This window comes from Cydia strobilella, chromosome 7 (genome assembly GCF_947568885.1).
Source record: "Cydia strobilella chromosome 7, ilCydStro3.1, whole genome shotgun sequence".
In the NCBI taxonomy this organism is placed as follows: domain Eukaryota; kingdom Metazoa; phylum Arthropoda; class Insecta; order Lepidoptera; family Tortricidae; genus Cydia; species Cydia strobilella.
Genome location: NC_086047.1, coordinates 225,819 through 485,512, shown reverse-complemented (window position 1 = coordinate 485,512; position 259,694 = coordinate 225,819). Strand labels below are relative to the sequence as shown.

The 259,694-nt window shown below is 42.3% G+C and overlaps 8 protein-coding genes, 1 long non-coding RNA gene and 1 pseudogene across 9 annotated transcripts; 6 read left to right on the top strand and 4 right to left on the bottom strand.

The window, feature by feature from the left end:
• Window positions 1–22,561: 22,561 nt before the first annotated feature.
• LOC134742761 (zinc finger protein 567-like) lies at window positions 22,562–36,026 on the top strand. Its single transcript, XM_063675948.1, has 12 exons — window positions 22,562–22,846; window positions 24,886–24,977; window positions 26,025–26,322; window positions 26,840–26,951; window positions 28,379–28,705; window positions 28,874–28,992; window positions 30,666–30,790; window positions 31,183–31,249; window positions 31,871–32,017; window positions 33,904–34,008; window positions 35,012–35,107; window positions 35,274–36,026. The coding sequence occupies exons 1-12, from the start codon at window positions 22,727–22,729 to the stop codon at window positions 35,343–35,345; spliced, it is 1,680 nt and encodes a 559-aa protein (XP_063532018.1). The 5' UTR covers window positions 22,562–22,726; the 3' UTR covers window positions 35,346–36,026.
• Window positions 36,027–40,395: 4,369 nt separating this feature from the next.
• Window positions 40,396–41,391, top strand: LOC134742760 (prothoracicotropic hormone-like). The gene is made up of 2 exons (XM_063675946.1): window positions 40,396–40,521; window positions 41,056–41,391. The coding sequence occupies exons 1-2, from the start codon at window positions 40,396–40,398 to the stop codon at window positions 41,389–41,391; spliced, it is 462 nt and encodes a 153-aa protein (XP_063532016.1).
• Window positions 41,392–41,693: 302 nt separating this feature from the next.
• LOC134742919 (prothoracicotropic hormone-like) lies at window positions 41,694–45,852 on the top strand. The gene is made up of 3 exons (XM_063676128.1): window positions 41,694–41,754; window positions 43,534–43,680; window positions 45,655–45,852. Exons 2-3 carry the CDS (start codon window positions 43,588–43,590, stop codon window positions 45,808–45,810), a joined length of 249 nt encoding a protein of 82 aa, XP_063532198.1. The 5' UTR covers window positions 41,694–41,754; window positions 43,534–43,587; the 3' UTR covers window positions 45,811–45,852.
• A 3,118-nt stretch (window positions 45,853–48,970) lies between these two features.
• LOC134742873 (importin-13) lies at window positions 48,971–88,535 on the bottom strand. The gene is given in 17 exon segments (XM_063676060.1): window positions 48,971–52,331; window positions 53,044–53,224; window positions 58,095–58,232; window positions 59,757–59,964; window positions 60,405–60,542; window positions 73,927–74,073; window positions 74,264–74,425; window positions 76,068–76,258; window positions 77,309–77,540; window positions 78,881–79,057; window positions 84,839–85,042; window positions 85,423–85,606; window positions 85,783–85,947; window positions 86,064–86,176; window positions 86,293–86,409; window positions 87,433–87,600; window positions 87,922–88,535. Coding segments are annotated over 17 exon segments (2,799 nt in total). The 5' UTR covers window positions 88,075–88,535; the 3' UTR covers window positions 48,971–52,210.
• A 173-nt stretch (window positions 88,536–88,708) lies between these two features.
• Window positions 88,709–102,274, top strand: LOC134742905 (ruvB-like helicase 1). Its single transcript, XM_063676099.1, has 10 exons — window positions 88,709–88,946; window positions 89,161–89,289; window positions 90,663–90,837; window positions 92,350–92,552; window positions 93,274–93,442; window positions 94,567–94,658; window positions 95,941–96,047; window positions 97,043–97,145; window positions 98,751–98,842; window positions 100,998–102,274. Exons 1-10 carry the CDS (start codon window positions 88,806–88,808, stop codon window positions 101,155–101,157), a joined length of 1,371 nt encoding a protein of 456 aa, XP_063532169.1. The 5' UTR covers window positions 88,709–88,805; the 3' UTR covers window positions 101,158–102,274.
• Window positions 102,243–103,279, bottom strand: LOC134742925 (uncharacterized). The gene is made up of 2 exons (XR_010127980.1): window positions 103,238–103,279; window positions 102,243–103,041 (listed from the first exon to the last, which is right to left on the bottom strand). It is a non-coding gene; the product is annotated as an uncharacterized LOC134742925 (long non-coding RNA).
• Window positions 103,280–103,333: 54 nt separating this feature from the next.
• Window positions 103,334–159,872, bottom strand: LOC134742921 (uncharacterized). Its single transcript, XM_063676129.1, has 15 exons — window positions 159,667–159,872; window positions 128,375–128,461; window positions 121,621–121,762; window positions 113,226–113,366; window positions 112,309–112,477; window positions 112,056–112,170; window positions 111,201–111,317; window positions 110,556–110,751; window positions 109,891–110,056; window positions 108,317–108,434; window positions 107,452–107,572; window positions 106,745–106,921; window positions 106,454–106,541; window positions 104,876–105,295; window positions 103,334–104,082 (listed from the first exon to the last, which is right to left on the bottom strand). Exons 2-15 carry the CDS (start codon window positions 128,436–128,438, stop codon window positions 103,414–103,416), a joined length of 2,703 nt encoding a protein of 900 aa, XP_063532199.1. The 5' UTR covers window positions 128,439–128,461; window positions 159,667–159,872; the 3' UTR covers window positions 103,334–103,413.
• Window positions 143,302–149,282, bottom strand: LOC134742759 (uncharacterized). Its single transcript, XM_063675945.1, has 3 exons — window positions 148,674–149,282; window positions 146,845–147,045; window positions 143,302–143,444 (listed from the first exon to the last, which is right to left on the bottom strand). The coding sequence occupies exons 1-3, from the start codon at window positions 148,783–148,785 to the stop codon at window positions 143,302–143,304; spliced, it is 456 nt and encodes a 151-aa protein (XP_063532015.1). The 5' UTR covers window positions 148,786–149,282.
• A 7,645-nt stretch (window positions 159,873–167,517) lies between the features above and the next one.
• On the top strand, window positions 167,518–234,073 carry LOC134742871 (serine/arginine repetitive matrix protein 2). The gene is made up of 27 exons (XM_063676059.1): window positions 167,518–167,753; window positions 190,142–190,244; window positions 196,039–196,238; window positions 197,213–197,321; window positions 197,928–198,036; window positions 198,507–198,626; window positions 198,996–199,128; window positions 199,392–199,470; window positions 199,692–199,824; window positions 201,971–202,079; window positions 202,363–202,483; window positions 202,668–202,713; window positions 203,105–203,468; window positions 204,944–205,036; window positions 205,897–206,003; window positions 206,484–206,587; window positions 207,047–207,180; window positions 210,254–210,434; window positions 210,774–210,881; window positions 211,253–211,441; window positions 213,761–213,820; window positions 214,500–214,617; window positions 215,355–215,455; window positions 217,169–217,195; window positions 222,881–222,957; window positions 229,095–232,272; window positions 232,677–234,073. The coding sequence occupies exons 2-27, from the start codon at window positions 190,147–190,149 to the stop codon at window positions 232,735–232,737; spliced, it is 6,159 nt and encodes a 2,052-aa protein (XP_063532129.1). The 5' UTR covers window positions 167,518–167,753; window positions 190,142–190,146; the 3' UTR covers window positions 232,738–234,073.
• Window positions 184,771–186,210, top strand: LOC134742758 (uncharacterized; annotated as a pseudogene).
• Window positions 234,074–259,694: the final 25,621 nt, after the last annotated feature.

The window sequence follows — 259,694 nt, the reverse complement described above, 5'->3', positions numbered from 1 at the left end:
AGAAGTCAGTGCACAACTGCACACATGAGCTCGATTCAACAATTAAAGCGGCCACGGCAGCCAAAACAATCGATCGCGACAAGTGCCCGGCGCGCACACATACACAGCGCGTGGATTGTCGCTGCGCGGGAGTTGATGACTTAATTTCTTTAAGGAACCAGCTATGGATGGTATAGAAAGGATCGCAATCTCTTATGGCAGAATTGTTGTAAAAGTGACCGCGTTAAGCTTTAAATAATAGTTCCTAATCTCTCCGGTGGCGCTAGTTAGGCTCTGGGACATGAGTATAACATGAACCATATAAAACACTGATTTAAACTTTCACGATTTTTACTCATTATTATTTATCTCCACGGGACTTAATCGCGTAAAATAGTTTTAAACGTCGGAGGTACATTTTAAAACTATTTTACGCGATTAAGTCCCGTGGGGATAAATAATAATGAACCATATAAGGCAACAAATAACCTGACCAAATTACGTAGGTTGTTTTTGGTAGTATTTCGGTATATAGTGGCGCCGCCTAATTACTGTTTTTTGATGGACACTTTTCATACATAGAGATTTGGCTCCTTTATACAGTCTCCATGGAACCAGCGTTATGGTCCGTTGAAAGCTGTAAGTACTTAAAAAGCGTTAGGTTCAAACATATTTAAAAACCGGCCAAGTGCGAGTCGGGCTCGCGCACGAAGGGTTCAGTACCATTACGCAAAAAAACGGCAAAAAAATCACGTTTGTTGTATGGGAGCCCCACTTAAATATTTATTTTATTCTGTTTTTAGTATTTGTTGTTATAGCGGCAACAGAATTATATCATCTGTTAAAATTTCAACTGTCTAGCTATCACGGTTCGTGAGATACAGCCTGGTGACAGACGGACAGACAGACAGACGGACAGCGGAGTCTTAGTAATAGGGTCCCGTTTTTACCCTTTGGGTACGGAACCCTAAAAAGGTCACTTCTGTGGACAATGCAATAAAAGTTAAGGGCCCGGGTACATAAATATCACGTTTTGCTTTTTTTATAAAATTAAAAAAATTACTCCGCCTGTATAGTAAAGGTGCAGCGTAAAAATTTGCTTTTCATTCTGCTAACTTTGCCATGTCTACAGGAAGATGCGATCGGATTAAGCATACAATAAAATGTGTATACTAACCCACTATTGATTATCCTGCTAATGTGAATTTTCGTAGGCATTTTGACAACTTTCGCGTGGCCATTAATTGATGTAGGTAGTCACGCTCCGTGATTGTTGAGCTATTTAGGGTCCTAGCTAAATTGGTTGTACAATACTTCGATATGCATGTCCAATTTAGCTAGAACCCTAAATGGCGCAACAGTCACGGAGCGTCACGAGTACGAAATAAACGCTCTTTAAAAAAAAAAATTTAGAACCTTTGAAGCACGTCGCGTACGTGACAATTGTACAAATTACAGGAAAAAAATACAGATGTACCCACCCTGAGGTCGCTCCCGCTGAGGTCGTCGCTTTATTATGTGTTATCGCTAGCGCGTCCTTGCTTCGTTATTAATTTCATTTAAGATATGTACTTGTTTTAAAACAAACAACCTTCTTATTATATTCGATTTTTTGACCTCGTCATGTTTATAATCCAAACTATCCCAAGTAAGATGTGTTGGAGTAGAATACTGCGGTACTTAAAGTTTAAACTTGTCAGTTTTGATAAATATTCATATCTTTATTGATAAAGGTAATTACATTACACGTCAAGATTAGGCATAATATTGGATTACATTTAATAACATGTAAATTATATAATTAGTTTAATTAATTAATGATAAATCAAAGTACATAAAATGAAGACATTAGAAAATGTTATAAATAATAATTTAATATTAAGAATAGAATTAAGTACACAACGTAATAATGCCAACAATAAAATTCACTAAATAATTTCACGGTTTAAACTCACTTGTTTTAGTCACTTGAGTCATGTCAGGGGGGTGTCACTGCGCAGTTTAGGTATACTTGGCCGGCGCACCGCCCGGGCAGGTGTATGGCAGTGGGCTGCCGCTCGCGCAAAATTGAAAATACGCAATGGCTTCGAAACCTAAATCGCGATCTAATCTGAATAAAAGATAATGTTTTGTTTACGGATGTCTGAACAAACGGAAGAACAAGGAAGCAGAAAAAACATATTTTTTAAATTCCGGACTATACATATTGACCGACATATTTTTAAAGGAATAAGTACTTCTGTGGCATACCTACTTCCGTGAGAATCAGACATACTATCTCCGGCTAAAAATTTTATGTTTACAGAATCAACGTTTGTAATTCCTACATATTTATCTTAAATTGAATAAATCAGTAGGTATAGGTAATACAAAAACTTGTCAAGTGACAACCCCGTGCCGACACTCGCAGTTCGGTCATAAAACTGCGGCGCGCAAAGAAGATTCACGGTTAGTGCGCGGTTATAAGTTTCAATTTTGCTTGCAGGCGGCGAGTGTGGGTATAATTTTATACCTAAATCTGGCTTTTGTGAAGGAGTGAATTTTCTGTACCGTAGTACTATTAGTTATTCTGTGGTCATGTCGCGTGAGTGACTAAAACAAGTGAGTCTAAACCGTGAAATTATTTAATGTTAGTATATATCTCACAACAGTTTAAATTCGAATAAAATTCACAGTTAAAATACCTAGTAAGGTACTGTAAACATGGACTTTAAATATTTACATTTTGTGTGGATCAATGACATCTTATCGAAAAATTCCTCAATGGTGTAGCAGACCATCTCTGAAAATATCTTTTTGATTTTATTAGCAAATGTGAAGTCACTAGGGGCGCTTCTGATGCCGGCAGCGGGCAGGTACTAGTACTATGCCTTATGGGAAACGGTCGAAGTGATAGTTCAGATCCGGAAACCGCTACCAACTTTTAGTATGTATTGGATCTCCAAAACTGCCGGAAGATAGCGGCGCTGGCCATCTACTTCAGCGGAATGACGTCATCAAAATGACTCCCGCTTCGTTGCGAATATTGCACCCAAACTAAGCATTGCACATACACGTGTGGGGTATTAAATGAAAGTAGATTAAATATTCTATATTTAATTTATACACTGTGTACCAAAATATACAACAGTTCAAGAGCAATTTACAAATAAATCAAAATGATACAAAAATATCGACTATTTGGGTTTTATAAGCCACGTCATGAGACGCCCACCAGACCACATGACGAGAAAGGTGCTAGAGATGAGTGAAAAGCCTAGGGGTCGCGGAAGGCCCAAGATAACATGGATAGGTCTTGTAAAAAAGAACCTTAAAGAAAAATGATTACCACCAGAGACGACCCAGGACAGACGCTCCTGGCGACGCCGTATAAGGAGAGCCGACCCCAAGTAAATGGGATATAAGGCTAGGAAGAAGAAAAAGATTTGGATTTTATAAGCAAACGAAAAGTCAGACGTTAAAGCAACTTTTTTGTTCTTAAACTGCCCAATAGTCAACGGCGTTACTCATACAGCCAAATGGACTGTTTTAGAAAATTTAAATATTAAGTAACAATTGGATGAGTAAAATAAGCAATTTTGTCTTGTATTTTACTTTATTTATATGAATAATGCCAATTAACTTTAAAACCCCGCTTAATGTCGTAATATTCGTAATAATCGTTTAACTGTAGAGGCTGTACGTCTTTTTACTATGAAGGGGAGACTTTTTCTACGTTAGTTCCATGTCTACGATTTTTTTCATATTTTTTGGACCCATGGTGTATAAGTTAGAGGGGGGACACAATTTTTTTTTCGTTCGGAGCGATTATTTCCGAAAATAATAACTTTATCAAAAAATGGTTAAAAAATACACCACACTATAGGGTTGAAAAAAAAAATTACATCTTCATTTTACGAGGGAATCTAAAAAAAAATTAGATTTTATTTTACCACTGTCGGCATAATTAACATATATCCATGCTAAATTGCAGCTTTCTAGCTGTAACGACCACCGAGCAGAGCCGCAGACAGACAGACGGACATGGCGAAACTAAAAGGGTTCCTAGTTGACTACGGAACCCTAAAAAGTAGGTATGTACTAGTAGATTGTTAACCAAGGGATGAAAGGCACCCATTTCTGCCGAGGTTGTTTGGCGCTCGAACGCAGTGAGAGCGCCAATAGCCCGAGGCTGAAATGATGCCTTTCACCCGAGTTAAACACTCTACTTTTCATTTCGAATACGAGGTAAGTAAAATGCATGTGTTATTTTAAAAACATGACTAAGTATACATTTTTATAGTATTTCTTGAGGGTACTTTCAAATAACAATTTAGGCAAAAGTATCGTTATTTATGGAATATGGATATTTATATCAGAATGGAAATTTTATAACTAATTCATTTAAACCCAAAATTTCAATTGCTTATTGTGAAAAAATAGAAAAAATCGTACTTGGAACGTAAAATGCTCTAGTGCAGACACGTATCATTTTCTGCACACCTTTTAGAACAACAATGACCCTCTTTCAGAGCATGAGAAATGAAAAATCAATTTCACATTGACCACCTAGGATAGACCGAGGCGAATTGGATCACAGGGCGAATCGGGTCAGACTAAAAAAATTGTTGATACTGAAAATATTGCTTATGACTGGCGTCGCAGACTAACAGAAGTACAACGCTATTTTAGTGCACTCATATCAATGAAATATTTCAAATATCAACGGATTTTTCATCATGATCCGATTCACCCTGTGATCCGATTCTCCTCGGTCTACCCTACATTTATCTCAATTCATACATATACCTACAAGTAACAAGATAGACATCATTTATTTTCATAAAGTAGTAGATGAAATCGCTTGATAATGCATTTTCACCCTCTAAATTTAGTTTTAGCAGGATGCAATGGGTTTCATTAGATTAGGATCATTCCTATGAGGACAATCATGGTTAGTTGTGGAACTTATGGGAAATCACTACTGCAATGATTTGTTATCCGGATGTGGGACCCCTAATCAAATTTTATTAAAATTAATGTAACATAATTTTTCCCAAATGTAACAGTCAATGGCATAGATAGATACATTCCCAAAGTCTCAAAAATATGTGTACGCTCTTACACCTTAGACAATATAGTCGTGTTCACATATTTTTGAGCCATTTGTCTGGATCGATATTTTTGCTTAGTTGCTTTACTTTACTTATAAGCATATATTATATTTGGGGGCAATTACACAGATCTATCTAGCCCTAAACGAAGCAAGCTTGTACATATTATGGGTACTAGGCGACGATATACATATTTATACTGGGTGATTTAATTTGAGGTCATGATCCTGAATGTCAAATAACTATGTGTTAAGATGGTAATTCATCGCAACCATAATGTGATTTGTATAGTATTTAGTTTAAATTATTATTTTAGTTTGAAAATATATTTTTATAATATGTACCTAAGTTGCCTGAAATAAAGATTTTCATTTCATAATTAAAAAAAATTCCCATGGAACTACCGACAAAATCGATATTATATCAGTATACATAGATAAATACAACTTAGATAAATATAAATAATGTAAATGCTGTATTTTTATCAAAAATAACCCATCTGAATTCGATGTTAAAGAAACAAACAGGCCTGTTAGAAATAAGTATTTGCTTAACTTACAAGATCCGGACTCAAAAGTTGACAATGATGGTATGAAAGGGATGTATTAAACTAGTATTAATATTAAGATATACTTACAATCATTTGCAACTACGAATTTAAAGCTACTTTAAAGAATATACTCATAAAAACATGTTTCTATAATTTAAGTGAATATTTTGAATTTAATTTTAATGGTCTCATGTAATAATTAATGTTCCTCTAAGATACTATATTATTAATTACTGAAGAGTTTTGTATGCTCCGATGGGTAGATTATGTGTTCTGATAAACACGTTGTACCATTAATACCATAATCTTGCACAGACATTTTTGATTTTGATAGATAACATGTATAACTATAACTTAGAGCTCTTTCCCACTGACGTCCAGTTTTTTGCGGGATACGGTTTTCTGCAGGATCCCGTTGTAGTAGTATACGTGCTAATATAGTAACGTTCACACGAGCGTTCTGTTTGCGGGATACTACATGCATACTACAGAAAACTGGATCCTGCAGAAAACTGGATCCTGCAGAAAACCGTACCCGCAAAAAACTGGACGTAAGTGGGAAACAGCTCTTAAGAACAAATGTTCATTGGTAAACACAAATGAATGCCCGGACCGGGATTCGAACCCGAGACCTCCTGCTTCGAAGGGAATCACTACCGGCTAGGCTAGCAGGCTGTTAATACATGATCTTAAAGAAATATTTAACTACATTTGAAATAAATGTTGAACTCACCAAAATATGTCCGGTCCTTTTCCACACCACCTGAGAGGTAGGAGCCGAAGGTGCGTTTTTTTATAGAGGTATCCCCAATAGGCCTAGTCCTCTGTCAGAACGAAATCCCGTTTAAATATTAGGTAATGTGTCAGGAATTAGGTCACTGCGGCTGGCCATAACGGAGGCGGAATATGGGACACCAGCTGTACCTAGTCTAGTCCACGTGCGACCACGAAATCTGTATCTATATATGTACTCGGAGTTCACACTTAATTGGATAGGTAAGGCAAACGTTTGGTATACTTTGAAAATATTAGGCTCTGAGTAGACCGGCCGGCGCGCCGCCTACTCCGCGTACCTTGATTGGCATTGCCCGTGTCCGCCTCGGACTTTACTACATCTACGCGTGCAAGGAGGCCACTTAACAGATTTTCGCCCAGATTACTCAGACCAGACGAAGTGGAGCTCTGGGTCACGAGTCCAATTGCAAGCGCGTAGCAACCGTGCTCTTCCTATTGTAATTAATTATGCTGAACTATACACGGTGGCTAAAAAATAAGTGCATTCCCGTTGCCAGGGAGGTTTTGGGATTATACTGAGCAGCTTTTACTATGGGACCAACGTCGAAATCGCGAAAAAAATTAAGAGGGCCGGATTAAGAAGTCTGGAGGCCTCGGAGCAACAAAGAAGTGGAGGCCCCCTGGCCCCAAATTATTTTCCAGTTGTCTCTATTGTTGGGGCCCCTCATTTGTGGAGGTTGCCCTCCCCTAAATCCCACCCATCCTAGGGATACAGATCCCACGAACGCAACGTAGGTATAGGTATGCAATGCGTTATGGTTATGGCAATCTGAACCCTGAAACATACTCGTCACGCGTTGCTTTGCGTATGACATGTATGTTTCAAAGCATACAAATTTCAGGGTTCACATTTCATAACGTATTGCTTACGTTAAGGGGCCCACTGACTATCAGTCCGCCGGACGATATAGGCCTGTCAGTTAGAACAAAAATTTGACAGTTCCGAACAACTGGCAGGCCGATATCGTCCGGCGGACTGATAGTCAGTGGGCCCCTTTAGGTATGTACGGGGGCATAGTTTGTCTCTGCCTTTAATTAATCTAGATTCAATTTTTTTTTAGCAGAAGCACACCGTAAACGCAAATTGCTGTAGTTACTTACAATAGTTTTTTAATTACTTTTTAAGTATTTTATTTTCTGCTACTAATTTGCCTATAGTCCTAAAATATTACAATGACTGAATACGATTTTTAAATAACAATACTGGCTATTTAGACACTGGCCAGGTAAAAACAATGTTAGACAGCTAAGCGATAGGATTGTGGTGGCGGCCACGCGCCCTCGGCTCGGCCGCTAACTTTGCTCTCACTCACCTTTCATACCATACAGTACTATTAGTTATTCTCTGACCCCTATATTACTATTTTTTTTATACGTCATTAAACTCATATATACAAAACTAACTCGGGTCGGCCTAAGGTAGATAATTAATGGATTATAATGTATATTAAAGACAACAAAAAATTAAAACAAATTCCTAAATAACTGATAAAGTTTTAAAACATTCATTAAGTAATTTATTTCAGACATTCTAACGTTCCTTTCGATTAGTTGCCCCTATTACAAGCAAATGTATACTTACACCTACATAACAAAATTAACAAAAGCTAACTTTCATCGAAATACAGTTTCCACTTCCTACTATGACAAAGCGGAAATGCATTATCATAAGAGGAACTAGAGCATTGCCCGAATTCTCGGGTCCACCCGCCGCGAACAAGTCTGGCGCGGTTCGGATTGTCTATCCCAATCTCAAGTACCTCAACAAGCTGGCGACCCTCGCTCATATAGGCTGAGATACTACTGCAAATTTTAGCACCCCTCAGATATCTCAAGTTTTGACCTCTAGCCAAGCCGGCCTAGCCAAGGTGACAATCGCTATCGCTACGACAACGAAACGCTTTGTGTCTCTCTATCACTTCCGTATTAGTGCGACAGTGACAGTTGCGTTTCGATCGCTTCGAAGCGTAAGCGATTGGCATGGCTACGCGGCCTGTAAAAAGGCCTTTCGCTCTGATTTTGATAAATAAAATTTTGATTTGTCATGATTTGGATTTGTTAGCGGCTAGAGAATAGAGGATAATGAAAGTTCAGCGCCCCCCGGACATAATCTAAGTACATTGATTAGCAAATTACCTAATGTACAGTTCTAATATCTTGAGTTTACTATAATTTGTGTCATTCTCAACCAAAAGGGTACTTATTGTCGGTTGTCAATAAGGCGCTATCTCCATATAGTTTCAATTCGAAATCAACCTTATCGACAAGCGACAATGTGGTACCTTCTGGTTGAAAACGTCATATTTGGTCAAATGGTCACTTAGGGGAATATAATTCATATATCGCTATAACAACAAATACTTAAAAGTACGGAACCCTCGGTGCACGAGTCCAACTCGCACTTGGCCGGTTTTTTACTATTTGTTGTTATAGCGGCAACGGAAATACATCATCTGTGAAAATGTCAACTTTGTAGCTATCACGGTTCATGAGGTACAGCTTGGTGACAGACAGACAGACAGATGGACAGTGGAGTCTTACTAATAGGGTCCCGTTTTTACCCTTTGGGTACGGAATCCTAAAACGGAAAGTTAAAAAGTTATTTAAACGTAAATAAGTTGAATGTATAAAAGTTAAACAAAAACGCCCGGTGAATCCTCAAATGGCAGCTGAAACATGACAAGCCTTATGTGAATATAAGTTTTTCATATCAGTCTCTATGAATTATAAAATTTATTTAAAAAATACCCTGTATTATAGGTGCAGAAATTTGCAGTGGTGTCTCGTGACATACAGGGTGACCTTAGCCATTGGACAAACCCTGAAATCCCACGTGGGTTACTTCTCAGGAATGCTCTAACGTTTTTTTTTTATTAGAACAAAAGATAAAAAAAATTCAAACAAAAATTAATTCCAATGATCGACAACAAAAAGAAACATACTGTATTAAACATTGGCAGTGGTTTTGACAACTTGTTCGATAATGTGCGGCAATGATGACATTTGTCAAAAGTCAGAATCTTATTAATGTCATAAATAAAAAAGATAATCAATAAGGCCGAAGAAGGTTTCGTACTATTTATTACCTTAGGAGATATTAACACATACAGGCTGCTCCAAAGTAAAAAATCGTAATTTGTTAATTTCTACATAACCGCTACACCGGTTGTTATGATACTTTGTATACTGATTCTAAATACCCTAATACATATGTACATTTCGGCTTTGTCCAATGGCTAAGGACATTCTGTATGTATATTCGAGAACATTATAACTTTCCAATGTTATTTGAAGTAACCGAAGCGGTGCAATATTACTATCATTTGGCGAAGTATTAGATGCTAATTCACTTGCACCATCCCACTATCCCGGGGTTAACCGGTTAAACCTGGAGTTACCATGGTTACCAGTACAATTTGACACGGTTAACGGTTAAACGTTAACCCCGGGTTAGCTGGATGGTTATATTTTTCCCTTTGGAGTGTTTGGTAACGCGAACACGAAAGACGATGTGAAATAGAGTCAGACTTAGCTAACTCTGCACCGTATTAGATGGAAAGTGCAAGTCTTATTTAAAACATCATAATTTAATAATAGAAGTGACGTTCATGATAACACTTCCATGATAACTGTTGATACTCATAAAAAATGTACCTAGTTATACTTCTTGTACGTAACACAGTTTACACAATAAATATTTCTGATTCTGATTCCGATTTCACACTCTTATGATATCTAACATGGTGCAGAGTTGGCTTAGCCCGACTCTACACGTGAGTTTATAATACGTGATCTGACTATCGATATGATATTAATAATACTATTACTTATTCTGTGCTATCGATAATATCGATGTAGTGCTACGCTCGCAAAAAATGCTGCTTGGTCTGAGGTGCAATGGGTTCAGCCCGCAGAGCTAATTAACATGAAAATTGCTTCCAAAAATGCGTACCTACCTAATAGGTAGGTATTGTTATCGATAACTTTTTTGCTAAAACAACTATATATAGGTATATTAATGATGTGCTCATTAGCGAGTAGCGAGCCGAGTTCGGAAAAAGAACTGAACTCACTGCACCAAGTAATTCGTACACTGTAACAATTAATTGCATCTGACCAAATAAACTTTGGCATGTTTACAACATCAGCAAAGTGTGACAAGATGGAATGGTACTGAAATTAAACTCCTTGACCGTATAAGGATAACTTTGTAAATCAGCGGTTTAATCGCAATTTTACATACATATAATCACGCCTATTTCCCGGAGGGGTAGGCAGAGACCACGGATTTCCACTTGCTACGATCCTGACATACCTCTTTCGCTTTCTTCACTTTCATAACATTCCTCATACACGCTCGCCGATTTAGTTCGCAATTTTATTTAGCTATAATTGTTGAATGTTGACCCGTCTGATCCAATGCAAAGTGCAAACTTCTAATTTTACCTTCATCCATTGCAATAAGGTGAAAAAATGTAGACATATTTATGAACACACGACTGTTCCAAAAACGTTGCAAAAGATCGAATCCGAAATAAACTAACCCACAACATTCACATTGTATAAAAACGATTAAATAATAAGACGACCTCAAAGCAGCTTACAGCAAGAAACGTTGACTTCTTTAAGATTATTACAATTACAATGTAAGGTGGAATACAAATATACTGTCGCATTTTTCTTACATTGTAAGGTGGAATACAAATATAATATCTGTCGCATTTTTCTTACATCGTAAACTGCAAATAAATTGCCGCAGAGCGATCTTTCCATGTGGGCAACTAGGCAACGGACACAACACTAACGATTATAAACGAGACAAACAACCGATATATGCATGCACCTTCACATTACTCGAACTGAACCAGTGAATATTATCGACTTTGATAGCGCTAAAAATACGACTCGATAACAATTATATTCGTGGGAATGTCTACTTACCCGCACGATTACGTCTGTAACTCTATGTAGAGCGATTTAAAGGCAACTGATACTTGTGGGCGGTTTTTTATGATTCACAATTGCAGTTCAATGCTGCATCTTAGTGTATAAACCCGGTAATTAAAATGTCTAGGAAATGGTAGTTAATAAATTACACGCGTCAGAAACTCCTTTTTGTCTGTAGCCTCGCTTTGAAGCGTAAGTAAACTATTAATAAGTAATTGCGTATCGGACACTTGATGGATTTGTCAGTTCACATTGCGAGCGAGTTACAAATATTAATTTGGTAATAATTAAGCTGTTATCTTTACGCCAGACTCCGAAATGTTCTCGTACATAAGCACTGCTTGTTGCGTTATCAGCTGTTTGGCCAGTCGCATCTCAAATCCGAATCACGCACCATTTTATCTGTAGGATTGTCTTGACCGCGCCGACGACACTACATTAATTGTTTCAAGTGATCCTAACTAATTTTTGTGCTAACATTGTTTTATTAGTGGACGGGACAACTTGCAGTAGTAGCTGTAGCTCTGACAACGACGAGCACTGTCGTCTCAAGCGAAGTATGATGTACGATTATGAATACGTGACTACTTCTTAAGACAACGTTACACTGGTTCGCGAGAACGATATGCGTGTCTAGCTGGCGTTATGACTGGGCACTAGAGATGGGTCTAGGGCATCTACTCAATCTACCCACCTATATCTATATACTCAAATCGGCGGGTAAATTCATTTCTTGTTAGACTCAACTGTGTTAAAATCTAACTTCACCTCAACAACCTTTTCTTTATTAATTTAAATACATGTAAGTTATTTATAACATTATGAAAAATAATTTAAACTAGGTACTAGGTATAGATATTTAGGTACCCTTGGGTGGGTAAATACTCGGGTATTTGCCCTGGTACCCATCTCTACTGGGCACGGTCGAAGCCCCTTACCCACGGCATGACGGCACCAGATTAAGTACGTATGAACTTTGCTTTCTTGGTTCCGTCGCTAGTTTTGCAGAAACTATTAGACATACAAATTTTACTAGACTTCGAATTAATCAAATGGATAAAGTTATTACAATTACAAATTCCTACATAGTACAACGCTAACCGTGCTTGTGTTATTTATAAACCCAAATAGTGTTTCTACTTTAAATAACACAAATTAAAACATTTTCATAAAAATAATTTACTTTGTTTCCTAATAGCGTGGTTGTTTGTATATATGTGGATTTTAGGGTCGGTTGGTAGGGTAGGGTTGGTTATTCGACTTAAAATTTAAGTATAATCCCAAGAAAAAATCATCAAAAAGCTCGTAAAGTCTTGTTTTTAGAAAGTCGCGTGCGTGCGAGTCACGTGCGCAAATCAAAGTTCGGCTTTCGTGGAAAGAAGCGAACAAGGGAAAATGCCGACCTCACTAAAAGCTGAAAGGATTCCTATTGGCATCAATATCAAAACCACGAGTAGGACACGACATTAAAGGTACACAGCTGGAGTTAACCGACAGAAAACTTTAAGACTGACCTAGCCCTGAGATTCACAACCTTTAAATTAAGTACAGACAAAACTTTTCCATCTCAATCAAAGATCGAAAAGAGTGCGAGTTTGATTTTAACGGCTGCCACCAAAGGTATTGGCAGAATTAATATGCACGTCCCGTAGGCCAGGCTATTTAACATTTTGCGGACACTAACCGTTGCAGATTATTATTCACAGGCCGAGTCCAATTGACAGGCGCGATAGTACTTCGACGTGATCACATGCCTATCCGCGAACAATTGTATGCGTCGGGCAATCATGTGCTAATTAAAATTTTGTGCGTGAGCGACCAGCACTGTCTCTCCGGCTCGTATGCCAGTCAATGAACTCGTACCATGCGAGTCTGCACGTGGAGTCGACCTCATGACCGTCGGCCAAATGGACGTGACTAAAGTTACTTGTACTGAAGTGTCACCGCAGAATATAGACATAGAGCGAATCCCATAAAGAGCATTTAATTGTTACATTTATACGAGCTAGTCCTAGGGGCGTCGAACCTAGCTCTACAACGATATACCTACACTAATGAAACGATAGGGAATTGTACGTGTGGATACTAACGGGCGAAGACGAGGACGTTGTCGGTGCGGGCGAGGAAGTCGTCCCGCTCGGTGTGGGTGACGACGGTGCGCGCGGGCTGGCGCGGCGCGTCCGCCTGTTCGGCGACGGAGCCGCGGAACCTGGCCATCAGGTCGTCGGGCACGTGCGGCAGCGGGCGGCCCGTCGTGTTCGGCGCCTGCGAGAAGCCCAGCTTCGCCAGCAGGCTCTCGCGGATGACGCGCAGGCTGTGCTCGCGCACGTCGCCTAGGCTCCGGCAGGCGGCGCAATGGGGCTGCTCGGTGGGGCAGGGAGGGTCGGCGGCGGCGGCCGCCAGCCAGGCGGCCAGCAGCAGCAGGCGCGCGGGCCTGGCCCGCGGCCCGCGCGTCGCGCCCAGCGGACGCGTGGTGCGGCGAGCGGGGAGCGGCGGCGTGCGCGGAGCGAGTCGGCCGCGGGCTGCGCGGGCGCGTGGGACACTGCGCCGAGCCGCCGGCCCACCACCCCACACCCCACGGCCGCCGCCGAGCGCCCGCCCGCCCGCGCCCGCACCCGCGCCCACTGCTACTACTATACTACATTCACGACGCCCGAACCGAACTCATCGCTTGGGCGAACCAGATGCTGGGGCCACACTAACGGAAAATGCCGGGAAACGCGTTAATTCGACGTTTTACGGCAACACCGGGATTATCGCGATAATCAACGGCGTTTCCAGTTAGTGTGGCTCCGGCATAAGTGAGATACCTTACGGATCATGAGGTTAAGTTACGAGTACCATTACATCTAGAAGGACGAAAGTGGTAAGAAAATGTTTCGAGTAAGGTTTGTGAATTAGGTTGCTGCTCTATGGCGGTATTTGTTTGCTGATGATCTGCTGTTCGTACTTACTTAAACTGTTTAGAACTTGTTTTGAAATTGAAAAAAAAACCTACTTTATTTATTTAAAACGTCTACTTTGTGCCCGTGTCGAATTAACGCCAAAATGGCAAATAAAAAAATTTATAATTGCTTCGAAAAGTACAATGCTCCTCGTACCCTAACGGTCATGTTCATGACAATTTTTTTTTCGTTCTTACTTTAATAGCAGGGGATCGAGGCGATGCAAAATTTGTAGTAACTCGAGCGTCGTAGAGAACTTCTTCTAGTTCTTCTTCCTTGGTTCCTCATGGCTGAGGGTCGCGACCACATGAGGTCGTTATTTTGTGCACCAAGGCTCTCCATTCTGCACGATTTTCCGGTTTTTTTGGTTGTAGAGACTTATTGGAAAGGAAGAAAAAAATTTTATACAGGGTGGCTAAAAATAAGTGCATTCCCGTTGCCAGGAAGGTTTTGGGATTATACTGAGCAACTTTTACTATGGGACCAGCCACGAAATCGCGAAAAAAATTTTTACCCTCCCATAGAAAATGGACCAGCCAAAATGTATGAAACAGCCAAATTTTTTTTCGCGATTTGGGGATTGGTCTCATAGTAAAAGTTGCTCAGTATAATCCCAAAACCTCCCTGGCAACGGGAATGCACAGGAAAGCGTCTACAGATTTTTAAAATGTAAAAAAAACCGGCCAAGTGCGAGTCGGACTCGCGCACCGAGGGTTCCGTACTTTTTAATATTGGTTGTTATAGCGGCAACAGAAATACATCATCTGTGAAAATTTCAACTGTCTAGCTATCACGGTTCACGAGATACAGCCTGGTGACAAACAGACAGACGGACAGACGGACAGCGGAGTCTTAGTAATAGGGTCCGTTTTTACCCTTTGGGTACGGAACCCTAAAAAAACAGCATGTGGAGTTACTCGAGCGCGTCAGATATTATATTGGTAGTGTCAGTCGCGCTACAAAAGTGTCTATTTTAATTTCAGCGACCCGTAAGCAAATGTCAGTCACAAAACACAAAGTTGCCAAAAAAAACCTTGAAATACTCGAGCGTGTCAGATTATTATACAGACGGGTTCAGATTGATGTCCCAGTTATGTAAAACCTTAATCTGTGTACCTTCAGTAATGTGGAGCAGCTCCACAGTACTGAAGACGCGGGTTCGATTCCCGACTCGGCCACCGGTGGTTTTGGTCACTTTTTCTTTATTGATTTATTGATTAATAATACATAAGCATTACAGATCATGTCCAAGTCGTTTACATACTAAGTTACAAAATAAAAAAAATGTATAGAATAAACATTCAAATACTATTAAAATACTTACATTTATAGAGTCATTAGTCATTACAAATTTAAGATCATTCAAATAAACAATTTAGTGTATTTCTAGCGGCACAGGATCGGTCGGAGTGGCGAGCCTTGGGGCCTATGTCCAGCAATGGACGTCTGTCGGCTGACATGATGATGATGATGATGATGATGATGATGATGATTTCTATTCTATCTATTTCAGTTTATAATTTATATTACAGTGTTAGTGTGACTACATAAAAAACACAAATCAAAATATTTCATAAAAATAATTTGATTTGTTCTGAAACCCGTTGTCATATATAAAGTGAATAAACGCAACGATAAAATGATAAGTAAATAAGTAGCGATTTGTAAAAACGATCGTAATGGCAAGATTGTTGACAGGATGCGGTGAAATTGAAATCGACGGTCTGCTGAATTGATGCAAATGTGCATGCATTGATGCAAAGTACGGGTAAGTGCATTTTGCAATCAGCAAAGTGACATCCTTTTTCTTGCGAGCAGGGTTGACGAAGCTGGAAAGCGATTAATATTAATATTTGTTTACAAAAACGGTTTTTTACATCAATGTTTGTTTGTTTGACATGATGCCAACGGCCGCTTTCTATCACCGCACCGCTCGCCATCGGCAGGGCGTTCATCCTCACACCCTAGCACCTAAATGGTCGCGTACTGTGCGGTATTTCCTCGGAATTTCCTCCCGCGTACGCTTCGGCTGTGGAATGAGCTCCCTGCCGAAGTTTTCCCGAGGGGCTACAGTATGGGGTTCTTCAAAAAAGGAGTGTCCAGGTTTTTAAAGGGTCGGCAACGCGCGTGTAATATCTCCGGTGTTGCAGGCGTCCATAGGCTACGGTAACTGCTTACCATCAGGCGGGCCGTATGCTTGATTGCCACCGACGTGGTATAAAAAAAATACACTTGCTAATGCTACTATGCCAATGCTAGACATAATTACATTTTGCTATACAGGATGACCTTAGCCATTGGACAAACCCTGAAATCCCACGTAGGGTTACTTCTCAGGAATGCTCTAACGTTATTTTTTTTATTAGCAAAAGATAAAAAAATAAATTTTTAAACAAAAATTAATTCCAATGATCGACCACAAAAAGAAACATACTGTATTAATCATTAGCAGTGTTTTTGACAACTTGTTCGAAAATGTGCGGCAATGATGACATTTGTTAAAGTCAGAATCTTATTGTCACAAATAAAAAAGATAATCAATAATGTCGAAGAAGGTTTCATACTATTTATTACTCGCCACTCCGACCGATCCTATGCCGCTCGCATCCACCGAATTCCCGCGACCTTCACCAGGTCGTCGCTCCATCTCGTTGGAGGTCTACCGGCAGTTCGTCTTCCTAGTAGCTAGAGTACCCCAACCTAACCTCTTTTCTAACTAGTACGAGTACTATAAGTACTATATACCTCTCGCGTGTATTGATGGTGTCTATACTCTCGATGCAAGTTCATCACTATAACTATATAGTATAAAACAAAGTCGCTTCCTGCTGTCTGTCTATCCCTATGTATGCTTAGATGAAAACTACGCAACGGATTTTAATGCAGTTTCTTAAATAGAGTGATTCAAGAGGAAGATTTATAATGGAGTAGCTGTCGCGTAAAATGTTGCAGACAATTTTTGGAAGTTTAGCACATAAGTACATTGCAACTCCATAAATGTTACATGCGCGTTGCCAAGCCTAACAACACTCCGCACCCTCGCTGGCTCTGGCAACCTTACTCCCCGGCAGGAACACAATGAATAGGGTCTAGTGTTATTTCGCTGCAGTTTTCTGTAAGGTGGAGGTACTTCCCTAGTTGGCAATTGGGTTGGTCTGACTGACAAGGTACGAAATGGTACTGAAATCAAATTTTGTGTCGGCCTCAAATTTTCAAGTCCCATGGTCCCGTAATTTTGGTTTTTTCGGCCGTACCTACGGTCGGAAAGCGCGACCATTAAACTGAAGTAGCCCTGAATGAAAGTGGCAATAAGGAGTAAAAGGACAGGAGTATGTTACTCCCATATCAGGCGCATGATAGCGTCAGGATAACCAATTTAAGATTGGCCCCAGGGCTATAACCGCGAAAATCGAAAATCGAGCAACTGTCTCTGTTAGGTACTCTATTATTTACGCCTTAATTGAACCCGGGTATGTCCTTAAACTACGTCCAAAAAAGAGGTATGGGCACTGTGAATGACATCTCGCTTTGTGTGGTAGGGCACAGGACAGCGGATGCCATTCCAGATCTAGAGCGGAGCCCAACTGGGGAGATACCTCCACCTTACAGAAAACCGCAGCCAAATAACACTAGACCCTACTAATAGTGTTGTGTTCCTGCCGGTGAGTAAGGTTGCCAGAGCTCGAGGGAGAGGAGTGTTAGGGTCGGCAACGCGCATGTAACTCCTCTGGAGTTGCAGGCGTACATAGGCTACGGAGACTGCTTAACATCAGGCGGGCCGTATGCTTGTTTGCCACCGACGTAGTATTAAAAAAAATGTAAAAGAGATAATAATTGCTCGAAATTTTTGATTTTTGGATGTTCGCTGTAGACCCTCAGAGCTCAGAGCACTTGTAATAAATGTTTCGTCTCTGTTTGTGTATTGGCAGGCCTATTTAGTTGAAAAAAATAAATATAGAGTCGGACCAAGCGAACTCTGCACGGCATTTGCAATGACAGTGTGGTAAGGTAATCATTGATATCAAACATGTGTCAAACTATGAAAATATTAAGACGTTAATATTTAATATTGGCACTAGGTACTTCACTTTGCTCTATTCTAGTCGCTGCAAAGTTAATTTAGAAGGACTGGGTTCGTTTTCAAGGTTCCGTACCCAAAGGGTTAAACGGGACCCTATTACTAAGGCTCCGCTATCTATCCGTCTGTCTGTGTGTCTGTTCGTCTGTCACCAGGTTGTATCTCATGAACCGTGATAGTTAGACAGTTGAAATTTTCACAGATGATTTATTTCTGTTATCGCTATAACAACAAATACTAAAAAACTGAATAAAATATTTAAGGGGGCTCATACAACAAACGTGATTTTTTTGCCGTTTTTATAGATAATGGTACGGAACCCTTCGTGCGCAAGTCCGACTCGTACTTGGCCGGTTTTATGTGTTCGATATTATCGGTGTCGCTGCACGCCGAGACTCCTTTTTTTTTAAATCTTTACTAGTATTAGGTGAGGATCAATCGGTCCTCGCTACAAGTACGGGCGGCCGATTGCCTTTAAAGGGGCCCACTGACTATCAGTCCGCCGGACGATATCGGCCTGTCAGTTGTTCGGAACTGCCAAATTTTTGTTCGACCTGACAGATTAATATCGTCCGGCGGACTGATAGTCAGTGGGCCCCTTTAGTTTAATTTGTGCTACGAGTATATGTTGTCGTCGTCACGTTTGTCACTGTGGCACAATGCAAATTCTCCACACTACTTCTCGGTAAGCGAGTTTTATAGGAACAGGACAAGGCCTGCAGTCTAATTTACGATCCTTTTTTGTCTGTCTGAGTCGCGACAGGCGGCAGACGTTTCGATTCAGACGTTCTATTTCGAACCACTACGAGTCATAAAATCTGTAAGTAGTACTTAAGTATCAAGTTATTGCTAACACCGGCTGCGGTCTGTGTGAGATGTACCTAAAATACATAACTTTAAGCACTATATGCAGGGGCGGCATACTACGTGAGCTTCTGAACAAAGCCGAAATCCCACGTTGACTTATTTCGCGGGAATGCTCGAATGTATTTTTTTAAATTAGAACTATTATTCGGTCTTGGGCAGCTTGGGTAACCTCCCACCCCATCCCCAATACACCCACCCAGCTCTTGCCCCACAGAACCGACCGACCGAATCAACCGAACCGAATTGACCAAAGTCAATGGAAAAAAAGATTCGAGCCCTACACCCCAGCAGGGGGTAACAGGAAAAGAAGAAGAAGAGAGAACTATAATTACTACTATTTAATCCAAATAATCGACAACAAATAATAACTCAACAACGTAGGTACTGTAGGTATAACACGTAACATGCAAAATGTGGAATGGGGTTCTTCAAGAAGCGGGTATTTAGGGTTCTCAAGGAGTGGCTCCTCCGATGTTGCTTATGTCCATGGAATGGACAATGGTGACCGCTTCCCATCAGGCGGCTCGTCTCACATAAAAAAATTACCTACTGTGTCTTTTATTAATTGCTCCAAAGCCTTAATCGTAATTTCTTCGTAAAAACTTTAAGTACGTACCGATAATTGTGATGCTATTGTATAATGGTTCGAGTTACATTTCGGATATATATGTTTGCACCAAAGCAAAGGCTAAGACCACCTTGTATATCCTAAATTCCTAAAAACGCACTCATGATTACAACATGTACTTACATTGTACAGGTACAATCATGCACGCTCCGTGATTTTTGAGCCAATTAGGGTTCTAGCTAAATTGATTGTTCATTACTTACTCTATGGAATGTCCAATTTGGCTAGAACCCTAAATGGCTCAACTATCGGATGCGTAAATGGGACTGGTGCGACTCCCCTTCATCTTTCTTTATAAATAACATAATTTGATTTATTCCCAAAGTGGTATAGCCTAAAGGAATTTGAAAAAACCGTCGGAATCAGAAACTGCACGGTAGTGTTTAGCTGTTTACATTAAAAGTATTTATTGCCCGAGCTACCGTCTGGTTCGTTTAACTAACAAGTCGGCAGCCCGAGGATTTATGTTCGCACACATTGCATTTGATCGGTGATTAACAGGTGGGAAGTAGAAAAATAATTGGTTTATTTTGAAAGTAGCAAGTTTAGGTAGGTACTAAACAAGGTACCTAGTGTACATACCTACTGTATGTTACGAAGCGTCTTACGTAAGCGAACAACTCGCGAACGCGAAGCGAAGCGGGCCCACGGCGTTCGCGTTCGCAACGACATCGCCCACGTAGGACACTTCATGTAGGCATCAAAGGATTGATTCGCTTCGCGTTCGCGAGTTGTTCGCTTACGCAGCGCACTAGGTACGTAGGCGAACAACACGCAAACGCGAAGCGAAGCGAGCTGCTCGCTTACGTAAGACGCAGCGTAATTTAAACCGTCCTCCATATTAAAGCTTGTCGAGCAGAGCAGAGGTGTAATTAGGCAGGACTTCTGGCATTAGGACCAGTGGCGTAGCTAGGGGGGGGGGGGGGGGGGGGGGCTTGGGGGGTTGGTCAAGTGCCCCGGGCGCCACCCAAGAGGGGGCGCCAAAATGGGCAAAAGGCAGCAGCAGGGAAACTTTTGTCAGTCGTCAGGGGGCGCAAATTTGGTGACTGCCCCGGGCGCCATATCCTCTAGCTACGCCCCTGATTAGGACAGTAATACGCGTGGACTTATCGCGCGTAGGACATTGTGACTGGACTGGACATTCTGACACAATATAATTATGCCTCTTAAAGAAAAAATACATTACAGCCCTAGGTCGTAATTTAGGATTTACCTACGGACCGCATCGCCTTCACGAGCATACGGTGTGATAAAATAGTTAGGTTTTTTTTTATGTAATAGGAAGCAAACGAGCAGACGAGCCGCCTGATGGGAAGCAGTCATTTCTTTTACAAGGGAACAAAGTTGTCAAGTAATATTGATATCCGATCCGACGAGCAAGCGAAAGATTCCAAAATTGGAAAGTGGAATTGGAGTAGTTTTACTCCAATTGCACAGGGAGCCTAATTTTAAAAGCTGAAATATCAAAGTCAAGTTATTAACTCTCATTTAGGCTACAAGGTGGCAGATCATTCAACGCTCACTATTCCAGTTATAATTATATCACCAAAAACATTTTCATGTAAAATGTTGCCAAGACGAAACCGTAAGGCTCGCCTGTCAAAAAGTTATATATCAGATCTCATGTAGAGCCACTGTAAATAAAATAAAATAAAATAAAATAATAAAAATAGTTTATTTACCAAAAAATTATACATTGTTTTATTAACCTATGATCTCCACACTAGGCTAGGCCTGTCTTGTGGAGTCAGTTGAGACAATTCCAATTTTTCCATTTTTTAATTAACATAATACAACTGTAGAGCCAAACTTCACAAACTCTACACGTTAGTCAAAATACGTGTGTGTATGTGTATGTGTAGACCGGTCTACCCTTATTCGTGCGGGTCAGCTGCGTTCGCTTTCAACTTCGGCTTGCAGCTGACGCGCCGCGCCGAATCGCGCGGACCGCGCGGTCTACACAACTTTAACACCCACCCGCTATCTTCAGTTACCCGTGAACAAGATGCATGTAACTGCGTCGAAATATCGGGAGCTCGAAAACAATATAAAAGGTAATGACGGTCCATATCCTGGTCAATATAAGTAGTTTATCTGGGTAATCCAAACCCAAGTTATGAGGGTTCAAAAAAAACGACAAACCGCTTCGAGAAAAGGTAGGTAGTGCCCTTGCGTTTCGCTTGGCTCGTCTTGGCGGGGGCACTGCCGTGCCCCCAGATACTGGTACAGTCCAGAGGGCATACCCCGAACACCGAAGTTCGCAAGTTGTAGGTATTTTTCTCTGTCACTAATAAGTAATAACGCCTTAATGGGGTTGGCAACTGTCAAAGGTTTGCAGAGATGGCGCCATCATAGCTTGCCCCTTTTTCTATGAGATTTGGCTTAAAGGGTTGGCATCCAGGGCATTAAAAAAACAAAAATTTGTCACAATTCTAGGGATTGACAGGGCAAGTTATGCTGGCGCCATCTGCTAATTATTTCGACCGGCCAACCCCTTGAAGTAAATGAGAGAAATGCCCGCAATTTTGCGAACTGCGGCTTTCGCGGTAAGCCCTCAAACCTTCAGTCCTCCTTAATCGCTAATGAGCGACAAAATCATATACTCAAACAGCTTGACAATTGACGTTCTACTTTCAGCTGACATTGACATTGACACTATTGACAGTTAACTATCCGACTTCGAAGTCCCGTATTTATTTTGTGTACAAAATACAAAACATTTTCATTTACCTACTGCAAAACTGGGAATCTAGCTCAGACCTTTACTGCTATAAATGATAACATTGTGCCGTTTATAATGATTAAAATCTTTTAACATTTCATGATAGTTGAAAAATTGTGAAAATGTCCGAATGTAGGATTTGCTTGGAACCCAGGAAAAATGTACGGTGCATATTTAAGGGTACAGATGGGGATCTCAACACTACGTTTGCTGACATGATAACATACATCGCTAGTATTAAGGTAACCTTAAACAAATTAATTTTTAACAAGCAGAAACGTCTGCGATCGATGCTATTAAGCTTAGAATAAATTTTTTAAGTGGAAAAATTACTGCCTGAGGGTGATGTTTGAACTCACGGCCTCTGGATCCGGCCACGGCCAAGGCAGTGATTTTTCCACTTAAAAAAAAAAATTAACCTTAAACAACTTGATAACAATGTACCAAACTGGTATAAACTTTGCCGGTATCGTAATGCCGTGCGAGATTTAGCTCATAGCATAGTATGAATTTTATGAAATGATTTTTTCGTCTCGATCCCTAATCTGTTAAAAAAAAAGGTATTGTTTCTTTTATTCAATGAATACTTCTAATAATAAGTAAACAGGAACAAGTCGTTTAAAAACCAATTTTTCTATTTATATGGTTCAAATTCATGAAACAACCCATTCGGAGATAACACGTGTAATCTCCAAAATTAATACTGTTTTTGCCACCCGCGTGGCTGATTGAGTTTTGAATAAACTGTTATATACATAAATTTGAACCTTAATACTATCACAATAGATGCTTTTTCAACACATGCCATTTATATATCCGTTGACCGCTCTGCATAAAAGAAACAAAGGCTTTTGTTAAATAGATTAGGGCCTGAGCCAAAAAATCATTTCATATAATTCTTACTATACAGAAATGTATCATTCACAATCAAAAGACTCAGTCACAGCTAATCACATTGTCATTGTTACCCTAGAGATTCATTCTTATTGGAAAAAGAATGATTAGAAATTTAACAATGTCACTGAGTAAAACATTGCCACTAATCTTCAATACATTAATAGTTATTTACGATACAAGTGCGGAAAAGAGGAAATTCGAAACGGGTGGCGATAAATTAAAACACGACCGCAGGGAGTGTTTTAAATCGACACGAGTTGCGAATGACCTATTCGCACGTGTATCGTACAACGTTTTACAGTACATATGGCCCTTTAAACTTTCGACATATGCACGAAAAGTGCTCTTTTACGCACTAGTGCGAGAAAGTAGCACCATATGTACTTATCAATCTTAGTGACTGTTGGCGACTGGCTGGCATGCAACCTCTTTCGAACATGTGGATTTTACAAAATAACTCTTGCTTCTTCTTGTATGTCAGATACTATTTCATGTCAGTCTGCCTTGTCACGTATAAATATTGTGCCGTATTTTGTGGTTTACTATTTAATCAAAGGTATAATTTATAATACATGTTTACATCGTCCCATCTCGTCATACGGTCCACCCCGTTAGCTATTAGTGATTACGCAAGAAAATTCAAATTGTATTGACAACATAAATAAATAAAATAAAATAACATAGCCATTTATTTTGACCTCATATTAAAATGTTACATTTCTTGTCAAGTTTTGGAGAAAAATGTCAAATGATTAATTTAATTATTTTATGATGAATATGATGATGATTAAACATAATAATAAAGTTCATTGTATGCGAGTGGAATAAATTACCAGAAGCAGTGATATGTGCTCCTTCATTGAACACCTTTAAAAACAGACTTGACAAACACTTAAAACAACTAACAAATTGAACACTAATAGACCTAATAGTAAAAAAAAAAAACAAGTGCAGTGATATACACGCATCAGCTTTCAGCTGCTAGGGTATATCAACAATATAATATAATATAATAATAATTGTCATCTTAAATGTTAATATATTTTCCTTTTTTTTTTATTGTGGGACGTACCACATTGGTAACGCATTAGACCTTGGAATCCACAACCTTGGGGGTTCGAGTCCCACGTTGACCAGAGTTGATCATCGTTGTTTTTTTCATTGTGATTGACATCTGTATATACAATTTATAGATAATAATTGTCATGTATGTAATTTAGTATTTTTATTGACATCGGTCGACTTGCCTTGCGGTATAGGCCTCCCCTAAGACCTTCTATTCCTCTCTGTTGGTTGCTCTTTTTGTCCATGACAACATATTTTAACTAAAATATTTTGTAGAGCTCAGATCAAATAAATCAATTTATTTTGTGTCTTGCTACAGATTACAAGAGAAGACGGGATCACAGACCAGATATGCCTTGCTTGTCGAAAAAAGCTCAAAGAGTTATATGATTTTAAACTTCTTATATTAAGGTAGGCAGTAGTATGTCTGTATAACTTACAATATCATTTTATATACTTATTTAAATTTAAAAAACTGACCACTCTTGGAAAAATGAGATAACTGGTATAAAATAAACAAATAGTTATTGTGCTAGTTTCCGTCTAGCTCTAGTTTTCGTCCACTTGACGAAATTTGAATACAAACCTACCTTACCGCACAAATTTAGACTTATTGTAATTATTAATGTCTAATCAATAGATCTATCTACATAAAAATGATATTTCCTATTCATTTGAATTGAAAATGAAATATATTAGTAGCTACTCCGTCAAGTGGACGGAAACTAGCGCTATGACCCTAAATACAAAAGCTCCTGTGAGACTCAAACTAATTATATATAACTAAACATTTTTAATCAATTCAAACGGCTGGTGTATTTTCTATAAAAAGGACCTTATTGTCGATGGCGCTTACGCCATTATAAACGATGCTCCGATATAAATACAATGCCGCGCGGCGCTGTGCGGCGTAAGCGCCATCGACAATAAGGTCCCTTTTCATAGAAAATGCCGCATATAGTTTTTTATTAAAGAAATAATTGTCAGTGACCCATTTTAATATAATTAGTAATACCAAAGAGGATATAATAAGATAGAGCGGTACTGTAATAGTAAATTTTGTAACCCCAGTAAATTCACTGCCATCTATCGACACACCTTAAAACTAAAAGTGAAGATTTATAAAAATACGATAAAATGTATTTAAATATGGATAAATGATTTTTTTTATTTGCATTAATTATTTTTATGATTTTGACCCATGTTCTTTCACTGATATGCGTTAAAATTGTTAAATAACAAACGAAACCGTCAACGCCATCTATACGACAGTAGGCCAAAGCTAGTAGCGCCTTCTGATCGAGAATCAAATTTTCTTGATTTTCGAGGCACGTTTTTTCCTTAGACTGTATCCATCTATTACGGAGTTATATCTATCTTTGGTAATACATAATTACCATAACAGGGCCATTGAAAAGTAAAATATGTTTAAACAGTAATTTTAGCTCACTTCTCCAGGTCCAACACCCAGCTGCATCAAAAGAACAATTCAAATTTCAAAAGGATCCATTTTAACGACATAACAGATGTCAAGCTTGAAATCGCTGTGGCCCCAACTGATGAGAAATATCTACTCAAAGAATATGAGGACATTAAGATGAATCTGCAAAGTGTAGAAGACTCTGTATGTTACAAGGATACCACAATAAAGAAGGTGGAGCCAAGTTCCATAGAAGTGGAGGTAGACAATCAGCCGATGTCGGTCATGGACTTCCTTGACACCATCAAAGATGATTTGGAAAATGACTATGATCAGGTTAGCAGTTTGACACGTCAGATACAAAACTTTACTAGATAAAAATTAAATATAGTGAAAGTCTTTCTTTATTTTAGTCTAATTTTTTTCAGGGTTCCGTACCCAAAGGGTAAATACGGGACCCTATTACTGTCTGTCACCAGGCTGTCACGAACCGTGAAAGCTAGAAAGTTGAAATTTTCAAAGACAATGTATTTCTGTTGTCACTATAACAACAAATATTAAAAAGTACGGAACCCTCGGTGGGCGAGTCCGACTCGCACTTGGCCGGTTTTGTTCTTGTTAACTGTCTTGATTATTTCATCGGATGGTCTCATCTGGAAGTCGCCAGCAACATGCTGAGGTAAGACTATTTCGGGGCACTTTCTCTTTTTATGTTTCTCTGTTTTGTATAATTTTTTATTTTAGTGTCACGAATAAATTATTTCTATCCTATTCTATTCTATGTAGGATATAAGCCCCTTGAATATAATAATAATAAATCATTGTTACATAAGAACGGCTGTTATTATTCCAGGATTTCGATGCGGCCCAAGGTGATCGAGACTCGGACTCTGATGAGTATTTACCACACAGCATTTTACAGAAGAAATATGGGAAAAAACATAAGAAAAAGAAAAAGACTAAATGTAAGTATTGCCAATGTAAGTTAGAATTAGTAGTCCTTCTGGGGAATATCTACTCTTAATCTGGTATATTATATTAGGTATGTAGTCCATCTAAGCTAATTTTGCATCTATTTGATCAGAACAAAGATTTTTAACGTCATATTTTCATTAAAAAAACCGGCTAAGTGCGAGTCGGACACGCGCACGAACAGTTCCGTACCATTACGCAAAAACGGCAAAAAAATCACGTTTGTTGTATGGGAGCCCCACTTAAATATTTATTTAATTCTGTTTTTAGTATTTGTTGTTAGAGCGGCAACAGAAATACATCATCTGTGAAAATTTGATTATCATCATGAGATACAGCCTGGTGACAGACAGACAGACGGACAGTGGAGTCTTAGTAATAGGGTCCCGTTTTTACCCTTTGGCTACGGAACCCTAAAAATTACATGAATGATGACATCGCTACACTTTGTCAATGCAAATGCCATGCAGAGTTAGCTTTAGCTTGGTCTGACTCTATTACCTAAAATAGATTTTCTGCTAAGGTTCTGTAAGGGTGCCAGAACTAGAAATGTTATTAGGGTTCCGTACCCAAAGGGTAAAAACGGGATCCTACTACCAAAGAGGATATAATTAGATAGAGCGGTACTGTCATAGTAGATTTTGTAACCAAAGCAAATTCACTGCCATCTATCGACACACTTTAAAACTAAAAATGAAGATTTATAAAAATACGATAAAATGTATTTAAATATGGATAAATGTTTTTTTTTTATTTGCATTAATTATTTTTATGATTTTGACCCATTCACTGATATGCGTTAAAATTGTTAAATAACAAACGAAACCGTCAACGCCTTCTATACGACTGTAGGCCAAAGCTAGTAGCGCCCTCTGATCGAGAATCAAATTTTCTTGATTTTCGAGGCACGTTTTTTCCTTAGACTGTATCCATCTATTACGGAGTTATATCTATCTTTGCTACTACTAAGACTCCGCTCTCCGTCTGTCTGTCACCAGGCAGTATCTCATGAACCGTGATAGCTAGAAAGTTGAAATTTTCACAGATGATGTATTTCTGTAGCCGCTATAACAACAAATACTAAAAAGTACGGAACCCTCGGTGCGCGGGTCCGACTCGCACTTGGCCGGTTTTTATACTTCTCTCTCTCTTCTGTGTGCGTGGCCGCTTTTTAAATGGGGGACCTATATCCTTCTAGGCCATAAAGGAAATAATCCTTAAAATGAATCCTTAAAAAATAATTAATAAAATGGTCCTTACCTTATACTCCATGTGCATAAGGACCCTTCTCGCATGGAAAGCCACAAATACTTACCTAACAACCTAAAAACTAATAACACAGCAAAATAGCATTCTGCTGTGCAAATCAGATTTTTTGGCACGTTTTTTTTAAAAATCATATTTCCTATTTTCATCCCAGTGTCAAAACCCACCAAAAACGGAAACACCAAAACAGAAGCACCCAACAGGGTTCGTATAAAACCGACCTGGATCGATGACCTCCGAGTAATGGCCACGTACGAGCCCAAAAAACCGAGAGAGAGAAAGAAATACAAGCCCAAGACGAAGGAGGGGATGTGCCCCTACTGCGGCAAGTTCTCCAAGAACCTGACCAGCCACCTTGTGTTACATAGGGAGCCGCTGTATAAGTGCGGTTTTGAGGTAAGCCAAGAAATACAAGCTCAAGATGAAGGAGGGGATGTGCCCCTACTGCGGCAAGTTCTCCAAGAACCTAACCAGCCACCTTGTGTTACATAGGGAGCCGCTGTATAAGTGCGGTTTTGAGGTAAGCCAAGAAATACAAGCTCAAGACGAAGGAGGGGATGTGCCCCTACTGCGGCAAGTTCTCCAAGAACCTGACCAGCCACCTTGTGTTACATAGGGAGCCGCTGTATAAGTGCGGTTTTGAGGTAAGCCAAGAAATACAAAACCAAGACGAAGGAGGGGATGTGCCCCTACTGCGGCAAGTTCTCCAAGAACCTGACCAGCCACCTTGTGTTACATAGGGAGCCGCTGTATAAGTGCGGCTTTGAGGTAAGCCAATGTGTGAATTTCCCGTGTGACGGATTTGGCCGCATTGACTGTGATCGTTGTTGTATTGCAATTATTATTTTTACCTCACTCGCTCGGAAAACCTCAGTTTATAGCGCGAAATTTATCCGCTAGCGTGCAAAAGTCATTTGAATTTCGACCACGATGAATATGTGTTCTTTATTTTGTTTGGATTTGAGTGTGTTATGTCTTGATTACTTAAAATGTTTTTTTTTCATCTCGCATTTTCCTCGCTGTAATGAGGTGAAAGTTGTGTGTTCCGCACGGCTGCAAAATTATTTGGCGTCTTCTGTCTTGTAAGCCTCGCTACGCTCAGCTTTAAATTTCAACACTCACGCCAACTAACCACTTTGCAGCCTTGCATAACAAATAACTTGTTTGACCCCTTCATACATGAAAAAAAAATTCGCGAACCCTCCTTGAAATTGAGAAGTTTTATGCGTATATATACTCACCGATTTTCGTTATTCGTATATTTTTTTTTTCTAAGGCCTTGAAAACTACTGCGACCTGCGTATGGAATCACCCTGAGGGGTTGCGACCCACGTTTGAAAAGCACTGTTTTATTTGCTTTACTCCTTATCCTAGCCCAAGAATTAGAAAAATTATCAAAAGCCAACTTTAACAGAAATCATAATTTTAAAAGCGTCAAAGAATTGAATGATTTTATAATTCTGAAAATTTCTGAGGTGACTTTTACAGCTTAAACCTTAATCACCTTAATCTGTTAAACAAAAGCTATTGTTTCTTTTATGCAACGCGGTTAGCTACTGAATCCATCATGAGCGAGAAGGATATGGTTTAAATTCACGTAGCCGCTCATTGTAGTAATTCATTCGTGACCACAAGGCTCGTTCTATTTGGACCAGCTTATAGTTGAAATTTTTGAAAAAGGTGATTTTTCGTTTTTTTGTCAAAAAAAAGCATTGTTTCTTTTATGCAGTGCAGTTTGCTATCGAATTTCTAGAACAAACCTGTTTAAAAAGCAATTTTATCATCCTATTTATATGGTAATGTGGGGGGGAGGCGGTCGATGGTCCTACATTACCCAAACGTGTTATATCCGAATGAGCTGTCACTTGAGCTAGCCGAACTGCATAAAAAAAACAATGTCTTTCGTTTAACTTCATACGCGAGAAACGGTTTCATTAGAAGAGCTTGCAGGATGTATGATAATAAATTTCAAAATTTAGATATTTTCAATAACAAGTTTTGTACCTTCAAACGCCTGACCTTGAAGTTTATTAATAGGCTTTAACAGGCTTTAATTAGAAAATTAACTTTAATTGCACTTTTGTTTTGTTTACAATTTATCCATTTTAGTTTTATCCATTTTTTATCCATTTTTGTTTTATTTTTCCATTCTTGTTTTATTTTTGTTAAAATGAAAGAGTATTGTTGTAACATTGTTTTGACAACTTGGAATTTCTATTTCTAGTCTAATTTAGTATTTATATAAGTCACATGGTTTTCATACTATTTTTTAGGAAACTGTAGGTCTATAAGTCTATTACCCTATATTGTAACAACTTATTAATATAAGAGACTGTTTGTTTCTAAGTAAATAAAAAAAAATAAAAAAAAAATAACAGATTCAGGGTTTAAGCGAAAAAATCACCTCAGTAAATTTCAACTATACCATTTTATCGTTGCAGGGCTGCGGCAGAACGTTCCACCACCGCGCCCCCATGCTGAACCACGAGCGCGCACACACCGCCGCGAGGGACTTCCACTGCGACCAGTGCGTCGCCGCCTTCCACTCACAACAGGCGCTCAACCAGTCAGTAACCTGTTTACAGTTCAAGAGTTGTCCGTAGCAACACGTTCCACCACCAGCGCCATGCTGTACCACGAGGGACTTCCACTGCGACCAGTGCGTCGCGGCCTTCCACTCGCAACACGCGCTCAACCAGTTAGTAACATATTTTTAGTTGGGCAAGAGTTGTCAGTACAAAACATTCCACCACCGCAGTCAACAGTTAAGTGTGGCGTGGATGCACCTTAAAGCTTAAATTCAGATACAATTGAATGACATTAATGGTACATCTTACAGACAATATGACTTCTTACGTATGCCTTTTGGTTTATGTACTGCCCCATCAATCTTTTAGCCATCTATATATAGTATCCCAATCAGATCAAAACTTAACTAAAAGCTTTGTTTTTTTACAGACACAAAAAATGTCACGACCAGACAAGAAGATACGTTTGTGAAACCTGCAGCAAGTCTTACAAGAGGGTGAGTCGTAGTATTAAAATTTTAGATTAAATGTCAAACGCTAACAAAGGCTGTCATACTGTTGAGACTTTGAAGTGTAGGTATAGAATATTAGGTAAGGATTCAAATAACATGTAATTAGATCATAAGGCTTAGCGGTACCATATACGGAGTCATGCAATATGACTCTCCACCATATTAGGTTAGGAATGTAGACCACACACGGAGAGTCATCTAAAATGACCCTCCACCATATAAGGTCAAGCTATTGGACACTTGCCACGTGCAGGCCTCCCCCCCACCTAAGCACATTTATTTACTCGACAGTCTGTGTTTTTATACTGTCCTGGGTCCCATCCTTACATGGCGACCCTGCCAACTATTGACTTGTATCGGTCCTCGATAAACTTTAATGTACAGCCTGATTCATACCAACTTGACTGTAATCGGAATTCGGGACCTTGTTTGAAAGAGCGAAATGCAAGTCCTTAACTTAAAAGGAGGATTTGACAGCACTGCATACCCTGTGCCTTATAAAATTAAAAAATAATTCGGATTTTTTTAAATATTCTCTACAATAAAGAGTTAATACATACATAAGTACATACAATACTTATTTTATGGCCATGGCGTGTTATACAGGGGCACCAGCTATCCCGGCACGTCCGCACACACAACTCTGCCAACAAGAACATCCAGTGCGAGCTGTGCAACATGTCTTTCTTCTCACAGTTCGGGCTGAGACACCACATGAGAGTTCACACCGGCGAGAGACCCTACAACTGCGAGGTACAGTACACCTCGTCACCTCACACGAGGCGGTACAGCCGTCAGATATGACCTGCGATACAGCTCGGTCTACAAGAACATCCAGTGCGAGCTGTGCAACATGTCTTTCTTCTCACAGTTCGGGCTGAGACACCACATGAGAGTTCACACCGGCGAGAGACCCTACAACTGCGAGGTACAGTACACCTCGTCACCTCACACGAGGCGGTACAGCCGTCAGATATGACCTGCGATACAGCTCGGTCTACAAGAACATCCAGTGCGAGCTGTGCAACATGTCTTTCTTCTCACAGTTCGGGCTGAGACACCACATGAGAGTTCACACCGGCGAGAGACCCTACAACTGCGAGGATCAGTACACCTCGTCACCTCACACGAGGCGGTACAGCCGTCAGATATGACCTGCGATACAGCTCGGTCTACAAGAACATCCAGTGCGAGCTGTGCAACATGTCTTTCTTCTCACAGTTCGGGCTGAGACACCACATGAGAGTTCACACCGGCGAGAGACCCTACAACTGCGAGGTACAGTAGACCTCGTCACCTTACAAAAGGCGGTACAGCCGTGAAATATGACCTGCGATACAGCTCAGTCTACAAGAACATCCAGTGCGAGCTGTGCAACATGTCCTTCTCACAATTTGGTCTGAGACACCATATGAGCTAGTAGTAGCTAATCAGCCTAGCCGACTAGAAGGTTTATCAAAAATGCATATACAATACAATCAGCCTCAGCGATAGCTAAGCAAACGAAGTGTTTAATGTGACCTCCACACGTTCTGTTCATTTACATCTAAACTTGATAAAATTTAAGTCCGCATCCTATTTTGCGGGGGCTCACATTGGTTAACTTAACCCTGATTTACATTTGTCTGATGTTTTGTGTCGCGCCAGATAGAACGGTAATCGGTTTTATACAGATAATATGGTTGCGTTCACATTTGTTTGTGTGATGCACGCTTCGTCAGTATTTATAGTATAAATCAGGGATGTTGCGAATATTTGCATCCGCATCCGCAACCGCGGAACTTCCGCATTATTTTCAACATCCGCATCCGCATAAAATCGATGCGGAGCTTAATGCGGATGCGTATGTGTAACAGGTAGGTACAGATAGGTACAGGAACGTCTTAGCGGCGGCATAAGTGCTAGGTTATTTCGTCATTAGCCAATAGGAATCTCGTTTCGTTTTTGTGATTCGTCGATCGAGCACTTTAGCCTATGACGGACAGCGACAAGAAGTGAAAAGTTTGTTTTATTTGGACTTAGTATAGTAATGCGATTGTGGGGCACCTATATTCTTGTTCAAATACTAAAAGTTTCCTTTTTTTTAATAAAAAATACTAGTGTAATATTTGACGTTTTTTATGTGCCTAATCTTGAAAAATCCGCACCCGCATTCGCATCCGCGGATGTGAAAAAATCGGCATCCGCAACATCCCTGGTATGAATTTTCTCAAATGATTTTTAGGCCTCATCAGGCCCTAATCCGTTAAACAAAAGCCTTTGTTTATTTTATGGAGAGGCCCCTTAGTCGCGTGCCGAGCGCGTGCCAAAGCCACCATATCGTTAAAAAACAACTATCGTGATAGTATTAAGGTTCAAATTTATGTAACAGCTCATTCTGAGATAATGAGTTTGGGTAATGTAGGGCGATCGGTCGCCTGTGTGCGGCCTGTCAGAATGTGCAGTTACATAAATTTGAACCATATAAATAGGACGCTTAAATTTTTTTTTAAACGAGTTTGTTCCCGTTCAGTCAGCAGCGGTAGCATTGGTAACTGCTGAACAAAAGAAACAAAGGCTTTTGTTTAACAGATTAGGGTGTGAGGTTTAAAAAAATATTTGAGAAAATTCATACTATAGTTGTGAAACGCCTGTTGTAGCTGTGCTCGCAGCCGTACAGTTACAAGCACGACTTCAACCGCCACTGCCTGAAGAAGCACGGCGTGTTCCTCAAGCGGCGCTCGGTCAGCGTGATGAACGCAGAGGTGAGAAAAACCCACTATACACATGCCGGAAAATATGCCCACTTTACACCCTACTGGGTAATTGTGCTCCAACATTTTATATAGTTAACCCCCTTATTCATAAAACTTTACGGGCCTGATTTAGTTAAATTATGTTTTATCCCTTTCTTACAAATATATAAGTTAAAATTACAAAGACAAGCTAATTCAGGCCAGTAACGCCATAAAACTATATCATTCATAGTGTAACAACATGATAAATAATAGTCTGTTTTAAATCGACATAGACTATTATTTATCATGTTGTTACACTATGAATGATATATAATATATTTTGTCTTTTTAGTGGTAAAATAACACATTTACAAATGCGAATTCCTTTCGTATTTACATCGGTGATATTTGATGACTTTCAAGGTCTGATGTCAGAGTCTTCTTGCTAGTGAATACATTAGTACCTACCACTGAAAATCCGCAACATGGCGAAGACCAAATAAAATCGTATCAGAGATGAAACTTTATATTTATTTATTTTTCAACACGTTCAAATCGACGTTTTTATTGCACTGATTTTTGGCTCATAATCCTAGATAATAAACACTCGTGCTTTTTCATTATATTATCCGACTGACTTAAGAAGGTCACTGATTGCTAATAATATGTATGAAAACGGAGCCTTCTTAAATTGGTCGAGTACCTAGATTTTACCGCGCGGACTTGCGGGCGCCGGCGCCCCCCCGACCGCCTGCCGCGCCCCGGCCGGCTCGTCATCGGCCGGGGCGAGAGGCGGCCGGCAGTATGACAGATTACCAACGGTTTTAACAATTTAAATTTATTTAATATGATAGTTTCTTTTTTTTCCTCGCAAGTGTGTTGAAAAACGTCGTATGAAACGCGTGTGCATTGGTCATTACACACATCGGCTTTCTTATTGCGCGCTCGCTTACAGCACACAATATCGCCTCGTTGTGTAATGACCAACTTAGCACGCTTGTATCACAATGTAGTATTATGTACCTACTAGGTGTTGGGTCGCGAGCGCGCGGTGATGCGCGAGCTGGCGGCGGCGGCGCGCTCCGGGGCCGCGGGCCCGCCGCCGGCGCTCTTCGTCGGCAAACAGGTGCGTTACTCTGCCGTTAAACGGTAAAACGCTGCAACTCAAGTTACAACGTTTTATGTTGCCTTGCGTCATGTGATTCCTTTCGTGTTAAGATATATAACACATTTTTTGGGCGAGACTTGCATTTTGTACGCGTAATGTTTTTTGATGAGATGTCTGTTTTCAGGGTGCCCTGGCCTACGAACTTGCCATCCGGACTTTACGCAAGAACCCGATGCTCCTCGCGCCGCACTCTTGATGACAAATCATAATACAACCACAAATAGAAGTGATGTGAACATTTAACTCATTTGAGGGCTCGCCTAAGCTCCAGCAGGGGTCGGCAAACCAGTACTTTTTAAGTTTTTTTGTTTCTCAAAATAACCTATCGACACCTTTGGAGTTACAAGCCACTGCAGTCGACAGTAACCGCTTGCCACGAGAGGAAGGAGAGGAGAGGAGTCGTAATGTAAGGAATGCAATCTCGAATCAAAATAAGCAATTCGAGATCTTGCGCGAGAAGTCAGATTCGAGTTTGGATGTTTCGAGATCTCGACCGTCACTTTCTAGGTCGTGATTGATGTCGACGAGATCGAGTTTTGATAAATGAATTAAATATGAGTTATATTGAACAAGAATCCCTTGGAATTCAGTATATACCTATTTAGGGTACCTACTTGCTTAAATTAAATGTTAAATTCGCAAAATAAAACAACACATCAAATGAACTCTTCTTTTTCCGTGCCTTTTCCCATTTCATTTGGGGTCAGTCTTATTTTCTGTTAAAGTACAGCAGAACTAACCTGAATAACTTGAATCTAAGCTGAAAAATATTAACCAGTACAAAATAATTTACACGCGTCAATACTTCAATCTCGACCGAGATTGCAAAAATCGAGATCTCCTGCCAACGACATTGAATATCGAAAATTCGCTCGAGGTCTCGCGATATTAAGAACTTCCCTGGTCGTATGGTTGCTTGCCACCAATGTGTTATAATTGTAAATCTATAGTCTAAACAATTTCTCAACGTACTTTCTACCCTTGTTGGCTCTTTGCCGACCCCTGAGCTGGAATATAAACATTTTTAACTATGATCTATCTAATCATGGTATCTAAGAGTTTCACGGAACACAACGCAAATACTTATAGAACATTGTTGCTTAATCTTTAGTTTAAAGGTGCGACCACACCGCTGCCTAAAAAACGGTGACGTTACGGAATCGCAGTGACGCATCGTGAGCGTACCGTTTTCTTGCTTGCCATCCACACCGCTGCTCAAAATACGCTGACGGTGCGGAATCGCAGTGACGTGCCGTAAACTTTATGATTTTTTTGGTAGGGCAGCGATAAAATCGGGAAATTTTTTAAATTTATTTATTAAGAAACAAACAGTCTCGTATATGTAACATTAGGTACAAATTTACGACACGTCACTGCGATTCCGCATCGTCGGCGTGTTTTTTAAGCAGCGGTGTGCAGCATGCGATAAAAACGGTACGCTTACGGTGCGTCACTGCGATTCCGTACCGTCACCGTTTTTAAACAGCAGTGTGGCCGTACCTTTGTTGTTAAACATCCTTAAAACTTTTTATGTGTAAATAAATTCGTTGATTCTTACTAATGTTTTTTTCTTTTCCTTCCTGCCGCATTTTCTGCATTACTGAGAAAAACTAATAAAGTGGGCAATAACTCTAAATTTTAACTCTCATTTCAAACTCCCGGCAAATAAAACAGCTTCATCTGGTGAGATACAAATCTAACATCCATCGCTCATAATATCTGACAATCGTTGGGCATTTTCTATTTATATTTATAGGTCTCTATAATTATTTCCATTCAGAATCACGGGGTCTTTCGATCCTAATACGAGAAAAAAATGTCCCTAAAATTTCACACTTTTTTTGTTTGTCCGTTTTGTTACATTGATACATTCATATAAGTTTGTATTAAAAACGTAAACAAATGGGGGCATTTTTTCTCCTAAAACTTTGTCTATTGTTAAGTAAAACCGCTTATGCCACTACCTGCAAAAAAAGGGTCGTATAATTCTAATTGGCACCTGAGCGCGGGCTAGTCCAACGCTCAAAAACCCAGTGTAAGTGCGCTCTCCGATAACGCGCCTTTCTTACGCATCGATGACACATTTTAGACTGGTTCTGTAGCGTTCGACTCGCCGGCACTCTGTAACCGTAGAAATCAAGAAATCGCAAATTATTTTTCCATTTGTTCATTTTGAATCTTATTGCAATTTCCATAGGAGTTTTAATTCAATAACCGGTTAAAGTGGCCGAATCATTTTTTTTAATACTACGTCGGTGGCAAACAAGCATACGGCCCGCCTGATGTTAAGCAGTCTCCGTAGCCTATGTACGCCAGCAACTCCAGAGGAGTTACATGCGCGTTGCCGACCCTGACACTCCTCTCCCTCGAGCTCTGGCAACCTTACTCACCGGCAGGAACACAACACTATTAGTAGGGTGTAGTGTTATTTGGCTGCGGTTTTCTGTAAGGTGGAGGTACCTCCCCAGTTGGGCTCTGCTCTAGATCTGGAATGACATCCGCTGTCCTGTGCCCTACCACACAAAGCGAGACGTCATTCACAGTGCCCATACCTCTTTTTTATGCACGTGCGTACTTAACAATAGACAAATGAAATGAATAGGCGTTCGGGGCCAACTACTAATCGAACGACTATAATCGGCATTAAGGATAAACCTCTAAAAGGATAACTTACTTATTTGCGGGGAGCTTAACTTAATATATGAGGATAATGGAGCTATTGTTGTCTCCCCCGCCTTTTCCCAAACGTCGTTCACCCATTCAATGTCATTGTCAACGTAATGGAAGGTTGGTTTGTCCCTCAATGACACCCTGCGGACGTTAATTACAAATAAGAAACGTTGCTGTGAATTAAGGCCCCGTAGGTTCGGGGTCTTCTCTCACTGAGCGTAAGCGTGGATGAGATGGATGTGCGTGCTCGGGACCGCAGAAATATTATATCATGTTTACTAATTTTCTTTTTTACGTTTAAAATTAATAAAAAGTAGTCAATGTCGATTTTTAGAAGCAATTTTCATATTTTTAGCTTTTGTGCAAAAAAAAATATAAATTGTTAAAATGCATTTTAGACCTATGTTCGTAATTTTTTGTCTAAATATGGAGCGAAAGTTAAAAACTCAGGATTATTAGAATCGATGAAGTCTCGCGAGACAGGCAGCCGTATTGTGATCTAAAACAGCGCTACGACTTTTCAAAAACTCCGCTCTCTGAACGTACGGCACCTTAAGTAAAGAACTCGGCCGTAACATCTGCGAGCCGTCAGCCGACTTGAGCAGGTATTGTTTTACATGATATTTAAACTTTGGCGCAAACACAGGGCTATTTTTAAGATTAACCAACTTCAAAAAAAGGTTCTCAACTCGTCAGGATCTTTCGGTTTTTATTTACGTTACGTATGATGAAGCATTGAGGTATGTACTATTGTAGTACTTATGTACAAAGTACAATATAATTCAATGTGTTGAAGACGGAAATCCATTTGCAAAATCATTTTTAAGGTTCCGTACCTCAAAAGGAAAAAACGGAACCCTTATAGGATCACTCGTGCGTCTGTCTGTCTGTCTGTCTGTCCGTCTGTCACAGCCTATTTTCTCCGAAACTACACTGGACCAATTAAGTTGAAATTTGGTATACATATGTAAGTTTGTGACCCAAAGACGGACATGTAACGCAAACAAATGAATTTTAAACATGGGGGCCACTTTTGGGGGGTAAATGAGAAAATTAAAAAATAAAGTTTTTCAAACTATATCGTGTTATATATCAAATGAAAGAGCTCATTGTGAGAATCTCAAATATTTTTTTTTATAATTTTAAGATAAACAGGTTCGAAGTTATTCAAGAAAATAGGCAAAAAATGACCATTCCCCCCCTCCCCTTTATCTCCTAAACTACTAGGCCAAAATTTTTGAAAAAAATACACAAAATAGATCTTTACCTATAGATCACAGGAAAACTTATAAGAAATGTGCAGTTAAGCGTGAGTCGAACTTAATTACTTAGTTTTTGATCCGACCCCTACGGGTTTTTTTAAAGACATTTCACTTAAAAAATACATTGTTTAAATTGTGTAATGTACGGAACCCTTGCAATGCGAGTCCGACTCGCACTTGGCCGGCTTTTTTTAATAGTACCTATTCTTTTACTTTAATTTGGTCTGTCTGTTTGGTATATCTGTCGATGGGATCCTGAAAAAATGGCGTAGATACATACCGCGTTCTGCGCCAGTTCTCGAAAATGGTCGTGCCACGCTCTATTGGGGTAGATCTATGATCACTGACAGGACTATTGTTGTCAATAAGCCTGACATCGTGCTGATAGACCGATCGCAGCGCCGGGCCGTGCTCGTCGACATCACCATCCCCCATGATGAGAATCTCGTGAAAGCCGAGAAAGACAAATCCACTATATAAACTTGGCTCACGAGATTACCGCCATGTGGGATGTTGACTCGACGATCATTGTTCCATTAGTCGTGTCAGCGAACGGTCTCATAGCGAAGTCTCGACCAACACCTAGAGAGACTCGGTGGGTGGTTGGATCAAGGGTCAGATGCAGAAGGCGGTAATTTTGGACTACTAAGTACTTTTATGTAGTTACTGAGTAACTATAATGAGGCGATCGATACGATAACATTGGTATCCGACCGAAACCGAAGTTTCGGTTTTGCCCTAATTCCAACATGAATACTGCAACCTGTCGAAACCGAGATCGAACCTTCGGCTGAATAAAACACTATTTTTTATGCCGAAACCGAAACGTACATCGGACATTGGATATCATAACATGTACTTTTACGTACGTCTCGCCTCTTAACACACCTGTAACACCCTTAAATCCGAAGGTATTAACAGTGACACTCTTTTGTCTATCGCGTTAGTCTATTGTTATGTATTGATAACAATACCTGGGGAGGGGGGGTCTAGCCGGCGAAAGTTCAGCCCCTAATGGATCCTTTATATAGCTGTCAATCATTGGCCGTATATAAGCAAGGTGGGCTTCTTGACCGGTCTCAGTAGACACAAGGATTTAGTGGGATTCAGATAAAATGGTAAGTTCACTTCGCATAGTTTTCTATAAAATCTTGCATGTTTTTAGGGTTCCGTACCCAAAGGGTAAAAATGGGACCCTATTTCTAAGACTCCGCTGTCTGTCTGTCTGTCCGTCTGTCACCAGGCTGTATCTCATGAACCGTGATAGCTAGACAGTTGAAATTTTACAGATAATGTATTTATGTGTGTACGCTCATGTGCAATAAAGTCGCGTCGCTCATCAGACGGGTTAGGGGAAGCTCCAACAGTCTCCTGCAGGTCGTGGCCGGGAGGCAGGACAGTGCCGTGCTCGGCAGGTTCAACGAGCTGCATGCTCCGAGTGTGCGTGAGCCTCGGTGAACCGCGCGCCACGGCTCTGTTACGCAGGGCTTTTAGCTTAGACCTTTGTTATTGTTATTAAGTAATACTAACTCATTTTAGTTGTAGTATCTTAGTTTTTAGTATTTAGTATTAATAATTTTAGTTTTAATTTTTTTAGTTAAGAACTTACTAACAATGCTATGGACCTATGAGTTGTCTGAAAATAAACGCATTTTTTTTGTTTTTTTTATTATTATTATTTTTTATTTATGTTGCCGCTATGTTTTTACTTTCTGCTAATTTGTAGTCGTAACCTATAGTCCGACAAGAAATTGTAGAAAATTATCGAGGGCGCCACTTCCTACGTAAAGTTACGTAGGAAGTTTTGTCACATTTTTGACGTAAAATGCTTAAACAGGCAAGCAATAGTCATTTCTTAAACATGGCAACAGTTTAGTATGGAAATTTTTAGTTCCATTAAATTTAATTTATCATATCTGAAAATGCCGTATCTTTTAGAGTAAGCCAACATGAGACAAATTGAATTTCTTTCAGGTATCCAAAGTTTGTGTCTTCATACTCGTATGTCTCGGCGTATTGGTTGCGATCCAATCCTGGCTCCCAAGAGTATCAGCAAAGCAGTCAGACCTGGACGCCTACATGGTCGACGCCCGCTCCGACCTCCGCAACTACGTAGTCGGGCTCGACTACCCTGGTGACTACGGCCCGGAACCTGACCGTGACCGCCCGGCGCCGCTACCCGAGTTCATCGTCGACTACGCAAATATGATCAGAAACGATATAATCCTGCTGGATAACTCGGTGGAAACTAGGACGAGGAAGAGGGGGAATATTAAAGTCAAAAAGCACTCTAATGTCAGTATACTGTAGTTATACTTATAATTATGTCGGAGCGTGACTCCAGAAGAACGTATTGCAGCGTTACAGATTCAGATTCTTTTATTTTAATTGAATCCGATTCCATCCTAAGAACGACTAGTTATTTTCATCCTTTAGTACTAAAATATAGTAGGCACTAGTATGGGTAACGAGTCCGAATGCTTATTTTATGCATTGATAGCATACCATCCCTTCCGTCAATTATAACTTTAGTAAAAAAATTAACGGACTTCGAAAAAGTCCTAGTTTTTTTCTCTGATCAATTGCCTAAACACCTGCTTTAAAAGTCGATTAATCTCATCTCTTAATTTTCAGCATGCGATTTCAAATGTGCCATGTAACTGCGAACTGAGGGTAAGTATGATGTAGTGCCTATATCCTTCTTCAGTGTTAGTAAGTATATTTAAGAGGCCGTAGTCGATTTTGGAGCAAAAATTTTAAATTGATAGATTTAGTCGTTGAAATTATACACGTTTTTTTACGTTATATCTAAATAACAAGTACTGGTTTCTATTAGCACGTCTTCTCATCTTGCCTTTTAATAATGAGGTCGCAAGCGTGCGACACCGGTAATATATGAAAAGAAGGGGCAGTTTTTAAAAATTCATCAAAAATTTATGGTGGTAAATTATACAAATTGATGTATAAGAATAGTTTCAACAAATGTTGTAGATTGTTTAAGTATCAAAATTACGTTGAAATTAAGTCAATTTTCAGAGAAATTGTCACTTGTTTTGAAGTAATTTCTGGAGAAAATTGATTTCGTCTAACTTTCATTTACACTACTTCAAAGTCATAATAATAAAAATGTAGTCTGATAAACGTCAAGTACAGGATATGTGTAATACAAAATTACCATGTTTAGCCGTCCAAACTTTACGAAATTTACAAATAAGAGCGACAAAATCAGTGCTTTACGCGCGTTTACCTAAACGTCCATCAGAAAAGCAAACATTACTAATTTAGTGAGTCTGTTTTCAACAAATTGATCTGATAAAAGGTAAGATAAGAAGATGCGCTAATAGAAACCAGTACTTGTTATTTCAATTAGGTAACAAAAGGTGTACAATTTCACCGACTAAATCTGTCAATTTTACATTTTTGTGACTAAAATCGACACCGGCCTCTTAAGATTATTAAGCGTCTAAGTCGAAGATATACCTTTTGAGTCGATAGCAATTAGGCAGTATTTTTACACATTTTCTTTAAAAAATTCGCCGTTTTTAGGGTTCCGTACCTCAAAAGGAAAAAACGGAACCCTTATAGGATCACTTTGATGTCCGTCCGTCCGTCTGTCTGTCAAAAGTCGAAGATATACCTTTTGAGACGATAGCAATTACGCAGTATTTTTACACATTTTCTTTAAAAAATTCGCCGTTTTTAGGGTTCCGTACCTCAAAAGGAAAAAACGGAACCCTTATAGGATCACTTTGATGTCCGTCCGTCCGTCTGTCTGTCAAGACCCTCTATCTCGGGAACGCGTGGAGGTATCGAGTTAAAATTTAAACCATATACTCAGGTCTACGGTCCCTTGAAGCTGTGAAAAAATCGAACTTCTAAGTTAACGTAAAAAAAGATCCGGCGTTTATGCCGCAAAAAAACGTATATTTCGACATTCTCAACAGAATCAAAATCAAAAGGGTAAGTACTTCCCGTTGACCTAGAATTATGAAATTTTTCAAGTAATATCAACTAAAATCTTACACTATAAATACAGGGAAAAATCTGAAAACTGTAATTTGAAAAAAAAAAAAATTAAAAAATAGTTAAAATTTGTACGGAACCCTCGATGGGCGAGTCCGACTCGCACCTGACCGGTTTTTACTATTAACAATCATGTATTATATAACACTAGACATAGATAGCTACGCAAAAACAAAAGTTTATTTGTTTCTTCAATTCTCGAAAAATAAGCTTAAATATGGTCTCGACATAGTTTTGGGCTGTAGCAAAGTTGTTGGCATTCGTATTCAGTGCCAGCGCGAGCTACGCGCTACGAGCGTAGTCGATAACACGAAAAAAACCGTATGTAGCGAGAAGGGCCTACGAACAGAGCCTAGCGGGTCGCTGGCAGTGAATGTGTTAACTTTACTCCCTCCATCTTTACCAACAGCTGATGTTTAAATGTTTCAGTATGCGTCAGACAATTACCAAGATCACTACGTGAATCTGAGCGACGAGCTCGGCATGGCGCTGTGGTACCCGCAGAAGGTGCGCAACCTGACCTGCGACGAGAGCAAGTGCACCAAGCCGTATAGGTGCCAGAAAATTATATATAACGTAAGTTGAACAATTATACCACACAGATACATATAAGAATTACATTACATTAGAATGGACAATTACCACGACCACTTGATATGCATGATGTGAGTGACGCTCTCTCGGTTCTACGCCACCAGCCACTTCACGTCAGTTGGGTAACTTGGGTCAAAGATAGATATAACTCCGTTATAGATGGATAGTCTATGGAAATCACGAAAATTTGATTCTCGATCAGATGGCGCCACTAGTTTTAGCCTATTCTCGTATAGAGGGCGTTGGCGGTTTCATGTTTTAATGTTTATTGGGGCACAAACGGTACATGTTTCTTATAACTAGTGTCTTATACATAATTCATAAACCAGGACAGTTGCCACCACTTAATAGCTCATTAAAGAAAAACAAAATACGGGATAACTAAACTTAAAGATTAAAGACAGGGGCTAAATTAATGAAGATAAAACTATTTTTATGCATTACATTTGCAATTAAGTGTAAAATTACAGTGTATTTAATTCGTTTGTTTATTTAAAACCAAAAGTACTTGACGTTTAAATTTAGACAAGGAGTCATTAAATATATAAATTTTTGAGAAAATATCATTATTAAATCTGCAAGCTCTTATCAAAAAGGAGTTTGATTTGTATTTCTTTTTAGTAAAGGGAATACAAAATAATTTATCGCTACGCCGTGTGTTCAAGCGGGGAGTTTTAAAGCTAAGTCTACTTAACAAATAAGGGGAGTCAATTAAATTTCTTAATACTTTATACAAAAATATTTGATCTTTTAATGTGCGCCGGCTTTCAAGAGACACCAGTTTATTCAGGTTAAGCGGTTAAGTTGACACAAGGTTTTTATATTTTAAATGTTTGATGATTTCGTTTGTTATTTATAATTTTAACGCATATCAGTGAAAGAACATGGGTCAAAATCATATAAAAATAATTAATGCAAATAAAAAAATCATTTATCCATATTTAAATACATTTTAACGTATTTTTATAAATCTTCATTTTTAGTTTTAAAGTGTGTCTATAGATGGCAGTGAATTTACTGTGGTTACAAAATTTACTGTGACTGTACCGCTCTATCCTATTATATATATCCTCTTTGATATCGCTGTACGCCACGGGTTCGGTTTTACATATTTCAAACAGATTCGACTACTGGCGAATGGCGAATCAGTGAATTATATTTCGTTAAACACGTAGGGGAGACCGAGGTGAGTTGTGACAGAGGTGAGTTGTGACATTGTCGATTTTTAGGAACCTATTAACTGTTAACTATTTATTATTCTGTGCTTTAACTAACAAACACGTGCCATTGCGAGCTCGTTATTAGTTAACAGTTAATAGATTCCAAAAAATCGACGATGTCACAACTCTAATCTGTCTTGAAGAATCAGTTCACATCAAATCGAAGTCTTTTTATTTGAGTCGTTGAGACCAGGGATGTTGCAGATGCCGATTTTTAGACATCCGCGGATGCGGATGCGGATGTCGAGATTAGTCACATAAAAAACGTCAAATATTACACTTTAGTCATTTTTATTAAAAAAAAAACTAAACTTTTAGTATTTAAACAATAATATAGGTGCCCCACTATCGCATTACTATACTAAAGTCCAAATAAAACAAACTTTTCACTTCTTGTCGCTGTCCGTCATAGGCTAAAAGTGCTAAAATCACAAAAACGGAACGAGATTCCTATTGGCTAATGATGAAATTACCTAGCACTTACGCCGCCGCTAAGACGTTCCTTTACCTACTTGTTCCACATCCGCATCCGCATTAAGCTCCGCATCGATTTTATGCGGATGCGGATGTGAAAATAATGCGAAAGTTCCGCGGTTGCGGATGCGAATATTCGCAACATCCCTGGTTGAGACCTGCTCGGCGGCTACACTCCTGCTGCTGCAGCATTTAGGGAATTATTGCCGGCAGCGCCAGGGGCAGCGGCAGGGGCTGGATGTAAATGTAATATTTGTTTCAGCTAACAGTGCTAAAAGGCAGCAACAGCAAAGAAGAACGGGAGCGCGCAGGCCAACTGTACGCGGACTTGCCAAACGAGCTGAAGTACAAGTGGGTGCCGCGGCTGGTGCCCATCGTCGCCGGGTGCCTCTGCACGAGCAGCTACCTCGCCAATTGAATATACGGGATTTTTGATGTAAAATATTCGAATGCTCAATAAAATGTAGTTTGATAGACAGATGAAGATTGAAGTGTTTCATTTTCACCTCAGCAGCTCGAACAAACCTACTTTCGTCACTCCCTGGAGTGAGGAAAGTGCGACTTTCCTCACTCCAAGGAGTGAAAAAATGTAGCTTTTTAATTTAGTGAAGGCCATGAACTTCATACTTTTAAATATTACATTTTTTTATGGTATGGTATGGTATGGTTTGTCGTGTCGTGTCGTGTCGTATCGTATCGTATCGTACATATTATAATACTTTTTTTTCCTGTTTATTCTGTGTAATTCGAAATACATTTTAACCTTTAATATGTTCTCACTACTGAGGTGAAAAATTATGTGTGCAACACGAGAGCAAAGTTATTTTACATCTCGTGTTTTTGAGTCCCTCGCTACGCTCAAGATTCTACCTTAGAATCTTTCGCTTTCTCGGGACTCAAAATAAACACTCGCAAGAAAAATCAACTTTCCTCTCTTGTTGCACAAATAACTATTGTTTCCTTACTTTATATTAGTAAACTAAACACTCCTATATGGATGTGGCTCAAATAATGACACGTATACCACAAATCTTGTGAAATAAGTATTTCAATTCAATTCACATACCTAAATTAATTTCTCTGAAGGGCCCTCCACACTCGTGCGCGAATCGCGGCGCAAAGCCGGGAACGCGAGTGTGGAGTCTAGCTCGCTAATCAGCGAAATCGACTCCACACTCGCGTTCGCGGCTTTGCGCTGCGTAGTCTGGAGCGGGCTAAGATTACAAATCACTTAAGCGAGAAACAAATATTTTGTACAAACATAAACTTCAATAACGTCAGTTTTCAAACATTGGCACATGGAGACTATATAAAGGAGCCAAATCTCTATGTATGAAGTGTCCATCAAAAAACAGTAATTAGGCGGCGGGGCGCCACCATACACCGAAATAGTACCAAAAACAAACCTACGTAATTTGGTCGGGTTATTTCATAGACCTAGCATTACATAGACCAGCTATACGCGTGCGCCCGTAAGGGATAGACATAGATGACGTCATAAACGTGGGGATACCATATTGGTAAAAATAACCCCAATATTTGATATCACGTTGGGGCGATTACCCTGGAGGCAAAGTTAGCTTGTTTGACGGTATTAAAAAATTGTTAATTAAAATGTCAATGGGCCGTTCTTTTTAGGCGTATAAACAATGAAATACCTCCTACAATTCGCGCAGGTGGTACAAAACTAAACATGTTTAGTAAATAAAACGTAAAATAAAATTTATTATGGGTTTTAATTCAAAGAAATCACAAATCGCAATCACACCAATTAATGTACACCACATTTAATCTTCACAACATTTGTTTATTTATTTTTTGGAATTAGAAGTACGAAAAAACTTCGAGGTCAAAATTACCCATAAAATTATGATATTTTCATCTGGTATCCTTAACATGATTGTTATGCAGCTAAATTAAGAAGAAGTTTAAAAATGGCTGACCTCAGACTCCTACCTACCTACGTAATTTGGGCGGATAATTTTACAAATAATGTTTTGTTAATTTGCGTAAATAATTGTGATATTTTTATTGAAATCGTTTGATTCTACGTTGCTTTGAGTGTAACGTAATTTTACGATGTTATTCTCACATATTGCGTTAAGAGGAAGGTGTAAAATACCGTACTTACGTGTGAAAGGTTATGATCTCATATTTTTGCTCAGAGCGGCTATTACAGCCGATTACAGAACAATTCACCAGTATTTTATCAAAGTTCAAGCATACAAAACGCTAACCATCACTATATTTCATAAGAGAAAGCACAATTTCATACAAAACAACGATAATTAAACAAGCAACGAACAAACATGACATGTCACGTACTTATTTGTTTGCCACAACCTCGGTTGTGGTAGCGGTGGAAAAGTGAAACTATGACAAGGACAAACAATAACAGCGCTTTCTCTGCTACTCCTACTGAAAGATACATAAGACTATCCCGTTCGGTCATTTTCCCCCACTCCTCATGACCGATCCAGTTATACTAGATTCATGGGTTATTTGTTGCCTTATATGGTTCATGTTATACTCATGTCCCAGTGCCTAACTAGCGCCACCGGAGAGATTAGGAACTCTTATTTAAAGCTGAAAGCGGTCACTTTTGCAACAATTCTCCCATAAGAGATTGGCATCCTTTCTATACCATCCATACATTGGCAACATTTTACCTTATAAACCAGGCCCAGGATGTTTGACCTCTGTTTGACTTTTTATTAATTATTTCTGTTTTAAAATAAATAGCGCCATACTGCATGATCATGACTGGAGGTAAAAAACACACTTTTAACTTGTTAATTATGTTGAAACCAATTACAGTGTCTTTCAATGGCGATGTCCCCACGTAGGGCATCTTTTTTTTATCTAGTTTTTATAGAGGCTTTGGACACTAGAGGGCAATCTTAAGTACGCATTTATGCGTTAGAGGGAGCAAGTGATATTGCTATCTCATTCCACCGCATAGCTGCGTCCCTTAGATTGACCTACGTTGGGCTATCGTGTACAGGAGCCATAAAAGACGAATACTACATTCAATATTTAGCGCGGAAGTGCGGGTAGTTCGAAAAACCCGCGAAAATTTTCTCTTGAGACCACGGGGACAATGCCGTCCTCGAAACGTCGGAGGTAATTTTAAAACAATAATATCTACGCTATAAAGTCCCGTATTATAATTCATAATGTGTAAAAATCGTGAAAGTTTAAAGGGGCCCACTGACTATCAGTCCGCCGGACGATATCGGCCTGTCAGTTGTTCGGAAGTGTCCAATTTTTTAGGGTTCCGTACCCAAAGGGTAAAAACAGGACCCTAAGACTCCACTGTCCGTCTGTCACCAGGCTGTATCTCATGAACCGTGATAGCTAGACAGTTGAAATTTTCACAGATGGTGTATTTCTGTTGCAGCTATAACAACAAATACTAAAAACAGAATAAAATGAATATTTAAGGGGGGCTCCCATACAACAAACGATTTTTTTTGCCGTTTTTTGCGTAATGGTACGGAACACTTCGTGCGCGAGTCTGACTCGCACTTGTTTTTTTATTTGAATCAGTGTTTTACTAAATAAAACAAACATGTCTCAAGCCAATGTTTTATTTTTGAGAAAATCGCTACATTAACAATATTTAACGTTTATTTACAGTTAAAATAGACGCCATGTATACTTGTCCGTATACACTAATACACATAGAGGATTTCTATACAAAGAGATCATTTTTATCTCAGGTCCTGTCAACAAATGAGGGCTATCGTTTTTTTGCTCACCAGTTGGCGCCTCTGTTGATGGTGGTCCAAAAGACTAAAGAACAGCTGTCAGTCATTGAAGTGACAAGTGACATTTCGAACTATGGAAAAGACCACCATCTACACTAGCGCCACTAGCGGCGAATTCATACGCGTTAGCCCTCGTTAAGTGCGAGTTCATACATTTGCTACTAAACGCAAGTGTAAACAGGACCTATATATAACTCATTTAAGAGGCCGTAGTCGATTTTGGAGCAAAAATTTTAAATTGATAGATTTAGTCGTTGAAATTATACACGTTTTGTTACGTAATATCTAAATAACAAGTATTGGTTTCTATTAGCACGTCTTCTCATCTTGCCTTTTAATAATGAGGTCCCGAGCGTGCGTCACCGGTAATATATGAAAAGAAGGGGCAGTTTTTAAAAATTAATCAAAAATTTATGGTGGTAAATTATACAAATTGATGTATAAGAATAGTTTCAACAAATGTTGTAGATTGTTTAAGTATCAAAATTACGTTGAAATTAAGTAGTTTTTCAGAGAAATTGTCACTTGTTTTGAAGTCATTTCTGGAGAAAATTGATTTCGTCTAACTTTCATTTACACTACTTCAAAGTCATAATAATAAAAAAGTAGTCTGATAAACGTCAAGTACAGGATATGTGTAATACAAAATTACCATGTTTAGCCGTCCAAACTTTACGAAATTTACAAATAAGAGCGACAAAATCAGTGCTTTACGCGCGTTTATCTAAACGTCCATCAGAAAAGCAAACATTACTAATTTAGTGAGTCTGTTTTCAACAAATTGATCTGATAAAAGGTAAGATAAGAAGATGCGCTAATAGAAACCAGTACTTGTTATTTCAATTAGGTAACAAAAGGTGTACAATTTCACCGACTAAATCTATCAATTTTACATTTTGGCGACTAAAATCGACACCGGCCCCTTAAAGAAATATCGACAAGTTGGGTCCCTTTGTTTGACATAATTATTGAAAGTCATAATGTAATGATTGTCATATTATCGTTAGTCATAATTCTGTAATCGTTAACTTTTCAGGATTTTCCTAAGGTTATCCTATAGATTAGGTTTTTTTTATGGCAATCCTGAAAAGTTACGCGTTTCTGAGAAAAACCAAATTATGACTAACGAAAATGTGGACAAACAATACATTATGACTTAAAAATTTATGGGAAACAAAGAGACGCCGACAAGTTACATTTCAAAAGAAAACCAATAGATTGTAGGTAATATTGGAAAAGCTAGTCACAATTTAGAATCTTCAATAGTAGATTATAAATGTGGTTATTTAAACGCAACTGATTTGTTTTTAGAAGTCGTATAAATTAGAATATTTTGTAGATTATATTGACATAAATATGCAAAATACTTTTCTTAAGCACCCTGTATTATTTTCTAGGCTTCTTGCCCTTTAATGCCTAGACATTTCTGCACATATTGAGGGTACATAAAATAATGTTTCCAGAAAATTGATTGAATTTATACAAACTATCTTTATTTGTAACGACAAAGAATTAAAATTAACATTAGAGCTGGATTTAAATAACAATATTATTTTAACTTCATTTAAAAAAAACAACAAAAACATTTCATGTCATTTATTACCTGTCAAGATTATTTTTGTTTTGATAAGACTACATAATTATCACTTAAGGTCATTAAGTCATCACAAAAATACTTTATATGTACAAAGTTATAAATATTATTATATCACATTCCCAATCATCATAACTTATTATTCTATGTCATTAAATAGGGATCCCGTTGTTTGTCATAATTATTGAAAGTCATAAATGTCATAATACTCATAATGTAATTATTGTCAGATTATCATTAGTCATAACTCTGAAATCGTTAACATTTCAGGATTTTGGTAAGGTTATCCTGTAGATAGGTTAAGTTTGTTTTATTTCAATCCTGAAAAATTACGCGTTTCTGAGAAAAACCAAATTATGACTAACGAAAATTCGGACAAACAATACATTGTGACTTAAAACTTAATGAGAAACAATAGAGACCCCATTAAATATTATAAAATCATTATTTATGAGTAAAATCGTTACATGATTGCCTAGATTGTATTTTTGACTGAAAACTATGTTTTAATAAAAACACAAAAGGAAGCACAATTATTCGACGTTATACAAATATTTTACATGTAGAACAAAAACTGAGACAACCTATAAGACTGAATGACGAACACACCTATTATAGTTAACGCTATCTCTACTGAGCTCGTTCACTTACCTGTACTAACAATGGCATTCTGTTAAACAAAAGCCATTATTTCTTTTATGTAAGCACGTGGCCTTTGTGCCTGCGCGCGTGGCCATTGTGTGTGAGCCTCAGGCACAAAAAGGCCACGCGCTCATACAAAAGAAATAAAAAGTACAGGTAAGTGAACGAGCCCAGTAGAGATAGCGTTAACTAGTCTCTTTTTGAATTATCCCAATGAATAAAGCTTCATTGAATTGCCAAAATCCAACTACGCTAATCGCATAGCATTTGTTGTCATCATTTTAATGTCTCAATGAAAATATGCCGTTTATAACGACACTAGCTCACTTTGTTATGTTCGTGTCGGGGCAAAATTTGCTAAGGTCTCTACTCACTCGGGTAATATATCAACCTGACCCAGGAGTCTTAGCACGGTACGCTTATCACCATGCCTGTCACGTTCTAACAAGTATGTGAGTGCGAAAGTGACGGACTTAGTGATAGGGGAAACCATGCTGCGCGGGCTGGTTTTAAACGCGTGCCGTGATTCAATATCACATTTCCTTGCTTCCAATATTTGTTCTAAGGGCTTGTTTTTGAAGCTTTCGGCAGATTTTCTGTAGGTGATAAACTTACGATTGGCGCGCGTACTCCGTGCCGACCGGCCCGCGACACACGAGACTGAACGGACTCTAGTAGGCGACGCTTGCCGTTTTTGGACCGTTATTTCATCCGCTACTGTTGATACTGACTACCTCATGTTATCGCTCGACACTCATCAATGTTATTGTGGAGCATTAGAACGGACACGGCCGCTGGTCGGCGAGCAGGGCTCAGGACACGAGCTGCTTGGCGGCGAGCGACTGGCGCGCGTACTCCGTGCCGACCAGCCCGCGACACACGAGACTGAACTCTTGTACGGACTCTAGTAGGCGACGCTTGCTGCTTTTTTCCCTGTGGAAGAGGAGAAAGTAAAGCAAGCTGACGAGTATGGAGCTTATAGGGAAAAATCGCGGTCGCCGTCGTGGGCGGTCGTGTCATCTAAAATTCTGAATTTATTTTATTTTATTTTATTTATTTTCGGAGAACCAACAGCTATCAATTATACAATAGTTATATAAGTAAATAACAAAAAGCCAATTATAGGTTCCCACCAATAGCAACAAGTTAACACATAATTGGTGGTTAGCACTAAAATTTTACAACCTAATTATTGTTATTTTTATAACAATAATTGTGTATCTGTGTCAAACCAACATCAGCATTTCTAGGGAATCTTTTATAAGCTTGATGAAATAAAATAAAGTTTGTACAAAGTTAGCATGGCAGGATCGGGAATCGTACTATTTACATAAGTAAGTTTGTACGGAATCTCATGCGCGAGTAATTTTTGAGCCTGTTAACACTCGCCGGAGGTGTTACGAGTTACGACTATAGGTAGGTAGAAATAGAAATAGAAATAATTTATTCGTTAGCACACGCAAATAGAAAATTATACAAAACAGAGAAACATAAATAAAAAGAAAAAGTGCCACGAAATGGTCTCACCTCAGCATGTTGCTGGCGACTTCCAGCGCTGATCTTCCGGTGAGACCATCCGGTGAAACAATCACGACAGGTAACAAGAAAAACAACAAAATGAATACTATTAGGTACATGTACATACTTGATAACGGCAGCGATGAACTTGCGCTTGCTGGGCTCGGTGGCGTGCCTGGTGGGGAAGTCGTCGACCGCGAGCGCCTGCCGCAGCCACGCCGCCAGGTCGCCGCCGTCGAACGCCGCCCGGTTCAGCGCCAGCAGCAGCTCGGCGAGCGGCTCGATCTGGTTGCGGGGGGTGGCGCCCCCTGTTAAACACGACCAACTTAAACCTCAACTCTCCGGTGTCCATATTGTTTGCAAAAAAAAAAAATTTGGATATCCAACAGCTGTGACATTAACATAAAAATTATAGTTGATACATGAAGCCAATTATAGGAACTCACAGGTAGTGACATGATACTAAACTAATAGGTACTATACTAAGGTTGCGCACTATCGCAGCCACATATGTGAACAGAGCGTATACAAATGATAACTAATAAGGGAGTAACTAAAATACAAATTAACTTAGCAATGAAGACTATAAGAAATATGACAGCCAAATTAGGCCGCCATTCGGGTAAGAACGATTTGGCGGGTGGGGACGGTTAAATCATGAAACGGAGGCGTTTCCCGAGTTTCACGACATGCCTAGGAATTAGACGATCGGGCGGATGTTAGTATCGCTGCCCGACAACATGTTACCTATACACCGGAGCGCCCAGCCAGCCAGCCGCCAGCCACGCGCACGCCGCCCCGCCTCCCACATGCGCACGCGCACGCACTCGCTGCCCGACAACATGTTACCTATACACCGGAGCGCGGCCGCCGTGAGCAGCGGCGCGCGCGGCTGCAGCGCCCCGGGCCGCGCGCCGGCCAGCGCCGCCAGCCACGCGCACGCCGCCCCGCCTCCCACATGCGCACGCGCACGCACTCGCTGCCCGACAACATGTTACCTATACACCGGAGCGCGGCCGCCGTGAGCAGCGGCGCGCGCGGCTGCAGCGCCCCGGGCCGCGCGCCGGCCAGCGCCGCCAGCCACGCGCACGCCGCCCCGCCTCCCACATGCGCACGCGCACGCACTCGCTGCCCGACAACATGTTACCTATACACCGGAGCGCGGCCGCCGTGAGCAGCGGCGCGCGCGGCTGCAGCGCCCCGGGCCGCGCGCCGGCCAGCGCCGCCAGCCACGCGCACGCCGCCCCGCCTCCCACATGCGCACGCGCACGCACTCGCTGCCCGACAACATGTTACCTATACACCGGAGCGCGGCCGCCGTGAGCAGCGGCGCGCGCGGCTGCAGCGCCCCGGGCCGCGCGCCGGCCAGCGCCGCCAGCCACGCGCACGCCGCCCCGCCTCCCACATGCGCACGCGCACGCACTCGCTGCCCGACAACATGTTACCTATACACCGGAGCGCGGCCGCCGTGAGCAGCGGCGCGCGCGGCTGCAGCGCCCCGGGCCGCGCGCCGGCCAGCGCCGCCAGCCACGCGCACGCCGCCCCGCCTCCCACATGCGCACGCGCACGCACTCGCTGCCCGACAACATGTTACCTATACACCGGAGCGCGGCCGCCGTGAGCAGCGGCGCGCGCGGCTGCAGCGCCCCGGGCCGCGCGCCGGCCAGCGCCGCCAGCCACGCGCACGCCGCCCCGCCTCCCACATGCGCACGCGCACGCACTCGCTGCCCGACAACATGTTACCTATACACCGGAGCGCGGCCGCCGTGAGCAGCGGCGCGCGCGGCTGCAGCGCCCCGGGCCGCGCGCCGGCCAGCGCCGCCAGCCACGCGCACGCCGCCCCGCCTCCCACATGCGCACGCGCACGCACTCGCTGCCCGACAACATGTTACCTATACACCGGAGCGCGGCCGCCGTGAGCAGCGGCGCGCGCGGCTGCAGCGCCCCGGGCCGCGCGCCGGCCAGCGCCGCCAGCCACGCGCACGCCGCCCCGCCTCCCACATGCGCACGCGCACGCACTCGCTGCCCGACAACATGTTACCTATACACCGGAGCGCGGCCGCCGTGAGCAGCGGCGCGCGCGGCTGCAGCGCCCCGGGCCGCGCGCCGGCCAGCGCCGCCAGCCACGCGCACGCCGCCCCGCCTCCCACATGCGCACGCGCACGCACTCGCTGCCCGACAACATGTTACCTATACACCGGAGCGCGGCCGCCGTGAGCAGCGGCGCGCGCGGCTGCAGCGCCCCGGGCCGCGCGCCGGCCAGCGCCGCCAGCCACGCGCACGCCGCCCCGCCTCCCACATGCGCACGCGCACGCACTCGCTGCCCGACAACATGTTACCTATACACCGGAGCGCGGCCGCCGTGAGCAGCGGCGCGCGCGGCTGCAGCGCCCCGGGCCGCGCGCCGGCCAGCGCCGCCAGCCACGCGCACGCCGCCCCGCCTCCCACATGCGCACGCGCACGCACTCGCTGCCCGACAACATGTTACCTATACACCGGAGCGCGGCCGCCGTGAGCAGCGGCGCGCGCGGCTGCAGCGCCCCGGGCCGCGCGCCGGCCAGCGCCGCCAGCCACGCGCACGCCGCCCCGCCTCCCACATGCGCACGCGCACGCACTCGCTGCCCGACAACATGTTACCTATACACCGGAGCGCGGCCGCCGTGAGCAGCGGCGCGCGCGGCTGCAGCGCCCCGGGCCGCGCGCCGGCCAGCGCCGCCAGCCACGCGCACGCCGCCCCGCCTCCCACATGCGCACGCGCACGCACTCGCTGCCCGACAACATGTTACCTATACACCGGAGCGCGGCCGCCGTGAGCAGCGGCGCGCGCGGCTGCAGCGCCCCGGGCCGCGCGCCGGCCAGCGCCGCCAGCCACGCGCACGCCGCCCCGCCTCCCACATGCGCACGCGCACGCACTCGCTGCCCGACAACATGTTACCTATACACCGGAGCGCGGCCGCCGTGAGCAGCGGCGCGCGCGGCTGCAGCGCCCCGGGCCGCGCGCCGGCCAGCGCCGCCAGCCACGCGCACGCCGCCCCGCCTCCCACATGCGCACGCGCACGCACTCGCTGCCCGACAACATGTTACCTATACACCGGAGCGCGGCCGCCGTGAGCAGCGGCGCGCGCGGCTGCAGCGCCCCGGGCCGCGCGCCGGCCAGCGCCGCCAGCCACGCGCACGCCGCCCCGCCTCCCACATGCGCACGCGCACGCACTCGCTGCCCGACAACATGTTACCTATACACCGGAGCGCGGCCGCCGTGAGCAGCGGCGCGCGCGGCTGCAGCGCCCCGGGCCGCGCGCCGGCCAGCGCCGCCAGCCACGCGCACGCCGCCCCGCCTCCCACATGCGCACGCGCACGCACTCGCTGCCCGACAACATGTTACCTATACACCGGAGCGCGGCCGCCGTGAGCAGCGGCGCGCGCGGCTGCAGCGCCCCGGGCCGCGCGCCGGCCAGCGCCGCCAGCCACGCGCACGCCGCCCCGCCTCCCACATGCGCACGCGCACGCACTCGCTGCCCGACAACATGTTACCTATACACCGGAGCGCGGCCGCCGTGAGCAGCGGCGCGCGCGGCTGCAGCGCCCCGGGCCGCGCGCCGGCCAGCGCCGCCAGCCACGCGCACGCCGCCCCGCCTCCCACATGCGCACGCGCACGCACTCGCTGCCCGACAACATGTTACCTATACACCGGAGCGCGGCCGCCGTGAGCAGCGGCGCGCGCGGCTGCAGCGCCCCGGGCCGCGCGCCGGCCAGCGCCGCCAGCCACGCGCACGCCGCCCCGCCTCCCACATGCGCACGCGCACGCACTCGCTGCCCGACAACATGTTACCTATACACCGGAGCGCGGCCGCCGTGAGCAGCGGCGCGCGCGGCTGCAGCGCCCCGGGCCGCGCGCCGGCCAGCGCCGCCAGCCACGCGCACGCCGCCCCGCCTCCCACATGCGCACGCGCACGCACTCGCTGCCCGACAACATGTTACCTATACACCGGAGCGCGGCCGCCGTGAGCAGCGGCGCGCGCGGCTGCAGCGCCCCGGGCCGCGCGCCGGCCAGCGCCGCCAGCCACGCGCACGCCGCCCCGCCTCCCACATGCGCACGCGCACGCACTCGCTGCCCGACAACATGTTACCTATACACCGGAGCGCGGCCGCCGTGAGCAGCGGCGCGCGCGGCTGCAGCGCCCCGGGCCGCGCGCCGGCCAGCGCCGCCAGCCACGCGCACGCCGCCCCGCCTCCCACATGCGCACGCGCACGCACTCGCTGCCCGACAACATGTTACCTATACACCGGAGCGCGGCCGCCGTGAGCAGCGGCGCGCGCGGCTGCAGCGCCCCGGGCCGCGCGCCGGCCAGCGCCGCCAGCCACGCGCACGCCGCCCCGCCTCCCACATGCGCACGCGCACGCACTCGCTGCCCGACAACATGTTACCTATACACCGGAGCGCGGCCGCCGTGAGCAGCGGCGCGCGCGGCTGCAGCGCCCCGGGCCGCGCGCCGGCCAGCGCCGCCAGCCACGCGCACGCCGCCCCGCCTCCCACATGCGCACGCGCACGCACTCGCTGCCCGACAACATGTTACCTATACACCGGAGCGCGGCCGCCGTGAGCAGCGGCGCGCGCGGCTGCAGCGCCCCGGGCCGCGCGCCGGCCAGCGCCGCCAGCCACGCGCACGCCGCCCCGCCTCCCACATGCGCACGCGCACGCACTCGCTGCCCGACAACATGTTACCTATACACCGGAGCGCCCAGCCAGCCAGCCGCCAGCCACGCGCACGCCGCCCCGCCTCCCACATGCGCACGCGCACGCACTCGCTGCCCGACAACATGTTACCTATACACCGGAGCGCCCAGCCAGCCAGCCGCCAGCCACGCGCACGCCGCCCCGCCTCCCACATGCGCACGCGCACGCACTCGCTGCCCGACAACATGTTACCTATACACCGGAGCGCCCAGCCAGCCAGCCGCCAGCCACGCGCACGCCGCCCCGCCTCCCACATGCGCACGCGCACGCACTCGCTGCCCGACAACATGTTACCTATACACCGGAGCGCGGCCGCCGTGAGCAGCGGCGCGCGCGGCTGCAGCGCCCCGGGCCGCGCGCCGGCCAGCGCCGCCAGCCACGCGCACGCCGCCCCGCCTCCCACATGCGCACGCGCACGCACTCGCTGCCCGACAACATGTTACCTATACACCGGAGCGCGGCCGCCGTGAGCAGCGGCGCGCGCGGCTGCAGCGCCCCGGGCCGCGCGCCGGCCAGCGCCGCCAGCCACGCGCACGCCGCGCGCGCCGCACCCGCCTCCCACATGCGCACGCACTCGCTGCCTGACAACAAATAATGGTAGGGATCATCGATAGTACACACTCACGGATGTAACGGATGTGGTTTTACCGGAACCGAAAGCGGAACCAGATTTTTTTAATTTAGTTTATCGGAACCAGAAACGGAATCAAAACCGAAAACGGAACCAGAACCAGAATCGGAACCGAAAACGTAACTAGAACCAGAATCGGAACTTGAGTCTGAACTGTCAGTAGGTACCTACACATTACACAACACATACGAATAGGTATTTTTAATTCAATAACACGAATAAAATAAAACAACTAATTAGTGCAGCACGTGACAAGCGGGGAGATGAACGAATGACAGTTATAAACCTGTTTGTTTTTGATGTACGCCGCTCATGTCCCGCCGCCGCGCTAAACTTTGACATCCGATATAACTTTCGATTCAAAAGTAACGGAACCGGAACCGAAACGGATGAGTAATACCAGTCGGAGGTTCCGACTTAACGGAACCGGAACCGGATACAAGCTTTTATTGCTGCCTGCACTTTTCTTTCAACAGGCATCTACATAACTCATCGAAACATTTCTAACAGACCCAATAGTACATTACGCATGGTTTAGGAGATACAGCCCTATAAAGTTTTTTTTTTTTTTTTTCAAATATAAATTGAGGGCACCTAGAGGTAAACGAAAATTTAATTATTTTTACGCTACGACCAACGGTTTATGAGATACAGGCATATAATGTTTTTTTCTTTCCTTTTTTTCTTTTTTGATTTTCATTGTGTTTTTTGTGTACTATTTTAGGGTTTCTTAAAGGGGAACGATAATTTTATTATTTTTGCGCTACGACGCATGGTTTAGGAGATACAGCCAAATAAAGATTTTTGTTTTTGTTTTTTTGGGGTTTTTTTTTTTTTCAAATATAAATGAAGGGTCAGCTAGAGGGGAACGAAATTTCTTATTTTTACGCTACGACGCATGGTTTAGGAGATACAGCCCCATAAATATTTTTTTGTTTTTTTTTAGCATGTTTAACCGCTTATAAATATAGTACCATAGATTTTGTTTTTTTTTAATGTCGCAAGTATGCTTACAGAGAGAGTGGTCGTTGGCTGTATGTAATATTTCCTTTGTCAGGCTAATCTTAGTGAGCAAATTTAAAAAGTTAGAGCAGCGGACAATAATGTACGTTTAATACTAACTCCCTACATTACTTCTTGGCTTAGGTCAAGAAGTAATGTAAGGAGCCATAAATGAGCAACTTTATGTCTTCATTTCGTGACATTAACGCATACATATTTTTTTTTATTTTATTATTATTACATTTTGGAGTATGTTTGAGAAAACACAATTACGTTGGAGTTCCTGTGGTCCCCTCCTCATCGGCTCGACGGTCCCGTACCTGTACCGACCGAATAATGGGAAGTGGAGTGGAGTGGATGGGAATTAATTATGTGTACAAAACGCGAGAGTTTAAAGTGTTATAATGGGAAATGGGTCTAGTTATTCGTAATAGTCCTCCGGGAAAGGCTTTTATCCTCACTTCATACGCACCTAGTTCGACCAGTTCCGGCAGCAGATCATCTATCCAGTCGATATAGGCGGGCTTCTTCTTGGTAACCTGTCGCAGCACGGCGAACAGCGCCTCGGCGAGGTCGGGCGCGCCGGCCGGCTCGGCCGCGACGCTCCGCGCGCTGAGCGCGATGCTCGAGTGGAACAGCGCCGGCATGGAGGGGTACTCGTTGCCGAACACTATCACCAACTGCACACAGATTGTTAAACTGTCGTGAGTCATACATTAAGCTAAATTTACGGTTTGACACACGTATTTTTATTCACTAGTGCTTATAAATGGAAACGTAGGCTCTCCGAAACAATACAAATACTCTTTATTGCACACCTACAGAATACATAAAAAAGAGGTTAAACAACAGGCGATCTTAAGGTAATATAATTCTTAAATATTAAATTGTTTAAAGGGTTTAAAGTGGCTATTTCACCCTCGAATTATAGGCGCTCGAATAAAGAGTGCTTTCAACCCAAGTTAAATATCTAACAGCCTGTTGGTTACCTCTACTTGTGTTGCTGTTTTCTTGCTGTATTGATTTGTTTTATTTAGGTATACAATAATGAGTGTATTGTATTGTTCTTTTCATTAGAGACGACGCATTTCAGTACATTATGACAATGACCGTGTCTCACCAGTTTGACGACGTCCAGCCCGGCGGCGGTGGGTCGAGCGCGGAAGCCGGCGGCAGTGAGCTGTCCTATTGCGTCCACTAGCGGCCGGCAGTCGTCCATTAGAGACGACACCATTTGCTTTAGGACGTGGAACATTGGCTGTCAAATAAACAAATCGTCAGTTGTTAACAATAGACAACGATTCACTTTTTTTAAATAACGGAGCTCTGCGGATCGCGATGTCTGTCTATAGCTAACAGAGCCACTGGTGGTATAACTCCGAGGCACTCGAAGACTAAGCCGGAGGGAGTGTCACAGCAACAAGGAAGGCACGGGTCGCGCCTTTAAAATTGCTAACAGTGCCGCGCTTGGAGCGCCAACGTAATATACCTACTACCAGAAACACTTAAGAGGAGGCTAACGCAAAATTGTAGTTTTTCATATTGAATTTTTACACGTTTCAATCCAGGGTAAATGCCGTGAAAAAAAATCACACGGCAAGTAAACTATATTTGCAAGGACAGTCACCAACCAAAACCTTAAAAGGTTAAAGTTGGCTTAGAAAAAAAAAACATTTATTTTCAGTTGTATATCGTTGCCCTGTATACCATTGCAGAATAATTTAAGTATAAATTGGTTAGTGACCTGGCCGGGGGATCTGAAGCCCGGGTGTAACGGATGTGGTTTTATCGGAACCGAAAGCGAAACCAGGTGTTTTTAATTTAGCAGGAACCGGACAACCCTTTCCGCGATAAAACCCTTTCAATGGGCGACACTTAAACACGGCTAACACATTGAAAGACTTTCCCTTTTGAACTGCAAGCCCATTCATACCCTTACCATTGACTAACCCTTACCGAAAAGCTAACCAAAAATAAGGCTAGCTCTTAATAAGGGTTACCCTTCTCTTTAAGCGCTTTTTATAAAGGTTTCCCTTTGCCTGAAAGAGACAGAATTGGTATATATCTACGGTAGTGTATGAAAAGGAAAGAAAATACGTGCCTAGTCAAAGAACGCCGCCTTCGCCGCCGACGATCGCTCGGATTCGAAGTAATGTGCGCTTTATGAACAAGGTAGACGACTTAAATCAGCACGCTTATATGCTAAAAGGGAAGCCCTTTATAAGGCTAACCCTTATAAGCAATATGCAAGGTGTTGGTGAGCGGATGATAAGGGTTTTGTAAGGGTATTTGGGCTACCGATTACTCAAATGTGGTAGCTTTATATAAAACAAAGGGTTTCGTCTGGCAAAGGGTATGGTGAGTTAAGCCTTATGCCTCGAATTAATAAACTAGTGGATGTGAAATGACTCCTATTTAGTATGAAAACCAGTGTCGCTAAACTCACACATTCATAGCCACGTTAAAATATGTCACACACTTACAAAATTGCTCTGATTCGTAGCAACTTTCCATACCAAAAGGTTATTACCGGTGGACATTTCTCGAACGAATATCAACTGTAGGCTACATGAGTGACGGTTTAAAATATAATGTCAAAGCTATATGACATACGACTCTTTCATTATAATAATAATAATAATAATAGGGCAGCTTGTGGCGAGCTGTTGGGGAGTGACGACCCCACGGACCCGAGTGCTCCAGAGAGTCGGTCAGGGTCTCCGTCTCCGGCGTGTCTTCGTCGGTCGGAGTGGACCCCAAGGGGACCCGCAGGACTCTCAGCTCTGGCTTGCCTTCATTGGCCGTCCAGAGGGGAGTCGTAAGAGCTATATGCTCCAGGGGTGGAAGTGAAAGATGCATAAGACGCGAGTTGGCACAGTGGCTGTTAACAGTCACTGGGTAGAAAGCGGCGCACACCTCTCGACACCCCTGAGCCGCTCACACCGGTGTTGCTCCTGGTCGTCTTCACGACGGCAGTTTCAGGGGCCCATCTAGTCAGCGGCAAGTCACCACCTGCCGCGATAACGTGTATTAACATTGTTATGGCAGGTGTCCGGAGTTCTTTACAATAGCCCAGTCTCATTGCCCACCCAAACTTCAATCCATAGACCGGTATACTGTTCACTTTTTCTGCAATAGTCCCAATGCCTGCTGCGACCGGTTCATGGGTGTCTATTGTTGCGCCTGTGAACGGGTTCCAGCAGGCGTTCTACATGACATTAAAGCTCTCCAAGGGGCCTCTACGTGTTGGATCTATATCCCCACGCAAGCCTATCAAAAGACCGGGATTTATAGGCCCGTGATATCCAAGGAGATACAAATAATAATAATAATATATTCTTTATTGTGCATAGTTAAAACAAATTTAGATACATTATAATTAACATAGCGAACTAAGCAACAACAGGCGGTCTTATCGCTAAAAAGCGATCTCTTACAGACAACCTTCAGGTAGTAGAATTTACCGTATGGAAGAAATAAATTATCTCATTCATCTCACAAAAGCTCGCTCAACGTTCACCTAATACAACTACTCAACACCAGATGGCGTTATTTTGTATAATTTAAAATCACTTACTTATTACAGGCGAGAAAAGGGCTAAAAAACCAGTATAAGTAAGGTCTAATTACGCATGGTTTGTTACGGATCTCACGGTCACGTTACACTGGTGCGTTCGAGATCTCTACACGCCTGCGAGTAGCTAACCGTTGGAACTTCTTTCCATTCGACGATATAGGGAGGGGACAGTGTAATCGGAGTGTTTTATCGATATTTGTGTGTTCAGTTAGGTATTGATATTTCATTACCGTATGTTTTAACACATTTAGATGATACTTTATTTATGTTTATAATATAGGTAGTGATAATCGTGATTGTATGAAAAATAATATGTAGTACAGTACAACAAATATCTAACTAGAAATTTGTTTCTTATTAATTGACCAACTAGGTTGTTAATGTGAACATTAAATTTATCTTAAAGTGAAACAGATAAAATCATAGTTCTTTAAAGGTCTATAATACCGAGTGTATTGCTGTTATTTTGTAATCACAAATCTGCAATTACTTAGGTAAGTATTCGTCTTTAACAATATATTTACTTGTAGCAGCATTTAAGGCCAATCTAGACGGGACAACCTGATTAAATTGTCAAATTAATTGTATGGTGTGAAAGCATACATGAAACTGGCTCATCGATCCCACTTGATTTGATTGTAAGATTGTGACCTATCAAATCAGGAAGGGGGGCGGCAAAATTCCAATATTTGACGCTAGTTTGCGTGGTACGGAACACTTTTTGTTAATTTAGTGAGCCCGAATGTCACTAATAATTACTAAATTAGTAACTAAGTTTTAGGCGTGTGGACGCTAGATGAGATGTATGGCAATTTTATCCCCAGAAATCTTTCTCTAAGAAATGCTCCTAGCAAATGGTGCTATATTTTTGCGGAAGCTAATTTTCTTGCCCAGTAGCATTGATCCATTTATTTTTAATATCGGCATCTTGTGGTAACCTACAATAATTAATAATAAAGAAATAGAAAATATAAAACGTTTATTCATGGCACATTGCATGCATTGTACGCATAAGTGCATTAAGTACCTAGTCTAATTATATTAACGATGAAAATATGATGGGTGTAAAAAACAAAAACGTATGTAAAGGAATACGAAGGTTTGAAAGGTTGGCATGAAATGACCCCGACTACACTTAGTGCTTGATGACCAGAGCTGCCATATTTACTAAGACATTGATTATCCCAAATAATAATTAGAAACGCGTCTAAAATAATAATTTATTACCGAACCAAACATCAAACTTGAAAAAAATATCGTAACTTTAACTTTATCGATATAAATATCGACATTGCGCAGCATCTGAGTAGCGAAGTTATTTGACATTTAGGATAGCGAATATTCCAGATAAACGTAAAGAATAGTGACAAAGGATTGTGAATTCTAAGTTCTAACTGATAAAATATAGATTTACTTAACGAACATTCGTAAATAATGCAAAATAAACAGATTTTTCGTATTTATTGGATTATATTTAAATAAATAACCACCGGTGATAGGAAATACCTCCACGTGAAAGATTTTTTAAACCGCTGTGATTTCTGCAGCTTAATACTGCACAATACGGCATTTTAAATTTAATTATCAATTTTTGTTAGACGAGCGTACGTACTACGTGAATGTCATTCGAGCATGAAGTTTACACAACAACTGAGCATAGTCTGTGCATAAAGTGAGTCGGTCGCTACTAACTGTCGGATAGACGGGAACGCCCACTTGCCATCTCCATCCTACTCCGTGCCTTATGCAATACCCTTATAAAAAAAACCCCGATAAGGGATAGCGGGCCGGTCCCTGAAATTTAGTTTATCGAAACCAGAAACGGAATCGGGACCAGAAACGGAATCGGAACCGAAAACGGAACCAGAACCAGAATCGGAACCTGAGTCAGTACTGTCAGTAGGTACACATTACACAACACAACACATACGAATAAATAGGTATTTTTAATTCAATAATATAAAATTAAATAAAACAACTAATTATTGCAGCACGTGACAAGCGGGGAGATGAGCGTATGACAGGTATAAATCCGTTTGTTTTTGATGTACGCCGCTCATATCCCGCCGCCGCGCTAAGCTTTGACATCCGATAAAACTTCCGATTCAAAAGTAACGGAACCGGAACCGAAACGGATGTGTAATACCAATCGGAAGTTCCGACTTAACGGAACCGGAACCGGAGCTCCGTAACATCCTTAATCTGAAGACCAAAATTTTAAACAATTATATATTCAGAGAGGTAACTAGGATAGGGTAGGTAGGATTATAAATTAGGTATTTTATTTATTTATTGATAGAGAATATTACGCAAAACCCTGCGCAGAGGGCGCCACTACCACAATCTGAGGGTCTAACGGGAAACAAGAAAATCAAAATTTCATTATCTAACATATCCGTCACACTTGCATATTTGAGCGATAAAGAGGTAGATAGCGAAATTTCGGATTCGCGTTTCCCGGTAGGTACTGTACTGTACCGCCTCGATGCATCAATGGCATATTTTATTATGTCTGAAAATTTGTCAAAAATCTGTTAAAGGCACAGTATGTATAAGTCACTAGTGATGCACTCTGGTGGCAGAACATTGCAGTAATATCCCCTATTGAAATGAAATGCAAAAACGTGCGCAAAGAGTGCGTGTCCTCGTCGCATATTTCATAACTGAGTGCCGATGGACCGTATGTTTTTTGCAATAATACATATTAACGAACTGTCCGCGAACAGTTTGCACGATACAGTCATACAGCACACTCACCTCTACAAGCTGCGGACACGCGAAGGCAGTCAGGTTGGGCAACAGGGTCTGACACAGCGACAGACAGAGCGCGGGCTGCGCCGGCAGCGCCGCCAACAGTTTGCACGATACAGCACACTCACCTCTACAAGCTGCGGACACGCGAAGGCAGTCAGGCTGGGCAACAGGGTCTGACACAGCGACAGACAGAGCGCGGGCTGCGCCGGCAGCGCCGCCAACAGTTTGCACGATACAGTCATACAGCACACTCACCTCTACAAGCTGCGGACACGCGAAGGCAGTCAGGCTGGGCAACAGGGTCTGACACAGCGACAGACAGAGCGCGGGCTGCGCCGGCAGCGCCGCCAACAGTTTGCACGATACAGCACACTCACCTCTACAAGCTGCGGACACGCGAAGGCAGTCAGGTTGGGCAACAGGGTCTGACACAGCGACAGACAGAGCGCGGGCTGCGCCGGCAGCGCCGCCAACAGTTTGCACGATACAGTCATACAGCACACTCACCTCTACAAGCTGCGGACACGCGAAGGCAGTCAGGCTGGGCAACAGGGTCTGACACAGCGACAGACAGAGCGCGGGCTGCGCCGGCAGCGCCGCCAACAGTTTGCACGATACAGTCATACAGCACACTCACCTCTACAAGCTGCGGACACGCGAAGGCAGTCAGGTTGGGCAACAGGGTCTGACACAGCGACAGACAGAGCGCGGGCTGCGCCGGCAGCGCCGCCAACAGTTTGCACGATACAGTCATACAGCACACTCACCTCTACAAGCTGCGGACACGCGAAGGCAGTCAGGCTGGGCAACAGGGTCTGACACAGCGACAGACAGAGCGCGGGCTGCGCCGGCAGCGCCGCCAACAGTTTGCACGATACAGTCATACAGCACACTCACCTCTACAAGCTGCGGACACGCGAAGGCAGTCAGGTTGGGCAACAGGGTCTGACACAGCGACAGACAGAGCGCGGGCTGCGCCGGCAGCGCCGCCAACAGTTTGCACGATACAGTCATACAGCACACTCACCTCTACAAGCTGCGGACACGCGAAGGCAGTCAGGCTGGGCAACAGGGTCTGACACAGCGACAGACAGAGCGCGGGCTGCGCCGGCAGCGCCGCCAACAGTTTGCACGATACAGTCATACAGCACACTCACCTCTACAAGCTGCGGACACGCGAAGGCAGTCAGGTTGGGCAACAGGGTCTGACACAGCGACAGACAGAGCGCGGGCTGCGCCGGCAGCGCCGCCAACAGTTTGCACGATACAGCACACTCACCTCTACAAGCTGCGGACACGCGAAGGCAGTCAGGCTGGGCAACAGGGTCTGACACAGCGACAGACAGAGCGCGGGCTGCGCCGGCAGCGCCGCCAACAGTTTGCACGATACAGTCATACAGCACACTCACCTCTACAAGCTGCGGACACGCGAAGGCAGTCAGGCTGGGCAACAGGGTCTGACACAGCGACAGACAGAGCGCGGGCTGCGCCGGCAGCGCCGCCAACAGTTTGCACGATACAGCACACTCACCTCTACAAGCTGCGGACACGCGAAGGCAGTCAGGTTGGGCAACAGGGTCTGACACAGCGACAGACAGAGCGCGGGCTGCGCCGGCAGCGCCGCCAACAGTTTGCACGATACAGCACACTCACCTCTACAAGCTGCGGACACGCGAAGGCAGTCAGGCTGGGCAACAGGGTCTGACACAGCGACAGACAGAGCGCGGGCTGCGCCGGCAGCGCCGCCAACAGTTTGCACGATACAGTCATACAGCACACTCACCTCTACAAGCTGCGGACACGCGAAGGCAGTCAGGCTGGGCAACAGGGTCTGACACAGCGACAGACAGAGCGCGGGCTGCGCCGGCAGCGCCGCCAACAGTTTGCACGATACAGCACACTCACCTCTACAAGCTGCGGACACGCGAAGGCAGTCAGGCTGGGCAACAGGGTCTGACACAGCGACAGACAGAGCGCGGGCTGCGCCGGTAGCGCCGCCAACAGTTTGCACGATACAGCACACTCACCTCTACAAGCTGCGGACACGCGAAGGCAGTCAGGTTGGGCAACAGGGTCTGACACAGCGACAGACAGAGCGCGGGCTGCGCCGGCAGCGCCGCCAACAGTTTGCACGATACAGTCATACAGCACACTCACCTCTACAAGCTGCGGACACGCGAAGGCAGTCAGGCTGGGCAACAGGGTCTGACACAGCGACAGACAGAGCGCGGGCTGCGCCGGCAGCGCCGCCAACAGTTTGCACGATACAGTCATACAGCACACTCACCTCTACAAGCTGCGGACACGCGAAGGCAGTCAGGCTGGGCAACAGGGTCTGACACAGCGACAGACAGAGCGCGGGCTGCGCCGGCAGCGCCGCCAACAGTTTGCACGATACAGTCATACAGCACACTCACCTCTACAAGCTGCGGACACGCGAAGGCAGTCAGGCTGGGCAACAGGGTCTGACACAGCGACAGACAGAGCGCGGGCTGCGCCGGCAGCGCCGCCAACAGTTTGCACGATACAGCACACTCACCTCTACAAGCTGCGGACACGCGAAGGCAGTCAGGCTGGGCAACAGGGTCTGACACAGCGACAGACAGAGCGCGGGCTGCGCCGGCAGCGCCGCCAACAGTTTGCACGATACAGCACACTCACCTCTACAAGCTGCGGACACGCGAAGGCAGTCAGATTGGGCAACAGGGTCTGACACAGCGACAGACAGAGCGCGGGCTGCGCCGGCAGCGCCGCCAACAGTTTGCACGATACAGCACACTCACCTCTACAAGCTGCGGACACGCGAAGGCAGTCAGGTTGGGCAACAGGGTCTGACACAGCGACAGACAGAGCGCGGGCTGCGCCGGCAGCGCCGCCAACAGTTTGCACGATACAGCACACTCACCTCTACAAGCTGCGGACACGCGAAGGCAGTCAGGTTGGGCAACAGGGTCTGACACAGCGACAGACAGAGCGCGGGCTGCGCCGGCAGCGCCGCCAACAGTTTGCACGATACAGCACACTCACCTCTACAAGCTGCGGACACGCGAAGGCAGTCAGGTTGGGCAACAGGGTCTGACACAGCGACAGACAGAGCGCGGGCTGCGCCGGCAGCGCCGCCAACAGTTTGCACGATACAGCACACTCACCTCTACAAGCTGCGGACACGCGAAGGCAGTCAGGTTGGGCAACAGGGTCTGACACAGCGACAGACAGAGCGCGGGCTGCGCCGGCAGCGCCGCCAACAGTTTGCACGATACAGCACACTCACCTCTACAAGCTGCGGACACGCGAAGGCAGTCAGGTTGGGCAACAGGGTCTGACACAGCGACAGACAGAGCGCGGGCTGCGCCGGCAGCGCCGCCAACAGTTTGCACGATACAGCACACTCACCTCTACAAGCTGCGGACACGCGAAGGCAGTCAGGTTGGGCAACAGGGTCTGACACAGCGACAGACAGAGCGCGGGCTGCGCCGGCAGCGCCGCCAACAGTTTGCACGATACAGCACACTCACCTCTACAAGCTGCGGACACGCGAAGGCAGTCAGGTTGGGCAACAGGGTCTGACACAGCGACAGACAGAGCGCGGGCTGCGCCGGCAGCGCCGCCAACAGTTTGCACGATACAGCACACTCACCTCTACAAGCTGCGGACACGCGAAGGCAGTCAGGTTGGGCAACAGGGTCTGACACAGCGACAGACAGAGCGCGGGCTGCGCCGGCAGCGCCGCCAACAGTTTGCACGATACAGCACACTCACCTCTACAAGCTGCGGACACGCGAAGGCAGTCAGGTTGGGCAACAGGGTCTGACACAGCGACAGACAGAGCGCGGGCTGCGCCGGCAGCGCCGCCAACAGTTTGCACGATACAGTCATACAGCACACTCACCTCTACAAGCTGCGGACACGCGAAGGCAGTCAGGTTGGGCAACAGGGTCTGACACAGCGACAGACAGAGCGCGGGCTGCGCCGGCAGCGCCGCCAACAGTTTGCACGATACAGTCATACAGCACACTCACCTCTACAAGCTGCGGACACGCGAAGGCAGTCAGGTTGGGCAACAGGGTCTGACACAGCGACAGACAGAGCGCGGGCTGCGCCGGCAGCGCCGCCAACAGTTTGCACGATACAGTCATACAGCACACTCACCTCTACAAGCTGCGGACACGCGAAGGCAGTCAGGTTGGGCAACAGGGTCTGACACAGCGACAGACAGAGCGCGGGCTGCGCCGGCAGCGCCGCCAACAGTTTGCACGATACAGTCATACAGCACACTCACCTCTACAAGCTGCGGACACGCGAAGGCAGTCAGGTTGGGCAACAGGGTCTGACACAGCGACAGACAGAGCGCGGGCTGCGCCGGCAGCGCCGCCAACAGTTTGCACGATACAGTCATACAGCACACTCACCTCTACAAGCTGCGGACACGCGAAGGCAGTCAGATTGGGCAACAGGGTCTGACACAGCGACAGACAGAGCGCGGGCTGCGCCGGCAGCGCCGCCAACAGTTTGCACGATACAGTCATACAGCACACTCACCTCTACAAGCTGCGGACACGCGAAGGCAGTCAGGTTGGGCAACAGGGTCTGACACAGCGACAGACAGAGCGCGGGCTGCGCCGGCAGCGCCGCCAACAGTTTGCACGATACAGTCATACAGCACACTCACCTCTACAAGCTGCGGACACGCGAAGGCAGTCAGGTTGGGCAACAGGGTCTGACACAGCGACAGACAGAGCGCGGGCTGCGCCGGCAGCGCCGCCAACAGTTTGCACGATACAGTCATACAGCACACTCACCTCTACAAGCTGCGGACACGCGAAGGCAGTCAGGTTGGGCAACAGGGTCTGACACAGCGACAGACAGAGCGCGGGCTGCGCCGGCAGCGCCGCCAACAGTTTGCACGATACAGTCATACAGCACACTCACCTCTACAAGCTGCGGACACGCGAAGGCAGTCAGGTTGGGCAACAGGGTCTGACACAGCGACAGACAGAGCGCGGGCTGCGCCGGCAGCGCCGCCAACAGTTTGCACGATACAGTCATACAGCACACTCACCTCTACAAGCTGCGGACACGCGAAGGCAGTCAGGTTGGGCAACAGGGTCTGACACAGCGACAGACAGAGCGCGGGCTGCGCCGGCAGCGCCGCCAACAGTTTGCACGATACAGCACACTCACCTCTACAAGCTGCGGACACGCGAAGGCAGTCAGGTTGGGCAACAGGGTCTGACACAGCGACAGACAGAGCGCGGGCTGCGCCGGCAGCGCCGCCAACAGTTTGCACGATACAGCACACTCACCTCTACAAGCTGCGGACACGCGAAGGCAGTCAGGTTGGGCAACAGGGTCTGACACAGCGACAGACAGAGCGCGGGCTGCGCCGGCAGCGCCGCCAACAGTTTGCACGATACAGCACACTCACCTCTACAAGCTGCGGACACGCGAAGGCAGTCAGGTTGGGCAACAGGGTCTGACACAGCGACAGACAGAGCGCGGGCTGCGCCGGCAGCGCCGCCAACAGTTTGCACGATACAGTCATACAGCACACTCACCTCTACAAGCTGCGGACACGCGAAGGCAGTCAGGTTGGGCAACAGGGTCTGACACAGCGACAGACAGAGCGCGGGCTGCGCCGGCAGCGCCGCCAACAGTTTGCACGATACAGTCATACAGCACACTCACCTCTACAAGCTGCGGACACGCGAAGGCAGTCAGGTTGGGCAACAGGGTCTGACACAGCGACAGACAGAGCGCGGGCTGCGCCGGCAGCGCCGCCAACAGTTTGCACGATACAGTCATACAGCACACTCACCTCTACAAGCTGCAGACACGCGAAGGCAGTCAGGTTGGGCAACAGGGTCTGACACAGCGACAGACAGAGCGCGGGCTGCGCCGGCAGCGCCGCCAACAGTTTGCACGATACAGTCATACAGCACACTCACCTCTACAAGCTGCGGACACGCGAAGGCAGTCAGGTTGGGCAACAGGGTCTGACACAGCGACAGACAGAGCGCGGGCTGCGCCGGCAGCGCCGCCAACAGTTTGCACGATACAGTCATACAGCACACTCACCTCTACAAGCTGCGGACACGCGAAGGCAGTCAGGTTGGGCAACAGGGTCTGACACAGCGACAGACAGAGCGCGGGCTGCGCCGGCAGCGCCGCCAACAGTTTGCACGATACAGTCATACAGCACACTCACCTCTACAAGCTGCGGACACGCGAAGGCAGTCAGGTTGGGCAACAGGGTCTGACACAGCGACAGACAGAGCGCGGGCTGCGCCGGCAGCGCCGCCAACAGTTTGCACGATACAGCACACTCACATCTACAAGCTGCGGACACGCGATGGCAGTCAGGTTGGGCAACAGGGTCTGACACAGCGACAGACAGAGCGCGGGCTGCGCCGGCAGCGCCGCCAACAGTTTGCACGATACAGCACACTCACCTCTACAAGCTGCGGACACGCGATGGCAGTCAGGTTGGGCAACAGGGTCTGACACAGCGACAGACAGAGCGCGGGCTGCGCCGGCAGCGCCGCCAACAGTTTGCACGATACAGCACACTCACCTCTACAAGCTGCGGACACGCGAAGGCAGTCAGGTTGGGCAACAGGGTCTGACACAGCGACAGACAGAGCGCGGGCTGCGCCGGCAGCGCCGACAACAGTTTGCACGATACAGCACACTCACCTCTACAAGCTGCGGACACGCGAAGGCAGTCAGGTTGGGCAACAGGGTCTGACACAGCGACAGACAGAGCGCGGGCTGCGCCGGCAGCGCCGCCAACAGTTTGCACGATACAGCACACTCACCTCTACAAGCTGCGGACACGCGATGGCAGTCAGGTTGGGCAACAGGGTCTGACACAGCGACAGACAGAGCGCGGGCTGCGCCGGCAGCGCCGCCAACAGTTTGCACTATACAGCACACTCACCTCTACAAGCTGCGGACACGCGAAGGCAGTCAGGTTGGGCAACAGGGTCTGACACAGCGACAGACAGAGCGCGGGCTGCGCCGGCAGCGCCGCCAACAGTTTGCACGATACAGCACATTCACCTCTACAAGCTGCGGACACGCGAAGGCAGTCAGGTTGGGCAACAGGGTCTGACACAGCGACAGACAGAGCGCGGGCTGCGCCGGCAGCGCCGCCAACAGTTTGCACGATACAGCACACTCACCTCTACAAGCTGCGGACACGCGAAGGCAGTCAGGCTGGGCAACAGGGTCTGACACAGCGACAGACAGAGCGCGGGCTGCGCCGGCAGCGCCGCCAACAGTTTGCACGATACAGCACACTCACCTCTACAAGCTGCGGACACGCGAAGGCAGTCAGGTTGGGCAACAGGGTCTGACACAGCGACAGACAGAGCGCGGGCTGCGCCGGCAGCGCCGCCAACAGTTTGCACGATACAGTCATACAGCACACTCACCTCTACAAGCTGCGGACACGCGAAGGCAGTCAGGTTGGGCAACAGGGTCTGACACAGCGACAGACAGAGCGCGGGCTGCGCCGGCAGCGCCGCCAACAGTTTGCACGATACAGCACACTCACCTCTACAAGCTGCGGACACGCGAAGGCAGTCAGGCTGGGCAACAGGGTCTGACACAGCGACAGACAGAGCGCGGGCTGCGCCGGCAGCGCCGCCAACAGTCAGCGCCGCCAACAGTTTGCACGATACAGCACACTCACCTCTACAAGCTGCGGACACGCGAAGGCAGTCAGGTTGGGCAACAGGGTCTGACACAGCGACAGACAGAGCGCGGGCTGCGCCGGCAGCGCCGCCAACAGTTTGCACGATACAGTCATACAGCACACTCACCTCTACAAGCTGCGGACACGCGAAGGCAGTCAGGTTGGGCAACAGGGTCTGACACAGCGACAGACAGAGCGCGGGCTGCGCCGGCAGCGCCGCCAACAGTTTGCACGATACAGCACACTCACCTCTACAAGCTGCGGACACGCGAAGGCAGTCAGGTTGGGCAACAGGGTCTGACACAGCGACAGACAGAGCGCGGGCTGCGCCGGCAGCGCCGCCAACAGTTTGCACGATACAGCACACTCACCTCTACAAGCTGCGGACACGCGAAGGCAGTCAGGTTGGGCAACAGGGTCTGACACAGCGACAGACAGAGCGCGGGCTGCGCCGGCAGCGCCGCCAACAGTTTGCACGATACAGCACACTCACCTCTACAAGCTGCGGACACGCGAAGGCAGTCAGGTTGGGCAACAGGGTCTGACACAGCGACAGACAGAGCGCGGGCTGCGCCGGCAGCGCCGCCAACAGTTTGCACGATACAGCACACTCACCTCTACAAGCTGCGGACACGCGAAGGCAGTCAGGTTGGGCAACAGGGTCTGACACAGCGACAGACAGAGCGCGGGCTGCGCCGGCAGCGCCGCCAGCAGCGCGGCGGCGCACTCGGCGGCGCCCGACGCGCGCGCTGGATCCGAGGCCTGGAGGCACAACCGTTGCTTTAATATTATACGGGAAAGCCGTCTAGCCGTGTTAACGATTTTGAAAGTTCCCATACAAATTTTACTGTCACTATACGGTATTCGATAAAATCCCGTACACGGTATACGGGAAAAATTGACGCCGTGAGAACGGACCGTGCTTGCTCGCTCTAAACACACAATACAATACCTGCCGGCGCAGGTCGGCGGCGAGCGACGCCGCCAGCTCGTGCAGGAGCGGCGTTGCCACGTCGGGGTCGGCGGCGGCCAGCGCCGAGCCCGCCGCGCTCAGCAGCTGGCGGCGAACCCACGCTTCGGACCGTGCTTGCTCGCTCTAAACACACAATGCATTCTTTAAATAAAGGCTTGTTTACATTTTGCGAAGTAACAAGTGCAGGTCAAGTGATTAATAAAATCAATAAACGGTCGCGCGGCGGCGGTCCACGGCGAGCGCGGCGGCGGGCGCGGTGCAGTCGGCGCACAGCTTGCGCAGCGCCAGCGCCGCCGCCGGCCCGGCGCGGGGCAGCGCGGCGCCGCCGACAGCGAGTGTAGCATCAGTAGTACCTGCGCCGCCTGCACGATGTCCACGGCGAGCGCGGCGGCGGGCGCGGTGCAGTCGGCGCACAGCTTGCGCAGCGCCAGCGCCGCCGCCGGCCCGGCGCGGGGCAGCGCGGCGCCGCCGACAGCGAGTGTAGCATCAGTAGTACCTGCGCCGCCTGCACGATGTCCACGGCGAGCGCGGCGGCGGGCGCGGTGCAGTCGGCGCACAGCTTGCGCAGCGCCAGCGCCGCCGCCGGCCCGGCGCGGGGCAGCGCGGCGCCGCCGACAGCGAGTGTAGCATCAGTAGTACCTGCGCCGCCTGCACGATGTCCACGGCGAGCGCGGCGGCGGGCGCGGTGCAGTCGGCGCACAGCTTGCGCAGCGCCAGCGCCGCCGCCGGCCCGGCGCGGGGCAGCGCGGCGCCGCCGACAGCGAGTGTAGCATCAGTAGTACCTGCGCCGCCTGCACGATGTCCACGGCGAGCGCGGCGGCGGGCGCGGTGCAGTCGGCGCACAGCTTGCGCAGCGCCAGCGCCGCCGCCGGCCCGGCGCGGGGCAGCGCGGCGCCGCCGACAGCGAGTGTAGCATCAGTAGTACCTGCGCCGCCTGCACGATGTCCACGGCGAGCGCGGCGGCGGGCGCGGTGCAGTCGGCGCACAGCTTGCGCAGCGCCAGCGCCGCCGCCGGCCCGGCGCGGGGCAGCGCGGCGCCGCCGACAGCGAGTGTAGCATCAGTAGTACCTGCGCCGCCTGCACGATGTCCACGGCGAGCGCGGCGGCGGGCGCGGTGCAGTCGGCGCACAGCTTGCGCAGCGCCAGCGCCGCCGCCGGCCCGGCGCGGGGCAGCGCGGCGCCGCCGACAGCGAGTGTAGCATCAGTAGTACCTGCGCCGCCTGCACGATGTCCACGGCGAGCGCGGCGGCGGGCGCGGTGCAGTCGGCGCACAGCTTGCGCAGCGCCAGCGCCGCCGCCGGCCCGGCGCGGGGCAGCGCGGCGCCGCCGACAGCGAGTGTAGCATCAGTAGTACCTGCGCCGCCTGCACGATGTCCACGGCGAGCGCGGCGGCGGGCGCGGTGCAGTCGGCGCACAGCTTGCGCAGCGCCAGCGCCGCCGCCGGCCCGGCGCGGGGCAGCGCGGCGCCGCCGACAGCGAGTGTAGCATCAGTAGTACCTGCGCCGCCTGCACGATGTCCACGGCGAGCGCGGCGGCGGGCGCGGTGCAGTCGGCGCACAGCTTGCGCAGCGCCAGCGCCGCCGCCGGCCCGGCGCGGGGCAGCGCGGCGCCGCCGACAGCGAGTGTAGCATCAGTAGTACCTGCGCCGCCTGCACGATGTCCACGGCGAGCGCGGCGGCGGGCGCGGTGCAGTCGGCGCACAGCTTGCGCAGCGCCAGCGCCGCCGCCGGCCCGGCGCGGGGCAGCGCGGCGCCGCCGACAGCGAGTGTAGCATCAGTAGTACCTGCGCCGCCTGCACGATGTCCACGGCGAGCGCGGCGGCGGGCGCGGTGCAGTCGGCGCACAGCTTGCGCAGCGCCAGCGCCGCCGCCGGCCCGGCGCGGGGCAGCGCGGCGCCCGACGCCGACACGCACGCCTGCCCCAGCGCGGCGCCGCGCGGACCCTCGAGAGCCGCCACCCAGCCCGCGTAGCTGCCTGCGTCATTTACATTCTTTATTTGATTGTCTTTGAAAAAGTAGATGATCGGAGAATTAACGGTATGCCGGTCAGCAAAACGTTATATCACCGCGTGATAATAACTATACGATAGTCAACGCACACATTGATCTGATAATGCCTGTATCGCCGTAGGTTATTTGCTACATCACAACTGTATATAGAAGGCGATGTCTAGCATCCTGCATCCTACCGGCTCCTTGGGGCCTCCACGGCGTGTCCTAACATGTCGCGTATGGGGTCCACACTCACCCAGACAGTCCAGCGCGGTGTCCAGCGTCCTCCCGCTCTCGCTCCTCGCGGCCTCCACGGCGTGTCCTAACATGTCGCGTATGGGGTCCACACTCACCCAGACAGTCCAGCACGGTTTCCAGCATCCTCCCGCTCTCGCTCCTCGCGGCCTCCACGGCGTGTCCTAACATGTCGCGTATGGGGTCCACACTCACCCAGACAGTCCAGCGCGGTGTCCAGCAACCTCCCGCTCTCGCTCCTCGCGGCCTCCACGGCGTGTCCTAACATGTCGCGTATGGAGTCCACACTCACCCCAGACAGTCCAGCGCGGTGTCCAGCATCCTCCCGCTCTCGCTCCTCGCGGCCTCCACGGCGTGTCCTAACATGTCGCGTATGGGGTCCACACTCACCCAGACAGTCCAGCGCGGTGTCCAGCATCCTCCCGCTCTCGCTCCTCGCGGCCTCCATGGCGTGTCCTAACATGTCGCGTATGGGGTCCACACTCACCCAGACAGTCCAGCGCGGTGTCCAGCATCCTCCCGCTCTCGCTCCTCGCGGCCTCCACGGCGTGTCCTAACATGTCGCGAAAGGGGTCCACACTCACCCAGGCAGTCCAGCGCGGTGTCCAGCATCCTCCCGCTCTCGCTCCTCGCGGCCTCCACGGCGTGTCCTAACATGTCGCGTATGGGGTCCACACTCACCCAGGCAGTCCAGCGCGGTGTCCAGCATCCTCCCGCTCTCGCTCCTCGCGGCCTCCACGGCGTGTCCTAACATGTCGCGTATGGGGTCCACACTCACCCAGGCAGTCCAGCGCGGTGTCCAGCATCCTCCCGCTCTCGCTCCTCGCGGCCTCCACGGCGTGTCCTAACATGTTGTGTATGGGGTCGGGCGCCCGCCGGTGCGGGGCGCTGTCGGCGAGAGCTAGAAACACGTGGAGAGCGGCCTCTTTTCTGAGGGGGGTGTCGGCCGCGTCCCACGCAGCTTCCACCGTCGTCCAACACCAGTCGCCGAGGATGCCGACGCAGTACATCTGTGAGAAAGAATTGTTTTAGGATTCACCAAACTCATTCTCCAGGTTCCTTTTGGATTTATTAAATGTTTTTTTTTTATGAAATAAAACTATGAAAACGGATTATATCGCGTATATTGAATTTATAATACATCCCGACGTTTCGAACTCTTTACAGTGTTCTTGGTCAACGGGTGACTGAGGAAAAATTACAAAGTGCAAAAATACCCACATACTAAAATAATGAACAATCATAGACTACAAACTTTAAGGCTGGTTGTACATGCAAAATCGGTTCATAAGGCTAGTTATACACTATAATTATTTTTCAAGTAAAGATATATATATATATATATATATACGCGATAAAATGTTTGTTTTTTTTTATATTGAAATTTCTGACGGTTTTCGGATCAGCACTTAGGTACCTCTTATTCTTACTATACTACCTAACCCAGAGATCTGATTGACCGAGCGAAGCGAAGGTGTCCGTTTTAACTTGGGCAAAAATGCTTTCATATGTTCGTATGTTTTCCTTCACAGGTGAGCAGGTTGAGGAAATGCATAGTTTTTTTGTCAATTTAGTTTTGCCTCCTGCCTGTAGCACCGCAGTAGCTCCTGGTCGAGTCGGGCGGCTCGGACTTGCCCACTAGAATGAATATAGCTCACCACAGTATCGGCTATGTCCTGCCTGTAGCACCGCAATAGCTCCTGGTCGAGTCGGGCGGCTCGGACTTGGCCACCAGAATGAATATAACTCACCACAGTATCGGCTATGTCCTGCCTGTAGCACCGCAATAGCTCCTGGTCGAGTCGGGCGGCTCGGACTTGGCCACCAGAATGAATATAACTCACCACAGTATCGGCTATGTCCTGTCTGTAGCACCGCAGTAGCTCCTGGTCGTCGCGTGACAGCGCCGAGTCCGGGGGCGCCTCGGACTTGGCCACTAGAATGAATATAACTCACCACAGTATCGGCTATGTCCTGTCTGTAGCACCGCAGTAGCTCCTGGTCGAGTCGGGCAGCTCGGACTTGGCCACCAGAATGAATATAACTCACCACAGTATCGGCTATGTCCTGTCTGTAGCACCGCAGTAGCTCCTGGTCGTCGCGTGACAGCGCCAAATCCGGGGGCGCCTCGGACTTGGCCACTAGAATGAATATAACTCACCACAGTATCGGCTATGTCCTGTCTGTAGCACCGCAGTAGCTCCTGGTCGAGTCGGGCGGCTCGGACTTGGCCACCAGAATGAATATAACTCACCACAGTATCGGCTATGTCCTGTCTGTAGCACCGCAGTAGTAGCTCCTGGTCGAGTCGGGCGGCTCGGACTTGGCCACCAGAATGAATATAACTCACCACAGTATCGGCTATGTCCTGTCTGTAGCACCGCAGTAGCTCCTGGTCGTCGCGTGACAGCGCCGAGTCCGGGGGCGCCTCGGACTTGGCCACTAGAATGGTCAGAAGGCGCGAGAACACGTCGCGCCATACTGGCGTTATTCTGCTTGTCGTCTCCATTACGTTGAGGATCTCGTCCTGGTGAAAAATAATATTATTCAAACACATAATAAAATAAGTCGGTAATTGGCGAAACTGCGTAGGGGGCGCCGCTGCCACAATCTGAGGGTCAATCGGGAAACAAGAAAATCGAAATTTCGTTATTTATTTATTTAATAATTTTAATCAGGCAACAAGGCCCATATTACAAATACCTTACAGACTAACATATATATGCATATTATTACAATAACTTAAATTAAACTAAAACTACTACTTAAATAACTAACTTAGCCCAACAGCACTCCTGTTGTCCATGTGCATGACATTCCATTTTTTTACTATTGGACAATCTAACCTGTCTAAAACAGTATTCAGAAGGCTGCTGGGGCTGTCCCTAACACGGCCCATCAGGGAGGCCACTCTCTTGCGCATTATGGCTTGGAAGCCGTCCACGCGAGTTTCGGCAAACATCCCCGACGCACTGCAAAATCGAATATTAACTAACATCTCTGTCACTCTTGCATATTAGAGCGATAAAGAGGCAGATAGCGAAATTTCGGATTCGCGTTTCCCGGTTGATCCTCTGTAAACAAACCGCCTTGACGCATCAGTGTCATATTTTGTTATCTCTGAAAACTTGTCAAAAACCTGTTAAAGGTACAGTATGTATAAGTTACTCTATGGTTTACTAAAAAGGCTAGTGCTGCACTCTGGTGGCAGAACATTGCAGAATATCCCCTATTTTTAACAACGGCGTAAAGTTTGCACTGCACATTTAATGTTTCATTCCATAGTTTCTTTGTTAACGCTATTATGACGTCATGATAATGACGTCTGCTTTTTTGGCGAAAACATTTATCGTTTAAATTTAAAAAAAAAGGTGGCTATCGAATCTATATGAACATTTATAAATATATTTTGAAAAAACTTGTACTATTTATTGCTTGTTTATTTTATTTAATATCACGCGTTTAGCTGTTATTGTAAAGGGGCCCACTGACTATCAGTCCGCCGGACGATATCGGCCTGTCAGTTATTCGGAAATGTCAAATTTTTGTTGTAACTGACAGGCCGATATCGTCAGTGGGCCCCTTTAATATTGACCATATTGTTTGCTCACCAGCCGCATTTAAGTTTTCTTCTTATTACTGAGTCCCCCCCCCCCCTCTTCCATCAAAGGCCTTCTCGCGGCCGGGGGGACGGTGCGTTAAAGCGTTCGCCCACTCCGTGAACAAAAAATTATAATATGGAAATAGTATTAACAACTGCCACAAATAAACCTGTTAATACACTAAGTTGCACGTTGGGATAAGATTCTTCGCCAGTCAAAGGAAGGTCTGCGTTAAGAAAACAGATGATCGACGCTGTAATATTACACTTTACGCTCCCGCGTTTTGTACTTGTTGTTATCATAACAAAAAACACCCTAAAAATTCGATAGACGACGAGTAGATAAACTGTGTAGTGTACGCAGGTACACCACAGCGTTCAGCGTTCTGGTACAGCGTGTACCAGAAGCCGAACACGAGGTTGGAGCGCGCCTCGTGTCGCGGGTAGTGGCCGGGGACAGCAGCAGCTCCAGCAGCTGCGCCGGGGCTCCACGCCCACTAGACACCTGTAGTGTACCTGCAGCGTGTACCAGAAGCCGAACACGAGGTTGGAGCGCGCCTCGTGGCGCGGGTAGTGGCCGGGGACAGCAGCAGCTCCAGCAGCTGCGCCGGGGCTCCACGCCCACTAGACACCTGTAGTGTACCTGCAGCGTGTACCAGAAGCCGAACACGAGGTTGGAGCGCGCCTCGTGGCGCGGGTAGTGGCCGGGGACAGCAGTAGCTCCAGCAGCTGCGCCGGGGCTCCACGCCCACTAGACACCTGTAGTGTACCTGCAGCGTGTACCAGAAGCCGAACACGAGGTTGGAGCGCGCCTCGTGGCGCGGGTAGTGGCCGGGGACAGCAGCAGCTCCAGCAGCTGCGCCGGGGCTCCACGCCCACTAGACACCTGTAGTGTACCTGCAGCGTGTACCAGAAGCCGAACACCAGGTTGGAGCGCGCCTCGTGGCGCGGGTAGTGGCCGGGGACAGCAGCAGCTCCAGCAGCTGCGCCGGGGCTCCACGCCCACTAGACACCTGTAGTGTACCTGCAGCGTGTACCAGAAGCCGAACACGAGGTTGGAGCGCGCCTCGTGGCGCGGGTAGTGGCCGGGGACAGCAGCAGCTCCAGCAGCTGCGCCGGGGCTCCACGCCCACTAGACACCTGTAGTGTACCTGCAGCGTGTACCAGAAGCCGAACACGAGGTTGGAGCGCGCCTCGTGTCGCGGGTAGTGGCCGGGGACAGCAGCAGCTCCAGCAGCTGCGCCGGGGCTCCACGCCCACTAGACACCTGTAGTGTACCTGCAGCGTGTACCAGAAGCCGAACACGAGGTTGGAGCGCGCCTCGTGGCGCGGGTAGTGGCCGGGGACAGCAGCAGCTCCAGCAGCTGCGCCGGGGCTCCACGCCCACTAGACACCTGTAGTGTACCTGCAGCGTGTACCAGAAGCCGAACACGAGGTTGGAGCGCGCCTCGTGGCGCGGGTAGTGGCCGGGGACAGCAGCAGCTCCAGCAGCTGCGCCGGGGCTCCACGCCCACTAGACACCTGTAGTGTACCTGCAGCGTGTACCAGAAGCCGAACACGAGGTTGGAGCGCGCCTCGTGGCGCGGGTAGTGGCCGGGGACAGCAGCAGCTCCAGCAGCTGCGCCGGGGCTCCACGCCCACTAGACACCTGTAGTGTACCTGCAGCGTGTACCAGAAGCCGAACACCAGGTTGGAGCGCGCCTCGTGGCGCGGGTAGTGGCCGGGGACAGCAGCAGCTCCAGCAGCTGCGCCGGGGCTCCACGCCCACTAGACACCTGTAGTGTACCTGCAGCGTGTACCAGAAGCCGAACACGAGGTTGGAGCGCGCCTCGTGGCGCGGGTAGTGGCCGGGGACAGCAGCAGCTCCAGCAGCTGCGCCGGGGCTCCACGCCCACTAGACACCTGTAGTGTACCTGCAGCGTGTACCAGAAGCCGAACACGAGGTTGGAGCGCGCCTCGTGGCGCGGGTAGTGGCCGGGGACAGCAGCAGCTCCAGCAGCTGCGCCGGGGCTCCACGCCCACTAGACACCTGTAGTGTACCTGCAGCGTGTACCAGAAGCCGAACACGAGGTTGGAGCGCGCCTCGTGGCGCGGGTAGTGGCCGGGGACAGCAGCAGCTCCAGCAGCTGCGCCGGGGCTCCACGCCCACTAGACACCTGTAGTGTACCTGCAGCGTCTACCAGAAGCCGAACACGAGGTTGGAGCGCGCCTCGTGGCGCGGGTAGTGGCCGGGGACAGCAGCAGCTCCAGCAGCTGCGCCGGGGCTCCACGCCCACTAGACACCTGTAGTGTACCTGCAGCGTGTACCAGAAGCCGAACACGAGGTTGGAGCGCGCCTCGTGGCGCGGGTAGTGGCCGGGGACAGCAGCAGCTCCAGCAGCTGCGCCGGGGCTCCACGCCCACTAGACACCTGTAGTGTACCTGCAGCGTGTACCAGAAGCCGAACACCAGGTTGGAGCGCGCCTCGTGGCGCGGGTAGTGGCCGGGGACAGCAGCAGCTCCAGCAGCTGCGCCGGGGCTCCACGCCCACTAGACACCTGTAGTGTACCTGCAGCGTGTACCAGAAGCCGAACACCAGGTTGGAGCGCGTCTCGTGGCGCGGGTAGTGGCCGGGGACAGCAGCAGCTCCAGCAGCTGCGCCGGGGCTCCACGCCCACTAGACACCTGTAGTGTACCTGCAGCGTGTACCAGAAGCCGAACACGAGGTTGGAGCGCGCCTCGTGGCGCGGGTAGTGGCCGGGGACAGCAGCAGCTCCAGCAGCTGCGCCGGGGCTCCACGCCCACTAGACACCTGCAGTGTACCTGCAGCGTGTACCAGAAGCCGAACACGAGGTTGGAGCGCGCCTCGTGGCGCGGGTAGTGGCCGGGGACAGCAGCAGCTCCAGCAGCTGCGCCGGGGCTCCACGCCCACTAGACACCTGTAGTGTACCTGCAGCGTGTACCAGAAGCCGAACACGAGGTTGGAGCGCGCCTCGTGGCGCGGGTAGTGGCCGGGGACAGCAGCAGCTCCAGCAGCTGCGCCGGGGCTCCACGCCCACTAGACACCTGTAGTGTACCTGCAGCGTGTACCAGAAGCCGAACACCAGGTTGGAGCGCGCCTCGTGGCGCGGGTAGTGGCCGGGGACAGCAGCAGCTCCAGCAGCTGCGCCGGGGCTCCACGCCCACTAGACACCTGTAGTGTACCTGCAGCGTGTACCAGAAGCCGAACACCAGGTTGGAGCGCGTCTCGTGGCGCGGGTAGTGGCCGGGGACAGCAGCAGCTCCAGCAGCTGCGCCGGGGCTCCACGCCCACTAGACACCTGTAGTGTACCTGCAGCGTGTACCAGAAGCCGAACACCAGGTTGGAGCGCGCCTCGTGGCGCGGGTAGTGGCCGGGGACAGCAGCAGCTCCAGCAGCTGCGCCGGGGCTCCACGCCCACTAGACACCTGTAGTGTACCTGCAGCGTGTACCAGAAGCCGAACACGAGGTTGGAGCGCGCCTCGTGGCGCGGGTAGTGGCCGGGGACAGCAGCAGCTCCAGCAGCTGCGCCGGGGCTCCACGCCCACTAGACACCTGTAGTGTACCTGCAGCGTGTACCAGAAGCCGAACACCAGGTTGGAGCGCGTCTCGTGGCGCGGGTAGTGGCCGGGGACAGCAGCAGCTCCAGCAGCTGCGCCGGGGCTCCACGCCCACTAGACACCTGTAGTGTACCTGCAGCGTGTACCAGAAGCCGAACACGAGGTTGGAGCGCGCCTCGTGGCGCGGGTAGTGGCCGGGGACAGCAGCAGCTCCAGCAGCTGCGCCGGGGCTCCACGCCCACTAGACACCTGTAGTGTACCTGCAGCGTGTACCAGAAGCCGAACACGAGGTTGGAGCGCGCCTCGTGGCGCGGGTAGTGGCCGGGGACAGCAGCAGCTCCAGCAGCTGCGCCGGGGCTCCACGCCCACTAGACACCTGTAGTGTACCTGCAGCGTCTACCAGAAGCCGAACACGAGGTTGGAGCGCGCCTCGTGGCGCGGGTAGTGGCCGGGGACAGCAGCAGCTCCAGCAGCTGCGCCGGGGCTCCACGCCCACTAGACACCTGTAGTGTACCTGCAGCGTGTACCAGAAGCCGAACACGAGGTTGGAGCGCGCCTCGTGGCGCGGGTAGTGGCCGGGGACAGCAGCAGCTCCAGCAGCTGCGCCGGGGCTCCACGCCCACTAGACACCTGTAGTGTACCTGCAGCGTGTACCAGAAGCCGAACACCAGGTTGGAGCGCGCCTCGTGGCGCGGGTAGTGGCCGGGGACAGCAGCAGCTCCAGCAGCTGCGCCGGGGCTCCACGCCCACTAGACACCTGTAGTGTACCTGCAGCGTGTACCAGAAGCCGAACACCAGGTTGGAGCGCGTCTCGTGGCGCGGGTAGTGGCCGGGGACAGCAGCAGCTCCAGCAGCTGCGCCGGGGCTCCACGCCCACTAGACACCTGTAGTGTACCTGCAGCGTGTACCAGAAGCCGAACACGAGGTTGGAGCGCGCCTCGTGGCGCGGGTAGTGGCCGGGGACAGCAGCAGCTCCAGCAGCTGCGCCGGGGCTCCACGCCCACTAGACACCTGCAGTGTACCTGCAGCGTGTACCAGAAGCCGAACACGAGGTTGGAGCGCGCCTCGTGGCGCGGGTAGTGGCCGGGGACAGCAGCAGCTCCAGCAGCTGCGCCGGGGCTCCACGCCCACTAGACACCTGCAGTGTACCTGCAGCGTGTACCAGAAGCCGAACACGAGGTTGGAGCGCGCCTCGTGTCGCGGGTAGTGGCCGGGCGCGGCCTGCGCGCACAGCAGCAGCTCCAGCAGTTGCCTCGCGGGGGCTGAAGGGGACGCCTCCACGGCGCGCACCACGGCGCCCGCGTGCGTCTCGCCCACGCCCACGAGGCATGTGATCAATGCTGAGAGTAACTCCTGGAACAATGTCTCACAGTTATTGAACATATGAACGATGTCACTTATATTTGCTCGGTAGTAACGTTCCCATTGCCTTGGGTCTATCTGTACTAAACGAGACATCCCGTGCTGACCAAGCTTTGGGCAAGTTTTTTAACGACAGAATCTACTACACAAAATTTCCTGGCGAAGCAAATGGTAACGCACATGGAGTCGGGCCTGTTGTCGCGCCGGAACACGGCGACAAGGCGACTAATTGCTCGATGAGTGACCGCTTCATTCCTGCCTGTATACTCCCCCGTTGATGGAGTGTGGCTGGTTATTGCGCTGAAACACGGGGGCCGCCGAGGCGACTAATTGCTCGATGAGTGGCCGCTTCATTCCTGTCTGTATTCTACCTCGTTGATGGAGTCGGGCCGGTTGTCGCGCTGGAACACGGGGGCCGCTGTAGCGACCAGTTGCTCGATGAGTTGTAACGCCGCCGCGGGTTGCCGCGTCGAGTCTTGTCCGGCGGCGGCGCGCACGGCGCCGAGGCACGCCTCACATACGTCGAGAGCCACGTCGCTGACGGCTTCATTCCATCTGTTAAAAGAAAAAAAAAAGTCTGGCAAGCAAATTTGGGGAGTAGAAAAAGGCGGATTTTTTTTAAAACATTGTATGTAATATTTAATCTGTAGTAGGAAGCGGCAGTTGCCCCCCTTCTGCTCCCCCTTGGCCATGCTAAAAGGTCGGTCAGCAACCACAGCGGCAACACTCACGTGTACAGCAGCCGCACGGCGGCAAGCAGCGCGCCGCACAGCGGCAGGCGGTCGGGCAGCGGCCCGTTATCGCCATCCTCGTTCAAGGCGAGCCAGCTGGCGGCGCAGGTGGACGCTGACAACCACAGTTGGACTTCGGAGTCCGGCGGCGGACTGGAGTATTCGCTGAAAGACAAAAGCTCTCTTAACACATCACCTCCCAGTACAATCGAAGGTTTATAAAATCGGCCGATGCTGAAATCAAAACTTCGGTCGGACACTAATTGTATTTGAACACTCACTTGTATACAGATTGCAGGTACCGCAGCAAGTCATCTAGAACTGCAGGGCAAGCCTGTGTCAGTGCGCTTCTATTCTTGGCCCGGAGCGCCGTGCCCATCGTCATGCTGTTATACTAAAACAAGAAAGTTAGTTGTACAAACTGTAATCTTTGTCAATATTGGATCAAAGCAATACATATTATTTTGGCCAACAGGGCACTAAAAACTATTATAATATTTAGATAGGTACCTCTTCCGGTATAACAGTCAGCACTTCTAATAGTAATGACGTGTTTTCAGCGGCTGACAGGGGTCGCAATATTGCTGCCAAGTTACTTGTGCCCTGTTGTAGTATAAATGCTGCAAGCTGTAACAAATGTTAAATAAGTTTAATAAGTTCTAAAAATAAAATAAACTAACACTTTTTTTTATCTTTTATTATATGTATTTAACTTTCAGCTGATGCCTAAGTTGATGAATAAACGTTTTCATTGCATTGTTTGATTAGGGTTCCCGTACCCAAAGGGTAAAAACGGGACCCTGTTACTAAGACTCCGCTGTCTGTCTGTCTCTCCGTCTGCCACCAGGCTGTATCTCATGAACCGTGATAACTGTATTTCCGTGATGTATTTCTGTTGTCGCTATAACAACAAATACTAAAAACAGAATAAAATAAATATTTAAGTGGGTATCCCATACAACAAACGTGATTTTTTTGCGTAAAGGTACGGAATCCTTCGTGCGCGAGTCCGACTCGCACTTGGCCGGTTTTAATAGAATTTCTACAGGCACCTTCAGTTATCATCATTTCAGCTTGATACCACCAATAGCTTCTGTCAGCAAATTATAATAAATTTAAAAGTGAAAAATTACTTAAGATTGTCTTCGGTTACCACGATAGTTACTCAAGAAGTTTATAGTCTATGATGGTTCATTATTTTTAGTATGTGGGTATTTATGCTCCTTGTAGTTTTTCCTTAGTCACCCGTTGACCACGAACACTGTAAAGGGTTCGAAACGTCGGGATGTATTATAAATTCAATATATGCGATATAATCCGTTTTAGTTAAAAATTACTGTTCACGTCCTACCCAAGGCAGTAATTTTTCCACTTTTAAATATATTCTAAGCTTAATAGCATTGTTCGCAGATGTTTCTGATTGCTAAAGATTAATCCCAAATTATACTTTGAAAGAAATCAAGAGGTCTTTAACTTGCTTAATTGATTTCAGACCGGTGAAGATAAATAAAAGCTTTAAGTCTTGAGTAGCAATTATAAAAACAAATACAAAAAAAAATACTTTACTAAACTTAAATGGTCCACATCATAGCTTTATTTACTCAAATCATAATAAAGCAAGCAAAAGCAAAAAAAAAACTAATAACTTACACTTATACATAATCTGTTGGTAACTATTTTTGGGCCTTTGCTATATGTATAGACAGCTTGCAGTAGCTTCTCTTTCAGTTCATCATGGCTTTCCGGAGGCACCTCGTTCCAGCAGCGCAGTATCTTTGTGTGCAATGTTGTAGCCGCATAGAACTGGATCTCCGTGCCCTGAAAGTTATACTTAAATCAAAACACTACTGTAATTAATGAAATCAATTAAACAAACAAATATATCAACTAAATATAGAACAACAAAATAAGACTTATAAATGAAATGAATGTTAATAAAAACTTGACAATAATCAAGGCTGAGTGGAAAAATTAAAGTGTAAATCAGTAACTATAAGTACACTAAATTATAGGGATGGCATTGGACACCAGTTCTAATTAAGGTTTGGATTAAAATAGCCTGCACAAATGCCGAAAATATTTTACTTCTGATGTCATACAATATTTAGTAAAAATGAAAATTAAAGAAATTAAAGATACCTTGTTGGGTTGTAGCAGTTCCCAGACAAATTTCCAGGCTTCTGGGACGCGCTGAGCGTCGGTAAGCCAGGCGTGAGCCTTCGCCCGGTCGTCCTGCTCGCCATTGTAAAATACTGACACCGCGTACTCCAAGTTCTCTGGCGAGTACTCCATCTCGCAATCTATTTATTTCTTTACAGCCTCTATTTACTTACACCATTATAACTTGGGTGTTTTATAACAATAGCTAATGCACTAGTGTTGTTGGGATGCACATATGCAAACTATAATAACAACTTAAACATTAAAAGTATAACGTTTCACGAAAAGTGATAAATGAATGAACAGCTGTTTCCCTTCAGCTGGTTTGCTAAATTCGTAGCTCAGATTTCAAAAAATTGTAAAATCCAAGCAAAACCAGTGCGAGAATTTTTGACCGTGACAGATTGACTTGACTTGACGGCAGACGGACGTACGGACGGAAAGGGAATCAAATCAAAGCGAAAGAATGCGATAGCAACACCAGCGAAATAGGAAAATACAAAAGAGTAAGAGAGAAAGTAGAGTAGTTAAGTGTTGACACTTGACATTTATCATGGTTCCCAGTCTATTCGAGTTCAGTTTATAATCGTGCTTTGCTTTGTTATCGGTTGTTGTGGACCCATCTAACTCCTAGTGAGTATTATATTCTTTGATTCTTTGCATCTAACATATAACATAACGTGGCAACACTAATCATCAAATCAAATTACCATTCATTCATGTTCATTTCATTCATAATTCTTTCAATCAATCATTCAATTCATTCATCTTGAGTGCTTTGAGTTGAGCGGTTCGTTGGCTGTTTCGCGTTGTGCCGAATTTGTTATTGTTTAGTGTGGTAAAATTACAAATAAAACTTTAAAATGAAGATTGAAGAGGTCAAAAGCACTGCTAAAACACAGAGAATATCAGCACATACCCATATTAAAGGACTGGGTTTAGACGAAAATGGGATTCCAATTCAAATGGCAGCCGGTCTCGTGGGGCAAGAAAACGCGAGAGAGGTATTTTTTATACATCTTAAATGAATTTTTTATATTTTACTGTTATGTAGAACTCTGATTTTGTTAGAATAAAACTTTGGAATAGTATTGATCAAATATGTAATGGATCTTTTTGAGGTTATAATTTGGTGGTTGCCATGGTATTGTGTAAATAATGCAATGCAACGACCAAGTCTTTGTTTTCACAAACGATTTACGATCATGGCTTCTGCAGGCTGCGGGTGTGGTCGTGGACATGATAAGGAGCAAGAAAATGGCTGGACGCGCGCTGCTGCTGGCTGGCCCACCAGGAACAGGCAAAACTGCCATCGCCTTAGCGATAGCACAGGAACTCGGCAATAAAGTAAGTCATCTTCTTTTGGTTTACTTTTATGATCAGAGCATCATCTTCATCGCGTTGTCCCGGCATTTTGCCACGGCTCATGGGAGTCTGGGGTCCGCTTGGCAACTGATCCCGAGAATTGACGTAGGTACTAGTTTTATGATCAGATAGACAAAGTTATAAAGAAATGTAGAAAAATATGTTATTGTTCTTTTTTTTTTTTTTTTTATACCACGTCGGTGGCAATCAAGCATACGGCCCGCCTGATGGTAAGCAGTTACCGTAGCCTATGAACGCCTGCAACACCAGAGATATTACACGCGCGTTGCCGACCCTTTAAAAACCTGTACACTCCTTTTTTGAAGAACCCCATACTGTAGCCCCTCGGGAAAACCTCGGCAGGGAGCTCATTCCACAGCCGAAGCGTACGCGGGAGGAAATTCCTCTTAAACCGCACAGTACGCGACCATTTAGGTGCTAGGGTGTGAGGATGAACACCCTGCCGATGGTGAGCGGTGCGGTGATAGAAAGCGGCCGTTGGCATCATGTCAAACAATTCTTCAGAGCACAGCCCATTGTACAAGCGGTAGAACACACACAAGGAGGCGAAGTCTCTCCTTAGACTTAAAGGTTCGATACCGCTTGTGAGTTTGGGATCGTCGACGATTCGTACAGCGCGCCTTTGGACTGAGTCGAAGGGTCCAAGCTGGCATCCAGGTGCTCCTGCCCAAAGGTGACAGCAGTACTCCATATGGGGTCTGACTTGCGATTTATATAGCAGCAGTCTTTGCCCCGGAGTAAAGTATCGCCGTGCTTTATTGAGCACACCGAGTTTTTTGGATGCCAGATCAGCCTTCCCTTCCAGGTGGCTACGGAATTGGACGTCACTGGAGATGTCGACACCGAGGATCCCAATACTCCCTGACATGGTAAGGGCTGTGCCTTCGAACTGTGGGATCACAGTAAATGGGGTTTTCTTAGCGGTAAACGCGCAAACTTGTGTCTTGGTGGGGTTGAATCGCACTAAATTGTCCCGGCCCCACACCGAAACTCTGGATAGAGTGCCCTCAATATCCGACACAAGCTTTTCACGACTCTCTAGCACCACGGAACGAGGGATGTTGGCACGGCCTGCGTAATAGGCATCCCCAGTACTGTCTGTTCTGTGGTGGATCCAGGATTTTGGTTTGGGAGTGGCTTAAATTGCGGTAATGGAAATGCTTTTGAGTGGGCTTAAGTCCCAGCAGCAGACCCAGCTTTAGGCCGCGGCCTGGACGCACGCTGTTCATATATTGTGCACAACCAAATGTATGAACGGCTTTAATTTGGGCAAATTGAAAAACCTAGGTTATTTTATGATTTTCAGGTTCAATTTCAACAATGTGATATTTCAGGTGCCATTCTGCCCCATGGTGGGGAGTGAGGTGTACAGTACAGAGATCAAGAAAACAGAGGTGTTAATGGAGAACTTCCGACGTGCCATCGGTCTGCGCATCCGTGAGACGAAGGAGGTGTATGAGGGGGAGGTGACGGAGTTCACTCCGGTGGAGACTGAGAACCCGGCGGGCGGTAAGACAAAAGCTATCATATATTATACAAACATTGAGAAAATAGAATACTATTAGCAAGAACACTATTTATGTCGCTAGTAGCATAGTTTAAGCTGGTGGTTCTCCATGTAAAATAAATAAATAAACACTTGATTGGTGGCTGACATTGGTATAAGTTTTTTTTCAATGGCTTAAATGGTGTTAATCTGTTAGTGATAGTGTACAGCAGGATTTCAGCTACATTAAATTAGAACTTCATAGGGATCCTGGCATAAGTGATGCTAGCAATTTGGGGTTTTAAACCCAGTAAAAGTAAATTACGACACAATATTAAGAAAAATTTGATTTGTGGAATGGTCAGGAGCAGAGAGCGAAACTTTGGTGCCGATGACAGACGTATGACGTCAAGCTAAATACAGTGTGTTGTTATATACTTAATCAAATAACAACTTTTTACTTAGCCTCTTTACTTTACTGATATTGAACCTTGAGTTGAGAGTTTTTATACGTACTGGCCACGTATAACTGTCTATGTCATGTTAAAAACAAGATTGTTGGAAAAGACAACCAATTTCTGTTTAATTTTTGTATAAATTACCGAAAAATAAATAAACATCCTATACATGGAGACTATATAAAGGAGCCAAATCTCTATGTATGAAAAGTGTCCATCAAAAAACAGTAATTAGGCGGCGCCACCATACACCGAAATACTACCAAAAACAACCTACGTAATTTGGTCGGGTTATTTGTTGCCTTATATGGTTCATGTTATACTCATGTCCCAGAGCCTAACTAGCGCCACCGGAGAGATTAGGAACTATTGTTTAAAGCTGAAAGCGGTCACTTTTGCAACAATTCTGCCATAAGAGATTGCGATCCTTTCTATACCATCCATAATCCTATATGCGACTTAACGTCATACGTCTGTCATCGGCACTAAAGTTTCGCTCTCTGGCTCAGGAGGAGTTAGACAAATTCTATATTGAGAATAAGATCCTATGTAACGTATGTATGTTTGTAAGCGTGTTTGATACTTAGGTACTTTATTAGTTGTGTATCCAATTGTTACTTCTGTGTATCTTCCTATTTATAGGCAGTGCCGAACAAGCCCTGTTTCTACTTGTTATCAATACCAGTATGTTATAATTAATGGAACTATAGGTCTTATTGTATATCTGCAAGTTTAAACTTATCTATATGTGACTGTTTGTTTCCAAAAAAAAAAAAGATGTTTTTAGAGTTCCGTACCCAAAGGGTAAAAACGGAACCCTATTACTAAGACTCCGTTGTCCGTCTGTCTTTCTGTCACCAGGCTGTATCTCATGAACCGTGATAGCTAGACAGTTGAAATTTTCACAGATGATGTATTTCTGTTGACGCTATAACAACAAATACTAAAACGTACGGAACCCTACGGTGCGCGAGTCCGACTCGCGCTTGGCCGGTTTTTTAAGTTTCTTACATTAAAAGTAAAACGTCAGTTAAATATTTGAAAATAGTTTTATAATTGAAAATGTTGCTTTCTCAGGATATGGAAAAACAGTATCTCATGTGATCATCGGACTGAAGACAGCCAAAGGCACGAAGCAGCTGAAACTCGACCCCACCATCTACGAATCACTGCAGAAGGAAAAGGTGGAAGTCGGAGATGTCATCTACATTGAAGCCAATTCCGGGGCCGTAAAAAGGCAGGGGAGAAGCGACACATTTGCCACCGAGTTTGATCTTGAGGTTGGTAATGTACTTCTTTTTTGTGGTAGAATTGCCTTTTACTTAACACCGAAGAGAATAGAGTGTATAGAGAGTTACTGTCATAGTAAATTTTGTAGTCACAGTAAATTGCTTGTGTCGCTACACTGCCATGTATCGACACAGAGTTAAAACTAAAAAGGCACGGTAATCTAAGGAAAAAACGTGCCTCGAATAGATGGCGCCACACCTTTGGCCTATACTCAGGTTGATGGCGTTGGCGACACTTTTTGATATTTAACAATGTTTAACAAAATTTTACTTATATGGAGTTACATAAATCTTTGTTAACAGTGATGATTTTGAATGATAAATATTTAATGTCATTAATTGTGGTATTTTCTATAAAAAGGGACCTTATTGTCGATGGCGCTTACGCCATTATAAACGATGCTCCGATATAAATACAATGCCGCGCGACGCTGTGCGGCGTAAGCGCCATCGACAATAAGGTCCCTTTTCATAGAAAATGCCCCAATTTTACTTTGATTAGTAATGTTTTACAGGTTAAACTCTCCACGTTAGTGTGGTGGAAAGTTTTGTGTTTCACTCGGGAGTAAAATTTGTTTAACCCTCGTGCCTTCAAACTCTCAAGATTCGAAGTTTCGAATTGGATCTTTATCTTGCTCGGCAATGTTGGCATGAGGGGTGGGGACAACTTTGCCCCTTGTAAAACAAATAACTAGAATGCTTGTATCCGTAGGCGGAAGAGTACGTCCCGCTGCCAAAAGGCGACGTCCACAAGAAGAAGGAAGTGGTGCAGGACGTGACGCTGCACGACCTGGACTGCGCCAACGCGCGCCCGCAGGGCGGCCACGACATCATGTCCATGATGGGGCAGCTCATGAAGCCTAAGAAGACGGAGATCACTGGTAAACATACCTTTGTATAAGACCAATGAGGTAAACGAGAAAAAAATTTGGGTGTCCCATACTAATCAGCGGCATCACATGTATGAAACAGCCAAATTTTTTTCACAATAGGGTATTTGACTACTATTCAAATCGGTTTCTTTTTTCGAACTGTCAAAACGAAACACTAGCATGTGACGTCACCATCAAATTACCTGCTCTTATAGTTTTATACGGGTTTTAAAATAGAAATTCTGCCTAAAAATAACTGCTGTCTACGTTTCTCTATGAATCTTCTGGTGCTTTATTTCATGCATGGTGTAAGATAATTTATTTTGAATACAGTCAAATACCCTATTTTGGCATTGGTCCCATTATAAAAGTTGTTCAGTATGGCCTATAAAGTCTACGCAGAGTATGGCTGGTGAGTAAAATTTCTCCCAGGAGATCGTAGTTATGTGAATGAGTGACAAGAAAGTTGGCTTGCCTGTTAAATTTAATACCATAACATCAGCATTTTAACCTTCTCGACGCCGTGTCAAACACAAAAGCTGCCACTCGGACGCCACGCCACCGAAGTGACTGAAATTGAACTTTATGCGAATGCACGTAGGTCTATGTTACTCTGTGGTCTGTGACGTATTAATCGGTCTTTGGCGTTGGACCTGCGGTGCCGATATATCCGTCATTGGCGTCCAAAAGGTTAAATTTAATACCATAGCCCATAAAATCAGCGTTATAAGAGTTGTCCAGGGGAGTGTTGCTAGTTAGACTAAAAAGTTTATTCACCCGCTTACATTGTATATTATATTTTAATAATAAAACATATATGTTAAATATATTAATAACGGGTCACTCACGTATTTTAAGTCGAAAAACGCTCGACATGTTTCACTCCGTACCGACACACGATCCTGATGACACTTCTCGGTACAGAGTGAAACATGTCGAGCGTCTTTCGACTTAATTAAATTAAATTCTTTATTCAACGACCAACTAGGATCAATCAGTGTTAGTAATGCTTATGGGTAATCTTATCTTACTTAAAATACGTGAGTGACCCGTTATTAATATATTTAATATGTCTGTGTCTCACGGAAGTTTTAGTTATAATATATGTTGATATTAATTTTATATGCTTACAGATAAACTAAGAAAGGAGATCAACAAAGTGGTGAACAAATATATTGACCAAGGAATTGCTGAATTGGTGCCTGGAGTTCTATTTATTGATGAGGTTTGTATAGCTGATACTACTTCCCAAATCACTAGTTCAACAGTGGAAAAAAAAATAACAAAAAAATAATGGTTATTTGTTAAGCAAGGCTGCAAAGTGGTTATTTGGCGTGAGTGTTGAAATTGAAAGCTGAGCGTAGCGAGGCTTTAAAGACACGAGACGCCAAATAATTTTGCAGCTGTGCGGAACACAACTTTTCACCTCACTACAGCGAGGCAAATGCGAGATGCAAGAAAAATAATAAAAATATAAAAATAATCATATTTCATTTTGCCCTCTATTTAACATATCAAATTTAAGACATAACACACTCAAATCCAAGTAAAATAAACAAGAGAAGAGCACCCATATTAAAAATTTAAAGTAATATTGCCGTAATTCATCGTGTTCGAAATTCAAATTACTTTTGCACGCTAGCGGATAAAATAGACTTTTACACGCAGATTTCGCGCTATAAACTGAGGTTTTCCGTGCGAGTGAGGTGAAAATGAAATTATGGAACGTAAATAGTCACCCACTTTTTGTATCATAGAAATTTCCTTACGTGAATCTGGCTGTGGAGGTGTGGAATGTGGGTACTCCCTGCAAATGTTTTTTTTTTAAAGGGAATATAATATTGGTTGTATATTACCTACTGGTTTAGATCGGATTGTAAAACTCCCAAGGCGGTTATTAGCACTACTTGCTGCCTATGTCAAAAATTTAAAGGGCCACATATGGCACATATTTTTTATTTTTATTTTATTTATTTGGAGATCCAAAAGCTGTGACATTAACATAAAAATTATAGTTTATACAGGAAGCCAATTATAGGAACTCACAGGTAGTGACATGATACTAAACTAATAGGTACTATACTAAGGTACTAATATGTACCTTAGTAAACTAATATGTACTATAAAACGTACGATACACGTGCGAATAGGGTATTTGACTTTATTTAAAATAAATAATTTACAACATGCACGAAATAAAGCACCAGAAGATTAATAGAGAAACGTAGACAGCAGTTATTTTTATACATTTTAAAACCCGTATAAAACAATAAAGAGAGGGTAATTTGATCGTGACGTCACATGCTAGTGTTTTATATAAATTCCATAGTTAGCAAATCGTTTTGACAGTTCGAAAAAAGAAACTGATTTGACTAGTCAAATACCCTATAGGTAATTCGCAACTCGTGTCGATTTAAAACTCTTGGTTCGTGTTTTAATTTATCGCCACTCGTTGCGAATTTCCTACTTTTCGCACTTGTATCGTAATGTACTAAATTTGGTTCCAGGTGCACATGTTAGACATTGAAACGTTCACGTACCTGCACCGAGCGCTGGAGTCCGCCATCGCGCCCATAGTCATCTTCGCCACCAACAGGGGGCGTTGTCTGATAAGGTACGCATCCCACATATAAGTACCACAGTTTTATAAAAGCAAATGTTTTGTATGACGCATGTAAGCGGTGGTGACCGAGTGGATATGACGTCCGACTTTTAATAGGGTATTTGACTGTATGTAAAATAAATTATTTTACACCATGCATGAAATAAAGCACCAGAATATTAATACGGAAACGCAGACAGCAATTATTTTTACACAATTTCTATTTTAAAACCCGTATAAAACTATAAAGAGTAGGTAATTTGACTGTGACGTCACATGCTAGTGTTTCATATAAATCCCGTAGCAGCAAAATCGTTTTGTCAGTTCGAAAAAAGAAACTGATTTGAAATTGCTAGTAGTCAAATATTCGGAGGTCGCGGGTTCAAATCCCGGCTCGTACCAATGACTTTTTCGGAACTCGAATATACATGTTGGCGTGTATATTTGACGACCGGTCTGGCCTAGTGGGTAGTGACTCTGCCTGTGAAGCCGATGGTCCTGGGTTCGAATCCCGGTAAGGGCGTTTATTTGTGTGATGAGCACAGATATTTGTTCCTGAGTCATGGATGTTTTCTATGTATGTAACAGGGTTTGAAATTATCCAGATAATTATAGTCCGATAAATATCGGATAATTATCCCAGGTATGGATGGTGCCATGTTTATTTTCTTTGAATTCTTTAGTAAATTTTAATATCTAGTCTTAGAATCTTCGTAAATTTATCAAATCGATAATTATCAGGCATAAAAATCACGATAATTATCAAGATAACCATCATTGATAATTATCCTTGTGACGTTTTCAATCAAAAGGTACTACATTGTCGTTTACCATAAGGACGAAAATTGCTTGTATCTTTATACGAAAAACCTATCAGAGCATCCTAATGGCAAGCGACAATGTGGTAGCTTTTGCTTGAAAACGACACATATCGTTGTCTGAGTACCCATAACACAAGCCTCCTTGTTGTCATATAGTATTTATTTATTATTTTATATTGTTTCCAGAGGCACTGAAGACATTGTTTCCCCGCACGGCATCCCCTTGGACCTGCTGGACAGGTTGCTGATCATCCGCACGCTGCCGTACAATAAGTCCGAGCTGCTACAGGTAACCTTGTACTCATCACTTTACATGTTTTTAATGTCATTACCGGGTCTAACGCGCTTATCACTTTCAATGTTTTTCATGTCATTACCGGGTATAATTTCATAAACTTAAAAACTAAACACTATTTTGACAATAGAACGGCGTGGCTCCGTTGAATCGTCAACGTGAATTATCATTTCCTTTGTCGAAAATAATTATCATTTCCTCTGTCGTTTCTTATCGATATTTTAGAATCGATGCCGTGTTCTAATCGATCTGTGAATCGATGCTTTTGAATCGTTTCGCGCGGCTCATGTTTCTCATCACTAAATTACGCTCGTGACATCAAAGTACCTACGCAAAATGTTACACGCTCGGTCTCCCTACAAATTGCCGAGCTCTTTTCTTCTATCTTGATATACCTATAGTTCTGTGAGTGCAACCTAGTTGAAACGTCGGAAAAAAGCTAAAATAATTAAATTTAAGCGTGTTAGACCCGGTAATGGCATTAATTATGTGTACAAAAAGCGAGAGCTAAAGTGTTATACTTCCAATGTTTTTTATTCTAACATTTTTTTTCGTGTATTGCAATTGAATTTAATCGTTGATGTCAACTTATGTTATTGAGTGTTTATTTGAGTCCTATTGTCAAAGAAAAATGGGCTGCGTACAGTGTGGGAAGGATTATTAGTGCACGGTGTTAACTAAAGACCGGGGGCCCGTTTCTCAAAAGCTTGTAACTTGTAATTCAATTCAATTCAATATTTTTATTTCGAATAAAAAAATCATATTATTGTTAGTGCAAGGCACAGCAAAACTTATAAATCTATGCTAGTGATAAAAATAAGCGGATGTCACTTTTTGACAGCTTCTGTTAGAAAGGGATTTCCGCTTGTATTACAAGCTACAAGCTTTTGGGAAACGGGCCCCAGGGGCCCATTTTGTGTTCATCGCAGGTACTAGGTAACCTATTTGTTCCTGAGTAATTATTGTTATTGTTATCTAAGTATGTATTTATATCTTTGAATACAGTCAAATACCCTATTTTGGCATTGGTCCCATAATAAAAGTTGTTCAGTATGGCATATAAAGTCACTGCAGAGTATGGCTGGTGAATAAAATTTCACCCTGTTACTACCCAGGAGATCGTAGTTATGTTAACGAGTGACAAGAAAGTTGGTTTGCCCGTAAAATTTAATACTTAACCATAGTCCATAACATCAGCGTTTTAAGAGTTGTCCAGGGGAGTGTTGCTAGTGAGACTAAAAAGTTAATTCACCCGCTTACATTGTATATTTTAATAATAAAATAATATACATATGTTAAATATATTAATAAGTATGTATATCGTCGCTCAGTACCCACAGTACAAGCTTTGCTTAGTTTGAGGCTGGGTTTATTAGTATAAGATTGTCCTCAAATATTTCTTTAAAGTTATATAATCATTTCCATACATTATTTAAGTTTCGATCGGCTTTTTCTATCAACGTTAACTTGGCTAGCCATCCGGTAGTTCCCGTGTTTACGTACGGTCCCAGTTAGAAACGGGACGGGACTATAGTTGTTGTGGAGGGGAGGGAGGAGGGAGGAGGGAGGAGGGAGTTATTGACTGTGAGTGTTGTTTAGATCCTGAAGTTGCGCGCCACCACGGAGGGCGTGGCCGTGGAGGAGGACGCGCTCGCCAAGCTGGCCGACGTCGGCGCCGACACCACGCTCAGGTGAGGAATGCTCTACCGGACGACGGCGGGGCGGACTCGCACACCGAGGGCTTCGCACTTTTTAATATTTGTTGTTACAGCGGCAACAAAAAATTGTGTAAAAATTTCAACTGTCTAGCTATCACGGTTCATGCAATACAGCCTGGGGACAGACAGACACACGGACAGAGGAGTTTTAGTAATAGGGTTCCGTACCTAAAGGGTAAAAACGGGACCCTATTACTAAGACTCCACTGTCCGTCTGTCCGTCTGTCTGTCTGTCTGTCATCAGGCTGTATCTCATGAACCGTGATAGCTAAACAGTTGACATTTTCACAGATGATGTATTTCCGTTGCCGCTATAACAACAAATACTAAAAAGTACGGAATCCTCGGTGCGCGAGTCCGACTCGCACTTGGCTCGTTTTATTTTTTGATTGCTAAAAATGGGTGTTGAATTTTTATAATAAGTTAATACAATTTTTATCGAATTGAAAGTAATTGTTATAGAAATGTATTGTAAACGTCGGGTTTCGGTAGGACTTTTATTAGGCTCGATACCCTCCTACGCTAATCTGACGTCGGTCGAGCGTACGAACGAACACAATGTGAAATAATTATGAAATATAGTGTATAAGCTAAAGTGTAAATATAAATATAAATGTAATTTGAATGTTAGCATGTAAGGTATCTTATCTGTTAGTGCTAATATTACATATTAAATAAATAAATAAATAAATAAATGTTGTATGGTTCGTAGCACAGCGATGCTCACGTCCGGGGCAGATTGATTGCTGCGCGCGGCTGATGCCAGCGCCGCCGCCGCCGCCGCCGCCGCGTGCGTCGGCGTGCGGACGGACGCGCACACTCGCGCGCACGCCCCACGCTCGGGGCAAAACTAACCGGGTGCCCGGACGCACGGGGGGCGTTGTTTTATCATACCATTATTTTGGACCCGGGTATGTCCTTAAACTGCGTCCGGACCCGTATATGTCCTTAAACTACGTCCAAAAGAGAGGTACGGGCACTATGAATGACATCTCACTTGTGTGGTAGGGCACAGGACAGCGGATGCCATTCCAGATCTAGAGCAGAGCCCAACTGGGGAAGTACCTCCACCTTACAGAAAACCGCAGCCGAATAACACTAGACCCTACTCATAGTGTTGTGCTCCTGCCGGTGAGTAAGGTTGCCAGAGCTCAACGAGGGAGAGGAGTGTTAGGGTCGGCAACGCGCGTGTAATATCTCCGGTGTTGCAGGCGTTCATAGGCTACGGTAACTGCTTACCATCAGGCGGGCCGTATGCTTGATTGCCACCGACGTTGTATAAAAAAAAAATACACCACCGACGGGACGCTCGACCGACGGCAGCGATCAACGACAGCGGCAAATTAAGCTCTACATCTGTACGAAGTAAATTATTGAAATATTAGCAACATCCGTATTGTAATATTTTTTATCTATACACATATCATAAACCCTGTATGATGCCTTCGAAATCCGTAAATAATGGCCAACATAAGATAAACTGTTTTGTTACAGCAAATTTTTTATCTGTCAAAATGTTATTATTGCTAAATAATAACATCGATTTCGATAATATTATTTCATGCAAATTTCGAACATCTCTGAAAAACAAAGAAATTTGATTTAACCTCTATTCTAATATCGGTCGAGATGATGTTTTATTTGAAATGAAATATCAATTGCGTACAATTTTAGTCGCTCGTTAGTCGGTATAATATCGAACTATATGGCAATCGACCCCCACTCTAGTTTGTCTCTGAATAAAAAAAATACGGTTGTGCGACATGCGTGAAAAGTTTTCTTTGTCGCCTATCTTTTAATTCGTTTGTAAGTAAAAAATAGTTTGTTTTGTCGTTTTTAAAGTAACTCTAGCAAAAGTTTCGTGTAAAATGTGCAATAAAGATATTTCGGAAACTCCACCACCACATATCCGCGAATTCCGCCAGAGCGCAACTATGCCCCAATGGCGGCCGTAATATGGGGTTAGTGAATATATCATAGAAAGTTTATAATATGTTTGTATATAAAGCAACTTATGTAACTGTACATAATTAGGCACTAAAACACTCGTGTGATTCTATTATGAAACTCGGTTCGTTCGTTTCATAAACCTTTAATTATGTGGCAGTGACATAAAGTAGTATTGCAGGTACGCGGCGCAGCTGCTGACGCCGGCGCAGCTGGCGGCGCGCGCGGACGGCGCGGCGCGGGTGGGGGCCGCGCACGTGGCCGCCGTCGCCGCGCTCTTCCTCGACGCCAAGTCCTCCGCGCGCATACTCACGCTGCACGGAGATAAGTACATGAAGTAGATAGTTACACGCCACGCCGCGCCGCGCCCCGCCCCGCCCCGCCCCGCCCCGCCGCCCACCCTCCGCTCCCGTCTGCTCTTTTTTTTTTTCCTATCTGGCTTTTACTCCCCGCAATTTTGCACGGAGTGAATTTGCCAATGTCGGTTCCGTCTGCTCTTGACTCGCGCTAGAAACCGACAAAGGAGGCGCGGGGCGTCACGTGCGGGGCCCGTCAAAAATTATGATGACGTGTGTCGGCGTACCCATCGAAATTCAATGCTGTACATTTTGAACCGTTCCCGCTCCGATGTACTTTACGGCGACCGTGTAAGGTTCCCCAGTGGCCAAGTTAACGTGAAAGATTGAAAATTGTCATCATTTTACCACCGCAATGATAAGTATAAATAATATAATATTTAAAAAAAATAACCTAAAGCTCCTGACATTATGTGCCTAAGTCACATGTGTGTAAAAAATACGCATGTTATGAAAAAGTGTTTTGCGAGCGGAACCTACCTTGACCCGGAGCCTGTTTCGAATTTAACGACTTGTTACGACTCTTTTTGGGGATTCACAACTTCGGGAACAAATCTAATTGTTTCATTAATTATTTTGATTTGTGTTTTTTAATAGTCGCATAAACTGAATAAAATAAAATATACTGAATATAATAAATTATAAACTGAAATAGACTGACGAAGCCGCCTAGGAGTGCAAGACGTTAAGCCCGGATTGTTAAAAACGCCGCGCGGTACGAATCCGACCTACACCACTGGAGGGCTTCGTCACTTTTTCTTTCATATATGACATCTATTTCAGTCTATAACCGTAACAAGTTGTTAAATTTGAATTGGACTTCTGGCCCTGTAAATACTATGATTTTGTCCATATTTTCGTCATTCTTTGATCTTTTGACGGATTGTCAATTTAATGTTACATTCTAGTTATGTGATATTAGTAGCATTATAGTATAATTTGCAATTATACTTTTTAGTTTAACAGTGAAAGCAGTTATTTAGTTATATGAATGAAATGCTTTCAATTTTCTCTACGAATATTGTTTTTGTTGTTAGGTATAATACAAGACATGGAAGTAAAACAAATGATAATAAATAAGATTTCTAATTAAGTATATAAAGTGTTTCTTATTCTACAGCCTTATTTTATATACACAAAACCAGTTCTTTTAATAGGCAATTGCATTTAAATAGTTCTCTAAAGCAGACACAATACACTGGGTTTTAGTTTCTCTCACATTAAAGCTTGCGGCCTGAGATCCTAATAATAACAACAAAATTATATAATTTAGAAAAATACCAAGTTTAATACTAAAATGTACTTGCCTTCCGAGTCCCAGCGTGCTACGTGTAGTACCTATTAATTGATTTCAGTCTGTTTTGTTCGAATAAAAAAATAGAATTCTCTAAAGGCTTGTGCACACCAGATGCGTGTGCGTAGACGTTGGCACGTGCGGGTTTGTAATATACAGATCCTTATGCGAGACGGCACACCGCTTGCGTGATGTGCGTGCACGGCTCCAACATACTTGTAACGCACACGCAGCCGGTGCGCTCTGGCCTTTAACAACTAACTATATTTGAATATCTAGCAAAAATATTATGCTGGGTCTCGAAAACTTGTACAATACTATGTCCAAATCCCATATTTTTGAGCTATTACTGATATAGCATTATTCTACTTCATTTCCATGGAATCTAAGGTGATTCATACAATCAATTGTATCTCTACACAGTACTCCTCACTCTCAATACGAGTTTTCTCCATTTAACACAACTACAGGCCTTTCTAACTTAGTCGGAATGTAAGGATCACTTTAAAAATCACGTATTTATACAATACAAGAATTTGCATAAAGCTATTTGGTTTAAACGACTATTATATTCACTGTTCTATTTTTATTAAATCATTTTACCGTTTAGACTCACTTGTTTTAGTCACTCGCGCGACATGTTTCGGAGAGCCTAGGTCTCCTTTCTCAAGCACTAATAGTGCGAGCAGCGTTCACGACGACCGTGTATTGCGTACACTATATAAATTTATAATTTATAATTATTATTAATTTATATTTAAATTCGATTACTGTTCTATTTGTTTTAAGGAAGCAGAAGATTTCATCAACACAGATTTATTGAGGTCCTTGTAGATACTATCATTTACTGACTATATGATTCCTATGCTTTGAACCGCGTTTTTTGCCGTTCAAACCATTTAGCCCTCAATCATCGACTAACTAAATCAAATCATGACTATACTCGCTCACGTGGCTTCACCGGGCTTGTCTCTCGTCGCCGGGTAAGGTACGGGGATGTAGCGCGGGTCGCCCGGCGTGCCCACGGTCGTTACCGGCGGCGAGAACGTAGGCAAATCCACTCGAAGGTCTCGAAGCTCCGGCTTTGCCGTATGCCGGTACAACGCTTCAAACTGTAACTCCTCAGGGTATGAATGGGAACGGATTTTACGCTCGTCTCGAGCGTTGCTCGGGTAGACTATGACGATCTTTTCGCCTTCGCTCCGGAGAGCGACAGGCGGTAAAGCCGTACTCGTCGTCACGGTCGGACCTGGGACCACCTGTAGCATCTCCGCCGGCACCGACGCCATTACCTCCGAAGCGGCCGCTTGTAGCTTTTCCGTCGTCGTCGTCGTTGTAGTAATTTCAGGATCTTCAGGCGATTCCATCTCGCGCTTCTCCCCCGGTGGACCCATCGTTCGTAACGTCTCTATCTTCATTTCTAGAGTGGGCGTGGGCACGGGTACCGAGCTGGTGACGTTGGCGTCCATGGGGATGTAGCGCGCGGTGGGTTTGGGGTTCTCCCGGGAGCCGAAGATGGGCAGGCGCGGCGCGTACGCGGACACGAGCGGGAGGAGCGTGTCGCGCGCGTAACGCTCGGCGCGCGAGATGAATGACGCCAGGCGGGACGGCAGGAACTGAAATTAATATTTTTGTTAACTTTATTTTTGATAAGGTCAATGTGGAGAAGACCGTCTACAAGCTCTTTCGTCGCTTCTAACTCTTACGTTTATACACATACTTCACTTACAGAAGGTCGGTAGAGCAGGAGCGAAGCTCTTCCTTCCTGTGTACTACGTATTCAAATACGAGAATTCTTGTCCTATAACAGTCTTCCCAACCAAAAACCTTGTGTCTTCTTCACATTGGCTTTACAAGCATATTGTCTGTAGGTTCTTATTTGAGCAGTCATGTTATCGAGGAGATTCCAACTCGTATAAGCAGCGCGATTCATGTTCCCACTTCCTGTTTTCATCATCAGATCTGGATTATCTACATTCTGGATGGCTATGACGCCCGTCTTCGTCTTAACCCGTTATGACCTGAATTATTATAGAATCTCAGAAAGTGATAATTATTGGATAGGTGTAATATTGCTGTCAAATGTCCCCTTAGTTACCGCTAGGCCAATAAGTGGTGTTGATAAGGGGTAACGTACCTTACTTGCACAAAGAAACTTGTCTACTCGCGATCTCTACGTTTACGTTGGTAACGCCTCAGTAGGCCTAGCACATGATTGGCTCGACTGTATCTCGCCGCGAGATAGACTACCCGTCTTTTACTAACTGTATGAATTAAAGGGGAACGGGTAGTCTATGTCGCGGCGAGATACTCTCGTGCCAATCATGTGCTAGCCCGGCTGGACATCTCAACAACACGGACGTCAAGCAAACGAGGGTATCTGCCGAAGACACACACGATGCTAGTTACCTGCACAGCGAAGCTCGTCTCCTTATCCGCCGCGTCCGCCTGGTCCTCATAGGTCGGCGTGGTCGACATGTCATAGTTCTTCGCCTTCCGCACTGGAGGCGGCGTCGTCGACCGCGGCGCTTGAGTCGCTCGCAGCAGCGGCTCAGATATCTCTGCAGGCGGCTCATCGGCCCGCTGCCTCGACGTTTTGTGTTGTCTCGGTTTAAGGACCGGTTCAGCGATCTCTATCGCCCCGCCGGGCGCCAGCTTGGTGTTGGTGACGCCGAAGGCGCGGCCGGCGTCGGCGCCGGTCCACTCGGCGGTGTCCACGAGGCGGAACGGCGGCTCGTCCGACAGCTCGTTATCGTGGAGATCCACCGGCGCGGCTTTCGTCGACGTGTCACGCTTGATGAGCTCGTCGGCTGTGGAGTTGGCGTCGGTCTGAGGGATCAAGAATGAAATTGGATAACAGAGGTCTTTAAATTAGCTCCATGCATGAATTTATTTTTATTTTTGGATTCATAATTTATATCGTTGGAACACCGGAAATGATAAATAGTAGATTGTTAACCAAGGGATGAAAGGCAGTCATTTCTGCTGAGGTATTTTTGGCGCTCGAACGCAGTGAGAGCGCCAATAGTCCGAGGCTGAAATGATGCCTTTCACCCGAGTTAAACACTCTACTTTTCATTTCGAATACGAGGAAAGTAAAATGCATGTCTTTTTTAAAACATGACCAAGTATAATTTTTTATAGTATTTTTAGGTACCCTACCTTCAGTTAACAATTTAGGCAAAAGTGTCTCTATTTATAGAATGGAGAGTCAAATATCAGAATGGAAATTGTATAACAAATACATTTAAATTCAAATTTCAATTGCTTATCGTAAAAAAATTCAAAAAATCGTACTTCGAACGTAAAATGCTCTAGTGCAGACACGTATCATTTTCTGCACACCTTTTAGAACAACAATGACCCTCTTTCAGAGCATGAGAAATGAAAAATACTTTTGTAAACCTTAACATTATTTTATTAAAAAAATATTTAAAATGTTGAAAATTTTTGAGCGGTTGAAACGCTCATAATTTTTGGCGCGAATTCGACAGAGCGTGATGACGTCACACGTTGGGCGGTCCAACTGACGTTTGCTACTAATGACACTAATCTGTCGAACGCGTGACGTCACGTGGCGTTTCGAGCGTTTCGCTCACTAGCTTTTCGCGGGCAAATTTTTGTACTTTTTATTTATAATTTTAAGTAATTAAATGGTAATTTAAAAACGGAAATAATAATAATAATAAAAGACGTTTATTCAAGAAGTTGTAACATAGGTACATAATAAAAGTACACGATAATAATTCGTTGTTTTATTGCTTGTGAATGAAATAAATGAAATGAATGAATGAATGCTTACAAACTAATTGAAAGGGAAGGTGGCTCAACTGATGTCTGTGCCAAAAAGGCATCATGCATCATGATGCATTTGTAACATGATATAACGGTAACAAACATCCGAATAAAACATATTTCGTTCGAATATAAACTTCATGCATGAGGCTAATTCTTGGTAACTAAGACGTAATTACGCAAGAAACTTACATCCTGTATTTGGCAGTCTCCGGGATAGAGTGGCAGTTCGACGGCCTCATCTGACAGCAACTGAAGCCCTTTCTTGCAGAAAGATGACCTGTCAAAAAAGCAAACATGGACAATATAAAACTGCTCTTATAAGAGCAACCGTCACTGTTTCTCTGTTTAATCGCAGAGTGTCAGTCGATCGATCACAAACTGTTCTTATCAGAACATTTCTCTGATACTATGACAATGTGTCAGTCGATGTATTATGTATATGTATTGTTCCCACAAATGCATAGTTAACGAGGAACTCACGTCTTGCCGAAGCTGTCAGCGATGAGCAGTTTGTGCAGCCGTATGACTTTCGCGCCTGCCGTCAGCCAACCGGAGTACCCCGCGTAGTGGACCGTCGCCCGCAAGGGCACGCCGAGCGCCGGGTGGGGCACGATCATGTGCGTGAAACGAGCCGCCGCGGGTGAGGTCACTTCGCGCCTGCAATAAATCCTTTATATTATTGGGGGAAAGTAAGGTGCCTATCGCATTTTTTGGGGATAGAATACCTCAAGTCTACTGGCGTGTCATGGTCGCGCTTTGAATGAATTTTTTTTCCTTTACTTTCATCTGCCATCGGCTTTTTTAGCCATAATCAGATTATATGTACTATTTTTTTTTCCCAGGTGGTGGTCCATTAACCACCATTCCTTTTATGTGGGTTATTCTCTCTGGTCCAGTTCCAAGATCTGCCACCTTTTGAGTCTTGTGATGTTATTGGTGTTTGGTGTTGTGAAAAAAATTATGAAAAAAAAAAACCGTTTAAGTGACTGAAACTTTTGTTTCAAGATATCCTTTCCATGGCCACTTTTTCAAACTATCATTTACGTTTGTAAATGATAGTTTGCGTCTGTTTAGACGTACTAACTACTTAGGTACTTTATTCCGTTTTCGTCGATGTAGCTTTCACCTATTACCTAGAGCTTGACAGACTGATAGAAGTGATAGACATGATAGAAGTCTCGACTCACTTGGTCATCGGGAAGGTCTCGTTGAGCCCCGAGTCTCCGTGCAGAGTGAGCGACACGCGCCCGTAGTTCGCCTTCGCGCCAGCTTCGCTCTCGGCCCACACCGACACGTGATATTGGTGAGCTGTTAGACAAACACATTTTATTGATCAGTGGTAATAGACTGAAGAATTCATAGTACTCCAAGCTAACTCGTTATGTAGCTACTGATCTCTGAATATTTTATTATCTCTGAAAACTTGTCAAAAACCTGTTAAAGGTACAGTATGTATAAGTTACTCTATGGTTTACTAAAAAGGCTAGTCCTGCACTCTGGTGGCAGAACATTGTAGTAATATATTATAAGACAGTGTGAAATGTAATTCAAGACCAGCTCATCCTCGACCTTACCTCGAGAAAACTGTCGTAATCGGCGCAGGGGAAGGCAGGGAAGTGGCACTTAGGGGACACTGAGTCGGTGAAGAATTTGTAGGCCCGCCGGTGGTTGCACAGCGAGCGGCCTTCCACCGACATTTTATTGATCAGTGGTAATAGACTGAAGAATTCATAGTACTCCAAGCTAACTCGTTATGTAGCTACTGTAGCTACTCTACAAAAATGTCTTCCACTATTTCCTTTTATCGTATAACAAATCATGTTGACAACATAGTTTTCTGTTCGGCAGCACTTTTTGACTGCAAATCTGTGCAGAGTCAGCTTGGTTCGACTATAGTGTTTTTAGTGTCCAAAATGTATTGTCGATGGAACTAATGTTGACAAAGTCCGCTTCAGGCGGCAAGGGATCGATCAATGTGTCTTCAATCCTTTTTGTGAGGGCTGCATCGAATGACTGAATGAATGAAAATGATGTTTGTTGAGCATATCTTACCGCAGAAGGGTTCTTCCTCCCTGGTGAGCAGGTACAGCTGGCCGCGGCCCAGCGAGCGGTCCGCGTAGTAGCCCATGTTGCCGCAGCGTTCCTCGCCGCCGCACGGGAAGCAGCGGCCCTGGGAACCAAATTTACTTGGTATCATCAAAGATAGATATAACTCCGTAATAGATGGATACAGTCTAAGGAAAAAACGTGCCTCGAAAATCACGAAAATTTGATTCTCGATTAGATGGCCCCACTAGTTTTGGTCTACTCTCGTATAGAGGGCGTTGACGGTTTCGTTTGGTATTTATAATTTTAATGCATATCAGTGAAAGAACATGGGTCAAAATCATATAAAAATAATTAATGCGAATAAAAACTTCATTTATCCATATTTAAATACATTTTAACGTATTTTTATAAATCTTCATTTTTAGTTTTAAAGTATGTTGATAGATGGCAGTGAATTTACAGTGGTTACAAAATTTACTATGACAGTACCGCTCTATCTTATTATATCCTCTTTGGTATCATTTATCATTTGTATTCTTTGCGAAATCGATCTCACATCGTTACAGTCGGACCGAGATAGCTTTGCATGGCATTTGCGATGACAAAGTGTGGAAATGACATCATTAATGTAAAATTTCTATGAAAATATGACGTTTATAATTATACTCCCTCACTCCCGCAAAGTTAGTTTAGACGGACTCATTTCGGTGTACTTCCTTTATTTCGCCAAATTTCACTTGGCAACCAACTTTTCGCCAAAGTTTCATTTGGCAAACCAATCGTTGGCATAACCTTACTTCGCAGCCATTTCATTTCCCAACACCATACTTGCGAAATGAAAATGACGTACTAGGTTGCGTTAGGTTAGGTTGGATTATGTAAATTTGCGAAATGAAATTTCGCCCAACTAAAAATATGGAATAAATAGTTTGGGAACTGAAAGTTTGTCAAGTAATTTTCGCCGAAACATCAGTAAACCCTCATTTCTTATTGATGAGGGTCGCGATTCCTCTGTGAAGGAAATCTCAAAGTTGTCTCTCCAATGTATGTCAGTTTTAGGCATCATGATACAGGAAGTGCGACGTGCAGATTAGTGTCGAATCATGTACGGATTAGTTCAGAACATCTTGTTGGACTGCGATCACTAACATAACAGTGATTACTTTGCCGGTGAGTTGTAGGGAATATTACGCGAAACTCTGCGTAGGGGGCGCCAGGGCGCCACTATCGCGGGGTCTATCGTGAAACAAGAAAATTTATTTATCTAACTTACTAACTAACATCTCTGTCACGCTTGCACATTCGAGCGATAAAGAGGCAGATAGCGAATTTTCGGATTCGCGTTCCCCGGTAGGTCCTCGTCTGTAAGCAAACCGCCTTGATGTGATGCATCAATGTCATATTTTATTATCTCTGAAAACTTGTCAAAAACCTGATAAAGTTACAGTATGTATAAGTTACTCTATGGTTTACTAAAAAGGCTAGTCCTGCACTCTGGTGGCAGAACATTGTAGTAATATCCCCTATTGTAAGACAGTGTGAAATGTAATTCAAGACCAGCTCATCCTCGACCTTACCTCGAGAAAACTGTCGTAATCGGCGCAGGGGAAGGCAGGGAAGTGGCACTTAGGGGACACTGAGTCGGTGAAGAATTTGTAGGCCCGCCGGTGGTTGCACAGCGAGCGGCCTTCCACCGACGCCGCCGCCCAGGGCAGCACCAGGTCCGAGACAGCCCCCACGAATCTGAATACAATAAGTTTTACTATAGCCCATAATTTACACAAGTTAAACCAGACGGCTTGACGTAGACTCTCGTGACTTGACTAGTAAAGATTCGTACTGTGCTGTGTAAAACTAATTTATAGATAAATTGGCCACTCCAGACCCAGAGATGATAGACCTTACGCTGACAACTTAATACTATTTAACAGCTTTCAAATGTCAGATAGCTAATGTGCCCTATAGACTCCTACGGATTAGGGTCTCCCCGTTGGAGTGGATGACGTCCATGATGGAGCGTCTCATGACAATCAAGCTGGTGGGGGCATTCTGGAGAGTATTGTACTTCAACCACAAAGGTATACGGTCAAGCCTTACAAATTAGAGTCTCCATTGGGGTAGAAATCGACGTGGCCGAGCGGCTGCGCGGCGCCCAGCCTGCCCAAGATCAGGGTCTCCCCGTTGGAGTGGATCACGTCCACAATCCAGCTAGTATTCTACCACCACAAAGTTCAAGCCTTACAAGTTGGAGCAGCCGTGCTGCACCCGCCCCCCGTTGGGGTAGAAGTCGACGTGGCCGAGCGGCTGCGCGGCGCCCAGCCCGCCCAGGATCAGGGTCTCCCCGTTGGAGTGGATCACGTCCACGAAGGCGGCGTCGCCGCGGTCCAGTCGCGCGCGCGGGTCTTGGAACTCGAAGAGCGGGCCTGCCGGGTCTAGACCTGGGGTTATAAGATGATTAGAAAAGTTGCAACGTAATTTGGCTCCTCACAGAATGTGCTGCATTGGCGTTTTGTAACGCCCATTACTAAGTCCGTGGTTGGACATTTAAATCTGCAGGCAGCATATGTACAATTTCTATTAACGTATTGCGTCACTGCGTTTGACGACCGGTCTGGCCTAGTGGGTAGTGACCCTGCCTGTTGAAGCCGATGGTCCTGGGTTGGAATCCCGGTAAGGGCATTTATTTGTGTGATGAGCACAGATATTTGTTCCTGAGTCATGGGTGTTTTCTATGTATTTAAGTATTTATGTATTATATATTCATATTCATACTCATCATGCTATATACTCGCAAGTGTGCCTCAGATAGAACAATGAATGGGCTGAATTTCTTAGAACCATTCCCTTAGGCCTTAAGGGGCTGGTAGGAGTGGCTCAGCTATAGTACCTGTAATGCGACTAATATTTCTTAATTCTGATCCTGCGAAGCCGGCCACGTGCGCGCCCAGGCTGAACCCAATCAAGTGAACGTCTTCGAACCGTAGGTCTATGTACTTCGCGAAACCTACGAACACACAAACAGATATTAGTAGTCGCGTCACTGCTTTCCTAAATTATACAATGAGCATATATCTAAGTAACATTTTAGATTATGCCTTCATTGTGCATTGTACCTAAATATCGCCTTGGAATTTTCCGATTCGTTTTGCTTCACCTCTCTAGTGAATTTATCGGTTCTCTGCCTTTTCGCCGAAAATTGTATTGCAGAATTTCACTTGGCAACCAACTTCTCGCCAAAGTTTCATTTGGCCGAATTTCATTTCGCAACTTTACATAATCCAACCTTTTTTTTACATGGGGAATGCTTTTACGCTTGCCGCCGGGCCGGGAAGAACCCGGACGGTTATCTGGGACTCAGGGCTGTATAGAGGCCCCACTACCCACTAAACCCCATGGTGTCCTCTCGCCGCTTTGGTTGCGGGGTTACGGGGAACTATGGGGTTGGGAAATGAAATGATTGCGAAATAATTATTTGGTAACGATTGGTTTGTCAAATGAAATTTTGGCGAAAAGTTGGTTGCCAAGTGAAATTCGGCAATACAATTTTCGCCAAAAAGGGAGCAGCGAATTTATCACTATCAGGCAGTTCAGTATCGACATTGTGGTATAGTATTAGATAAGTGTTGGATATTACACGGCGATGCGTAGGTGATGGGCATCGTGATCAACATCCTCAGTCTACACCACAACGTACCAATGTACAGCGACCTGCAATAGTGCATGGACACATTATAAACCTTACCTTGCAGCAGCATGGCCAGCTGCTTGCCCACCAGCCTGGTGTTGGCGGCGGCGCGCAGGTAGTTCGGCATCGTGGCCCCGCCCTCCCAGTCTACGCACACCACGTTGCATTCTTCCTGTAATTGTACAATTACATTTTAGAAACGTGAGTTATTTCATCAAGCCCGGGAATATTTAGAGTACCTACTTAAATCTGGGTGTTGTACAGCACCGGACAGTCAAGTGCTGCCACTGGTGTCTGAGACAATACTCACCACGGCCATGAGAGCAGACCTCATCTCGTACACCCAGACATTGTCGCAGTTTGAGCCGAAGCCGTGAACGATGACACGTGTAGGCCGCGCGGCGTCGAAGGCGCGCGCCGCCCAGCCCCAAGCTGCTGACATGTTGCTGGCTGACACCGCCAGCAACGGCTGATCGCCTCTGAGAACAACAATTACGATATTTTAGTTGGCAACAAATACGCAAGGAGTTGCTCAAATATTAAAATATACTTTTAAGCCTATCAGCCCAAATACGTTCGCTGCTAGAACGGATAAAGGCGCCCAACGATAATCTGAATAAGTTTGGTCGGAAGCTGCTCTTATCCAACGGTTTCCTGCGATCTTGACCACATTGGTCTACATTGATCTTCTACAGCTACACTACGCAGTAGCGTAACTAGGGGGGGGGGAGGGGCAAGTGCCCCGGGCGCCATCCAAGGGGGGGCGCCAAAATGGGCAAAAGGCAGCAGCAGGGAAACTTTTGTCAGTCGTCAGGGGGCGCAAATTTGGTGAATGCCCCGGGCGCCATATCCTCTAGCTACGCCCCTGACACTACGCCTTCCGGTTCGCAATGCAGAATTTGCCTTAGGTATTACAAAAGATAGGAGGTTCCCTCTGTCTATGCAGAAGATTGATATATATGAATTTACCTGCTGACGGTGGAGTAGAGCAGGGAGTGCGTGCCGACTTCATGCGGCGGGCTGGGGAGCGTCTCGAGGTAGGCGAACGGGCCCGAGTCCTCACTCGCCGCTGTAGACGCTGACCTTTACTGTAGTTACCTGCTGACGGTGGAGTAGAGCAGGAAGTACGTGCCGACTTCATGCGGCGGGCTGGGGAGCGGTTCGAGGTAGGCGAACGGGCCCGAGTCCTCACTCGCCGCTGTAGACGCTGACCTTTACTGTAGTTACCTGCTGACGGTGGAGTAAAGCAGGAAGTGCGTGCCGACGTCATGCGGCGGGCTGGGGAGCGTCTCGAGGTAGGCGAACGGACCCGAGTCCTCAAAACAGCCGAACTCGCCGTAGCAGACGTTGCCTTGCGACCTTTTACTCCTGCAGAAATATAAGTCAATATATATAATGAATATGTTATTTTCTATATTATCATTATTACGGAGGCAACAATAGCTTGAAAAAACACGGTACCATCTCTCCGGTGTTATCAGTCATATCATATTCAATTGACTTCTGATATTTTGGTCCCTCTAACTTTGGTTGGGTAATCCGGCACTTGCGGCGGCTTGACGGTCTGGTTTCTCATTCACTTGGTCATGCAAATGCTAACGGACCCTCAAAATTCAACAAGCGTAGATATTTCAACGAACCTAAAATAATTTAAGACACTTCGGATGACTAGAAACGGTGCCATCGAACCACAGAATTGAAATGTATGGCGAATTGTCTGTTGACGATGACAAACTATCTACCAAAGTTCGATTTTTTTTAAATTAAGATTAAAATAACAATTAACTACCACCAACTCAAAATAAAAAAAAGACTTCGTCATTCAATATGTTTGTTTAGGTAACTTGAAAGTCTTATTTTGTTTTTGTAACTGTCATGGTTGTCATGTCATTGTGCGTACAACAATAACTATAGACATGTGCGTTACTGAATATTCATTTGCTTTGATCGAGAAGGTTAAAAACTGATTGTAAACACTAAGGAAGGAGTTATCACAATTATTAAGTATTTTATTTTAAATTTAAATTTATGGTTAATTTGTAAAACCAGTCATGGCATCATGGATGTAAGTAACATGGCATGCTAGGTACATGCAGACTCTGTAATGAGCTGTCTAAATTCTCCTTCAAACTCCTATTAAGTATTTAAGTATTTTAGGTTTGCGATGTCGATATTCAATTATCATTTACCAATTTAACAATACATGTAATTGGTATGAGCGAAATTAATTCGATTATAGGCAACGTTATTCTATATTCTTCTTCTTCTTCTCTCGTGTCGAGGTTCTCCTAAACAGTGGATGCCCAGAAAGCAGCGGTTCTGACAGCCCGGACCGTGGCGTCTCTCAGGTCGGATTCAGAGCAGGAGTGCGGGCACGCGGGGCAGTCCAGCAGGTGCACCATAGTTTGCGGTGCTGTGTCGCAACCACATTGGGTAGAGTGGCCACGAAGCAGTCCCCATTCAGCCATGCTCTGCTTACAACGGCCAACCTGAGACCTGAGCCTGTTCATCGCCTTCCAGATGGGGCATTCTATATTGATTACACAGTAACTAGTAACATCCGTGGATGTGAATGTGTATAAAAAGTTTAAATATATAGACAAACACAGCTCAAAATCAAACGTTTTCTCACGGAGCTTTAATTAAGTGGGTGTTCGCAAAAAGCTTTTCCCGATCCGAGTACCTAGTTATTGTTGTATTGTCAACGAGTCATGTGAGCAAACACGATTTCCGTGTCGAGGGGATTGTCAATTTAACTGTACCCTTACCATGGGTACTTGGGTACTCGCTAGCTAGTTAACTCACTAGCAGTCACAGATACAAGTGACATTACCTCCTTGTTTTATTTGTTGCTCGCGCCAATTCATCAATAGATAAGGTCAATGTGGAGAAGACCGTCTACAAGCTCTTTCGTCGCTTCTAACTTGCGTTTGTACAAATAATCCCCTTAGGTCGGTAGAGCAGAAGGAGCGAAGCTCATCCTTGACCGTATTTCTGAACAAGAAAATAAATACGAGTTTTTGCCCCGTGGACGGTCTTCACAACCAAAAATTTATGTGCCGGTCTTCCTTATGGTAGAAGAGCCGGCAGTAAAGTTTCGAACCAACGTGATACCGCGATGAGATGCACAATGGTTTCCCATAAAACTGATGCTAAGTCCGAATTTGATAGTCTGCCACGGCGGAACTAGCCGAAAGTACAAAAAAAATAGCCACTTCCGGTGCGAAAAAGGGGGGGTCATTTAACCCATCTGATACTGCAATAAAAGCTATGGCATCAGTTAGAAATTTACTGGTAGATACAGAAAAGCGAAATCTGCCAGTATGATTCCTGCCGGAAGTGCTTGGCATACGCTCTCAAAGGTGACCATCGGGACCCCTAAATTAACCCATCTGATACCAGCATGAAACCAATTCCAGTCGGTAGATATGAACCTTCTCTTCAGGAATATATAAGTCTGCCAGGGCGCTTTCAGCCGAAATACCTTGACATACGAGATTATGTGAGCAACATCCGTGGAACCCGTATTTTGGAATTGTACAGATTACAGACATTTTAATTATTGCAGGCTTATGATTTATTACCTAATGTTTATATTTGTATATTTTTATGCCATTAATAACATATATTTCAAATTTATTAATATACACAATATAATTTGGGCATTAATTTAATACCTGCTTACGGCTTTGTACTTCTTTGTTTGCCTTATAAAGGTGCTAACAAATTAGCTACCGATATCTTTACAGTTGATAGTACTCGGCTCCTGAAGTATATGTAAGTATGAAACATTATAAGTTTTATGATGTTATTTTGAGAAAATTGGAAAACAAATTTGCTTTGTAAAAAAACTCTGTTAATGAGATAATTAAATGATACCTCATTGAACAGATTCTAAAACCTCATTGAACAGATTCTAAAACCTCTTTTAAATATAAAACTTAACTGGCCACTTCACGTTAATAAATCAAATGACACGTTGACAATGACATTTAAGACACACAAGCAGTTAAATACATGATGATTCTTTTTTAGATAGAATTATAGTATATTTATTTTGTTCGGTAAATAAAATAAAAATTATGTGAAATTTTCTTAATTTCTATTAAAAGTTAATTGTTCTAGAGTAAAGTACCATCTCGTAAAATTTCTGTAGCTAATTTGTTAGCACCTTATATATAAATAATAAAATAATTTCAAATTACAATATTCTTTATTTACCAAAATGAACAAAATTATTATTATTACATACTTATTGTAAACGGTTGTGAAAAGACAGGATTTTCAACGTCAAGGACGTTTTTTACCAATAATCCAAATATGAACATTTTACATCATTTTTAGGGTTCCGTACCCAAAGGGTAAAAACGGGACCCTATTACTAAGACTCCGCTGTCCGTCTGTCCGTTTGTCCGTCTGTCACCAGGCTGTATCTCTCATGAACCGTGATAGCTAGACAGTTAAAATTTTCAGATGATGTATTTCTTTTGCGTGTTGTATATTAAAAACAGAATAATATAAATATTTAAATGGGGCTCCCATACAACAAAAGTGATTTTTTTTGCTGTTTTTTTCCGTAATGGTACGGAACCCTTCGTGCGCGAGTCCGACTCGCACTTGGCCGGTTTTTTATTTGAGTCCCTTGTTAGTTTTTCAATTGTGCACTTGTGAAATCAATTTTTACCCGCCTAATTCAGAGAAAATCAAAGAAAACCAGCAATTTTCTCGATAACCATCCTTAAAACGGGGTCGATCGATATACATAGTGTTCGTTTGTCTATCTTGATCTGTTTATTGTTTCATTCTCAATTGCTCAAAGGTTGACTGGAAGAGATCCCTTATAGGGATAAGTCCGCCTTTGTACATTGTATATATTTATGTTCTTTTATTGTGTTTGTAATCTGTCTTATGTACAATAAAGTGTTTACATACATACATACATACATAAGAAAAGAAAGAAAGGAGTGAATAGAATTATTTAGTTTTAGTTGTCATAGACATCGAATTTATTAACTAGTATTTGCCAACAACAAACCATAAATGCAATTGAAGAAAACATATACATATATGTATATATCTCACTTTCACGATTTTTACACATTATTCTTCGAGACCACGGGGACAACGCCGTACTCGATACGTTGGAGGTAAATCTTAAAACTTAAATACGCGATTAAGTCCCGTTTCCAATTTACATTTGAAATAGACAAGGGAGGGGTAAAATTAAATGGGGAGAAAATACATTTTATACGATTTGCAGACGACATCGCGGCGTTTGCAGAAACTTCAGCTCAACTAGAACATCTAATGTCTACTGTAGGTTATAGGTTTACCTGTCTTTTAGGAAACTAAATATTTTCTTTTATGCCGTTTAGTACAGCTTTGATGTCTACCGTTCTCCAATTCTCCCTCAATTGCTCATAGGTTAACTGGAAGAGATCCCTGAAAGGGATAAGTTCGCTGTGCAGGATTCGGTGGTTTTCCAGGGTCCATTCAATAAAGACGTTTATTGTAACATGTAGAAAATTCGTTTATTACGAAAAGTGGCTTTATATAAGCTTAGATTTGAAATGTAACGAGTAACGTGTTTATCGTGCCGTATATCGAGGCGAATGAACGAGACAAGATGAGCGCGGAGGGGCGGTATAGTAGTTGTCGTCGCAGCGCCGCTAGGTGTCGCTAGAAGGTGCGTGAACATTCGCCTTTGTACAAATGATGCGTTTTTCTCTTGTTTTATATGTTTGTTTTTGTACAATAAAGAGTTTTACTACTACTACTACTACTAATGTTAACAATGGACACAGTATTTAACTAATTAGGCTTAAAGATAAACATAAAGAAAACTAAGACCCTTACAACTTCAAAATGCAAAACTAATCATCCTCCAATAGTTCTCAACAACATCCCAATTCAGCAGGTTGAAAGTTTTAAATATTTAGGTAGCTTAATTACCAGGGACTCCAGGTGCACACCAGACATCGTTGCAAGGATTGATATATGGCAAAAAAAGCTTTCAACCACAAGAAACAATTATTGAAATCCCGTTTATTATGTAAAAGCAAGAAGCCACTGATTAAGGTGTACATCTGGAGTATAGCCCTTTATGGAAGTGAAAAGTTCATCACACAAATATATGCCCTTATCGGAATTCGAACCCAAGACAATCGACTTTGCAGGCAGTAAGTAGGCCAGACCGGTCGTCAGTAAATTAGTTATCTCAATTTGTAGTATTATAAAACAACACCCTGAATGTCAAACTACGTCATTTTTGCGTCAACGTCAAGTAATGTACGGGAGAGGTGGGCATGACGGGATACTTAATGTTTCAAGTCCAATAAAACTGAAAATGCTATTCTTTTTAAGTTTATGTTATTTTTAATTTTATCTTTGGTAATCAGTCTTTCATAATCAACACTTACTAGGAACTCTCTTGTTAGATAATTAAATTAAAAATAAATTAAAATGGCCGAAAGTGCCTTCTCTCCATCTTGCCCCTAGGTATGGTAAGATGGGGAACCCCTACGGGACAAGATAAGAATGATTTATAGAAATATTATATTTAGGGACTAAACAAAACTTCAATTTTTGGCTATTGGGTCCATCGTCTGATAACTTCTCACGAACTGTTTTACTTTTATTTCTTAAGTCGTCTGAGGGACAGAAAATGTGTTTACAGCTAACATGTACCCCATCTTCCCTTTATAACAGCATCCACCGCTTTTTTCTTGGCCTCTAACCACTCTCCTCTATTTGACTTTCTTTTATACTTTTTCACCGTTCTACAAGAGAAGAATAAATAAATTCAAATCCGCAATTATTCATCAGTTTATCACTTTAAAACTACGACCGTCAAGATGTACTCCATCTTGCCCCATGTGCCGAATGAAATGCGAAAGTTTTTTGTTAAAAAAAAAGCCGTACTTGAAACCAAACAAGTCCTTAGCTGTCGGCGTGATTGCTGGGCCACAGGAATAAATTAATAGTATATATGTGCTGGTGATAATAAGGAAACAAACGCAAACCAAATAAACACAAAAACCGGCCAAGTGCCAGTCGGACTCGCGCACGTAAGGTTCCGTACCATAATACCATTACGCAAAAAACGGCAAAAAAGTCACGTTTGTTGTATGGGAACCCCACTTAAATATTTATTTTATTATGTTTTTAGAATTATTTAGAATCATTTATTCATCAATTGTGCATTACAGGTAATGAATACAGGTGTTATAAACAATTAGTTATAGTTTGTTATAACGGCAACAGAAATACATCATCTGTGAAAATTTCATCTGTCTAGCTATCACGGTTGATGAGATACAGCCTGGTGACAGACGGACAGACAGACAGACAGACAGAAAGCGGAGTCTTAGTTATAGGGTCCCGTTTTTACCCTTTGGGTACGGAACCCTAAAAATAACAAGGAATATGGCAAAAACAGTTTTTTTGCAAATAAATAATTAACGACACCATTTGTCTAGCCGGTCACTGTGCGAACTGATTGCTAAGATGGCGACGCATCGTCATGCGTTAACGGGATTCTGATGGTTGGTCAGTCGTGTCGCCATATAAAGCCGCTACCCCGTCTCGTCTTGCCCCTCTCTCCCCTACATAAGATAGTGATTAGATACACCAAATAGGTGAAAAAACGCCTCAAGCGTAAAAGAAACCACCAAAAATCATTTCATGTCGCATTACAAGCCTGATTTAGCTATGAATACTAATACCCCCTTATTCGTAAAACTTTACGAGCCTGAATTAGTTAAATTATGTTTTATCCTTTTCTTACAAATACATAAGTCAAAATGACAGACAAAGACAAACGATTCATATAGCTAATTCAATGACTATTAATCATATTAATCACATTATTTAATTTATTTTAACTTAATTTATTATAAATATGTGTTATTAACGTAATAATATACAAATATAAGCATAGAGTAATAAATTAATAAGCCTGCAGTATTTGAAATGTCCGTAATATGTACAATTCCAAAATACGGGTTATACGGGTACCACGGATGTTGCGCCACATAATCTCGTATGTCAAGGTGTTTCGGCTAAAAGCGCCCTGGCAGACTTATATATTCCTGAAGAGAAGGTTCATATCTACCGACTGGAATTGGTTTCATGCTGGTATCAGATGGGTTAATTTAGGGGTCCTGATGGTCACCTTTGAGAGCGTATGCCAAGCACTTCCGGCAGGAATCATACTGGCAGATTTCGCTTTTCTGTATCTACCAGTAAATTTCTAACTGATGCCATAGCTTTTATTGCAGTATCAGATGGGTTAAATGACCCCCCCTTTTTCGCACCGGAAGTGGCTATTTTTTTTGTACTTTCGGCTAGTTCCGCCGTGGCAGACTATCAAATTCGGACTTAGCATCAGTTTTATGGGAAACCATTGTGCATCTCATCGCGGTATCACGTTGGTTCGAAACTTTACTGCCGGCTCTCCAACCATTATGTGATATGAGATAAGAATGAGTGAATAAGTGTACGTACTCCCAATGTTAGCGTAAACTCTTGGTAAGGGTACTGCGTACTGCACTCGCGGGCGCATATCGTGGTGAATTAATGAATTTGCGCGATAGAAAGTGCTGCGGAGCGGTGAAAGTAATGCTTATTCGACTCTTATTGTCTTTTTATATCTGGGACTGGGTTTATTGATTGTCGTTTTTTAACCTCATTTTTAAAGAAGTAGATAATCTAATCCATTACATGATTTGACTAGATAGTACGTGAAAAATCTTCTAGGTTTCTATTTCTACATACCTACATTATTTTTTTTGACAAGAGAGTCGTAAGTAGATTATGTTTTTCTAGATTTGTTCTAAAATGTGTGAAATGTTATTATTTTATTTGGATGTTACACAATATGTTACTTCTGCTCTAAATGTTTATTGCCGTAATATTACTAATAGGTAAAGTATAATTTATTATTAACATATAAGTCACCATTATATTTTACGTTTTTAATATTTGTACGCCAATAGGCAAAACACAGAGCTCTATTTATTATTTTATATATAAGACCTTAACTGTATTACCTGTGTTTCACAAATAAATCTTTACTTTACTTTAAAGTAACAAAATATTTACCAAACCTTTCATTAACAGCGCCTGCATTTTCAGTGCTTGCGCGATGTAGAGATCGCTCCGCACGGACCAGCGACATCTCTAGAGATATTCAGTAAACTCTCACGTTGTCCTAGCTCTCTTCTGTTCTCTAATCTAGATGGAGGCACGGACGACAGCGATTTTTTTTAACAGAGTCGGCTGTACAAATCCTGCCCTATTGTACCCTAAGACAGGGACGGCATCGGCAGCGAGGGTCTCCTGCGCTCTTATATACCTTTTTTTAAACAAACGCTTTTAACGCTTGCGCGATGTATATGACTCACTCCGTAAGAATAGCGACATCTCGCGAGCTATTGGGTAAACTCTCACCTTGTCCTAGCTCTTTTCTGTTCCCAAACCTGCATTGAGGCACTGATGACGGCAATGAGCGTCTTCTGCCTGCGCCCTTATATACCGTCTTAAAGAAACAACCGCGTGCGCGATGTAGAGATCACTCCGCCTGGCACGGCGACATTTTTCGAGCATTTGGGTAAACTCTCACCTTGTCCTAGCTCTCTTCCCTTCCCAAATCTTCATGGAGGCGCGGACAGCAGCCAGCATTTCCGCGTCGTGCTGCTCGTCCTGCGCCTCCTCGGCAGCTGTGGCCAATCGCCCGGCGCCGCGCCATGACTCCAATTCCGCATCTACAATGAAATAATATTTATTTTTACTATGTGTAAGCAGTGTTAGGTACCACCATCATCATCATAAGTTAAGCTTTTCTCTTGTCGGTGGAGTAATTCCATGCAATTTCACAGCTCACTTGTACTTGCTCCTAAATTTGCCAGTCGTTTTTAGGGTTCCGTACCCAAAGAGTAAAAACGGGACCCTATTACTATTACGCTGTCCGTCTGTCTGTCACCAGGCTGTATCTCACGAACCGTGATAGCTAGACAGTTGAAATTTTCACAGATAATGTATTTCTGTTGCCGCTATAACAAAAAATGCCAAAAACAGAATAATATAAATATTTAAATGGGGCTCCCATACAACAAACGTGTTTTTTTTGCTGTTTTTTTCCGTAATGGTACGGAACCCTTCGTGCGCGAGTCCGACTCGCACTTGGCCGATTTTTTTTATTTGTCTTATTTTTAACATGGATTACAGTTTTGTCTATGGCAGTAGCGAGTGTAGCGACCATAGACGCAATATATGAACCCATTCCCACTTATAAAATCATGAAAGTAATTCGGGCACGAAGCTTACTAAGTAGCCTAATTAAATTACGAGAGTTAAAATAGTTATTTACGATACAAGTGCGGAAAAGAGGAAATTCGAAACGAGTGGCGATAAATTAAAACACGACCGAAGGGAGTGTTTTAAATCGACACGAGTTGCGAATTACCTATTCGCACGTGTATCGTACAACGTTTTACAGTACATATGGCCCTTTAAACTTTCGACATATGCACGAAAAGTGCTATTTTATTATTATTATTTTATTTATTTTAAACTTTATTGCACATAAAATTATAAGTACAAATGGCGGACTTAATGCCATAAGGCATTCTCTACCAGTCAACCACTGGGCTAAAAAGAGATGGTTGTTAGGTGCAGGATTAATACTCGAAAAATTAAAACGATAATCGCTACCTACTATTTACAAAATAAGTATTTACAAAGTAAATACTAATTAATATACTATGAATTCATAAACTTAAACATATACTTACATAAATATTTGACGCACTAGTGCGAGAAAGTAGCAACACATGTACTGTAAAGATAATTTTATTACTATACTACAATTAACACTATCTCAAAACTGCGTTGATGTCTTTTGTTCGTTGCCGCGAGTATTATTAATGTGTTAGGTACATACTTACTGTTACATATGAAGAGTACACGGAAAGAACATGTCTATACACTTTGACCACATTTCATTTCATATCACATTTTCAGTTATCGCGGTTTGAAAGGAACGATATGGGTAATTAATCATATTATTTTCGTGTATAGGTGTTTTTAAAGTAAGACAAAAAGGAGTTATATTTATAATTGCAGCGGTAACAGAAGTTGTAACCAGGGACCGGACAACCCTTTCCGCGATAAAACCCTTTCAATGGGCGACACTTAAACACGGCTAACACATTGAAAGACTTTCCCTTTTGAACTGCAAGCCCATTCATATCCTTACCTTTGACTAACCCTTACCGAAAAGCTAACCAAAAATAAGGCTAGCTCTTAATAAGGGTTACCCTTATCTTTAAGCGCTTTTTATAAAGGTTTCCCTTTGCGTGAAAGAGACAGGATTAGTATATATCTACGGTAGTGTATGAAAAGGAAAGAAAATACGTGCCTAGTCAAAGAACGCCGCCATCGCCGCCGACGATCGCTCGGATTCGAAGTAATGTGTGCTTTATGAACAAGGAAGACGACTTAAATTAGCACGCTTATATGCTAAAAGGGAAGCCCTTTATAAGGCTAACCCTTATAAGCAATATGCAAGGTGTTGGTGAGCGGATGATAAGGGTTTTGTAAGGGTATTTGGGCTACCGATTACTCAAATGTGGTAGCTTTATATAAGGGTTTTTAAAACCAAAAGAAAGGGTTTCGTCTGGCAAAGGGTATGGTGAGTTAAGCCTTATGCAATACCCTTATAAAACCCCGATAAGGGATAGCGGGCCGGTCCCTGGTTGTAACTAATAGTTCATTAAGGGCTGTACATTTTGAGATTAAAATCTCATTTTCCAAAAAAAGTGACTAGACATGTTCTTTCCGTGTACCCTTCATATAATGAATATTAGAATTGTCTAAATAGGGTACACTACATAATTCCGAAAGTTTCTATTCTGAATTTTAGAATGTCGAATTTTATCATTCCGATTTTTAAATGCTCGACCCATCAAAATTCCGACTGTCGTAATTACGAATGATGAAAATCACGAAGATTTATATTTCCGATAACCCAAAAAGCCGAATTTTGTAAATTCCGAACCACATAATTCCGATTATAACAATTCCGATGGAGACAAAACCGATTTTAACAATTACGATTTTTGTAATCCCAAACACCGAATTGCCATTATTCCGAAATTTTAAATTCCGAACCATTTAATTCCGACAGTGACAAACGTCGTATTTAACATTTACGATTTTCAAAATCATGAATTCTGAATTGCCCGTATTCTGAATTGATGTGATTCCTATTTTAAATATCCCAACTTAATAAAAAAAATTAAGTAGATTTTGGTTTGTCAATTTAGCTCAGAGAAATGGACATTTATTTACATAACAAATAACAGTGCAAACAATGCGTTTACTTAACGGGTAATCAGACGTAGAATTTTTCAAGTACTTACATAGACATCAAACAGAACTAGTAACCTGAATGTGCAGTAGTTTTTGCCCGCGTGGCCTAAAGGGCAGTATGTGGCTCAGCGGGCTCTGCGAAAGCAGGCCGCTCCAGGTAGGGTGGGAAACTCAGCCATGGCTCAATGGATTATAAACGGGCGTTCGCAGAACTGCTCAGACTTCTTATGGTAATAAAACGAATGTATTGGTTGGGCCGTGTCGTACGGCTGCGATCGTGGCCCAAAATGGTCCCGCCAGAAGATCAGCGCTGACTTTCGGGTCAGCATTATGCTGAGGCGAGACCATTTTCGTGGTAAACTTTAACTCCCACCTATTTTATAAATTCCTATAGTTTTAGTTATACTTCTGAATGTAATTTTAGTTTTAAGTTTATCACGAATAAAACATGATTCTTGATTCTATTGATAACTGATTCTTATACTATAAATACGGTATCTAAGCTCGTTTGTGTTAGCTTGATTAGGTGTGAAGTTGTAGGTAAAAAGATCTACTAAACTTTCGATGTTTATTAATACAAAGGAATACGTACAAAACGGAATTAATTAACTGAGCGTTAGCGGAGGTCTCCGTTTCAGCTTGGGCAAAAAAATGCTTTCGAATGTCTGGATGTTCTCATCTACAGTCGTAGTTCTCAGCCGATTCTCGTGAAATTTTGTGACCAAGTTGTTACAAGTGGTAACTACTGGGAATTTTTTCCCACCTTTTACCTCTGGTAACTACTGGGAAAAATAATTAAACTACTTTGTTTAAAAATAACTACTGGTTTTTTCCAGTAGTTACCACTAGTAACAACTTGGTGGTGTGAAGATTCAGCTTCTATGGGTTACTCTAATTATTACTTATACACCAATGGAGGTACTTGCAAGTACTCGGACTTGACTGATCCTTCACGATGTGTCCTCTGTGACTGCCTCGATCTAAGTGAACGAGTCTCACGAGCCGGTCCAACTGGCTTCCGTGCCCCACTACCTAGCTACCTACCGTGTTGCCAGGTATTTTCCCAACTACCCCGTACTAATTGGGGTAACGCAATGATGTTGCCACATTATAATTATTATTCAACTGCTATCTGTCATGTAAACATAAATAAATCATGACATTGGTAACTAGTAGGAATAACCCGCACGTTCGATGATTAAATATAATTATTTGGCGATTTCGGTTTTTTTTTTAAATTTATTGAGATCAAGCTCGCGAGGTCTACAGCTCCAGAGGCAATAGTTATATTTATTTATATTTGCCGTTACCCAGCCTTTGCAGTAATGCAATAGGTAATGATTTTACCGGTTTTTATTTGTACTAAGGTTTGACTATTTTTACCCGACTGCAACAAAGCCAAGACGATATTATTATCTTTTTCTTTTGCTGTCCGCCTGTTTGTCTAATGGGTTTGCCTACCCATTGGTTCTGGTTAGCATCAAAGAGGATATAATAAGTTATATCTATCTTTGTTAGCACTAAGTTTTTGCACCTTTCGCTATGGTGTTTAAAGATGCACATGATAGCATAGCACACTATTTTAAACTGAGTAGATACGACCTAAGTGGTCAATATACCGTATCACACTGTTCACTCGAGTCTTTTTTTATGCGAAATATTCTATTCTAAGTGTTTGTTATCGCGAAAATCACGATTATCCTATGTTCCGTTCCGAAGGACCAATGTTCACTCACTACAGTCACTACAGTCACTACACTGCACTGCACTGCACTTCCTACCTTTTGTAATGGAACACTTGAAACTCATTTATTCCGAAACCAAATCCATACTAATATTATAAATGCGAAAGTCTGTCTGTCTGTCTGTGTGTTACCTCTTCACGCTTAAACCGCTGAACCGATTTAGTTGAAATTTGGTATACAGATAGTTTGAGTCCCGGGGAAGGACATAGAATACTTTTTATCCCAGAACTCACCCCTCAAGGGGGTGGAAATTTGTATGGGGAATCAATAACCGCTGAACCGATTTAGATGAAACTTGGTATGGGGATAGTTTGAGCTGTGGTAAAGGATATAGAATAACTTTTATCCCTTAAGGGTGTAAACAATGGGGTGGAAATGTATAGTGTGGACCAATTTGGGTTGGGCAACTATAAAAACTAAACATTATTTCATTCAACACACACCTTTATTGTTAAATAGAAATATTGATCGGTATATTTGGTCACTGCCGGCCTCCAACTATTTGACGCTGACTGTGAATGTTGTTGATATAGGTACTTAAACTTATGCACTTGAAATTAAAATAACTCGAGATGAACATGCCGAAAGCGTACTATTGTGGATCATCTTATTGTCGTCGACCATTACGACACACCGTGACGGCTCCGGTCCGGGCCCGGAGCCCTAACTAGAAAAGCATTGTTCGGTTTTAAGGCTGCGCAACGAGTGATGACATCCCATTGTCGGCCTAAAGACGTTTCGTCTCAAATTGCTGTTAAGGAGGTATTGTAAGTATTGCGTCAGTGAAATTTCGGAAATAGTAACTAAATCAAATCAAGAATGTACAATAGTACAATAAATCTACCTCAATTTTAATCAACAACCTTCAGGTGATTCGTCTGCTTGTTTGCCTCCTATCATACAAACAGTAATCAACGTTATTTTCACCGCAACGTGGAAATCATTCAAAATTTTCTCGCATATCATTCCTCTGTTTATTTAATCTGACATCTAATAGTAAAATTCGCTAGGTCACCCTTCGGCCTTAGCCTTGCCGTAAAAATCGTGGTAAGGCTAGGACACAAAACACGAGTGACTGTGCTAATTAATTAATTATCATTTATCTACTACTACTGTCTTTGTGTGTGTGTGTGTGTGTCTGTGTGTACTACATTTATCTGTTACTAGCATTGTACCAAAGAGAATTTTCGAAAATTGCAAAGTTCTCATAAAATGTACTCAGTTACTTTTTTCTGCACGTTTATTGCCAAACCGTCTTATAGTTAGTTTCAATACTTTCAATTTCTATGACATATGAAGCGTCAAATTAATTTTTCTTCTAACTACTTTTTCCTAATCAGTACACGTTATGACGTTACCGAATATGCCTTTAAACGGATCCCCACTATTTTTGTTAAACCTTGTATTCATGCGATAGAGAAGCAGATAATTAAATTTCAATTTTCGTTTATCGTGGTAGGACCTCAATGCCGGAAGAGGTGGGAGGTGCTTCAGTGAACTCACGCAACTTAAAATTGCGCGTTTTTAACAAAGATTGAGTGGTTACTAATTCATTAACTTTGTTAATCCTTGATCTAATTAATAAGTATACCTACTGTATAGATGTGACTCAGTCTCGGAAATTTATAACGGAAGCACATACTCGCATATGCGGAACTCAGATGATTAGAATTCATCAAATTTATAATCCTTGCCCTTGAGTGATTGACCTTGATACTATTTACCTACAGTGCGTTTCGCGAGCAGCAAGAGCAATCGTAATAAATACGTAAGAATTCACAAAGGTTAATTTTATGAGCCGCAATGCAATTATCCGGTCACAGAGTTTAATTGTAGATCCATCTAAGGTTAAAGCTAATTTGGTTGTCAATACTAACGGTATGAAATGTCCAATGTAAAGTAAACCGTGAGTAAACCCTAAATGGCTCAACAATTAAAGTCCGTGAGCCGCATGTGGCTCGCGAACTCCAGTTTGCAGAGTTGCAGATCCCTTTTTTTTGTTTTGTTTACGGAGTGGGCAAATGCATTCATGCACCATCCCATCCCCCCGGCCGCGGAAAGACCGAAAACTTAGCCCTACCCACTAAACTAAACCCACTCCAGCGTGTAGGAGCGTCATGGGATCGAGTACACTTCACTCCACCATGGCACCCCCCGGCAGCCCCGGCTTGGCGCCAGGACACCCACACAACGAGTTGCAGGCCCCTGGAACCCTGGTAAAGAAAAGGTTCAAAATTCAAATTGTAGGAGGAAACTTACACTTAGCTATGACGAGCGAGGCGGCGGCGAGGAGCGCGAGCAGCCGCGAGACGAGTGCAGCCATCCATGCGGCCCGGCATTCACGACCTGCCGACATTTTAACTGATTGAAATAAACCGAAATAAATGCCAAAAAAATAATTTTCAAGTAACCAATTTCAAAAGGAGTTCTGATTTTTCCAAATAATGGTCCCCGATTTCTTAAATAGATAGATAGATAGAATACTCTTTATTGGCACACCTCAGTAGAAGATACAGCTCAGGCGGTCTTATCGCTGAAGAGCGATCTCTTCCAATAAATACGCCTGATACGTCTGGACTGTTTTATAAAAATATTTTTTTACTCGAATAATATATTTATGCGAAACTCAAATTTTCTATGGGATGATATCCCTTCGCGCCTACATTTTTTAAATTTGCCGCGTTTTTCTCCTGACAAGATTTGCTTGACCAACTATAATTTACAGTTTGTTCCATTTGCAAAAAATTTGGGGGACTTCAAATGTTACAGGTACTTTTACAGTAAATTCGGTATTTTTTTACACGACTACTGCCCAAAACAAGGAGTGTTTTGTTTTTAGTCTTACCTATTCTGCCCAACTAAGCATAAGAGCTGAAACAGTTGTTAGAATACTCATTATTCCATTGATTGCCGTATTATCGCACAATTAATTTATTAATGCCGAATTCAAGGTAGTTTTCTAGCGACTGATAAGTATTAATGGTTAGGTAGTATTATCTCACCGCCAAATCTTAGCACGTGTTTTTACGAAGGACCATTGTGATAAATAATGCGCTTGCGTGTGCCGATTTCTGCCGCTAAGATTACCTAACTTTGATCTAGGTTTAAAGTCGTTATGCATTTTTAGATTTTAGATAGGTATTTCGAATAACTAGGTACCTATTTATTTTAAGTTGAAGCATGCCGTTACATAAGGTATATAACTTCCTATTCATTATATCATTAGGTAAGCATAAATTTCCTGGCTCCTGTAATAGCACTGGTAGCTGGTAAAACTAGAGAACGTAACATAAAAATTACAGACAGCAACCATTTTGATTTGGACCAGTTTCTCATGCCAGCTAGTCATGACTAACGATAATATGACAATCATTACATTATGACTCAATAATTATGTCAAACAAAGGGGTCCCTTCAGATAGAGATATAGATACCTCTACAGTTGGCGTTTAAAAGTATCTATTACCACAGTCTAATTGTTCTACATAATTATAGAGATATATCTCTTTAGCTATTAGCATAGAGTAACTTATACTAGAGCGGTACTGGCATAGGAAATTTTGTAACCACAGTAAATTCACTGCCATCTGTCGACACACTTTAAAACTAAAAATGAAGATTTATAAAAATGCCATAAAATGTATTTAAATATGGATAAATGTTATTTTATTTGCATTAATTATTTTTATGATTTTGACCCATGTTCTTTCACTGATATGCGTTAAAATTGTTAAATAACAAAAGAAACCGTCAACGCCATCTATACGACAGTAGGCCAAAGCTCGTAGCGCCCTCTGATCGAGAATCGAATTTTCTTGATTTTCGAAGCACGTTTTTTCCTTAGACTGTATCCATCTATTACGGAGTTATATCTATCTTTGCTATTAGATAATGGTATAGATACTTTAGGTTAACTTATAGTCTGGTACTTACGCTACTTTTGGAGTGATGTACGGCATAATAATGGGTTTGCGACACGGATTCTATTTCGTAGGCAGGTGTCCGCTGAATGCAAACGGCCACAAAACAGGCGTTTATTGTTTATGTAGTACTTGGTAGTACGTTGTAACTGTAATGTTTTAATTACGGGTCACATGGCCGGTACCCTAAGGTACTTACCGTGAGTTATTAAGGTATTGAGGCTAGATATAACTCGTGAGTGATGTGGATGTCGATGATGAGATGAGAGTCAAACACGGCCCAATGCTCGACAGACTTTTTCGTAATCTACGAAGGCCATGCACAGGGTCCGGTTGTACTCGTTCTCCATTAACTGATTTTGCGCTCTGGAAACCAGCTTGCTCGGGAGGTTGGCATTCATCGAGGATATAAGCAAAGATAGATATAACTCCGTAATAGATGGATACAGTCTAAGGAAAAAACGTGCCTCGAAAATCAAGAAAATTTGATTCTCGTTCAGAGGGCGCTACTAGTTTTGGCCTACAGTCGTATAGATGGCGTTGACGGTTTCGTTTGTTATTTAACAATTTTAACCCATATCAGTGAAAGAACATGGGTCAAAATCATAAAAATAATTAATGCAAATAAAAAAAATCATTTATCTATATTTAAATACATTCTATCGTATTTTTATAAATCTTCATTTTTAGTTTTAAAGTGTGTCGACAGATGGCAGTGAATTTACTGGGGTTACAAAATTTACTATGACAGTACCGCTCTAGTATAAGTTACTCTATGATATAAGTTAGGCGGTTGAATATAGTACATTGTGCAACATGGGGCGTATATAAGTTAAATATTGCAAACGAGAGTTTTTGCGAAGAGCTTGTACGTATGAAAAAGGAGGCCTAAAATTGTAATGACAAGCACGCCTAAGTAAGAAAGTCAATTTTCTTATAATCACCGACATACAATCAAAAAAAGTCATACGCCATAAAACTACAATCGTTTGTTTCGATTAAGCTACAACATCAGTATCGAGTTAAAATAATCGTGTCGTGCAATTTTAGCGAAAGGCTCGCTTGTATGGTGTCATTAAAAGAACGTAAGTTCAATGGAAAAAGAACAACAATAAGCTTTTTTTGAAGGCATAACTAAATGCTTTACATTGCTATAACTTGCCACGAGAACGAGTCGAACACTCCGACGGTCCGGAGTCCGATGCAGTTTTAACAACTTGCACCATCCCACTAACCCGGGGTAAAGCGGTTAAACGGTTCATGCACCAGTGTCAAATTGTACTGGTAACCATGGTGACTCCAGTCTTAACCGGTTAACCCGGCCCGGGTTAGTGGAATGGTGCAAGTGGGCCTAAGATCGCTGGCGCTGATTGATGGATGTCACGCGTGAGAAGCGCGCCAATTTCCGAAACGATCGCAAAGGTCGTATCATAACCAGTTCATAACCATAGCAAATTGTTAAATTTGAATCGACCTAATAACATATGCAACGTCAATAACTATGTTAACGTTTTCAAACAACGCATTTTCATTAGTTGTTCCGCTGCCGCAGTACTTTCATCGATACAAATCGGTAGTATTAGATTTGGGTAGTTTCCGGATATTTCGTAAAAGTAGGTTGTAACTACAAAATAACGGAAAATGCCAAAAACCCAGCTCACAAAAGTAGGCGTTTAAAATGCACTAAATGCACGTATAAACCCATGTAAAGCTACCCAAGCATGCGTAGCCTGACATTTAAATTCAAAAACTGTTCGTCCAACACACCCGAATAATGAATTCTTCGAATTTCAATTTGCGCAGCCTTTCTGAAGACTGAGAGAATCGAAATTTTGCTAGCCGCCTCTCTATTGCATATTAGATTGGAAGAGGAGCAAAATAGATGAACAAGTGTTCCGTGGTTATAGCCTTGGGTCGTCCAATAACTCGAATCTGCGCTCACTCAAGGTACGACGGCCAGGTACAGTCGCCATCAGATATATCGGAGCGGCCAAGGTGCTCACAAATATCTGAACACGCCTCTATTGTCAAGGTGTTAAGTGCGTGTTTAGATATTTTTGAGCACCTCGGCCGCTCCAGTATATCTGATGGCGATTGTACCAGGTATCGCACGGTCGAGTCTGACCACGCCCAGGCTGAATTATGGCCATTTCTGTCTGTCTGTCTGCAATACAGTTAAGTTATTTCACGGACGTGCCTGCTTTTCCATGTCAAACATGTATGTCGGAGCGAATGACCCGATGCAGATTACGAGGCTTATTTCACGGTTCGATAAACGTTATCATTTCATCCAATCTGGAAAAATATATTTAACGTTCAACTTAAACCAAAACATTGCAGCATTACCTGCAGTTCGACAAAAATACGTGCATTACTAACCTACATTCCTAAATCCTTTACAATGAAAAGTTGTTTTTTTAGGGTTCCGTACCCAAAGGGTAAAAACGGGACCCTATTACTAAGACTGCGCTGTCCGTCTGTCTGTCACCAGGCTGTATCTCATGAACCGTGACAACTAGACAGTAATAATTTTCACAGATGATGTATTTCTGTTGCCGTTATAACAACAGATACAAAGAACTACGGAACCCTCGGTGCGCGATTCCGACTCGCACTTGGCCGGTTTTTTTTATTTTTAAATAAAAAAAACCCTCACTCCTTCGCCCGAGACAGTGAACTTTTCCACTTTTATTTTATTTCTAAGCTTTGTTGTATCGTATGCAGATATTTCTGCTTGATACAAATTTAAACCTTAAAGTTTCAATTGAAATTTAATTAAAAATTCCGACAGCGCTGATTCACACCGAAAAATTAAAATGGAAACCATGTAACACAATTTGAAGGCAGACTTCCTTGTGCCATCCCACTATGTTGATAGCTGACAATTCGTCAACCTTATCACAAGGTTATAAGGTTTACCAATGGTCATTTAAGGGTGTTGCAGTGCAGTACTGGGACGTCGCTGGTAAACACTAGGAAGTGGACACGGTTGCCCATTTGTAAACTTTATTGCTATGATGATAAGGTTTGTATTAGGTTATAACGGTTTACGCATCAACGCCTTTGAGATGTGGTGTTGGCGCCGGATTTTACGGATACCTTGGACAGCTAGGCGTACTAATCAGTCCATATTAGAAGAGCTACGCATAAAACGCCGGTTGTCAACAATATGCCAGGACCTACTCATATACTTCGGACACCTCTCCCGTCGCTCCTCGGATAGAGTAGAAGCCTATGGAGGAACCTGATCTTCAACAGAAGGACATGATGTCACGATCCTCAGCATTGATGGACCGACTGAAGAAGAATGCAAATAATACGTTTACACACACACACATACACACACACTCCCTGACTTTGTTATATCTAATTCAAGTCGATGCAAAGTAAACTTAGACGTATTTTATCAACACACACGGTCCATAATAAATTACCCGTTAATATATCTAATAAATAAGGATAGGAGCACCATTGCTCAGGAAATTCATTAAGTATAGTAAGTACTTACTGTTCCTTAATACCAAAGTACCATAGAACCTATACTTAATTAACGGATAAATATAAGAGCCTCGGTAGAGAGTATCATTTCGTTCCATTTGGAGTTGAAACTAGGTCCATGGGGTCCCAGCGCGCACAAGTTGTTTGCAGAAATCGCGAAGCGTCTGGTTGACGTAACGGTGACCGAAGAGCTGGCGGCTTCCTCGCACAACGTATCAGCATTGCGATACAGCGAGGAAATGCCGCCAGCATCCTTGGTACAATGCCTTAATTAACGGCAAATTGAGAAACTGCTGGATATACCTATATGGTTACAAGTTACAACACTCATGTCATGTCTCATGTTGATGTCCTGTCCTCCTCCTCCCCACGTCCCCGCGCCCACACTTTGTTAAAGTATAAAAATAAACCTGTCACAGTTCTGTCACATTTATTTAGATTTAATACATTTGACATGAAAACAATGGGACATATGCAAATACTGTTTTTAGTTTAGTTGTACTCAATAATCCGGTTTGAAGGACCAAGTTTTTTAGAATTGCTCGAGTCGGACCAAGCTAACTGTCATTTGCAATGACAAAGTGTGACAATGTTATAATTAATGTCAATTTATATGTGTATTATGTCGTATGCTTGATTGCCACCGACGTGGTATAAATTTTTTTTTTATGAAAAATATGACGTTAATATATGGACACTTTCTTAGGGTCAGGCGGGGTAAATGCAAGACATGGGTAAAAATAACACTAAGTTTTTAACACTCAAAATCTTATTTTACTTTATTTCTATTCCATTTAAAAATAAGCTTTAGTTCTTTTTTAACTGGAATAGGAATGAAACATAATAAAACTTAGTCTTATTTTTACCCGTGTCTTATATTTACCCCACCTGACCCTACTTTTTTCTGTTCTAATCGGTGTAAAGCTTAGAATTGCTCTCTCTGTTAGTCTCTTTGTCATAACCTATCTCATTCATCTTAGTATTTAGGTATTTACTATAAGTAATAGGTACACAGTCAAGGGCATAAATATATAGAATTTCATCGTATGTCCTATAAAGGCTATAAAATCATACACTGAGTTACAAAAAAGTTTGCATAATTCAACGGAAAATTATATACATTTTTTGTCCGAAATTGGGATTTCGTATTTATTCTACCCAGAATCATGCTGATCCTAAGCTTTTCACTTACCAAATATTATCAAAATCTGACGGAAAGGAAAATCAACAACAAAAAAAGATGCCCTTAGGACCACAAACCACAAAGAAAGGTAAACAAAATACGTCGCATACAATCTCGCTTGTACTGGTGAACACGAGGTACACAATGATAAATCAGGGTATGATTTTTAACTCATTGAACTCCACACTCCACGCCTATCGTGCGGGGGCGTCATCGTGAACTTTTGTCGAAATGCACGATCACGAAGGATGATATTGAGCTGTAGCGCGCGTCAGTTGTCTTTGGCGGTCGAAGGGTTAGACTTATGGATGGTATAGAAAGGATGCCAATCTCTTATGGCAGAATTGTTGCAAAAGTGACCGCTTTCAGCTTTAAATAATAGTTCCTAATCTCTCCGGTGGCGCTAGTTAGGCTCTGGGACATGAGTATAACATGAACCATATAAGGCAACAAATAACACGACCAAATTACGTAGGTTGTTTTTGGTAGTATTTCGGTGTATGGTGGCGCCGCCTAATTACTGTTTTTTGATGGACACTTAATAATAATAATATATTGTTTATATTTTTTTTTTTGTAATGTTTTGTAAGTGTTTTTGTATTTTACTTTTATATCCATATTATAAAAACCTAGCCTAAGATGAAAGATAAATAAAGAGAATAATAATAATAAAATACTTTATTGTGCACTACAAAGAAAAATACATGTTACAAACAATGACAGGACATAAGTGAGTAGGTAACAACAGGCGGACTTATCGCTAAAAAGCGATCTCTTCCAGACAACCTTCAGATAGCGATTCAGTGGCTAGAAATAAGTTAATGGGCAGTGCAAAATAACAAAGGTGTAAAGTTTACAAATCAAATACCTAAGTATAAATAACAAACAATGAAAAATAAACTACATAAACTACATATATTATTTAAGCAACAATAATACACTACATAAACCTACACAAAATACATAAATACATAATGAGAATTCAAGCAAGAGAAGAATAACGACCAGGTAGCGTGAACAAAAAGAAAAATATATATGTGTAAGTGAAAGGACCAAGACTAAGAAAGAGATTTTAAATAGTGTTCTTTTAGAAGTTTTTTAAAAATGGGTAGGGATTGAGCACGTCTTATATCAATGGGCAAAGCATTCCACAATCTTACAGACTGGAAAGTGAAGGATTTGTTGTAGAACTTACTAGATGACCGAGGGGCAGCAAGAAGGCGATTCTGAGAACACCTAACAGACAAAAGAAAACTAAACCGTTTTTTAAGGTATTCAGGAGTAGGTACAAGTATTATGACTTTTCATACATAGAGATTTGGCTCCTTTATATAGTCTCCATGGTTATTAGACTGAATGCCGCTCCTAGCCCTAGCAAACTGGTTTCTGTGTTGTTGATTCGGACTTCGGACAGTAGTCGTAACTGATCATCGGTGAACCTTACATCTTTGGATTAAGGTTTATTCTTGACAGTTTAACAGTGGACATTGGTACGATGCTTGACCTACTTACGAAGCTTAATGACAGCTTACAATTAAGGTGACTGTCATCGTCTTGTCATCGTGATATGTACGTTTTTGAGCACCAGCGATAAAATGTAAAAATAACTTGTCGTTTTCTAAATTTTTGTAGAGCTGTCTGATAGTAACTAGGTACAGTCAAGATCATAAATATGTGTACATATTTTCACCTTATTGCAGTGGATGAAGAATTAGAAATGTATACATATTTATGAACTCGACTGTACGTAATGATAAATAGGGACCGTGCGCGTTAGAGGGTCCGCCACCTTGTGCTGCCAATCTGCCTCGTATTCACGCACGCTCACTTGCGAATTCGAGAGTTTGCCGTTTTGTGGCTTAGGAAACTGACTAACATTTCGCGCCAAAAATCAGCAAGGTCCCGTGCTGTGATGCTGTCCCACAGAGTAGTTCGAGAGTTTGCCGTTTTGTGGCTTAGGAAACTGACTAACATTTCGCGCCAAAAATCAGCAAGGTCCCGTGCTGTGATGCTGTCCCACAGAGTAGTTCGAGAGTTTGCCGTGTTGTGGCTTAGGAAACTGACATTAACATTTCGCGCCAAAAATCAGCAAGGTCCCGTGCTGTGATGCTGTCCCACAGAGTACGTACGTTCCATTTTCTGTAAACCAAAATGCGAAAGTCTTTTGTGTTTAGTGCCTAGTTTTAGGGGTCCCTTTGTTTGACATAATTATTGAAAGTCATAATGTAATGATTGTTATATTATCATTAGTCATAATTCTGAAACCGATAACTTTTCAGGATTTTCCTCGGGTTATCCTATAGCTAGGTTAGGTTAGGTTTGTTTTATGGCAATCCTGAAAAGTTACGCGTTTCTGAGAAAAACCAAATTATAGATGATATACGACTAATAAATGTAACAGCTGTTATCCGAATCGTAATCGTGTTCTGATTGATTTAAGTACGTACACTTGACAATCATAATAACCATTAAGTACCTAAATGTTATGGTGCATTACGCATTGTCATTTGTCAACCTTCAATGCGTAAGAATGTTGTACCACCGCGCGTATCAGCCATTGAAAAAACAGTTCCAATTTGGAATCTGATGCGCGAGAATACGGTTCAAAATTGAATATTACCAATGGCTGTTACGACCTTACGACTGTTATGTAGAATTGTTAGCCTAGAAAGTGCTTTGAAGACGCTAATGAAAATTATACCGACTCGTCTACATGCCGTTGACGCTAAATGGCAATTATGGTGATTATCGTTATTGCAAAGGCGTTGTGTATGGCTATGAGAAGTAGCGCTTGTTACTTAATATCACCTTAATATCATAGCTAACCTAACCTAAAAGAAAGTAGAACTTACGTATCGCACCATAAGACTAGTTATACAGCTCTTTATTGAGGGTAGAGCCGAAATCTGTTCACCTTTTTCAGTGTAGTTAGTTACAGTGTACAAGTTAGTTATCTTTTTTTTTCTTTCTCTGTAAGTATCGAATAACTGTGTACTTACATTAAAATAAATGATATTTCGTAAAATGGGGTGAGTAGGAAGAAAACTGACATTCAAACCTCGATAACATTTTATTTTTACATATGCCACAGATTATATAATACTAGTACAGATACCCAATCCCATAGTAAAAAAGCGCACCGTCCTAAGTAGCATATACTTGTAGGCTATTTTTTAGTTCACAGTAACGAACTAGATGGCGCACGGAGCTAATACAACTCTTACGACTAACATGCGTTGAAACACCTCTCTTGCGACATCTGTTGTAGCTTCCACGCAATAAACCAATACGTCACATTCACTTTTAAGGTAAATTATTACTAGATGGCGTTTCAGATATCAGCGACAAAATTAAAATTTATTTGCATGATTTTGAAGTTTGATTAGGTACTTTAGTAAGGCGTCAAAGTTTCGTTACAAACACTAATTAATAAACTAGTGGATGCGAAATGACTGCTTTTAGTATAAAAACCAGTGTCGCTAAACTCACACATTCATAGCCACGTTAAAATACGTTACACACTTACACAATTGCTTTGATTCGTAGCAACTTTCCATACCAATAGGTTATTACCGGTTGACATTTCTCGAACGGTTATCAACTGTAGGCTACACGAGCGACGGTCTAAGATATAATGTCAAAGTTATAAGACATACGACTCTTTAATTATCTCATTCATCTCACAAAAGCTCGCTCATCGTTCACCTAATACAACTACTGAACACCAGATGGCGCTATTTTTTTAAATATTTTAAAATCACTTACTTATTATAGGCGAGAAAAGGGCTAAAGAAACCAGTATAAGTAAGATCTAATTACGCATGGTTTGTTACGGATCTCACGGTCACGTTACACTGGTGTTTTCGAGATCTCTACACGCCTGCGAGTAGCTAACCGTTGGGAACTTCTTTCATTCGATGTAGGGAGGGGACAGTGTAATCCGAGTGTTTTATCGATATTTGTGTGTTCGGTTAGGAATTGATATTTCATTACCGTATGTTTTATAACATTTAGATTATATTTTATTTATGATTATAATATAGGTAGTGATAATCGTGATTGTATGAAAAATAATATGTAGTACAGTACAACAAATATCTAACTAAAAATGTGTTTCTTATTTATTGACCAACTAGGTTGTTAATGGAAACATTAAATATATCTTAAGGTTAAATAGATAAAATCATAGTTCTTTAAAGTCTATTAACTCGGTATTGTTGTTATTTTGCAATCACAAATCTGCAATTACCTATGTCAGTATTCGTCTTTAATAATTTGTAGCAGCATTTAAGCGCAATCTAGACGGGACAACCTAATTCAATTGTCAAATTAATTGTATGGTGTGTAAGCAAACATTAAACTGGATCGTCGATCCCATGCCTATCAAATCAGGAAGGGGCGCTGCAAAATTTCAATATTTGACGCTAGTTTGCGTGGTAAGATACACTTTTTATTAATTTAGTGAGCCCGAATGTCACTAATAATTACTAAATTAATAATTAAGTTTTAGGCGTGTGGACGCTAGATGAGATCAGATGTATGTCAATTTTATCCCCAGAAATCTTTCTCTAAGAAATGCTGCGAGCAAATGGTGCTTTATTTTTGGGGAAACTAATTTTCTTGCCCAGGAGAATTAATCCATTTATTTTTAATATCGGCATCTTTTGGAAATCTAAAACATTTAATAATAAAGAAATGGAAAATATAAATCGTTTATTCATGGCACGTTGCATGCATTGTACGCATAAGTACATTAAGTACCTAGTCTAATTATATTAACGATGAAAATATGATGGGTGTAAAAAACAAGAACAAATAAATGTATATAAAGGAATACAAAGGTTTGAAAGGTTGCCATGAAATGACCCCGACTTAACTTAGTGCTTGATGACCAGAGCTGCCATATTTACTTATAGACATTGATTATCCCAAATAATAATTTATTACCTACTAACCAAACATCAAACTTGAAATATCGTAACAGTAAGCTTTAACTTTATCGATATAAATATCGACATTGCGCAGCATTTAAGTAGCGAAGTTATTTGACATTTAGGATAGCGAATATTCCAGATAAACGTAAAGAATAGTGACAAAGGATTATGAACTCTAAGTTCAAACAAATAAAATATAGTTTTACTTACATTCGTAAATAATGCAAAATAAACAGATTTTTCGTATTTATCGGATTATATTGAAAGAAATAACCACCGGTGATAGGAAATACCTCCACGTGAAAGATTTTTTTAAACCGCTGTGATTTCTGCAGCTTAAGACTGCACAATATGGCATTTTAAATTGAATTAGGTATAAATTTTTGTTAGACGAGCGTACGTATGACGTGAATGTCATTCGAGCATGAAGTTTACACAACAAACTGAGCATAGTCTGTGCATAAAGTGAGTCGGCCGCTCGCTACTATTACAATTGTGGTATTTTCTATAAAAAGGGACCTTATTGTCGATGGCGCTTACGCCATTATTAACGATGCTCCGATATAAATGCAATGCCGCGCGACGCTGTGCGGCGTAAGCGCCATCGACAATAAGGTCCCTTTTCATAGAAAATGCCCCAATTATCGGTCGATGTCGGTACCTACTACCTACCCATCGTTTCATCGTCTTAATTTGTGCAGTAGACACGCGAGAGTCAATTAGCGTGACTCGCGCCATAGAATATTGTGCTAGCCTCGGGCCTCGCCGCACTTGCCGCTCTCGCTCTCGCTGGGCGACTGGACGAACGGGTGTTGCTTTGCGTGGTTTTAACTCTAAGATTGCATTAAAAAATGAAACGCAGAAAACTTTCGCAGGATTTATGGATTTTATGGACTACTACCTAAGCGTGTTTTGTGGCTTATTCAGTGCGGCTACCATGAGTTGACATTAGAAGTTTATGCCGATCGCAGTCTATTAAGCTCGTACCCCTATAATATATTTTTTAATACAGTTGCTCAAAAAGTGCTACTTTACGTAGCTGTTTAGCGTGCGGAAAGTTGGTATTCGCTTCGCTTTTTACTTTTCCAATTTTTGAAATTAATACTTGTTTTAATTCATGACTACTTATTGATGAGTGTTAATATTAGTTTCCTACGTCGTAACCAACATAAAAACCTACTGTTAATGTAAGAATACGAAAAATATACATATTTCATTACTTACCTCTTTATCATTATAACACGTTTATTTTTTAATATTGATAATTGAAAATCCGTTCTTTATAAGTTGTCTGTATGGAACGGAATAGCTCTGGAAGGTAGAGGTAGGAATAGCTGCCGAAACGCCTGTCAAAGAAGAAGCGTTTTTTCTTACTGTTTCCAAAGGCAACATGCGATATTGTTTTCATTCCTTACTTGTTGTTTTTCTTATTTGCACTTTCAACCAAAAGGGTAGTTATTGTCGGTTGTCAATAACGTTGGTTCTTCCCATAAAGCTTCAATTTGAAATCAACCTTATCGGCAACCGACAATGTGGTACCTTTTAGTTGAAAACGTCACATTTTATCGCAACTGTATTAAAAAACGTCGTTCGATACACGTGCGGAAATGTCATTCTTCACTCGTCCCGAGTCTTGCCACTCGCCTACGGCTCTTGGCAAGATATCTCGGTACTCGTAATGACATACTTTCCGCACTAGCATCGAAATGTACTATAAAGGCTCCGTCACACACGCGCGTTTTGCGGACGAAGCGGACGCCGGCGCAACGGGAGCGCTTTCATTGCGCTCCGCTCACGCTCCGCCCGCAAAACGCGCGTGTGTGACGGAGCCTTTATGCGGTTTTCACCTATGAAAAAGTAGGGTGATTCTCGAGGAAAGTTAAGGGTGGTTATGGCGTATAGTTTGTTAAGGTTTTGTGTAAATTGGTTGAAATATGAAGATATTTGCTAATGCAGTCAGCTTTCATTGGTTTATCTACTAAAAAGTCCGCGATGGCACGCGATGATATATGTCTATCTTTTAAGGATAACTTACTAAGTATACCCATTCTTATCTTCTACAAACAGAAACAGATTTCATAGTATGTGGTATTTGCAAAGCTATTTACACGGATACAGTATTAATAATTATCAAATTAAATACGTTAGTTTTATTAAGCATTTCATACAGATTACAATGGTCCCTTACAAGATACAATTAAAATGAATATCTCAGGAGTAATCGTAAATTAAAGTTTCATTTCGACCCATAAGTATAACTTGTATGAAATGTTAACCCTTAAATGCATGATTTTTTGTATAACTTTTTAATAAATTGAAATAGATGTGTCATGCTGTATAAAAGTAATAAATGTGATTTTGGATAGCTGCATATTGAGCCACGGACCATCAAATATACGATGCATATATACATCATTATGCATTTAAGGGTTAAAGACGCTAACGTCCGTTAGTTGCCAATTTTTACCACCTTATGCGCTGCGATCGTTTTACTTACCCCCACCATAATCTTCGCACGGTGCCAGTTAGCCAACATGAGGAAACAACTCAAAATTTGCATCAAATGCTTTGCCACTTTGCTCAGTAGATAAATAAAATACAACTGTCCCATATGTTTCTTAAATATATATAGAGCCTTCAGAACTGGTATGTCAAAAAAAATATCCCTACCTACTTTTAAAAAACCGGACAAGTGCGAGTCGGACTCGCCCACCGAGGGCTTCGTACTTTTTAGTATTTGTTGTTATAGCGGCAACAGAAATACATCATCTGTGAAAATTTCAACTGCCTAGCTATCACGGTTGATGAGATGCAGCATGGTGACAGACAGACGGACAGAGGAGTCTTAGTAATAGGGTCTCGTTTTTACCCTTTGGGTACGGAACCCTAAAAAAGCAAAACATGATAATATCAGGTTCTGTGTGATTTTATTTCTTAAAGATAAACACAAATTGTATTCCTATAAGTAAATTGCTAAAACATAGAGTTAAATAAAAACAACAACAAGAAGTTAAGGAGGATATGTTTATTTTTGATAGCTAAAGATAACCGTGGAGAAGACAACCTGTCATTTAATGCCTCAAATCCCTTATAAGCATTTGATTACCTTATTTGTGTTATAGGCTCGCTCGCTCACTGAATACATTGCAGGTTCAATATAATGACGCATTCAGGGTGCTGTTGCGGCTGCCGCGGCAGCACCCTGAACGTCTGGCATGTTTGCGCACGCGCACGTGGACGGCTGGACGGTTTCCATGCGACGCCACACAAGCGCTGCGCCGCGACGCTCTACAAAGTCTGCGTCAGCCGCCACACTCATAGCCTCCTGAGCGTAGTAGCGGGTAGGTGGGACAGTGGCATAGTCAGGAACTGGGCCTCGCTTCACAGACGCACAGCTGTCCATAGCCAAGACACGACAACGGATGATCGCCCTACACGGTGAGGCGCGACAGTCTCCAAAGCAGAAATGCGGACGAGAACTCTCACATGCACCCTTCCACAGGAAGGGTGTCGAATGATTAGGAATAGATTTAGCGCTTAAATTTATTAATTTCTTATTCTGAATTTTTTTCTGCAATCGCCTATGCTTCATTCTTTCTTTCTTTGGTATCTTCAATAAAAGTTTTTAATCTTTTACAATTCGGTGTGTCGCTATCGGCTAGTCGCTTGCGTTTTTCGGTGTCGTAAATATTTCTGTGTCATATAAATCGCCTTCCTCCTCATTTTTTTCTTGATTTTTAACACCAGGGTAAACTTTTTTGGTGTTAATACTTTTAATTCTGTCGGTCCTTGGCCTAGAAAAAAAAATAGGTACATAATATTGTAACGAACTGCTTTATAATAATATACCTACTATTTTTTAGGGTTCCGTACCTCTAACGGAAAAAACGGAACCCTTATAGGATCACTCGTGCGTCTGTCTGTCCGTCTGTCCTATTTTCTCCGAAACTACAGGACCAATTAAGTTGAAATTTGGTATACATATGGAAGTTTATGACCCAAAGACGGGCATGAAACGTAAACAAATACATTTTAAACACGGTGGCTTTTGGGGGGTAAATGAGAAAATAAAAATAAAAAGTTTTCAAACTATATCGTGTTACATACCAAATGGAAGAGCTCATTGTGAGAATCTGAAATATATTTCTTTATAATTTTAAGATAAACAGTTTAGAAGTTATTCAAGAAACGACCATTCCCTCCCTTTATCTCCGAAACAACTGGGTCAAAAATGTTGATAAAAAATACACAAAATAGATCTTTACACGCGCATAGGAAAACCTATTATACATGTGCAGTCAAGCGTGAGTCGGACTTAATTACTTAGTTTTTGATCCGACCCCTACGGGTTTTTTAAAGACATTTCACTTTAAAAATTCATTGTTTAAATTGTGTAATGTACGGGACCCTTGGAGCGCGAGTTCGACTCGAACTTGGCCGGTTTTTTTTTATTAGCGTAATTTAGTGTCCCACTGCTGGGCAAAGGCCTCCCCAAAACGCTGCAAATTGTGTTAAAGTTATGAAAATCGGCAAGATTGATCTTTAGTCCATATAAATAAATTTGACCCGAAGCACCAGAAAAAAAAAAACAGGAGTAGAGTCCTATCGTAACGCGTGTAGTATTCAATAAAAGGGCATCTTGAGCCGGTTCTAAAAATATATTACATCATTACATTGCAGTGACGATAATTTTCAAAACATACCAAGTTTGGGCTCCTTCAGATACGATAGCGTTGAATAATTTTTTTGTAAAATGTATCTCAAATAATACCTAATATCCAAGAAAGTAATTTTGAAAATAATTTCATAACTTTTTTTTTAAACTGGTATGTCAAAAAAATATCCCTACCTAATTTTAAAAAACCGGACAAGTGCGAGTCGGACTCGCCCACCGAGGGTTCCGTACTTTTTAGTATTTGTTGTTATAGCGGCAACAGAATACATCATCTGTAAAAATTTCAACTGTCTAACTATCACGGTTCATGAGATACAGCCTGGTGACAGACAGACGGACAGACAGACAGACAGCGAAGTCTTAGTAATAGGGAACGAGACTTTTGGCACAGAATAACTAATAGTACTACCGTACAGAAAATTCACTCCTTCACAAAAGCCAGATTTAGGTATAAAATTATACCTACACTCGCCGCCTAATGTAGGTATAAAATTATACCTACACTCGCCGCCTGCAAGCAAAATTGAAACTTATAACCGCGCACGAACCGTGAATCTTCTTTGCGCGCCGCAGTTTTATGACCGAGCTGCGAGTGTCGGCACGGGGTTGTCACTTGACAAGTTTTTGTACCTATACCTACTGATTTATTATTTTTAAGATAAATATGTAGGAATTACAAACGTTGATTCTGTAAACATAAAATTTTTAGCCGGGGATAGTATGTCTGATTCTCACGGAAGTAGGTATGCCACATAAGTACTTATTCCTTTGAAACTATGTCGGTCAATATAGTCAGGAATTTAAAAAAAATGATTTTTTCTGCTTCCTTGTTCTTCCGTTTATTCAGACATCCGTAAACAGAACATTATCTTTTATACAGATTAGATTGCGATTTAGGTTTCGAAGCCATTGCCTATTTTCAAATTTTTCAACTTTGCGCGAGCGCCAGTTGAGCACGTGACACGACTATCGTGCGAGCCGAGCGGCATCCCACTGCCATACACCTGCCCGGGCGGTGCGCCGGCCAAATATACCTAAACTGCGCAGTGACATCCCCCCTGCTTATGGAAAGTCTCGTAAAATAGGTACTGAAGTAGAACTGTGTTACTTTGTAATTTTGAAAATAAATAAAAAAAACAATGAAATTATTTTCAAAATTGCGTTCTTGGGGTTAGATATGAGGGTATCACGTATGATTTGTAGTATATTATACAAAAAAAAATCTGCCATATCGTATCTGCAGTATCGTATCGTATCTGGGAGGAGGAGGACTTGGTAGGTATTGAAAATTATTTTTATTTTTATTTAAAACACGTGACTAAAATGTAATGAGACATATTTTTAGAACCGGCTTAGAATGCCCTTTCATTTAATACCATACACGATATAATAGGTTTCTAAACAAACACAAATTTCTCCTGTTTTTTTTGGTGCTTCGAGTCAAATTGATTTATACAGGGTGTCCGTAGCCATTGGACACAGCCGAAATATACATATGCATTAGGGTATTTAGAACCAGTATACAAAGTAGGTATCATAACAACCGGTGTAGCAGTTACGAAGAAATTAACAAATTACGATTTTTTACTTTGGAGCAGCCTGTATGTGTTAGTAGCTCCTGAGGTAATAAATAGTATGAAACCTTCTTCGACCTTTGTGATTATCTTTTTTATTTATGACACTAATACGATTCTGACTTTTGACAAATGTCATCATTGCCGCACATTTTCGAACAAATTGGCAACAGCACTGCCAATGATTAATATAATACAGTATGTTTATTTTTGTTGTCGATTATTGGAAATAACTTTTGTTTGAACATTTTTTATTTTATTTTTGTTCTAATTAAAAAAATGTTAACGTTATAGAGCATTAACAAGTTTTGGGAACAAATCAAATAATTTTATTAAATATTTTGATTTTGTGTTTTTTTAAGTAGTCACACTACTATATATAAATTAAGAACTGTAATAGATGTCATATATTTAAGAAAAAGTGACGAAGCCCTCCAGTGGTGAAGGCCGGATTCGAACCGGCGTCTTTAGCTATCGCGGCTAACGCCATGAACCCCTAGGCCACCCCGCCACGGCGGTGCCCGTCCGAATTTCTCGACTATATGCCATCTTAGTAAGACTAGGCGTCTTTAACCTGCTCTAAGGGAAAGCAGTGCGCGCTTGCACCTCCTAAACGAACTCCTTACGGATTTACGTTGTAGCGAGAGAGACTGGTGCTGCCATCTATGAACAAGTTTTGGAAGTTATAGAGCATTCCTGAGAAGTAACCCTACGTGGGATTTCAGGGTCTGTTGAATGGCTAAGGTCACCCTGTATAGACTAAATATCAATCATGCCGATGTTCATAGCTTTAACACCATTTGCAGCATTTTAACCAGCATCCGAACACCGAAGTTCGCAAACGGGCATCTTTTTTCACATCACCAACAAAGACACTGAATATATACATACGATAGGTATAGGTAACGACATGCACGATCTAATTAATTATAGGTAATCACATACCTTCTGATGTTGATGCAACTGGTGAATCTGGGAAGTTCTCTGTCGATTGATCTCCTTTGTAATGGACAGGTACGGCTAACTTATTCAATCTTTTATGTTTACCATCTTCCTGTTGAATGAACCGCTTTTCGAAATGATCAATGCAGATATATTTGTGTCGAAGAGCATCTCGAGACAAGTGGGCAATGGTCATAATGTTACCTGAAAATTATATTCATTTAAACTCTATTTTTAGTTTTTTGTCAAAAATTTCATTTTTGATACAAACTTTTATTGCTGACTGTAAGTACTTCTCTTGCGTTGCCTGTGGAAAGCCCAAACCCAAACACAATTAGGTGGCGTTGTTTTATCTCAGAGTTCCAATGGCCACCTCCTGTCTCCATCATCAGATCAGCTCGATGGTACCACAATATTGCATTGTCACCCTTCTTACATATGTATGCAAATTTTCAGCTTCATTGGAAACCGGGAAGTGGGCCTGGCCCTAAGCCTAACTTGCAATACTTGAATACAGACGTCCACCAGACGTCTGTCTGTGTCTACACTACACAGGCAGCAACAAGACAGGTGAAACTAAAAGCTTGTATTAAAGAGGATTTAATGCAAAAAGGTATTTACTACTACTTATGCAAGGCAAACATTGTGTCAGCAAACAATTATTAAATTATAAGAACAAGAACTTTTCACTGGTATATGTAAATATCAATATAAACCAACTAAAATATGGCTACATACTTTACATATAATATACAAAATATCAACTAATATTATTTCCATATAAATAACTGCTGGTAGCCTAGCGCTAAGAGCATGCAATTTTCCATCCGGAGGTTGCAGGTTCAACCCCCGGCTTGTACCAATGAGTTTTTTATAAGTTATGTAACTAACTAGCTCTTCGTTGAAGGACAATATTTATGTGATCTGTGACAATATTATGAGAATCAGCGGGATTGGAAAATCAGCGGGAAATCACTTTCATTAAAACTAGTGCCTATGCCAATAGTTAGAATTAGATGCCAAATGTACATAATTTCCATTGTTTTAAGGCTAAATTAGATGCTTGTAAAATGATGTAGGTGGGTATTTGGAAAACTTGATTTCCTAAACATCTATCCATGTTGAATTATGTTTCATACTTAAAGTTTAACTGCCCATAATTAATACTTTCCAAGACAAAAGACAAAACTAAAATTTCAAAATGCAATGGATTGGAACACAACGATACACTAGGATTGTATGATCTGTGACAATAACATTATTTGTCACTGTATCTCTGTAATATGTAACATACCTGTTACACAAAAAAATATAATTTATTGAAACAAAATCTGTTTAGGTATATTTTATATCAATAGACAAATATGTACATTGTCAATACAACATACCTAAACTGCAAACACTTTTTAAGAGAAAAGGGGATGGCCGTATCTCCATACTATGTTAGTCCCCATTTTCCTCTCTGGATATTGACATTATGGAAAATATTTTTACATAATTGGATGTACATATGTATATTAACCATAGCTATGCCCCTATGTTTGACTATTTTGAAAATTAGGAGCGAAAACAGATTTCATACAAATTTTTAAAAGCTTTTAACTCTTATAATAATTAAAAATTCCAAAAAAATCTAACATAGCTGTGGTTTATATACAAAAAATTGTGTCAAAATATTCTCAATAATGTTAATATCCAGAGAGGAAAATGAGGACCGTTTGTATAAAAAGGCGATTTCGCGCGGGTCCTCCACTTTCGTCTTAAATCAATTATTGAATTGGTTAGAGGAAAGTTTAATGTAAGAAAGCTTTAAGAAAGTAGTAAAGACTTACCACAGTTGTCAATCCAAGTTTGCAATCGAGCACTGTCGCCAGTTGGGAAGCGGAACATCGACTTCTGACCGGTCATGGCCTTGCATTGGTAATACGAACACGTGGGCGACATTTTTCTGCATTACTTCTGTTTTCGAAAGCGTACGGTACGGCGTATCAAATCGTAGCAGATTTTCGAGTCCAAATCCAAGCCAGGTCGTCGTGAGTGCTGCAGTAATTGTCGGAGTCCTATTAATTGCCAGTCGCGTATGTGGAATGTCCGTCAAAAGTCCGTTTGAATGCCAGGTCGTCGATTGCAATTATTGGTTGCAGGAAATTAGTAAATAAAAAGGTACCTAAGGTGCGCGTTTGACTCGGAAACCAAGCGAAGTGAAAACTCCAAAAACTTGGATTCTGTTTACAAAGTATTCTTGCGTTTTGATAATGCAGTTGTGAAAGACATTGCGCTTTGCGTTTTTAATTTGTATTTTAACATCAGGCCTACTTTAAAACACCCATTTAGATTATATGTATTCACCGGTCCCTTTTTTACATTTTGTGATAATTTTCGTAATTTATAACTTATACGTAATTCTTTGAAATCAAACATAACATCACACCTTAAAAAAGAGAAAACGAGAAACAAAACGCAGGATAGATGGATGAAACGGAACGAACACACTCGTCCCGTTTTGATGAACATAAAAAGAGGGCCTACCGCGAAGCACGTTCGACGTATTGCCTCTCTGTCGCACTTGTAAATTCGTATGTAAGTGTGACGGGGAGGCAACACGTCGAACGTGGTTCGCGGTAGGCCCTCAGGGCAAAGTATGTTATCTTCATGCAACGTGATACAACGCACCGCGCGCGGTTTGTATGTGTGCGCGACTTGTATCTATGGTCGCCGCACGCACACTCAAACAAAATCTCGACCCGCGTTTCTCAGTGCGCAGGTCGGCTCCATCTAGTGACAATATTCAATATTATTTGGAAAGCCCAAAAACTGTCGCGTGCTGTTACTTATGTGTGTTTACGTCGAAGACGGTCGCCATATAGTTGTGATTTATAACTTTCTAAAATAATGCATTGAATTCGTGCTTTTATTGATGTTTGTATTTAATTTATAATGTTTTGAATTAATGACACTTTAAATACCATTAATTAAGTCTTAATCTGTAGGATAAAAATTTCGTAATGGTCGATCGTGACAGTTGGCGCCATCTATTGATATCGATTTGAAAATAATTATAACGCCTTCGGGATGGGAGGGCATGCATATGCAATCTAAATGGTATATTGTAAGTGTTCGGACGTTTGTATTTTAGTATTTATTTTATTTTGGGTAGTTCCATTTCATAACTTTGACGATAAACAGGAAAAACCACCTCACCCCGTAGTCCCTCGTAATTGCGGTGAGATGGGTTTTCATACAAAGGTGATTTTGGAAGATTGAGTATTACTATAGCTCCATTTTAAATTGGAATACATCATTTTTGTAGCCTTATATACCTTCTCTCCCCATTCATCACCCAACTCTCCCCTCGAACCCTACTCATCCCATTTTACGATTCTATTCTGACAAGTTTTTTGTGCATTTTAAGTACTTTTTGATAACTATACTCGATGTGTAAATGTAACACACAAGGTGGTGTTCTATCGAGCTAAAAATAGCATAATCTTAATTTATATAGTAAAGTTGCCTTCAATCTTAATTCGAGGCAATAGAGGTGTAAATTTTATTAGTGAAACTGGAACTAGGTAAACTGAAAATGAGTCTTTTGAAAGAATCTTATTCCTCGTTTTCCGTGGTGTCTGTACCCTAAACCTAGTCTTGGTGAGCAGTGTCCACGCAATCTTCTAGAAATATAGTTATTTGTTATACAAGGGTGCAAAGTTGTATTTTACCCGCGAGTGTTTCAACACACGAGAAGTAAAATATATTTGCGCCCGTGTGTAACACAAAACTTTTCACCTCACTATAGCGAGGAAAGTGCAACATCCACAGGCGTTAGATCATCTTCATCACTGGAATCACTCATTTCTTTACGATAACAGAAAACTGTGGAAGTTGTGTATTTTTACGCGAGTCGGTGAGAAAAGGTTTTAAGTAAAAAATTTGTTGACGTTGTTGACATTTCTGACGTATGAAATGTCAACGATGCGTTTTGAAATTGCATCGACTCAACTTGTGCGTTCAGAATTATATTTAACATCATTATAAAAAAACAAACGTTTTTTATGGAATTTTAAGGTTTATGACCTAAAATCATTAAATAAAGCTAACCTTGGTATTTTTAAATTAGATTCTCAAATCATTAAATAAACGATTTACGTTTTGTTATCTGTCAAGCTACTTAAACACGCTCCATCCAAGGTCAAATTACTTTCCCCACTAGTGGATAAAACGCGTTTTTCCCCGCTTGTATTGAAGGATAAAAGACAACTTTCCGAGCTAGTGAGGGGAAAAGTATATTATACTCACTTATTACCAAGATGGAATTTTCATTTAATTTTCTTTATTTAGGATTACCAACAGATAATACATCTTACATGCTCTTAAATCTATATAACAATCATCACTGATGCTTATCTAATTATAGGTAACCACAACTTATATAAGTGTTTTGTACCTGTGAACAATGGTAAACATGCAGTAAACTTATGGTTATATGAAATTAGTACATTACATTAACTAATACTAGTACTTGACAGCTGAAATGATGTTAAATGACAATTCATCATCATCATATACTTAAGAGTAAGTCTCTTGTCGGTGGAGCAATTTCCATGTTTCGCGGTCCTCTGCCTTCTCTTTGACAGCCTGATACGACACGACGTTGAGTTTTTCCTTTATTTGATGCATGTACGCTCTCCTTGGTCTTCCCTCCTTCCTCTTTGCTTTGTGTTAAATGACAATTATTAACTACTTATATACAAATATTTCCATATTATATATATTGAATGCTTAGTATTTCGCAACCTCTTTTTGTAACGTTCAAAAAACAGTACACTGGCATGTAAATATGGTTTCAGAAAGCTCATTAGGGTGTGAAGTATTGCTTTCGTTGTTATTATGCAAATCTGGCTCGGTTCTGGCAGCTTTCTTTGCTCACCTACCGTGAGAAATCGTATCGGAGACGGTCAGAGGTGTTGGTCCAATCGCTAGAGCGAAAGAGTTTAACGCCGGGAAGAACCGGTGCCTAGCCAAGTTGACAATCGTTTGTGCTACGATAACGAAACGCTTTGTGTCTCTCTATCACTCTTCCATATTAGTGCGACAGTGACAGTTGCGTTTCGTTCGCTACGGAGCGTAAACAATTGGCATATTGGGAACGCAGTACGCACAGAGAAGTGTACAAGAAGCGTGTCTTTTAATAGCGTTTAACATTTAAATAAATAACCGTTACAAAAAAACGATTTCATAAAACGGTCTACTATTTTATAATTTTATGGTTTTCATATGAGCTCCCATGAGCCGTGGCAAAATGCCGGGATAACGCGGGGAAGATGGTGATAATGGTTTTCATATGAGCAATTTCACTTCACCAAATGTGGAAGAAAGCAAATGCACGAAATCGGATCTCTATTGTTTCCCATAAAGTTTTAAGTCATCATGTAGGATTGATTGTCCATTCGTTAGTCATAATTTGGTTTTTCTCAGAAACGCGTAACTTTTCAGGATTGCCATAAACCTAACCTAACCTATCTATAGGATAACCTTACGAAAATCCTGAAAAGTTAACGGTTTCAGAATTATGACTAATGATAATCTGGCAATCATTACATTATGACTTTCAATAATTATGTCAAACAAAGGGACCCCGCACGAAATACATAATCCGCATATACACCTTAAGATGTGCCTGTAGTACCTACCTATTTGACAAAAAAATTGGGCATCCCATCAATACTTAGAAGTCTGTTCAAAATTGCTCCACGGGAATTCTACCGGCGCGAGCGCCTCCATATCGAAGCGCCTTTTTACTAATTCAGTAACGTAAATGTTCTATAAGTATTTTCATATAGTTTAGTTATCTACACGTTCAGTCATTCTGTCTATCTTTTGAAACTACGAATAAATTATGTATCTAGAATAACTCCATATACGTTTTAAACTATAGTTGCCGCTCGCTAATTTAAAACTCGTTAAATAAATAGACAGTGTAGAGATGAATGATGTAACGCACTAATGTACTTAACTAATTGTTTATTGTTTATGTAGCCATCAACAGTTAGTTCAGCTGAGCATGAAGTGGCATGGATCTGCTGGAATTAGGCCGTGTATTGAATCCGAGTCTATTTTAATTTGTCACGCGAGAGTCGAGGTAACGGGGACCAACGTAAGTTTCGTATGCAATTACTTTACTCATGTATTATAATAATAATTTAATAATATAATAAATTTAGCATCTGTATAGGTACAAGGTTTCAAAGTATTGTAGGTATAAGCAAAGATAGATATAACTCCGTAATAGATGGATACAGTCTAAGGAAAAAACGTGCCTCGATAATCAAGAAAATTTGATTCTCGTTCAGAGGGCGCTACTAGCTTTAGCCAACTGTCGTATAGATGGCGTTGACGGTTTCGTTTGTTATTTAACAATTTTAACGCATATCAGTGAAAGAACATGGGTCAAAATCATAAAAATAATTAATGCAAATAAAAAAAAAACATTTATCTATATTTAAATACATTTTATCGTATTTTTATAAATCTTAATTTTTAGTTTTAAAGTGTGTCGACAGATGGCAGTGAATTTACTGGGGTTACAAAATTTACTATGACAGTACCGCTCTAGAATAAGTTACTCTATGGTATAAGGTTTCAGAGCAATCTAGCTAGTCATTTTAGAGTGTCAGCGGAACTACGTTTGTATGGAGAACCGAGCTTGCTGGGGACCCTTAAAATAATGTATCAACATTTTCATAATTTTTAAATTCGTTAAACATTTCTTTCAATAATTTCTATGCAGATTGTTAATTTTAGATTTGCGATTTTCTAGCTACTCAATATATGTAATGTAAAGTTAGTGATTAAATTTACTGCTTATAATGTAAGCAAGAATTGGTTTGTGTAAATACTGTAGATAGGTTAGATTAGGTTTGTTTTATGGCAATCTTGAAAAGTTACGCGTTTCTAATTATATATGACTAACGAAAATGCGGACAAACATTACATATGACTTAAAACTTTATGGGAAATAATAGAGACCCAATCCGAGACAGTGATCTGTGTGGCGTACTTTCACTACGCATCTCGACCTCGGCTCCGTTTGGGTTTGGGCCTCAGTGAAAGCGACGATACAATGGCCTTTGACCCTATAGTGGAGTTATGGAGACCCAGTAATGGACGTTTCGATTTGTGGTTGCTTCTGTCAGTTCTGTCCAAACCGCAAATAGCTATTCATGACAATGCTTACTGATGACTTTTGAAATTACATGCGGTCCGGTAGACCTGTACAGTTAACACCAAATATATAGTGTGGAAAAAATTATGGAACCTGGAGGAAAAAGTACCTTAATCTTAAGCACAGAATAAGTAATAGTATTATCAAACTTAAGTTAGCTCATTTTACAGGAAACATTCTTAATTTTATTTTTAAAACGAAACAAAACTGCATTCAAAGGTTTTTTAATTCGCTTCCGTCGCCCGGGAATCGAAACGACAAAAAATTCAAAAAAATACTAAATAAGTGTTCGATTTTATGGATATTTTGTACGACAGACGAGTGAGACCCTAATGTTTCTTGGAGAAATATCGACTGTATCGACTAGTGGAATAAAATAATAAGTTTTTATTTTTATTTTTCGTCGGTTCGATTAAGCGATACAAGCGAATAAAAAAAACTGTGAATGCAGTTTTGTTTCTTTTTAAAAATAATAGTACATTTCGATGCTGGTGCGGAAAGTATGTTATTATATACTTCACGAGTACCGTGATATAAAACTAAAACATATTCGGCGATCGCAATTAATACAGAATTATCTAAAACCGCATTTACTGCAACGTAATACCTACTTACCTGCAGTTTTCTATTTTGATGATTTATTTATAAGCAGAATCGCGGTGATGTATGCTTTACTTCGCTTCGGTAATTCTTACATAATTGTCCGGGTCTCGTAATTCGTAACGTATTAACTATTAACGCTACCGGTTTAGTATTTAATGGTATTTATCACTTTTCACTTTTCTTCCGAATAAGGGCCGACACAGACGGACTGCAACCCGACTGCAATTTGTAAGGGAACTGCACGACGACGATAAGGATCGATAAGTTTTAACAGCTCTACAACGAAATTTTGAAATGAGTCCATAATAAATTGTGACGTTTTCAAGCAAAAAGTACCACATTGTCGCTTACTATAAGGGCGAAAATTGCTTGTATCCTTATACGAATAACCTGCCACAGCATCCTTATGGCAAGCGACAATGTGGTACCTTTTGCTTGAAAACGACATAATTATTTATTTAAAATGTGCAGGATGCATCACTAAGTAGCGGAGGAAGCAGGAATCCTGTAGTGTAAATTATACTGAAGATCCCTCAAGACATACATTGGATGGTAAAAAAATAAGTGCATTCCCATTGCCAGGGAGGTTTTGGGATTATACTGAGCAAGTTTTACTATGGGACCAACCACGAAAGCGCGAAAAAAAATTTACCGTCCCATAGAAAATGGACCAGCCAAAATTTATGAAACAGGATTTTGTATCAAATTTTTTTTCGCGTTTTCGGGGTTGGTAAAATTTGCTCGGTATAATCCCAAATACTCCCTGGCAACGTGAATGCACTTATTTTTTTGCCACCGTATGTATATTGACTACAGCTAATGCCTCTTTATTTGATTGATTAATTATAAGAGTCAGTAAAACTTTTAAAAATTTGTTTGGAATTTGTTTTTCTCGCGTATCTTATCTTATAATAATCAAAATATCATAAAAAATCAATCAATCATATTTTTCGTTAATAAACACCTTATTTTATAAAGATGTTTGCATAATGTCAATTTAATATCCAGAGAGGAAAATGGGGACTACGCTTGTATGAGGAACCGGTCGTCCCCTTTTCTCTTTACTAAAAATTTAAACCTTGTTCCCAAGACATAAGGTTCACGGTGAGTGCAGAGTTATTACTTATTTCAATACGTACCAATTCCAATCAGGGGCACTCCGTCAACCGTTACCTCGACTGCACTTTCGTAAAACTTTAGCCTGCTTAGCAAATATATCACGTGTCGATATATACAGCGTTTCATCATCGGTCTAGCGATTTTATTGTTTAACCGTTCTCGCAATGCGCGAGCGCAGGCATTCCAATGAGCCTTTAATGCTGGGTCCACATATGCAGGGGGTAGCTAGAGGATATGGCGCCCGGAGCAGTCACCAAATTTGCGCCCCCTGACGACTGACAAAAGTTTCCCTGCTGCTGCCTTTTGCCCATTTTGACGCCCCCCCTTGGATGGCGCCCGGGGCACTTGCCCCCTCTGCCCCCCCTAGCCTGCAGATCCGCACATCTCTCCGGTTTGTGGTATAGCGTTATAGACGTATAGGTATCGGCCGGAGAGATGAGGAGAATGATTACACACACAACACAGTACTAATCGCAAAAGCAGTACAGGACGAATGAACGAGTGAACAAAAAATAAAAAAAAGCCTGGAAGGAACTTTTTGATCCATCTTGTAGTTGTCGGTTCAACTTGCAGTCGGTATGAAAAAAAAATACTTATTTCATACCGTCATTTCATAATTTTGTTGCTGTATGCGTGACTGCCCTACATAGCGATAGCGATGAGCCGGTTGCACACCGGAGCGGCCTGCAGTGCTAGAAACCGCCATAAAGCTGTGTCCACATGAGCGCTACGTGTTAGTGTTTGTATATCGACCATTAATGTATCTCAAAATACTTTTAAAGAACCGCGTATATAGAACTGAGAAACCGTACAAATTATAATATTTGAACTACTATTAATATTTCAAATACTACTATTTTAAACTAATAACAGTAATAACACGTAAACATCGTGATATATGTTATCTAATGTAAAAGTAAAACGCAATACTTAACACTTTCAATGCCAAGGCCCCCAATTTGTATACAAAGTGAACCCGCAGCGCAGTGAAAGTGTCAAAAGAAACCTCTAACGCATTATCACCTATGTACCTTTCAACTATGTTCGCTTTATGAAGTAAAAATAGTTTAACGTAGAAATAAACCCATTAAAATCAAGTTCCCTGTTAGAGTTTTGAATGATTCACGGTTAGTTTCACTAGACTTATATTGACCGGGATATAGACCGTGATTACCTTTTGTATTATTTGTGAGCTCCCGATATTTCGACGCAGTTACATGCATCATGTTCACGGGATATCGGGAGCTCACAAATAATACAAAAGGTAATCACGGTCTATATCCCGGTCAATATAAGTCAAGTTCCCTGTTGTTTATTTTTACCCATTCTTGGATATCTCTAGAAAGAACTAGTGCGCTGGAGCGACACAAGCGAAGATACCCGTTCGAATCAACGGTCAGCAAATGAAGTAGCCAGAATCCATGGAGGACATTTGCACACGGTCACGGTATTTCGACAGAGGAAATGACTAATAAGATTTAAAGTCTCCGTATCCGTATTTACGATGTGACAATCAATTCCGTTCGTAAAACGATTGAATAATCGATGCAACACAAACGCACCTGTAGCAACGCAATGTAGACCTAACTTAATATAGACACAAACCAAACTGATGACCGGGGTCATATCTCTCTACCTACGACCGACCGCGCGAGTGTGCATGAGAAGTTTAACGACCCGTTTACTATAGTACCAAAGGAATCTGTGACATGGGACAGAATGCCCTAAAAAGTTGGCATGCAGGGAAGTAGGGCGGCCCGTGCCGTGCCGTGGGAGGCATTGCGACTGTCGATTGTTTCTACGAGGCACGAAAGAAATAAAGGCCATTCGGCTGCCGTGTATCGGTTACAGACTAGCAGTAAATACCATCCAACTGTAACCATTCGTAAACCTTATTCAAAATACATAAAGTCCACGAAAGATTAATTAATAATGTTGCATTAGTCGGTACATTCACTGCAATACCAAGACACGCTAAAGGCAATACTAGTAGAGTCGTTTTTCAAGTTTTCGAGCTGTACAATTTAACAGTCTGATTTATACCTTATTCATGTGCCTCAGTTTTTGCTGGTGATTGTTTCATTGTACTTTCCGAGGTAATCGTGTTTTCTGAAATAATTGAGCTCGATTTGTGTCGCACCGTGAGACGAAAGATATCCTCAAGCTTTTTAAAGACACATTTTTTGTTTGTACTCGTTTCGAAGAGTTTTACGTGATGTTATACGTATATTATTATTATTATTTGTAATGCAGGCAGGCAGTTTAAACAACTGATAATGCCTGTATCCAGAGTCATAAACCGAGTTCTCAGTGTTGAGTAGAATTTGCTTTGTAAAGCAAATATATACGGTTACGGTATCAGTCTGATACAGAATTTACTATACGATACGATACGATTTAGTTTTAAGCTTCCGTGGCCTGTACACGTCTAAACTAAAGTAAATATGAAAACCAAGCAGCCTCAGATAAAAAAGGAGAGTCTGGGGTAGATACAGTCGGAGACATTCCCTGTGAACCAATTCAGAAATTTATTGAAAAACCTCTAGTCTATCCTTACGAGCGAGCTAAACTCCGCCTCCCAAAGAGATAACCAATTACGATGCATTTAGGATTATTTATGTATTAAATATATTAATAACGGGTCACTCACGTGTTTTAAGTCGAAAACGCTCGACATGTTTCACTCCGTACCGAGGAGCGTCATCAGGAGCTTGCGTCGACGGTGACGGACCGGCGCAGACTCCTCGTCGGCGGACTCGGTCGTTATTAATATATTTAATATGTCTGTGTCTCACGGAAGATTCTTTATGTGTTAATAATGAAAACGGTAAAACAGGTAATGACACAAACAATAGATATAAGGACAGTTTATTAGCTGTTGTTGTTTAGGCTAAGCTTCGCCTCCTTATAAAGATAACCAATTACTCCAATTAGGATGCATTTTGGATTCCTTCTTAGTTTGCAAATGCCGCCCGTCACAAAGACAATGCACGGCAATAAGCATTACCTGAGCTAACCTTTTTCTTACAACACCCACATTTATAAGTGCCATGCTATTGGTCATCACTTTTATCATATCGCCTGACCGTCTGCAAGACGTTTAAACGATTTTTGCCCTTTATATGGTTCAACTGGAATATTCCCGATTGTACAGTCAAGGGCATAAATATATATACATTCCCAAAGTTTAAAAAATATGTGTACGCTCTTACACCTTAGACAATAAAGTCGTGTTCACATATTTTCGAGCCATTTGTCTGTCTCGATATTTTTGCCTTCGACTGTACAATCGACGGCCGACGTAAAATATATGTTCACATTTTTCGGTGCAATTTTAAGATGCTAATATGAATTAAGTACATTATCTTCGACGTTGACTGGTTTTGGCAAAAATGTTGAAAGTATAACGTATATTCTGAAACGGAGGTTCCAAACAGCCCCTCGTTATTTGTCATAAATGCGTAAATAATTTAATTTTTGACCGGAAAATGTTAAGTTCCCATATCTATACCGCTAGCAATCTTCTACGTACGTTGGTAATACCTACCTAAGATACAAAACCTGATATACAACTTGTTGTTCGAGAAAGGTTATCCAGTGCGGCATAACTTACTACCTTCATCATCCTTATGGCTTAATTAGTTTACTTAGCGTCTTAAACAGAGAATAATAGAACCACGAAAATATATATGACTATGATATGACGAAATAAAAATAAAAACAAATTTTGTTACTCACAAAAAGAGCAATAAACAAAACATCACCTAATACATACTTGAAGGAATTACTAATTCCTTCAAGATTACATATAACAACAACAACTGCAATAAATTTTAGCTAATTAAACAAAATAAATAAGAAAGGTAAGTTTAAAATAGTCTTACAGTTATTCCAATGCCGTCCGCCGCTTCCCTGTTTCACTTCAACTTTCTACTTAAACAACACAACACAGTATTTTTATCAAAACCGTTTCACACGTAAATTGAACGAGATTCTCCGGTGCATTCACAAAACGCAGAGTCGAGAGACTTGAGTGCGCGCGCGCTTTTCCGCATCGGCGGTCCAACTGCGCTTGCGCGGCGCGGAGAAACTCTAGAGAAAAGGCAGTGTGTTCCATTAGCTACGAAGCGCCACGCACTCATGCGCACCCAGAATTATTTATAACCAGTCTTTTAACATCCGTAACAACTAAGATAGCGCATTTTATACTGGTTTACTTATTTTATTTAAATAGGTAAGCGATCAGAATGATGCTCAGCCCCCTCTGCAGCCGGTTACATCAATGCTCGTCACCGGTATACCACGTTAACTTTAGCAATGTCGCCACTTCCGCTTCGTAACGACGTAAACACTGACGCCAGTAATTGCCAAATTGTGCCGGTTTAAACTAGATGCAAGTCTCTGAGGTCCCCTGTTAGGTATAATGTATGTACCTAAGATTCATGTGTTACCGCCACGTTACCGCAGACACAAGACAAACTCCACAAACTTCACAGAACAAAAGACATCAACGAGCCTCTAGCCGTTAGGCCTGCACTTCGGTTTGGCGGGACTTAGGTACATTGTAAATAAACAACATTATTCAACAATCGTAAAAAAGTTGTATTAATTATAAGCAGAGTGAAAAACGATACTTTACTGAAAAGCACTCTATTAATGACGATTGCAAAATACTAAAAAAAAAAACACAATACGTAAAAGGAATGTCAATTCTTCTACTTATTTGTCAATTGACCATAGCCCATAGCTATGGGCCTCATTTTGCTAGCTTCACCTATCGATCAAATCGATTATCATAATTTAGAAACTGAATTCCTATTTTACCTTGACTATTCACTTAATTAAAATAGACGCGCGTAATGAATAACATAGCAGTTCTTTCTAAGAAAATAATTTAACGCAAAATGGACAAAAACTTCTATTGCCATTTAAAGTTTTTCAATCAGTTGTTTTCATTCAAGTTGCGTGCCTACACTTCCACAATGATATTTAAAATAAGTAATACTGTAACAACTAGTTTTATTTGATGCATCGAAAGTTGCGTTTTCGGTGCTACTCTATTTAGGTAAGTGACCATCATAGTAAAGAACCAGTGTGAAATTCATGAAATAAAACTATGAAATCGGATTTTATCCCGTATATTGAATTTATAATACATCCCTGAACGCTGTAAAGGGTTCCAAACGTCGTCGGGATGTATTATAAATTCAATATACGCGATATGATCCGATTTCATAGTTTTATTTTATGAGTAACTATCGCGGCAACCGAAGACAATATTAAGTGTGAAATTCTGCGCAGATTATAGGTACTTACCTACCTACAACTGGCTAACTAAAGTTACCTCATCCGGAATATTTTCGTTGTTTGTACAACCTGGTTGAATAACAGCATTAGCAGCCTAAACATGAGTTAGGTAAGGACTGCAATATTTCTTGCTGCTTCTGAATAGGAAGCGTATTTGGAGTTGAATAACGTTTACAGTTTTTACGGGTTATGTACTCAACGCTTGACTTCCCCCGTCAGTTTTAGTCGAAGAATTTACCAAATTACCTACGGAAATGTTTGGTATTTCATAGTTCAATTTATATTTTTCTTTATACGTACGTTGTTCTGGCGCTCTGATCTGGCCGCTTCGCGGGGCTCCTATTTCTGGGCGATTTGACGAACCTAACCTACCTACGCTTTTTTCTCCAAAGTGTACTTAATGTTTTCACGAACGTCACACTAAATCAATAGATTAGGTTAGGTTCGTTAGGTAGCTTCAGATGCCCGAAGGGCAAAAACCGCCCAGAAATAGGAGCCCCGCTTAGCGGGGCTCCGACTCAGGGTAAGAAGGAAATGTTCTCGGAAATATTCAGTTTCAAAGTACTGTTCATATATTATTATATTCTTTGGTACTGTCATTACATTAGGCTTTTTATACGTAGCTATTTTGAGCACTAGACATATTGACTTTAAAAAGTATTTCGAAAATGAGATCGTTCGATTAAAATTGTATTAGGACATGCATCTTTAGGAATTTCGTACATTAGACATTTTGATTTTCGATGTTCTGTCTTTAGGAATTTCGTACGTAGGATATTTGAATTTAGAAATTATGCTACCATTAACCGCTGCGTTACATTGCATTGCAACCGACACGGAGGCGGCAGTAACAGTATCTATATGACAGTATGTTCTCCACCTCCATTTTATTATGATGTCAGGCAAACGAGTAAACGTCGCCCAATGGACACCCGCAACATCAGAGGGATTGTAAGTGCGTTGCCGACCTTTAAGATGGGAGTACGCCTTTCTCTACGTCTCCTCTCATCTCCGCCTAATAGTGGAAATGGAAAGGCAGCCTTGGATACCGCTGTAAATTAAGACTGTAAATCACCGCACGGAGTGCATGATTACTTACTATAGATCTTAAACTTCTTAAAGAATACTTCACTCAGTATAGAGTACCTATATATATTCATTATTTAATTTTTATTTAATTTAATAAATTATGTGTCACAAGAGCTACATTTTATTTATAATCCTTTAAGAGTCCTGAATATATGATGGAAATAACTAGTTAGCACCAGTGTTAGAAGTTTTGAGTTTAGATTTGGTTTAGATTTTGTTATTCTATTGTTATGTCCGTAGCTTAGTTTTCCTGTATGGGTGGGCAACAATATCCCATATCCGCGTAACAATATCCCATGTGAGCGCCATAAGTACTTGACGTAGCACTTGTCATGAACACTTGACTTAGCACTTAGCACTCTAGGACTTTACCATTTAAATTAGGCTAACAAAATGAGTAAAGCAGGCAAACAGAGCCTCGCGTCCAATTCGCAGACTTGCATGATTGCGCAATAACTTTCACCGGCTGCTAGGCGCTAACCACTCCGCAAATACAGTGTTACGTACGCAGTTATTGGCTCGAGCTAACTGGAACTCCTGCAGTCACAAAGAAGACAACTGATCCAGCGCTGAGCATATTAGATAGATAAAATAATCTTTATTGGCACACAGTAAAGATACATGCGAGGATCAAATTGATAGTTAGACCAAGCTCACTTGGTAGTGATTTTGATAGTCCAGACTGTGCGAGTGTTATTTTAAACGTCAAACCTATGGATGGTATAGAAAGGATCGCAATCTCTTATGGCAGAATTGTTGTAAAAGTGACCGCGTTAAGCTTTAAATAATAGTTCTTAATCTCTCCGGTGGCGCTAGTTAGGCTCTGGGACATGAGTATAATATGAACCATATAAGGCAACAAATAACCCTACCAAATTACGTAGGTTGTTTTTGGTAGTATTTCGGTGTATGGTGGCGCCGCCTAATTACTGTTTTTTGATGGACACTTTTCATACATAGAGATTTGGCTCCTTTATACAGTCTCCATGGTCAAACCTATGAAATTATGACGTCTAAATAACACTTGCACAGCCTGGGCTATCTAAAACGCTGCCAACTTAGTTGGTCTCTAGCTTTTACTGTCCTTGGTTTGATCCGAAATGACAGCGACACCGTGTATTTAATAGTTTAGGGATCATCAATTAATCACGTCACACGTTTAGGGGTTGGGAGGGGGTGGTGAAAATGTGTGTTGAAGAGGACGTACAATTTTGTGCCCGTTGGTTGCTGTTGAGGTCGGTGGCTGAAGGCTTGAAATTGTAATGTCCACTTCAAAAAACACCCTGTATGTTGGATATAAAAGCGACCGTATGTCGTACAGACTACAGATCAGGCTGCTGATACCTATTCATTGTTTGTGCAATTGTTGTATAAGTACGATTAAATCTAATTACCTATGCTAAAAAAGTGGCAAACTCAGAAAGTGACGTCCTCACAGAATAGCTACCTAACTCGAAAGTGTCCTCCTAAAAAAGTGACCTACTCCGCCTAAAGGGTTTTGTTGGACACAAACATGTATTTTTTTAAATTCAAAATAAACAATAGTAACTAAAATTAAAAAGATAAAATTCGCGTACAGCTTAGCAAAAAAGAGTAGAAAATAATAGGGGCGCCACTGTCTATGTAAAACGTTTTGAATATGGCAACTATTGAGTCACTTTGACGCATAGACCTAGCATTACATAGACCAGCTATACGCGTGCGCCCGTAAGGGATAGACATAGATGACGTCATAAACGTGGGGATACCATATTCGTAAAAATTACCCCAATATTTGATATCACGTTGGGGCGATTACCCTGGAGGCAAAGTTAGCTTGTTTGACGGTATTAAAAAATTGTTAAATAAAATGTCAATGGGCCGTTCTTTTTAGGCGTATAAACAATGAAATACCTCCTATAATTCGCGCAGGTGGTACAAAACTAAACATGTTTAGTAAATAAAACGTAAAATAAAATGTATTATGGGTTTTAATTTAAAGAAATCACAAATCGCAATCACACCAATTAATGTACACCACATTTAATCTTCACAACATTTGTTTATTTATTTTTTGGAATTAGAAGTACGAAAAAACTTTGAGGTCAAAATTACCCATAAAATTATGATATTTTCATCTGGTATCCCTAACATGATTGTTATGCAGCTAAATTAGAAGAAGTTTAAAAATGGCTGACCTCAGACTCCTACCTACCTACGTAATTTGGGCGGATAATTTTACAAATAATGTTTTGTTAATTTGCGTAAATAATTGTGATATTTTTATTGAAATCGTTTGATTCTACATTGCTTTGAGTGTAACGTAATTTTACGATGTTATTCTCACATAGTGCGTTAAGAGGAAGGTGTAAAATACCGTACTTACGTGTGAAAGGTTATGATCTCATATTTTTGCTCAGAGCGGCTTTTACAGCCGATTACAGAACAATTCACCAGTATTTTATCAAAGTTCAAGCATTCAAAACGCTAACCATTACTATATTTCATAAGAGAAAGCACTATTTCATACAAAACAACGATAATTAAACAAGCAACGAACAAACATGACATGTCACGTACTTATTTGTTTGCCACAACCTCGGTTGTGGCAGCGGTGGAAAAGTGAAACTATGACAAGGACAAACAATAACAGCGCTTTCTCTGCTACTCCTACTGAAAGATACATAAGACTATCCCGTTCGGTCATTTTCCCCCACTCCTCATGACCGATCCAGTTATACTAGATTCATGCTTTGACGTCTCTTTTGTATTAGTCTAACCCGTTCGTATAAAAATACCGCAAATCGATGTACAGGTTAGCCGTTTGGCACACACATACTAGAGGTCAAAACAAATTTTTTGACCCGCAGTTTCTAAAAAAATTTCGCTGGGGGGGAGTGGTAAAACATTTTTTTTTGTATGGAAAAAAAAATATGTACCGTATCTGCAGTATAGTTCCATAAGTCTCGTGTAATAGGTATTGAAGTAGAACTGTGTCATTTTGTAAAATAAAAAAAAAAAAAATGTTAATGATATTATTTTCAAAATTGTTTACTTGGGGTTAGACATGAGGATATCATGTATCATTTGTGGTATATTGTACAAAAAAAAATCAGCCATATCGTGTCTGGAGGAGCCCAAACTTGGTATGTTTCGAAAATTCTTTTTGTTTTAATTTAAAAAAATGCCCGAAATGTAATGATGTGATATATTTATAGAATCGCCTCAAAAAGCCCTATCGTATGATACTACACACGATAGGTTTTGGAATTTTTTTTTATTTCCATACAAAAAAAAAATTTTTACCACCCCCAGCGAAATTTTTTTAGGAACTGTGGGTCAAAAAATTTGTTTTGACCTCTAGTATGCGTGTGCCAAACGGCTAACCTGTACATCGAATTGCGGTATTCCTTTGAAATTGGGGTCAAGCGGCTTCCGCTATATGAAAACAGTAAATGTTGCCAGTGATAAAAAAATTAGTTCCATTACTACTATTTTTTGCCAAGCTGTAGGCAGTGCGCAGTGCGTTTCGCATTCCCACTGACAACGAATTATTGAAAGCGTTAAGAGTATGGATGGTATAGAAAGGATCGTAATCTCTTATGGCAGAATTGTTGTAAAACTGACCGCGTTAAGCTTTAAATAATAGTTCCTAATCTTTCCGGTGGCGCTAGTTAGGCTCTGGGACATGAGTATAACATGAACCATATAAGGCAACAAATAACCCGACCAAATTACGTAGGTTGTTTTTGATAGTATTTCGGTGTATGGTGGCGCCGCCTAATTACTGTTTTTTGATGGACACTTTTCATACATAGAGATTTGGCTCCTTTATATAGTCTCCATGGTTAAGAGTTTCACTGCTGCGTAATGTTTACGACAAACGAGGTTATAAATGCCGATACCGATGCTGGCATGCGATGTCGTGGTTTATCATTATAAGAGACCGTTAAACAGGAAAGACTATCAAGGTAGCATACGTAATTTTTGAGTTGTTGGATTAATAACTTTCTTTCAATGAATTATATTTCAAATTTAAATTTATTTATTTTATTTTACGTTTCATTTCACGGCATCTTGTACTACCTAAGCCCTAAGGATGGCTAATCGGGGATTGGAATGTACAGATAACTTTTTCGCATTAAAGCACATTTTAAACTATATATAGCCGCCCACAAATCAAAACTTGCCTGCTACAAATGTAAAGCCTGACCAGGAATATAATATGATCACGCGCCATGTTGCGGAATTTCACTGGAACTAATTTTTTCATACTATACTGAACGGTCGCCCTATACATGAAAATAACAGCGCCCTCTTGACAATGATCATGTATGGCTCTGGTCTGGCTTTACATAATTTTGATTTGTCAAAATAAATATTTAAAAATACTTCGATTGAAATGCCTTTTTACTTTTTAGGCCTCGAGGCGTGTATGGGTTAAAAACGGATGAAGTCTGATAACTGACGGTTTGATATATGGAACCGGCCCGGTTGTATAATGGGAATAAAGTGCTTTCAATAATTACGTTGGGCACATGGTTTAGATAGTTGAAACGGCAGTAGTATTAGTATAACCAAAACACCTAGCTAGATGTATGTTTGTATGGTCAGGACTGAAAATATCGATACAAAAAAGTGCCAAAAATATGTATTCACGACCTTATTGTCCATATATAGGTAGTGTATAAATTGTATAATACATATTTTTGGCACTTTGTCCGTATCGATATTTTTCGCGTCACAAATTTTTGTATACTTTTTCCTCAACACGATACACGTACTTTTTGTTACACCTTGTATAGAAGCTGCGGGTCTAATAACAGAAAGTAAAAGGATACGGGTTGAAAGAAATGACGTCAACCGGATTTCGGACAGGTCAACGTAACGAGTCCATTCAACACGATTTTACAATCTCTGAATAACGGAACATGTAATGTTGGTGTTAAGTATTTTTTGGCCCATGTTCTTTCACTGATATGCGTTAAAATGGTTAAATAACAAACGAAACCGTCAACGCCATCTATGCGACAGTAAGCCAAAGCTAGTAGCGCCCTCTGAACGAGAATCAAATTTTCATGATTTTCGAGGCACGTTTTTTCCTTAGACTGTATCCATCTATTACGGAGTTATATCTATCTTTGCCCTAAGTGTAGCAAATCATGTCACTAGTGACATCTATTATTTTTAGACTTTGTTTCTACGTACAGCGACATCTATCAGCAAATCTCTTAGTTAAGCGGCAACTAAACTGTCATGCAGAAAATTTAACAAGTTTCTAAATCAGGTCAATAGATGGCGTGGAGTACCAGATTCAAGATAAATGTTTTCTAAAAATAACGCCAGAGTTCGTTTTAGCGCTATAATTAGAAGACATATGACAAAAAAGATGGCAGCGATTGCCGACCGCTGTCCTTCGGATATATTGCAAAAATGGCGCATTATCTGATATTTTCACAAGATTTTATAATAATAAGTGAACATTTGTGCAGTGCTACATTGTGATGGTGTGTTGTTTTACATGAATGACAGTGTTAACCGTGTGTAAACAGGACTGCGACTCTCATCTGGATATTGGATTACACATAAAATCAAGGTATTTATCGAATTTACGCTCTATTTATCTATTCTTATATGATAACCTCTTCGCAAATTCATATTTTATATTTGTCCAATATAGACGAATGGATAGTGATTGAATATTACATAAGAATGACAAAATTCCAGGACTTGGTAACTTTCTTGCTAGTGTGATTTTCATGAGGTGGCCTTATTTTGGTGTCGTATGTTTATTAATAAGTGTAAAGTTCTGGGAAGTACAGTACGTGCTTAATTCTCTCGTCGGGTTTATTGGAAGTCGTGGGGCTCAGTTTCTTATTTATAAGGTGGATGTATGACATCAGCTCAACGTGGTGCTATTGCATGAATCATTTACGATTCAATAACATATTCGTTTCAATTTACTTTAATTTAAACTGTTTCTAATATGAAACGAATTGGAAAATACACAACATATTGGCTTTTTGTACTTAAATCAATCTTTAAATTCTATTATAAATCAAAACATATTACTTTTTATTTATTTACAATTGTTATAGATCTTGTGTGTTAATAGATTAGATAGTGATGTAAACATTGATTATAATGTTGTTCTGATAACAACTTACAAGATTTATTTATCAGTTTGCTGATCAGACATTGAACTTTCAAGAAGATTAAAAAACCCAGATTGGGAGCTGATATCACGAATAGCTTCTCCTGTATAGATTAACATTCTGTATAGAAAATTAATGGGATTATAATTATCTTTGCATGTTTTTTAAGTTGAGTTCGTAAATTAATTAAGAATTGCATACTCAAAATGGTTGAAGTTGAAACCAATTGCATGAGGATTATGAACTACAATTAATGTACCCCGTGTTGTAATAAAACAACAATTTTTAATTTTTAGCACTTTTTAAAATTACTAAAACTGTCCAAATCATACAATAGTTAGATAAAGTTTGCTTATCCTGAGACACGGACTTTTTGTTTTTCTCTAATAATTATTCTAATTCTTAAATGAAAACTATGTTTACTATAAAAGTAAAAAACATATACCTAACTTGAAACTATAAGGACCACCTTTGAGGCTGTTTTTCACCAGAAATGTGTGAGAAAAAAAAAAAAGTATACGTAGCGAAGGGTCGTGTTTATAACCTATAGAATCAGTTAATTCACTTATCTTGGCTTCGCACAGTTCTAGTGGACAATATTCTATTGTTTCTTCACAAACACATCCATAAAATCTCTGGTGGAAACACGCAGCCTAAAGGAAAACCTATAAGGTCAATATGGGTATGTGTGGGTGCGGGATAAGTGTGCCTGGAATTTTTGGCAAATGTATGAACTCTAATTGAATACTACATTTCATCTAAATTGGTTCAGTGGCTTAAACATGAAGAGGTAACAGATAGACTAAGTTGCTTAATTGCATTAAATTTATATTATAAAGAAATTATGGCCACAGAATAAATAATAGTACTACCATACAGAAAGGAAACTTCTTACAAAACTGAAGTTTGACAGCGTTTCAGGGTCGAATCATGCTGTCCCTTTCTAATATATGGCACTATCCCTCTCGGCTATTTAGGGTTGTCAAAATTCAAGTCATTATCTTATCTGTGGTTGTGCACACAAAGGGACGTCAAGTTGTGACAACCCTAATAATTACTCGGAGCAATGCTGAGCCGAACGGAGCCGAGTTTGCCCGAAGCGAGGAGTTTCACACCCCTGGTATGGCAAAATTACAAAATTGCCAAACAAATTGAACCTTAAATGTACTATTCATGGTGCCAACTTGCAAAGGCTGACTAAATGGTATGAAAATTTGTATACTGTAAATGTGTTCTGTTGGAACTACTAAGTCAATTTCGATGAATTAGGTGTCAAGCAATCATTTTTAGGGTTCCGTACCCAAAGGGTAAAAACGGAACCCTATTACTGAGTCCATCTGTCTGTCACCAGGCTGTATCTCATGAACGGTGATAGTTAGACAGTTGAAATTTTCACAGATGATGTATTTCTGTTGCCGCTATAACAACAAATACTAAAAACTACCAGTGAAGACGTGTCGTGCTCCGTGAAGACGGTCCTCGTAAATTGGACCGAAACATGTCGAGCTATTCGACTTAATAATATGTGAATGACCCGGTTTGAAATAATTTTATAAATACTAAAAAGTACGGAACTCTCGGTGGGCGAGTCCGACTCGCACTTGTCTGGTTTTTTATTTCGTAGTATTGTTACATTCAAGCCATCTATGGAAATTGTTTTCATTTGACTTATAATATTGCCTCCATGGTAAAAATGGGCATAGTAATTTTTTGCACCACAACAGAAAACAAAATTACTAAAAAGTACGGAACCCTCGGTGCGCGGGTCCGACTCGCACTTGGCCAGTTTTTTATTGTTAGCACTTGTTAAAATAACTTGCCTAAAACTGTCCAAATCATACAATAGTTAGATAAAGTTTGCTTATCCTGAGACACGGACTTTTTGTTTTTCTCTAATAATTATTCTAATTCTTAAATGAAAACTATGTTTATTATAAAAGTAAAAAACATATATCTAATTTGAAACTATAAGGACCACCTTTGAGGCTGTTTTTCACCAGAAATGTGTGAGAAAAAAAAAAAAAGAATACGTAGTGAAGGGTAGTGTTTATAACCTATAGAATCAGTTAATTCACTTATCTTGGCTTCGCACAGTTCTAGTGGACAATATTCTATTGTTTCTTCACAAACACATCCATAAAATCTCTGGTGGAAACACGCAGCCTAAAGGAAAACCTATAATGTCAATATGGGTATGTGTGGGTGCGTGATAAGTGTGCCTGGAATTTTTGGCAAATGTATGAACTCTAATTGAATACTACATTTCATTTAAATTGGTTCAGTGGCTTAAACATGAAGAAGTAACAGATAGACTAAGTTACTTAATTGCATTAAATTTATATTATAAAGAAATTATGGCCACAGAATAAATAATAGTACTACCATACAGAAAGGAAACTTCTTACAAAACTGAAGTTTGACAGCGTTTCAGGGTCGAATCATGCTGTCCCTTTCTAATATATGGCACTATCCCTCTCGGCTATTTAAGGTTGTCAAAATTCAAGTCATTATCTTATCTGTGGTTGTGCACGCAAAGGGACGTCAAGTTGTGACAACCCTAATAATTACTCGGAGCAATGCTGAGCCGAACAGAGCCGAGTTTGCCCGAAGCGAGGAGTTTCACACCCCTGGTAGGGCAAAATTACAAAATTGCCAAACAAATTGAACCTTAAATGTACTATTCATGGTGCCAACTTGCAAAGGCTGACTAAATGGTATGAAAATTTGTATACTGTAAATGTGTTCTGTTGTAACTACTAAGTCAATTTCGATAAATGAGGTGTCAAGCAATCATTTTTAGGGTTCTGTACCCAAAGGGTAAAAACGGGACCCTATTACTGAGACTCCGCTGTCCGTCTGTCTGTCTGTCACCAGGCTGTATCTCATGAACAGTGATAGTTAGACAGTTGAAATTTTCACAGATGACGTATTTCTGTTGCCGCTATAACAACAAATACTAAAAACTACCAGTGAAGACGTGTCGTGCTCCGTGAAGACGGTCCTCGTAAATTGGACCGAAACATGTCGAGCTATTCGACTAATAATACGTGAATGAACCGGTTTGAAATAATTTTATAAATACTAAAAAGTACGGAACTCTCGGTGGGCGAGTCCGACTCGCACTTGGCTGTTTTTTTATTTCGTAGTATTGTTACATTCGAGCCATCCTAGTTTATTTACCAAAAAAAAAAAAATATACATTGTTTTATTAACCTATGATCTCCACACTAGGCTAGGCCTGTCTTGTGGAGTCAGTTGAGACAATCTATGGAAATTGTTTTCATTTGACTTATAATATTGCCTCCATGGTAAAAATGGGCATAGTCAGGAAGTAAATAATGTCTTTATTGCACCACAAAAGAAAACAAAATTTAATAACAGATTTAGGTACAATGTAAATAAAGGTAGCAACAGGCGGCACAGAATAACTAATAGTACTACCCAGGCGGTCTTGGGTGTCATTTTGATATAATCTTCTTCTTCCTTCTTCTTTTCCTGCAACCCCCTGCTGGGGTGTAGGGCTCGAATCTTGTTTTTCCATTGACTACGGTCTTGGGCAGCTTGGGTAACCTCCTCCCACCCCATCCCCAATACACCCAGCTCTTGTTCCACAGAACGACGCCAAGTGGATTTAGGGCGACCATGTTTCCGCTATATTTTGATATAATACTATCAGTTTTTATTTTCACTTCTTGCCATGGTTACCAGGTAACTCTTTAAACTAGGTATATTTTAACAGCATTGAAATTAATCAATGAATGAATGTTTTTGTGGTAATTTTAAGCCTTTTCCATTGTAGATAGGCCATTATATGTGACGTTTTCAACCAAAAGGTACATTGTCGCTCGTCGATAAGGTTGATTCCGAATTGAAGCTATATGGAAATTGCGCCTTATTGACAACCGACAATAAGTACCCTTTTGGTTGAAAATGGCACATATATAAACCAAGCATGTTAGTAGAATGTGGAACTGTGCTACTGTTTTCTCCTCGCTAGTGGGACAGAATAACGACGAGAAATATATCCACCCATTTATCTACAAACCTGAGTCTGGAAACCTATTTAAGACAATGTCAAGTAAAACTACTAATAACAAAACTTCCGTGAGACACAGACATATTAAACATAATAATAACGGGTCACTCACGGGTCGGCGGCTCGGGGTTATTAAAAAAAAAAAAAATGTTTATTCAAAGATCTTACTTACAACTAAATACATATTTTCTTCTGCCAAACCACACAGTGGTTTGTTGGCAGACGAGGCTCCTTTGCGTTTGTGTTAGCTGTTGATATGTAACTTAACTTTATCTTAAACCTAAACTTACCTACTTAACCCTTTACTGCATGCGCAGCCTTATATGGTTGTTATGTTTTTAGCTATTAAAGTTTACTTTTAACCAAATACTTATTTTATTTTTGACATGAAGTAAGGGGTTAACTTTCCAATCTGAGCGTACAGTTTACAAATGTAATTGTAATTGAAAAAATTATTTAGGTACAAAAAAAACTGCTTATAACTTTCTATAATAAATAATGTTAGTTGAACAATTGTAATTATATATTGTAAAAGTATGTAAATGATCGTATATTACCTATATATTTGTTGTGACTTATTTTCAAATGTAATGTATTATAAGGGTAATGTATTATGGGTTATGTTTAATATGTCAAGTAAAACTTCTACCAACATAGTCCCCGTCCACAAGCAATACCTTTTTACACAAAAACAGTACAGTAGATTAAAATTTGATGAACAAATTAATGTTAAAATTTTAAAAAACCGGCCAAGTGCGAGTCGGACTCGGAGTCGGATACAAACTCTTGATAATATGATATGTGAGTAGGTATTGTATTCTTTGGTCACTATCCATTTCATGATGACTGTACTATTTAGATGACCTACTTATAGTTGTACAGTCACAAACTTTAATTGTTGATCCATCTAAGGTTCAAGCTAATTTGGTTGTCAATACCATAGAGTAACTTATACTAGAGCGGTACTGTCATAGTAAATTTTGTAACCCCAGTAAATTCACTGCCATCTGTCGACACACTTTAAAACTAAAAATGAAGATTTATAAAAATACGATAAAATGTATTTAAATATGGATAAATGATTTTTTTTATTTGCATTAATTATTTTTATGATTTTGACCCATGTTCTTCACTGATATGCGTTAAAATTGTTAAATAACAAACGAAACCGTCAACGCCATCTATACGACTGTAGGCCAAAGCTAGTAGCGCCCTCTGAACGAGAATCAAATTTTCTTGATTTTCGAGGCACGTTTTTTCCTTAGACTGTATCCATCTATTACGGAGTTATATCTATCTTTGTCAATACTAACAGTATGAAATGTTTAGTGTAAAGTAAACCCTATAAATAGCTCAACAATTAAAGTCCGTGACTGTACGTAGGATCTGAGGTTTGTGCTGGGGCCCATTTCTCGAGCGGTATTAGACTAATAATATTAGTCCTCGAACTGTCAAATCGTATGGGTAACCATGGCAATACACTAATAATATTAGACTAATACCGTTCAAGAAATGGGCCCCTGGTGTCTTTTAGTGTACAGTAGTAGTAGTAGTAGTAAACTCTTTATTGTACAAATATACACATTAAAAATTACATGGTACAAATAATAAGATGTACAAAGGCGAACTTATCCCTTTGAGGGATCTCTTCCAGTTAACCTTTGAGTAGATGAGAGGAGAAAGTGAAAAGAGGGTGACAAATGTAGCAAAATGTACAACAAGGTACCAGAAAGATAAAGGATATAAATACATACAAAATTAATAGGATACACATATAATATATTACACAAAAAGGAATGGGGAAAATACACTAAAAATTGGAAAGAAGTAGAAAAATATAAAGCAACATACAATACAAATATAGGCACATTAATCAATCAGATAACCATAGCTTCTTTAACCTCTCCTTGAACGACGCAAGCGATTGCGCCTGTCTGAGCGAAACTGGCAGCCAGTAAAACCTATCTAAAATATTTAACTCATCAGATGTGACGTTTTCAACCAAAAGGTACCACATTGTCGCTTGACGATAAGGTTGATTTCGAATTGAAGCAATATGGAAACAGCGCCTTATTGACAACCGACAATAAGTACCCTTTTGGTTGAAAATGGCACAGATCATAAGTCAAGTATTAGTAAAAATATAATTCATCCATTGTTTCCAACCTATTGACATTGAATATGTATTACAATGTCCCTATTGTAATATGCCTACTATTTACTGGTAACAATTCTGTTATTCGTGTTTTTGGCTCGCATCCAATACACGAAATATGGGATTTAAATTAACCAGTGAGCCCATGAATGTAAGAAGTGACTTAGTTTCTTACAACAACTATTACTGGGGCCCATTTCTCGAACGATATTAGACTACGTTACTAGTCTTAGTCTTAGTCCACGAACTGTGAAGTCGTAGTATGGGTTACCATGGAAACACACTAACAATCCCCCCCATCCCAGGGGCCCATATCTCGAATGGTGTTGTCTAATATTAGCGTGTGTTTTTACAAGTACTCACACTACTATTTCGTTTATAGACAGCGGAGTCTTAGTCATAGGGTCCCGTTTTTACCCTTTTGATACCGGAACCCTAAAAACTGTCATTTGCCGCTCCGATATATGTTCTTTAACCGGCTGGCCGGTTCTTTGGCCACTTTTGGCCAAATATATCGTAACATACTTTTGTAATGATGCGCACCGATACATATTGCCACTTTAGCCGTCACAATCTGTTTGATGCTGAATTGCTGTGCTATGTACATATTCTAACTAGTACTCGGAGTCCGGATCGGGCCAGTGGGCCAGCCGAGTCCCGGAAGCGGGTAGAGCGGGTACGGCCGAGCACGAGCTATTTTCGGACACCACCAGTTGAATAACCTCCAATCAACTATTCGCATTTGCCTAACAATTCGGCATTAGGGGGCCTAAAAATCTTTTCGTTATCTGGCACTATTTCGCTATTGTATCTATTACTATCCGAACGATTGAAGTGACCAAACGAATTAAGTGTTTCGCGGCTATGACGGCGTCTTTAAACTTCGAATTACAAATAAAATTAATAATTATAAAAATTATAAATATTACAATGCATTCAATGACTATTGATTTATTATGTTTTTTTATATATATTTATATACATCTTATTAATATTTATATGTCACTCCCTAAGGCCTTGGCAGAATAACAGCGTTGGAATTTGCCTCGCTTGCAAATTGCAACAATATGCTGAGACAGGGCCTCTTCCCTACTGCACACATTGCTGGACCCGTGTGTAATTTTTATGTTTTTTTATGTTTTTAATGTGTAAATAATTTAATTTTTTGTTTTGTTTTTTCTGTTTTTGTTTTTGCTATTATTTTTATATTCCCTTTTTTAAACATCTTTTTTCTTTCATTGTATTGTCCTGTGTATGTGTGCTTTATGGAATAAATGTCTTTCTTCTTCTTCTTCTTAATAATGAACGATTGTGCGACATATCGTTATTGCGATAAATGTTGATGGACAAAACGGCACCGCGATCCGCGACGAACGTTTGTTCGAAAGACCGGAATCGCGATAAAATAAACGCTTGCTCGACAAATCAATTTCGCGATAGACTGGGTGCCGTAGCCAAGTTGCCGCCTACGGAGGGAACGATTCACATCTTGGCTAGGCACCCTGTTGCTCGACAGAACGCTTGTTCTTTTTCATTGGTAAATCTTACATTTTTTGGTCAAACCACAGAATAACTAATGTCAAACCCTGCAAGCACGAAACTAGATACCGAGTAAGCAAAAGGCGAACAAACTCACTAGAGCGCGAACTAAAATCTGCCTTATCGTCCACATGTTAAGGTGTAAAATCCATTGACTATGAAAGCACAATACATACACGATAAAACTGGTAGAAGTGACTTTTACTGGCGTGTCGATCATCACACTCACATTAGGCATGAAAACGGATGTAGAACACATTTCCATACAAAGTGACCTGTTTTCAATTCTTAATTCTCGTACTTGCATCATAACTGAACCGACATTTTGACGGTCTGAAACAGTGGAAACATATAGCAAGGTACTTACTATGAATGATTCTCGGTTATAATTGTTGTTGATCTATCATCGTGTAAACACACACTATTTTAGAGATCATCTGCTGAAAACGAATAAACAAACGCAATCTAGCTCATGTAGGTAATACACAGAAATGCTCTTTTGAGACTAATATTTGCATTTCCCGGTAGGTCCTCTGTAAACAAACCGCCTTGATGCATCAATGTCATATTTTATTATCTCTGAAAACTTCTCAAAACCCTGTTAAAGGTACAGTATGTATAAGTTACTCTATGGTTTACTAAAAAGGCTAGTGCTGTACTCTGGTGGCTGAACATTGCAGTAATATCCTCAGGGTACTCGTATGCGCAAACATTTCAGAACGACATTTTCTTATGTGCCTCTACCGCTCTTCTTTATTCGATTGATAGAGAGGCAAATTGAAAAAGGAACGAATAAATTAGTTGAGTCCGTGTAGTCTAGGCTAACTTTGTATCGACTTTAACTGAACAAAGTGTGGAATTGTCACTACAACTACGTTATTGCAAAGTCCGTGCAAAGTTAGCTTGTTCCGACTCTAATACTGGCCCCAATTTCACCACGGTGACAGGTGCGACAATTGTAAAACATCAATGTTGCTGACGTCACAGGCATCCATGGGCTACGGTTACCGCTTACCATCGGGCGGGCTGTATTCCTGTTTGCCACCATCTTTGTAATATTTAAAAAAACTTTTTTATATCGGCAATAAACAGGTACGTTTATGAAGATGATGATGACAATTGTCACAAGATTTATAAGAATTTTCGGTAATTCTTGACAGGAAATAAGTTCTGTGTCGGAATTTTGCGACAAGTGTCGTGTTTCTTGTGACAATTGTCATTAGCATCGCAAAATAAGTACTTATTTATTGGCGATATAATGGAGTTTTGTTTTTATTAAAATGTTGGTGGCAAACAAGCACATAGCCCGTTCGATGGTAAGCGGTTACCGTAGCCTATGGAGGCATGTGACGTCAGTAATAGTGATTTCGACAATTGTCGCACCTGTCACCGTGGTGAAATTGGGGCCTGGTCTACCGTTGCGTTGCGATGTAACTCTTTTGTTACAAATGATCGCTACGATCGCGGAATCTAGGCCAGTTATAAGATGGGTGTCAATGTTTGTGGCGCCACGGTCACAGCACTGACGTACTTACGAGTATAACGCCACATCCAGAAAAATGCGGCGCGGGCGGCCAGCTACACTCCCGTCGCTTTAGCAAGCCGAGGCGGCAAGCCAGGTTAACGTGACCTCCGGATACTTAGTAATTGGGTTCAATCATCAGCTCATGTAACTGATTATTTTGAGTCTATAATTCGTCAGTGCTGCTTTTGGAATTAGCCCATGGCTGTAAATCGCTATAAACGACCACTCGCTTTGCAAACCGATTTGTGGTGATAATTAAACAACATATATAAGACAATTCGCATGTTAAAAGGGTTTTACTTATGGTATCAATATATTTATGATAACTTGATGTGAATCGTGAGACCCACTGCATCAAAGCAATATAAAATGCAGGAATGAGAGTCAAAAGTAGTCTATTTTATATTCTATTCTATTCATGTCTAAATATGGATTTCAATTATTACTTTAAGTAATGTAAAGCGAGGTTTAGACTACCAACATAGAGTAACTTATACTAGAGCGGTACTGTCATAGTAAATTTTGTAACCACAGTAAATTCACTGCCATCTGTCGACACACTTTTAAATAAATATTTTTATGATTTTGACCCATGTTCTTTCACTGATATGCGTAAAAATTTTTAAAAAACAAACGAAACCGTCAACGCCATCTATACGACTGACTGCATTCAAAATGTTTATCAGATACCGCAATGTAATGAAAATTGCATGCAAGTTCTTGCTAGTCTAAACCTCGCTTTAGAAACATAGGTAAAATTTATGTATTTTAACTTAAGGTTTTATATTTTTAATCATTTAACTATTTTTCTTTTATCGTAATTTAGATTCATCAATCTGTATATTCTGTATCGATTGAACATAATAACTGAACATGAATCAGCGTTCCTATTACTCGTACTTAGGTCGACCTTAGACAGAAGGCGTCCATTGGCTCTTTGGGTGGACGACATCCGGAAGATTGCGGGTCACTTCTGAATAAGATTAGCTCAGGACCGGGACAAGTGGCGTACTGGAAGAGAGGCCTATGCTCAGCAGTAGGCGATAAAGGGCTGATATGATGATGATGAAGACAGATAGCTATATATGGGATGTGAATGGGAATAACCTCAGGATATGTAGAATAACTTGTCTGCGCTATAAATACGGCGAGTACTGTCATTCCCCTAGCCGCGTGCCGCGACACCCTCGGGCCTCGGCGATTAGGGCATTTCCTTAGGCGGTACGCGTTTGGTTAAATATAATACGTACTTTCACAGTTGTGTCTGGTGTCTGGTGGGCCTAATGATGGATCAATCCTTTGATTAGACTGTCACCAACATAGAGGTTGCAAAAAAGGAATTTACAGACTCGTGTTGAGCCACAGGGCGATTAGGGTTTTCCTAGATAGTTAAAAGTACCTAGTTTGTCATACGCTCTTAACACAGTTTTGTCTGCTGTGTCTTATATCTGTATCTGTATCTTTGGAAGGTCTATATTACCTATAATAAAACGGATTATTGACAGTTTAATGCTACATAATAACCCAACCCAATACATGTACACATACTCGTATACCTGGTCTACACATTAAGTACCTACTCAATTTCTACCGATGTAGTCTTTCAAGTAAAAGTTCACTTACCTCAACGAACTAAGGCATAACAAAGGTTGTGTTTCTAGGCAGTCTATGTAGGTATAATTTCCTGTATTCCCCAGTAGCGTAGAATTTGTTACATGAGCTGTGGAAGTTCTACATATGTAACAATACTCAGTCTGCTTACTATTTTACAAACGTTTTACTTTTTAGGTAAGATATTAATGACAATAATAACATTATTGTCTGTGTCTATCTGCGCCCGGCACAAGCACGAATAACGCACGATATACCCCACATCCATCATAACTATAACACGTTACAGTTTGGTGCCGTGTACCCACGATCACTGCCTATATACTCTGTGTCGAAAGTAACTCCAACAAATTCCACGCATGATTCAGGTTTACGACTTTGATCTAGTCTTTAACGCAAGTTGCAGCCTACTTTAAATACTAATGCAACGAACACACCATTAGCATCATACGTCTCTCTCAAAGTAACTGCACCTTATACCATTGTAATAAAGTGTTTAATGTCGGACTAAAACTCATCTGAAACGTAATATAGATTCTTTTAGAAAGAGAATGTGTCGTATACAACAAGTGAACAACAACAATAAAAATTGGACGAAGCGTGTCAAAATAATATAGTACAGTCACCTGCAATAATATGTTACACAACGAAGGCCGCAAAAATATCTGATACGATTTTATTTATAGAGCCATCAAAGCGTGTCACATATTTTTGCGTCCTTCGGAGAGTAACATATTATTACAGGTGACTGTACTATATTCTTCTGACATGCTTTGTCCAGTTTGGTAAAGTAGCCTTATAATAAGAGACTTTCGAGTTAAGGAAGTGAGGGCGTGCGTGGCTAGGGGACAAGCAAGGCCCGTCTACGATTCTTTGGATTTTATGCGCGAAATGGATTCGAATACCGGTAAATGTACACTTTTTGTCGATACCTAGTTACCTACATTAGTGACCTGTGGATGCTAAGCGCCATCTCCGTAAGACGCGACCGAAGCCTTCGTATAACTACACCTACAACTCAGCCGGCAAGCTCCATTGCGTACCATGCAATCGCATCTTCAAAACCAAGTTTGGCTTCGCAAGCCACATTAGAGCGATGTTCCCGATTAAAAACGGTTGGAGGAGTCGCCGTCGTCGGACACGGCGAGGAGGACTACATATGCCTACCTTACTTAATTCATTGTGGCAAGTTGGCAAGTAGAAGCTTAAGCTCTGGGTATGGACATGGCACATGGCTCATTTATCTATGGAAATACAGTCCCTGGGGGGAAATAATGAAACTTATTAAATCTGCCAACACTGAATCACACGCAGGCGGAGCAGTGGACACAGTTATTTATCATTGTAAGCTAGTCAGTACACGGGTACAGGCCGTCTGTCTATCCGTGACCACGTAAACTCGGCGAGATGACGCAGTTCTATGCATATTTTTGTCGTAAACTTTATAATTTGGCAAAGAGTCCCGAGTTAGCCGATGGACGCGAATAGAACAATCCAAGCTGCTGAGTCACACGCTAAATGGGTTCTTATTTGTACTTTAATAAAGCCATTAGTCCTGTCTACGGTTTTACTACGAATTTACAGGGAACTAATTTCCCGCAACACGTGTCAGGCTGTCGACATGATTGTCGAGCGAAATCGTCATGGTGCGCTCATGTTTTACTCTAGAAAAGCTATGGCAAGCTAGATATATCTGTCTGAAGTCTCCACACTACATCACAGGACACACAGCATCGAACACACAGCACAGGATCCATACAGCACACGCACACACCCTCCTCCACACACAGATCCTGGACCCTGTGGATCCTGTGCACAGGTCGCACAGGATCGAAGAGCAACGGCATATTTTCGAGACAGGATATGTGGAAAGTTCAGACAGATATATCAGATAGATATATATAAGCTTGCCGTAGCTTTTCTAGAATTAAACATAATATTGTCTTCGGTTCAACATGTTGTCATATAGGTAGGTACTCTGTAATAAAACAAGGAAATCTTATTGAGTATAGGCTCGGCTTGATTATAGCAAAGATAGATATAACTCCGTAATAGATGGATACAGTCTAAGGAAAAAACGTGCCTCGAAAATCAAGAAAATTTGATTCTCGTTCAGAGGGCGCTACTAGTTTTGGCCTACAGTCGTATAGATGGCGTTGACGGTTTCGTTTGTTTTTTAACAATTTTAACGCATATCAGTGAAAGAACATGGGTCAAAATCATAAAAATAATTAATACAAATAAAAAATTTCATTTATCTATATTTAAATACATTCTATCGTATTTTTATAAATCTTAATTTTTAGTTTTAAAGTGTGTCGATAGATGGCAGTGAATTTACTGGGGTTACAAAATTTACTATGACAGTACCGCTCTAGTATAAGTTACTCTATGATTATAGTATGTTACATATCTTCCTAAAGAAAAAAAAGTACACCGATATGATGATAATATGAGAAATGAAATCTGTAAAAAACTTATTTCTTCACAAATAATACTAGTATATAGTGGCCTAGCGGTAAGAGCGTGCGACTTGCAATCTGGAGGTCGCGGGTTCAAACCCCGGCTCGTACCAATGAGTTTTTCGGAACTTATGTACGAAAAAAAATGATATATTTTGATATTTACCAGTCGCTTTTCGGTGAAGGAAAACATCGTGAGGAAACCGGACTAATCCCGACAAGGCCTAGTTCCCCCCTGGGTTGGACGGTCAGATGGCAGTCGCTTTCGTAAAAACTAGTGCCTACGCCAATTCTTGGGATTAGTTCGCCAAGCGGACCCCAGGCTCCCATGGAGCCGTGGCAAAATGCCGGGACAACGCGAGGAAGATGATGATATGTATGTTGAACTACTTGGACGGGAACCATAGTTATTTTTGTTGGTTCTTAATCCGGTAAAAATAGGGTTTTTTGTAGTTTTGGCATTTTTTTATGATTAGCGTGGTGTGACGTGACCGGTGTGGGCAATGGCAGCGATGATGGACGGCTATTTGTTTCTTCAAACAAGTGTTTCTCCATATTTCAAATGCGTCATAGGCGTCATAAATGTATGTCTTCGTACGGCTAAAGTTGACCTATTTTGTTCTATTCTTAATTTTTATTTATTTTTAACTCAATAGGTATAGGTAGTTAACAAAGTGTTTCTTGAAAAGTTGCCCGGTGCCTGAATTTTCTGACTCAGGTTCTAAAATGAGCTTAGGTTAAATAATGAGGTTAGGTTAGGCTCTTAACCCAGTTAAATTTGTCAAGATAATCTCAAATCTGTTATAACTTAAACACTCCACGGTAAAACGAGGTTTTGGGAAATGTACTTAAGTCTTTAAAGGATCAGTATATTCAGTATGTGTAGGCCGAACATGTACCATTTATTACAGTCATCATCACATATATATCACCGGGTTCCGTTTTTTTCTTACGTTACGGAACCCTAAAAATCAAAATAAAACATGGGTGTCCATATACAAGGAATTCATTAAACATGGGTGTCCATATACAAGGAATTCATTAGGGTCGGTATGTAGGGTAATATTGGCCGCCATCTTGAATATTTCACTTCTGGTCAAGATTTCGACAGGGCAACCGGCAAATACGGATTCAGCAGGGCCAAATTAGGTTATAAAACCCGGTCGCCAAAAAGTAGTTAATATGATTTGCCAGTCGACATCGACTTTCAAAAATATGACCGGACTATCCATACTAATATTTTAAATGCGAAAGTCTGTCTGTCTGTGTGTTCCCTCTTCACGCTTAAACCGCTGAATCGATTTAGATGAAATTTGGCATAGAGATAGGTCAAGTCCCTGAGAAGGACATAGGATAGTTTTTATCCCGAAAATCATCCCTTAAGAAAGTAAAAAGCGGGGTGGAATTGAGATAATTAATGAAGTGCCTGCTAATTTGTGTGCATAATATGCGCAAATTGAATGATTGCTATGAGAATTTTTCCAGGCGCTATACTTTAGCTGCTGTTACTAAGTCCACGTAGACGAAGTCGCGGGCAAAAGCTAGTTATATATAAATTTCAAATTTCTTTGACTACTAGGATGAGCCTCTACTCCAGCCGGTTCACTGTGGAACGTCGCCATACTTGTGGTTGTCATGACAATTTTCTGTTTTTCCATGATAACTTTCTATGGTGTTGACAAATAATCGTTAAATTTTCGAGGGACAATCCTATCCTAAACAGATTCCCAAGATCCTTACTAAATTCTATAGATTTTTGTTAGGCCAATAAAAAGTAAGCTCCGAAAAACAGTGAATTCTCATGTCCATCCACAAGTATGGCGTCGATCCAGGGTGCGGTTGATGTTAATCAACACATGCTGCATCTACGTAACTATCTGCACAGGGTGCCTAGCCAAGATGCCCATCGTTTGCGCTGCGACAACGAAACGCTATCTGTCGCACTAATATGGAAAAGTGATAGAGAGACAGAAAGCGTTTCGTTGTCGACTTGTCGTAGCGCATCTTATCTAGGCCCCCAGGTAGACCACATCGCGCTCCGTTGCGGCATTCGTCTGTTACGCGCTGGCTGGCCACGACCAGGGGCGTAGCTAGAGGATATGGCGCCCGGGGCAGTCACCAAATTTGCGCCCCCTGACGACTGACAAAAGTTTCCCTGCTGCTGCCTTTTGCCCATTTTGGCCCCCCCCCCTTAGATTGCGCCCGCCCCGCCCCGCTCTGCCCCCCCTAGTTACGCTACTGGCCACGACATTGCGCGATTAGCTTAAGGCGACAACCATAGATTGGAGCGAGACACAGCGATCGGACCTTTCGTTCCCACCTATAGTTGTCGCCTTAGCCTAAGCTAGTGGCGCAATGTCGTGGCCAGCGCGTTAGGAAGATTGATGTGTCTTCATTCGTGGACGTCCCCAAAACGCCTGTAAATAAACACGTCGGAGTAAACGAGGGGCAACTACTCAACTAGGCCATTACTCGGCCTAATGAAAACCGACACGCGACGGGGTGTGAGCCGCTGTCAAAAATACACGAGTGTTTATTAATGTTAGTGTTATTCTAGTCTGAAAATAATGAGTTCAATATCAATGTCGGTTACCGTAAAACCGGGTGGCTTTAGGAAAATTTGGGGTTACTTTGATTGATGTTTACCTACTGTACAAAATCTCGTATAAAAATATATTTATGGCTTAAAAACTAAAATTTCAAAGTCGCCCCTGCATTTGAAAGCCACCCCGTTTTACGGTATTTAGTTTCCGAAAAAGAGAGTGGTTCGCCGGAAGATAAAGAGCTGTATCAATCTGCAAAGAAAACTGCCAGAAGAACGGTAGCAACTGAAAAGGAAAGAGCTAACATCGATCTATACCAACGCCTGGAACTAGCAACTGACACTGACGTATACAAAATAGCTAAACATAGATATAACGATTGCAAAGACTTCAGAATTACAAAATACATTAAAAACGAAGAAGGGCTGCTACTTACAGACAACGCGGACATATGTAAAAGGTGGCATAGTTATTATAAGAAGCTACTTAACGAAGAGTTTCCTAGGTACCCAAAAGCAAGCCTACCTATCGTACAAGGACCGGCAAATGAAATTACCGTGGCCGAAGTTCGAAGAGCTATCTGGAAGATGAAAAACCATAAAGCTGTTGGACCAGATAATATACCAGCCGAACTCTGGAAATCACTAGGTGCAGATGGGGAAGTATGGCTCTGTGAACTCTTTAACAACATCCTGACCACCGATACAATGCCCGATGCCTGGCGTAAGAGTGTGTTGGTCCCATTCTACAAGAACAAGGGAGATGTCCGGGACTGTGCAAACTTTCGTGGCATCAAACTTACATCCCACACTCAAAATCTGGGAACGTGTACTCTGTGAGCGCCTTCAACCTCTAATAACGCTAACTCAAAATCAATTCGGATTCGTTGCTGGAAAAGGAACTACTGACGCAATTCATGCAATCAGACTAGTGATGGAACAAGCCCGCGATACCAAACAAAACCTATGGATAGTATTCATAGACCTCGAGAAAGCGTTCGACCACGTACCGAGAACAATAATATGGGAAGCCCTTAGAAGCCAAAATGTCCCCGAATGCTACGTGAGACTCATAATGGACATGTACAACAACGTGGAAACTTGCGTTAGAAGCCCAGCTGGTACGTCAAAGAGTTTCAATATAGAAGTAGGAGTACACCAAGGCAGCGCGCTAAGTCCCATGTTATTCAACATAACTATGAACTATTTGACATCGCATATCCAGAAACCCACACCATGGAACCTCCTTTACGCGGATGACGTGGCGCTTATCTCAAGCAACAAACTCGAAGCTGAACAAAATTTGGAACTATGGAGGAGTTGTTTAGAAGCGAACGGATTACGCATTAGCAGAACCAAAACAGAATATATGGTTTGCAACTTCAACCCCGACGAACCCATCCAACCAAATGACAAAGTAGAACTGGACGGTCAGCCTCTACCAAGAGTAAATAAGTTTAAATACTTAGGATCTGTACTAGCAGATGATGGAACTATAAACGCCGATATAGCACACAGGACGTCCACTGGCTGGAATAAATGGCGTACTTTAACAGGAGTTCTTTGCGATCCTAAAATGCCTATAAGAACGAAAGGCAAGGTCTACAGAACAGCCGTGAGACCTGTTTTACTCTACGGCAGCGAGGCATGGGCTATGAAGAAAATCCACCAACAAAAACTTCATACAACTGAAATGCGGATGCTGCGGTGGTCGGGTGGAGTTACTCTCAGGGACAAAGTGCGTAATAATTACATAAGGGGTAGTTTCAAAGTAGCGCCCATTACTGACAAACTAACCGAGTCACGGCTAAGATGGTACGGCCATGTAATCCGTAGATCCGAAGACCATGTCGTGAAAAAGTGCCTTTCCAAGGTTGTGCATGAAAGAGGGAGAGGTAGGCCGCTGACTACCTGGATGACGAATGTCCAGAGAGACATGAAGGAGCTCGGCCTAACTCCCGACGACGCTTATCAGCGGAGCAAGTGGCGCCTCAAGATTAAGAAAGCCGACCCCGCGTAACGGGAAGTGGCGAGGAGAAAGAAGAAGAAGTTTCCGAAAAAGAGGAGTATCTCAATTCGTCCACTGTTTAATTAAGTAGATTGTACGTATGATTCGCTTTTAGTTTTGATGTTGACTCTATGTTCTCTTAGTGCCAATTGCACCATCCGCACTTGACAGACTGATCGACGTTACCCGGGGCGCCTAGGCGGTTCACTATGAGACTTTCCATACAATAAAATTTAGCGAACTCTTTAACGATGACAAACAGTTTGGTGCAACCGACCCTTAGTGTTGCTGTGCCCGCTTGCACAGTGGCATTGATCGCCAGCACATCGGTGAGACAGCAATATAAACAATGTATAATTATGCGTATGCGATAGAGATAGAAAATAACCGGTCAACGTACGAAATTGTTCGTGATCAGCGTCCTTACTTTATCAGGTTGGTCGAAAAGACTTTAATACAAAGACTAGCAGTTAATTATAGGTATACTTTGTGGCGCTGAAATACGCTTTACGATTGATCACCTTCAAGATATTGCAGTCTAAGGGCGTCCGCTAGCTAGCGCGGCTGCACGGCGCGGGCGCACGCACGCGGGTGCCATTGTTAGGTAAAATCCGCCTAACGCGCACGCGTCCGCATTAGTTAAAACGTTGCTCGTACTATTTTTCTTAACCCGCTCCGTGCACCCGTGCCAGAGCTAGCGGACGCCCTAAGGCCCCTAAGTGAAGTTTGCTCTGTTCAGTCATCATCAGATATCGGAGCGGCCGAGGTGCTCAAAAATATCCGAACAAACACTCTAGCGCCTTGACAACAGAGGCGTGTTCAGATGTTTGTGAGCACCTTGGCCGCTCCGGTATATCTAATGGCGACTGTTCATACAAGGTGCGATGAAAGCAGCACGTGTTTTGAATACAAAGTAGCAATTGTCTTTCATTTGAACGGGCTCGGTGGCTGTTGTCGTTGGCGCCGAGGCGACGGTCTCATACAAATTGAAATATTACATGAACGTGGCGGTGGCAGCAAATTTTATATACATTATAGGGTAAATCGTCTATTACTGACCAAGTGGCCTCCTTACAATAACTTAAAAAGATAGATAAAACTTTATTCAACCACAACTTACAAAACTTGACACATTATACTAAAATGGCTAAAATGATAATTCTATTTATTTAAATGACACAATTCAAGTAAACCAAATAACATTCGTTCTGAAAATTTACTAGGATTGTGTGAATATTAAGCAATCTTTTTTTAGGGTTCCGTACCCAAAGGGTAAAAACAGGACCCTATTACTAAGACTCCATTGTCCGTCTTGTCTGTCTGTCATCAGGCTGTATCTCATCAACCGTGATAGCTAGACAGTTGAAATTTTCACACATGATAAATTTCTGTTGCCGCTATAACAACAAATACTAAAAAGTACGAAACCCTCGGTGGGCGAGGCCGACTCGCACTTGGCCGGTTTTTTGTATGTCACTTCGATTACTAGGGTGTATCGAACGTATTTCTGCCATGTCTGCCAGTGAACCAATATGCATACGTTATCCGTACGACTAATGTATGAATTCGAACCACTGATTATCATAATGTCACGACAGTATTGCTCGACATGCTTTGCTTCTCAAATCGGACGTTCCGCGCCGTGGCGCCTCGCACCCTTCCATCTCGAACACAAAACGTAATAACTGCCTATACGTTCCGTACATTCTTACCTCTTGGCTTTTATAAACTAATTAACATTCAACTAGTGCCAAAGAATAAATCACGAGTCTCTTGGGATGGGAGAGAAGCGTGTATCGCTTCAAGCTATCCAGGTTAACAAAGACCTCGAAAAGCTTTACAATTAAGCGAGATTAGAGAGTTGTTTTGTCCGAGATTATTAGTAGGCGATATTAATGTGTTGGGAAAAGTGGTGTCTATGCCAAGTTATAAGCGTGAGGTATGCAATGACACAGCTAACGAGCCGTGAGAGTCCTACGATGACGATGGTCGGGTGTTTTCCCGACATTTGTTTCGGTATTGCACGTTTTACCTCGGTGGCGATTCTGGAGTCAGTCAACCCATTTGCGATTCTTACGCACCGTCATATAGGTCGCCAAACCTAAAAGGCAGTTGCTCAACCAAAATTAGTGGATTGATCAACGTCACTGCAGTGAACTATGAAACTTCTCATACAAAAAGATTTAGCGAACGCTTTAACGGTGACAGACGATTTGGTGCAAGTTGCAACCGACCCTATCTTACAAGTCGCGAAATGGCATCGAAGCGCAGAATAATTAATAGTACTACCATACAGAAAATTGACTCCTTCACAAAAGTCAGATTTAGGTAAAAAATTATACCTATACTCGCCGCCTGCAAGCAAAATTGAAACTTATAACCGCGCACGAACCGTGAATCTTCTTTGTGCGCCGAAGTGGCCGGGTTATCACTTGACAAGTATTTGTACCTATACCTACTGATTTATTATTTTTAAAATAAATATGTAGGAATTACAAACGTTGATTCTGTAAACATAATTTTTTTATCCGGAGATAGTATGTCTGATTCTCACGGAAGTAGGTATGCCACAGAGCCCACAGAAGTACTTATTCCTTTGAAAATATGTCGTTCAATATAGTCCGGAATTTAAAACATGTTATTTCTGCATTCTTGTTCTTCCATTTATTCAGACATCCGTAAACAGAACAATATCTATAGATTTAGGTTTCGAAGGCATTATGTATTTTCAATTTTGCGCGAGTCGAGCCTATTGCCATACGCCTGCCCGGGAGGCGCGCCGGCCAAATGTACCTACACAGCGAAGTGACACCCCCCTGATCGGAGTTTCAAATCAGTCTGAACAAAGAGGATATAATAAGATAGAGTGGTCATAGTAAATTTTGTAACCATTGTAAATTCACGGCCATCTATCGACATACTTTAAAACTAAAAATGAAGATTTATAAAAATACGTTAAAATGTATTTAAATATGGATAAATGATTTTTTTATTTGCAATTATTATTTTTATATGATTTTGACCCATGTTCTTTCACAGATATGCGTTAAAATTATAAATAACAAACGAAACCGTCAACGCGCTCTATACGAATGTAGGCCAAAGCTAGTGGCGCCATCTGATCGAGAATCACATTTTCTTGATTTTCGAGGCACGTTTTTTCCTTAGACTGTATTCATCTATTACGGAGTTATATCTATCTTTGGTCTGAATAAAGATCAAATTATTGAGCATCAAACTTGGAAAAGTTGACTGTAAGTATATTATTGTTGTTAACACGACTTTCCCGCAAATGACAACGTTACGTTTTCGCGCGTTGCGTTGCGTGGTCTGGCCCTAATCTAATCGCAAATCGGCCATAACATTGGAACACGAATAATAATTACACGTGACATCACTTTGGAAAAGTCAGTGAAATTCTTTAATTAATGGGAAAATGAAACTGATTAGAAAATGCCACTTTTGATCTCGTTTTCACAACATTTACGGTAGGTAACTTTATTAACATCTCGCTCGTACTTAAATAATTGGTTCGGGGCTGCGGGCGAGATGCGCTGCGAATGTTATCAAATTACATCAATTTGTCACTAAACTTGAAACATGTCCAATAAACACTTTTAAATCTTTTAATGACTCGTCTCAATTTCTATAAATAATGGATGCCGCCTAGCGGTTGCTTAAAGGACAAGTGCCGAAGATGATCATTCTCCGAAATAAACCGCACTGACAGTAGGGGCCTAGCAAAGATGGCAATCGTTGATAGAAAACGCCAATCAATACCTAAACAATGTATGAAAATAATCACGTGACTTTTCGTAACATCTGTCATCACACTACATTTTTACTTTGCGTTCGGAGTTTGTCGATATACGATTGTCAACTTGACTAAGGCCCTAGTTATACCTATCCATCTCCAAATCCCCATTATTGAGTTGTTCTTCGTTGTTGCAGTCACAATGGTGGTGGGAGAGAACAAGCGGTCCAACATCATGGACGGCATCGAGAACACGGGTGACGTCCGTCTGCACGACCACCGGTTGCGGCTCAAACAGAGGTAAAGCTCCTGTTACACGTTGTTGCAGTCACGATGGTGGTGGAGAATGGAGAACAAGCGGTCCAACATCATGGACGGCATCGAGAACACGGGTGACGTCCGTCTGCACGACCACCGGCTGCGGCTCAAATAGAGGTAAAGCTCTTGTTACTCGTTGTTGCAGTCACGATGGTGGTGGAGAACAAGCGGTCCAACATCATAGACGGCATCGAGAACACGGGTGACGTCCGTCTGCACGACCACCGGCTGCGGCTCAAACAGAGGTAAAGCTGTTGTTACTCGTTGTTGCAGTCACGATGGTGGTGGAGAATGGAGAACAAGCGGTCCAACATCATGGACGGCATCGAGAACACGGGTGACGTCCGTCTGCACGACCACCGGCTGCGGCTCAAACAGAGGTAAAGCTCTTGTTACTCGTTGTTGCAGTCACGATGGTGGTGGAGAACAAGCGGTCCAACATCATAGACGGCATCGAGAACACGGGTGACGTCCGTCTGCACGACCACCGGCTGCGGCTCAAACAGAGGTGAAGCTCTTGTTACTCGTTGTTGCAGTCACGATGGTGGTGGAGAACAAGCGGTCCAACATCATGGACGGCATCGAGAACACGGGTGACGTCCGTCTGCACGACCACCGGCTGCGGCTCAAACAGAGGTAAAGCTGTTGTTACACGTTGTTGCAGTCACGATGGTGGTGGAGAATGGAGAACAAGCGGTCCAACATCATGGACGGCATCGAGAACACGGGTGACGTCCGTCTGCACGACCACCGGCTGCGGCTCAAACAGAGGTAAAGCTCTTGTTACTCGTTGTTGCAGTCACGATGGTGGTGGAGAACAAGCGGTCCAACATCATGGATGGCATCGAGAATATGGGTGACGTCCATCTGCACGACCACCGGCTGCGGCTCAACCAGAGGTAAAGCTCTTGTTACAAGTTGTTGCAGTCACGATGGTGGTGGAGAACAAGCGGTCCGACATCATGGACGGCATCGAGAACACGGATGACATCCGTCTGCACGACCACCGGTTGCGGCTCAAACAGAGGTAAAGCTCTTGTTACACGTTGTTGCAGTCACGATTGTGGTGGAGAAAAAGCGGTCCAACATCATGGACGGCATCGAGAACACGGGTGACGTCCTGACGTTGCTCGACCAGCGGCTGCGGAGCTAATAGAGGTAAAGCTCCTTTATGCTGATTTTATAAGACAGACTATACTGAAAAGCCAAAAGCCGCTATAGGAAGGCGCCATCGCCGCTGTCGTTCACACAGCGAATAGAAGTCTCGAAGCCATAAAAATGATAATACTATTCTATTTTATTGTTTCGATACATTTTTTATGAGCAGTTGAGCACAGAACGACATCGTCTAGGTTTTGTTAGGTCATTCACATTTATACGTGGGTTGAGTTGACGTAGCAACACCCAGCATTCACTTGCGCAAGTGTTTGTTAAATATAGCTACTTTATAGATTTCAGCTAAAGTTTCTTCCAAGTCATAATTATTTTTTAAAGTCATCACTGTCTCGGTTACTTGACTTGAATTTGAAAGGAATGAAATCACATGAAATGTAGAGAATTTCTTAAATAAAAAAGACAGTTATTGGCAGGCAACAAAGGCCCATATGTAAGATGGTTGGGTTGAAGGTGTTATCCTTGTCCCTCATCAAATCCGTAAGATACGATTTTTTTATGCTGGGATACAATTGTAGGAGGGTGCGTAAACTGTGAACTTGTAAAGGGTAGCGACAGCACATTTAAAAAGTTTTAATATTGAGTTCTTAATCTTAATTAGCGTTAAGGCGACAAGGTAACTACTTACCAACAGTCAAAAGAGCGCCTGCACTGTTTGGACAGCACCACCTTAAAAAGGCGTTAAGTATTAATTCAAAATCCATTCAGACCATGGTCTGATCGGATCCTCCTTCGATATACCTGATACGTCATGACGTATGAGGTATATCGAAGGAGGATCCGATCAACAGATCAATTATTAGCCTGTCATCCGATTTATTGGGAGAACGTGATGATGTTCTATTTGCCTACATTTTTAGGGTTCCGTACCCAAAGGGTAAAAACGGGACCCTATTATTAAGACTCCGCTGTCCGTCTGTCTGTCACCAGGCAAAAAAGTACGGAACCCTTGGTGCGTGAGTCCGACTCGTACTTGGCCTGTTTTTATTGCCTTGTCGTAACAGGCTCACTGTAACAATCCACGCTTATTGTTGAAATACCATCCAAGATAATGTTGAAAGTGAGTGGCCCGTCCTACGCTCGAACGCCCGTGGGCGTAAAGGTTGTTGTTACTGCCTACGTCACCGTGCGTCATCGATATCCGACATTCTAATATTCGTCATCGGTTTCCGTTAATGTTTCGTACCACTTAACGGCAGTTTGTATGTCCCTGACATATTATTTAGAGAATATTCTTTTGTCTAAACTACGAGTCCTACGACCATCCCACTAACCCGGGGACCCGGGGGTTAACCGGTTAAACCGTTAACCCGCTGTCAAATTGTACTGGTAACCATGGTAACTCCAGGTTTAACCGGTTAAATCCGGGTTAGTGAATGGAGCAAGTGGCCCTAAGTGATATAAATATATGAAATCCGATGTGAAGCCCCGTAGCTATTCGCACTTGCTTGGGTTCAAGGCTGAAAATAGACCGGGGAATGTGTCTGTCGGCACATCTCGAGGTCGCAGCTTAAGCGAGACACTTGTACAAGTTGTACATGGCATGTTTGACCAGGGCCACTCGAAATAGGCTAGTTTAAACAGTTTTACGGAAAAACAAAAAACAATGTCTAACGTCAAAATATTTAGATCACTACGATTTTACTCACTATTATTTTTAGTCGCTTTTGGCGACATCGACATGTTTCGAACTCTTCGGGAGTCCCTCCTCAGGCACGAGTGTCCGCGGCGGCTCTACTTCGTCCGAAGAGTCCGAAACATGTCGCCAAAAGTGGCCAAAAGCGACTAAAAATAAACCGTAGTGATTTAAATATTTTGAAATATGTCTCACGATAGTTTAATTTCGATAATGTCTTAACGTCATTTCGTACATTCAATGATTTTAAGTTAGGTTGGAACTTAGCCACAACTCATTAAAAAATCTAATAACGCCAGTGTGACGTCACGCGATACGTAGCTCTAAAGCCCCTTTTAGACAATTCAAGAAGTTGCACGCGATTTTCGTTACATGGTCGACTAACTGAATTCATTGTAGGTACTCGGTAGATACTGAGATGATAGCAATGTATCTAATATTGCATGCAAGTTCTTGAACCGTCTAGATGTGGTTTTATCAACCTCAAAGTAAAACTTAAACGTAAATAAAAGTAACAAACAGCCTAAGTTGCTTTGGCACTTATTATTATTAGTGTGGTATTATATTATTTATTAGTGTGGAACTTTGTAGGCGAACCTTAATCTCCTTCCATAATCTGCGAGTAAACGACTCAGATATCAAAGTTCAACCGTGATTATTTGCCTTCTATCTGTTTCCATAGTGTATTAGTTCCGCAAGCAAATAGTGCCGATTTCCCGCTATCGATCAACTCCCACGCGCACTTCACTTTAACATTAAGGCTCTGTCACATTGACTATTTCTTCCAAATCTACCGACTTTCCTTTACGACCTTCAAGAAAAGAGCGTCTTAAAGGCCGGCAACGCACTTATAACCTGGTGTGGACACCCTTGGGCGACGACAATTGCTTACCATAAGGCGATTCATTTCATCTGCTCGACTGCCTCCTGTATCATAAAATATCACATCGAAGTACCTTCTTGTGGAACAGCCCTTGAGACCGTATGTTAATCTGTCGCGACGATAGCTGCTTGCAATTACAGACCAATAGTAGTAGAAGTAGTAGTAGTCATCACTTTATTGTACACAGGTTTACAAAAATAAATTACAGTAATGGAAGTACAAAGGCGAACTTATCCCTATAAGGGATCTCTTCCACTAACCTTCGAGTACATGAGTGGAAAACTATAGCCAGGTCAGATAGACAAACTTACAGGATATTTATCAGTACGGTTTTTACTCACTATTATTTTTAGTCGCTTTTGGCGACATGTTTCGGATTCTTTGGGAATCCATCCTCAGGCACGAGTGTCCGCGGCGGGTGTACGTCGTGCACTGTAAATTATATACACATTATATACACATGTAAATTATTCTCTAGAGCCATGGATACCCGATCATCTTTGTTCTGCCGCGGCCTCGCGGTTTCTAGTATGTAGACCTATTTATCCCTATTTATTATGTTTTAAATAGATTCAAAGATTCAAAGATTTATTTGTTCAACATAGGTAAGTTACAAGATGTTAAATACATATTTCAGTATCACTATGTCGTGCCTATTGGCATACAAATTCAATAAAAATACACGCTAATCATAATATCACAGAAAACAATAATAGTCAAAACAGGGTTATGTCATGCAGTAAATCTTAATTAGGTAATTCAGTCAAAAATTCTATAATAGAGTAATATGCTTTCTCGGTAAGAAAAGCTTTTAGGTTTTTTTAAAAAACATTATTCTTGTTTTTACATGCAATTATATTCGCCGGTAACTTGTTATATATTTTGTGAGCCATTCCAAGTATACTTTTTTGTAGAAGTGCCGTTTTATTTGGTACTTTTTGCATAGACTTTAGTTTGTTTTGAAGGCGTTCGCTTTTAAACTTACTAAATAGGCTGTGGTTTGTATTTACAAAATTGGCCATTTCGTATATATACAAACATGGCAATGTAAGAATTTTGAGACTCTTGAAAAATGGTTTACATGGCTCACTTTCTTGGACACCGCAAATTGTTCGTATGCATTTCTTCTGAGCCTTAAATACAAATTCTTTATTGGTGGAGTTTCCCCAAAAAAGGATACCATATCTTAAATTAGATGTGACATAAGCATGATAGGCGGTTAAAAGTGTCGATTCGTTTGCGATTTTTTTCAAATTGTACAACGCGTATGAATATTTACTTAATTTATTACATATATTGTCAGTTTGTGTTTTCCATGTCAACTTATTATCTATACTTAATCCTAGAAATTTCGTTATGTCCGTTTCATTCACTTTATGTCCCTTATAAACTATGTTTAAACTAGTAGATTTGGTTCTTTGCTTAAATGTCATAATATTTGTTTTGTCCAGGTTTATTCTAAGATTATTGTTATCAAGCCATTCTATAATAGTTTCTAAGGTATTATTTATGTCAGTTTCATATGATTCTATATTTTGTCCAGAAAAAATAATGGTGCTATCATCTGCAAAGAGCAGCTAGAACGGCGGAACTAGTGTGAAATGGCCTTTGTCAACACTGAAAAGTTATGTGAAGTGCCTCTATTCCTGCAGCTAGCTCATAATGCTGCCAGTGATAGCGATTAATCACTTTGGACAATTGCCGTGACGCCGACCTTCGATAGAACATGAACCCGACTGAACGTGCCAAATAACGCATTTTCCTATGAAGTATGTGATGTACTATTCTGTAGTCATAAATACCTATCAAGTCAGGGTTCTTAAAAAACTTGATTTATTTTTATGCTCGCCAAGTTTAGTTTCTATTTCCTAATCTATAGTTAGTGTATTTTTTTAAGGCGTGACTGTAACTGTGTACAAAACTGATATTGGATTTGATTACATATAATATATACTGCTATGTAAGACAAAGGCACTTATTAAGTTTTTGAACAACAACTGCTTGCTAGCGTAATGTTAAACTTCAAGGAAATATTCCAATACCGATTTCAGAATGCTTTCTCACAAGAATAATGTACATTTCAGATTCGACATAGTCCGAAAACTCGGACAGGGCACGTACGGCAAGGTCCAGCTGGGCATCAACAAGAAAACGGGGCAGGAGGTCGCCATCAAGACCATAAAGAAGTGCAAGATCGAGTCGGAGGCGGACCTGGTGCGCATCCGGCGGGAGGTGCAGATCATGTCGTCCGTGCGGCATCCCAACATTGTACATATTTATGAAGGTAACTAATGTGAGGAAGAACTTGGAGGTGGAAGAACTGGTGGGCGAGCCCAACATCATCGGCGAGAGCAAGGCTGCTCGGCTTCGCTGGCTCGGCCACGTGGAGAGGATGGGAGAGGATCGTGCGGCCAAGAGAGCTTATCTGGGGCGACTAACTGGGAGACGTCCGGTCGGAAGGCCTAGGTACCGGTGGATCGAGGAAGGACCTATGTGACATCCAGGCGACTGAATGGCGCCGGATCGCACAGGATAGGAACGAATGGCGAAACCTAGTATCGGAGGCCAAGATCCACTTCGGGTCGCTGAGCCAGCGAAGTAAGTAAGTAAGTAGTAAGTAAGTATGAAGGCCACTTGACTCACTAACGACGCTAGGCGCCTGTTCACCGACTCGACAGGTCACCTGACAATGTTGATCGAGTCCGGGGACTCGAGTACCCACTGGGCCAGACAGGTCGACGATGGACGATATTGAGCAGGCATAGAACGTACGCCGGCCTTATTTTTTACGTTGGGAAAATACGTTAATGCGTATTTAGACTAATGTTTTAGTTTGACCTGTTAATTTAATTAAATTTGGGGTATTTATAAATTATGGGACAAAGTTACCTATGTCTATAACTTGCTATGTTGTCAATTATATCAGACCTAATTTCTACAGGAATTTCTAGTTCTTAAATGTATATTTCTTGTTATTATTCTGTCCCGTTTGCCAGGTGACAAAAGTAGCACAACTTGTTAGCATAAATGTTGAACTTTGTTCTACTAAGATGGCTCACTATGGAAAGAGCTTATGACTGCCATATATTTTTTTAATTTGAATACTAAAAAACCCAGGTTTTAAGAGTGACCCAGGAGACCGTAATGCCATGGTTACGGTGACTAGTGACAAGAAAAAGTTGATTCACCCAATCCGGAATCCTTGCTGATGTGACACTTTTGATAATGTAATGTAATTTCTTTTATTTTTATTTGCAGTATTTGAAAATAGTGAAAAGATGATCCTCGTTATGGAGTATTGCTCCGGGGGAGAACTGTACGATTACCTCAGCCAAAAGAAAGTATTACAAGAAGACGAAGCGAGAAGGTAGTTAATTTAATCATTATTAGTAAGTTTTTATAGGTACAGTCAAGGTATTAAATATCGATTTGGACAAAGTGCCAGAAATATGTATGTATACATGACCATCTTGCCACGTTATATTAACGCATTTACTGCCAACATTTTCGTGGCGCTACGCTTGAAGCCGATCCTAGCGATTTTCCGCTTTGAAGAGGAATATATTTATGGCAATTTGTTCGTGTCAATATTTAATACCTAGACTGTACACACAGCTGCTATAGCACTTTTGCGCGCGCTGTACAGACAAATACCCAACATCAGCTCATGTTTATTAACATAATGCTGTCGTAGCGATTTTGGATTTGTACATACATACATACATACTCCCAACTCACTCGCCTTAATGTTAAATAACCCCCTTAACCTCCCTAGAAAATTTTACTTTTAAATTTAGAATTGAATTTTGCACAACCGATATCACGCGAGTTTGCGTTGCGGCTCATGTACCATCATTAGTTTTTAATATTGTACGACATATGACAAGCACTAACTACGTATAACATAGCCTTAGCCTTACTTTACTATGGTCAATATGATGATGCTGATGATAAATTACAATTTGATTTTCAGGTTATTCCGTCAGATCGCGACGGCCGTTTATTATTGCCATATACATAAGATATGCCATAGAGACTTGAAGCTGGAAAATGTGTTATTGGACGACACGGGCAGCGCTAAGGTCAGTGTCATTCACAACTTAATATTGTCTCTTGGGTCACGGAACGGATAAATGTGCATTCATTTTATTTATACTTATTTCTAGTTTGCCCGCGACTTCGTCTGTATGGAATGATGATGATGACTGAAAATATTACTTTATGCCCTTCGGGCCTCAATCTATCTCGTTTCATCAAAATCGGCTCAGAGCATGAGGCGGTAACAGACAGATGGTCAGAGTTACTTTCGCATTTCCAGCGTGCCGTCCACTATGGAGCTTTAAATGCAGGGTTCGATGCACTCGTTAAACAGAGCTAAATGTTGGTTCTTCCATAGAAAAGATCGAGATCTGACCAGCCAAAATGTGTGAAACACTCAACATTTTTTTCGCGATTTCGAGGCTGGTATCATAATAAAAGTAACTCAGTTTAGCAAGTATAATCGTATTTGATACTCATAATTTATAATCGTGTGTTTATTTCCTGTTTACAGATAGCCGACTTCGGTCTGTCAAATGTGTTCAAAGAGACTTCACTATTGTCGACGTTCTGCGGGTCGCCTCTGTACGCGTCGCCGGAGATCGTTAAAGGGACGCCTTACATCGGTCCTGAGGTAATAATCAACGCAAATATGAGTAAACGTCATTTTATTACTTTTTTGAGAACGCTAATAGGCCGAATTTTGGAGTCACGCTGTAAAAATGAAATTATGAGTAAGGTTAATGTGGAGTAGACCGAAAACGTCTACAAGCTCTTTCGTCGCTTTTAACTCTTTGAGTTTGTGCACATACTCTACTTTCAGAAGGTCGGTAAAGCAGAAGGAGCGAAGCTCTTTCTTTCTGTGTCTGAGCGACGTACGTATACAAGTATGAGAGTTCTTGGCCTATGAATGTCTTCCCGGCAAAAAAATGTTATATAAGCCTCCCCTTGACCTTAATCCAAAAGGCATATAAAGATTTAGAACACTGATTCATGTGCACAGGTGGACTGTTGGTCGCTGGGCGTGTTGCTCTACACCCTGGTGTACGGCGCCATGCCGTTCGATGGCTCCAACTTCAAGCGGCTAGTGCGCCAGATCAGCAACGGGGATTACTACGAGCCTAAGAGTCCTTCCAGTAAGTCTATTTTCAGGTTTAATTTATTGTACACTACGCTTCATTGTGTATTATAGATATATTTTTTTACTCCTGTCGCCTGGGTCACATGTCACATGGCAGAAAAATAAGAGAAAACAATATTTGTGTATTTACATTATGGTTCTATGCGTCGTCTTGTGCCCACAGGTCTTGTTTATGTTATGGTTACGTCGATGTGATACCGTTTGATAATAAAAAAACATTTTTCGGGCAAGTATTAACATGGGACTTTACATTTACAGCCGCATCGCCGCTGATCCGAGACATGCTGACGGTGGACCCTCTCAAGCGCGCAGACATTGTGTATATTTGTGATCACTCGTAAGTATATCACGATAACTGAGTATATAATTTATGAGAGTACGTAAGATAGGTATAATCAGTTCCTCACGTTTATTGTGGAATAAAGTTTAATCAGTAACTAAAAATAATCAAAGCGACACGACACCAAAGACATGAGTAGGTATTTAAGTGAATTTGTTTATTTTTTATTAGCCCTTTCTATTGGCCGTAAATGTGCCTGACAAGGTATACGTTTACAGATGGGTGAACACGGGGTGCGAGACGGGCTGTCTAGAGATGGCGGAGATGCTGGCGGCCGAGACGCCAGTACGACTGGACCTGCTGCTCTCCCTGGCCCCGCCACCTAGCAACTCTGTCGTGGTGCCCAACGAGGTATAGTGCCCAGGGACAGATAATACAGGGTGAACACGGGGTGCGAGACGGGCTGTCTAGAGATGGCGGAGATGCTGGCGGCCGAGACGCCAGTACGACTGGACCTGCTGCTCTCCCTGGCCCCGCCACCTAGCAACTCCGTCGTGGTGCCCAACGAGGTATAGTGCCCAGGGACAGATAATACAGGGTGAACACGGGGTGCGAGACGGGCTGTCTAGAGATGGCGGAGATGCTGGCGGCCGAGACGCCAGTACGACTGGACCTGCTGCTCTCCCTGGCCCCGCCACCTAGCAACTCCGTCGTGGTGCCCAACGAGGTATAGTGCCCAGGGACAGATAATACAGGGTGAACACGGGGTGCGAGACGGGCTATCAAGAGATGGCGGAGATGCAGGCGGCCGAGACGCCAGTACGACTGGACCTGCTGCTCTCCCTGGCCCCGCCACCTAGCAACTCCGTCGTGGTGCCCAACGAGGTATAGTGCCCAGGGACAGATAATACAGGGTGAACACGGGGTGCGAGACGGGCTATCAAGAGATGGCGGAGATGCAGGCGGCCGAGACGCCAGTACGACTGGACCTGCTGCTCTCCCTGGCCCCGCCACCTAGCAACTCCGTCGTGGTGCCCAACGAGGTATAGTGCCCAGGGACAGATAATACAGGGTGAACACGGGGTGCGAGACGGGCTGTCTAGAGATGGCGGAGATGCTGGCGGCCGAGACGCCAGTACGACTGGACCTGCTGCTCTCCCTGGCCCCGCCACCTAGCAACTCCGTCGTGGTGCCCAACGAGGTATAGTGCCCAGGGACAGATAATACAGGGTGAACACGGGGTGCGAGACGGGCTGTCTAGAGATGGCGGAGATGCTGGCGGCCGAGACGCCAGTACGACTGGACCTGCTGCTCTCCCTGGCCCCGCCACCTAGCAACTCCGTCGTGGTGCCCAACGAGGTATAGTGCCCAGGGACAGATAATACAGGGTGAACACGGGGTGCGAGACGGGCTATCAAGAGATGGCGGAGATGCAGGCGGCCGAGACGCCAGTACGACTGGACCTGCTGCTCTCCCTGGCCCCGCCACCTAGCAACTCCGTCGTGGTGCCCAACGAGGTATAGTGCCCAGGGACAGATAATACAGGGTGAACACGGGGTGCGAGACGGGCTATCAAGAGATGGCGGAGATGCAGGCGGCCGAGACGCCAGTACGACTGGACCTGCTGCTCTCCCTGGCCCCGCCACCTAGCAACTCCGTCGTGGAGCCCAACGAGGTATAGTACCCAGGGACAGAATACTAAAAGTCTTTATTTGATTAACCTTGAAATAGACGGGTGGATCAACTTTTTTTTTTGTTATCCGGTCCCGTCAGCTAGGCGACAATAATAACAAAGTTTCACTAGACTTATATTGACCGGGATATAGACCGTGAGCGTGGGATCGGGAGCTCATAAATAATACAAAAGGTAATCACGGTCTATATCCCGGCCAATATAAGTCTAGTGAAACTAACCGTGAATTATAACATTTTAAACTTTCGCGGTTCGAATACATATTAAATCACAATTACAAACGTAACAAAATAAATTCGCGATAGACCCGTTTGTGATTTAACCGTGAATCATTCAAAACTCCAATAACAAAGTTTGTTAGAAGAAATGTTATACATACTACGTTCTACTAATATGCTAAGTATCCATTGTGGAAAGAGCTTACAACTGCCATAAAACACATGTTTGGCCTTTATAAGGCAGATGGAATAATATTTCCCACCAGATTTTGAACTTTATTTCGAAGTGATAGGGTACAATTTTGCATCATTTCTGGCACCCTTATGCATTATAAAGGGTTAAATACTATAAATTCAGGGTTTTAAGAGCGACTTAGGAGGTCGTAACAATGGGAACAAGTGACTAGAAAAAGTAAATTTACGCATATACCTTAACCATACAATTCCAAGGAGTCTTCATTTGATCTTGATTGATGCTGGTGCGATGTCGGGTCACTTGGATGAAAGTGAATAAGAACACAGGCTGGGCCCAGACATTGTTTTAAGAGGGAGCGAAAAAAGAATATATAAGATCTAGTAAGCAAAGAAACTCAAAAATACGTATTTTAAGATGCCGAAGTTAAATAACAACTTATTAAATTTACAGGGCGAACTGACAGCATCAGAGAGCGGCGCAGAACTCACAACTTCAGCCTCGATGGCCATGATGGAGCCCAGCAGCTCCGCCGAGAAGAGAATTCTTGACCTCATGGCCGGTAATAACTCTAACATACTTAATTTATTTAAGGTAGACCTTTATGTTACAATTAGTTTTGTAAATGGTCTACGATGCGGCATAAAATTGAGTTCGTAGAGGTTTTAATTCGATTTGTCGGGAGAGATTTGCACTGAAACAAAATGGAACCCCGAATATATACTATAACGAATACCAAAAACAGGATATCTGTCTCTTGGGTCACAAGTATTTTATGTCTTTCAAATTTCTATGTTACCTAAAACCCTTGAGTCACAAAAGTGTAATTTGCGTGATGATTTCAGAGGGCGGTGAAGACGCGATCAAGCCGTCGCCGACGCGCACCATCGTGGCCGACAACAAGCGCAAGCTCGAGCTGGCCGCGTCGGCCGCCGCCGTCGGCAGGAAGAAGGAGCGAGTGCACAGGTCATTCACCCATTACACTGTTCTACCCCAGACGAATTAATGACTAGTATTTACAGTCTTATTACCCCTGGCGACTGCATAATTACGTTTACACGTACCTATCCAGGGGCGATTGCTCAAATTTCAATTGTTAAATGATCACTTTATGTATAGTTGAATATGAATAGTTGTTTTATTGTTTCAGTTCGGCGAGCCTCGCGGGTGGCGCCGGACCAGAACTGGCACCGGAGGTTAGTACATACATAACTACATATATGTAAACTGAATGTGATATTAAATGTTGTTTTTATTGTTTGGAACGGATATTTTTTTTTGTTATTCCATTTTGTTAGCCACTTTATTTGTTTACTAGATGATTCATAATGGAGTAAGATTATACTACTATATAAATACTTTTTTCAGTCAATTTAAATGTTAACCCACGATTTTAATGACATAATAAACCGACTATGATAACGAGGGACAAGGAAAAGTCGGACCGTCCACCTGTATATTTATCCTGTTATAATATGAAAATTATGAAAAAATAATATCACATTATTTTACTTTTATTTGGTTAGGAAGCGAACAGAAAAACATAAATTGTAGTAAACGCATAAATAAATTAGAATTTATTTACAGGCGGTCCAACCCACCTTAAAATCGTCCGCAACCATGACGATATCGCCGGCCCCCGCCCCCACTCCCGCCCCCGCCCCCGCCCCGGGGGCACTCGCCAAGGACGCCACGCGGGAGATCACCAAGGCGCCGCCCGCACAGGAGCCGCGGGCCCCCGTGAAGCACAAGTGTTGTTCGCAGGAGGAGTCGGCCCCTGCGTCCCCCGCCTCCCCCTCGTCCCCCCCGTCCCCCGCGGCCCCCGCCTCGCCTAAAGAAGAGGTGTCGGCGGCGGCCGCGCAGCTGACGGGGCTGGCCATCGCGCAGGCGCACCCGCAGCCGCCGGCGCAGGCGCCCCAGCAGCCGAAACCTAAAAAATTCTCTATACCGGGTGATTTACTACTTCATCATACTAAATATAGAAAACTCTACAATTCCATTAATTTATTTCAGAAGCATACGTCCTTATTAGTTAGTAACAAAAGTTTACTTCCAGCTAGTGTTAGTAAAATCATAGAGTAACTTATACTAGAGCGGTACTGTTATAGTAAATTTTGTAACCCCAGTAAATTCACTGCCATCTGTCGACACACTTTAAAACTAAAAATGAAGATTTATCAAAATACGATAAAATGTATTTAAATATGGATAAATGAGTTTTTTTATTTGCATTAATTATTTTTATGATTTTGACCCATGTTCTTTTACTGATATGCGTTAAAATTGTTAAATAATAAACGAAACCGTCAACGCCATCTATACGACAGTAGGCCAAAACTAGTAGCGCCCTCTGAACGAGAACAAATTTTCTTGATTTTCGAGGCACGTTTTTTCCTTAGACTGTATCCATCTATTACGGAGTTATATCTATCTTTGGTAAAATACATACATATATCACAATCAATAAACCTCAGACGTAACCTTGTGAGCGATGTAAAAGGTTCCAGTGCTCCCGGAAGCTCCCCTGACATCGATCTGCGATTTAGTATGCCGTTGGAGCTGCCCCGCAACTTCTACACCACAGATGTCAGTCTATTACGAGTCGACTCGTATCTAAACGATTTTTTTTAATACTATTTTCTTTATTCTTTTGTACATTACTATATTTCGTAGAAAAGTTATGAAAATCGAAGTACACACCTTTATTGTCTCCTGAGTCACACATTTAAAAGTTTATACACTGCTTTGTCAGCCAGTGGACAATAGTGATCAAAGATTATAGTTTCGAGTGGAGGACGAATTTCCAGAACGATTTTTTAACGCAAATAAAAGTTGCATCTGTTTTGATAGATTTTGTTTCGTAGGCGACTATAGCCGATAGTAATTTGCCGGTCTTCAAACTTGACAAGTCTTTTTATCGACAAACACTTTGAAAAGAAACTATTACTTATGAAACCAAAATAATATAAATACTGTCCTGGCTATATAATAGCAAAGAGGATAAAATAGAATAGAGCGGTACTGTCATAATCAATTTTGTAATCACAGTAAATTCACTGCCATCTATCGACACACTTTAAAACTAAAAATGAAGACTTATATTGACCGGGATATAGACCAAATCAAAACTCTAAAAATGAAGATTTATAAAAATACGATTAAATTATTTTTTATTTGCATTAATTATTTTTATGATTTTGGGTTGTGGACACACGTTGAAATTTATAACTTAATCTAGTTATATAAAAATATTGTTACATATTTATTTACCCTTTTAAAAACGAGATATAAAACCCAAAACGTATACTTTCATTCACGAGCTTATGAGTAAAACTATACGTTTTGTGTTCAGTTAAAAATGAATACTTAGCCAGCAATTGCCCCTTTCGCGGCTTCGAGAATAATGTGCGTATTGATGTTACGCAGGCGGCAACGTCGGCAGCTTCAAGGAGCAGTTCGAGCGCCGCGCCTCGCTCACGGCGCCGGCGCCGGAACACAAGCGGAGCGTCTCCAAACCTGGTCAATATTGGTTACATCTTATATCCATATGTGCCATTTTCAACCAAAAGGGAACTTATTGTCGGTTGTTAATAAGGCGCTATTTCCATATAGCTTCAATTCGAAATCAATTTTATCGACAAGCGACAATTGGTTGAAAACGTCACATATGGTAATTAATTGTATAAAAAACTCATGTTCCCCTAAGCTTAAACTAGGTACTTTATCCTCCTAAACGTCACTTGCACCATCCCACTGACCCGGGGTTAACTGGTTAAACCGTTAACCAGTGTCAAATTGTACTGGTAACCATGGTAACTCCAGGTTTAACCGGTTAACCCCGGGTTCGTAAATGGTGCAAGTGGCCGTGGCTCGGCCTGTCAGTTGTTCGGAACTGTCAAATTTTTGTTCTAAAAAGACCGATATCGTCCGGCGGACTGATAGTCAGTGGGCCCCATTAGTCTGATAGTAATTTTTGCAGTTTTAAATTTGGAATTTTCCATCATAGTCGGAGTTGAAAATTCGATTTGATTTTGTCCTTTTAAAAGGACATCGGGACTTATAATTCTTTACAAAATTTTAACAACGCCATATTGTGAGCTCCTACCAGTGTGAAATCTATCTAAGAATCTGTTCGATCTGCTCGACACGGTTGATTAAAAAAAACTACTCTCAAATCACATAGTTAACGTGTAAAATCATGTGTCTCTCTTTTTCTGTTGCGGGTTAAAAAGAGATGGACAATATTGAATTCTAGGCGTCCATAGGCTACGGTGACTGCTTACCATCAGGCGGGCCGGATGCATGTTTGCCACCGACGTGGTATAAAAAAGATTGACGACATGAAACATTTAATAATAACCTTATTTGTTACCGTATAGTGTCGAAGATCGCCAAGCCGAAGGCGCAGAGCGAGGACCGCGAGCTGCAGAAGAGCCCGGACAGTGGCTCCGTGAGACTGCAGCAGATCGGGATTGAGCCTTCCTCGGTAAGTCAGTTGTAACTTTATCGGCCACACTATAGAGTTGAAGATCGCCAACCCGAAGGCCTAGAGCGAGGACTGAGAGACATCGAGACTTACCGATGTGGCCAACCATCATGGAAAAACCTTGGAAATTTAAAACGCTTAAAAAAATTCAGCAATTTAAATGTTATGTTATAAGTTTGTGAAGGTTTACATAAGTATTTTTATTTTTTCCGGTGTTCAAACTATATAAATTATGATTACAAAAATTTAAAAAGAATCATGCATGAAGCTAATGGAATTTAGATAATTTGAAACCTTCGAAATGTAATCATAATAATCATAATCATTTATTTGCACATAAAAAGGCAATATGTCCAATATGGGGGCATATAGGCAATATTGGGGGTATGCTCTCTGGTGATGATGATATGTTAATGAATGTTGTAGGCGCCGGTGTCGGAACTGCCCGTGCACGTGCACCAGCACCAGCACCAGCACCAGCACCAGCACCAGCACCAGCCCCGCGGCGGCGTGCTGAAGACGGAGAGCGAGCCCAACCACGGCACGCCCCTAGACCCCGCCGTGCTGCTGCAGGACGCCAGGAGGTATCCGTGCATTGTTCATTGTGATTAATACGAGGCACACGAGCAGACGAATCGCCTGGTGGTTAGCGATGACACCCACAACACCAGAGGGGTTGTAAGTGCGTTGCCGGCGTTTAAGATGGGAGTACGCTTGAAGGTTTAAAGGTCGTATCGGACCGGAAATACTGCGGGCAGTTCATTCCACAGTTTAGCTGTGCGAATTTAGTGTTGACTATATAAATATTTGGTCTCTTCCGATAATTAATTGGCCTCGTCTACCTAACTTTAGCCTTTAATATATGTGTGGTTGTTAAAAATCGTCGGATTCGAACCGTACGCCGAATGCCGCAGAAAAAACAATTATTGAACGTCCGTGCGATCCGTTTCGGTTACTCACTTTGCTTTATATCGTTTGAAGTGAATTATATCCGCATAGAATGTAATGGTTGTTAAACGCTCACCGTGTACCGTTCCTTGCAGGAGTCTCCAGAACTCGATGGCCAAGCTGGAGGAGGCCCGCGGGGGCGGGGGTGGTGGTGGGGGTGGCGGTGGGGGGGGCGAGGAGACCCGCCGCCGCGCCGCGCGGGACATCATCTCCACCGCCATACGGACAGGTGCGTAGCTCTACCTACCTTGTACCATTCAATCAGGAACTCTACTAGTCTGACATGCTTGGAAATAAAAGAAAAGAGGAAAAACTCACTGTCTCGGGCGAGAATCGCGATATATCAGCCCCCGGCTCTATAAATTAAGCTACCGGAGAATCACCCGTTGATAGCGAATATTTCCACCGCATCCCTCATATGCGCCTTAGAGACTTCTACCGTAAGAGTATTACACTTTTTAAATGGCTACCGGAATTCCAAGTCATATTGGAAATTCACCAGTTACGACTTTCTTGCCCGAGCCGAGACAGTAAGCTTTTCCATTTCTTGATGCCATTTCTAACCATTGTGGTATCGTTTGCAAACTTTTCTGCCATCTACAAAATATACTTTATCCAGTTTGGTAAACCAATTTGTCAATAGAAATAGGCGCGAAATTCTAAATTGGAAATAAACCCTATTAATAAGTCCAGTTTGGTAAACCAATTTGTCAATAGAAATAGGCGCGAAATTCTAAATTGGAAATAAACCCTATTAATAAGCCCCTACATTTTTTTTATTTACCGATTTTGCTATGGTTGTGTGCTTGAACAGTAGACGACACAGGCTGGTTTAAGAGCTTAAAATATAAGGTCATTTATTCCGATTTAGGCCATAATTATGATGTCAGACTTCATGGCCCGATTGCGGGTTTATATTTCTAACTTATATCTTTTTATTTCTTTGGGATCGATAATTTTCAAATCACCACTGCTATGCGGATTTGGATGAACAGTCACAGAACTTGAGTTGCTTTTATTATTAAAATTTTATAATTCTGATATTCACAATTTCTATCTTGATTGATTGTAACGATTTTCAACTGCCATTTTATTACACAGCTCCGTTACATCATCTCTCTCCAGATTCTTTAGACGGTAAATACTATTAGTTTTGGATTGACAGTACGAGTATGTTTTCCTACTTAGGCATGTTTTATATGTGTGTTTGTATCCTAGCAACACATACTGATACTACATTCTCTTAAGGGGCCCACTGACTATCAGTCCGCCGGACGATATCGGCTTATCAGTTCGGAACTGTCAAATTTTTCTAACTGACAGGCCGATATCGTCCGGCGGACTGATAGTCAATGGGCCCCTTTACATTACATCATACCCAAACTACACCTTAGTTTAGCATTATGTTTAAATAGGTTTCAAGTGTATTAAACCAGATATATATAAAAAAATCAGTTTACATCATTCTAAATAGATTTACCTCCTAAACTTAGCAGACCTTTGTCATTGTTTTTTGTTTCTAACAAACCCAACGATTGTTAATGGCATATGATAAAGGCTTGTGCATACCGGATCGTGTGCGTAGACGGGAACGTGCGCGTTGTAATATACACATTGTTATGAGTGACGGCACACCGCTTGCGTAATGTGTGCGTGCACTGCTCCAACATTTTAAATTAAATTAAATTAAATTAAATAATCATTTATTTTCAGGCGTGGCCCATAGAAGTGTTAGTAACAAAAAACTTAAATACTAATGTTAAACAGTACAATTAATTAAAACCTACCATGCAAATCAATATACTTAGAGCTAGGACTAGGACAATACAATACCGGGTGAGCCGTACACACCTACATAAAACATTTACTATTACATAAAACATTTACTATTACATTAAAATTTAAAATTTGACTAGTATCACAATCACAAAAACATGTCAATAATCAGAATAATTCATAAAATAGCAGCGAAATTATACATATAAAATTAATAAAATTACAATTATTATATTATTTAATCAGATTTGGTCAATACATTAGAGTATAAATAAATTAGAAATTAAACAGAATTCAATAAGTGTTATATATTTAATAATTTATAGATAATTCAAAATTAAAATTGCAATTAAATTGTCCAATGCCTTTATCACTAACTATCATAATTAACGAAGCTGGAGTGCAGACCGATCCATCTACGCGTCATCGGTGAGTCCCACCTCCCAGCAAACACACTCAGGATGCTGCTCGGACTCCGTATCATCCTATCGAGCAGAGAGGCACAGCGTTTCCTTATAATCGCATGGAAGCCATCTCCGCAAACATGCCCGCATACATTTTAGCGCACGCGCACGCGTCCACGTCTTCATACGTAGCCGGTGCGCTCTGGCCTTTAGATTTGTCAGGCATATATGAATTAGAATATAAATAAAGAATGTAAAGTAATACCAAGACTGAATGGGATTGTGGTTTTTGATACATGTTGAATGTTAAATGTCACCTTACCAACATTTACTTTCTTTTAATTGTAACTGGTATGCAAGTCACAGATGTCAGGGTACGTCCTTTATATTCGCGTCATGATAACATTTTATAAATAAGGGCCCGGGCCACCGATCGTCGCAATTTTTTATAAAGTTCAATAAAATTTTACTGCATGGAAAGTGTAATATTGTAGAATAAGAGCTGCGTTGACCTATTTTATTAAAAACCATAGACTACCTTTGTTCCGTCTAGTGCCTAATTCGTATGTTGAACCTTAGAGATCTAGACTGCTGAGTGAAATGATACGAGTGGACTGTGAACACTAATTTTAATTGCCAGTTACAAAGATTAATCTTAGTATTGACGCGACGCGACATGTGTCGTTCCGCGAGCCGTTGTTTCGAACGGGTTTGTCGCCAACACCTTTTTTTAATTTGACAATATATGATGTTATTTTTATTTATAATTACGAGAGCTCTACATATATTCAAAAGAATTGTGTCCATTTTTTAAAAATACATTTTTGTTCCGTTTCGTTACTGTCACACAAAGTATATTATAAAAAAAGGTAACTGAATGGGAAAAAAACTTAGACATATGCCCGTTTATTGATAAAATAGCTCGGCTACTATAGGTGTGCTTCGCCCTAGATAAACGCACACGCGGTCGTGATGCCAGATCGTTATCGTACCGCAGTGATCTCTTAGAAGCATTGTTCGAATACGGCCGTTAGTTGTTTCGCGCGACGATGTCGAGGCGACTGGATTTGTGTAGGCAATTTTAAAGAAAAACTCATTGAAAAGCTTGAATGGTGTTCGCAGGCAAACCACCAGTGCCGTACGGGCGCTCGTCGTCGGCGGGTGTAACCACGCTGAGCGGGCTGGCGTCGCCCGGCACGCCCGGCACGCCTAGCACGCCCGGCCCGCCCGGCACGCCGAGCACGCCCGGCACGCGCGTGTTCCGCACCGAGGCGCAGCACCGCGTCGAGGACCACCGTCCGAGGTATGTCACACGTCCTATCGCCTCACAGTACAACGACGGCGTACTAGTTTGCGGTTGGACATGAAAATTTGCCGTTTTTCGACGATAACTTTTTTTATCGTCCTAGCAAAACAATACGAAAGTTTGTAAGGATCTCGGGAATCCGTTCATCCCTCCTAAATTTTACAATTATTTGTCAACACCCTAAAAATTTATCATTTAAATCTAAAATTTTATATCTAACCACAAATATGACGTCGTTTCACAGTGTGCTTGATAATAATTACTGATAAAATTGCCTATTTCGAACGATATTTTGAAAGAGTTCTTAATTAGTTTTGTATTTGTACGATGTGACAGGGGCGTGTCGGTGGAGCGCATCATCCCGATCGCCGTGGCCGAGGAGGCCGCGCCCCCCGCCCCCGCCCCCGCCGCCGTCAGCCGGCAAACTAGTCACCCACCGTTGAGGTAACCTTCCTAACTATTGTTGTTGGTTATTATCATGTTATTTAGGAATCTGATTTCATTTTTATTTTAAATATATATTCAGTTAACTACCTAGGTACTGACTCCTGCTCGCGACGTCGTCGGCGTGGAATGATGATGATTGATAAAAACTATCATTATGTCTTCCCCGGGCCCCAAGTTTCTTTTGCGATTTAAGCGTAAAGAGATAACAGACAGAATTATTTTAATTTAAGGGTTTAAATTTAAAAACCGGCAATCGAGACGGAGGCTCTGCGGCGTCTACTCTGTATTGTCGAAATTTCTAAAATTCCTTATTCCAATTTAAACCTAACACCCCCACCAGTACAGTTCAAATTCCATTAACCTTACAGACGATTAACGTCGAACGAATCTACGGGCAGCGCGGCCGAGTCCGTGTCGAGCGGCGGCGAACCCATCAAGAAGAGCGCGAGGGAGTTCATCATACCCATAGCGGTGGAGGGCAAGGGCTTCGTCACACCGAGACAACGCAGCACGGAACCCGAGATGACACGCAAGCCGCGCAAGCCGAGACGCATCAGGTGAGACGTTGGCTCGCGAGAGTTCATCATACCCGTAGCGGTGGAGGGCAAGGGCTTCGTCACACCGAGACAACGCAGCACGGAACCCGAGATGACACGCAAGCCGCGCAAGCCGAGACGCATCAGGTGAGACGTTGGCTCGCGAGAGTTCATCATACCCATAGCGGTGGAGGGCAAGGGCTTCGTCACACCGAGACAACGCAGCACGGAACCCGAGATGACACGCAAGCCGCGCAAGCCGAGACGCATCAGGTGAGACGTTGGCTCGCGAGAGTTCATCATACCCATAGCGGTGGAGGGCAAGGGCTTCGTCACACCGAGACAACGCAGCACGGAACCCGAGATGACACGCAAGCCGCGCAAGCCGAGACGCATCAGGTGAGACGTTGGCTCGCGAGAGTTCATCATACCCATAGCGGTGGAGGGCAAGGGCTTCGTCACACCGAGACAACGCAGCACGGAACCCGAGATGACACGCAAGCCGCGCAAGCCGAGACGCATCAGGTGAGACGTTGGCTCGCGAGAGTTCATCATACCCGTAGCGGTGGAGGGCAAGGGCTTCGTCACACCGAGACAACGCAGCACGGAACCCGAGATGACACGCAAGCCGCGCAAGCCGAGACGCATCAGGTGAGACGTTGGCTCGCGAGAGTTCATCATACCCATAGCGGTGGAGGGCAAGGGCTTCGTCACACCGAGACAACGCAGCACGGAACCCGAGATGACACGCAAGCCGCGCAAGCCGAGACGCATCAGGTGAGACGTTGACTCGCGAGAGTTCATCATACCCGTAGCGGTGGAGGGCAAGGGCTTCGTCACACCGAGACAACGCAGCACGGAACCCGAGATGACACGCAAGCCGCGCAAGCCGAGACGCATCAGGTGAGACGTTGGCTCGCGAGAGTTCATCATACCCATAGCGGTGGAGGGCAAGGGCTTCGTCACACCGAGACAACGCAGCACGGAACCCGAGATGACACGCAAGCCGCGCAAGCCGAGACGCATCAGGTGAGACGTTGGCTCGCGAGAGTTCATCATACCCGTAGCGGTGGAGGGCAAGGGCTTCGTCACACCGAGACAACGCAGCACGGAACCCGAGATGACACGCAAGCCGCGCAAGCCGAGACGCATCAGGTGAGACGTTGGCTCGCGAGAGTTCATCATACCCATAGCGGTGGAGGGCAAGGGCTTCGTCACACCGAGACAACGCAGCACGGAACCCGAGATGACACGCAAGCCGCGCAAGCCGAGACGCATCAGGTGAGACGTTGGCTCGCGAGAGTTCATCATACCCATAGCGGTGGAGGGCAAGGGCTTCGTCACACCGAGACAACGCAGCACGGAACCCGAGATGACACGCAAGCCGCGCAAGCCGAGACGCATCAGGTGAGACGTTGGCTCGCGAGAGTTCATCATACCCATAGCGGTGAAAGGCAAAGGGATATGTCACACCGAGACAACGCAGCACCGAGCCGACCCGCGCAAGCTGAGACGCTTCAGGTGAGACACTGACTTTACTAGACCCTCCGTCGTCATATTACAGTTCATTAACTGTATCATACCTATAAGGCCGTTCCCCACTTGGCGGCGCGGTATCGATGCAGTACGCAGGATTTCTTTCTGATTGGCGCGCCCGCGACCTTGCGCCAATCAAGAAGAAATACCGCGCCGCCAAGTGGGGAAGCGGCCTAACTGTGGAGGCAAGGGATACGTTACACCGAGACAACTCAGACTACGCAGCACCGAGCCGATGATGACCCGCAAGCAAGATGCATCGGGTAAGACATTGACTTTACTAGCGTCACTTCATGTTGTCTAGCCAAGTGATAATCGCTTATAGAAAACGCTTATCAAAACTCATGTATAAAAATAATCACGTAAGTTTTCGGTCGTGTTTGTTTTTTTACATTTAGAATTTTCGGTTAGCTACTAGTGCCTACGCCAATTCTTGGGATTAGTTTCCAAGCGGACCCCTGGCTCCCATTAGCCGTGGCAAAAAAAGGACAACGCGAGGAAGATGATGAAAAATTTCGATTAGCGTTTGTCAATAAATTCTCTTACTTTTCTCCTTTCACCTTTATACGTCTCCGTTTTGCCCTACGATTGACTAGTAGAGAATACCTTGAGGCATTAAGTCCGCCATATGTACGCCATTGTATTTTTTTTGTATTTTGTGCAATAAAGTTTAAATAAATATAATTGATTCACGAATCATCTCGGCCACGGCCGGAGCTCATGTGACAGAATTTTGTTCAATATTCATCTTATAAACAAGTATATCAGACTAAATATATTAAAATTGTATGTTATTTTTACCAGCAGCCTCGTGAGCGGCGGCGAATCCGAAGAAGAAGATGACACCCACATGCATCGATTGAGGTATTCGTTTACATCATAACATTATTATATGACACAAATCATTTTGAAGGTCAACACATAGTAATATATAGTGTTTTTTTTTTTTACGTTTCTGAATGAGGACACTCATGTATTATCGTAACGCCATATGTTGCATTTGCAAGTAATTCACCTTAAAGCATTGTACACAGGGATGTTGCGGATGTCGATTTTTTGACATATGCGCATGCCGATGCGGATTTTTAAAAGCTCACATCCGCGGATGCGGATGTCGAGATTAGGCACATAAAAAACGTCAATAATACACTATTAATTTTTATTTAAAAAAAAGAAACTTTTAGAAACTATAAGAATATAGGTGCCCCACAATCACATTACTATACTAAAGGCCAAATAAGACAAAGTTTTCACTTCTTGCCGCTGTCCGTCATAGGCTAAAGTGCTCGATCGATGAATCACAAAAACGAAACGAGATTTACTATTGGCTAATGACGAAATTACCTAGCACTTATGCCGCCGCTAAGACGTTCCTGTACCTACCTGTTCCACATCCGCATCCGCATTAAGCTCCGCATCGATTTTATGCGGATGCGGATGTTGAAAATAATGCGGAAGTTCCGCGGTTGCGGATGCGGATGCGAATATTCGCAACATCCCTGTTGTGCACGGCGCGGCGTGATGTGGGGTCCCTCGCTCGCAGGTCCTCGCGCGCCGCGCGGGCCGACTCCGTCAGCTCCGGCTCCGGCGACGACGACGAGGAGGACGAGGGCTTCCATCTCCTCACCGCCGAGAACCTCTTCTCCACGCTGCTGCACAGGGTAACCACTCCACCCCACCACACCCCACCACACCACACCCCACCACAAATACTAAAAATAAATCTATTTAAGTACGCGGCGCTGTCCGGTGTCCTTTTCTTGTGATAACTGGATTTGACAATATATTACCTCATTTTTGCCCGCGACTTCGTCTGCGTGGACTTAGTAACCCCAGCTAGAGTAAGAATAGCGGCTGGAGAAAATCTTATAGCAATTATTCAATTTGAGCATATTATGCACACAAATTAGCAGACACTTCATTAATTATCTCAATTCCACCCCGCTTTTTACTTTCTTTAGGGATAAAAACTATCCTATGTCCTTCTCAGGGACTCAACCTATCTCTATGCCAAATTTCATCTAAATCGATTCAGCGGTTGAAGCGTGAAGAGGGACCACACAGACAGACAGACTTTCGCATTTATAATATTAGTATGGATTATGTCCAGGGTCCTAAAACGCAATCTGTTTCGACTATCTTTTACGGCCGTAATAATTTTACAATACTAATATACGACATCGTAATATGACGCGTTTGGTTAGGAACTTATTTCATTTTATCCTTATTAAACAAATGATATAAACCTGCCCGTCCCAGTTATGTATTTGATACACAGTTTATTACGCATTAGCGTTCTATTTAATATTTAATTGCGAATAAAGTCGATAAAACGCGCTGTTTTTCTATGGAGTTGTACGGAGTCGTGATAAACAATGATGATGATGTTGTGGTGTAGGTCCGCGCGCTCACCAACCGGCTCAACGGCGAGGAGGGCCCCGGCTTCCAGCGCCCGCACTCGCTCTTCAACAACCTCGCACACGACAACTTCTTCAACAGGTAACGCCGCAAGCTTCTACATACTCACGCTTACAAGTTACAAGGTTATCACACTCGAGGCCAGAGCGCACCGGTTGCATGTGCGTAAACGTCACGCACGCGTCACGCATGCGGTGTGCCGTCTCTCGTAACGATCTGTATATTACAACGCGCAAGTGCTCGTCTACGCACACGCACCTGGTGTGCACAGGCCTTTCGATGTCGCCTGGCGTGAAGCTTATTAATAAAAATCTGTTGTATACTTTTGTGAAGTACTTCTTGTATTACAGATTCTTTTCAAAAATCATAAATCATCCCTAAGAACCATTTTGTATATACTACTAGCTTTTGCCCGCGACTTCGTCTGCGTGGAATTAGTAATTTGGGTACCTTAATTCTTAAACAAATCTGCTTTTTAATCCATCCTTTTTTCACCCCCAAATTGGTCCACACTATACATTTCCATCCCATTTTTAAGGGATGTATCCGATATCCTTTCCCAAAGCTCAAACTATCCCCATACCAAGTTTCATCTAAATCGGTTCAGCGGTTATGGATTCCCCATACAAATTTCCACCCCGCTTTTCACCCCATTGAGGGGTGAGTTCTGGGATAAAAAGTATCCTATGTCCTTCCCCGGGACTCAAACTATCTGTATACCAAATTTCAACTAAATCGGTTCAGCGGTTTAAGCGTGAAGAGGTAACACACAGACAGACAGACTTTCGCATTTATAATATTAGTATGGATTGGTAGTAATTGGCAAATTTATTGAACCATCAAATGTGTCGTTTCCAAGCAAAAGTCCCACTTTGTCGTTTGCCATATTGACGCTTTGGCAGGTTATTTGTATAAAGATACAAGCAAATCACGTCCTTATCGTAAGCGACAAAGTGAAACCTTTGACTCGACACAAATAAATTGTATTTATAAAAGCACACAAATCTCTGTATTTATCAAGAAATTACCACTTATTAATACGTTAATAAAGTTTTTAGTACAAACAGCAACACTTTTAACCTGTCCATCATTGGACCTTATTACGAAAGATATAAGGTCGACCCATGGGCAGTTAATCTAAATAAACTAGTAGAGCATGTCTTGTTGAATTCCCTGACCCCAAATATGTATATTTAGACACCAAGTTTGTGAATCTAAGTGACTTTTAGAACTCGAGATATTATAAATTAACTTTCGAAATGGCCGCCATAAAATTAAATATGGCCGACGAAGGAGTTGGTTCATATCAAAAACAAACTGGACCTAACATGTGCCTGAAAAAAAAAATTGGTGCTTTTGTCCAGCGTGTCCACATTTACGACAATTTGTTCGAGCACTGCCCCACTAAACATACTCTTTTCATACCGCTAGTAATTTTTTGTTTTTGTAAACTATTGTTGACTTGTTGCCAATACGTTTGTTCGCTTTATTCTCGCGATCATGAGCTCGAACTACCTAAACAGTACTTTCCATTAGTTCCATAGAACTTTGAAATTCTTAATGCTTTTCACACAAGAACGTGCCGACACCTCGAATTCTAATAATAAATAAAGACTTTATTGAATTCTGAAACAAGAAAATTCAACCTTTTTTAATAACGGCATTTGATTCAAAATTCAACTTTTTTTGTCGGGTGCGAAAAGCTAGAGTTCAAGTTCTGTAGAAGTAAAAGGATGCTGTCTAATGAGTTTTTGTGTTGAACACCAACTAATTGGTTTAATTTTCTGCATGCAGCCCTCACTTACCCAGGAGAAACTTGCTGTAAGTATTCAATGTTTATATTTTTACAAGCTTCAAAATACATAGAACTTCAACATTTGGTTACAACACATAATGAGAGTGTGTACTTTCTTCCGGAAATCGTATTTTCCAGATCGCAATTTTTGCCATTCACAATTTTTACCATTTTATTTTTTCTCAATCTTCTCAATTTTTTCTCAATCTCAATTTTTTTTTCAATTCTCCTGTTACGTTTTCTAACCATTCGCATATTTTCCCTTTTTTATTTTATGGTAGCTTATTTTCCTGTTACGTTTTCTAGCCATTCCCATTATTTATGTATTCTTATTATAATACTAGCTGTGCCCGCGGCTTCGCCTGCGTGGAATTCGGTCTGAGTCAGTAAGCGGCTAATTCACCCCTAATTTATCTCCCTCTCCCCTGGAGACGGAACTTAAAGTAAAGTTGACAAATGGATACGCTAGGGGACTGTAGTCCAGATAAAATATTTTACAATTAGGTACCTACCACCAAAGATAGATATAACTCCGTAATAGATGGATACAGTCTAAGGAAAAAACGTGCCTCGAAAATCACGAAAATTTGATTCTCGATCAGATGTCGCTACTACCTTTTGCCTACTCTCGTATAGAGGGCGTTAACGGTTTCGTTTGTTATTATTTAACAATTTTAACGCATATCAGTGAAAGAACATGGGTCAAAATAATAAAAATAATTAATGCAAATAAAATAAAAAACATTTATCCATATTTAAATACATGTTATCGTATTTTTATAAATCTTCATTTTTAGTTTTATAGTGTGTCGATAGATGGCAGTGAATTAAGTGTGGTTACAAAATTTACTATGACAGTACCGCTCTATAATATTACGTCCTCTTTGCTACCACTAAATAAAATTTCACTCCAAAATGTTTTTTTTGCCCTTATTCAAATTGTTGACGTGATTTAAACGGCATAGAGTAGTAGGTGTATATCGAACGATACAGTACCATTTTTGTATTTTTACGTCCTTGACTGTACCTATCCAAATCGGGTACACTACATATTTTCGAAAAAAAAATATTCCGAATTTTAGAATGTCGAATTTTATCATTCCGATTTTTAAATGCTCGACCCATCAAAATTCCGACTGTCATAATTACGAATGATGAAAATCACGAAGATTTATATTTCCGAAGACCCAAAAAGCCGAATTTTGTAAATTCCGAACTACATCATTCCGACTATAACAATTCCGATGGTGGCAAACACCGAATTTAACATTTACGATTTTCAAAATCACGAATTCGGAATTGCCCTTATTCCGAATTAACGTGATTCCTATTTTAAATATCCCAATTTTTAAATTTCCACTTTTTTGGCAACAGTTCGTTTTCTTGGGGGTCGCAGTTCTAACCTAACCTAACCCACTTTTCTGGCAACAGTTCGTTTTCTTGGGGGTCGCAATTCTAACCTAACCTAACCCACTTCTGGCAACAGTTCGTTTTCTTGGGGGTCGCAGTTCTAACCTAACCTAACCCACTTCTAGCAACAGTTCGGGTTCGCAGTTCTGTCTAATTTATTTATGCCGAATTTTTATGCCAAAAATATTTTATGCCGAATTTAACATGACGCGGCACGACAGGTACCCGTAATAATTACTAAAACGTGAGTCTTCATTTGAATATCACGGACTTCATTTTTCCAATCTTGTAAAAAACCGAATTTCTGAATACCGAATTATTTTATTTCCGATCGGACAATGATTTTTCGGAATTTAGGAATTCGGAAAAAAAATATTTTCGGAAAAGTGTAAAATCGGAACTTTAAGCTTTCTGTCAAGTGACAATCGGATTTAAAGTTTTCGGAAATAGCACATTCGTGATTTTATTCCATCGTGTTTTTAAAAATCGTAATTTTGATATTTCGGACTTATAAATAATCGGGATTATGAAAGTCGTGGTTATAAAAATTGGAAAAACGTATTTCGGAATATTTGGGTGTTCCCATCAAAATCATGTCATCCAAATCGGTCCTGCAGTCAAATCAGTCTAAGCATGACGCCGGCGGCGGGCAGTGTCTGTCCCTTTTTTTTTGTTTTCGGAGTGGGAAATGCAACTGCGTAGCGTCTGCCCCTACGACTTGTTGATAGTCATAGCGAAGCAGACGCTCACGGGGACCTGTAGGCGCTTAAAGCGGAACGGGAAGTTGCTCGGAATGAGGGGGATACGCAGGATGAACACGGCTTCTCCGGCGCCACGCTCCGTCAGGATCTGCGCCTACATATGTATTGCGTACGATGTATTTGGGATCACAATCGAGACTCGCGCTGGCTTGCCGTTTCAGCCGAAAGCGAAGCGACCTGCCTGGCTAGAGCGCCACTGAGTCTCTCACCGTGGTTTTTCTTAGACTCCTGAGACCGTGCCCCTTGTAGCCGCAATGCATTGCGAGACTCGCGAAAGATTCGATTTTTGTCGGGAAGGCATGGTAACGCGTATAAGTCCCAAATCGTTTGACATTTACTGAAAAATGTTTTTTTTTTAAAGTACCCACCTTCGTGACCATTATTAAGAGGAAAGGGCACGGCCGCTTCTCCATGCAAACGCAGTCTCCATTTTTTGGATAAAAACTACCCTATGTTCTTCCACGGGACTCAAACTATCTCTAAGTATACCAAATTTTATCTAAATCGGTTTAGCGGTTTAAGCGTAAAGAGAAATTAAAAAAAGTTTTATTCATATTTTTTGTGTTTTCACTCGGGAATGGTGTCATTTTGATATCATAAATGAATTCGGCATACCCGATTTATACAAAAACGATACCTAACTTGGCCTAGTAGCTAAAATGATATAGTTATCAAGATAAAGTTTTTAACCCCTTTTTCCATGGGGGATGAATTTTTAAAAACGCTGAAAAAAAATTTCTTGCTTTTTAATATAATTAACGTTTTGCAAAGTTTTAAGTTCCTGGCTTAAAATAAAATTTGCACCCCAAGACAAACTTTCATCCCCTTTTCAACCCCCTGAGGGGTTAAATTTCCAAAAACGTCAAAATTAGTTTTTTTGTAATCGTCTATCATACATTTCTAAGAAGTTTCAAAGCATTTGTAATGGATTCAAACTTTCAACCCCCTTTTAACTCTGTTAGGGTACGAATTCTTGAAAACGCTAAAATTACTTTTCCTGTATTATAATAATATGCCCATTATACAAAGTTTCAAGTAACGCACTCAAAAAAAAAATTGAACTCCATACAAACTTTCAACCTCTATTTCACCTCCTTAGGGGATGAATTTTCAAAAACGCTGAAATTAGTTTTCTTGTATTTCAATAATATATCTTCTTACGAAGTTTCAAATTGCTAGCTTAAAATAAATCTTGAACTCCATACAAACTTTCATCCCCTTTTTAACCCCCTTATGGGTAAATTTCTCAAAAAAACCTGGCCGTGGATTTTTTCGACAGATTAGTAAAGTTTGCATCAAAATCCGTTCAGCCGTTTTCATTTGTAGCGCGGTCAAATAAACAGACAAACAGATAAACAGATAAACAGACAAACAGACAAAAATTCTAAAAACTGTTGGAATGTGTTCTGTTATCGATTCTAAGTATCCCCAGCCAATTTTTTTTCGAATATCTTCCATGTACAGACTTTCGACCCTCTTCCGCTTTATTATATGTATAGATACGAGACACTAATTAAAATATAACTTCTGTTTGTAAATCAGTATTGTACAATTCAATAAGTCGGTTCTGGGAATGGGAAAAAATGGGAAATATAAGAAGGGTTAGAAAACCTAACAGGAAAATAAGCTACTGGAAAATAAAATTAATGGGAAAATATGCAAATGGTTAAAAATGCTTTCGGGAATGAAGCTATTCTGAAAAAAATTAATGGTAAAAATTGCGAATGGCAAAAATAGCAATCTGGAAAAAACGATTTCCGGAAGAGAGAGTACACACTCCATAATGAGCCACTCGCAAAACATGTTCCGCTATTTTAAGGGGGTCATTTATGGGGAAGTTGATAGCTCGAGATATAAAATTGAAGAAATTTGAACCTCATGTAATTCTAATAACAGTTTTGAATGATTCACGGTTAGTTTCACTAGACTTATATCGACCGGGGATATGGACCGTGATTGGGAGCTCGAAAACAATACAAAAGGTAATCGCGGTCCATATCCCGCGCGGTCGATATAAGTCTAGTGACATGTAATTGAATTTTAAGTTAAAATTTATTCAATTTTATATATCGAGTTATCAACTTTTTTCCACCGTGTACCGAAGTATCCCCTCAGAGAACCTCGCCTGTTCGTTCGTTCACTATACCCCCGTTTTTTTTTTTTTCAAATCAGAAATCTTATAACCTCAAAAGTAATGGTAACTTTTTTCCTCCAAAATTATTACATCTGAGTAACTGAATTACAGTGTCGTTTACATATTATTGTACCGCAATATTAGATATAGGAACCCTAGCATTTAGGAAGAAAACGTTAATTGTCACTATTTTTGAGATTAGAAGAATTATAATAAAGATTGACTATAATAGGTGTTTTACAAGAGCTTCTTAGCATAAGCAATTTTCAAAGAAGGGACGTTTTGTCAATAGTTGAAAATCGAAAGTATAGAAGGACGGAATTTTGTAGAGAGTATTTATTTTATGCCAGTGAGAAATTATATGCCCTAACCTAACCAATCATTTAAATGTCCCCTTGTTTTGTTTCACGCAGCACTCATAGATATGTGGAAAGTAAACGAAGTGTGTCGGAAACGTGAGTTTTCATAACATATGTGATATGATTCTTCTGTTTAATTTGATTGTATTTCATAGGATCACCTGAGAGAGCTGATCAAGTCATACCCGTCCAATATTATTGGTTAAATTTCTCAGGAAACTATTTTTATCTGTTACCATGGTATATAGGTAATATACTCCGCCTGGTACTCTCTTCCGAGACTCGCGAACCACGTGACTGGCACAACCCTACGTCATCGTGAACCTTTTAACAGCACGATGACGTAGCCTTGTGTCAGTCACGTGGTTCGCGAGTCTCAGAAGAGAGTACCTTGTTATTATTATAGGTAACATGTCTGTTACTCAATTTTTTCTACAATTTCGACCGCGAGAAAGTCATTACAATCCCGACAACATTTGAAGAACATGCGTTACAAATTTTTCTTTCTCACCACCTATCTGAGACTTTAAGTCAAATGTTATCTGACAGAATCTAACCGAACCGAATAATATTTTTTGTTTAAAAAGTCAAATTGATAATATTAGGGTAGTTTACACATGTTGAATTTTATAACTAAATCTAGTTAAATAGATAGAAAATGAGCAATTTATCTCAATAAATTGGAAAATATATGGGAATAATAAAAAAATAAAAGACCAAGTTTCGAAAAACTTTTTTTTTTCACTTTCGAATAGGAAAATAATAACGGTACCATTCGATTCCTTAAATTTTATAAAAAAAATATTTACCGACAAAATCGCAATTTCCTTGTGTTGCATACATCGAAACGGCTTCTAAGCAAAGTGACTCAGTGACGTCACGATGTGTTGCCATTTGTGTTAGAGCGTTTCCTCAGTAAATTGGCGATGCCAGACAATGGGTCCCATACAGACATTTGATCCTCAAAACAAACCTGATCGACTGATACCATTAAAATGTCAACTACAATATTATCTAGTCATTAAAAATGATCCTTTCTCCATCCAGACGCGAGGGCTGGGGCTCGCGCGACCTGCACGCGGACTTCGAGTCGATGTTCAACAAGCCGCGCCAGCCGCCGCGAGGTGAGACGCACGCACGCACGCACGCGAGCAAACAAGCACGCACGCACGCACGCACGGCCGCGGCCACGGCTTCACACGACACCTAGTCATCACATCTACACTACACAAGACGATACTTTAGGACGCCTTTACTTCTGTAGCTAAATGCCGAGGGCACGATACGCACACTCCGTAGGCTGCATATCGCCGCTATACTTACTCAACCTCGTATCTCAACACTCATTTGATGCCAAAAAGACCAGATATGATGTTGAGTAAGTATAGCGACGATATGAGTGCTGCGACAGTATCTCACCCGCTCTCTCTCTAATTAATTCAGTTAGGAAAAGACGACGCGCCTGCGCTAAGCCGGCTGACCGCCATACATTGGTTAAAACAAATGAATGGTGGTGGGCGTCAGCGCTGCGCGTGCACGCTCTGAGCGTCGTAATACCGCCATATATCACAGTTAGGCTACGTTTCCACCACAGCCGCTACATATCCTCGCACATCTGTAGTGGAAACGCAGCCTTATAGTTTAGAAAGAGAATTTCATTATAAACTTACCTACAGTTGTAAAGGTGACCTTACGTTCAACTGGCGTAATGGGCAGTAATACCCATTTCGGCAGTTGGATTTAAAAGTATTGAAGTAACGGTCGAGCGAAGTGCCCTAATTATAACGTAGGCTGCTTACATACAAATCATACATTGCAATGTAGAAAATCATATGCGATCATACAAATTTGTTTTTGCTGTTGTAAGGAAAAACACAGTACTAAGGCACTTTGATAAGTTGGTGTTGTAAAAGCTGTTCATAGAATATTAATTTCACATAAAGGAAGGATCTTTACCACGAGGAATTTCATACAACATTGACCCGCCAGCTCCTGTCTCTATCGGTCGCGCGTAACTATATTGCTATCTCGCCCCCACAGTCGCATTGACCGCCGTCATCGTGGGCTTGACAGCTACATAATTACGCGCGAGCAATAGAGACAGGAGCTGGCCGGTCAATGATGTATGAATTTCCTCGTGGTAAGCGTCCTTCCTTTAATACGTACCTTCTGCTTTAGCAGAATTTAGATAATTAATATACTGTATTAGAATGCCAATTTTCGTAAATTGAAATGTTTCGTAGTTGCTGTTTTTTTTTATACATTACATTCATGTTGGTCGGGGAGCTCAAGAGGGAATTTTTGGAGTCACTCGAGCGCGTCAGATTAAGATACGGGGGATACCTTGCATCCTGTTGAGTACCTCCACCTAGTATGCGTCCTTGACACCGAGCAGGGAGTCAAGGACAGCCCGTCAGAATAGTAAAAAAATCGCCAGCTTGAAATACTCGAGCGCGTCAGATTAAGATATGGTGGATTAATTACTTGCTAAATAGTGCCCATTTTAATAATCTGACGAGTTTAGCGATCCGTAAGCGAGTGGCAGGGTCACAAAGTTGCAAAAAAAAATCTCGACCTTGACTTACTCGAGCGCGTTCGATATTTATTTTATTTTGAAGGGAATAATGCAAGGATAACTAAATCTGCCTATGTGAGCAAGCAGAAGTGTCAAAAATCATTTATGAAGTTTAGAGCACCCAGTTCTTTTTCCCTTTAACTTTTTCGATATCTCTGACTCCTATTTGTAAATTAAGCTCTTTTATAGATATTATCTAGGTTAAGTATAACTTACGGGTGTAAAATTTATTGTTATTTATATTTTCAGTTGTTGCAATATTTTTTCCTTTCTTTCTCTCTCACATTGTCCCCATATAACTCTCCGTTGTCATTATTTTAATAATACGCTTTTAACGAAATATTAAACAATGTTAATAATAGGGGAGCCCAAGATGCTAAATTTGAAGTAGCTTAAAAAAATTCGTTATAAACCAACATTTATTTAGAAATCTTCAAAGTGTGATATCTCTCGAACCCCTTCGTCGATTTTGATCTACTTAGCGGCATTCTGCTCAGTTTTAAAGGCACAAACAAGTTGACAAGTAAAATAAATACATACGACAGGAACTTTAAAATTATCATGAAAAAAGATTTTTTTTTTAATTGTCTGATTTACATAACTGGGACATCAATCTGAACCTGTCTGTATAATAATCTGCCACGCTCGAGTATTTCAAGACGGCGGTTTTATTTTTTGCAACTTTGTGACTGCCATTTGCTGACGGATCGCTGAAAACGTCAGATTATTGAAATATACACTTTTGTAGGGTACTTTAACATCAATGTATCTTTGTGTAATGCAAAGATAGATATAACTCCGTAATAGATGGATACAGTCTAAGGAAAAAACGTGCCTCGAAAATCACGAAAATTTGATTCTCAATCAGATGGCGCCACTAGTTTTGGCCTACACTCGTATAGAGGGCGTTGACTGTTTGTTATTTATAATTTTAACGCATACCAGTGAAAGAACATGGGTCAAAGTCATATAAAAATAATTAATGCAAATAAAAAAAATCATTTATCCATATTTAAATACATTCTATCGTATTTTTATAAATATTTACTTTTAGTTTTATAGTGTGTCGACAGATGGCAGTGAATTTACTGGGGTTACAAAATTTACTATGACAGTACCGCTCTAGTATAAGTTACTCTATGGTGTAATGTATGTTAAATACAAAATATCTTTGTTGTTCAAGCAGCGGTCTTTTGTAATCAGCTTGTCCGTGAATAGATGTAATATAATAGACTAATAGTAGAATCTTTTAAATAAAATATTCAAATATGAGGAATGATCAAGGCTTTTACTAGCCTACTTATTTACCAAAAAACATTGTAAAGATTAGAGATGGGCCGAATATGGAATTTGCCGAATACGAATACACGGCCGAATATTCGATCCGCTCATACCGAACCGAATATTCGGTTGGGATAAAACTGCCTAAAACGCTGAAAACAAGTTCATTCAGGTCTGAACTCATAAGGTGTTTTTGACCCTTCTCCTCCCGACCGACCGGGTTTTTTTTATGATATAGGAGGCAAACGAGCTGACGGATCACCTGATGGTAAGCAATCACCGCCGCCCATGGACACCCGCAACACCAGAGGGGTTGTGAGTGCGTTGCCGGCCTTTAAGATGGGAGTACGCTCTTTATGGGAATGTTTATGGAAAGAAACTGTCACGCCCTTAAAAAAAATGTTTATTCGGCCCATCTCTAGTAAAGATACTGTCAGCAATATAAAACATAATCAAGAAACGAATTAAATCTACATTATGTTGAAACATGTTCTAAGTAGGTGCACCAGTCACTCAAGCAGTTCTTCTAACTCTACTTTAGCACCGCAAAAGGCATTTTCACGACGCCACCATCTATTTACCCAAGGCCGCTTCCCCACTTGACGGCGCGGTATCGGTGCAGTACGCAGTATTTCTTCCTGATTGGCGCGGAGATGGCGCGGAGTCGCGGGCGCGCCAATGAGGAAGAAATACTGCGTACTGCACCGATACCGCGCCGCCAAGTGGGGAAGCGGCCTAAGGCGTAGGGGACGCTATCTGTGTACATTATCTTGTGTGGTTTTACAATCACGTGTGAATTCAGCGCTAACATAACGTAACGATATGCGGATTTTTTTCAGCGTTTTGGCATACTCTGCGAAGTGAGCATGCCGTACAGAATAACTTTACTATTACATACATTTCGGTTGATTACATGTTTTCTATGGAACATACTATTCTTTTGCGATCTCAGCGTCGATCCCATACTCAATGTTGTTCAGTACGGCCTACGCATACCTGTAGGTACACCTCGTAGAGTACGACTAAACGCAGAAAAAACAACTTGTCAATACAAGTTTTTTTCCGTAAGAAAAGGAGGTTTGAACGGTCGTTGAAATGAACTCTAGGAATGCACCTATCTACATGGTAAATTAGCCATAAACTGTGGCAAAGAGAATTAAGAAGACATATAGAGTGCTCACTCCATACATCGGTTTTGTTAACAAAAATACTCTTATTTTCATAGTCTACATCTAGCGTCAAGTAGCGGAACTATCAGTACTGCTACTCGACACTAGATGTCACACGTGTCGCGATTGTCGAAAAGTGTATTTCTCAAAAATTTATAACTAACACTGTAAGCAGGAGTTGAAAATAAGAGTTCCGTTTAATCCGGTTATAATATTAGCTGAAACCACAGAATAAGTAATAGTATTATCATACAGAACGGCCACGTACCGCCCCGCCCCGATTCGAATTACCTCGCCCCGCGACACCAGATTGACGGCCGTTTGCCGGCCGCTCAGTACTATTTTTAAGCAATTTACTCACACTATGACGCATGACGCGTGTACAGACGTGCCGTTCACACATAGAAACGCAAGTGACTTGATGTATAGCGTGTCCGCCCTGTGGCAGTACTGAGAGTTCCACTAATTAGCCTCATGCATGAAGTTTATATTTGAACGAAATATGTTTTATTCGGATGTTTGTTACCGTTATATCATGTTACAAATGTATTTCCGTTTTTAAATTACCATTTAATTACTAAAAAATTATAAATAAAAAGTACAAAAATTTGCCCGCGAAAAGCTAGTGAGCGAAACGCTCGAAACGCCACGTGACCTCACGCGTTCGACAGATTAGTGTCATTAGTAGCAAACGTCAGTTGGGCCGCCCAACGTGTGACGTCATCACGCTCTGTCGAATTCGCGCCATAAATTATGAGCGTTTCAACCGCTCAAAAATGTTCAACATTTTAAATATTTTTTAATAAAATAATGTTAAGGTTTACAAAAGTATTTTTATCGTTTCCGGTGTTCCAACGATATAAATTATAAATCCAAAAATAAAAATAAATTCATGCATGGAGCTAATTGACACTAGATGTAGACTACGAAAATAATAGTCGTTTTGGTAACAAAACTGATGTATGGAGTGAGCACTCTATGTCTTCTTATTTGTCTTTGACTGTGCGGAGTACAAAAAAATGATCTCATATTAGTTACTGGCAGGTATCTGCGTTCCTATTGCGATTTTAACGTTTGTGTAACAACATCGAGTTAGCTACGGATTGTTTCACAGCGAAAAGCGTAATTGGCAAGCCACACTGTATATAGGATAGGCACTAGGGTATGTACACCGGTTTTTATTTGAATGAAATTTCGGTTAATAACCGGTTATTATTCGGTTTTTTCATACAATTAAAAATCTGTTTGTATTCCCTAATTAGGCACTCGGCACTGAGGACCGCTTGCACTAAACAGATGAATTAACTCGTCGCCCTGGCCGCGCCCGTGTCTAGTGTTGTTGACACTAACCGTAACCGTAACCGTACCGTATGACTGACCGCTACGGTTCCGTTATATAATGTTTGTAATTTTAATTTTCCATAACATTGTTTAATTACATTAACGATTTTTGCATTGTATTGTAGTGTTTTATTTGTTTAAACAGCATTCTTTGTGCAGGTGTTACCCCTCGCTAACATTAGCAGGAAAATGTTGCGTTGCTCCGTAAAGCTCCCGTCGCATGGTGTCGAAAGGCATTTCACATCGCATCGCTCCGGCGATGCATTTAGATTAGATCCGATTTTTCTTTAAATTTTGTAAAATTTCTCGAGTTAATTAATTTGGAAAATGGTCTTGGCATAAATGTGTAGCTAGATTGGTAGCACCGTGGTAGACGCGTACCGCGTACCCTACCCGTACCCCGTACCCCGTACCCGCGCCGGCCCTGAGGTTGTTGGTTGTGGTTGCAGTGGGGTTGCGCGTTACACTGCATGCTCCGACCCAATCTTCACGCATCACCGACACCGGCGCCGACAAGGCCGCAGACACACAACAATAGGTACAAACTATATATTATTTGTTCATTGTGTTTTGTGCTCGCATCGCGCGCGGCTGTGCTACAGATGCCTCGGAACACGCCCCTCATCTAGTTCGTAAATCAGAAGCAACATTTGAATGCGTTACGTGTTCCGTTTGCGCTTTCCTTTTCGATCTAATCCGTTTGCATCCAGCCCTTCTAGTGACATTAACTATTAACACGCATCGACGTTTTCACTGTCGCGGAGAACTCTCCATTGTCCCTTTACCACCGCCGCATCGGAACGGCCCATCGCCGCGTCGACATACGCACTGTACATACTCCATCCGAGCGAGCGTTCTGCATGATCGAAACGTGTGTTTTTCGGTTACATTTCAGGTAATATTAAGAAAACGGGTAAAGACGAAAGCGAGAATAGCAAAGACGAGGCGCTGGACCTGTCGGACCTGGACCTGAGCGGCATGCGGCTGAGCGGGCGCGAGCTGCGCGCGCTGTCCGGCCTCACGCCCGCGCTGTCCCGCCGTCTGCAGCGCCAGCTGCTCGCCCAGCTGCCTCCCGCCACCGCGCAGCAGCTGCGCCGCACGCTCTCGCTCACCGCACCCTCCGCCTCCGCACCCGCCTCCACTCCGCCCGCCCGCAGCTCCTCCGCCACCTCCGACCGCGACGACGCGGCCACGCTCCCGAGGCCGGCGCGGGCCACCCCCGACCGGCCGCTGCTCAGCAAGTACTTGACTCCGGAGCGCGCTCTATCGCTGGACGAGTCCTCGGACGGCGGCTCCGTGCCGTCGGAGCCGGTGGCGCGCCGACACTCGATGCGGCTCACGCCCGACCGCCCCCGGAAGCGAGTCTCCCGCTTCCTCCGCCCCGACTTCTTCGACACGCCGCCCGACGAGAGCGGGTACGCGCGGCAGAAGCGCGAGAAAGAGATGGAAACGCAAAAGATATTGAGGGAAATTCGGGAGAAAAAGAGCAGGGCGCTGGAGTCGGGCGTCAGGAGCCCCGAGTGCGGCACCGTGTCGCCCGTGTTCCGCGAGGAGCCCGTGCTGGCGCGCAAGTGCGTGTCCCCCGGCATCCTGCTGGCCAAGGAGCGCAGCCGCTCCAACACCCCCTTCTTCCCCATACTGGACAACATTAGAGAGGCCGCCCTGGACGCCCCCAAGCTTCCGGAGCTCCCGCCCGAAACTGACAGAAAGACTTGCGTTGATAGTATTTTAGATAACAAATTGACTAGGCCGAAAAGTTTCCCTGTAAAAAATCTAGATCCGTTCGATGGTCAGAGTCGTATCGCGCCTACGGCGGATGCGAAAGACGAGGATAGTAAAGAGAAAACTCTGCCGCGGGAATCTAAACTTGTACGCCCGAGAAGCTACCCCACTAGTAGCCCGTCGCCCGAAAAAGTGTACATCAATCGCGCCGCCAAAAAGGACGACACCGTCAACGGTACTAGTAATTCGGTGAAGGAGGAAACGCCTCCGCCGCCTCTCGATAGTAAAAACGATGTCGAAGTCAGTTTCAGTATTAGTTTACCCAGGAAAGCGAAGCCCGCTGCACCCGTAAAGACGGAAAACTCAAACGAACCGACCCCACATAAAGAACGGACGCCAGACTCCAAAGATAGTCCGAGCACAAACCTAGTTCTGAAAAAGTTCGTAGTGGTGAATAACGAAAGTTCTAGCGAGAAAACGGGGAGCAAAAATCTTAAAATTGAAAACGGTATCGCGAATGGTAATCTGAACGGCGGTGCCGTTAAAGTCGAGCCAAAAACTGACGCGAAACCGAAAGTAGTCAACGGCGCATCTAAAAAAGAGATCACGCAGAAATCTTCCGAAACCGAAGGAAGCGAAAAAAAAGGGACTATAAAAAAGAAAATAATTAAGAAAGTTTCGTCCAAATCGAAGACCGACGCGGGGAGCGCGGACTCGAAAGATAAACCCGCGACCGAAAAGAAGAAAGTCACAAACAAAGTGAAAGAGAAGGATCCCGAAAACGGCGCCAAACCGACCGTCACAAAAAAGAAATCGGTTTTGCAGTCGATAGGGCACAAGTTTGAGAAGTTTACGTCGTCCAAGTCGAACTCCCCCGAGAAGGTGTGCGAGACCAAAGATACGGCGAAAGCGATCCGCACGCAGCGGGAGCACTCGGTGCCGGCGAGCGCGGAGCCGCCCACCGAGGCCGGCCTCATCCAGCGCGCCGTCACGCTCGCCGACGTGGTCGCGCTCCACCCCTCGCCGCCCCCGCCCCCGCCGCCGCCGCCCAGCAGGACCACCGTCTCCAAGGTCCTCGGCCTCTTCAAAAAGTTCGAACCCAAAGAGAAAGCGGTAAAGCCGCTAGAGAAAACTGCAAACGATGCGGAGCCGATCAAAAAAATCATTCCCGAGAGTGAACCGGTAGAGGAATCTACCGACGATAGACCGAAACGACCCACGTCGTTGCTCCTCAACGGTCCGGGTCGAAAGAAGTACGGGAGAACCGGCAGCGACGGCGCTTCCGCGACGAACGAAAACGACGAACAGACGGTACTTAAGAAAGATGCCGAATCTAAAAATAAAAATAGTTTAAAACTGGATTTCTCCAGGTTGCCGAGAGTTAAGAAAATAGTTCCTACCGACCCTGTGATAGAACCGCAAATTGTGAGCGTTTCCCCCGTAGGTAAAGATACCGAGAAGGAGGTAGAGAGGAACGGGACGGGGTGCCGCGACGACGACGCGACCGGCCGCAGCCGGTCGCGCAGCCGCTCCATCGTCTCCAACTCGGAGCGCCAGGCCGAGCCCCCCGCACCCCCCGCACCCACCGCACCCCCCGAGCCCCCCGCACCTACCGAGCCGCGCGCGGAGCCCGCGCACCCGCTGCGCACCCGGGAGCCCACTACGCCCGAGCGGGAGGACATCGTCGAAAGAATACGAAGGAAGAGCTTCTACTCGAGGTTCAACGAGAAGAAACAACGAAGGAAAAGTAATCTAGTCGGGCCGGGCGCCACCGAGTACGACCCCGTCGCCGTGCTGCACGGCGCCGAGCGCTCCGACCCGGGCTCGCCCGGCAGCCTGGACCTGTCCCCGGGCTACTCCGCCGCCTCCGATCTCTCGCCCTCCGCCGAGCGCTACCGATCTCTCTTGACCGACACGCCCGTTAGCACTAGGAATAACTTAAGATTCGATAATTACGGACTGAACGATAAGATAGACACGTATCGATCTCTCGATAGAAACGAATTCCGGAAGTATCCGACGCGAAGTTACCTAGATTATGAGCAGCCTTCGTACTCGTACGGCACGCTGGGCCACCGCTACTCGCGCACCAAGTCGCTGCTGGACGGCGAGGAGTCGGCGGCGGCGGCGCTGGCCCGAGAGCCGCTGCGCTACGGCCGCACGCTGTCCATGTACTCGCCCGGCAACTACGCCACCTACCGCCCCAAGACCACCAGGAACCCCGCCATCATCCTCAAGGAGAGCGAGAAGGAGCCCAGCCCCGAAAACATTCTAGACAGAATTAGACAGAGGAAAAATTATTCGATTAGCGTCACTCGCAAACCGGACCCCGAAAAGGAACCCTCCCCAAGGTGTGTATGATTCCTGTATCTTCACGTAAATAATTTCAATAACTTTCCCCCACTTGAACATAATACGATTTGTATCTGTGCACGCTTCACGCTTTCCGATTAAATTTTTTCAACACTAATGCTTTACCAAGTTTCGGCAAACCTATAGACGACTCGTGAGGTAGGCGTACGTTATGTAGATACTGTTATCATACGATGTTAAATATCGACTATCTCTCACTTCTACTCTATTATATGTAATTTACTCTGGAATACACGTTTATATCGATATCATACTGACATTTCGGTAGTGCGATTAATGTTCTATTGTGTCGTAGTATCATGACTTCATCGCACAATGCAGACTGCACAATTGTACTCTGAGCGTTTCAATAGTTGATAACAACCAGAGCGACCGTTTTCAGATCCGCTGTCCCACCTCAAGGCGAAGGCGACGGTGCAGAACGCGCTGAGGAAGCTCACTGAACGGAACTACTAGCGGCCACGGCGGTACTCCAGCATTTGTTAGCTATTCACTCGTCGGATGTAGCCTCACCAATCTTATAAGGAATCTCTGGATGCTCTTTTTCATTTCTGTGTAATTATTTACAATATGTTGAGGTACCTTTGTATTTGAGACTGTTAAAATTCTTGCCAATTCACACTATGAAGGATTTGCACAATAATTTAGAATCTCAGGGGACCGATGTCTGTAGCGAGACTTTAATGGCAAGGGGCTAGTATATTAGTTAGTTATATGTCCGTGTGACAACAAGTAACTTGAATTGTAATATAACAAATTGTTTTTGGATATCAGATAGATGCTACGCATTTCAGGATTTGCTATACAAGCTTCCAGACTGTGAATGAACGACGTAATATTTTGCCAACATTGACTTTGTTGATATTTATTGTAAATCGATTCTTATGTGCCTTCGTACTATAACAAAATGACTGGATTTGATATAGTCAGTTTTATTCAAAGAGATTTATGACACGATTTTAGTGTGTGTTTGCACAAAATATGTTTATTCAATATTATTTGTATATTAATTTTAATTAAATACATCCATTTACATTTTACAGACCCTAAGTCAATTTAAGTTTAAATGTTATGAAATAGTCATAAAATATTTGATTGCTAAGTCACGCCCTTAAAGTATAATCGAATAGAATGGTGCTTAGTTGAGGTTTTGTTAGAAATAACTTGTATTATAGACGTTTTATGAAATCACTTACACCAGCCGTATTTTAGCATAAGTTTTACGTTTTCAGTTTTATAGAGAGTTAGGGCGTCCGCTAGCGGGGGCGGGTGCACGGAGCGGGCGAACGCTCGTACTATTTTTCGTAATCCCGTTCACCCGCTCCGTGCAACCGCGCTAGCTACCGGTCGCCCTTTACGGCTCGGCCACGACATTGCGCGACAGGCGACGGCGGCGGCGACAACCATAGGTTGGAGCGAGACACAGCGATCGGACCTTTCGTTCTCACCTATAATTGCCGCCGCCGCTGCCGCCAGGCGCGCAATGTCGTGGCCGAGCCGTTAGGTAACAAGTGGCGCCCGTGTGTTGTGCCGCAACGGCACGTGTTTTAAGCAATCATTTTAGATGATACATTTACATATTTTTTACTTTCTTGATCCTATTTATTAATTGTCATAGTATTGATGAATTTATTTATTGGTGTGTGGTGATTTTTAATATTTTCCTGTTACTCATAGTCGCCGTATTGGTGAAACTAAACTGTGATTATTAAGATGAATATTAAAATTACTATCACACTCGTTTTGTATTGAATGTGAATAAATTATATAGTTGATAAATTTCGGGTTTCATTTATTTAGCTATTGTTTCTCTATCACGATAAATGCAGAAACATTTATCTGATAATTTTAAGGGTACACGGAAAAAACATGTCTAGTCACTTATTACGGAAAATGAGATTTTCATCTCAAAATGAAGAGCTCTTAATGAACTATTCGTTATATCTTTTGCTACCACTGTATAATATATGTAACATAATATTTTTTTTAGTTAAAAAAGACCTGGTCACGGAATTACCATACATTATGACATTGTTCCAAATTTTAAAACTGCGACTACTCAAAATGTTACTAAAGTGACTAGACATGTTCTTTCTGTGAACCGTTCATTTGTAGCATGGAGACTATATAAAGGAGCCAAATCTCTATGTATGAAAAGTGTCCATCAAAAAACAGTAATTGGGCGGCGCCACCATACACCAAAATACTACCAAAAACAACCTACGTAATTTGGTCGGGTTATTTGTTGCCTTATATGGTTCATGTTATACTCATGTCTCAGAGCCTAACTAGCGCCTCCGGAGAGATTAGGAACTATTATTTAAAGCTGAAAGCGGTCACTTTTACAACAATTCTGCCATAAGACATTGGCATCCTTTCTATACCATCCATAATTTGTAGATTTTAAACGTCAGCGACAGGGCTTATACAGGGCTGCTCATGGCTATTCTGTTGCCACATAAAAAAATAGTTTAGTATATTATTAGGACTTTAATCCTTAAACGTCATACAGGCGACTGAGGCGACCACTGCCGAAATTTCAGCAGAAAGTGTAACATTGAAGTTGCAGGCGTCCATAGGCTATGGTGACTGCTTACCATCGGGCGGGTCGTATGTTTGTTTGCCACCGACGTAGTGTCAAAAAAATGGTGTATGTAAGCCACATTTGAGGAATTCCCTCAATTTCTCATGTAACCCATCACCAAAACTTGAGATGGCGAAATGGGACCAAATTGGAACTACATTATTTTTGGACAAAAAAATTATTTTCCAAATCGGTCAGGAAATTACGAAGTTAACATACAATAAACATGGGTCAAAATCATAAAAATAATTAATGCAAATAAATCATTTATCCATATTTAAATACATTTTATCGTATTTTTATAAATCTTTATTTTTAGTTTTAAGGTGTGTCGATAGATGGCAGTGAATTTACTGGGGTTACAAAATTTACTATGACAGTACCGCTCTATCTTATTATATCCTCTCTATGCTAGAATCAAACTAGAATACACGAAATGTCATATTAACTCATAAACGTCTTTACAATTATTTAACAACAAAAAGCAGCCTGTGCTAAGTTACAGTGCTCAAACCGGATCCGAAAACCTGAATTCCGTAATACCAAAGATAGATATAACTCCGTAATAGATGGATACAGTCTAAGGAAAAAACGTGCCTCGAAAATCAAGAAAATTTGATTCTCGTTCAGAGGGCGCTACTAGTTTTGGCCTACAGTCGTATAGATGGCGTTGACGGTTTCGTTTGTTATTTAACAATTTTAACGCATATCAGTGAAAGAACATGAGTCAAAATCATCAAAATAATTAATGCAAATAAAAAAATCATTTATCTATATTTAAATACATTTTATCGTATTTTTACAAATCTTCAATTTTAGTTTTAAAGTGTGTCGACAGATGGCAGTGAATTTACTGGGGTTACAAAATTTACTATGACAGTACCGCTCTATCTTATTATATCCTCTCTATCATGGAGACTGTATAAAGGAGCCAAATCTCTATTTATGAAAAGTGTCCATCAAAAAACAGTAATTAGGCGGCGCCACCATACACCGAAATACTACCAAAAACAACCTACGTAATTTGGTCGGGTTATTTGTTGCCTTATATGGTTCATGTTATACTCATGTCCCAGAGCCTTACTAGCGCCACCGGAGAGATTACGAACTATTATTTAAAGCTGAAAGCGGTCACTTTTGCAACAATTCTGCCATAAGAGATTGGCATCCTTTCTTTACCATCCATACTCTCTATGCTAGAATCAAACTAGAATACACGAAATGTCATATTAACTCATAAACGTCTTTACAATTATTTAACAACAAAAAGCAGCCTGTGCTAAGTTACAGTGCTCAAACCGGATCCGAAAACCTGAATTCCGTAATACCAAAGATAGATATAATACGAGTATATCATATTCAAGCTACTAGACTTGTTTTAAACCTAATAATTAGAATTATTCTCCTCTGCTATTACCACTAGCGCCATCTTGCGTGAATGTTTAGCACTATCAAGCGCCACACGCAAGCTAACTTCTCTTGTAGGTACTAGGTACATAAACTACATTATTGTTTCAAGTGGTTTTAACGTAGCACGACAGAGGGCGCTGCAAGTACCTACCATTAGCCATGAAGTTATACATTAGCTAAGTGGGCAAGATGTTAAAAACCGGCCAAGTGCGAGTCGGACTCGCGCACCGAGGGTTCCGTACTTTTTAGTATTTGTTGTTATAGCGGCAACAGAAATACATCATCTGTGAAATTTCAACTGTCTAGCTATCACGGTTCATGAGATAGACAGACGGACAGCGGAGTCTTAGTTATAGGGTCCCGTTTTTACCCTTTGGGTACGGAACCCTAAAAATGATACAAACCTCCTCGTTGATAAGCCATAGAGAAATAAATAAGCATAAAGTGCTTAATCCATACATCAGTTTTGTTACCAAAACAAAGACATAGTATATACAAGTAGTTATAGACGCGCCACCGAGCGACCGGGGGTAAGAGAAAGAATATTCATATAAAATTTGGGCAGCATAGGATTTTTTGCCCTTTCACTCTTATAAATTTCGGTATTTCGCCATCGCCTCCTACCTATCACCTATGATGCCACCCGGTCGGTGATAAGGACAAAGCATGGCACTATTTTCTCTTTCCTCTTATAGGAATCGCAATAAGACTATCTTTCTCTATCACAGAGTCAGGCCCTTGTACCAAAACGACTATTATATTCGTAGTCGACTGATATGAAATAGAGATTTATTAGGTAAGTATGTCAACGACACTATAACAATCACGTGTAGATAAATGTAGGCACTTATATTATTCGGAAATTCGGTTTCAACCAGTGTTGGCCGAACGTTAATTGCAATTAACCATTAACCAGTACAAATTGAACCGTAAACCGTAACGGACGGTTACAGTTTACGGTTCAATTTGTACTGGTTAATGGTTAATTGCAATTACGTTTCGGCCAACACTGGTTTCAACAAACACTTAGGTACTTTTCGCAAATGCATTTTGTACGATAAACTATTTTTCTACTCGTCGACTCTACAGTTTGAATTATGACATCATACTTAACTCTGCCTAGTTCATTATACAATAATTTAGTGATAATACTGATAATGAATTTGACCAAACACGTTCCCAAGACCAAAGATAGATATAACTCCGTAATAGATGGATACAGTCTAAGGAAAAACGTGCCTCAAAAATCAAGAAAATTTGACTCTCGATCTGAGGGCGCTACTAGCTTTGGCCTACTGTCGTATAGATGGCGTTGACGGTTTCGTTTGTTATTTAACAAATTTAACGCATATCCGTGAAAGAACATGGGTCAAAATCATAAAAATAATTAATGCAAATAAAAAAAATCATTTATCCATATTTAAATACGTTTTATCGTATTTTTACAAATCTTCATTTTTAGTTTTAAAGTGTGTCGATAGATGGCAGTGAATTTACTATGACAGTACCGCTCTAGTATAAGTTACTCTATGCCAAGACAAAACAAAACCATAGAGCAAAAGACATCAACGAGCGTTTTGGCTCTATAATAAATCACCGAAGCAATGTGATTTTTTTTATGGGACAATATTACTTTTTTTCAACCAAACGTAAAAAAATGGTGTTATTACACAGTTTATTACTTAATAACATGATAACGATTAGTAGCTTAATGCAAATTCTTAGTTTTATTGGGTAAAGGCATTCTAGTTGCCTTTATGATGGGTTTTGTGATTTTGTGCACTTGGTCTTCCGTATTTTTAATGCGCAATTGAGCAATTTAATATATAGTTGTAAAAATGTTGATGGTGCAAATGAAACAACTTTTTTAATACAGTTGCTCAAAAAGTGCTACTTTACGTAGCTGTTTAGCGTGCGGAAAGTTAGTTTTCGCGAACTAGTGCTTTTTACTTTTCCAATTTTTTTAAATTTATTCTTGTTCCAATTCATGACTACTTATTGATGAGTATTAATATTAGTTTCTCTAAACGTCGTAATCAACATAAAAACCTACTGTTAATGTAAGAATACGAAAAATGTACATATTTCATATTTTATTACTTGCCTCTTCATCATTATAACACGTCTATTTTTTTGTATATTGAATATTGAAAAACCGTTCTGAATAAGTTGTCTGAATGGAACGGATCGCCTGTCAAAGAAGAGGCGTTTTTTCTTTCTGCTTTAAGTTTCCAAAGGCAACATTCGATATTGTTTTTATAAATTTACGATACACAAATAATCGTAATTATCGATATTTGGGTAATAATAGTACAGTGTTTTATATTTACAATTGTTTCTGTCTTATAGAACATGCATTTAAAAAAAAATCATTGAAGTGGGTTCAATAATAATAACACCCAGCTAAAAACACACCTCTTCATAATGTCAATGTCAATGATGTCACAGAATTAATAATATAAAAGTTTCGAATTCCTTACTTGTTGTTTTTCTTATTTTTTCGCAACTGTATTAAAAAACGTCGTTCGATACACGTGCGGAAATGTCATTCTTCACTCGTCCCGAGTCTTGCCACTCGCCTACGGCTCGTGGCAAGATATCTCGGTACTCGTCAGGTAATGACATACTTTCCGCACTAGCATCGAAATGTACTATTTCAGGGGCAGTTGAAACAGTACAAATATAATCAAAAAAGATTGGTCAATATACTGGGTTCACAAAAGACCGCAAAATATAGGTATATGTTATCAGCATTAAATCCATACTAATATTATAAATGCGAAAGTCTGTCTATCTGTCTGTCTGTCTGTCTGTGTGTTCCCTCTTCACGCTTAAACCGCTGAATCGATTTAGATGAAATTTGGCATAGAGATAGGTTGAGTCCCTGAGAAGGACATAGGATAGTTTTTATTCCGAAAATCATCCCTTAAGAAAGTAAAGAGCGGGGTGGAATTGAGATAATTAACGAAGTGCCTGCTAATTTGTGTGCATAATATGCTCAAATTTAGATTGCTATGAGAATTTCTCCAGGCGCTATACTTACTTTAGCTGCTGTTACTAAGTCCACGCAGACGAAGTCGCGGGCAAAAGCTAGTATATATATAAGCAAGAAAATACAACAAACAGAGTTAGAAAACAGACAGAACTAAAATTCTACTGTTTGGAAAATTTGTCCGCTGAATGCTCGAAGTAATTTGCGTAGTGTTCATCAATAAAAGTAGATAGAACCAAAATTGTTTTAATAAATATCCGATATTAAGTGAAATTACATATTTGTATAAATTGAAATATAAATAAACATATTTATAAAAAGTCTTCTGACCCGGCTTCAATCGCCCAATTGAAAAGTTTTTGAGAGGTTTTATAAAACGCTTACAATTATGGAACTACCACATTTAATATTGTTTATAATTTATAGATTATAAAGCCAGATAGCCCGGCTATCATTGAAACCTCTTAGGTCCACTTGCACCATTCCACTAACCCGGGGTTAACCGGTTAAACCTGGAGTTACCAAAATACCAAAGTTCAATTTGACACTGGGTTAACGGTTTAACAGCTTAACCCCGGGTTAGTGGGATGGTGCTAGTGGGCCTTACAAAACAAATTAAATGAAAAGTTAGAGGGAGCAAGTGATATTGCTATCTCATTCCACCGCATAGCTAGCATATCCAAATTGTTCCTTAATAAATGAATTTATTATTATTATTATTTATATAGGAGCCATAAATGATGGACTATTAGTACCGTTAGCTAGGCGAAGATTGTTGTATAAAAAAAGTTTGAAATTTTGAAGTTTACGAGTCATCTCCGAAACAATGAGGTACTTAAATATTTAAGCATTTATCCTAAAGAAACTCGTCGTGTCATGTGAAGGAAATCTTTGAATAGGTACCTACTTCAACTTCAAACGAACATAAAGGCTCATTTGATTATTGAACCGCAGGCAAACTTACACAAACAACGACATCAAAGAGATCCAACGATTGATATTACCGAGCTACCGCACCCGCGCTGTTTTACGACACTCGTTAAAGTTATATCGACCCTATATCCATACTCACCTGCCACCTCTTATCTCTTACCACATTCTAGATGCCCAGCGCTGTCAGCAACATTTCAAGGCGATGTCAAAAGCATTCCGTCGGATCCGCTGTCGTTAAGCGTTATCTGATGGGATCTTTTGTATATTTATCGCCGAAGCCCGGTAGCCTTAAAACTCAACGATTTAATACCGCTCATAAAGACCCACCCAATAATTTTCTCTTATTGTCTCAATAAATTAGTTTAATTAGGGTGTAAAAAACGTGGCGAGGAATCTATTGCGCGGTGGGTGGCCACACGGCCGGTCTAATTAGTCCGGTCCTCCCGATTAATAACACTAAGCTTTGATAAGGAAAACGCAGGACAACATTAATTTGGATGCAAAAAATCTAACGTCCTTATCGTGCTGCGAGTTTGATGACCTATTAACGGCGTTTTTAATTATTGTACATGTTAATGTGATACAATTATAGCTTCCCGTTTTATATCCTCGTGAAACGTACACTTATAAAATATAGGCCTGCGGGCTGTCCCTCCGGGCCGTCCGCGCGGGTCTACCTACGAGTATAACTATTGCCATGTTAATTATTTATTTTATTTTTATTTTATTTATTTAGAAACAAACAGTCTCTTATATTAATAAGTTGTTACAATATAGGGTAATAGACTTATAGACCTACAGTTTCCTAAAAAATAGTATGAAAACCATGTGACTTTATAAATACTAAATTAGACTAGAAATAGAAATTCCAAGTTGTCAAAACAATGTTACAAAAATACTCTTTCATTTTAACAAAAATAAAACAAGAATGGAAAAATAAAACAAAAATGGATAAATTGTAAACAAACAAAAGTGAAATTAAAGTTAATTTTCTAATTAAAGCCTGTTAAAGCCTATTAATACACTTCAAGGTCAGGCGTTTGAAGGTACAAAACTTGTTATTGAAAATATCTAAATTTTGAAATTTATTATCATACATCCTGCATGCTCTTCTAATGAAACCGTTTCTCGCGTATGAAGTTCAACTACGAGGAATATAAAAGAGGAATTATCAGTGGTACATTACATTAAAAACAAAGAGGATATAATAGGATAGAGCGGTACTGTCATAGTAAATTTTGTAACCACAGTAAATTCACTGCAATCTATCGACACACTTTAAAACTAAAAATGAAGATTTTAAAAATACGATAAAATGTATTTAAATATAGATAAAAGATTTTTTTATTTGCATTAATTATTTTTATATGATTTTGACCCATGTTCTTTCGCTGATATCCGTTAAAATAGTTAAATAACAAACGAAACCGTCAACGCCCTCTATACGAGGGTAGGCCAAAGGTAGTGACGCCATCTGATCGAGAATAAAATTTTCGTGATTTTCGAGGCACGTTTTTTCCTTAGACTGTATCCATCTATTACGGAGTTATATCTATCTTTGTTCTTTGATTGAAAATAAGGGTCGCCTCTACCTGCTGACTTTGCCTTAACTAGAATTTAGTCAAAATTACACATTGAATTGTATCACTCGTAATTCAATATACCTACCTACGATTTGAAAGAAGTTTCAGTACAACATTCATAATTATTTGTTTTAGTTTACATTTACTGACTCGTATTTACGCGAAGCTGGGCACCGAAGGTGAAGTTAGGGTTCCTTACGTTAGCGGTAGATATTTTTGTCAACCATTGTTTTCAATTAATTGCTCCGGGGTATGAATACTGAATACCTATCAATACAATAGGTATTATACCTACTTACTCTTTATTGCACACCTGACACACTAGGTAATTAGTATATTAGTATACCTAGATGGTTCAGTCATTTTACGGACCGGAAGCAGGCATGGCGAATCGGCAATAATTTATAACAAATACGTAGATAAATGTTTTTATTAGTTTAACAGATATTATATCATGTAAATTTATTGGGTCTCTATTGTTTGACATAATTATTGAAAGTCATAATGTAATGATTGTCATAGTTTGGTTTTTCTCAGAAGCGCGTAACTTTTCAGGATTGCCATAAAACAAAACTAACCTAACCTATCTATAGGATAACCCGAGGAAAATCCTGCAAAGTTAACGGTTTCAGAATTATGACTAATGATAATATGACAATCATTGCATTATGACTTTCAATAATTATGTCAAACAAAGGGACCCCAAATTTAGCTCTAATCTATGTAAACATCTCGTTTGTAAATTAGCTTTATCTGTATAAGGTTTCTATCATTTCGCTTTTTACTGAATTTGCTGATAAAAATAATACCTAATAATTGTCTAAAATAGAAAAACAGGGAATCTTTCCTAATATATACCTAACTCCGGGTAAAATGTTTGTAGGATTTCTGCATAATATATTATCTGTAAAGGTTATTCTATGCAGCTCAACGTCTTGCAAATTGCACAACCGTATAATAGGGAACAATAGGGAACCGTTTCTCCATTTCTAAATACTTTCCATTCAATTCAATTCAATACTTTATTCATAAAATACAATTTTACAAGTCACGTATATGCTAAATACTTAGTTTCATCATTTTCCACGATTTCTTAGTACTTTATTGACACAATGAAAGACTATTAGGTTTATAGGTTTTCCTTTTCTCAAAATTTGCAATTTTTTTTAAGTGAAACCTATAAACCGAGAATATTGACAATCCTTATTGGAGCTATAATTTTATTTTCATCAGTATTGTTATTATTTTCATTTTTATTTTTATTTTGACGATCATGATAGAAATTCTTATATTTTTGACATTAATGCAAACTTATTATGTCTTGTCTTTCATGAAATAAATCATCTAATCTAATCTAATCTATATATTATGCTAAAAGCGATCGACATCAAAGTGATTTGTTAAGATTTAGTTTGTGGAAACAGTGATCTCCCGAAATGGAAATTGTATGAAAAAAGTACATATTGTCAGTAGATATACGAGTATGCATTAGCAAGGCATTAGTCTTAACTTAGTTAAACTTAGGTATGTATTTATTGTATCTACCGGAGAGATGTGAGAGCCATTTAGCAAAATAGTTAAATGACTAGGTTAAAGTGTCACCAATACGTGAAGGCACCATGGATAATGACTCAATGTCGCATACTTTGACGTTACCGCGTCACCTGCCCCGCCATATGCGCCCGCGCACGAGGAATGTACGGAATGCGATATTTTTCTGTCACGAGGGAATTTCCGAGTTCCGGCGAGGGATGAGATAATCATTAGAGTTTTGAGGCGTGGTATTGAACGTTAGGTAAATGGCTTAATGGGCTCAGCTACCACGAGTTGGAATTTGACATTTAGGTACGTTAGCGACTGCGTGAACTCGATCGCATTTCCTCTCTATCGCACTCTGCGATCGAGTTTACGCAGTCGCTAATGTAAACGTCAAGTGTCAACTCGTGGTACGGATAAAGGTGAAGCTCGGGATGGGATATGATAAGCTTTTATTATGATATGTATTCCTATATAGCAAACGAGCACGCTTACCGTCGCCCATGGACACCTGCCACACGAGGGGTTGCAAGTACGTTGCAGGCGTTTAAGATGGGAGTACGCTCTTTCCTTGAAGGCTTTATCTAAATCTTAAGTAAATATTACGAGTATATTAAGCCGATTGCATAGCTGGAATATGATATGTTAAATTAAATATAATTAGTCACATTAGGGGGGTGTGTCCGACATAATAGTCCGCGGGGTGTTTTTACGGTACAGTTACTTTTAAAGGGTGGCACATGTTGCCCCTTGTTCCGCCATTCTTCTAATTGTAAACAAAACAAAATAATTAAAATGTACAAAATGCACGCCGCTCCGTCAATATTTGGCGCTCACACCCGTTGCAATCCATTCCAATTCATTGCATTTTTTAAATGTTATATAGGAGGCAAACGAGCACACGAATAATCGTCTGATAGTAAGCGATCACTGTCGTCCATGGACCCCCGCACCATCAGAGGGGTTGCAAGTTAGTACGCTCTTTTCTTGAGGTTTGAAGGCCGGAAGTTTTGGGATTAGTGGAGAGCTGGAGGGTACAAGGGAGGGACTAGAGAGTAGGTAGTAGTATGTTATTATCCAGATCCGACTAAGTTGGTAAAGGGTAGTATTTTATTGTAAGATTATTCGGATGTAGAGTACCTAGATCCTACACAAATTGGTACACACGTTATGGATCCGTCCGAATGGATTTTCCGTAGAATTTGGATTCGGATATGTCGCTTAGATTATCTTAGATACCAAAGATAGATATAACTCCGTAATAGATGGATACAGTCTAAGGAAAAAACGTGCCTCGAAAATCAAGAAAATTTGATTCTCTATCAGATGGCGCCACTAGTTTTGGCCTACACTCGTATAGAGGGCGTTGACTGTTTCGTTTGTTATTTATAATTTTAACGCATACCAGTGAAAGAACTTGGGTCAAAATCATATAAAAATAATTAATGCAAATAAAAAAATCATTTATCCATATTTAAATACATTTTATCGTATTTTTATAAATATTTATTTTTAGTTTTAAAGTGTGTCGACAGATGGCAGTGAATTTACTGGGGTTACAAAATTTACTATGACAGTACCGCTCTAGTACAAGTTACTCTATGTAGATACTTAATGCTTAAATAATAGTTGTTCATGACGCGAATGTATTTTTTAAGAGTAGTTTTAAGTTAACGTTACGTTAAAGCCCGCGCGCTTTTTCTATAGGGTGTCGTTACTTGCAGTGCACACGCCAAATTTATTTTAGCAATTTGTAAGTTACTAGGACATAATTAGATAACAGCAGGATTATTACAAACATTTTAATCTCACGGGAAGTAGAATCGATTGACAATTTCCAAAAGATTCATGCTTGTGGCTAATTGGTTACATTCCGAACCTTTACAAAGGGATTAAATTAAGCATAGACTTAGTAGTAGATATTTTAAATGTTTTAATAGGTTATAGGGTATATCTTGATGCGCGCGCGCCTCTGGCGGCGACTTCAAGCGCCCCGCCCCGCCGCACAAGGGCTGCCGATTCCAATAAATCTTCATTTGCACCACGTTTCGACCACAGACATGACAGACAACATTTATTTCAAACTTTTTTTATTTATCGCTACCGAAAAGATTTTTTCAGTTTAAGAATAATTTTTCTGCGTTGCAGTTTTTTGGTAGAAAACATAAAGGATTGCATTAGGTACTTCATTCATTCATTCATTCAAACATTCCAACCACCGAGCACTGGCAAGGCAGGGATTTTTAGGCAATGTATGTACCTCGGTGCAAAACGTGCAACATCAAAACATTGCAGACTATATCCTGCGTAGGTACATTAATATTTTCCTACATAACTAGTAGCTATGCGGATTGTGGACGCATCCATTCTGAAAGCGTAGATATTCATATTTAAAAGTTTTCTAATTTCTTTTGTCAAGATGTTTAGTTATATTAACTTTATTACCGCTAGAAATTGTTATGTCCGACCGAAGTTTCGGTTTCGGCATAAAAATCACGTTTCGGCCGAAGGTATGGTTTCGGCCGAAACTAGAGCAAAGTCGAACCTTCGGTTTAGGTTTACTTTCTTGCAATAAGTGAGTTTTGGTTATCACCTGACGAATGTCAGGCGTATCAGCCCTGCAAATGTCCTTCAAACACCGCCAAAGGGCCAAAGACAATAAATCGGAGGAAGCCTTTAATTAAAAAAGCGCAGATTGATGGTTCTTGCGGCTGCCGGAATCGTTCGGCCGGAATGTCGTGCCGGGTGCCGCCGCACCGCAAAAACCGGACCCAGTGAACTATGGGCTAGAATTATTTGACCGGCAATTATTTCAACTTATTTCGCAATTCTAAAACCCGTCCCATCTTTTTTTATACCACGTCAGTGGCACACAAGCATCGCCTGATTGTAAGCTTAATATATAAGTACTTATACTAAATCTAAGTGACAGATTATGGCCCCGAATGGAATTACTTTACCTGGCAGCAGCAGTTAGGTGCTACGATTACCGTTAGGATTCAGACTACCGCAGTTTTAATGCACTACTGCCGACAGCATTGCCGCAACTGGCAAAGTCGATGTTGTTGCCCTGATTATTCAAACATACAGTTTATGTACCTACATAAACTGTATGTTTGAATACTCTATTTTACTTACCAATTTTCAGATGTGCGTCGTGTTGAGCTATACCATAGAGTAACTTATACTAGAGCGGTACTGTCATAGTAAATTTTGTAACCCCAGTAAATTCACTGCCATCTGTCGACACACTTTAAAACTAAAAATAAATATTTATAAAAATACGATAAAATGTATTTAAATATGGATAAATGATTTTTTTTATTTGCATTAATTATTTTTATGATTTTGACCCATGTTCTTTCACTGATATGCGTTAAAATTATAAATAACAAACGAAACCGTCAACGCCCTCTATACGAGTGTAGGCCAAAACTAGTGGCGCCCTCTGATCGAGAATCAAATTTTCGTGATTTTCGAGGCACGTTTTTTCCTTAGACTGTATCCATCTATTACGGAGTTATATCTATCTTTGGCTATACTTACAAACTTCCTGTTAATGTAATGATACAGTCATACAGTATATACGTCTCGTGTCGACGCGTGGTCCCCATGACAGTTCGTCGTTCGCCGTCGTTCAGGGAGTGAAGTCTCAATTGCTTGGGCTTAATTCAAAAAATATTAAAAAATATGTTTTTACCGTATTTTAAGTAAGTAAAGTTACTTTTTGACGACCGGTCTGGCCTAGTGGGTAGTGCACCCTGCCTGTGTACCCGATGGTCCTGGGTTCGAATCCCGGTAAGGGCATTTATTTATGTGATGAGCACAGATATTTGTTCCTGAATCATGGGTGTTTTCTATGTATTTAAGTATTCATATATTATATATATCGTTGGCTGAGTAGTCATAACACGAGCCTCCTTGGGCTTACCGTGGGACTTAGTCAATCTGTGTAAGAATGATCTATAATATTTATTTATTTATTACATTTCTAAATAAATTATTGTAGTAAACTTCTAACAGCTACTCCATATAACAATAAATTAACTGTCATAGTACTTATAGGGACCATCATTGGACTTCGCGACAAGTTTATATATATAATTGACTTATACAAGTATGTGTCGTCTTATCTTACAATAAAGACATTCAAATCCTTAATTACTCATATATGAACTCTCAACCTCTGTCTAACAAAGTTCCACTCATTCCCGACAATAACTCCACAATGAGTGAAACTGTTCAAGTGTCTAATACGACCGTATCTACGATAGGCCGCGGGTGTGATCATATTTGTGGGGAGATACGACTGTTTGGAGTGGGGTGGTGTAGGCAGAATAGACTGGCAAATTAGGTGTAACGAGAGAAACCGCGGGAATCATTGTGCGAATTGGAATATAAGGGCGTCGCACACAGTTGCAGCGAATGATGCCTGTGCCGTCGGAGAATTTCCAAAACTGTTTTGTTTATCTTTGCCTTGTATTTGATATAGGTATGTCGTGTTATTTGTGCTGATGTGTTGTCTGTATAAATGATTTCTATTCTATTCTAATTGCAATATTTCCACTTGAGAAAATTTCGGAAATACTTGTTACAGTATTGGAATCTAATTTATATAGTTATAGGAACTATATATAGTTTATAATCTAAATCTACATATTTTCAAGTAGGTGATGGATGCACGTGCACTTGTTATGGTTTTAAAATCTTCCACTGGGCCATCGTACTTTGTTAGTGGGCACTCCAAGACGATATGCCAAACAGTTTGCATTGGGTATCCGCATTAGCAGCATTCTTGGTCGCTTCATCCCCATTTTTTCCGGAGGTGGCCGATTACTGTTCTCAGATGGTTCAGCATGCGACAGGCACGGCGCGATTCATTTAAGACATCAGGGGCGTGGCTCCGCGGGTGTAGCTCGAAGAAATCGGATGGGACGTCTGCTTGCGACCATTCTTTGCACCAGGCTTCGTTCAGATTCGACTCAGAGCGTGGTTCGTGGATAAGGAGAGCCGGTGGATTTCTGGACTTCAGCCTTGTGCACCTGAACGCAGCCAAGTCTCTGCTCAGAGGTAGTTCCGGTCGTTCATGGGCTTTGTCAATTTCTCTGAGCAGGTGGTGTTTGAAGACTACACTGACATTGCTTTGGGTCTCATTAGGTGTAGGAAAAAGTGATAACATATAAGTATTTGAAAACTCGAAGAGCCACAATTTTACCTCATAAGAGCCACATCCGTCACGAAAGCCGTTTTTGCCGACTTGACCTACGGTATCACATCGCATCGCTCTAGGTATATCGCTACAATTCACTGTGGACAATGGCTTTAAGATCTACATATATAAAAGAATAGTTTGACGCATGCAGATGCAGATGTAATCGCCGTACTCGCATATACCGCCGCCCGCGCGCCGAGCGTTCCTTACCTCATAAATTATATCATAAACAGACTAATTGTGAATTATGCCGGAATGTGTAGCTGTAATAATGATTCAGATTCAGGTGTTTTATTGATAAAAGGCAATTCTTTTACAAGTCAATAAAAATTCAGTTTAATTATAATTAAACTAAGAAACTGCCAATGAGACTAAGTTAATTTGTAGTCATTTTGATTAATCGCTTCAAATTTCGTTTTCAGCGACGTATTCAAGTTGATGTTTGTTGTCTGAAATTAATGAATATATATTATATCAGTAAGTATCGATTTAGATTTATTTATTTCATAATATTAAATTACATTATAAATTATTTTAACTTATGAAATAAAACTATGAAAACGGATTATATCGCGTATATTGAATTTATAATACATCCCGACGTTTCGAACTCTTTACAGCGTCCGTGGTCAACGGGTGACTGAGGAAAAATTACAAAATGCAAAAATACACACATACTAAAATAATGAACAATCATAGACTACAAACTTTAAGGCTGGTTGTACATGCAAAATCGGTTCATAAGGCTAGTTATACACTATAATTATTTTTCAAGTAAAGATATATATATATACGCGATAAAAATAAACTATGCCGGCTCCAACCCTACACCACGGACCCGAGAAGATTTAATTCCCTCCTAAATTGTAGGAGGGTATCCCAATATGGGACCGGCAACAAACTCGGCGGGACACATCTTTTCAAAACATCAGAATGTCCAGCATCATCCAACACTACGGTCTCACAGTCTATGTCTCGCTTGCTCCTTTATCAGGTGGACTACAGGATCCCAAGCTGGTGGTAGAGAAAAGCCATCTTCCCTATTAAAGTTTGGATATTTCTTAATCTCAATGGCCTCGCGCAGCATTCTGGGTATATAAACGTCGGGATGTATTATAAATTCAATATACGCGATATAATCCGTTTTCATAGTTTTATTTCATGAGTAACTATCGCGGTAACCGAAGACAATATTATATTTTAACTTAATCTATGTATACGAATTTATATTATGATCGTCACTTACTATATACAAATGTCAATACAGATAAAAATTCATCACAAAGTCAAATAAATATTAGGAAATAAATATACAATGTCAATAATAGCATGGTTACGAAAAAGATGTCAATATGGCTAGTTATACCTAGGTATCTCGTAATGGTCGTCAAATTATAGTACAATGCATTACAATATTAGAATAGGTAAGCAATATCATATCATATAATTAATAAAATCTTAGACGTCGTTTCCATATATTCTATATTTTTCTTTTTACTCATTGCAACGGAGTGAGCCGAGTGAGGTACAGAAAGACCTCGATTAATACATACATAAATAATAATTATCTACGAAATAGATACAAAATTATGCAGCCACTTCCACAGACTGCTAAATCATTAGGTACTCTTCATTATGAGTTCGTCATAATCAAGAAAAAAGTAGAGGTGCTTACATTGTTGCGAGTAGTGTCGTTGTGGCACAAAGATAAGTAAATAGGGTGCGTTGGGGTAATTTGGAATTGGTTTTTGATGTGATCAATATTACGTTGAAATCATGTAGTTGGAATGGCGGAGGGATATGATATTGTAAATGACTATATTAGTTTGAAATCGTTTCTTACACTTCGTTAATAGTAGGTACATTACGATACAAGTGCGAAAATAAGAAATTCGAAACGACTGGCGATAAATTAAAACACAACCGAAGGGAGTATTTTAAATCGACACGAGTTGCGAATTACCTATATTCGCACACGTACAACGTTTTACAGTAGGTACATACATATGGCCCTTTAAATTTTCGAAATAGTTAGGAAGTGTGTTAATTATCGAACTAGTGCGGTAAAGTCGCACCATATGTACTGTAAATATTCTTATCTATGGATGGGAACACCACTTTAAGCAATAACAGTTTGAGCAATGTTGCCAGCACTAACGTATTACCTAAAAAAATCTGGATGAGATCGTTTAGTAGCGATTGTTTACCTCTGCTTGCGTTGGTGTTTTCTTTCTGTGTTATTTTCTTCTATCTAGGCGTGCAAAAAAGAGTATTATTACACTTAATTTTGAAATACGGAGGACTGTCTATCTTACCCCAACGCACTTACGTATAACAATTGCAAACATGATCATGGCAGGGAAACCTGTTACACTCGCATTAATTATCTCCAGAAAACTTACTACATATAATTACAGTACATTATGGCATCGCAGGAAAATAATCTTTTTGTACATTCTACCTTTTACAAATACACAGTATCGGCGATAAATAGGTAGTAGAATAGGTAACCTAAGTATTTACCTTAGGTATACCTTTATTCATATTTAGTTTTAGACCGTTTTCATATTATCCGATCCGATATTGGCGTTGTATATATGTATGAGGGCTCTCAGTCTTCTTTCCATGGAGACTATATAAAGGAGCCAAATCTCTATGTATGAAAAGTGTCCATCAAAAAACAGTAATTAGGCGGCGCCACCATACACCGAAATACTACCAAAAAAACCTACGTAATTTGGTTGGGTTATTTGTTGCCTTATATGGTTCATGTTATACTCATGTCCCAGAGCCTAACTAGCGCCACCGGAGAGATTAGGAACTATTATTTAAAGCTGAAAGTGGTCACTTTTGCAACAATTCTGCCATAAGAGATTGCGATCCTCTCTATACCATCCATACTTCTTTCTTTACTAGACTCTGCTGTCACTTTCATCCATAGACACATGTCACTATTGCCCACAACTGTCATTTACTTATTCACCAACCACAAAGGCCTGACACTCTCTGATAGAGAAATATAGTATTATTGCGATTCCTATAAGAGGAAAGAGAAAATAGTGCCATGCTTTGTCCTTATCACCGACCGGGTTTTTTTTCATGGTCGGGTTATGGCAGCATAGGTAGGAGGCGATGGCGAAATACCGAAATTTATAAGAGTGAAAGAGAAAAAGGATTATGCTGCCATACATTAACCTGTCAATACATGAATATGTCTTTCTCTTACCCCTGGTCGCTCGGTTTCATGTCTATAACTACTATACTATGTCTATGACCAACCATAAACGCTAAAGACAAATGACCCAGCAAATTTACATTAATCTATGGCTTTATTTTAATTCCGGTGACATTCATGTATGTAATAGCAACATTCTTCTGTCCGTCGTTGGACCTTAAGTCTTCTCAATAAGGTTTAAGATAGTCTGATAATAATGCGGACGATGGTATGCAATATGTGTGTAAGTGGATAAGTTACTGTGACGATAGTGTCCATTTGCATGAATGATTAGTCATCGGTGGGGTAATTAGCAATGTTTATGGTAAATTATTGTAATTAGGTGATCTGCATACGGTGTGGGCGCAGACATGTTTTGTAAGTAGACTTCACAAACGCACTTATGGGCCGATTCAGTGGGTATATACTCAAACGCTTGAATCTCTTGAATCGGCAGCTGACCCCCTCCCTGTTTAAAGTTTAAATTTTTAGCCCCTTATCCCTTAGCCCTTTTCCCTTCCCTTAGGCCTCCGGCGATATCAACTAACCCCCCCCCCCTCTAGTTCTTTGGCTGGCTACGCCCTTAATTGGGCCGATTTTTATTTTGTTGTCGATTATTTTTTCGTTAGATGTGGACAAAAGGGTGTACCAGGGATCAGGGCTAGCCTAGCCTTTCAACATCTTGGAAAATCACGGCATCCTATTTTATTTAAGTATTCATCCAGTATTGATAGACTTTATTATTCCTGAGGGGTTAACGTTTTCTAAAGTCGGTGTCGTATATAGCTTTTAAGATAATTTTATTGTACGTTTTGTGATCCTCTAATTTTGTGTTTTATTATTGTGTAACTTTCTATGTCTTTTAATCATTGTGTGTTTATGTTTTTATTTCTATATTTCGTGCATAGTTATAAGTCAATCAATGTGTATTATTAAGAATCAATGTCCCACAATAAATATTACCTATTCCCTAACTTTGTAAAATAGCGTAAGCTGATTGGCCAATAAATGGAAACTGACTCTGCACAACTCACCCACGTGACACAGTGGGCGGGGCGCGGTCGCGCTCTCATATAAATATGACTGCCCAACCTAGCCTCGTCAGTCCGTCAACAACTAGTCTTTCTACAACACCTCTACACTTAACAACTTATTAACCCTAAAATAAGTGTTCTTACTAACCCTCACACTAACCCGGTAACATGGTTGTTGAGCGTAGACTGTTTTTCTTGAAGCTCGTACGCCGAAGACTGGAACGCGCTGGCCGAAGTGAAGCTACCGCTGCCAATTACCTCAGAAATACCACCACCATGTTACCGGGTTAGTGTGAGGGTTAGTAAGAACACTTATTTCAGGGTTAAAGTTGTTAAGTGTAGACTAGTTGTTGATGGACTAGTTGTTGATGGACTGACGAGGCTAGGTTGGGCAGTCATATTTATATGAGAGCGCGACCGCGCCCCGCCCACTGTGTCACGTGGGTGAGTTGTGCAGAGTCAGTATCCATTTATTGGCCAATCAGCTTACGCTATTTTACAAAGTTAGGGAATAGGTAATATTTATTGTGGGACATTGATTCTTATAACTATGCACGAAATATAAAAATAAAACATAAACACACAATGATTAAAAGACATAGAAAGTTACACAATAATAAAACACAAAATTAGAGGATCACAAAACGTACAATAAAATTATCTTACAAGCTATATACGACAATCTCCCCCGCGTGTGCCAACACCGTCTCCATTCGTGGAGTATATAGGTATAAGCCGGGAAACTGGACGGCGGACTTCACCCGCTCGGGTGCGAACAATGGCTACTCTTACGTGGCCATCAGGGCCGGGAAAGAGTTGTGCGATTTCGCCTCTAGGCCATGTTCCTCGTGGCATAGAGCTGTCCGCTACGATGACGATGTCGCCTATATTTAGCTTCTGCACGTTCTGGTGAGCACTGGGCCGAGGGAGGAGGCTGGGTCTGTATTCTTTCTGCCAGCGCCTCCAAAAGTGATCGGCTAAGTTCTGCGCTGTCTTCCATGACGACAGTGACATATCTTTGTCTGTGAAGACGCCCAGCGGTGCCATTGCGCTCGACCGGCCGATGAGAAAATGGTTCGGCGTCAGAGCCTCGACATCTAGGTCTGGATTCACAGGTGTCAGTGGTCTGGAGTTCACTACGTGCTCGGCTTCTAGAAGCAGCGTATGTAGAACTTCTTCATGAGGTGCTCTCTCTTTTAGTGTAGCTTTCAGTGCAGTTTTCACGCTGCCCACGAGTCGTTCCCATGCACCGCCGGCGGAAGGGTTGCCAGGCGGTATCTTTTTCCAGGTGATCGCTCGTTCAGTCAGGAATGGCTTTAGACTGTCTGGCAGCGTTTTCTTGGCCTCTGCAATTTCTCGTTCTGCTCCGTAGAAGTTAGTTGCGTTGTCGGAGTACAGAACGGTAGGCGTGCCGCGCCGAGCTATCATTCTGCGCAGTGAGAGTATCATAGAGGATGCCGAAAGTGAGGCGGCAAGCTCTAAATGCACAGCTCGGGTGGTGAGGCAAGTATATAATACGCCCCATCTTTTCTCGCGGCGGCGGCCTATTGTAATATTCATTGGGCCAAATAAATCTACGGCTGCGGCGGTAAATGGCGGTTGATTCGCCTGGAGCCTCTCTGGTGGTAAGTCGCCTACAGGAACCTTGAGTGTGGTCCCCTTATAGGTCCGACACCATTGGCACTTATTCGTTATATAACGAATGCTACCGCGCAGACCGATAATATAATATCTCTGTTTCAGCTCGTTTATCACTGTTGAGTGGTTGCCGTGATTGTAGAGAGCATGAAAATGATGTATTAGCAGCTTGACGAAATCTTCTTTAGCGTGTAGAACGGGTATGTGTACATCTTTATCTATTCTGGCGTTCAGCACGATGACTCCATTTTTGTCGAGTTTTACTGCGATTTTATGGAGTGACGATTTCTTCGGAATCGGCCGTCCAGTTTCCATTAACTTGATTTCCTCTGGAAAGGCTTCATGTTGACTCCGGCGTATAAGCAATATCTCTGCTAAGTTCAAATGCCCCTTATTTATGTCTGTGTCTGGTTTCTTTTTAAGCAATGCGGCTTTAAAAACCTCGGCGGCAACCAGTGTTTTAGCGGTGGCGCGGACTAAGCGTACGAACTTTGAGAACCTACATACCTCCGGCAGGTACTCAAACTTATTTTTCGCGGCGCCTACCGAGCATACGAGCTTGTTAACGCGTTCTTCGCCCGTATCGGCGACGGGCGCGGGCGTTTTCTCTGTCGGCCAATGCTCCTCGCTTTTACGTACGAAATCGGGCCCTATGAACCATCGGTGGTTCGCTCCAAATTGCGTATGTATACCGCGCGTCGCGTCGTCAGCTACGTTAGCTGCACTAGGCACCCAGCGCCAGTTGGCGGGGGTGGTAGTGTTCTCGATTTCCGCTAACCTATGTGCAACGAACGTTTTGTACCTACGTGGGTCCGACCGTATCCACGTGAGTGCCGTTTTGGAGTCAGACCAAAAATACTTGTCCTTTATTACGTAGTCTGACTCTTTGACTATGGTCTCCGCTAACCTAGTCGCTAGTACGCAGCTCTGTAATTCCATTCGTGGAATACTAACTACCCGGAGAGGTGACACTCGGGCCTTTGCGGCCACTAATGCGGACGTTCTAGTCCCCTCGGGGTTGACGCTGACTAGATACACGGCCGCGGCATATATTTTTTCACTTGCGTCGCAAAAAACATGCATATATGCCTCCCTATTAAATGCGGGCACGTGTCGCGGAATTTCCAAGTCCCGTAATTGTTGTACGTTATCTATGAACGATCGCCATGCGGGTGCGAGCGAGACGGGTATGGGCGAGTCCCATCCGATTCCGGTGCGCCATCTCCTGCATTAATGCCTTGCCTAAGACGGATATGGGGCTTACGTATCCGATCGGATCGAATATTGACATCGCACTACTCGTAACCTGTCGTTTTGTGGGTAATTTCTGACCGTTAAGTACGTCCTCGGGCGTGTTGCGAAAGTTTACGTTGAAACCTAAGGTGTCACGCTTGTGATTCCATTTCAAACCTAACGTACGTTCGCTCTCGCTAGCGCCTAACAATGACGTTTCCTCTTTACTGTTAACTACGTCAGCAATAACCGCAGGATGGTTCGACGCGAACCCGCGAAGCTCGAATGACGCGCGCATATTTAATTCGTAAACCTCGTTTACTATGCGCCTGGCGTCGTCCTCGGACGTATCGAGCGCGATCAACATGTCGTCCATGTACGTATTTTTTATTGTTTTTTCAGCTGCGATCGGAAATTGTTCGCTATGCGTTCTCGCGTTTTCGTTTTTGACGTATAGCGCGGTTGTCGGTGACGCTGCCGATCCAAATATAAGCCGCTTCATTCTGTATTCTTGCGGTGGAGAGGTGCGGTCCTCCCCCCGCCAAACGAAACGTAACGCATCGCGATCTTGCTCAATTATCTCGATCTGTAAAAACATTTCTTTGACGTCCGCTATTACCGCGATTTTACCCTCGCGGAAACGCACTAGTACGCCAAAGAGTGACTCTAACAAGTCGGGGCCGGCCAAAAGCGCGCTATTGAGCGACCGTCCGTAGGCTGTGGCGGCCGCGTCCCACACTAATCTCATTTTGCCGCGTTGCGGGTGAAAAGTTGGGAAATGCGCTAAGTACCACACCCGGGGCGCATCGAGGGGGGGCGGCGACTCCAATTTCTCCGCGTAACCCTTGTCAAGCAAGTTAGCCATATGCTTTGCATATTCGGCCTTTAACGTTGCATCTCGGTCTAGTTTTCGTTCTAGACTGTACAGCCGTTTTAATGCTTGCGCTCGGTTATCTGGGAGCTTTTCGTCGTCTGTCCGCCATAATAAGCCCGCTCGATACCTATTCTCCCCCGGTATTTTTACACAGGTGGTTTTCAGCAAGTCTAGCGCGCGCTGGTCGGGATCGGCCCGAGGTAGCTTTTGTGAAACGCCTAATGATTCTATGTCAAAATGCCGTTTCATTAGCTCTAAAGCCTCGTCGTCCGCGGTTTTAGGCCGTGCGTGCCCTACAAAATTTACCGCGGCGCGGCGCGTTCTATCTGGGCCGTGTAAAACCCAGCCCAGTCTAGTGAGGCTAGCAATGGGAAGCTCAGGCGGGCCCTCTAAAATTTGCCGAGAAATGATGAGGTGCCAATTATCTTGTCCTATCACGATGGTAGGTATGCCGGTCGGGTAACTTAATTCGTCCGCGATTTTAGTCAAGTGTTCGCACTTGTCGACTACGTCACGTGGTACGCCCTGCATTCCTATGCCAATATCGCCAATCGTGATTACCTCCATCATTTCCATGTGTCGGCTACAAAAACCCCGTATTGCGACTCGTAACGTATACGAATCTGGATTTCTGACTACGCCGCCTATGCCTTCTATCTTTAAAGTTTCGCCTTTTACGCGAGGCGCGAGTTTATCGGCCGTTTCGTGAAGCATCAAAGTCATAGCCGCGCCTTCGTCTAACAGCGCGAGGGTTTGCACGGTACCTAGCGGTCCCGACACCTCTACAGGCATGACTTTGAGGTACGTTTGCGGGAGCCTAATATTATTAACCGCTACCGCCGGAGCACTATTACCGTTCGCGGGCGCGGCCGCGTTCAGTCCGTGTAATAGCTTATGATGTCCGGCTTCGCATTGGTTAACTCCGCACGCGATGTACTTGCACTTGAACTTACGGTGAGCCGCGTCTAAGCATCTATAGCACAATTTAGCGCCCTTCGCTAAGTCCCACCGTTCAGAAATCGTCGCCGCTAAAAATTTACGACACGCGCTAACTTTGTGCTCGTGGCCGTTCTGGCAAACGGCGCACGTGCTGCGCGAGACAGGGACGGACGATGTCGGTTGTTTGGGCTTAGCTCCGGTCGACGCGGGTTTTTTTTTGTTACTATCGCGAGGCTTAACTTGCGCGATAGCGGGTTTATTACTACGCGGTGCTTCGCGTACGTAATGATCGTGGGAATCTGATTCCGACTCCGTGCTAGGATCGCGGGAAAACGCGGGGGCGCGACGCCTATCGCGAGAACTGCTTGCTCGCCTAGGGTCGTGCTCAAAAGATACCGTGTTTACTGTGTTCCGCAATCTGTTCGACGGCCTATGTCGGTTGACGCGTTTGGCTGCAGTGCTAATTTCGTTCAAAAACTCCGATAATGCAACTAGACCGGGAGTTTGACTATTAGACTGCCTATATTTTGCCCATTCGTAACGCACAATCAGATTAAGTTTGTCCACGATTTTGTTTACAAGTTCAGGCGCGTGTAAGTACTGCTCTTGTCGCAGCGAACGTATGGTTGCGACGGCATTCGCAATATGTGCGGCGAAGGAAGCTATGTTCGCGTTGTCTTCTGACAAGCGCGGCATACGTTTTATATTATGCAACTCCGTTAACACAATTTCCTCCGGGTCGCCGAATTGCCGTTCTAGCGCCTCCATAATTTCGTACGGGTCCTGAACTGTGTACATAATTGATTTCACGGCGGTCCGAGCCTCGCCTTTGAGCGCGCGCCTAATACGACTTACGTTATTGACGGCACTAAACATGGGAGACGTGTCCTCGAACTCTGCCCTAAATGAAATCCATTCGGTTATATCTCCTCCGAATGAGGGTAACTCGGGCGGCTTATGGTAGATAGGTGCATAACTGCCGTGTGGCACCTCTAAATAACGCGGTTGCGGCCTACTAGTACCCCGATCAATGGCGGCGGCGCGCGGCGGCGGCGCTGTCTCCTTCGGCAAGGGAATTTTACTATTCTCGATCGCGACGTCGTGCTCCTGTGGCCTACACTGTTGTCCTACCCAATTCCTAGTACGCCGTTCAGACTCGTCAGCCACGGTACTGCCTCTGTCAGAATTCGCCTCCAATTCGGCGATCTGCAGCTTTAATTTGGCAGTATCGGACTGCTTCTGAGCGACAACTAGAGCGGCTTTATGAACCTCGAGTTCGGCCATGAGCACCGATAATTGACTATCACGATCCCTATTTACCAATTCGCGACCTCTGATTGATCCACGAACAGACGGCGCCCGCGGCGGCGGCGGCGCGACCACGGGGTCTTTATTTACTAGCGTATTCGACCTACTGCGTTCTACTACCGTATTTTCTAACGCGTCCGAGTGTACCGAATTGTTGTCTATCTCTCCACCGCTATTCACTTGGTTGCCGGTGGAGCCTTTGCTCCATGTATGTGTCTCGGTAGACGTGGTCTTGCCGGGCGAGGGGGTAAGGGTGTCTGTGGGCGCGGGGGCAGGCGGGCCCTTAGCGCGCGGTCGAAGATTTCTCGTACTCTTCGTAGACATCTTCTTCTTTCTTGCACACACGCGGGGGGTCCCTAACTATATACAAATTTACCTGCCTAACACCTATGTCCTGACGCCACAGAGCGCAACGTCAGTGCCCCTAAGCGTAAATCCCTCGGTGCACTGAATCTCCCGCAATGACAAAGTGCAATGCCTAGAGCGTTCGAAAGCAGTGTGATGGCATCACCATGTGACACATGCAACGAAAGTTGCCAGGACGCGTGAGTGGAGGAAAACCTACAACACAGCACGGTCCGACCGGCAAGCCGGTTTGGTGGGGTATGGAGGGGTAATTGGGTAAGGGTCTGAGCCGAAGCGTACTTCAAGGCTCAGCGCGTTCGTTTTTCAAGCTTCTTTTTTTCTATCTGAGTGGAGAAAAATCTCGACACTCAGCGCGTACTTGTTTCTTTGTTCTTTCTTCTATCTGAGTGGAGAAATTCTCAACACTCAGCGCGTACTTGTTTCTTTGTTCTTTATTCGGCTATCGAAGGACCATAATTGTTGGGCGTAGACTGTTTTTCTTGAAGCTCGTACGCCGAAGACTGGAACGCGCTGGCCGAAGTGAAGCTACCGCTGCCAATTACCT

Bases quoted from the DNA above. Each gene is read 5' to 3' on its own strand.
- LOC134742919 (XM_063676128.1), top strand. From the start codon at position 43,588: ATGGCGCTGTGGTACCCGCAGAAGGTGCGCAACCTGACCTGCGACGAG. The intron at 43,681-45,654 runs GTAAGTTGAACA...TATTTGTTTCAG, and splicing joins GCCAGAAAATTATATATAAC to CTAACAGTGCTAAAAGGCAG.
- LOC134742921 (XM_063676129.1), bottom strand. From the start codon at position 128,438: ATGGCTGCACTCGTCTCGCGGCTGCTCGCGCTCCTCGCCGCCGCCTCG. The intron at 111,318-112,055 runs GTAAGGTTTATA...GTGTGTTCGTAG, and splicing joins GCTGGCCATGCTGCTGCAAG to GTTTCGCGAAGTACATAGAC. The intron at 104,083-104,875 runs GTAACTAGCATC...TATTAATTTCAG, and splicing joins AGACGAGCTTCGCTGTGCAG to TTCCTGCCGTCCCGCCTGGC.
- LOC134742760 (XM_063675946.1), top strand. From the start codon at position 40,396: ATGTGCAATAAAGTCGCGTCGCTCATCAGACGGGTTAGGGGAAGCTCC. The intron at 40,522-41,055 runs GTGCGTGAGCCT...AATTTCTTTCAG, and splicing joins ACGAGCTGCATGCTCCGAGT to GTATCCAAAGTTTGTGTCTT.
- LOC134742905 (XM_063676099.1), top strand. From the start codon at position 88,806: ATGAAGATTGAAGAGGTCAAAAGCACTGCTAAAACACAGAGAATATCA. The intron at 89,290-90,662 runs GTAAGTCATCTT...GTGATATTTCAG, and splicing joins CACAGGAACTCGGCAATAAA to GTGCCATTCTGCCCCATGGT. The intron at 97,146-98,750 runs GTAACCTTGTAC...AGTGTTGTTTAG, and splicing joins ATAAGTCCGAGCTGCTACAG to ATCCTGAAGTTGCGCGCCAC.
- LOC134742759 (XM_063675945.1), bottom strand. From the start codon at position 148,785: ATGTCGCCCACGTGTTCGTATTACCAATGCAAGGCCATGACCGGTCAG. The intron at 147,046-148,673 runs GTAAGTCTTTAC...TATAATTTTCAG, and splicing joins AACTTGGATTGACAACTGTG to GTAACATTATGACCATTGCC. The intron at 143,445-146,844 runs GTATGTGATTAC...TTTTTTTTCTAG, and splicing joins AGTTGCATCAACATCAGAAG to GCCAAGGACCGACAGAATTA.
- LOC134742761 (XM_063675948.1), top strand. From the start codon at position 22,727: ATGTCCGAATGTAGGATTTGCTTGGAACCCAGGAAAAATGTACGGTGC. The intron at 26,323-26,839 runs GTTAGCAGTTTG...TTATTATTCCAG, and splicing joins TGGAAAATGACTATGATCAG to GATTTCGATGCGGCCCAAGG. The intron at 35,108-35,273 runs GTGCGTTACTCT...GTCTGTTTTCAG, and splicing joins CGCTCTTCGTCGGCAAACAG to GGTGCCCTGGCCTACGAACT.
- LOC134742871 (XM_063676059.1), top strand. From the start codon at position 190,147: ATGGTGGTGGGAGAGAACAAGCGGTCCAACATCATGGACGGCATCGAG. The intron at 199,129-199,391 runs GTAAGTCTATTT...TTACATTTACAG, and splicing joins CGAGCCTAAGAGTCCTTCCA to CCGCATCGCCGCTGATCCGA. The intron at 206,004-206,483 runs GTAAGTCAGTTG...CACCAGCACCAG, and splicing joins TCGGGATTGAGCCTTCCTCG to CACCAGCACCAGCACCAGCC.